The sequence below is a fragment of the Mixophyes fleayi genome, chromosome 1 (genome assembly GCF_038048845.1).
Source record: "Mixophyes fleayi isolate aMixFle1 chromosome 1, aMixFle1.hap1, whole genome shotgun sequence".
Taxonomy (NCBI): Eukaryota; Metazoa; Chordata; class Amphibia; order Anura; family Limnodynastidae; genus Mixophyes; species Mixophyes fleayi.
This window is the reverse complement of record NC_134402.1, coordinates 166,430,757-166,719,114: the sequence shown is the minus strand read 5'-3', so window position 1 is coordinate 166,719,114 and position 288,358 is coordinate 166,430,757. Positions and strand designations below refer to the sequence as shown.

Below are 288,358 nucleotides of genomic sequence, written 5' to 3'. Positions count from 1 at the left end.
GTATTGGTTGGGTGGATCCTCTCTTGGGGGCAGGGCATTCTCACCACCCTAGAGTCACCCTAGTATAACTGAGATTAAAAACAAAATAACAGAAGGTAATAAAAGAGAGTCATAACAGAGGATAATAATGCAGGGAAAAAAACAAAATAATAACGCTAGGTAATATCAGCGAGTAATAACATAGGAGAATAGCCAAGAATAATAACACAGGGCAAAATCCTAGAACAATAACAGTATAATAACTCAAGGTGATAACAAAGAGTAATATAGTGTAATTACGCAAGGCGATAACTGATAATAGTAATATAGATTAACAAAATAATAGAAATTTAGTGCAAAAGCAAAGAGTATGATAGAATAATACCACCTCACCCTCTCCTCCATGTTAATTTTTTAGATGTTTTTTATATTATAAATTGGATTAATTGTTACGTACTTTGAATACCATTGATTTTACAAATGTAACTTGTAACATCTTTTATCTTTTGCTCACTCTGTATCTCATATAATTGTTATGTAAATGATATAATTTTTCTTTAGCTCTTATTAATAAACGCAGGACTACTGATGTTATTTGATAATATTTAACTCCATGTTTTATGATGTTTATAATTTATATTTTATTGTATGACAATGTTGTATTTCATTTGTGTCTTGTTCTCTTACTAAAATCTCTACTGCAAAAAAACCCAATTCCACAAGGTAATACCAGAGAGTAAAAACTCAATAATAACAGAGAATAGTAACAGACAGTTTTTAAACAGGGTAATAACAGAGTAACATAAAGGTATAATAACCTAGCTTAATATTAAAATAATAACTTAGAAAATAAACAGAATAATAACACAGGGTCTTAAAAGAATAATAATACAGAGTAATAATAGAAATTTAAACAGAATAATAACAAAGAATCAAAACAATAATAACTGAGTAATAACCTTGAGAGATAACAGAATAAAAATGTAAGATAAAAATAGACCACCTTTGCCCTCAAGAAGCAGTACAGAGGGCATTGGGAGGGTGGATCCTCTTGGGGGTAGGGCCTTCTCTCAACCCTAGGGTCACCATAGCAAAACTGAGATTAAAAATAAAATCGCAAGAGGAAATAAAAGAGAGTCATAACAGAGAGTAATAATACAGGATAATAAGAGAACAATAAAACAGGCTAATAACAGAAAGTATTAGCTTAGCAAAAACAAAGCCCAATAATTGAGAGTAAAAATAGAATAACACAGGTTAAAATAAATAGTAATAACATAGGGTTATAACAGAGAGCACTAACATAGGAGAATAGCTAAGAATAATAACTTATTGTAATAACAGAGTAATAACAGAATAATAGCACAAAATAAAAACAGAGTAATATAGAATAGCAAAACATGTTAATAACAAATATGTGTAATACAGGCTGATAACAAAATAATAACACTCTATTAATAGAAACTAAAAACAGAATAATAACATTAAAAAAGCAAAAATAACACATTAATAATAGAATAAAAATCCAAGAAAAAAGCAGAAAACCCCTGCCCTCAAGAAGAAGTACAGAGGGTATTGGGAGGGTGGATCCCCGTCTTGGGGGCAGGGCATTCTCACCACCCTAGAGTCACCCTAGTATAACTGAGATTAAAAACAAAATAACAGAAGGTAATAAAAGAGAGTCATAACACAGGATAATAATGCAGAAAAAAAAACAGAATAATAACGCTAGGTAATATCAGCGAGTAATAACATAGGAGAATAGCCAAGATTAATAACACAGGGCAAAATCCTAGAACAATAACAGTATAATAACTCAAGGTGATAACAAAGAGTAATATAGTGTAATTACGCAAGGCGATAACTGATAATAGTAATATAGATTAACAAAATAATAAAAATTTAGAGCAAAAGCAAAGAGTATGATAGAATAATACCACCTCACCCTCTCCTCCATGGTAATTTTTTAGATGTTTTTTATATTATAAATTGGATTAATTGTTACGTACTTTAAATACCATTGATTTTAGAAATGTAACTTGTAACATCTTTTATCTTTTGCTCACTCTGTATCTCATATAAATGTTATGTAAATGATATATATTTCTTTAGTTCTTATTAATAAACACAGGACTTCTGATGCTATTTGATAATATTTAACGCCATGTTTTATGATGTTTATAATTTATATTTTATTGTATGACAATGTTGTATTTCATTTGTGTCTTGTTCTCTTACTAAAATCTTTACTGCAAAAAAAACCAATACCACAAGGTAATACCAGAGAGTAAAAACTCAATAATAACAGAGAATAGTAACAGAGAGTTTGTAAACAGGGTAATAACAGAGTAACATAAAGGTATAATAACCTAGCTTAATAACAGAATAATAACTTAGAAAATAAACAGAATAATAACACAGGGTCTTAAAAGAATAATAACACAGAGTAATAATAGAAATTTAAATGGAATAATAACAAAGAATCAAAACAATAATAACAGAGTAATAACCTTGAGAGATAACAGAATATAAATGTAAGATAAAATTAGACCACCCCTGCCCTCAAGAAGAAGTACAGAGGGCATTGGGAGGGTGGATCCTCTTCTTGGGGGTAGGGCCTTCTCTCAACCCTAGGGTCACCATAGCAAAACTGAGATTAAAAATAAACTAAATAAAATAACAAGAGGAAATAAAAGAGAGTCATAACAGAGAGTAATGATACAGGATAATAAGAGAACAATAAAACAGGCTAATAACAGAAAGTATTAGCTGAGCAAAAACAAAGCCCAATAATTGAGAGTAAAAATAGAATAACACAGATTAAAATAAATAGTAATAACAGGGTTATAACAGAGAGCACTAACATAGGAGAATAGCTAAGAATAATAACTTATTGTAATAACAGAGTAATAACAGAATAATAGCACAAAATAAAAACAGAGTAATATAGAATAGCAAAACAAGTTAATAACAAATATTTGTAATACAGGCTGATAACAAAATAATAACACTCTATTAATAGAAACTAAAAACAGAATATTAACATTAAAAAAGCAAAAATAACAGATTAATAATAGAATAAAAATCCAAGAAAAAAGCAGAAAACCCCTGCTCTCAAGAAGAAGTACAGAGGGTATTGAGAGGGTGGATCCTCTTCTTGGGGGCAGGGCATTCTCACCACCCTAGAGTCACCCTGGTATAACTGAGATTAAAAACAAAATAACAGAAGGTAATAAAAGAGAGTCATAACACAGGATAATAATGCAGGAAAAAAAACAGAATAATAACGCTAGGTAATATCAGCGAGTAATAACATAGGAGAATAGCTAAGATTAATAACACAGGGCAAAATCCTAGAACAATAACAGTATAATAACTCAAGGTGATAACAAAGAGTAATATAGTGTAATTACGCAAGGCGATAACTGATAATAGTAATATAGATTAACAAAATAATAAAAATTTAGAGCAAAAGCAAAGAGTATGATAGAATAATACCACCTCACCCTCTCCTCCATGGTAATTTTTTAGATGTTTTTTATATTATAAGTTGGATTAATTGTTACGTACTTTGAATAAGATTGATTTTACAAATGTAACTTGTAACATGTTTTATCTTTTGCTCACTCTGTATCTCATATAAATGTTATGTAAATGATATATATTTCTTTAGTTCTTATTAATAAACGCAGGACTTCTGATGCTATTTGATAATATTTAACTCCAAGTTTTATGATCTTTATAATTTATATTTTATTGTATGACAATGTTGTATTTCATTTATGTCTTGTTCTCTTACTAAAATCTTTACTGCAAAAAAAACCAATACCACAAGGTAATACCAGAGAGTAAAAACTCAATAATAACAGAGAATAGTAACAGAGAGTTTGTAAACAGGGTAATAACAGAGTAACATAAAGGTATAATAACCTAGCTTAATAACAGAATAATACCTTAGAAAATAAAGAGAATAATAACACACGGTCTTAAAAGAATAATAACACAGAGTAATAATAGAAATTTAAACAGAATAATAACAAAGAATCAAAACAATAATAACAGAGTAATAACCTTGAGAGATAACAGAATATAAATGTATGATAAAATTAGACCACTCCGACCCTCAAGAAGAAGTACAGAGGGCATTGAGAAGGTGGATCCTCTTCTTGGGGGTAGGGCCTTCTCTCAACCCTAGGGTCACCATAGCAAAACTGAGATTAAAAATAAACTAAATAAAATAACAAGAGGAAATAAAAGAGAGTCATAACAGAGAGTAATAATACAGGATAATAAGAGAACAATAAAACAAGCTAATAACAGAAAGTATTAGCTGAGCAAAAACAAAGCCCAATAATTGAGAGTAAAAATAGAATAACACAGATTAAAATAAACAGTAATAACAGGGTTATAACAGAGAGCACTAACATAGGAGAATAGCTAAGAATAATAACTTATTGTAATAACAGAGTAATAACAGAATAATAGCACAAAATAAAAACAGAGTAATATAGAATAGCAAAACAAGTTAATAACAAATATTTGTAATACAGGCTGATAACAAAATAATAACACTCTATTAATAGAAACTAAAAACAGAATATTAACATTAAAAAAGCAAAAATAACAGATTAATAATAGAATAAAAATCCAAGAAAAAAGCAGAAAACCCCTGCCCTCAAGAAGAAGTACAGAGGGTATTGGGAGGGTGGATCCTCTTCTTGGGGGCAGGGCATTCTCACCACCCTAGAGTCACCCTGGTATAACTGAGATTAAAAACAAAATAACAGAAGGTAATAAAAGAGAGTCATAACACAGGATAATAATGCAGGGAAAAAAACAGAATAATAACGCTAGGTAATATCAGCGAGTAATAACATAGGAGAATAGCTAAGATTAATAACACAGGGCAAAATCCTAGAACAATAACAGTATATTAACTCAAGGTGATAACAAAGAGTAATATAGTGTAATTACGCAAGGCGATAACTGATAATAGTAATATAGATTAACAAAATAATACAAATTTGTAGCAAAAGCAAAGAGTATGATAGAATTATACCACCTCACACTCTCCTTCATGTTAATTTTTTAGATGTTTTTTATATTATAAATTGGATTAATTGTTACGTACTTTGAATACCATTGATTTTAGAAATGTAACTTGTAACATCTTTTATCTTTTGCTCACTCTGTATCTCATATAAATGTTATGTAAATGATATATATTTCTTTAGTTCTTATTAATAAACGCAGGACTTCTGATGCTATTTGATAATATTTAACGCCATGTTTTATGATGTTTATAATTTATATTTTATTGTATGACAATGTTGTATTTCATTTGTGTCTTGTTCTCTTACTAAAATCTTTACTGCAAAAAAAACCAATACCACAAGGTAATACCAGAGAGTAAAAACTCAATAATAACAGAGAATAGTAACAGAGAGTTTGTAAACAGGGTAATAACAGAGTAACATAAAGGTATAATAACCTAGCTTAATAACAGAATAATAACTTAGAAAATAAACAGAATAATAACACACGGTCTTAAAAGAATAATAACACAGAGTAATAATAGAAATTTAAATGGAATAATAACAAAGAATCAAAACAATAATAACAGAGTAATAACCTTGAGAGATAACAAAATATAAATGTAAGATAAAATTAGACCACCCCTGCCCTCAAGAAGAAGTACAGAGGGCATTGGGAGGGTGGATCCTCTTCTTGGGGGTAGGGCCTTCTCTCAACCCTAGGGTCACCATAGCAAAACTGAGAATAAAAATAAACTAAATAAAATAACAAGAGGAAATAAAAGAGAGTCATAACAGAGAGTAATAATACAGGATAATAAGAGAACAATAAAACAGGCTAATAACAGAAAGTATTAGCTGATCAAAAACAAAGCCCAATAATTGAGAGAAAAAATAGAATAACACAGATTAAAATAAATAGTAATAACAGGGTTATAACAGAGAGCACTAACATAGGAGAATAGCTAAGAATAATAACTTATTGTAATAACAGAGTAATAACAGAATAATAGCACAAAATAAAAACAGAGTAATATAGAATAGCAAAACAAGTTAATAACAAATATTTGTAATACAGGCTGATAACAAAATAATAACACTCTATTAATAGAAACTAAAAACAGAATATTAACATTAAAAAAGCAAAAATAACAGATTAATAATAGAATAAAAATCCAAGAAAAAAGCAGAAAACCCCTGCCCTCAAGAAGAAGTACAGAGGGTATTGGGAGGGTGGATCCTCTTCTTGGGGGCAGGGCATTCTCACCACCCTAGAGTCACCCTGGTATAACTGAGATTAAAAACAAAATAACAGAAGGTAATAAAAGAGAGTCATAACACAGGATAATAATGCAGGAAAAAAAACAGAATAATAACGCTAGGTAATATCAGCGAGTAATAACATAGGAGAATAGCTAAGATTAATAACACAGGGCAAAATCCTAGAACAATAACAGTATAATAACTAAAGGTGATAACAAAGAGTAATATAGTGTAATTACGCAAGGCGATAACTGATAATAGTAATATAGATTAACAAAATAATACAAATTTGGAGCAAAAGCAAAGAGTATGATAGAATTATACCACCTCACACTCTCCTTCATGTTAATTTTTTAGATGTTTTTTATATTATAAATTGGATTAATTGTTACGTACTTTGAATACCATTGATTTTAGAAATGTAACTTGTAACATCTTTTATCTTTTGCTCACTCTGTATCTCATATAAATGTTATGTAAATGATATATATTTCTTTAGTTCTTATTAATGAACGCAGGACTTCTGATGCTATTTGATAATATTTAACGCCAAGTTTTATGATGTTTATAATTTATATTTTATTGTATGACAATGTTGTATTTCATTTGTGTCTTGTTCTCTTACTAAAATCTTTACTGCAAAAAAAACCAATACCACAAGGTAATACCAGAGAGTAAAAACTCAATAATAACAGAGAATAGTAACAGAGAGTTTGTAAACAGGGTAATAACAGAGTAACATAAAGGTATAATAACCTAGCTTAATAACAGAATAATAACTTAGAAAATAAACAGAATAATAACACACGGTCTTAAAAGAATAATAACACAGAGTAATAATAGAAATTTAAACAGAATAATAACAAAGAATCAAAACAATAATAACAGAGTAATAACCTTGAGAGATAACAGAATTTAAATGTATGATAAAATTAGACCACCCCTACCCTCAAGAAGAAGTACAGAGGGCATTGAGAAGGTGGATCCTCTTCTTGGGGGTAGGGCCTTCTCTCAACCCTAGGGTCACCATAGCAAAACTGAGATTAAAAATAAAATAAATAAAATAACAAGAGGAAATAAAAGAGAGTCATAACAGAGAGTAATAATACAGGATAATAAGAGAACAATAAAACAGGCTAATAACAGAAAGTATTAGCTGAGCAAAAACAAAGCCCAATAATTGGGAGTAAAAATAGAATAACACAGGTTAAAATAAATAGTAATAACATAGGGTTATAACAGAGAGCACTAACATAGGAGAATAGCTAAGAATAATAAATTATTGTAATAACAGAGTAATAACAGAATAATAGCACAAAATAAAAACAGAGTAATATAGAATAGGAAAACAAGTTAATAACAAATATTTGTAATACAGGCTGATAACAAAATAATAACACTGTATTAATAGAAACTAAAAACAGAATAATATCATTGAAAAAAGCAAAAATAACAGATTAATAATGGAATAAAAATCCAAGAAAAAAGCAGAAAACCCCTGCCCTCAAGAAGAAGTACAGAGGGCATCGGGGGGTGGATCCCCTTCTTGGGGCAGGGCATTCTCAGCACCCTAGAGTCACCCTAGTATAACTGAGATTAAAAACAAAATAACAGAAGGTAATAAAAGAGAGTCATAACACAGGATAATAATGCAGGAAAAAAAACAGAATAATAACGCTAGGTAATATCAGCGAGTAATAACATAGGAGAATAGCCAAGATTAATAACACAGGGCAAAATCCTAGAACAATAACAGTATAATAACTCAAGGTGATAACAAAGAGTAATATAGTGTAATTACGCAAGGCGATAACTGATAATAGTAATATAGATTAACAAAATAATAAAAATTTAGAGCAAAAGCAAAGAGTATGATAGAATAATACCACCTCACCCTCTCCTCCATGGTAATTTTTTAGATGTTTTTTATATTATAAGTTGGATTAATTGTTACGTACTTTGAATACCATTGATTTTACAAATGTAACTTGTAACATGTTTTATCTTTTGCTCACTCTGTATCTCATATAAATGTTATGTAAATGATATATATTTCTTTAGTTCTTATTAATAAACGCAGGACTTCTGATGCTATTTGATAATATTTAACTCCATGTTTTATGATGTTTATAATTTATATTTTATTGTATGACAATGTTGTATTTCATTTATGTCTTGTTCTCTTACTAAAATCTTTACTGCAAAAAAACCAATACCACAAGGTAATACCAGAGAGTAAAAACTCAATAATAACAGAGAATAGTAACAGAGAGTTTCTAAACAGGGTAATAACAGAGTAACATAAAGGTATAATAACCTAGCTTAATAACAGAATAATAACTTAGAAAATAAACAGAATAATAACACAGGGTCTTAAAAGAATAATAACACAGAGTAATAATAGAAATTTAAACAGAATAATAACAAAGAATCAAAACAATAATAACAGAGTAATAACCTTGAGAGATAACAGAATATAAATGTATGATAAAATTAGACCACCCCTACCCTCAAGAAGAAGTACAGAGGGCATTGAGAAGGTGGATCCTCTTCTTGGGGGTAGGGCCTTCTCTTAACCCTAGGGTCACCATAGCAAAACTGAGATTAAAAATAAAATAACAAGAGGAAATAAAAGAGAGTCATAACAGAGAGTAATAATACAGGATAATAAGAGAACAATAAAACAGGCTAATAACAGAAAGTATTAGCTGAGCAAAAACAAAGCCCAATAATTGAGAGTAAAAATAGAATAACACAGGTTAAAATAAATAGTAATAACATAGGGTTATAACAGAGAGCACTAACATAGGAGAATAGCTAAGAATAATAACTTATTGTAATAACAGAGTAATAACAGAATAATAGCACAAAATAAAAACAGAGTAATATAGAATAGGAAAACAAGTTAATAACAAATATTTGTAATACAGGCTGATAACAAAATAATAACACTGTATTAATAGAAACTAAAAACAGAATAATATCATTGAAAAAAGCAAAAATAACAGATTAATTATAGAATAAAAATCCAAGAAAAAAGCAGAAAACCCCTGCCCTCAAGAAGAAGTACAGAGGGTATTGGGAGGGTGGATCCCCTTCTTGGGGGCAGGGCATTCTCACCACCCTAGAGTCACCCTAGTATAACTGAGATTAAAAACAAAATAACAGAAGGTAATAAAAGAGAGTCATAACACAGGATAATAATGCAGGAAAAAAAAACAGAATAATAACGCTAGGTAATATCAGCGAGTAATAACATAGGAGAATAATTAAGATTAATAACACAGGGCAAAATCCTAGAACAATAACAGTATAATAACTCAAGGTGATAACAAAGAGTAATATAGTGTAATTACGCAAGGCGATAACTGATAATAGTAATATAGATTAACAAAATAATAAAAATTTAGAGCAAAAGCAAAGAGTATGATAGAATAATACCACCTCACCCTCTCCTCCATGTTAATTTTTTAGATGTTTTTTATATTATAAATTGGATTAATTGTTACGTACTTTGAATACCATTGATTTTACAAATGTAACTTGTAACATCTTTTATCTTTTGCTCACTCTGTATCTCATAAATGTTATGTAAATGATATATATTTCTTTAGTTCTTATTAATAAACGCAGGACTTCTGATGCTATTTGATAATATTTAACTCCATGTTTTATGATGTTTATAATTTATATTTTATTGTATGACAATGTTGTATTTCATTTATGTCTTGTTCTCTTACTAAAATCTTTACTGCAAAAAAAACCAATACCACAAGGTAATACCAGAGAGTAAAAACTCAATAACAACAGAGAATAGTAACAGAGAATTTGTAAACAGGGTAATAACAGAGTAACATAAAGGTATAATAACCTAGCTTAATAACAGAATAATAACTTAGAAAATAAACAGAATAATAACACAGGGTCTTAAAAGAATAATAACACAGAGTAATAATAGAAATTTAAACAGAATAATAACAAAGAATCAAAACAATAATAACAGAGTAATAACCTTGAGAGATAACAGAATATAAATGTAAGATAAAATTAGACCACCCCTGCCCTCAAGAAGAAGTACAGAGGGCATTGGGAGGGTGGATCCTCTTCTTGGGGGTAGGGCCTTCTCTCAACCCTAGGGTCACCATAGCAAAACTGAGATTAAAAATAAACTAAATAAAATAACAAGAGGAAATAAAAGAGAGTCATAACAGAGAGTAATAATACAGGATAATAAGAGAACAATAAAACAGGCTAATAACAGAAAGTATTAGCTGAGCAAAAACAAAGCCCAATAATTGGGAGTAAAAATAGAATAACACAGGTTAAAATAAATAGTAATAACATAGGGTTATAACAGAGAGCACTAACATAGGAGAATAGCTAAGAATAATAAATTATTGTAATAACAGAGTAATAACAGAATAATAGCACAAAATAAAAACAGAGTAATATAGAATAGGAAAACAAGTTAATAACAAATATTTGTAATACAGGCTGATAACAAAATAATAACACTGTATTAATAGAAACTAAAAACAGAATAATATCATTGAAAAAAGCAAAAATAACAGATTAATAATAGAATAAAAATCCAAGAAAAAAGCAGAAAACCCCTGCCCTCAAGAAGAAGTACAGAGGGTATCGGGGGGTGGATCCCCTTCTTGGGGCAGGGCATTCTCACCACCCTAGAGTCACCCTAGTATAACTGAGATTAAAAACAAAATAAGAGAAGGTAATAAAAGAGAGTCATAACACAGGATAATAATGCAGGAAAAAAAACAGAATAATAACGCTAGGTAATATCAGCGAGTAATAACATAGGAGAATAGCCAAGATTAATAACACAGGGCAAAATCCTAGAACAATAACAGTATAATAACTCAAGGTGATAACAAAGAGTAATATAGTGTAATTACGCAAGGCGATAACTGATAATAGTAATATAGATTAACAAAATAATACAAATTTAGAGCAAAAGCAAAGAGTATGATAGAATAATACCACCTCACCCTCTCCTCCATGTTAATTTTTTAGATGTTTTTTATATTATAAATTGGATTAATTGTTACGTACTTTGAATACCATTGATTTTACAAATGTAACTTGTAACATCTTTTATCTTTTGCTCACTCTGTATCTCATAAATGTTATGTAAATGATATATATTTCTTTAGTTCTTATTAATAAACGCAAGACTTCTGATGCTATTTGATAATATTTAACGCCATGTTTTATGATGTTTATAATTTATATTTTATTGTATGACAATGTTGTATTTCATTTGTGTCTTGTTCTCTTACTAAAATCTTTACTGCAAAAAAAAACCAATACCACAAGGTAATACCAGAGAGTAAAAACTCAATAATAACAGAGAATAGTAACAGAGAGATTCTAAACAGGGTAATAACAGAGTAACATAAAGGTATAATCACCTAGCTTAATAACAGAATAATAACTTAGAAAAAAAACAGAATAATAACACAGGGTCTTAAAAGAATAATAACACAGAGTAATAATAGAAATTTAAATGGAATAATAACAAAGAATCAAAACAATAATAATAGAGTAATAACCTTGAGAGATAACAGAATTAAAATGTAAGATAAAAATAGACCACCCCTGCCCTCAAGAAGGAGTACAGAGGGCATTGGGAGGGTGGATCCTCTTCTTGGGGGTAGGGCCTTCTCTCAACCCTAGGGTCACCATAGCAAAACTGAGATTAAAAATAAAATAACAAGAGGAAATAAAAGAGAGTCATAACAGAGAGTAATAATACAGGATAATAAGAGAACAATAAAACAGGCTAATAACAGAAAGTATTAACCGAGGAAAAACCAAGCCCAATAATTGAGAGTAAAAATAGAATAACACAGGTTAAAATAAATAGTAATAACATAGGGTTATAACAGAGAGCACTAACATAGGAGAATAGCTAAGAATAATAACTTATTGTAATAACAGAGTTATAATAGAATAATAGCACAAAATAAAAACAGAGTAATATAGAATAGGAAAACAAGTTAATAACAAATATTTGTAATACAGACTGATAACAAAATAATAACACTCTATTAATAGAAACTAAAAACAGAATAATAACATTAAAAAAGCAAAAATAACACATTAATAATAGAATAAAAATCCAAGAAAAAAGCAGAAAACCCCTGCCCTCAAGAAGAAGTACAGAGGGTATTGGGAGGGTGGATCCCCTTCTTGGGGGCAGGGCATTCTCACCACCCTAGAGTCACCCAAGTATAACTGAGATTAAAAACAAAATAACAGAAGGTAATAAAAGAGAGTCATAACACAGGATAATAATGCAGGAAAAACCCCAGAATAATAACGCTAGATAATATCAGCGAGTAATAACATAGGAGAATAGCCAAGATTAATAACACAGGGCAAAATTCTAGAACAATAACAGTATAATAACTCAAGGTGATAACAAAGAGTAATATAGTGTAATTACGCAAGGCGATAACTGATAATAGTAATATAGATTAACAAAATAATACAAATTTAGAGCAAAAGCAAAGAGTATGATAGAATAATACCACCTCACCCTCTCCTCCATGGTAATTTTTTAGATGTTTTTTATATTATAAATTGGATTAATTGTTACGTACTTTGAATACCATTGATTTTAAAAATGTAACTTGTAACATCTTTTATCTTTTGCTCACTCTGTATCTCATATAAATGTTATGTAAATGATATATATTTCTTTAGTTCTTATTAATAAACGCAGGACTTCTGATGCTATTTGATAATATTTAACGCCATGTTTTATGATGTTTATAATTTATATTTTATTGTATGACAATGTTGTATTTCATTTATGTCTTGTTCTCTTACTAAAATCTTTACTGCAAAAAAAACCAATACCACAAGGTAATACCAGAGAGTAAAAACTCAATAACAACAGAGAATAGTAACAGAGAATTTGTAAACAGGGTAATAACAGAGTAACATAAAGGTATAATAACCTAGCTTAATAACAGAATAATAACTTAGAAAATAAACAGAATAATAACACAGGGTCTTAAAAGAATAATAACACAGAGTAATAATAGAAATTTAAACAGAATAATAACAAAGAATCAAAACAATAATAACAGAGTAATAACCTTGAGAGATAACAGAATATAAATGTAAGATAAAATTAGACCACCCCTGCCCTCAAGAAGAAGTACAGAGGGCATTGGGAGGGTGGATCCTCTTCTTGGGGGTAGGGCCTTCTCTCAACCCTAGGGTCACCATAGCAAAACTGAGATTAAAAATAAAATAACAAGAGGAAATAAAAGAGAGTCATAACAGAGAGTAATAATACAGGATAATAAGAGAACAATAAAACAGGCTAATAACAGAAAGTATTAACCGAGGAAAAACCAAGCCCAATAATTGAGAGTAAAAATAGAATAACACAGGTTAAAATAAATAGTAATAACATAGGGTTATAACAGAGAGCACTAACATAGGAGAATAGCTAAGAATAATAACTTATTGTAATAACAGAGTTATAATAGAATAATAGCACAAAATAAAAACAGAGTAATATAGAATAGGAAAACAAGTTAATAACAAATATTTGTAATACAGGCTGATAACAAAATAATAACACTGTATTAATAGAAACTAAAAACAGAATAATATCATTGAAAAAAGCAAAAATAACAGATTAATAATAGAATAAAAATCCAAGAAAAAAGCAGAAAACCCCTGCCCTCAAGAAGAAGTACAGAGGGTATTGGGAGCGTGGATCCTCTTCTTGGGGGCAGTGCATTCTCACCACCCTAGAGTCACCCTAGTATAACTGAGATTAAAAACAAAATAACAGAAGGTAATAAAAGAGAGTCATAACACAGGATAATAATGCAGGGGAAAAAACAGAATAATAACGCTAGGTAATATCAGCGAGTAATAACAGGAGAATAGCTAAGATTAATAACACAGGGCAAAATCCTAGAACAATAACAGTATAATAACTCAAGGTGATAACAAAGAGTAATATAGTGTAATTACGCAAGGCGATAACTGATAATAGTAATATAGATTAACAAAATAATACAAATTTAGAGCAAAAGCAAAGAGTATGATAGAATAATACCACCTCACCCTCTCCTCCATGTTAATTTTTTAGATGTTTTTTATATTATAAATTGGATTAATTGTTACGTACTTTGAATACCATTGATTTTACAAATGTAACTTGTAACATCTTTTATCTTTTGCTCACTCTGTATCTCATAAATGTTATGTAAATGATATATATTTCTTTAGTTCTTATTAATAAACGCAAGACTTCTGATGCTATTTGATAATATTTAACGCCATGTTTTATGATGTTTATAATTTATATTTTATTGTATGACAATGTTGTATTTCATTTGTGTCTTGTTCTCTTACTAAAATCTTTACTGCAAAAAAAAACCAATACCACAAGGTAATACCAGAGAGTAAAAACTCAATAATAACAGAGAATAGTAACAGAGAGATTCTAAACAGGGTAATAACAGAGTAACATAAAGGTATAATCACCTAGCTTAATAACAGAATAATAACTTAGAAAAAAAACAGAATAATAACACAGGGTCTTAAAAGAATAATAACACAGAGTAATAATAGAAATTTAAATGGAATAATAACAAAGAATCAAAACAATAATAATAGAGTAATAACCTTGAGAGATAACAGAATTAAAATGTAAGATAAAAATAGACCACCCCTGCCCTCAAGAAGGAGTACAGAGGGCATTGGGAGGGTGGATCCTCTTCTTGGGGGTAGGGCCTTCTCTCAACCCTAGGGTCACCATAGCAAAACTGAGATTAAAAATAAAATAACAAGAGGAAATAAAAGAGAGTCATAACAGAGAGTAATAATACAGGATAATAAGAGAACAATAAAACAGGCTAATAACAGAAAGTATTAACCGAGGAAAAACCAAGCCCAATAATTGAGAGTAAAAATAGAATAACACAGGTTAAAATAAATAGTAATAACATAGGGTTATAACAGAGAGCACTAACATAGGAGAATAGCTAAGAATAATAACTTATTGTAATAACAGAGTTATAATAGAATAATAGCACAAAATAAAAACAGAGTAATATAGAATAGGAAAACAAGTTAATAACAAATATTTGTAATACAGACTGATAACAAAATAATAACACTCTATTAATAGAAACTAAAAACAGAATAATAACATTAAAAAAGCAAAAATAACACATTAATAATAGAATAAAAATCCAAGAAAAAAGCAGAAAACCCCTGCCCTCAAGAAGAAGTACAGAGGGTATTGGGAGGGTGGATCCCCTTCTTGGGGGCAGGGCATTCTCACCACCCTAGAGTCACCCAAGTATAACTGAGATTAAAAACAAAATAACAGAAGGTAATAAAAGAGAGTCATAACACAGGATAATAATGCAGGAAAAACCCCAGAATAATAACGCTAGATAATATCAGCGAGTAATAACATAGGAGAATAGCCAAGATTAATAACACAGGGCAAAATTCTAGAACAATAACAGTATAATAACTCAAGGTGATAACAAAGAGTAATATAGTGTAATTACGCAAGGCGATAACTGATAATAGTAATATAGATTAACAAAATAATACAAATTTAGAGCAAAAGCAAAGAGTATGATAGAATAATACCACCTCACCCTCTCCTCCATGGTAATTTTTTAGATGTTTTTTATATTATAAATTGGATTAATTGTTACGTACTTTGAATACCATTGATTTTAAAAATGTAACTTGTAACATCTTTTATCTTTTGCTCACTCTGTATCTCATATAAATGTTATGTAAATGATATATATTTCTTTAGTTCTTATTAATAAACGCAGGACTTCTGATGCTATTTGATAATATTTAACGCCATGTTTTATGATGTTTATAATTTATATTTTATTGTATGACAATGTTGTATTTCATTTATGTCTTGTTCTCTTACTAAAATCTTTACTGCAAAAAAAACCAATACCACAAGGTAATACCAGAGAGTAAAAACTCAATAACAACAGAGAATAGTAACAGAGAATTTGTAAACAGGGTAATAACAGAGTAACATAAAGGTATAATAACCTAGCTTAATAACAGAATAATAACTTAGAAAATAAACAGAATAATAACACAGGGTCTTAAAAGAATAATAACACAGAGTAATAATAGAAATTTAAACAGAATAATAACAAAGAATCAAAACAATAATAACAGAGTAATAACCTTGAGAGATAACAGAATATAAATGTAAGATAAAATTAGACCACCCCTGCCCTCAAGAAGAAGTACAGAGGGCATTGGGAGGGTGGATCCTCTTCTTGGGGGTAGGGCCTTCTCTCAACCCTAGGGTCACCATAGCAAAACTGAGATTAAAAATAAAATAACAAGAGGAAATAAAAGAGAGTCATAACAGAGAGTAATAATACAGGATAATAAGAGAACAATAAAACAGGCTAATAACAGAAAGTATTAACCGAGGAAAAACCAAGCCCAATAATTGAGAGTAAAAATAGAATAACACAGGTTAAAATAAATAGTAATAACATAGGGTTATAACAGAGAGCACTAACATAGGAGAATAGCTAAGAATAATAACTTATTGTAATAACAGAGTTATAATAGAATAATAGCACAAAATAAAAACAGAGTAATATAGAATAGGAAAACAAGTTAATAACAAATATTTGTAATACAGGCTGATAACAAAATAATAACACTGTATTAATAGAAACTAAAAACAGAATAATATCATTGAAAAAAGCAAAAATAACAGATTAATAATAGAATAAAAATCCAAGAAAAAAGCAGAAAACCCCTGCCCTCAAGAAGAAGTACAGAGGGTATTGGGAGCGTGGATCCTCTTCTTGGGGGCAGTGCATTCTCACCACCCTAGAGTCACCCTAGTATAACTGAGATTAAAAACAAAATAACAGAAGGTAATAAAAGAGAGTCATAACACAGGATAATAATGCAGGGGAAAAAACAGAATAATAACGCTAGGTAATATCAGCGAGTAATAACAGGAGAATAGCTAAGATTAATAACACAGGGCAAAATCCTAGAACAATAACAGTATAATAACTCAAGGTGATAACAAAGAGTAATATAGTGTAATTACGCAAGGCGATAACTGATAATAGTAATATAGATTAACAAAATAATACAAATTTAGAGCAAAAGCAAAGAGTATGATAGAATAATACCACCTCACCCTCTCCTCCATGGTAATTTTTTAGATGTTTTTTATATTATAAATTGGATTAATTGTTACGTACTTTGAATACCATTGATTTTAAAAATGTAACTTGTAACATCTTTTATCTTTTGCTCACTCTGTATCTCATATAAATGTTATGTAAATGATATATATTTCTTTAGTTCTTATTAATAAACGCAGGACTTCTGATGCTATTTGATAATATTTAACGCCATGTTTTATGATGTTTATAATTTATATTTTATTGTATGACAATGTTGTATTTCATTTATGTCTTGTTCTCTTACTAAAATCTTTACTGCAAAAAAAACCAATACCACAAGGTAATACCAGAGAGTAAAAACTCAATAACAACAGAGAATAGTAACAGAGAATTTGTAAACAGGGTAATAACAGAGTAACATAAAGGTATAATAACCTAGCTTAATAACAGAATAATAACTTAGAAAATAAACAGAATAATAACACAGGGTCTTAAAAGAATAATAACACAGAGTAATAATAGAAATTTAAACAGAATAATAACAAAGAATCAAAACAATAATAACAGAGTAATAACCTTGAGAGATAACAGAATATAAATGTAAGATAAAATTAGACCACCCCTGCCCTCAAGAAGAAGTACAGAGGGCATTGGGAGGGTGGATCCTCTTCTTGGGGGTAGGGCCTTCTCTCAACCCTAGGGTCACCATAGCAAAACTGAGATTAAAAATAAAATAACAAGAGGAAATAAAAGAGAGTCATAACAGAGAGTAATAATACAGGATAATAAGAGAACAATAAAACAGGCTAATAACAGAAAGTATTAACCGAGGAAAAACCAAGCCCAATAATTGAGAGTAAAAATAGAATAACACAGGTTAAAATAAATAGTAATAACATAGGGTTATAACAGAGAGCACTAACATAGGAGAATAGCTAAGAATAATAACTTATTGTAATAACAGAGTAATAACAGAATAATAGCACAAAATAAAAACAGAGTAATATAGAATAGGAAAACAAGTTAATAACAAATATTTGTAATACAGGCTGATAACAAAATAATAACACTGTATTAATAGAAACTAAAAACAGAATAATATCATTGAAAAAAGCAAAAATAACAGATTAATAATAGAATAAAAATCCAAGAAAAAAGCAGAAAACCCCTGCCCTCAAGAAGAAGTACAGAGGGTATTGGGAGCGTGGATCCTCTTCTTGGGGGCAGTGCATTCTCACCACCCTAGAGTCACCCTAGTATAACTGAGATTAAAAACAAAATAACAGAAGGTAATAAAAGAGAGTCATAACACAGGATAATAATGCAGGGAAAAAAACAGAATAATAACGCTAGGTAATATCAGCGAGTAATAACAGGAGAATAGCTAAGATTAATAACACAGGGCAAAATCCTAGAACAATAACAGTATAATAACTCAAGGTGATAACAAAGAGTAATATAGTGTAATTATGCAAGGCGATAACTGATAATAGTAATATAGATTAACAAAATAATACAAATTTAGAGCAAAAGCAAAGAGTATGATAGAATAATACCACCTCACCCTCTCCTCCATGTTAATTTTTTAGATGTTTTTTATATTATAAATTGGATTAATTGTTACGTACTTTGAATACCATTGATTTTAGAAATGTAACTTGTAACATCTTTTATCTTTTGCTCACTCTGTATCTCATATAAATGTTATGTAAATGATATATATTTCTTTAGTTCTTATTAATAAACGCAGGACTTCTGATGCTATTTGATAATATTTAACGCCATGTTTTATGATGTTTATAATTTATATTTTATTGTATGACAATGTTGTATTTCATTTATGTCTTGTTCTCTTACTAAAATCTTTACTGCAAAAAAAACCAATACCACAAGGTAATACCAGAGAGTAAAAACTCAATAACAACAGAGAATAGTAACAGAGAATTTGTAAACAGGGTAATAACAGAGTAACATAAAGGTATAATAACCTAGCTTAATAACAGAATAATAACTTAGAAAATAAACAGAATAATAACACAGGGTCTTAAAAGAATAATAACACAGAGTAATAATAGAAATTTAAACAGAATAATAACAAAGAATCAAAACAATAATAACAGAGTAATAACCTTGAGAGATAACAGAATATAAATGTAAGATAAAATTAGACCACCCCTGCCCTCAAGAAGAAGTACAGAGGGCATTGGGAGGGTGGATCCTCTTCTTGGGGGTAGGGCCTTCTCTCAACCCTAGGGTCACCATAGCAAAACTGAGATTAAAAATAAAATAACAAGAGGAAATAAAAGAGAGTCATAACAGAGAGTAATAATACAGGATAATAAGAGAACAATAAAACAGGCTAATAACAGAAAGTATTAACCGAGGAAAAACCAAGCCCAATAATTGAGAGTAAAAATAGAATAACACAGGTTAAAATAAATAGTAATAACATAGGGTTATAACAGAGAGCACTAACATAGGAGAATAGCTAAGAATAATAACTTATTGTAATAACAGAGTAATAACAGAATAATAGCACAAAATAAAAACAGAGTAATATAGAATAGGAAAACAAGTTAATAACAAATATTTGTAATACAGGCTGATAACAAAATAATAACACTGTATTAATAGAAACTAAAAACAGAATAATATCATTGAAAAAAGCAAAAATAACAGATTAATAATAGAATAAAAATCCAAGAAAAAAGCAGAAAACCCCTGCCCTCAAGAAGAAGTACAGAGGGTATTGGGAGCGTGGATCCTCTTCTTGGGGGCAGTGCATTCTCACCACCCTAGAGTCACCCTAGTATAACTGAGATTAAAAACAAAATAACAGAAGGTAATAAAAGAGAGTCATAACACAGGATAATAATGCAGGGAAAAAAACAGAATAATAACGCTAGGTAATATCAGCGAGTAATAACAGGAGAATAGCTAAGATTAATAACACAGGGCAAAATCCTAGAACAATAACAGTATAATAACTCAAGGTGATAACAAAGAGTAATATAGTGTAATTATGCAAGGCGATAACTGATAATAGTAATATAGATTAACAAAATAATACAAATTTAGAGCAAAAGCAAAGAGTATGATAGAATAATACCACCTCACCCTCTCCTCCATGTTAATTTTTTAGATGTTTTTTATATTATAAATTGGATTAATTGTTACGTACTTTGAATACCATTGATTTTAGAAATGTAACTTGTAACATCTTTTATCTTTTGCTCACTCTGTATCTCATATAAATGTTATGTAAATGATATATATTTCTTCAGTTCTTATTAATAAACGCAGGACTTCTGATGCTATTTGATAATATTTAACGCCATGTTTTATGATGTTTATAATTTATATTTTATTGTATGACAATGTTGTATTTCATTTGTTTCTTGTTCTCTTACTAAAATCTTTACTGCAAAAAAAACCAATACCACAAGGTAATACCAGAGAGTAAAAACTCAATAATAACAGAGAATTGTAACAGACAGTTTTTAAACAGCGTAATAACAGAGTAACATAAAGGTATATTAACCTAGCTTAATAACAGAATAATAACTTAGAAAATAAACAGAATAATAACACAGGGTCTTAAAAGAATAATAACACAGAGTAATAATAGAAATTTAAATAGAATAATAACAAAGAATCAAAACAATAAAAACAGAGTAATAACCTTGAGAGATAACAGAATTAAAATGTAAGATAAAAATAGACCACCCCTGCCCTCTAGAAGGAGTACAGAGGGCATTGGGAGGGTGGATCCTCTTCTTGGGGTAGGGCCTTCTCTCAACCCTATGGTCACCATAGCAAAACTGAGATTAAAAATAAAATACCAAGAGGAAATAAAAGAGAGTCATAACAGAGAGTAATAATACAGGATAATAAGAGAACAATAAAACAGGCTAATAACAGAAAGTATTAACTGAGCAAAAACAAAGCCCAATAATTGAGAGTAAAAATAGAATAACACAGGTTAAAATAAATAGTAATAACATAGGGTTATAACAGAGAGCACTAACATAGGAGAATAGCTAAGAATAATAACTTATTGTAATAACAGAGTAATAACAGAATAATAGCACAAAATAAAAACAGAGTAATATAGAGTAGAAAAACAAGTTAATAACAAATATTTGTAATACAGGCTGATAACAAAATAATAACACTCTATTAATAGAAACTAAAAACAGAATAATAACATTAAAAAAGCAAAAATAACAGATTAATAATAGAATAAAAATCCAAGAAAAAAGCAGAAAACCCCTGCCCTCAAGAAGAAGTACAGAGGGTATTGGGAGGGTGGATCCCCTTCTTGGGGGCAGGGCATTCTCACCACCCTAGAGTCACCCTAGTATAACTGAGATTAAAAACAAAATAACAGAAGGTAATAAAAGAGAGTCATAACACAGGATAATAATGCAGGAAAAACCCCAGAATAATAACGCTAGATAATATCAGCGAGTAATAACATAGGAGAATAGCCAAGATTAATAACACAGGGCAAAATTCTAGAACAATAACAGTATAATAACTCAAGGTGATAACAAAGAGTAATATAGTGTAATTACGCAAGGCGATAACTGATAATAGTAATATAGATTAACAAAATAATACAAATTTAGAGCAAAAGCAAAGAGTATGATAGAATAATACCACCTCACCCTCTCCTCCATGGTAATTTTTTAGATGTTTTTTATATTATAAATTGGATTAATTGTTACGTACTTTGAATACCATTGATTTTAACAATGTAACTTGTAACATCTTTTATCTTTTGCTCACTCTGTATCTCATATAAATGTTATGTAAATGATATATATTTCTTTAGTTCTTATTAATAAACGCAGGACTTCTGATGCTATTTGATAATATTTAACGCCATGTTTTATGATGTTTATAATTTATATTTTATTGTATGACAATGTTGTATTTCATTTATGTCTTGTTCTCTTACTAAAATCTTTACTGCAAAAAAAACCAATACCACAAGGTAATACCAGAGAGTAAAAACTCAATAACAACAGAGAATAGTAACAGAGAATTTGTAAACAGGGTAATAACAGAGTAACATAAAGGTATAATAACCTAGCTTAATAACAGAATAATAACTTAGAAAATAAACAGAATAATAACACAGGGTCTTAAAAGAATAATAACACAGAGTAATAATAGAAATTTAAACAGAATAATAACAAAGAATCAAAACAATAATAATAGAGTAATAACCTTGAGAGATAACAGAATTAAAATGTAAGATAAAAATAGACCACCCCTGCCCTCAAGAAGGAGTACAGAGGGCATTGGGAGGGTGGATCCTCTTCTTGGGGGTAGGGCCTTCTCTCAACCCGAGGGTCACCATAGCAAAACTGAGATTAAAAATAAAATAACAAGAGGAAATAAAAGAGAGTCATAACAGAGAGTAATAATACAGGATAATAAGAGAACAATAAAACAGGCTAATAACAGAAAGTATTAACTGAGCAAAAACAAAGCCCAATAATTGAGAGTAAAAATAGAATAACACAGGTTAAAATAAATAGTAATAACATAAGGTTATAACAGAAAGCACTAACATAGGAGAATAGCTAAGAATAATAACTTATTGTAATAACAGAGTAATAACAGAATAATAGCACAAAATAAAAACAGAGTAATATAGAGTAGAAAAACAAGTTAATAACAAATATTTGTAATACAGGCTGATAACAAAATAATAACACTCTATTAATAGAAACTAAAAACAGAATAATAACATTAAAAAAGCAAAAATAACACATTAATAATAGAATAAAAATCCAAGAAAAAAGTAGAAAACCCCTGCCCTCAAGAAGAAGTACAGAGGGTATTGGGAGGGTGGATCCCCTTCTTGGGGGCAGGGCATTCTCACCACCCTAGAGTCACCCTAGTATAACTGAGATTAAAAACAAAATAACAGAAGGTAATAAAAGAGAGTCATAACACAGGATAATAATGCAGGAAAAACCCCAGAATAATAACGCTAGATAATATCAGCGAGTAATAACATAGGAGAATAGCCAAGATTAATAACACAGGGCAAAATTCTAGAACAATAACAGTATAATAACTCAAGGTGATAACAAAGAGTAATATAGTGTAATTACGCAAGGCGATAACTGATAATAGTAATATAGATTAACAAAATAATACAAATTTAGAGCAAAAGCAAAGAGTATGATAGAATAATACCACCTCACCCTCTCCTCCATGGTAATTTTTTAGATGTTTTTTATATTATAAATTGGATTAATTGTTACGTACTTTGAATACCATTGATTTTAAAAATGTAACTTGTAACATCTTTTATCTTTTGCTCACTCTGTATCTCATATAAATGTTATGTAAATGATATATATTTCTTTAGTTCTTATTAATAAACGCAGGACTTCTGATGCTATTTGATAATATTTAACGCCATGTTTTATGATGTTTATAATTTATATTTTATTGTATGACAATGTTGTATTTCATTTATGTCTTGTTCTCTTACTAAAATCTTTACTGCAAAAAAAACCAATACCACAAGGTAATACCAGAGAGTAAAAACTCAATAACAACAGAGAATAGTAACAGAGAATTTGTAAACAGGGTAATAACAGAGTAACATAAAGGTATAATAACCTAGCTTAATAACAGAATAATAACTTAGAAAATAAACAGAATAATAACACAGGGTCTTAAAAGAATAAAAACACAGAGTAATAATAGAAATTTAAACAGAATAATAACAAAGAATCAAAACAATAATAACAGAGTAATAACCTTGAGAGATAACAGAATATAAATGTAAGATAAAATTAGACCACCCCTGCCCTCAAGAAGAAGTACAGAGGGCATTGGGAGGGTGGATCCTCTTCTTGGGGGTAGGGCCTTCTCTCAACCCTAGGGTCACCATAGCAAAACTGAGATTAAAAATAAAATAACAAGAGGAAATAAAAGAGAGTCATAACAGAGAGTAATAATACAGGATAATAAGAGAACAATAAAACAGGCTAATAACAGAAAGTATTAACCGAGGAAAAACCAAGCCCAATAATTGAGAGTAAAAATAGAATAACACAGGTTAAAATAAATAGTAATAACATAGGGTTATAACAGAGAGCACTAACATAGGAGAATAGCTAAGAATAATAACTTATTGTAATAACAGAGTAATAACAGAATAATAGCACAAAATAAAAACAGAGTAATATAGAATAGCAAAACAAGTTAATAACAAATATTTGTAATACAGGCTGATAACAAAATAATAACACTGTATTAATAGAAACTAAAAACAGAATAATAACATTAAAAAAGCAAAAATAACACATTAATAATAGAATAAAAATCCAAGAAAAAAGCAGAAAACCCCTGCCCTCAAGAAGAAGTACAGAGGGTATTGGGAGGGTGGATCCCCTTCTTGGGGGCAGGGCATTCTCACCACCCTAGAGTCACCCTAGTATAACTGAGATTAAAAACAAAATAACAGAAGGTAATAAAAGAGAGTCATAACACAGGATAATAATGCAGGAAAAAAAACAGAATAATAATGCTAGGTAATATCAGCGAGTAATAACATAGGAGAATAATTAAGATTAATAACACAGGGCAAAATCCTAGAACAATAACAGTATAATAACTCAAGGTGATAACAAAGAGTAATATAGTGTAATTACGCAAGGTGATAACTGATAATAGTAATATAGATTAACAAAATAATACAAATTTAGAGCAAAAGCAAAGAGTATGATAGAATAATACCACCTCACACTCTCCTTCATGTTAATTTTTTAGATGTTTTTTATATTATAAATTGGATTAATTGTTACGTACTTTGAATACCATTGATTTTAGAAATGTAACTTGTAACATCTTTTATCTTTTGCTCACTCTGTATCTCATATAAATGTTATGTAAATGATATATATTTCTTTAGTTCTTATTAATGAACGCAGGACTTCTGATGCTATTTGATAATATTTAACGCCATGTTTTATGATGTTTATAATTTATATTTTATTGTATGACAATGTTGTATTTCATTTGTGTCTTGTTCTCTTACTAAAATCTTTACTGCAAAAAAAACCAATACCACAAGGTAATACCAGAGAGTAAAAACTCAATAATAACAGAGAATAGTAACAGAGAGTTTGTAAACAGGGTAATAACAGAGTAACATAAAGGTATAATAACCTAGCTTAATAACAGAATAATAACTTAGAAAATAAACAGAATAATAACACAGGGTCTTAAAAGAATAATAACACAGAGTAATAATAGAAATTTAAACAGAATAATAACAAAGAATCAAAACAATAATAACAGAGTAATAACCTTGAGAGATAACAGAATATAAATGTATGATAAAATTAGACCACCCCTACCCTCAAGAAGAAGTACAGAGGGCATTGAGAAGGTGGATCCTCTTCTTGGGGGTAGGGCCTTCTCTTAACCCTAGGGTCACCATAGCAAAACTGAGATTAAAAATAAAATAACAAGAGGAAATAAAAGAGAGTCATAACAGAGAGTAATAATACAGGATAATAAGAGAACAATAAAACAGGCTAATAACAGAAAGTATTAGCTGAGCAAAAACAAAGCCCAATAATTGAGAGTAAAAATAGAATAACACAGGTTAAAATAAATAGTAATAACATAGGGTTATAACAGAGAGCACTAACATAGGAGAATAGCTAAGAATAATAACTTATTGTAATAACAGAGTAATAACAGAATAATAGCACAAAATAAAAACAGAGTAATATAGAATAGGAAAACAAGTTAATAACAAATATTTGTAATACAGGCTGATAACAAAATAATAACACTGTATTAATAGAAACTAAAAACAGAATAATATCATTGAAAAAAGCAAAAATAACAGATTAATTATAGAATAAAAATCCAAGAAAAAAGCAGAAAACCCCTGCCCTCAAGAAGAAGTACAGAGGGTATTGGGAGGGTGGATCCCCTTCTTGGGGGCAGGGCATTCTCACCACCCTAGAGTCACCCTAGTATAACTGAGATTAAAAACAAAATAACAGAAGGTAATAAAAGAGAGTCATAACACAGGATAATAATGCAGGAAAAAAAACCAGAATAATAACGCTAGGTAATATCAGCGAGTAATAACATAGGAGAATAATTAAGATTAATAACACAGGGCAAAATCCTAGAACAATAACAGTATAATAACTCAAGGTGATAACAAAGAGTAATATAGTGTAATTACGCAAGGCGATAACTGATAATAGTAATATAGATTAACAAAATAATAAAAATTTAGAGCAAAAGCAAAGAGTATGATAGAATAATACCACCTCACCCTCTCCTCCATGTTAATTTTTTAGATGTTTTTTATATTATAAATTGGATTAATTGTTACGTACTTTGAATACCATTGATTTTACAAATGTAACTTGTAACATCTTTTATCTTTTGCTCACTCTGTATCTCATAAATGTTATGTAAATGATATATATTTCTTTAGTTCTTATTAATAAACGCAGGACTTCTGATGCTATTTGATAATATTTAACTCCATGTTTTATGATGTTTATAATTTATATTTTATTGTATGACAATGTTGTATTTCATTTATGTCTTGTTCTCTTACTAAAATCTTTACTGCAAAAAAAACCAATACCACAAGGTAATACCAGAGAGTAAAAACTCAATAATAACAGAGAACAGTAACAGAGAGATTCTAAACAGGGTAATAACAGAGTAACATAAAGGTATAATCACCTAGCTTAATAACAGAATAATAACTTAGAAAAAAAACAGAATAATAACACAGGGTCTTAAAAGAATAATAACACAGAGTAATAATAGAAATTTAAATGGAATAATAACAAAGAATCAAAACAATAATAATAGAGTAATAACCTTGAGAGATAACAGAATTAAAATGTAAGATAAAAATAGACCACCCCTGCCCTCAAGAAGGAGTACAGAGGGCATTGGGAGGGTGGATCATCTTCTTGGGGGTAGGGCCTTCTCTCAACCCTAGGGTCACCATAGCAAAACTGAGATTAAAAATAAAATAACAAGAGGAAATAAAAGAGAGTCATAACAGAGAGTAATAATACAGGATAATAAGAGAACAATAAAAGAGGCTAATAACAGAAAGTATTAACTGAGCAAAAACAAAGCCCAATAATTGAGAGTAAAAATAGAATAACACAGGTTAAAATAAATAGTAATAACATAGGGTTATAACAGAGAGCACTAACATAGGAGAATAGCTAAGAATAATAACTTATTGTAATAACAGAGTAATAACAGAATAATAGCACAAAATAAAAACAGAGTAATATAGAGTAGAAAAACAAGTTAATAACAAATATTTGTAATACAGGCTGATAACAAAATAATAACACTCTATTAATAGAATCTAAAAACAGAATAATAACATTAGAAAAGCAAAAATAACACATTAATAATAGAATAAAAATCCAAGAAAAAAGCAGAAAACCCCTGCCCTCAAGAAGAAGTACAGAGGGTATTGGGAGGGTGGATCCCCTTCTTGGGGGCAGGGCATTCTCACCACCCTAGAGTCACCCTAGTATAACTGAGATTAAAAACAAAATAACAGAAGGTAATAAAAGAGAGTCATAACACAGGATAATAATGCAGGAAAAACCCCAGAATAATAACGCTAGATAATATCAGCGAGTAATAACATAGGAGAATAGCCAAGATTAATAACACAGGGCAAAATTCTAGAACAATAACAGTATAATAACTCAAGGTGATAACAAAGAGTAATATAGTGTAATTACGCAAGGCGATAACTGATAATAGTAATATAGATTAACAAAATAATAAAAATTTAGAGCAAAAGCAAAGAGTATGATAGAATAATACCACCTCACCCTCTCCTACATGGTAATTTTTTAGATGTTTTTTATATTATAAATTGGATTAATTGTTACGTACTTTGAATACCATTGATTTTAAAAATGTAACTTGTAACATCTTTTATCTTTTGCTCACTCTGTATCTCATATAAATGTTATGTAAATAATATATATTTCTTTAGTTCTTATTAATAAACGCAGGACTTCTGATGCTATTTGATAATATTTAACGCCATGTTTTATGATGTTTATAATTTATATTTTATTGTATGACAATGTTGTATTTCATTTATGTCTTGTTCTCTTACTAAAATCTTTACTGCAAAAAAAACCAATACCACAAGGTAATACCAGAGAGTAAAAACTCAATAACAACAGAGAATAGTAACAGAGAATTTGTAAACAGGGTAATAACAGAGTAACATAAAGGTATAATAACCTAGCTTAATAACAGAATAATAACTTAGAAAATAAACAGAATAATAACACAGGGTCTTAAAAGAATAATAACACAGAGTAATAATAGAAATTTAAACAGAATAATAACAAAGAATCAAAACAATAATAACAGAGTAATAACCTTGAGAGATAACAGAATATAAATGTAAGATAAAATTAGACCACCCCTGCCCTCAAGAAGAAGTACAGAGGGCATTGGGAGGGTGGATCCTCTTCTTGGGGGTAGGGCCTTCTCTCAACCCTAGGGTCACCATAGCAAAACTGAGATTAAAAATAAACTAAATAAAATAACAAGAGGAAATAAAAGAGAGTCATAACAGAGAGTAATAATACAGGATAATAAGAGAACAATAAAACAGGCTAATAACAGAAAGTATTAGCTGAGCAAAAACAAAGCCCAATAATTGAGAGTAAAAATAGAATAACACAGATTAAAATAAATAGTAATAACAGGGTTATAACAGAGAGCACTAACATAGGAGAATAGCTAAGAATAATAACTTATTGTAATAACAGAGTAATAACAGAATAATAGCACAAAATAAAAACAGAGTAATATAGAATAGGAAAACAAGTTAATAACAAATATTTGTAATACAGGCTGATAACAAAATAATAACACTGTATTAATAGAAACTAAAAACAGAATAATATCATTGAAAAAAGCAAAAATAACAGATTAATAATAGAATAAAAATCCAAGAAAAAAGCAGAAAACCCCTGCCCTCAAGAAGAAGTACAGAGGGTATTGGGAGCGTGGATCCTCTTCTTGGGGGCAGTGCATTCTCACCACCCTAGAGTCACCCTAGTATAACTGAGATTAAAAACAAAATAACAGAAGGTAATAAAAGAGAGTCATAACACAGGATAATAATGCAGGGAAAAAAACAGAATAATAACGCTAGGTAATATCAGCGAGTAATAACAGGAGAATAGCTAAGATTAATAACACAGGGCAAAATCCTAGAACAATAACAGTATAATAACTCAAGGTGATAACAAAGAGTAATATAGTGTAATTATGCAAGGCGATAACTGATAATAGTAATATAGATTAACAAAATAATACAAATTTAGAGCAAAAGCAAAGAGTATGATAGAATAATACCACCTCACCCTCTCCTCCATGTTAATTTTTTAGATGTTTTTTATATTATAAATTGGATTAATTGTTACGTACTTTGAATACCATTGATTTTAGAAATGTAACTTGTAACATCTTTTATCTTTTGCTCACTCTGTATCTCATATAAATGTTATGTAAATGATATATATTTCTTCAGTTCTTATTAATAAACGCAGGACTTCTGATGCTATTTGATAATATTTAACGCCATGTTTTATGATGTTTATAATTTATATTTTATTGTATGACAATGTTGTATTTCATTTGTTTCTTGTTCTCTTACTAAAATCTTTACTGCAAAAAAAACCAATACCACAAGGTAATACCAGAGAGTAAAAACTCAATAATAACAGAGAATTGTAACAGACAGTTTTTAAACAGCGTAATAACAGAGTAACATAAAGGTATATTAACCTAGCTTAATAACAGAATAATAACTTAGAAAATAAACAGAATAATAACACAGGGTCTTAAAAGAATAATAACACAGAGTAATAATAGAAATTTAAATAGAATAATAACAAAGAATCAAAACAATAAAAACAGAGTAATAACCTTGAGAGATAACAGAATTAAAATGTAAGATAAAAATAGACCACCCCTGCCCTCTAGAAGGAGTACAGAGGGCATTGGGAGGGTGGATCCTCTTCTTGGGGTAGGGCCTTCTCTCAACCCTATGGTCACCATAGCAAAACTGAGATTAAAAATAAAATACCAAGAGGAAATAAAAGAGAGTCATAACAGAGAGTAATAATACAGGATAATAAGAGAACAATAAAACAGGCTAATAACAGAAAGTATTAACTGAGCAAAAACAAAGCCCAATAATTGAGAGTAAAAATAGAATAACACAGGTTAAAATAAATAGTAATAACATAGGGTTATAACAGAGAGCACTAACATAGGAGAATAGCTAAGAATAATAACTTATTGTAATAACAGAGTAATAACAGAATAATAGCACAAAATAAAAACAGAGTAATATAGAGTAGAAAAACAAGTTAATAACAAATATTTGTAATACAGGCTGATAACAAAATAATAACACTCTATTAATATAAACTAAAAACAGAATAATAACATTAAAAAAGCAAAAATAACACATTAATAATAGAATAAAAATCCAAGAAAAAAGCAGAAAACCCCTGCCCTCAAGAAGAAGTACAGAGGGTATTGGGAGGGTGGATCCCCTTCTTGGGGGCAGGGCATTCTCACCACCCTAGAGTCACCCTAGTATAACTGAGATTAAAAACAAAATTACAGAAGGTAATAAAAGAGAGTCATAACACAGGATAATAATGCAGGAAAAAAAACAGAATAATAATGCTAGGTAATATCAGCGAGTAATAACATAGGAGAATAATTAAGATTAATAACACAGGGCAAAATCCTAGAACAATAACAGTATAATAACTCAAGGTGATAACAAAGAGTAATATAGTGTAATTACGCAAGGTGATAACTGATAATAGTAATATAGATTAACAAAATAATACAAATTTAGAGCAAAAGCAAAGAGTATGATAGAATAATACCATCTTACCCTCTCCTCCATGTTAATTTTTTAGATGTTTTTTATATTATAAATTGGATTAATTGTTACGTACTTTGAATACCATTGATTTTACAAATGTAACTTGCAACATCTTTTATCTTTTGCTCACTCTGTATCTCATATAATTGTTATGTAAATGATATATTTTTCTTTAGCTCTTATTAATAAATGCAGGACTACTGATGTTATTTGATAATATTTAACTCCATGTTTTATGATGTTTATAATTTATATTTTATTGTATGACAATGTTGTATTTCATTTCTGTCTTGTTCTCTTACTAAAATCTCTACTGCAAAAAAAAACCAATACCACATGGTAATACCAGAGAGTAAAAACTCAATAATAACAGAGAATAGTAACAGACAGTTATTAAACAGGGTAATAACAGAGTAACATAAAGGTATATTAACCTAGCTTAATAACAGAATAATAACTTAGAAAATAAACAGAATAATAACACAGGGTCTTAAAAGAACAATAACACAGAGTAATGATAAAAATTTAAATGGAATAATAACAAAAAATCAAAACAATAATAACAGAGTAATAACCTTGAGAGATAACAGAATTAAAATGTAAGATAAAAATAGACCACCCCTGCTCTCAAGAAGGAGTACAGAGGGCATTGGGAGGGTGGATCCTCTTCTTGGGGTAGGGCCTTCTCTTAACCCTAGGGTCACCATAGCAAAACTGAGATTAAAAATAAAATAACAAGAGGAAATAAAAGAGAGTCATAACAGAGAGTAATAATACAGGATAATAAGAGAACAATAAAAAAGGCTAATAACAGAAAGTATTAACTGAGCAAAAACAAAGCCCAATAATTGAGAGTAAAAATAGAATAACACAGGTTAAAATAAATAGTAATAACATAGGGTTATAACAGAGAGCACTAACATAGGAGAATAGCTAAGAATAATAACTTATTGTAATAACAGAGTAATAACAGAATAATAGCACAAAATAAAAACAGAGTAATATAGAATAGCAAAACAAGTTAATAACAAATATTTGTAATACAGGCTGATAACAAAATAATAACACTGTATTAATAGAAACTAAAAACAGAATAATAACATTAAAAAAGCAAAAATAACACATTAATAATAGAATAAAAATCCAAGAAAAAAGCAGAAAACCCCTGCCCTCAAGAAGAAGTACAGAGGGTATTGGGAGGGTGGATCTACTTCTTGGGGGCAGGGCATTCTCACCACCCTAGAGTCACCCTAGTATAACTGAGATTAAAAACAAAATAACAGAAGGTAATAAAAGAGAGTCATAACACAGGATAATAATGCAGGAAATAAAAACAGAATAATAACGCTAGGTAATATCAGCGAGTAATAACATAGGAGAATAATTAAGATTAATAACACAGGGCAAAATCCTAGAACAATAACAGTATAATAACTCAAGGTGAAAACAAAAAGTAATATAGTGTAATTATGCAAGGCGATAACTGATAATAGTAATATAGATGTCACGGGCACTAGGAGTCTTTACCCAGGGATCACCAGGTGGTAGGCTTACCAGAGCAATGTAGATGGTAATAGGGTACTCTGGTAGCTGAGTGATCACGGACCAGGAAGCAGCAGATGATGAGATGCTCAGGAAAGTCTATGACTAGCAGCACTGGTAATATGGAGGTAATAGTACACGAGGAACTGTAGGACAAGGACACGTGAAGGTAGTCAGTGGTCTGCGGTAGCAAGTTGTACCACTGCTATAGTGAGGAGGAATGTCCAACAGAAACGAGGAGGTGATGAGAGTCAGCGGTCTGCGGATAGCAAGTGGTACCGCTGTCTGAGTGAAGGAGTGGAATCCAAGTGGAGGTATCCGGGGAGTCAGTGGTCTGCGATAGCAAGTTGTACCACTGCTATGTGAGAAGATACTGGAACAGGTGATACTGGAAACAGGGATCAGTGGTCTACTACCAGCAAGTTGTACCACTGAATATATATGTGAGGAGGTGCACGGGGAGAGACTGAAACACAGGATATACACAGGCACCTTATATACGATCCACAGTAACATGCACAATATATATAAATGACTGAACAGGTCTGCAAATATAGAAAGTCTCTTGAAGTAGTCCAGCACAAGTTAACACAGTCAATGATGGCAATAGACTCAGCGGATAGCAGACTCCAGAGGAGAACCAACACAGTCCAGCAAGATATGCAATACACCAGCACAGTCAATGAGAAGTATGCATACCGTGGTTCAGAAGCAGGCAGTCAGATAGGAGTGCAGCGATACCTGAGCGGCAGGAGGCCGGATGGATGAGAAGTCCCAGGATAGATGAGGCAGCGGTCTAGTAGGTGCAGCGCACAGATAAGAGACCAACAGGGACACGAATCCACAGGAATCAGTAACACGTGGAACTGGACTCAAGGAGGACCCAGGAGAGTGGAGATGATCCAGCAGAGGAGTAGTTGATGAGATATAAATCCAATGCTGACAGGAGGGTAGCCCTGCGGGACACGTGAAGGCGTGGAGAGCGGATCAGCAGTAGATGGGTGATAGCGCGGTCAGCAGCAGCAGGACTCTGCGGTACACGGAGGTAACCAGTAGCAACCAATAGTTGTCAGTAGCGATGGAACACGGGAGAGCAGAGTAGACCAGGAGCTGTTGATCACGGAGAGTAGCAAATGGCAATGAGAGCAGCAGTCTCGAGGAAACACAGGAGAGCTGAGAAGAGACTGCAGTGCACAGGGGCAGCGGATAGGAATCAGCTAACTTGTCACGATGATGAACACAGGCGAGTTGTAGGCTGGAGGCTGTAGTGCACGGAAGCAGCGTATAGACATCAGCTAACAGTCACGATGATGAACACAGGCGAGTTGTAGGCTGGAGGCTGTAATGCACGGAAGCAGCGGATAGACAACAGCTAACAGTCACGATAATGAACACAGGCGAGTTGTAGGCTGGAGGCTGCAATGCACGGAAGCAGCGGATAGACAACAGCTAACAGTCACGATAATGAACACAGGCGAGTTGTAGGCTGGAGGCTGTAGTGCACGGAGGCAGCGGATAGGAATCAGCTCTCGGACTTGATGAGGAACAGGTGAGTGGATGTAAAGTAACGGTTGGAGTGCACAGAGGCAGCGGGTAGGAACCAGCAAACAGTCACAGTGAAATATAATAGCGTGATGTGGATTAGAGGACTGTAGTGCACGGAGGCAGCGGATAGGAATCAGCAAACAGTCACAATGATAAGTAATAGCGTTGAAGTGGATTGGAAGACTGTAGTGCACGGAGGCAGCGGATAGGAATCAGCTAACAGTCACGATGATACAGATGATGGTAGAAGTGGTATGGGAACCACAGAGGTAGAAGTGGTTTGGAAACCACAGGAATCAGCAGCGCTGAAAACACGAGGAATACAGGAACACCTTCAGAGACTCATAGGAAATGAGACTCCAAGATCAGGCAACGTGGTGTTGACCACAGGTGCTTAATATAGGGAGTGTTGCCTGATCTGCCAATTGAGTTAAAGGGACATACACTGAAGTATAGGAAAGGGCTGCGCATGCGCAGACCCTCAGGATGGAGGACGGCCACGGTTCCTAAATGTCCGGGAAGAGGCACTCACAGTACGGTGAGTGACAATAGATTTAGAAAATAATACAAATTTAGAGCAAAAGCAAAGAGTATGATAGAATAATACCACCTCACCCTCTCCTCCATGTTAATTTTTTAGATGTTTTTTATATTATAAATTGGATTAATTGTTGCGTACTTTGAATACCATTGATTTTACAAATGTAACTTCTAACATCTTTTATCTTTTGCTCACTCTGTATCTCATATAAATGTTATGTAAATGATATATATTTCTTTAGTTCTTATTAATAAACGCAGGACTTCTGATGCTATTTGATAATATTTAACGCCATGTTTTATGATGTTTATAATTTATATTTTATTGTATGACAATGTTGTATTTCATTTGTTACTTGTTCTCTTACTAAAATCTCTACTGCAAAAAAAAACCCAATACCACATGGTAATACCAGAGAGTAAAAACTCAATAATAACAGAGAATAGTAACAGACAGTTTTTAAACAGGGTAATAACAGAGTAACATAAAGGTATATTAACCTAGCTTAATAACAGAATAATAACTTAGAAAATAAACAGAATAAGAACACAGGGTCTTAAAAGAATAATAACACAGAGTAATAATAAAAATTTAAATGGAATAATAACAAAGAATCAAAACAATAATAACAGAGTAATAACCTTGAGAGATAACAGAATTAAAATGTAAGATAAAAATAGACCACCCCTGCCCTCAAGAAGGAGTACAGAGGGCATTGGGAGGGTGGATCCTCTTCTTGGGGTAGGGCCTTCTCTCAACCCTAGGGTCACCATAGCAAAACTGAGATTAAAAATAAAATAACAAGAGGAAATAAAAGAGAGTCATAACAGAGAGTAATAATACAGGATAATAAGAGAATAATAAAACAGGCTAATAACAGAAAGTATTAACTGAGCAAAAACAAAGCCCAATAATTGAAAGTAAAAATAGAATAACACAGGTTAAAATAAATAGTAATAACATAGGGTTATAACAGAGAGCACTAACATAGGAGAATAGCTAGGAATAATAACTTATTGTAATAACAGAGTAATAACAGAATAATAGCACAAAATAAAAACAGAGTAATATAGAGTAGAAAAACAAGTTAATAACAAATATTTGTAATACAGGCTGATAACAAAATAATAACACTCTATTAATATAAACTAAAAACAGAATAATAACATTAAAAAAGCAAAAATAACACATTAATAATAGAATAAAAATCCAAGAAAAAAGCAGAAAACCCCTGCCCTCAAGAAGAAGTACAGAGGGTATTGGGAGGGTGGATCCCCTTCTTGGGGGCAGGGCATTCTCACCACCCTAGAGTCACCCTAGTATAACTGAGATTAAAAACAAAATTACAGAAGGTAATAAAAGAGAGTCATAACACAGGATAATAATGCAGGAAAAAAAACAGAATAATAATGCTAGGTAATATCAGCGAGTAATAACATAGGAGAATAATTAAGATTAATAACACAGGGCAAAATCCTAGAACAATAACAGTATAATAACTCAAGGTGATAACAAAGAGTAATATAGTGTAATTACGCAAGGTGATAACTGATAATAGTAATATAGATTAACAAAATAATACAAATTTAGAGCAAAAGCAAAGAGTATGATAGAATAATACCATCTTACCCTCTCCTCCATGTTAATTTTTTAGATGTTTTTTATATTATAAATTGGATTAATTGTTACGTACTTTGAATACCATTGATTTTACAAATGTAACTTGCAACATCTTTTATCTTTTGCTCACTCTGTATCTCATATAATTGTTATGTAAATGATATATTTTTCTTTAGCTCTTATTAATAAATGCAGGACTACTGATGTTATTTGATAATATTTAACTCCATGTTTTATGATGTTTATAATTTATATTTTATTGTATGACAATGTTGTATTTCATTTCTGTCTTGTTCTCTTACTAAAATCTCTACTGCAAAAAAAAACCAATACCACATGGTAATACCAGAGAGTAAAAACTCAATAATAACAGAGAATAGTAACAGACAGTTATTAAACAGGGTAATAACAGAGTAACATAAAGGTATATTAACCTAGCTTAATAACAGAATAATAACTTAGAAAATAAACAGAATAATAACACAGGGTCTTAAAAGAACAATAACACAGAGTAATGATAAAAATTTAAATGGAATAATAACAAAAAATCAAAACAATAATAACAGAGTAATAACCTTGAGAGATAACAGAATTAAAATGTAAGATAAAAATAGACCACCCCTGCTCTCAAGAAGGAGTACAGAGGGCATTGGGAGGGTGGATCCTCTTCTTGGGGTAGGGCCTTCTCTTAACCCTAGGGTCACCATAGCAAAACTGAGATTAAAAATAAAATAACAAGAGGAAATAAAAGAGAGTCATAACAGAGAGTAATAATACAGGATAATAAGAGAACAATAAAAAAGGCTAATAACAGAAAGTATTAACTGAGCAAAAACAAAGCCCAATAATTGAGAGTAAAAATAGAATAACACAGGTTAAAATAAATAGTAATAACATAGGGTTATAACAGAGAGCACTAACATAGGAGAATAGCTAAGAATAATAACTTATTGTAATAACAGAGTAATAACAGAATAATAGCACAAAATAAAAACAGAGTAATATAGAATAGCAAAACAAGTTAATAACAAATATTTGTAATACAGGCTGATAACAAAATAATAACACTGTATTAATAGAAACTAAAAACAGAATAATAACATTAAAAAAGCAAAAATAACACATTAATAATAGAATAAAAATCCAAGAAAAAAGCAGAAAACCCCTGCCCTCAAGAAGAAGTACAGAGGGTATTGGGAGGGTGGATCTACTTCTTGGGGGCAGGGCATTCTCACCACCCTAGAGTCACCCTAGTATAACTGAGATTAAAAACAAAATAACAGAAGGTAATAAAAGAGAGTCATAACACAGGATAATAATGCAGGAAATAAAAACAGAATAATAACGCTAGGTAATATCAGCGAGTAATAACATAGGAGAATAATTAAGATTAATAACACAGGGCAAAATCCTAGAACAATAACAGTATAATAACTCAAGGTGAAAACAAAAAGTAATATAGTGTAATTATGCAAGGCGATAACTGATAATAGTAATATAGATGTCACGGGCACTAGGAGTCTTTACCCAGGGATCACCAGGTGGTAGGCTTACCAGAGCAATGTAGATGGTAATAGGGTACTCTGGTAGCTGAGTGATCACGGACCAGGAAGCAGCAGATGATGAGATGCTCAGGAAAGTCTATGACTAGCAGCACTGGTAATATGGAGGTAATAGTACACGAGGAACTGTAGGACAAGGACACGTGAAGGTAGTCAGTGGTCTGCGGTAGCAAGTTGTACCACTGCTATAGTGAGGAGGAATGTCCAACAGAAACGAGGAGGTGATGAGAGTCAGCGGTCTGCGGATAGCAAGTGGTACCGCTGTCTGAGTGAAGGAGTGGAATCCAAGTGGAGGTATCCGGGGAGTCAGTGGTCTGCGATAGCAAGTTGTACCACTGCTATGTGAGAAGATACTGGAACAGGTGATACTGGAAACAGGGATCAGTGGTCTACTACCAGCAAGTTGTACCACTGAATATATATGTGAGGAGGTGCACGGGGAGAGACTGAAACACAGGATATACACAGGCACCTTATATACGATCCACAGTAACATGCACAATATATATAAATGACTGAACAGGTCTGCAAATATAGAAAGTCTCTTGAAGTAGTCCAGCACAAGTTAACACAGTCAATGATGGCAATAGACTCAGCGGATAGCAGACTCCAGAGGAGAACCAACACAGTCCAGCAAGATATGCAATACACCAGCACAGTCAATGAGAAGTATGCATACCGTGGTTCAGAAGCAGGCAGTCAGATAGGAGTGCAGCGATACCTGAGCGGCAGGAGGCCGGATGGATGAGAAGTCCCAGGATAGATGAGGCAGCGGTCTAGTAGGTGCAGCGCACAGATAAGAGACCAACAGGGACACGAATCCACAGGAATCAGTAACACGTGGAACTGGACTCAAGGAGGACCCAGGAGAGTGGAGATGATCCAGCAGAGGAGTAGTTGATGAGATATAAATCCAATGCTGACAGGAGGGTAGCCCTGCGGGACACGTGAAGGCGTGGAGAGCGGATCAGCAGTAGATGGGTGATAGCGCGGTCAGCAGCAGCAGGACTCTGCGGTACACGGAGGTAACCAGTAGCAACCAATAGTTGTCAGTAGCGATGGAACACGGGAGAGCAGAGTAGACCAGGAGCTGTTGATCACGGAGAGTAGCAAATGGCAATGAGAGCAGCAGTCTCGAGGAAACACAGGAGAGCTGAGAAGAGACTGCAGTGCACAGGGGCAGCGGATAGGAATCAGCTAACTTGTCACGATGATGAACACAGGCGAGTTGTAGGCTGGAGGCTGTAGTGCACGGAAGCAGCGTATAGACATCAGCTAACAGTCACGATGATGAACACAGGCGAGTTGTAGGCTGGAGGCTGTAATGCACGGAAGCAGCGGATAGACAACAGCTAACAGTCACGATAATGAACACAGGCGAGTTGTAGGCTGGAGGCTGCAATGCACGGAAGCAGCGGATAGACAACAGCTAACAGTCACGATAATGAACACAGGCGAGTTGTAGGCTGGAGGCTGTAGTGCACGGAGGCAGCGGATAGGAATCAGCTCTCGGACTTGATGAGGAACAGGTGAGTGGATGTAAAGTAACGGTTGGAGTGCACAGAGGCAGCGGGTAGGAACCAGCAAACAGTCACAGTGAAATATAATAGCGTGATGTGGATTAGAGGACTGTAGTGCACGGAGGCAGCGGATAGGAATCAGCAAACAGTCACAATGATAAGTAATAGCGTTGAAGTGGATTGGAAGACTGTAGTGCACGGAGGCAGCGGATAGGAATCAGCTAACAGTCACGATGATACAGATGATGGTAGAAGTGGTATGGGAACCACAGAGGTAGAAGTGGTTTGGAAACCACAGGAATCAGCAGCGCTGAAAACACGAGGAATACAGGAACACCTTCAGAGACTCATAGGAAATGAGACTCCAAGATCAGGCAACGTGGTGTTGACCACAGGTGCTTAATATAGGGAGTGTTGCCTGATCTGCCAATTGAGTTAAAGGGACATACACTGAAGTATAGGAAAGGGCTGCGCATGCGCAGACCCTCAGGATGGAGGACGGCCACGGTTCCTAAATGTCCGGGAAGAGGCACTCACAGTACGGTGAGTGACAATAGATTTAGAAAATAATACAAATTTAGAGCAAAAGCAAAGAGTATGATAGAATAATACCACCTCACCCTCTCCTCCATGTTAATTTTTTAGATGTTTTTTATATTATAAATTGGATTAATTGTTGCGTACTTTGAATACCATTGATTTTACAAATGTAACTTCTAACATCTTTTATCTTTTGCTCACTCTGTATCTCATATAAATGTTATGTAAATGATATATATTTCTTTAGTTCTTATTAATAAACGCAGGACTTCTGATGCTATTTGATAATATTTAACGCCATGTTTTATGATGTTTATAATTTATATTTTATTGTATGACAATGTTGTATTTCATTTGTTACTTGTTCTCTTACTAAAATCTCTACTGCAAAAAAAAACCCAATACCACATGGTAATACCAGAGAGTAAAAACTCAATAATAACAGAGAATAGTAACAGACAGTTTTTAAACAGGGTAATAACAGAGTAACATAAAGGTATATTAACCTAGCTTAATAACAGAATAATAACTTAGAAAATAAACAGAATAAGAACACAGGGTCTTAAAAGAATAATAACACAGAGTAATAATAAAAATTTAAATGGAATAATAACAAAGAATCAAAACAATAATAACAGAGTAATAACCTTGAGAGATAACAGAATTAAAATGTAAGATAAAAATAGACCACCCCTGCCCTCAAGAAGGAGTACAGAGGGCATTGGGAGGGTGGATCCTCTTCTTGGGGTAGGGCCTTCTCTCAACCCTAGGGTCACCATAGCAAAACTGAGATTAAAAATAAAATAACAAGAGGAAATAAAAGAGAGTCATAACAGAGAGTAATAATACAGGATAATAAGAGAATAATAAAACAGGCTAATAACAGAAAGTATTAACTGAGCAAAAACAAAGCCCAATAATTGAAAGTAAAAATAGAATAACACAGGTTAAAATAAATAGTAATAACATAGGGTTATAACAGAGAGCACTAACATAGGAGAATAGCTAGGAATAATAACTTATTGTAATAGAGTAATAACAGAATAATAGCACAAAATAAAAACAGAGTAATATAGAATAGCAAAACAAGTTAATAACAAATATTTGTAATACAGGCTGATAACAAAATAATAACACTGTATTAATAGAAACTAAAAACAGAATAATAACATTAAAAAAGCAAAAATAACACATTAATAATAGAATAAAAATCCAAGAAAAAAGCAGAAAACCCCTGCCCTCAAGAAGAAGTACAGAGGGTATTGGGAGGGTGGATCCCCTTCTTGGGGGCAGGGCATTCTCACCACCCTAGAGTCACCCTAGTATAACTGAGATTAAAAACAAAATAACAGAAGGTAATAAAAGAGAGTCATAACACAGGATAATAATGCAGGAAAAAAAACAGAATAATAACGCTAGGTAATATCAGCGAGTAATAACATAGGAGAATAATTAAGATTAATAACACAGGGCAAAATCCTAGAACAATAACAGTATAATAACTCAAGGTGATAACAAAGAGTAATATAGTGTAATTACGCAAGGCGATAACTGATAATAGTAATATAGATTAACAAAATAATACAAATTTAGAGCAAAATCAAAGAGTATGATAGAATAATACCACCTCACCCTCTCCTCCATGTTAATTTTTTAGATGTTTTTTATATTATAAATTGGATTAATTGTTACGTTCTTTGAATACCATTGATTTTACAAATGTAACTTGTAACATCTTTTATCTTTTGCTCACTCTGTATCTCATATAAATGTTATGTAAATGATATATATTTCTTTAGTTCTTATTAATAAACGCAGGACTTCTGATGCTATTTGATAATATTTAACGCCATGTTTTAGGATGTTTATAATTTATATTTTATTGTATGACAATGTTGTATTTCATTTGTGTCTTGTTCTCTTACTAAAATCTTTACTGCAAAAAAAACCAATACCACAAGGTAATACCAGAGAGTAAAAACTCAATAATAACAGAGAATAGTAACAGAGAGTTTGTAAACAGGGTAATAACAGAGTAACATAAAGGTATAATAACCTAGCTTAATAACAGAATAATAACTTAGAAAATAAACAGAATAATAACACAGGGTCTTAAAAGAATAATAACACAGAGTAATAATAGAAATTTAAATGGAATAATAACAAACAATCAAAACAATAATAACAGAGTAATAACCTTGAGAGATAACAGAATATAAATGTAAGATAAAATTAGACCACCCCTGCCCTCAAGAAGAAGTACAGAGGGCATTGGGAGGGTGGTTCCTCTTCTTGGGGGTAGGGCCTTCTCTCAACCCTAGGGTCACCATAGCAAATCTGAGATTAAAAATAAAATAAATAAAATAACAAGAGGAAATAAAAGAGAGTCATAACAGAGAGTAATAATACAGGATAATAAGAGAACAATAAAACAGGCTAATAACAGAAAGTATTAGCTGAGCAAAAACAAAGCCCAATAATTGAGAATAAAAATAGAATAACACAGGTTAAAATAAATAGTAATAACATAGGGTTATAACAGAGAGCACTAACATAGGAGAATAGCTAAGAATAATAACTTATTGTAATAACAGGGTAATAACAGAATAATAGCACAAAATAAAAACAGAGTAATATAGAATAGGAAAACAAGTTAATAACAAATATTTGTAATACAGGCTGATAACAAAATAATAACACTCTATTAATAGAAACTAAAAACAGAATAATAACATTAAAAAAGCAAAAATAACAGATTAATAATAGAATAAAAATCCAAGAAAAAAGCAGAAAACCCCTGCCCTCAAGAAGAAGTACAGAGGGTATTGGGAGGGTGGATCCTCTTCTTGGGGGCAGGGCATTCTCACCACCCTAGAGTCACCCTAGTATAACTGAGATTAAAAACAATATAACAGAAGGTAATAAAAGAGAGTCATAACACAGGATAATAATGCAGGAAAAAAAAACAGAATAATAACGCTAGGTAATATCAGCGAGTAATAACATAGGAGAATAGCTAAGATTAATAACACAGGGCAAAATCCTAGAACAATAACAGTATAATAACTCAAGGTGATAACAAAGAGTAATATAGTGTAATTATGCAAGGCGATAACTGATAATAGTAATATAGATTAACAAAATAATACAAATTTAGAGCAAAAGCAAAGAGTATGATAGAATAATACCGCCTCACCCTCTCCTCCATGTTAATTTTTTAGATGTTTTTTATATTATAAATTGGATTAATTGTTACGTACTTTGAATACCATTGATTTTACAAATGTAACTTGTAACATCTTTTATCTTTTGCTAACTCTGTATCTCATATAAATGTTATGTAAATGATATATATTTCTTTAGTTCTTATTAATAAATGCAGGACTTCTGATGCTATTTGATAATATTTAACGCCATGTTTTATGATGTTTATAATTTATATTTTATTGTATGACAATGTTGTATTTCATTTGTGTCTTGTTCTCTTACTAAAATCTTTACTGCAAAAAAAAACCAATACCACAAGGTAATACCAGAGAGTAAAAACTCAATAATAACAGAGAATAGTAACAGAGAGTTTGTAAACAGGGTAATAACAGAGTAACATAAAGGTATAATAATCTAGCTTAATAACAGAATAATAACTTAGAAAATAAACAGAATAATAACACAGGGTCTTAAAAGAATAATAACACAGAGTAATAATAGAAATTTAAATGGAATAATAACAAACAATCAAAACAATAATAACAGAGTAATAACCTTCAGAGATAACAGAATATAAATGTAAGATAAAATTAGACCACCCCTGCCCTCAAGAAGAAGTACAGAGGGCATTGGGAGGGTGGATCCTCTTCTTGGGGGTAGGGCCTTCTCTCAACCCTAGGGTCACCATAGCAAAACTGAGATTAAAAATAAAATAACAAGAGGAAATAAAAAAAAGTCATAACAGAGAGTAATAATACAGGATAATAAGAGAACAATAAAACAGGCTAATAACAGAAAGTATTAACTGAGCAAAAACAAAGCCCAATAATTGAAAGTAAAAATAGAATAACACAGGTTAAAATAAATAGTAATAACATAGGGTTATAACAGAGAGCACTAACATAGGAGAATAGCTAAGAATAATAACTTATTGTAATAGAGTAATAACAGAATAATAGCACAAAATAAAAACAGAGTAATATAGAATAGCAAAACAAGTTAATAACAAATATTTGTAATACAGGCTGATAACAAAATAATAACACTGTATTAATAGAAACTAAAAACAGAATAATAACATTAAAAAAGCAAAAATAACACATTAATAATAGAATAAAAATCCAAGAAAAAAGCAGAAAACCCCTGCCCTCAAGAAGAAGTACAGAGGGTATTGGGAGGGTGGATCCCCTTCTTGGGGGCAGGGCATTCTCACCACCCTAGAGTCACCCTAGTATAACTGAGATTAAAAACAAAATAACAGAAGGTAATAAAAGAGAGTCATAACACAGGATAATAATGCAGGAAAAAAAACAGAATAATAACGCTAGGTAATATCAGCGAGTAATAACATAGGAGAATAATTAAAATTAATAACACAGGGCAAAATCCTAGAACAATAACAGTATAATAACTCGAGGTGATAACAAAGAGTAATATAGTGTAATTACGCAAGGCGATAACTGATAATAGTAATATAGATTAACAAAATAATACAAATTTAGAGCAAAATCAAAGAGTATGATAGAATAATACCACCTCACCCTCTCCTCCATGTTAATTTTTTAGATGTTTTTTATATTATAAATTGGATTAATTGTTACGTTCTTTGAATACCATTGATTTTAGAAATGTAACTTGTAACATCTTTTATCTTTTGCTCACTCTGTATCTCATATAAATGTTATGTAAATGATATATATTTCTTTAGTTCTTATTAATAAACGCAGGACTTCTGATGCTATTTGATAATATTTAACGCCATGTTTTATGATGTTTATAATTTATATTTTATTGTATGACAATGTTGTATTTCATTTGTGTCTTGTTCTCTTACTAAAATCTTTACTGCAAAAAAACCAATACCACAAGGTAATACCAGAGAGTAAAAACTCAATAATAACAGAGAATAGTAACAGAGAGTTTGTAAACAGGGTAATAACAGAGTAACATAAAGGTATAATAACCTAGCTTAATAACAGAATAATAACTTAGAAAATAAACAAAATAATAACACAGGGTCTTAAAAGAATAATAACACAGAGTAATAATAGAAATTTAAATGGAATAATAACAAAGAATCAAAACAATAATAACAGAGTAATAACCTTGAGAGATAACAGAATATAAATGTAAGATAAAATTAGACCACCCCTGCTCTCAAGAAGAAGTACAGAGGGCATTGGGAGGGTGGATCCTCTTCTTGGGGGTAGGGCCTTCTCTCAACCCTAGGGTCACTATAGCAAAACTGAGATTAAAAATAAAATAAATAAAATAACAAGAGGAAATAAAAGAGAGTCATAACAGAGAGTAATAATACAGGATAATAAGAGAACAATAAAACAGGCTAATAACAGAAAGTATTAGCTGAGCAAAAACAAAGCCCAATAATTGAGAGTAAAAATAGAATAACACAGGTTAAAATAAATAGTAATAACATAGGGTTATAACAGAGAGCACTAACATAGGAGAATAGCTAAGAATAATAACTTATTGTAATAACAGAGTAATAACAGAATAATAGCACAAAATAAAAACAGAGTAATATAGAATAGGAAAACAAGTTAATAACAAATATTTGTAATAGAGGCTGATAACAAAATAATAGCACTCTATTAATAGAAACTAAAAACAGAATAATAACATTAAAAAAGCAAAAATAACAGATTAATAATAGAATAAAAATCCAAGAAAAAAGCAGAAAACCCCTGCCCTCAAGAAGAAGTACAGAGGGTATTAGGAGGGTTTATCCTCTTCTTGGGGGCAGGGCATTCTCACCACCCTAGTATAACTGAGATTAAAAACAAAATAACAGAAGGTAATAAAAGAGAGTTATAACACAGGATAATAATGCAGGAAAAAACAGAATAATAACGCTAGGTAATATCAGCGAGTAATAACATAGGAGAATAGCCAAGATTAATAACACAGGGTAAAATCCTAGAACAATAACAGTATAATAACTCAAGGTGATAACAAAGAGTAATATAGTGTAATTACGCAAGGCGATAACCGATAATAGTAATATAGATTAACAAAATAATACAAATTTAGAGCAAAAGCAAAGAGTATGATAGAATAATACCACCTCACCCTCTCCTCCATGTTAATTTTTTAGATGTTTTTTATATTATAAATTGGATTAATTGTTACGTACTTTGAATACCATTGATTTTATAAATGTAACTTGTAACATCTTTTATCTTTTGCTCACTCTGTATCTCATATAAATGTTATGTAAATGATATATATTTCTTTAGTTCTTATTAATAAACGCAGGACTTCTGATGCTATTTGATAATATTTAACGCCATGTTTTATGATGTTTATAATTTATATTTTATTGTATGACAATGTTGTATTTCATTTGTGTCTTGTTCTCTTACTAAAATCTTTACTGCAAAAAAAACCAATACCACAAGGTAATACCAGAGAGTAAAAACTCAATAATAACAGAGAATAGTAACAGAGAGTTTGTAAACAGGGTAATAACAGAGTAACATAAAGGTATAATAACCTAGCTTAATAACAGAATAATAACTTAGAAAATAAACAGAATAATAACACAGGGTCTTAAAAGAATAATAACACAGAGTAATAATAGAAATTTAAATGGAATAATAACAAACAATCAAAACAATAATAACAGAGTAATAACCTTGAGAGATAACAGAATATAAATGTAAGATAAAATTAGACCACCCCTGCCCTCAAGAAGAAGTACAGAGGGCATTGGGAGGGTGGTTCCTCTTCTTGGGGGTAGGGCCTTCTCTCAACCCTAGGGTCACCATAGCAAAACTGAGATTAAAAATAAAATAAATAAAATAACAAGAGGAAATAAAAGAGAGTCATAACAGAGAGTAATAATACAGGATAATAAGAGAACAATAAAACAGGCTAATAACAGAAAGTATTAGCTGAGCAAATACAAAGCCCAATAATTGAGAATAAAAATAGAATAACACAGGTTAAAATAAATAGTAATAACATAGGGTTATAACAGAGAGCACTAACATAGGAGAATAGCTAAGAATAATAACTTATTGTAATAACAGAGTAATAACAGAATAATAGCACAAAATAAAAACAGAGTAATATAGAATAGCAAAACAAGTTAATAACAAATATTTGTAATACAGGCTGATAACAAAATAATAACACTGTATTAATAGAAACTAAAAACAGAATAATAACATTAAAAAAGCAAAAATAACAGATTAATAATAGAATAAAAATCCAAGAAAAAAGCAGAAAACACCTGCCCTCAAGAAGAAGTACAGAGGGTATTGGGAGGGTGGATCCTCTTCTTGGGGGCAGGGCATTCTCACCACCCTAGAGTCACCCTAGTATAACTGAGATTAAAAACAATATAACAGAAGGTAATAAAAGAGAGTCATAACACAGGATAATAATGCAGGAAAAAAAACCAGAATAATAACGCTAGGTAATATCAGTGAGTAATAACATAGGAGAATAGCTAAGATTAATAACACAGGGCAAAATCCTAGAACAATAACAGTATAATAACTCAAGGTGATAACAAAGAGTAATATAGTGTAATTACACAAGGCGATAACTGATAATAGTAATATAGATTAACAAAATAATAGAAATTTAGAGCAAAAGCAAAGAGTATGATAGAATAATACCACCTCACCCTCTCCTCCATGTTAATTTTTTAGATGTTTTTTATATTATAAATTGGATTAATTGTTACGTACTTTGAATACCATTGATTTTAAAAATGTAACTTGTAACATCTTTTATCTTTTGCTCACTCTGTATCTCATATAATTGTTATGTAAATTATTTATTTTTCTTTAGCTCTTATTAATAAACGCAGGACTACTGATGTTATTTGATAATATTTAACTCCATGTTTTATGATGTTTATAATTTATATTTTATTGTATGACAATGTTGTATTTTATTTGTGTCTTGTTCTCTTACTAAAATCTCTACTGCAAAAAAAACCCCAATACCACATGGTAATACCAGAGAGTAAAAACTCAATAATAACAGAAAATAGTAACAGACAGTTTTTAAACAGGGTAATAACAGAGTAACATAAAGGTATATTAACCTAGCTTAATAACAGAATAATAACTTAGAAAATAAACAGAATAATAACACAGGGTCTTAAAAGAATAATAACACAGAGTAATAATAAAAATTTAAATGGAATAATAACAAAGAATCAAAACAATAATAACAGAGTAATAACCTTGAGAGATAACAGAATATAAATGTAAGATAAAATTAGACCACCCCTGCCCTCAAGAAGAAGTACAGAGGGTATTGGTAGGGTGGATCCACTTCTTGGGGGTAGGGCCTTCTCTCAAACCTAGGGTCACCATAGCAAAACTGAGATTAAAAATAAAATAAATAAAATAACAAGAGGAAATAAAAGAGAGTCATAACAAAGAGTAATAATACAGGATAATAAGAGAACAATAAAACAGGCTAATAACAGAAAGTATTAGCTGAGCAAAAACAAAGCCCAATAATTGAGAGTAAAAATAGAATAACACAGGTTAAAATAAAAAGTAATAACATAGGGTTATAACAGAGAGCACTAACATAGGAGAATATCTAAGAATAATAACTTATTGTAATAACAGAGTAATAACAGAATAATACCACAAAATAAAAACAGAAATATAGAATAGCAAAACAAGTTAATAACAAATATTTGTAATACAGGCTGATAATAAAACAATAACACTGTATTAATAGAAACTAAAAACAGAATAATAACATTAAAAAAGCAAAAATAACAGATTAATAATAGAATAAAAATCCAAGAAAAAAGCAGAAAACCCCTGCCCTCAAGAAGAAGTACAGACAGTATTGGAAGGGTGGATCCTCTTCTTGGGGCCGGGCATTCTCACCACCCTAGAGTCACCCTAGTATAACTGAGATTAAAAACAAAATAACAGAAGGTAATAAAAGAGAGTCATAACACAGGATAATAATGCAGGGAAAAAAACAGAATAATAATGCTAGGTAATATCAGCGAGTAATAACATAGGAGAATAGCCAAGATTAATAACACAGGGCAAAATCCTAGAACAATAACAGTATAATAAATCAAGGTGATAACAAAGAGTAATATAGTGTAATTACGCAAGGCGATAACTGATAATAGTAATATAGATTAATAAAATAATACAAATTTAGAACAAGAGCAAAGAGTATGATAGAATAATACCACCTCACCCTCTCCTCCATATTGTTTTTTTAGATGTTTTTTAATATTATAAATTGGATTAATTGTTACGTACTTTGAATACCATTGATTTTACAAATGTAACTTGTAACATCTTTTATCTTTTTCTCACTCTGTATCTCATATAAATGTTATGTAAATGATATATTTTTCTTTAGCTCTTATTAATAAACGCAGGACTTCTGATGTTATTTGATAATATTTAACTCCATGTTTTATGATGTTTATAATTTATATTTTATTGTATGACAATGTTGTATTTCATTTCTGTCTTGTTCTCTTACTAAAATCTTTACTGCAAAAAAACCCAATAACACAAGGTAATACCAGAGAGTAAAAACTCAATAATAACAGAGAATAGTAACAGAGAGTTTGTAACAGGGTAATAACAGAGTAACATAAAGGTATAATAACCTAGCTTAATAACAGAATAATAACTTAGAAAATAAACAGAATAATAACACAAGGTCTTAAAAGAATAATAACACAGAGTAATAATAGAAATTTAAACGGAATCATAAAAAAGAATCAAAACAATAATATTAGAGTAATAACCTTGAGAGATAACAGAATATAAATGTAAGATAAAATTAGACCACCCCTGCCCTCAAGAAGAAGTACAGAGGGCATTGGTAGGGTGGATCCACTTCTTGGGGGTAGGGCCTTCTCTCAACATTAGGGTCACCATAGCAAAACTGAGATTAAAAATAAAATAAATAAAATACCAAGAGGAAATAAAAGAGAGTCATAACAAAGAGTAATAATACAGGATAATAAGAGAACAATAAAACAGGCTAATAACAGAAAGTATTAGCTGAGCAAAAACAAAGCCCAATAATTGAGAGTAAAAATAGAATAACACAGGTTAAAATAAAAAGTAATAACATAGGGTTATAACAGAGAGCACTAACATAGGAGAATATCTAAGAATAATAACTTATTGTAATAACAGAGTAATATCAGAATAATACCACAAAATAAAAACAGAGAAATATAGAATAGCAAAACAAGTTAATAACAAATATTTGTAATACAGGCTGATAACAAAATAATAACACTGTATTAATAGAAACTAAAAACACAATAATAACATTAAAAAAGCAAAAATAACAGATTATTAATAGAATAAAAATCCAAGAAAAAAGCAGAAAACCCCTGCCCTCAAGAAAAAGTACAGACAGTATTGGAAGGGTGGATCCTCTTCTTGGGGCAGGGCATTCTCACCACCCTAGAGTCACCCTAGTATAACTGAGATTAAAAACAAAATATCAGAAGGTAATAAAAGAGAGTCATAACAGGATAATAATGCAGGGAAAAAAACAGAATAATAATGCTAGGTAATATCAGCTAGTAATAACATAGGAGAATAGCCAAGATTAATAACACAGGGCAAAATCCTAGAACAATAATAGTATAATAATTCAAGGTGATAACAAAGAGTAATATAGTGTAATTACGCAAGGCGATAACTGATAATAGTAATATAGATTAATAAAATAATACAAATTTAGAACAAAAGCAAAGAGTATGATAGAATAATACCACCTCACCTTCTCCTCCATGATGTTTTTTTAGATGTTTTTTAATATTATAAATTGGATTAATTGTTACGTACTTTGAATACCATTGATTTTACAAATGTAACTTGTAACATCTTTTATCTTTTGCTCACTCTGTATCTCATTTAAATGTTATGTAAATGATATATTTTTCTTTAGCTCTTATTAATAAACGCAGGACTTCTGATGTTATTTGATAATATTTAACGCCAAGTTTTATGATGTTTATAATTTATATTTTATTGTATGACAATGTTGTATTTCATTTGTGTCTTGTTCTCTTACTAAAATCTTTACTGCAAAAAAACCCAATACCACAAGGTAATGCCAGAGAGTAAAAACTCAATAATAACAGAGAATAGTAACAGAGAGTTTGTAAACAGGGTAATAACAGAGTAACATAAAGGTATAATAACCTAGCTTAATAACAGAATAATAACTTAGAAAATAAACAGAATAATAACACAGGGTCTTAAAAGAATAATAACACAGAGTAATAATAGAAATTTAAACGGAATAATAACAAAGAATCAAAACAATAATAACAGAGTAATAACCTTGAGAGATAACAGAATATAAATGTAAGATAAAATTACACCACCCCTGCCCTCAAGAAGAAGTACAGAGGGCATTGGGAGGGTGGATCCTCTTCTTGGGGGTAGGGCCTTCTCTCAACCCTAGGGTCACCATAGCAAAACTGAGATTAAAAATAAAATAAATAAAATAACAAGAGGAAATAAAAAAGAGAGTCATAACAGAGAGTAATAATACAGGATAATAAGAGAATAATAAAACAGGCTAATAACAGAAAGTATTAGCTGAGCAAAAACAAAGCCCAATAATTGAGAGTAAAAATAGAATAACACTGGTTAAAATAAATAGTAATAACATAGGGTTATAACAGAGAGCACTAACATAGGAGAATAGCTAAGAATAATAACTTATTGTAATAACAGAGTAATAACAGAGTAATAGCACAAAATAAAAACAGAGTAATATAGAATAGGAAAACAAGTTAATAACAAATATTTGTAATACAGGCTGATAACAAAATAATAACACTCTATTAATAGAAACTAAAAACAGAATAATAACATTAAAAAAGCAAAAATAACACATTAATAATAGAATAAAAATCCAAGAAAAAAGCAGAAAACCCCTGCCCTCAAGAAGAAGTACAGACAGTATTGGGAGGGTGGATCCTCTCCTTGGGGCAGGGCATTCTCACCACCCTAGAGTCACCCTAGTATAACTGAGATTAAAAACAAAATAACAGAAGGTAATAAAAGAGAGTCATAACAGTGGATAATAATGCAGGGAAAAAAACAGAATAATAACGCTAGGTAATATCAGTGAGTAATAACATAGGAGAATAGCCAAGATTAATAACACAGGGCAAAATCCTAGAACAATAACAGTATAATAACTCAAGGTGATAACAAAGAGTAATATAGTGTAATTACGCAAGGCGATAACTGATAATAGTAATATAGATTAACAAAATAATACAAATTTAGAGCAAAAGCAAAGAGTATGATAGAATAATACCACCTCACCCTCTCCTCCATGTTAATTTTTTATATGTTTTTTATATTATAAATTGGATTAATTGTTACGTACTTTGAATACCATTGATTTTACAAATGTAACTTGTAACATCTTTTATTTTTTGCTCACTCTGTATCTCATATAAATGTTATGTAAATGATATATTTTTCTTTAGCTCTTATTAATAAACGCAGGACTTCTGATGTTATTTGATAATATTTAACTCCGTGTTTTATGATGTTTATAATTTATATTTTATTGTATGACAATGTTGTATTTCATTTGTTTCTTGTTCTCTTACTAAAATCTTTACTGCAAAAAAACCCAATACCACAAGGTAATACCAGAGAGTAAAAGCTCAATAATAACAGAGATTAGTAACAGAGAGTTTGTAAACAGGGTAATAACAGAGTAACATAAAGGTATAATAACCTAGCTTAATAACAGAATAATAACTTAGAAAATAAACAGAATAATAACACAGGGTCTTAAAAGAATAATAACACAGAGTAATAATAGAAATTTAAATGGAATAATAACAAAGAATCAAAACAATAATAACAGAGTAATAACCTTGAGAGATAACAGAATATAAATGTAAGATAAAATTAGACCACCCCTGCCCTCAAGAAGAAGTACAAAGGGCATTGGTAGGGTGGATCCACTTCTTGGGGGTAGGGCCTTCTCTCAACCCTAGGGTCACCATAGCAAAACTGAGATTAAAAATAAAATAAATAAAATAACAAGAGGAAATAAAAGAGAGTCATAACAAAGAGTAATAATACAGGATAATAAGAGAACAATAAAACAGGCTAATAACAGAAAGTATTAGCTGAGCAAAAACAAAGCCCAATAATTGAGAGTAAAAATAGAATAACACAGGTTAAAATAAAAAGTAATAACATAGGGTTATAACAGAGAGCACTAACACAGGAGAATATCTAAGAATAATAACTTATTGTAATAATAGAGTAATAACAGAATAATACCACAAAATAAAAACAGAGAAATATAGAATAGCAAAACAAGTTAATAACAAATTTTTGTAATACAGGCTGATAACAAAATAATAACACTGTATTAATAGAAACTAAAAACAGAATAATAACATTAAAAAAGCAAAAATAACAGATTAATAATAGAATAAAAACCCAAGAAAAAAGCAGAAAACCCCTGCCCTCAAGAAGAAGTACAGACAGTATTGGGAGGGTGGATCCTCTCCTTGGGGCAGGGCATTCTCACCACCATAGAGTCACCCTAGTATAACTGAGATTAAAAACAAAATAACAGAAGGTAATAAAAGAGAGTCATAACAGTGGATAATAATGCAGGGAAAAAAACAGAATAATAACGCTAGGTAATATCAGTGAGTAATAACATAGGAGAATAGCCAAGATTAATAACACAGGGCAAAATCCTAGAACAATAACAGTATAATAACTCAAGGTGATAACAAAGAGTAATATAGTGTAATTACGCAAGGCGATAACTGATAATAGTAATATAGATTAACAAAATAATACAAATTTAGAGCAAAAGCAAAGAGTATGATAGAATAATACCACCTCACCCTCTCCTCCATGTTAATTTTTTATATGTTTTTTATATTATAAATTGGATTAATTGTTACATACTTTGAATACCATTGATTTTACAAATGTAACTTGTAACATCTTTTATTTTTTGCTCACTCTGTATCTCATATAAATGTTATGTAAATGATATATTTTTCTTTAGCTCTTATTAATAAACGCAGGACTTCTGATGTTATTTGATAATATTTAACTCCGTGTTTTATGATGTTTATAATTTTTATTTTATTGTATGACAATGTTGTATTTCATTTGTTTCTTGTTCTCTTACTAAAATCTTTACTGCAAAAAAACCCAATACCACAAGGTAATACCAGAGAGTAAAAGCTCAATAATAACAGAGATTAGTAACAGAGAGTTTGTAAACAGGGTAATAACAGAGTAACATAAAGGTATAATAACCTAGCTTAATAACAGAATAATAACTTAGAAAATAAACAGAATAATAACACAAGGTCTTAAAAGAATGATAACACAGAGTAATAATAGAAATTTAAACGGAATAATAACAAAGAATCAAAACAATAATAACAGAGTAATAACCTTGATAGATAACAGAATATAAATGTAAGATAAAATTAGACCACCCCTGCCCTCAAGAAGAAGTACAGAGGGCATTGGTAGGGTGGATCCACTTCTTGTAGGTAGGGCCTTCTCTCAACCCTAAGGTCACCATAGCAAAACTGAGATTAAAAATAAAATAAATAAAATAACAAGAGGAAATAAAAGAGAGTCATAACAAAGAGTAATAATACAGGATAATAAGAGAACAATAAAACAGGCTAATAACAGAAAGTATTAGCTGAGCAAAAACAAAGCCCAATAATTGAGAGTAAAAATAGAATAACACAGGTTAAAATAAAAAGTAATAACATAGGGTTATAACAGAGAGCACTAACATATGAGAATATCTAAGAATAATAACTTATTGTAATAACAGAGTAATAACAGAATAATACCACAAAATAAAAACAGAGTAATATAGAATAGCAAAACAAGTTAATAACAAATATTTGTAATACAGGCTGATAACAAAATAATAACACTGTATTAATAGAAACTAAAAACAGAATAATAACATTAAAAAAGCAAAAATAACAGATTAATAATAGAATAAAAATCCAAGAAAAAAGCAGAAAACCCCTGCCCTCAAGAAGAAGTACAGACAGTATTGGGAGGGTGGATCCTCTTCTTGGGGCAGGGCATTCTCACCACCCTAGAGTCACCCTAGTATAACTGAGATTAAAAACAAAATAACAGAAGGTAATAAAAGAGAGTCATAACACAGGATAATAATGCAGTGGAAAAAACAGAATAATAACGCTAGGTAATATCAGCGAGTAATAACATAGGAGAATATCCAAGATTAATAACACAGGGCAAAATCCTAGAACAATAACAGTATAATAACTCAAGGTGATAACAAAGAGTAATATAGTGTAATTACGCAAGGCGATAACTGATAATAGTAATATAGATTAACAAAATAATACAAATTTAGAACAAAAGCAAAGAGTATGATAGAATAATACCACCTCACCCTCTCCTCCATGTTAATTTTTTATATGTTTTTTATATTATAAATTGGATTAATTGTTACGTACTTTGAATACCATTGATTTTACAAATGTAACTTGTAACATCTTTTATCTTTTGCTCACTCTGTATCTCATATAAAAGTTATGTAAATGATATATATTTCTTTAGTTCTTATTAATAAACGTAGGACTTCTGATGCTATTTGATAATATTTAACGCCATGTTTTATGATGTTTATAATTTATATTTTATTGTATGACAATGTTGTATTTCATTTCTGTCTTGTTCTCTTACTAAAATCTTTACTGCAAAAAAACCCAATACCACAGGGTAATACCAGAGAGTAAAAACTCAATAATAACAGAGAATGGTAACAGAGAGTTTGTAAACAGGGTAATAACAGAGTAACATAAAGGTATAATAACCTAGCTTAATAACAGAATAATAACTTAGAAAATAAACAGAATAATAACACAGGGTCTTAAAAGAATAATAACACAGAGTAATAATAGAAATTTAAACGGAATAATAACAAAGAATCAAAACAATAATAACAGAGTAATAACCTTGAGAGATAACAGAATATAAATGTAAGATAAAATTAGACCACCCCTGCCCTCAAGAAGAAGTACAAAGGGCATTGGTAGGGTGGATCCACTTCTTGGGGGTAGGGCCTTCTCTCAACCCTAGGGTCACCATAGCAAAACTGAGATTAAAAATAAAATAAATAAAATAACAAGAGGAAATAAAAGAGAGTCATAACAAAGAGTAATAATACAGGATAATAAGAGAACAATAAAACAGGCTAATAACAGAAAGTATTAGCTGAGCAAAAACAAAGCCCAATAATTGAGAGTAAAAATAGAATAACACAGGTTAAAATAAAAAGTAATAACATAGGGTTATAACAGAGAGCACTAACACAGGAGAATATCTAAGAATAATAACTTATTGTAATAACAGAGTAATAACAGAATAATACCACAAAATAAAAACAGAGAAATATAGAATAGCAAAACAAGTTAATAACAAATATTTGTAATACAGGCTGATAACAAAATAATAACACTGTATTAATAGAAACTAAAAACACAATAATAACATTAAAAAAGCAAAAATAACAGATTATTAATAGAATAAAAATCCAAGAAAAAAGCAGAAAACCCCTGCCCTCAAGAAAAAGTACAGACAGTATTGGAAGGGTGGATCCTCTTCTTGGGGCAGGGCATTCTCACCACCCTAGAGTCACCCTAGTATAACTGAGATTAAAAACAAAATATCAGAAGGTAATAAAAGAGAGTCATAACAGGATAATAATGCAGGGAAAAAAACAGAATAATAATGGTAGGTAATATCAGCTAGTAATAACATAGGAGAATAGCCAAGATTAATAACACAGGGCAAAATCCTAGAACAATAATAGTATAATAATTCAAGGTGATAACAAAGAGTAATATAGTGTAATTACGCAAGGCGATAACTGATAATAGTAATATAGATTAATAAAATAATACAAATTTAGAACAAAAGCAAAGAGTATGATAGAATAATACCACCTCACCTTCTCCTCCATGATGTTTTTTTAGATGTTTTTTAATATTATAAATTGGATTAATTGTTACGTACTTTGAATACCATTGATTTTACAAATGTAACTTGTAACATCTTTTATCTTTTGCTCACTCTGTATCTCATTTAAATGTTATGTAAATGATATATTTTTCTTTAGCTCTTATTAATAAACGCAGGACTTCTGATGTTATTTGATAATATTTAACGCCAAGTTTTATGATGTTTATAATTTATATTTTATTGTATGACAATGTTGTATTTCATTTGTGTCTTGTTCTCTTACTAAAATCTTTACTGCAAAAAAACCCAATACCACAAGGTAATGCCAGAGAGTAAAAACTCAATAATAACAGAGAATAGTAACAGAGAGTTTGTAAACAGGGTAATAACAGAGTAACATAAAGGTATAATAACCTAGCTTAATAACAGAATAATAACTTAGAAAATAAACAGAATAATAACACAGGGTCTTAAAAGAATAATAACACAGAGTAATAATAGAAATTTAAACGGAATAATAACAAAGAATCAAAACAATAATAACAGAGTAATAACCTTGAGAGATAACAGAATATAAATGTAAGATAAAATTACACCACCCCTGCCCTCAAGAAGAAGTACAGAGGGCATTGGGAGGGTGGATCCTCTTCTTGGGGGTAGGGCCTTCTCTCAACCCTAGGGTCACCATAGCAAAACTGAGATTAAAAATAAAATAAATAAAATAACAAGAGGAAATAAAAAAGAGAGTCATAACAGAGAGTAATAATACAGGATAATAAGAGAATAATAAAACAGGCTAATAACAGAAAGTATTAGCTGAGCAAAAACAAAGCCCAATAATTGAGAGTAAAAATAGAATAACACTGGTTAAAATAAATAGTAATAACATAGGGTTATAACAGAGAGCACTAACATAGGAGAATAGCTAAGAATAATAACTTATTGTAATAACAGAGTAATAACAGAGTAATAGCACAAAATAAAAACAGAGTAATATAGAATAGGAAAACAAGTTAATAACAAATATTTGTAATACAGGCTGATAACAAAATAATAACACTCTATTAATAGAAACTAAAAACAGAATAATAACATTAAAAAAGCAAAAATAACACATTAATAATAGAATAAAAATCCAAGAAAAAAGCAGAAAACCCCTGCCCTCAAGAAGAAGTACAGACAGTATTGGGAGGGTGGATCCTCTCCTTGGGGCAGGGCATTCTCACCACCCTAGAGTCACCCTAGTATAACTGAGATTAAAAACAAAATAACAGAAGGTAATAAAAGAGAGTCATAACAGTGGATAATAATGCAGGGAAAAAAACAGAATAATAACGCTAGGTAATATCAGTGAGTAATAACATAGGAGAATAGCCAAGATTAATAACACAGGGCAAAATCCTAGAACAATAACAGTATAATAACTCAAGGTGATAACAAAGAGTAATATAGTGTAATTACGCAAGGCGATAACTGATAATAGTAATATAGATTAACAAAATAATACAAATTTAGAGCAAAAGCAAAGAGTATGATAGAATAATACCACCTCACCCTCTCCTCCATGTTAATTTTTTATATGTTTTTTATATTATAAATTGGATTAATTGTTACGTACTTTGAATACCATTGATTTTACAAATGTAACTTGTAACATCTTTTATTTTTTGCTCACTCTGTATCTCATATAAATGTTATGTAAATGATATATTTTTCTTTAGCTCTTATTAATAAACGCAGGACTTCTGATGTTATTTGATAATATTTAACTCCGTGTTTTATGATGTTTATAATTTATATTTTATTGTATGACAATGTTGTATTTCATTTGTTTCTTGTTCTCTTACTAAAATCTTTACTGCAAAAAAACCCAATACCACAAGGTAATACCAGAGAGTAAAAGCTCAATAATAACAGAGATTAGTAACAGAGAGTTTGTAAACAGGGTAATAACAGAGTAACATAAAGGTATAATAACCTAGCTTAATAACAGAATAATAACTTAGAAAATAAACAGAATAATAACACAGGGTCTTAAAAGAATAATAACACAGAGTAATAATAGAAATTTAAATGGAATAATAACAAAGAATCAAAACAATAATAACAGAGTAATAACCTTGAGAGATAACAGAATATAAATGTAAGATAAAATTAGACCACCCCTGCCCTCAAGAAGAAGTACAAAGGGCATTGGTAGGGTGGATCCACTTCTTGGGGGTAGGGCCTTCTCTCAACCCTAGGGTCACCATAGCAAAACTGAGATTAAAAATAAAATAAATAAAATAACAAGAGGAAATAAAAGAGAGTCATAACAAAGAGTAATAATACAGGATAATAAGAGAACAATAAAACAGGCTAATAACAGAAAGTATTAGCTGAGCAAAAACAAAGCCCAATAATTGAGAGTAAAAATAGAATAACACAGGTTAAAATAAAAAGTAATAACATAGGGTTATAACAGAGAGCACTAACACAGGAGAATATCTAAGAATAATAACTTATTGTAATAATAGAGTAATAACAGAATAATACCACAAAATAAAAACAGAGAAATATAGAATAGCAAAACAAGTTAATAACAAATTTTTGTAATACAGGCTGATAACAAAATAATAACACTGTATTAATAGAAACTAAAAACAGAATAATAACATTAAAAAAGCAAAAATAACAGATTAATAATAGAATAAAAACCCAAGAAAAAAGCAGAAAACCCCTGCCCTCAAGAAGAAGTACAGACAGTATTGGGAGGGTGGATCCTCTCCTTGGGGCAGGGCATTCTCACCACCATAGAGTCACCCTAGTATAACTGAGATTAAAAACAAAATAACAGAAGGTAATAAAAGAGAGTCATAACAGTGGATAATAATGCAGGGAAAAAAACAGAATAATAACGCTAGGTAATATCAGTGAGTAATAACATAGGAGAATAGCCAAGATTAATAACACAGGGCAAAATCCTAGAACAATAACAGTATAATAACTCAAGGTGATAACAAAGAGTAATATAGTGTAATTACGCAAGGCGATAACTGATAATAGTAATATAGATTAACAAAATAATACAAATTTAGAGCAAAAGCAAAGAGTATGATAGAATAATACCACCTCACCCTCTCCTCCATGTTAATTTTTTATATGTTTTTTATATTATAAATTGGATTAATTGTTACATACTTTGAATACCATTGATTTTACAAATGTAACTTGTAACATCTTTTATTTTTTGCTCACTCTGTATCTCATATAAATGTTATGTAAATGATATATTTTTCTTTAGCTCTTATTAATAAACGCAGGACTTCTGATGTTATTTGATAATATTTAACTCCGTGTTTTATGATGTTTATAATTTTTATTTTATTGTATGACAATGTTGTATTTCATTTGTTTCTTGTTCTCTTACTAAAATCTTTACTGCAAAAAAACCCAATACCACAAGGTAATACCAGAGAGTAAAAGCTCAATAATAACAGAGATTAGTAACAGAGAGTTTGTAAACAGGGTAATAACAGAGTAACATAAAGGTATAATAACCTAGCTTAATAACAGAATAATAACTTAGAAAATAAACAGAATAATAACACAAGGTCTTAAAAGAATGATAACACAGAGTAATAATAGAAATTTAAACGGAATAATAACAAAGAATCAAAACAATAATAACAGAGTAATAACCTTGATAGATAACAGAATATAAATGTAAGATAAAATTAGACCACCCCTGCCCTCAAGAAGAAGTACAGAGGGCATTGGTAGGGTGGATCCACTTCTTGTAGGTAGGGCCTTCTCTCAACCCTAAGGTCACCATAGCAAAACTGAGATTAAAAATAAAATAAATAAAATAACAAGAGGAAATAAAAGAGAGTCATAACAAAGAGTAATAATACAGGATAATAAGAGAACAATAAAACAGGCTAATAACAGAAAGTATTAGCTGAGCAAAAACAAAGCCCAATAATTGAGAGTAAAAATAGAATAACACAGGTTAAAATAAAAAGTAATAACATAGGGTTATAACAGAGAGCACTAACATATGAGAATATCTAAGAATAATAACTTATTGTAATAACAGAGTAATAACAGAATAATAGCACAAAATAAAAACAGAGTAATATAGAATAGCAAAACAAGTTAATAACAAATATTTGTAATACAGGCTGATAACAAAATAATAACACTGTATTAATAGAAACTAAAAACAGAATAATAACATTAAAAAAGCAAAAATAACAGATTAATAATAGAATAAAAATCCAAGAAAAAAGCAGAAAACCCCTGCCCTCAAGAAGAAGTACAGACAGTATTGGGAGGGTGGATCCTCTTCTTGGGGCAGGGCATTCTCACCACCCTAGAGTCACCCTAGTATAACTGAGATTAAAAACAAAATAACAGAAGGTAATAAAAGAGAGTCATAACACAGGATAATAATGCAGTGGAAAAAACAGAATAATAACGCTAGGTAATATCAGCGAGTAATAACATAGGAGAATATCCAAGATTAATAACACAGGGCAAAATCCTAGAACAATAACAGTATAATAACTCAAGGTGATAACAAAGAGTAATATAGTGTAATTACGCAAGGCGATAACTGATAATAGTAATATAGATTAACAAAATAATACAAATTTAGAACAAAAGCAAAGAGTATGATAGAATAATACCACCTCACCCTCTCCTCCATGTTAATTTTTTATATGTTTTTTATATTATAAATTGGATTAATTGTTACGTACTTTGAATACCATTGATTTTACAAATGTAACTTGTAACATCTTTTATCTTTTGCTCACTCTGTATCTCATATAAAAGTTATGTAAATGATATATATTTCTTTAGTTCTTATTAATAAACGTAGGACTTCTGATGCTATTTGATAATATTTAACGCCATGTTTTATGATGTTTATAATTTATATTTTATTGTATGACAATGTTGTATTTCATTTCTGTCTTGTTCTCTTACTAAAATCTTTACTGCAAAAAAACCCAATACCACAGGGTAATACCAGAGAGTAAAAACTCAATAATAACAGAGAATGGTAACAGAGAGTTTGTAAACAGGGTAATAACAGAGTAACATAAAGGTATAATAACCTAGCTTAATAACAGAATAATAACTTAGAAAATAAACAGAATAATAACACAGGGTCTTAAAAGAATAATAACACAGAGTAATAATAGAAATTTAAACGGAATAATAACAAAGAATCAAAACAATAATAACAGAGTAATAACCTTGAGAGATAACAGAATATAAATGTAAGATAAAATTACACCACCCCTGCCCTCAAGAAGAAGTACAAAGGGCATTGGTAGGGTGGATCCACTTCTTGGGGGTAGGGCCTTCTCTCAACCCTAGGGTCACCATAGCAAAACTGAGATTAAAAATAAAATAAATAAAATAACAAGAGGAAATAAAAGAGAGTCATAACAAAGAGTAATAATACAGGATAATAAGAGAACAATAAAACAGGCTAATAACAGAAAGTATTAGCTGAGCAAAAACAAAGCCCAATAATTGAGAGTAATAATAGAATAACACAGGTTAAAATAAAAAGTAATAACATAGGGTTATAACAGAGAGCACTAACACAGGAGAATATCTAAGAATAATAACTTATTGTAATAACAGAGTAATAACAGAATAATACCACAAAATAAAAACAGAGAAATATAGAATAGCAAAACAAGTTAATAACAAATTTTTGTAATACAGGCTGATAACAAAATAATAACACTGTATTAATAGAAACTAAAAACAGAATAATAACATTAAAAAAGCAAAAATAACAGATTAATAATAGAATAAAAACCCAAGAAAAAAGCAGAAAACCCCTGCCCTCAAGAAGAAGTACAGACAGTATTGGGAGGGTGGATCCTCTCCTTGGGGCAGGGCATTCTCACCACCCTAGAGTCACCCTAGTATAACTGAGATTAAAAACAAAATAACAAAAGGTAATAAAAGAGAGTCATAACACAGGATAATAATGCAGGGAAAAAAACAGAATAATAATGCTAGGTAATATCAGCGAGTAATAACATAGGAGAATATCCAAGATTAATAACACAGGGCAAAATCCTAGAACAATAACAGTATAATAACTCAAGGTGATAACAAAGAGTAATATAGTGTAATTACGCAAGGCGATAACTGATAATAGTAATATAGATTAACAAAATAATACAAATTTACAGCAAAAGCCAAGAGTATGATAGAATAATATCACCTCACCCTCTCCTCCATGTTAATTTTTTATATGTTTTTTATATTATAAATTGGATTAATTGTTACGTACTTTGAATACCATTGATTTTACAAATGTAACTTGTAACATCTTTTATCTTTTGCTCACTCTGTATCTCATATAAATGTTATGTAAATGATATATTTTTCTTTAGCTCTTATTAATAAACGCAGGACTTCTGATGTTATTTGATAATATTTAACTCCGTGTTTTATGATGTTTATAATTTATATTTTATTGTATGACAATGTTGTATTTCATTTGTGTCTTGTTCTCTTACTAAAATCTTTACTGCAAAAAAACCCAATACCACAAGGTAATACCAGAGAGTAAAAGCTCAATAATAACAGAGATTAGTAACAGAGAGTTTGTAAACAGGGTAATAACAGAGTAACATAAAGGTATAATAACCTAGCTTAATAACAGAATAATAACTTAGAAAATAAACAGAATAATAACACAAGGTCTTAAAAGAATGATAACACAGAGTAATAATAGAAATTTAAACGGAATAATAACAAAGAATCAAAACAATAATAACAGAGTAATAACCTTGACAGATAACAGAATATAAATGTAAGATAAAATTAGACCACCCCTGCCCTCAAGAAGAAGTACAGAGGGCATTGGTAGGGTGGATCCACTTCTTGTAGGTAGGGCCTTCTCTCAACCCTAAGGTCACCATAGCAAAACTGAGATTAAAAATAAAATAAATAAAATAACAAGAGGAAATAAAAGAGAGTCATAACAAAGAGTAATAATACAGGATAATAAGAGAACAATAAAACAGGCTAATAACAGAAAGTATTTGCTGAGCAAAAACAAAGCCCAATAATTGAGAGTAAAAATAGAATAACACAGGTTAAAATAAAAAGTAATAACATAGGGTTATAACAGAGAGCACTAACACAGGAGAATATCTAAGAATAATAACTTATTGTAATAACAGAGTAATAACAGAATAATACCACAAAATAAAAACAGAGAAATATAGAATAGCAAAACAAGTTAATAACAAATTTTTGTAATACAGGCTGATAACAAAATAATAACACTGTATTAATAGAAACTAAAAACAGAATAATAACATTAAAAAAGCAAAAATAACAGATTAATAATAGAATAAAAACCCAAGAAAAAAGCAGAAAACCCCTGCCCTCAAGAAGAAGTACAGACAGTATTGAGAGGGTGGATCCCCTCCTTGGGGCAGGGCATTCTCACCACCCTAGAGTCACCCTAGTATAACTGAGATTAAAAACAAAATAACAGAAGGTAATAAAAGAGAGTCATAACACAGGATAATAATGCAGGGAAAAAAACAGAATAATAACGCTAGGTAATATCAGCGAGTAATAACATAGGAGAATAGCCAAGATTAATAACACAGGGCAAAATCCTAGAACAATAACAGTATAATAACTCAAGGTGATAACAAAGAGTAATATAGTGTAATTACGCAAGGCGATAACTGATAATAGTAATATAGATTAACAAAATAATACAAATTTAGAGCAAAAGCCAAGAGTATGATAGAATAATATCACCTCACCCTCTCCTCCATGTTAATTTTTTATATGTTTTTTATATTATAAATTGGATTAATTGTTACGTACTTTGAATACCATTGTTTTTACAAATGTAACTTGTAACATCTTTTATCTTTTGCTCACTCTGTATCTCATATAAATGTTATGTAAATGATATATTTTTCTTTAGCTCTTATTAATAAACGCAGGACTTCTGATGTTATTTGATAATATTTAACTCCGTGTTTTATGATGTTTATAATTTATATTTTATTGTATGACAATGTTGTATTTCATTTGTGTCTTGTTCTCTTACTAAAATCTTTACTGCAAAAAAACCCAATACCACAAGGTAATACCAGAGAGTAAAAGCTCAATAATAACAGAGATTAGTAACAGAGAGTTTGTAAACAGGGTAATAACAGAGTAACATAAAGGTATAATAACCTAGCTTAATAACAGAATAATAACTTAGAAAATAAACAGAATAATAACACAAGGTCTTAAAAGAATGATAACACAGAGTAATAATAGAAATTTAAACGGAATAATAACAAAGAATCAAAACAATAATAACAGAGTAATAACCTTGACAGATAACAGAATATAAATGTAAGATAAAATTAGACCACCCCTGCCCTCAAGAAGAAGTACAGAGGGCATTGGTAGGGTGGATCCACTTCTTGTAGGTAGGGCCTTCTCTCAACCCTAAGGTCACCATAGCAAAACTGAGATTAAAAATAAAATAAATAAAATAACAAGAGGAAATAAAAGAGAGTCATAACAAAGAGTAATAATACAGGATAATAAGAGAACAATAAAACAGGCTAATAACAGAAAGTATTTGCTGAGCAAAAACAAAGCCCAATAATTGAGAGTAAAAATAGAATAACACAGGTTAAAATAAAAAGTAATAACATAGGGTTATAACAGAGAGCACTAACATAGGAGAATATCTCAGAATAATAACTTATTGTAATAACAGAGTAATAACAGAATAATAGCACAAAATAAAAACAGAGTAATATAGAATAGCAAAACAAGTTAATAACAAATATTTGTAATACAGGCTGATAACAAAATAATAACACTGTATTAATAGAAACTAAAAACAGAATAATATCATTGAAAAAAGCAAAAATAACAGATTAATTATAGAATAAAAATCCAAGAAAAAAGCAGAAAACCCCTGCCCTCAAGAAGAAGTACAGAGGGTATTGGGAGGGTGGATCCCCTTCTTGGGGGCAGGGCATTCTCACCACCCTAGAGTCACCCTAGTATAACTGAGATTTAAAACAAAATAACAGAAGGTAATAAAAGAGAGTCATAACACAGGATAATAATGCAGGAAAAAAACCCAGAATAATAACGCTAGGTAATATCAGCGAGTAATAACATAGGAGAATAATTAAGATTAATAACACAGGGCAAAATCCTAGAACAATAACAGTATAATAACTCAAGGTGATAACAAAGAGTAATATAGTGTAATTACGCAAGGCGATAACTGATAATAGTAATATAGATTAACAAAATAATACAAATTTAGAACAAAAGCAAAAAGTATGATAGAATAATACCACCTCACCCTCTCCTCCATGTTAATTTTTTAGATGTTTTTTATATTATAAATTGGATTAATTGTTACGTACTTTGAATACCATTGATTTTAGAAATTTATTTTGTAACATCTTTTATCTTTTGCTCACTCTGTATCTCATATTAATGTTATGTAAATTATATATTTTTCTTTAGCTCTTATTAATAAACGCAGGACTTCTGATGTTATTTGATAATATTTAACTCCGTGTTTTATGATGTTTATAATTTATATTTTATTGTATGACAATGTTGTATTTCATTTGTTTCTTGTTCTCTTACTAAAATCTTTACTGCAAAAAAAGCCAATACCACAAGGTAATACCAGAGAGTAAAAACTCAATAATAACAGAGGGTAATAACAGAGTAACATAAAGGTATAATAACCTAACTTAATAACAGAGTAATAACTTAGAAAATCAACAGAATAATACCACAGGGTCTTAAAAGAATAATAACACAGAGTAATAATAGAAATTTAAACGGAATAATTACAAAAGAATCAAAACAATAATAACAGAGTAATAACCATGAGAGATAACAGAATTAAAATGTAAGATCAAAATAGACCACCCCTGCCCTCAAGAAGGAGTACAGAGGGCATTGGGAGGGTGGATCTTCTTTTTGGGGGTAGGGCCTTCTCTCAACCCTAAGGTCACCATAACAAAACTGAGATTAAAAATAAAATAAATAAAATAGCAAGAGGAAATAAAATAGAGTCATAACAGAGAGTAATAATACAGGATAATAAGAGAACAATAAAACAGGCTAATAACAGAAAGTATTAACTAAGCAAAAACAACGCCTAATAATTGAGAGTAAAAATAGAATAACACAGGTTAAAATAAATAGTAATAACATAGGGTTATAACAGAGAGCACTAACATAGGTAAATAGCTAGGAATAATAACTTATTGTAATAACAGAGTAATAACAGAATAATAGCACAAAATAAATACAGAGTAATATAGAATAGCAAAACAAGTTAATAACAAATATTTGTAATACAGGCTGATAACAAAATAATAACACTGTATTAATAGAAACTAAAAACAGAATAATAACATTGAAAAAAGCAAAAATAACAGATTAATAATAGAATAAAAATCCAAAAAAAAAGCAGAAAACCCCTGCCCTCAAGAAGAAGTACAGAGGGTATTGGGAGGGTGGATCCTCTTCTTGGGGGCAGGGTATTCTCACCACCCTAGAGTCACCCTAGTATAACTGAGATTAAAAATAAAATAACAGAAGGTAATAAAAGAGAGCCATAACACAGGATAATAATGCAGGAAAAAAAACAGAATAATAACGCTAGGTAATATCAGAGAGTAATAACATAGGAGAAAAGCCAAAATTAACACAGGGCAAAATTCTAGAACAATAACAGTATAATAACTCAAGGTGATAACATAGAGTAATATAGTGTAATTACGCAAGGCGATAACTGATAATAGTAATATAGATTAACAAAATAATACAAATTTAGAGCAAAAGCAAAGAGTATGATAGAATAATACCACCTCACCCTCTCCTCCATGTTAATTTTTTAGATGTTTTTTATATTATAAATTGGATTAATTGTTACGTACTTTGAATACCATTGATTTTACAAATGTAACTTGTAACATCTTTTATCTTTTGCTCACTCTGTATCTCATATAAATGTTATGTAAATGATATATTTTTCTTTAACTCTTATTAATAAAGGCAGGACTTCTGATGTTATTTGATAATATTTAACTCCGTGTTTTATGATGTTTATAATTTATATTTTATTGTATGACAATGTTGTATTTCTTTTGTGTCTTATTCTCTTACTAAAATCTTTACTGGAAAAAAAAAACCAATACCACAAGGTAATACCAGAGAGTAAAAACTCAATAATAACAGAGAATAGTAACAGAGAGTTTTTAAACAGGGTAATAACATAGTAACATAAAGGTATAATAACCTAGCTTAATAACAAAATAATAACTTAGAAAATAAACAGAATAATAACACAGGGTCTTAAAAGAATAATAATACAGAGTAATAATAGAAATTTAAACAGAATAATAACAAAGAATCAAAACAATAATAACTGAGTAATAACCTTGAGAGATAACAGAATAAAAATGTAAGATAAAAATAGACCATCCCTGCCCTCAAGAAGCAGTACAGAGGGCATTGGGAGGGTGGATCCTCTTCTTGGGGGTAGGGCCTTCTCTCAACCCTAGGGTCACCATAGCAAAACTGAGATTAAAAATAAAATAAATAAAATAACAAGAGACAATAAAAGAGAGTCATAATAGAGAGTAATAATACAGGATAATAAGAGAACAATAAAACAGGCTAATAACAGAAAGTATTAACTGAGCAAAAACAAAGCCCAATAATTGAGAGAAAAATAGAATAACACAGGTTAAAATAAATATTAATAACATAGGGTTATAACAGAGAGCACTAACGTAGGAGAATAGCTAAGAATAATAACTCATTGTAATAACAGAGTAATAACAGAATAATAGCACAAAATAAAAACAGAGTAATATAGAATAGCAAAACAAGTTAATAACAAATATTTGTAATACAGGCTGAAAACAAAATAATAACACTGTAGTAATAGAAACTAAAAACAGAATAATAACATTGATAAAAGCAAAAATAACAGATTAATAATAGAATAAAAATCCAAGATAAAAGTCGAAAACCCCTGCCCTCAAGAAGAAGTACAGACAGTATTGGGAGGGTGGATTCTCTTCTTGGGGCAGGGCATTCTCACCACCCTAGAGTCACCCTAGTATAACTGAGATTAAAAACAAAATAACAGAAGATAATAAAAGAGAGTCATAACACAGGATAATAATGCAGGGAAAAAAACAGAATAATATCGCTAGGTTATATCAGAGAGTAATAACATAGGAGAAAAGCCAAGATTAATAACACAGGGCAAAATTCTAGAACAATAACAGTATAATAACTCAAGGTGATAACAAAGAGTAATATAGTGTAATTACGCAGGCGATAACCGATAATAGTAATATAGATTAACAAAATAATACAAATTCAGAGCAAAAGCAAAGAGTATGATAGAATAATACCACCTCACCCTCTCCTCCATGTTGTTTTTTTAGATGTTTTTTATATTATAAATTGGATTAATTGTTACGTACTTTGAATACCATTCATTTTACAAATGTAACTTGTAACATCTTTTATCTTTTGCTCACTCTGTATCTCAAATAAATGTTATGTAAATGATATATTTTTCTTTAGCTCTTATTAATAAACGCAGGACTTCTGATGTTATTTGATAATATTTAACTCCGTGTTTTATGATGTTTATAATTTATATTTTATTGTATGACAAAGTTGTATTTTAATTGTGTCTTGTTCTCTTACTAAAATCTTTACTGCAAAAAAACCCAATTCCACAAGGTAATACCAGAGAGTAAAAACTCAAGAATAACAGAGATTAGTAACAGAGAGTTTGTAAACAGGGTAATAACAGAGTAACATAAAGGTATAATAACCTAGCTTAATAACAGAATAATAACTTAGAAAATAAACAGAATAATAACACAGGGTCTTAAAAGAATAATAACACAGAGTAATAATAGAAATTTAAATGGAATAATAACAAAGAATCAAAACAATAATAACAGAGTAATAACCTTGAGAGATAACAGAATATAAATGTAAGATAAAATTAGACCACCCCTGCCCTCAAGAAGAAGTACAGAGGGCATTGGGAGGGTGGATCCTCTTCTTGGGGGTAGGAGCTTCTCTCAACCCAAGGGTCACCATAGCAAAACTGAGTTTAAAATTAAAATAAATAAAATAACAAGAGGAAATAAAAGAGAGTCATAACAGAGAGTAATAATGCAGGAAAAAAACCAGAATAATAATGCTAGGTAATATCAGCGAGTAATAACATAGGAGAATATCCAAGATTAATAACACAGGGCAAAATCCTAAAACAATAACAGTATAATAACTCAAGGTGATAATATAGAGTAATATAGTGTAATTACGCAAGGCGATTACCAATAATAGTAATATAGATTAACAAAATAATATAAATTTAGAGCAAAAGCAAAGAGTATGATAAAATAATACCACCTCACCCTCTCCTCCATGTGGTTTTTTATGATGTTTTTTATATTATAAATTGGATTAATTGTTACGTACTTTGAATACCATTGATTTTACAAATGTAACTTGTAACATCTTTTTTTTTTTTTTAACAAATAATTTTTTTTATTGGTTTTTCAAGGTTTTTCAAAAGGGGTACAGAAAAAAAAAAAAGGGGGAAAAGGGTACATAAAGGGGATGGAACACATACACAATATACTTGAAAAATATACAGCATCAAAATCAAATGTATCTGACTATACGTTGTACACATTTGGCTTGACTAATACTTTATACACCATCAAACAAAACAACATTCACCAGCGTCATTGTCATTGGAGGGCGAGGGAAGCGAATGTGATGGATTTCCCTCCCCATCTGTCACATAATTATGCCAGACTCTCCACTTAATCAGCGGGGACGATGTTGACGTGGAATATGGGACACCCAGGGTTTCCATTTTGAAATTGAAATTAATTTTGGAGATTATCTTGGCCAGAGTATGGGGGAGAGGCTGCTTCCAAGCCTGAGCTATAGCTGCTTTGGTTGCTATCAGTATCTGGCCTGTCACGTATCTATTCCAACTGGGAAGAGAGGGGGGACAATATTGCAATAAAGCTAATTCTGGTGTGGGGAGGACCGAGTGACGAAGGACTGAGCTTATCAATTGAAAGGCCTTATTCCATATAGGCCTTATTACAGGGCATGACCAAAATATATGGAAAATATCACCACACTCAGAACAATTACGCCAACATAGTAGGGATATGGAAGGCCAGATTTTATGAAGTTTGTCTGGGGTAACATACATTATATTCAATAATTTTACCAACATCTCAGTGTGATTAAGGCACTTGGACATTTTAAAGGAGTTGGCGAAAATAAGTTCCCAGTCTTCCTCTGACAAATCTAACTGAAGGTCTGATTCCCATTGGATCTGAGGTTTAGACTTAGGAACGATATCAAGACTCAAAAAGGTTTTATACCAGAGGGTAATACTGGCTCTACTACTACCTTTAGTTAATGGGGAGTAATATCTGGCTAAAGGAGGGCCTATTGCCGGAATACTCAACGGTAAGGAAGTTAATAGATGCCTGATTTGGAGGTATTTGTAAAAGTCACCTTTGGGCAACGAATATAGGGCACTGAGGTGTGAGTAAGAGAAGAGCCCACCCGAGTCCAGCAAGTGTCCTAGAGTCCGAATACCCCTACCAATCCATCCAGAGAGATTCAAGTCCGGTATTTGTTTGGCGATCATCCATAGAGACACACCCGTCGTGGGACGCAACAGCCCCTCGGTACTCTGGCATAATCGATCCCACACAGTCAAGGTATCTCTGATAAGAGCCGGCAAGGTCTCCACAGGAGGTCTCCACTGGATAGGTATCCATAAAAGATCTGTCAATGGGAATTCTGGAGTACACGCTACCTCCAGATCTACCCAAGGTTTCACTCCCCCTGGGAGATACCAATCTCGAACCTGGGATAAAATACAAGCCTCATGATATTTGTCAAGTGAGGGAGGGCTAGGCCCCCTTGCCGTTTCCCTCTAGTCATACGCTGCATAGCAATACGGGGGGGTTTGGACTTCCAGACATATGTTTTCAACAGGGAAGTCAATTTGGCTAGCAGCCCCGGGGGAAGACAAAATGGGAGCATGCGAAATAAGTACATTAATTTAGGGAGAAGCATCATTTTGAACGCTGAGATCCTGCCTAACCAGGAGATCTCAAAGCACATCCATGAGCCTATAACCTTCAATAGTTGTTGATGTAATATAGAGAAATTATGTTATATAATTAAATCTAAGTGAGGGGTTATTTGAATCCCAAGATAAGTAAGTCCAGTAGTTTCCCAAGAGTAATTAAATTTATCTTTTAAAGCCTGTAATGTGTCTACCGGGACATTTATAGGGAGAACTTCTGTCTTTGAAGTATTCAATTTATAAAGGGAGGCTTTCCCAAACTGTAACAGCAGGTCCTGGATCGCTGGCAGCGAGGTCTCCGGGTTAGTCACAAATAGGAGCACATCGTCAGCGAATAGACACACTTTATGGGATGTCCCTTTCACCTCTAAGCCTGAGCATCTTTGGTCCAGTCTTATCCGTGCCGCCAACGGTTCTATGGCCATCAGATATATTATGGGGGACATGGGGCAGCCCTGTCGGGTCCCGTTAGTAATTGAAAAATTTAGAGAAAGAAATCCATCACTATATACTCGCGCTGAAGGGTTCGAGTATAGGGATAGTATGGCCTTTAAGATGTTGCCATCGAATCCAAAGGTGTGAAGAACCTGAGTCATATAAGACCAGTGTAACCTATCAAACGCCTTTTCAGCATCCAGGGATAACAGTAACATGCTATCATTATTCTTATGGCATTGTTCTATTAAGTGAAGTATACGCCTCAAATTATCAGGTCCCTGTCTACCTGTCACGAAGCCCACCTGATCTGTGTGGATCAGTTTCGGGATGATAGGAGCGAGTCTGTTAGCAATCAGTTTTGCGAATATTTTAACATTAGAATTTAAAAGGGCTATGTGATGATAGTTCTTGCAATCAGTAGGGTTTTTTCCAGGTTTGGGGATAACTACTATATGGGATTCTAACATCTCAGAAGGGAAGGAACCAGAGCGGGTCCCGGCCTCATATAATTGGAGAAGGATAGGTGACAGTACATCTTGAAATGTGGAGAAGAATGAGTTGCTGTATCCGTCAGGACCAGGTGCCTTATTCTTAGGGAGTTGTTTAATGACCCTATCTATCTCATCTAAGGACCAAGGGGCATTTAGTTCTTGTCTGAGAGAGGGGGATATGGTTGGTAGGGGGAGATCTCTCAGGAAGGTGGCAATATCATGATCTGTCGGTTGATGGGTAGAGGAGTCGGTATGTAAATTATATAAGTCTGTATAGAAAGCTGCAAAAGAGTCTGCAATAGCTTTAGGGTTAGTAATCTTAGCACCCTTGGAAGTCGTAATGGTTTTAATACGATTTCGAGCTTGCAGTCCCCTAAGTTTACGTGCCAGCAATCCGCTCGCTCTGTTACCCGCTACATAATATTTTTGGCGTAGTTTAGATAGTGCCATTTGGGTACGCTGCATAAGAAGTTTTTGTAATTCTGCTTTGACCTGCGTTCTCTCAAGGTTTAGCGCTTTGGACTGGTGTGTTTTGTTCTGGGTGTCTAATAGTTTAAGTTTCGCCTCTAGTTTCGTCTGTAGAAACAAGTTCGCCTTATGTAGTCTAGAAGCTACTTGAATAATCCTGCCCCGAACTACCACCTTAAGGGCGCACCAATAAGTAAAGACCGAGGTATCAGCTGGGTCATTAGTTTGTGTGAAGGAGTGAATAGCATCTTTTATCTCTAATTTTGCCTCAAGCGAGAGTAATAGGTGTTTTGGCATCCGCCATAGCCGTAACGCAAAGGGCGTTCGGTACGATTTCCATGTCACAGGAGCGTGGTCAGACCACGACATGGTGAGAATCTGCGTTTTATGTGTATTTTGTAAGGACCATTTGTCTGAGAGGATGAGATCAATCCTGGAGTAGGTATTATGAACTGTTGAGAAGTAGGTTTAATCTCTATCTTTATGGTTAGCTGTTCTCCATACATCATATAATCCAAATTCGGCCAAAAGTCTACCCAGAGCCATATCCGAGTTGGTAGAGGATTGTGACTGTTTAGATCCTGGTTTTAGAGATCTGTCTAATTTGGGTTCCACTACTAGATTGAAATCACCCATTATCACCAAACTGCCTCTTTTAACCTTTTCAATCAATGCTAAAATATTTTACAGGAAGTGAAGTTGTCTGGAGTTAGAGGCGTACAGTGACACTAAAGTTATCCATTTCTCATTCAATTGTCCTATAACTATCAGATATCTACCCATCTTGTCTTCCACTGTAGTAGAAAGTTTAAAAGAACATTTTAGAGCTGAGTAGAATGGCAACCCCGCATTTTTTATGAGGCCCATTCGCAGTATAACAAATAGGGAAACGCCGGTCCCTGAAGACAGGTGGGGCTTTGGCAGCAAAGTGTGTCTCCTGGATTGCTATTATGTCAGCTTTCGCTTTATGAAATGATGTTAACGCCAGTCTACATTTAGCAGGGGAGTTAAGTCCTCTAGCATTTTGAGACAGAAATGTAACCATCACTTAAAAGGAGGGATTAGAGGTTTTACAACTAATAAACAATCTATGAGGCACCGGTCAAATATGACCTGGCCTCTTATTTGAGTCAAAGTAATTGTCTTCAGGTGCTGTGTTCCAATGGGTAAGAGGAGGGGCACAAGAGGGGGGGTTATATATCCCCTCTGGGGGAGGGGAAACAGAAATAATCCCAAATATAGGATTAATATTTTTGCCGGAGAGGGGAAATACCGGCAAAATCACAAACTTGGGGTGCGCGGCCTGGGCCAATCGGAACCACCACCCGCATGTACAACCCAAACCATAACCTGTCTAAAGACGAATAATCAGATAAAGAGATATGAGCACACATCAGAAACTATCTCAAAGTATGGATATCATAACAAACAAATATATAGCGTTTTTACACTCCCTAAACACAAAGAAATAACTTGTAAAATCTTTTCTTTTGCTCACTCTGTATCTTATATAAATGTTATGTAAATTATATATTTTTCTTTAGCTCTTATTAATAAATGCAGGACTTCTGATGTTATTTGATAATATTTAACTCCGTGTTTTATGATGTTTATAATTTATATTTTATTGTATGACAATGTTGTATTTCATTTGTGTCTTGTTCTCTTACTAAATCTTTACTGCAAAAAAACCCAATACCACAAAGTAATACCAGAGAGTAAAAACTCAATAATAACAGAGAATAGTAACAGACAGTTTTTAAACAGGGTAATAACAGAGTAACATAAAGGTATAATAACCTAGCTTAATAACAGAATAATAACTTAGAAAATAAACAGAATAATAACACAGGGTCTTAAAAGAATAATAACACAGAGTAATAATAGAAATTTAAACAGAATAATAACAAAGAATCAAAACAATAATAACAGAGTAATAACCTTGAAAGATAACAGAATATAAATGTAAGATAAAATTAGACCACCCCTGCCCTCACGAAGAAGTACAGAGGGCATTGGGAGGGTGGATCCTCTTCTTGGGGGTAGGGGCTTCTCTGAACGCTAGGGTCACCATAGCAAAACTGAGTTTAAAATTAAAATAAATAAAATAACAAGAGGAAATAAAAGAGAGTCATAACAGAGAGTAATAATACAGGATAATAAGAGAACAATAAAACAGGCTAATAACAGAAAGTATTAACTGAGCAAAAACAAAGCCCAATAATTGAGAGTAAAAATAGAATAACACAGGTTAAAATAAATAGTAATAACATAGGGTTATAACAGAGAGCACTAACGTGGAAGAATAGCTAAGAATAATAACTCATTGTAATAACAGAATAATAGCACAAAATAAAAACAGAGTAATATAGAATAGCAAAACATGTTAATAACAAATATTTGTAATACAGGCTGATAACAAAATAATAACACTGTATTAATAGAAACTAAAAACAGAATAATAACATTGATAAAAGCAAAAATAATAGATTAATAATAGAATAAAAATCCAAGATAAATGCATAAAACCCCTGCCCTCAAGAATAAGTACAGAGGATATTGGGAGGGTGGATCCTCTTCTTAGGGGCAGGGCATTCTCACCACCCTAGATTCACCCCAGTATAACTGAGATTAAAAACAAAATAACAGAAGGTAATAAAATGAGTCATAACACAGGATAATAATGCAGGGAAAAAAACAGAATAATAACGCTAGGTAATATCAGCGAGTAATAACATAGGAGAATAGCCAAGATTATTAACACAGGGCAAAATCCTAGAACAATAACAGTATAATAACTCAAGGTGATAACATATAGTAATATAGTGTAATTACGCAAGGCGATAACCGATAATAGTGATATAGATTAACAGAATAATACAAATTTAGAGCAAAAGCAAAGAGTATGATAGATAAATACCACCTCACCCTCTCCTCCATGTTGTTTTTTTAGATGTTTTTTATATTATAAATTGGATTAATTGTTACGTACTTTGAATACCATTGATTTTACAAATATAACTTGTAACATCTTTTATATTTTGCTTACTCTGTATCTCATATAAATGTTATGTAAATGATATATTTTTCTTTAGATCTTATTGATAAACGCAGGACTTCTGATGCTATTTGATAATATTTAACTACGTGTTTTATGATGTTTATAATTTATATTTTATTGTATGACAATGTTGTATTTCATTTGTTTCTTGTTCTCTTACTAAAATCTTTACTGCAAAAAAACCCAATACCACAACGTAATACCAGAGAGTAAAAACTCAATAATAACAGAGAATAGTAACAGACAGTTTTTAAACAGGGTAATATTCTTTTATATTGTTCATTTATATTTGGATATTTGTATAATTATTATGATGGTTCTACAATAAGTATGTGGTAATGTAGATCCTCAGATGGAATATAGAAAGATCGCTACTTCTGTTTAGATACACTGTAGCGATACACGATTTTTGTCCATAGGACAACAGGGGTGCCAATAAAGTTTTCCACTTTTTGACCCACATACACCGGAAGTTGCAGGAGGATGTTAGGTGAGTCAAGCCTCACTTTCATGATGTCCGGAAGTGAGTTTGGGGATATTTACCGGGTTCCAATAAAGTTTTCCGCCTATTGACTTACATATAGCGGAAGTTGCGGGAGGATGTTAGGTTAGTCAAGCCTCACTTTCGTCACGGCCGGAAGTGAGTTTGGGAATATTCACCGGAGGAAGCGCTCATTATGAATATAAATAGAGGCTATAGAGAGCTATTACCCTACCTTGAAAAAGACTCTTGTTTGAGTCGAAACGCGTTGGGTGGATAGGTGTGAGCGGGACCTCTCTATACTGTGGATCGGTGTTACATCCTGGATGATATTATATATGCGATTATCCTGGATCAATCTGGTACGAGTTTTTACATTACCATTATACATGGAAGAATCGATTTTATGTTTATAGTGATTGGATGTCTCTGTCCATGAGATATATGTTGTTTTATTAAACACGGTCTATTGTGATAATGCACCAGAGTCTGTTTACTTTTTGTCTTTGCCATATATATTGTGGAATCATCCTGTGTCACAATCTTAAGGAGATACCTGTGGAGGATATTTTGAGATGCCTGAATAACAGAGGACATCTTGTAAACATACATCCTTTGGGGGATATGGTGTAAAGGACACAAAATTTGTGGTGTGATTCCATCTTTCTATCACAAGGTGGAAGAGGATACTTTTGCCTGGAAACTTTGTGGACTTTTAAATATTTGATTTGAAACATACTGCACTATTCTCTCCTTGTTTTTCTGTATCTCTGAGTCTGATTATCAGACTACAGGAATTCGTTTGGGGAGAAGGAGTATTATCGGTATCCTAGTGAAGGAAGCGATTTGAAATAAGGGGATACATCTCCTCATATGTGAAAAGGTGCGCGCCAAGTGTATGTACATATATTGTATAGGTTCTCAATTCAGCAAAGATCCAAACGCACTTACCCAGTTCCTGGGATATCTAATAAAGGTAAAATCACCTGATCCAGCAGACTTAGGACATGAAACATACATACGGGTGGCCACCCACAGACTTGTTCATCTCTCGCTCTAATCTCCAGGCTTATAATTAGGGATCACACTACAAGAATTTGGATATTGAAATAAATAAATTAAGTCCCTAAGGGCTCGAAAGAAGTGCTTCTAGTAGAGGGGTATCCAAGCACAGTTCCTGCCGCTGCTGACGCTTTTTATTCAAACAGGAACTTTTTCAAAGTCTGTGTTATGTCTAATTATAAGCTGGGAGTTCAGAGCGGAAGATCAACAAGTCTGTGGGTGGCCACCCGTATGTATGTTTCATGTACGAAGTGTGAAAGTCAAACAATTGGATGAAGTAAATCAAATTGATTAATATTGTTTTAACGTGCGATTACGATTAGTACGCCACGTGTTATGACGCATTTGCATGGATAAATAATGCACGCATACATTTATACTCACACATTCATTATGTAAATAGTTCACCTTAATAACATTCCAACACACAGTCTTTTATAATCGAATGTAACAAATTTAATAAGTTAATGTAATCATGTTAAAACCACTTTGTTGAAATTTAAAGTTTAGGATATAGGAAACATATCATGTTTAGTGTCATTCTAATCCCTTTTTCACCAACATACATCCGCTACTATCGGCTAAGCGATCGCACCTTGCGTATGCAAGTTATGGATGATACAGGAATTATGATCAGAATGATATTGTGTGTGTAATGCAAATAGACCAGTTTAAACCAGCATTTCGGAGGGAAGACACATATGCAGCTGTTGGGGAGTTGACCCCCACCCTTGGAGGGCATTGTTTGAACTGACCTATGACCTGCATTACACTGGACTGTCCTGAATCCTAAACCAATGGAAACATGCCATGACATGACTACTGTTTTTTATGTACCACAAACTGTATATAAAAAAGAAGAGGAAAAACGAGAGTGTAAAAATCTGTAAACAATTAATAAATTAATATACTGATTTATTTCTAAAATCACATATAATTAAAACATCTAAGTCAACAATACCATATATTAAATAAATATATTAATCAGTAGGGATTAGAGGATTCGTAGTATCACACTCCTATCCTCTCACCGAACAAAGCACATGTATAATATTGCATAAAAATGGATTCAAAAAAGGTTCAGCAATTATCCAGTAAATACAATCATGTGTGGCTGAGATCCTTGAGTAGGCCCAACTCCGTGTGCACAGTGGTTAATGTAGTATAAAACTCAATCCTGGAGGAAAGAAACCAGTGAAGGTAACAAGCAGTTTCTTATAGTCACAGAAGGTATAAGGGTCCGCTGATTGAGTGAGGTAACTCACATATGTATTAAAATGTTCGAATAAGCACATCTTTGTGTGCGGACCATTCAATCATGTATGGAAGAACCCCCTTTCAGTGAAAGGAAAATTGTAGCTTTTAGAAATGCTTGGTACTTATCGTATTCTCCGATGAGCGTTATGCTATATCGGATTCTAGGTGACGCTTGTCTGCAGGACATTGTTTTCTATGCCCCGGGGTTGGAGAGTCCTTTGTGGTTTGAGAGTGGATTTTCATTTTATTTCTATCTGGAGGCTGGACTTTCATTTATCCGTACCGCTCATGTGATTTTAGAAATAAATCAGTATATTAATTTATTAATTGTTTACAGTTTTTTGCACTCTCGTTTTTCCTCTTTTTTTTTTGTATGTTATACCATTCAGGTTCCAGAGCCTGTGTTGAGAGCTGCAACTGTTTATGGTTATATGTATATTCCATTTGACATACATTAGGTTACTTTGAGCGCCCATTTCTATTTTTTTTTATTTCAAACTGTATATAAACCAGGCACTGAGACCATCATACAGTCTACTTGACCACAGACTTCAGGATTGAATGACTGTATGCTGGATCCAGTGCGCTTGCGTATGTATCGGCTGTACTTGTTTTATTGAATTGTTATTTGTTGCATCTTGCTATTAAATCTCTTTGTGCATTGGAATCACACCAATCGCAGTGGACAATGTTTTATTGTTAAGTGATTAAATGAACTTAATAAAAGTCTGCTGGATCAGGTGATTTTACTATTATTAGAGATCCAAGAAACTGGGTAAGAACATTTGGATTTTTGCTGAAATGAAAGCCGAACAAGTGTGTAGACTGAGCTTCTGTATCACCAACAAGTGACCAGAGTATATGTTTTATGGTTTAAACCTGCCAAGTCAGGTGATCTGTTACACTTATTCTGCAGTTCCCAGATATTGGGAAAGAACGTGCGAATATATATTTATTGAACGAAGAGATTCATACACATGGATATAACTTGTTTACAGCTATTATCAATATTCTCTGATCAGAGATTTATGCTCATGAGTGCCTGATACAGGCTGTATAAATTTATAGATGTGGATCTCTGAACACAAGGAATTCTCCATTTGTAGAGGGTTCACTTTTACACATATTTTATGCTGATTGAACATGTGGTGATTTTATATATTCATCTATTATATAGAATTTGTGTTATATGTCTGTATTTTCTGTATGTTTTTATATTGAGTCTATTGAGATTAAACTGTAATTTTTTAGGTACTATATGTATGCTTGCAGATCATCATTCTGCCATCTGTGACCCGTTATTTTTTATTATCAATATATATATAGAGGTTGCAGAGTGCTGTATTTCTTGTTTCTTTTCTGTGATTTATTTCTTCTAGGAATGTCTAGGAAATCCATGAATGCAGCAGCCTGAGCCTATTTGTTATTTGTTATATATTTTTTATTGTATTATAATTTTGTATTTTTATATTTTATATTTCTATCTGTCCATTTTGTATCATTTCTATTCCATTCTGCGTCTGAAGTGTTTCCTTCTTCAGGGAAATTTTTAACTAATTTGGCATATAGTAGGCTTAGTCAGAGTAGACTGAAATGGTGGTATGAGATACAATAGCTGACACTGAATGTCACAGATGACTAACGGACTGAGACCATGTAATTTGCAGATAGAATACATTCTGGAATCAGGCAAGGAAATCCAACAAACTCAGACACAAGAAGACCAGCAATCAGACAGGAGTGCAGTAACAAAACCTGAGGTCTGGACAGGTTGTGGTCAGAGAGTAAGCCAGGTAGCAACCTAAGGTCAGGAGAGGCTGCACTCAGAAGGAGTAATTCTGGTAACAAGCCAGCGGTCAGAAACAGCACAAGTAATAGCAAGAGTTTAAAAGCAGGTGAAGTGGTATAGATGCTATCACTGACAGGGAAGCTCTGCTCTCCTTCCCCTATAGGACCAATCATAGGGTTTGTCTGGAGCAAGCCCCCTGTGCTGCATTAACGGCATTGCAGTCATCATCATCATGCCCCATCTCTTCTCTGGTTATTATATACCGTTCCTAGCCATTTGACCCTCTCCACCTTTTTTGTAATTGATTTACCATTTCTGGGTTCAACCTGTATTTTATTTTATTTTTATAAATCATTACTTTTTTAATATGGAGATGTTCCCAACGTAAGATGCCTGCTCGTATACAGTTCACCACAGTCAGAAGTTAATGGTACACAAATCTCAGAGATCATGCACAGGTGATGGAAAAGACATCTTCACTGCCCATGTGTCTTTAGGCCAAGGACTCTGTGAGGGACACATCATATGTCTGTACAGGTTGCCGTATGAAACCCGGTGTACCACCAAAGGGCGTTTGTCCTGCTCCACCAGGTGGAACCTATAGTACTGTGTGTATCATACCGCCAGGAGGTGTTTGTGTATGTGTGGTTCACTGACAGAGGCTGTATAGTGTGTGAAACACCTCTTGTAAGGGTGTTGGAATGTGTGCACACTTACTTGGGGTATTCTGGTGTTGCTTAGTACCCCATTTGCTGTCACCCTCCTCTACTGCTCCGGCTTTGGCGTGGGTATGGCATCCACCATCAGGGGGTCCCCTGAATAATCAGGGATTTAGATTTCAATTACCATGGAATGACCAGTAGTGGCAGTGCAGTGCAAATGTACCTAAAGAATGGGTACCATGCCATCTCAGTTCAAAACAGAATAAAACTTTATTACAACTCCTCTTCTCCTCCAGCACTGAAAAGGATAACGGTTGTATGACCATTTTGGCTCCTCAAACTGACACTTGTAGCAATAAAATAACTCTAGTAGTTCACACACTCAATGTTATAGGGACAGTTATTACAGCGCATCGGTCAGAGCCAATCTTATACACAGGCAGACGGTAGGCATAGTCAGGAGGTTCTCACACTACGCTTGTGCACACCATCCCCTATGTCAAGGACCATCATTTTCAACTTGTAACCACACTGTATTCATGCAGTAACCCACCCTCAAGTATGGGGGTGCTTTCCAAGAGGGCTCCTACTGCTGCTGTACAGTGTAATTACCCACTATCCAGGGAGCTCCCTTCATCTCTTTGCTGAAGCTGCATTTAACTATTTAGGGGCACACTTTCAGAATATTTTATAGTTGTTGCACATCTCTTTTATCGGGAATGTCTGCATTACCTCATCATAGTCACACACTGGCTCGCTGACTCACAGTACTCCCCTGACTGCAGGGTCCAACCGTACTGTTACACATGGTACTTTCCCTCCTGCTTAGGACACACAAATCAGTCTCACAGGGCATCTGACCATGAACTCTCTCCACGGGTGCTGACACTCATCAGGACTCTATCCAGGCGCTCTCTTTTCCCCTTACAGGGGAAAGAGCCCTGCCACCTTCCCATATTTGCTGGGGACCAGGGAGCTCCTTCTCCTTCCCGGGTACAGGCGACAAAATGACTCCTTTTATGGCGGAAAGCCAGAGTCTTTCTAGACTCTGGCTCCCACCTGATCACCTCCATCTCCCAGCACGGGCGCTTGTGCGCCGCACCATTACCAATGCCACCACTGATGATGCAGATATTTGTCACCGGGCACCATTTTGGAAGAGGCATTAGCCATGCCCTCCCATAACCTTGCCCGCCATCACGGGGGGGCAGGGCCTAATATGGTAATGCTCTATTTGTTACATAGTGGAGCCGGGCTGCAGGAAATATTATTTTGATTTTACTGTAAAAGTTATGGCAACTTCAGCAATAACTAAGCAGCACAGCAGTGAAATTATTGCCACATTGCTTGATAAATATGCATGAAGGCCCAGTCACTTGTGATAGATAAAACACTGAATAAATATAACAAAGCAAAAAAAGCTTCATAAATAGGCCCTATCAAAAATTTCTATCAAACTTTAATAATACGTTTCGGAATTTAGTATTATTTAATAAATAAATAAAAAATATATAACAGAACAATATAAAAATTGCTTACTTTTAATACAACCCTTGTGTTGACTCACATTCTTCTTTATATTACCTGATATATCATATTCTGGCTAGTGCACCTTTGGGATGCACAGCGCGGATCTGGGAAGTCTCCCAGACATTCTGGGAGAGTAGACAGCTGAGACACACAAAGACAGACAGGCCGATACATTTTTCTTTTATAGGTATTTTGCGGCATCAGTCCTTAGTGTAGGAGAGTAGTGGCCAATCTCCTGTAGAGCACTTCTTTCTGTGTGCTGTAGAGCAGCGGGCATTTTCTTGTAGCAAAGCTGGGATCCGGAAGCTTGCCTGGAATTATCGAACTGTTGCGCAATCTGCAATTTTTGGCCCTTGGATCTTTCCAGCCTACTCCTGCAACTGTGTGTGTGTTATACACACCATGCTGAAACACGTCAAGAAATACATTTCTGGACCACAGACAGTGGCACATAGTGAAAGTGTTTTATGTGCTCTGCTGAGGGAGAAATAGCCAGAGATAGGCCTATAGGAGATGTATCTGTCGCAGATACTTCTCTCTGCTACAAGATTAATGCTGATGAAGATAATGACCATGAGCACTGACCTTGCTGTAGTAAAAAATAATAAAACTAAAAATAAGTGTAAAAAAACAAATGTGCCCCTTTAAACAGCTTAACCAAGCCTAGTGCTGCCAGCCCAGGCTGGCACTAGCAAAATTCAGAGAAAAAAAGCGTGGGGTTCCACCAAATTTACTATTACCAGCATTAGACTTTGTCAGCCTGGGTTGGTGGCACTATAGCAGGGAAACTCGCAGCGTGGGGTTCCGTTGACATAATGGCAAACCAGCCCTAGGTCAGTCAGCATGGGGCTGAATTCCCTAGGTAGATTGTGCCTGCAAACAAAGAGAAATGTATGCCCATCCCCCCATGTTTAACCAGCCAGTTTAACCTGGGGCAGTGGTTGTGGGATAACATTAATTATTTAATGGATTTAATTAAATCCATGTATAAATCCATTTAAGTGTAGGAACATGATGGCTCTTGTAGGACTACATGCCTGGCAACCATGGATGTCAGGTATGCTGAAACTTGAGGAACCACAAGTGCCAGCATTCCTTGGGACTCAGGGCCCACTGAGACCTGCAGTGTACCAGGGAAAAATGTAAATAAAACACACACACGTTTAATAATAATTTTATTTGAAATGAAAACACCTCAGCACATCCCTTATTTTCCCTCTTTATTGCTCACCTAGATCCAGATTCTTCATCTGTAATAAATCCAGGGATCCTTAGCTTGGCAAAAAAAAACCCCTCATAAGCGACACAATGCTAGCTGCTAAGAGCTCCCTAGAAAATGAGCTCTTAGCGTCAGTACAGTCATATATATAACAAAGGGATATTCCACGACTCAATTTCAAGGCTTGAGTTCAGGCCATGGAAAATTCCCATGTTATATACAGTATATGACTGTACTGACTCTAAGAACTCATTTTTAAAAACATGTTTCCTTTATTAATTGATTTATCTGCCTTACCGAGCCGCTGCTACTGATAGCAACGTGCGAATCGGAATCCTATATAAATTACGGGGTGCAATTTACACTTTTGCAGTAAGTGTAAATTGTGTCCGATTCTACATGAGGCCCATAGCGTTTGCAGCCTCCCACAAAATGGATGAAGTCTACAGCAATAAGCCTCACTGAACATGTAGATAGTATGTTATGCCATCTATAAAATACTTACTGTTTTTGCTACATATCCAGGATCCAGCCACCACTCCTGCACACTCTGCAACTCCTCTGTTTTCTCTGACTTTGAGGAGTCCCGACTGCAAGGAGGATAATTGTTAGGTGAGTAACAACTTACAGAATAATGGAAAATAAAGTAGAGTTGTAGAGTTGTATGTGTCTATTTATCAAATGTCCTTTGAATTTTGCAGATAATTCCGGGTACAACTCAAGGTTTTGGCTATTGATATCTGATGAAGAGTACATAAATAATCTATTATTTATGTTTCATTTTATAACATATAACAGAGTCAGCTACAATTGAATTAGCACACTGACTAGGAACAAATCCTTCCCCCATCTGGGAATATGGATTGTAAATACCAGATAAACAGGTTTTGGAGCATTTGGTCAGTAATTAGCATATGAATGCTGTGAGCAATTCCTGTAGCCAGGTTCTAGACTCCGCCCACAAAAAAGGTTTTTACTGTACACAGAGAAATAAGCCCTCTCTCCATGCTTGATCGCCGGACGGAGAGGACATGCTGCTTTTGCTCCTAGGTGAACAGGCCTTAGGCCCTGACTAAGTTGAATTATGGAGCTTGAATGTAGTGAAAGGTGAGTGAGTATGGATACATAAATGTTACATGGGAATGAATGATTATGTGTAGAGTATATGAGAATGAAAGTTTGAATACAGATGGTAAATGATATTGGAAAGATTTTGGTTTGGTATGGACAGTGGTACATAAATGCATGCCTTGTTTGGGATAGATTGTTGATATAAATGGAGACATTTGTGTTATACATGGTTCTGTATCGGTTAAGCTTTGGTCATGGAAGCTTTGGTGTTATACATAGTCCTGTGTGGTTTTGTGTTGGTTTCAGGAAGTGATCAGATTGTTAAATATAACGTTTTGTTGGCTGTGTTGGTTTATGCATAGAAAATGCAGGAAGTGATCAGATTGTTAAATATAACGTTTTGTTAGATTGTTGGTTTGAAGGGAAAGTAGAGTAGATTGATCTGGTTGTAACCATGTGTTTAAAAATGGCTGTTGGACTTGAGTGAGGTGTGCTTGCTTGTCTGTATAGATTCTCCCCTCCCCCATCACTACACAATGCATACACATAGCTTAATACACACACACACACACACACACACACACTACACCTTTAGGTAAGAGTTAATCAACACACACACAATTACTTATATAAGTATATTACAGGCAATAAGTGTTATAAATGGCACAAAATCTATATTTTGTGTAAAATATTGTTACGCTGTTTATTGTTCTATAATATAATACAACACACTTTAAATTAATTTATATTTTGTTGTGGTTATTCTTGAAGTCTGTCAATATAAGGGAATATAAGAATGATGTTTCTTGGGTCAATTTAGAAATACCTTTTGCGAGGAGTTGGTTGACGGTAATAGTCATATATATATATATATATATATATATATATATAAAACGGTATTAAATGGTCATACATACATTTGCCAGAATATTAAGGAGATTGAAACCCAAAAGGAGGTAAAAATCCTTTAACAATATCTATCTCCCAACCTCGTAGCCAAGCAGAAAAACATTAAAATGCATGGTGTTATTGAACAGCTTTTGTTGTTTTTAAACACTGTTTTCGGTGTTTGGATCAACTCGTAGGCATTTTGCAGTATTCATCGGTCAAAGTCTTTGAGATTTCTACAGTATGTTGTATGTTGCACAATATATGTATTCAATATAACCTTCTAGGTTTCCAAATCGTCCAGCAGATTAAGACATGCTGCCTCCTGGAGACGAGGATGGTAATTACATATGTAGCCAGGTCCCTGCAAACCTTATCTGTGACTATTAATGTAAATATGCGTAGGCATTGATCTTATTTTTTTAATTGTGAATATTTGATTGTTTGGCGTTGATGTATTTCCTTGTTGTATTCATTTTAATATATAATTTTTTATATTACATATTAAAAAAAGATATCATGTAGAAAGGTGAGCTGTCTCATTGGTCACAGTTAGCAGTGGGGGCACGGTAGGAAAATGTGTGGTGTGTAGCTGTGTGATAATCTGCAGAGTGTGATGTGTGATGAGCAGCAGAGTGCATAATAGGGTGGTTGATGTGACGCTGAGTCTCTGTATATGTGCAGACCAGAGCCGGATTTAGGCCTCATGGGGCCCTAGGCAAGATATTGGTTTGGAGGCCCCCCCCTGAAACAATCCATAGCACTATATTTTAGCGTAGCATATACTCCTATAGTTAAATAGAAGGGTAAGCTATGTGCCACTGCACATCACACTGCTCCTCCTGCATCACCATGCGGCCCCTCATTATTGTCCCTCTCATCACACTGTGCCCTCTCTGCCCAGCACCTGCACACATGCCCCCTCTCTGTGCCCAGAACCTTCACACATGGCCCCTCTCTGCCCAGCACCTTCACACATGCCCCCTCTCTGTGCCCAGAACCTTCACACATGGCCCCTCTCTGCCCAGCACCTTCACACATGCCTTCCTCTCTGTGCCCAGCACCTTCACACATGCCCCCCTCTGTGCCCAGAACCTTCACACATGCCCCCCTCTCTGTACCCAGCACCTTCACACATGCCCCCTCTCTGTGCCCAGCACTTTCACACATGCCCCCTCTCTGTGCCCAGCACCTTCACACATGCCCCCTCTCTGTGCCCAGCACCTTCACACATGCCCCCTCTATGTGCCCAGCACCTTCACACATGCCCCCTCTCTGTGCCCAGCACTTTCACACATGCCCCCCTCTTACACTGCAGCTTCAATCTCACACACACCAGCTCTCCATCACAGTACCCCTGCCTCTTACCTTTTTTTGTGACTCCAGGAACAGACAGCATAGCTGCAGCTTCTACACACTGACTTCCAGCAGCCACCTAACACTGTGTACCATGTGACCGCTGCCACATGACCCTGTGATGTCAGAGTGCAACTGGAAAGGTAGCTGTCACGGCTATGAATAATTATGGATCCCCAGCATCTACTTAGATGGTGCTAGTAGAGGGTGGTGGAGACAGAACACAATGGAATTTGAAGTTCTTAACTTGAGAGCATCACAGGAAACAATAACACAAACGATGATGATAGTGTTGCAACTTGGTATATTAATAGATGGTACAACAGCAGTAGTAATAAAAGGTATGTACAACTTAGCAGAGCTGAGCACACGGCAGTTCATAGAATACAGTAATAATCACAGAAGTTACTTCAGTTGGTAACCAATAGCAACAGAATGAGAAATAAGCAATATAACAGTTCAACGCTGAGATGGTAATTAGAACACTTGGATCCTACACGAAACACACAGCAGATGAAGGTGAACCACTGATGCAGCTAAAAGTCCAATGAGAGTAGTATGCAGACTTGGCTGATCCAAACAGAATCATATGATTCACTTTAGCAGGTGGTTATAGGTATCACAATAGTTCATATTAGTGGAAGAGAAAACGTTATATGCTGTGCAAGAACTTGGATATAACTGGTAACATGCAATAAGGTGTTGCCTAGAAGTAGCAGCGTGATAAACGAAATCCAAACTGAACGTGGAACTCCAGGTCACAGATGATCCGGTTAACAGGTAAGCGTGAGTTCATCACCAATAGACAACAGCTGATAATGCACACAATTTGAGTTGAGGAAATGGCTCCCGGCTTGGCAATATATTCATATTAACAGTCCAGCAATACTAATCAGCAGAGTAATAATAGCCGTGCCAGACATAGAACCACAGATGTCACAGAGCAAAAAGAAAAAAGACCGCACCAGGTGGTCCAATTACACTTCCCTCTAATAGACACTCTAATAAGGCTAGGATAGTAAATGGCTATCCATATATGGGAAGGGTGCACCCGATCATAAATATTAGTGACCACAGATGAAGAACAAGAGAGAAAAAGTAATGATCTTATGGGGCACTCGAATGGACTAGAACGTATCTGAAAATTACTGTTAAATAAATCTTTATTTAATCAACTTATCATGATAAGTTGAGTAAATAAAGATTTAACAGTAATTTTCAGATACGTTCTAGTCCATTCGAGTGCCCCATAAGATCATTACTTTTTCTCTCTTGTTCTTCATCTGTGGTCACTAATAGAACCACAGATGACAAGAAAACTTGATTGTAGTTCAATATAGAATATCGCAACATAGACAGCCGAGTAGAGTAGTACTTGAGCCAATCAATATGAACGCAGGTGTAGCAGACAACTCACGAACAGTTCTGTGTGCAGATGAACAACGGCAAGTAACTTCAGCTTATAGATGAACCACGAACTGGCATACAGCGGAGCCGATGGAGAGCAATGATGACAGGTAACTTCGGCAACCGATAGTATCAAGGAGATAAACAGAAAGTCAGATATGCAGCCAGAAGAACCCACAGCAGTGTGAGTAACACGAAGATCAGGCAATGAGTTCATGATCACGGGGGATTGAAATAGTCCTCTGGGACCAATAGGCTTCGGAAGGAGGTCCCAATCAACATAACAAGGAACACCTATGGAAAGGTAGTGACTCTGAAGCAAAAGCAAGCACCAACATAGTTCTTAAAGTAGATATATAGTAAATAGCCATTTACAGCGCTACATATACCACTGCAGCAGATATCCGATCTTAATATCTCATACCAAGATTAAATACCGTAAAGCAAAATGTAGATCTATTTTCTGCGCTGTGGTTTCCCTCTATGACTAATATAACAATCTGGACAAAAATGTGAAAAAATTAATATAGGTAAAGGAAGATACTTATATTCACTGATGCTGCAGTATTCAGTTCTTTTCAGATATCCTCCTTTTCCAACAGTAATAAAACATATAAAATAAAAAAAAAATGAATAATAGTGTAATTCTGTATAACAAATAAATATATAACAATGTGAGTAGTAACTCCGTGGAGCTCAGAGAATGCCTTCACCGACAATGATATTAAAATTGATAGGTGTTTCACCGACTAGTGGTAATAGTTCGTAAAGGGCAAGTCACAATGCCAGCACCTAGCTATGGGACCGGCGTGTGACAGTAGCTAAGCTGAAGCAGCCCCTCCCCCGACTCACGGCACCCGATGCACGAGTCGGGGGAGGGGCCGCAATTTTTTTTTCTCTTCTTGTCCCCCCCCTCCCCCATCTGGGCCCCCTGAGAGCCGCTAGGCCCTAGGGCAGGTGCCTAGCGGTAAATCCGGCCCTGTTGCAGACCTCTAGGGATATCCTTAGTGGAAGTCACCAGTGTGTCTCATCTCCTCCATATGGATAAGCTGCATGACAAAGAGTGGTCAGACAGGCTGGGGTTTTCTTTAATGCATGTCATATCAGATCATTGGTTATCACAGCATGACGTCTATGTGTGGACATAAGATCACATCATAGATTATCCTTATGTTAGTTTTAAATGCACCCTATTCTGTGAGAAGAAAAGCCAAAGAGAAGTACTGTATGTGTGCACCAAACTCTCAATGAGATTGTTATAGCTGGAAGCAAGAATTCATATAGGAGGTATTTATTAGTGACTGTTCCTGGAGCAAACTCTAGAAATGAGCTGACATATCCTCATGTTATGCAACTAATCTAAAGTTATTCAGTTTCTTTGACTATTCAAAAACAGCAAAAATTGCTAACGCTGTAGCTCTATATCAGTTTAATCCGTCTTTATATGCATGAGAATGATCACCTAATAAAAATAAAGAAAAACAACATCATTACAGTGGGCCACTAAATAAAACACTAGAGGGATTTCCTGTCCAGAATAGTATTATTATTTTTTATTTACAAGTATCCACAGGACTTCTGCAGAGGCGTACATAGATGTAAGGACATACAACAAAATTATAAGATTACATAAGTACATACAGATAAGAACAATGGGTACAGATAAACAGACTACTAAATGCATGTGTGCAATTAACAGAACAAATCACATGCAGGCAAGGAACATGGGCTAAAGCTGGGTACACACTACAGAAATTTCGACCAACTTTTTATGCCGAGCGATTTTACATGCGATCGATGGTCCGATCGCTCGGTCCATGGACTGCATACACACTAGGACGATAAAGGGAAGAGCGGACGTCCCTTTAGCGACTTTTTACAGCCATGTTGTCGTCAGCAATGATTTTAATTTCGTACACACTGCAGCGACATTTGCGGGAAATGTAACGAGATACCAAATACATTAGCATAAAGGGGCAGAGCTTTCGCTATGGTTAACACCCAAAGCTGCATAAAAAGAGAAGGCAACACTGTCTCTTCATTCATTCATTCATATAAAATAGAAGTTTAGTAACATATATAAAATTTAGAAAAACATTAAACTGCTAAAGTGCAATGCAATGAATATTCCCTAATAATAAAATCCCTTCGTATGTAATGGAATGCTCCATTCTCGGCGTGCATTATTGCTGATTGGTCCACAGCAGAAACGAACGCCCATGTCTGAGTGTATAAAATGACAGAGGAACCTGTTTGGTGCCGAGGAACATCAGAAGATGGCGAGTGGGCAAGTGTCAGTGAGTATTAAGGTTGAGGAAAAGGTGTCAGTGGGGGTTGCGGGTTAGGAGAAGGTGTCAATGGGGGTTGCAGCTATGGAGACGGAGACAGAGTCAGAGATGGTGCTGGAAGGCCAAAAAATGTTGGAAAAGTTAAGGTGGGGAATGGAGATACTCAAGAAGAGCAAAGACCAAATCCAATGAGCCCAAGAGAAGTAGAGATGATGGTCAAAGTACTGCACCAGGACGACAACGACATTAAAAAAGGTCAGTAGCACGTGTAGTGTACCTGTTAGAAGGACTTTATTTCATTCTAGTGTCACATAAAGCAATGTAAACTAGTTTGTAACCTAATTTTTTTTATGTCAGAACGAAGAATTAACAGTGAGAAGGCCTGTTTAGATACCACTGATACCACTAATGTTACATCTGTTATCAGACAAGAAAAAATTGAAAAAGAAAAATATACTAAAGAAGTTCGACACAAAGGTATTTCAGTGAACATGTGTAGACAGCTAAATGCTTTGGGCACATACCTGTACCGTTATAATAACCAAAATGGCGCCTGTTTTCCAGAATGTATGGAGGTTAAGCCTGCTAATATTGCGATTTCGCCACAGGGACCAAAATATAAACTGATCTCGAGCAGTGTGCAAGGTGAGAAAATGAGAGTATTTTTGTCGTTGAATATAAATTACAGATATAGAAGTGGTAAACATTTTTTTATTTCCTTGTATCGCAGATAAAGAAATCAAAGGGGATAGAAACCCAAGCGACATCAAGACCTGTTCTGCCACAAACCAGTAGCACCTTTAAAAATACTAAAAATAATACTCTGCAGTACTCTGCGCTCTGATTGGTATGGGCGCGCTCACTTCTCATGTGGATCTTTCAGACAGCTGTGTATGTAAAATTTTTTGTACCTTTTTCCTGCAATAAAAATGTTACATGATACTGTGTGGTGTATTCTGGGTAATTCACAATTATAAGTTAATAAAGGTTAATATAACTTTAATAGGTTAGAAAGGTTAAAGTTTATAAAGAGTAAATATGAATACATTGCCAACATAGACGCAAAGGGTTATAACACACGTGCTTTATACAAGTGTAATGGTCTGCAGCCAGACAGGTGCAATGTACATCGATACAAAACACAAGTCAGTAATGTGCGGATTCCGCACCACGTGGGACTGGGACAGACATCAAAAAATTTACATACACACGCCCCCCCCAAGGTTGAGAAGTATCGGAGGATTGTCATGGATCGGTCGGAAGTATATACACACTGCACAATGGAAACGAGATTGGAACGAAAATATTAAACGATACGACCAACCAAATGAGGCGACAATCTTCCATTTGGGCAGACTTTCGACCATCGTGTCACTGCACACACTGACCCGACTTTTGAACTAGCGGTCGTATGTCGGCTGATTGAGCCGATTATTGGACGAAAACCGTTTAGTGTGTTCCCAGCTTAAGCCATCCCCCGATTCTCTGCCGGCCCAGAAAAAAATAAATAAATAAGACATCTGACACGGTGGAGTCCGGGGCCCTCCTCCCCTCCTCCCTGTTGTGTTCGCACTAAATGTCATCATGCCCGACATTTGCAGTGAGGAGCGCTCAGAGAGGAGCCACGAGCAAGACAGAAGAGAAGAAAACAGAAGGAAAGAAAACAGAATAAAGAGAAAGGGTGGTAGAAGCAGCATGATGGAGGGCACAGTGTGAAATGGGAGACAAATGAAAGGGATGAAAAGCAGCATGGAGGGCGCAGTGTGAAACAGCGGAGACAGGTGAAGGGAAGCAAAAGCAGCATGAAGAGCTCAGTGTGATGATGAAGGGGACACAGTGTGATGAAAGGGACACAGTGTGATCTGTTGAAGTCAGCAAATTGGATAAAGTCATTTCAATTAAAATCGAGCAAACTTGGTTGTCTTTGTCTGAAAAGATGCGTATGGCATGCTACGGCGTGAAAGGGCGTACGCGGCCACAACACGTGGCACAAACAGTATTTACGCTTTTACTTACATTCGCACAAACAATCACATTTGTAAAATAGTAGACATTAATGGTAGTTGCAGCACATAGTTATTTATGTCGAAATATAGTAGAGTTTATGTGTAATATTATAAGTTATATGCATATGAGTAAAACATATGGTACACATTGAAGGAATCATGTCATGTGTGGTATCATACTAATCCCCTTCACATTTGCAACTGTCCTGTTCACTCTGCGAAGGGATCGCAGAGTGCATACACAAGTTATTAATGTTAAGGAATTATGGACTATTAGGATTAGAAATCTTGGCGGGAAGAACAGAGCTCATCCCCTGGAGAGATGACCCCCACCTTTGGATTCCTGAGCTTAAACTAGCCTATGATCTGCAACCCCCTGGACCCTCCTGAAACCTGGACCAATAGAAGCAAGCCACACCCTTTGCATTGTTTTACTGTATTTATGTTTGCATATAAGCAGCAGCTCCTCATCTAGTGTTCAGTCACCTTGACCACAGACTTCAGACCTGAATGACTGTACACTGGATCCAGAGCGCCTGCGATAAGTATTTACTATTATTTCACTTGAATTATTCTGCTACTTTTTGAGAATAAAAATTTGTGCATTGGAAACACAAATCGAGATTCGACAATCGTTATTGGATAGCGACAAAATGCTCTTAACAGATCATAAGAGGGCAGTGTGATGATGATGGGGCACAGTGTGATGATACCTGCCTCCTAAGACAGGCTCCTCATACCTGCAGGTATATTAACTTGCTTTTTAACAGTTCCTCTCTTTAACACCTTCACTCCCAATTTCTACATTCTCCTTCCCTGATATGGCAGTTCCTTATTGTCACCAAACCCTAGCAACTACCCTTGATCAAGTGGCTCCAGAGACTCTTCATACACCACGTCAACTTCATTGTCAACCGTGGCACACTAAAGTAACACGAAATCTACAAAAACTATCTCATAAAGCAAAACATCAATGGCGTAAATCTTGTACGTCTAATGATTTCCTCACATAAACTGCTCTCTACCATTCCTATCTAAATGCTTTGGACACTGCAAAACAAATACACTTCCAATTTCTCATCCCTGCTCAGGTTTCTAAAGACTTAACACATTTAAGTCTCTTCTAAATCCTCCCACCCCAAACCCTCCAACTACCATCAGTGCCCAGGATCTTGCTTCATATTTCAAGGACAAGAGTGATAAGATCCAACTTGAAATGGTATAATCTCCCTTGACAAGCAATCGGCTCAGTTCCTGCGCAGCACCCTCTGATATCCTCTCCTCTTGATCCCACAAATGAAGAGGAAGTATCTACTCTTCCTTATCTCTCTAATCTACCTCCTGTCCTCTTGATCCTATACCCTCATAAATTGGTAGATCCCTGTTTCCTGTGCTCATTCCACCTCAACTAAAATCTGTAATCTTTCTCTCTCTACTGGTACCTTTCCATCGCTATTCAAGAATGCAGTGATTACTTCTATTCTGAAAAAAAAATTCTGACCCAAACTCTCTCAAATTACCGCCCCATATCTCAGCTCTCATGCCCTCCAAGCTTCTCGAGAGAATTGCCTACACACACCTCACACTTTCTTACCGCAAACAACCTATTGGATTCTCTTCAGTCAGGCTTTCATTCTCAACACTCCACAGTGACTGCATTGACCAAGGTTGTCAGTGATTTGATCACAGCTAAAACTAAAGGCCATTACTATCTTCTAAATCTCCTGGATCTCTCTGCTGCATTTGACACTGTTGACCATTCTCTCCTCATACAAACACTACAATCCATAGGCCTTCAAGACACTGTCCTATCCTGGTTCTCATCCTACCTATCTAATCGCAGTATGAGTGTTAATTTCTCTGGATCCACCTCGACTCTGTTCTTCTGATATTGTCTATCTACACCACTTCTCTAGGAAAAGTACTAAGCTCCTTTGGATTTCAGTATGATCTCTATGTAGATGATACATACATTTTTCTATCCTCTTCTGATCTATCACCATCTGTGTTGTCTCGCATTACTGTCTTTCTTCCATTTCATCTTGGAAGTCCTCTCGCCACCTCAAACTCAATTTTTCATAAACAGTTAATAATATTCCCACCCGCCAACAGAAGCTTCCTGCCTGACATTTCAATTTCTCTTGACAACATGACCATAAATACCACCCTGCAAGCTCGCTGCCTAGGTGTAATCCTTTACTCACAACTATCCTTTGTTCCCCACATCCATCAACTATGTTTATATCATGTTGCATACATCTAAAAACATTTCCAGTATACATACATATCTCACTCAAGATACTGCAAAAGTTTTAATTCATGCTCTCCTCATCTCCCGCATAGACTATTGCAATTCCCTCCTTACTAATCTTCCTCAAATCAAACCAATACCCTTACAATCTATTTTGCACGCAGTGAATAGTTTGATTTTCCTTGTTCGTCTTCTGCTGAGCCACTCTGTCAATCTCTATATTGGTTGCCTGTTTTTCAACGAATCCAATATAAAATTCTTCTAGTAACAACAAATATCTTCTCACTTGTCTCAAAATATCTCCCAACTCGACACCTCCATTCTGCACAAGATCTGCGTCTCTCTTCCACTCTCATCACATGCTTCCATTCCCGGTTACAGGACTTTTTTCAGGCTGCACCCACTTTGTGGAATTCCTTCCCTTGCACAATAAGACTATCCTCTAGTCTTCAAATCTTCAAGCATCCTTTGAAAACCCAACTCTTCAGGCAAGTTTATAATATTCCTCAACCACCCTTAATCTCCCTTGGTTACCCTATTACACCCTATACACAGTTAACACAAGACAGCAACCCTGTGACCAACATTGCTGTGTGACTGATCATATAGCCCACTAAGTACATTTACCTTTGCATTCTAGCTGGACCATTATGCAATAAGATGTAGCACTTACCCTTGTGTATCAAACTTCCATTGTCCCATAGATTGCAAGCAAGGCCCTCTTACCTCTCTGTTTGTATGCATTACCCCAGTGGTCGGCGAACAGGGGTAAATTACCCCAAATGGGGTAAAAATGACTTTTCCGGGGGTAACCATACGCCGCGGCTCCAAAGCGGTTTTTTTTTTTCTTAAATACATCACCTGACCGCACGGCTCCCAGCAGTCCCCTCTCCTGCTCTCTCCCACTGAATGTCATCACGGCCGACGTCAATTTCAGTGAGGAGCAGAGACGAGCAGCGGCAGAAGAAAACAGTTGATGAACAGAAAAGAGAGAAAGTCAATATAAAAGTAAGTTACATAACAGAGGCATATAGGGCGAGGGAGGAAAGATAAGGGGGAAACAAACTATGGAGGCATATATATATATAGTCAATTGCATTATTTTTAGATGCTTGACTAGAGCCCTGCGCAACAATCAGGCCCCACCTGGTGCTCAATTAGAGGTGCTTTAGTGTCTTTTTCTCTCTTTGGATTGTTTTATATTGGTGCTTAAATCAATTTCCATGTGTTCATTTTGTACAGCTTTCAGCAAGTGTGATCATTTTTTGTGTCTGTCCAAGAGAATTTCATACTGCTTGTTTTGGGGGAATCTGACTTATTTTTTTTGAATTTTATTGGAATAAATATATTTTCATTGTATTTTCATTTAATTTTTTTATATATGGAACATAATGTCCTCGTAATTATAGCTACAAATACAACTTCTTGGAAGAGATTCATCCAAACCGTTTTTAGATTTTGTGGTATGATATGGTCATCAATTGCTGCCAGGCTGTGTACCGTACTAGCAGGATATATCATCAATTTCTGGGGGTACAGTGTGCATTACAATTAATTTCAGTGGTTATGGAACCTCCTTTCTGTGCTCTCTAAATGTGTGCTGAAGGGTTACAACTTTTCCAATCACTGTCTTTTTTATCCTTCAGATGACATCAAATAGAAAACGAATATACCAGGAAGAGTTCCTTGATTATGGGTTTACTGAAATTGACGACAAAGGAATAATGAAACCACAGTGTGTTTGTTTAAAAGTACTGACTGCAGAATCTTTCAAAAAGAGTCAATTGAAGAAGCACTTGGATAATTTGCACCCACATCTGAGTTCAAAACAACGGGAATATTTTGCAAATTTGGAAATGTCTGTCAAAAGACAAAGACTGGACAGCAACTTGAGAGGTACATTCAATCAACGTTCAGCATCAAAGGCTAGCTTTGAAGTGGCCTGGTTGATTGCTCGGAACAAAAAACCGTATACTATTGGTGAAGAATTGGTTAAACCAGCAGCTTTGAAAATGGCAGAGATTATGTGTGGTCAGAATGAAGCCAAGAAACTAAATTCAGTGTCCTTGTCTGCAAGAGTTGTTAAAGGAAGAATTTCTATTTTAGCAGAAAATGTGAGGCAAGAAGTTATTACCTCAATAAAAGAGAGTAAATACTTTGCTATTCAGCTTGATGAGACTACAGCTGTTAGTAGTAATTCGCAGCTGATGGTATATGTCCGCTACAAAGGTTTACGTCTCATTGAAGAGGAATTGTTGTTGTGTTCGCCTCTCGACTTGCGATCTCGTGGGATTGATATCTTCAATAAAGTTAATGAATACTTTAATGGCGTCAATTTAAAGTGGGAAGACTGCGTTGCTGTGTCTGTTGATGGAGCTCCAGCTATGTTGGGTCATGTTAATGGTTTTTCGGCTTTGGTGAGAGAGAAAAATCCAAAAGTTGAAGTAAACCACTGTATTATCCATCGCCAGGCACTGCTTGTGAAACATTTGGAACCTGCACTGGAAGCCGTCATGCATGATGTTATCAAAATTGTCAATCTTATCAAAGGACATGCACTAAACACGCGATTATTTTGTGAATTATGTAAAGATGGTGAGGCTGAATATACAGACCTACTTTATCATACAGAAGTGAGGTGGCTCTCACGTGGAAATGTTCTGAACCGAGTGTGGGCTCTCAAAACTGAACTTGAAATTTTTTGGGTTGATCAAAAGCATGTTCTCGCAGAGAAGTTTACAAACTCCACGTGGGTTGCACATCTCGCATATTTAGCTGATATGTTTGAGCATGTTAATGTATTGAACAAAGAATTGCAAGGAAAAAACATAAATATAATTGCAGCCAGAGAAAAGATTTCTGCATTTGGATCAAAGCTTTTATATTGGAGACAGAAAGCTGAACAGAAAAAGATAGCTACCTTTTCAAAGTTAGCTTTGTTCTTGGAAGATTGTGAAAATATTACTTTTGAAGACATCAAGGATACAGTTATAAGGCATCTTACCAAACTCAAAGAGCGGTTGTCTGATTACTTTCCAGATCTTGATTCACATGCTGTAGGTTGGATTGTAGACCCATTTCAATGTGAATTTAATGTTGTACCAGAAGAACCTCAAGGGTTGGCAGAGGCACTTCTTGAACTTCGATGCAATAATGAAGCACGTATTGCATTTGAAAGCAAAACAGATCTTTCAAATTTTTGGATGTCGACTGCTGCAAAGGCATTCCAAATTGCACATGAGGAGGCAGTCAAAAAGTTGCTGCCTTTTGCAACTACCTACCTTTGCGAACAAGGATTTTCAACTTTAACAAACATAAAAACAAAGCAGAGAAATCGATTGGACGCTGAAGACTGTATCCAAATTGCTCTGACATCAAAATGCCCCAATATTGATGCTCTCGTATCAACAATGAAGCAACATCATTTCTCAAAAACCTGAAGTTTTGAAGCTGAAGCTGATTCCATACAGGTTAGAAGTCAAATAATTAATAATATATGATTTTCTTAATTACTATTATTAATATTAGTAATATTTTTTTAATTTCTAATCATGGGGGTAACGTCGCCATTTCTAAATATATTTTGGGGTAAAAGGTAAAAAAGTTCCCTGACCCCTGCATTACCCAGTATTGTTTTATTACGGATTGTTCCCAATTGTAAAGCGCTACGGAATTTGCTGGTGGTATATAAATAAATGATGATGATTATGTTGATAAAGGGGACATAGTGTGATGATAAATGGGAACCATGTGTTGATGAAGGGGCACAGTGGGATGACGAAGTGGGCACACTGTGATGATGATGATGATGAGACACAGTGTGATGAAGGAGGAGATGGTGCCCTCTATTTTACCTATTATGTTTTTATTTTGGCCTAGGGGTGCCTTGAAAAAATTACTGAGACTCTAACGGTGTCTCAAACCGAAAGAGTTTTGGAACCTTTGGAGAGGGATGGGGATGGACAGTCGCATCAAAGACTCCTAAAAAATAAGTGACAAAAACTCCTTGCCCACTCTTACAATTTCTGTGATCTTATGAGTTTATGGAGACATTGATGTTGACACTGTATGAGTGTTCTTGATTATATTGCATATAATGGTCATTTTTACATCACTGTAACTGAGCTGTGAAACAAATAAATTTATTGTAGCTTTAATGTAAAACATTAAATGTACATACTAGCTTAAATCGCTTCAAATTTTACTAATGGTTCCGTTATCAGAATAATATATTTTCATAATATTGACATGCATATGCTATGCTGGTATTCTGTAATGGAATATATATCTTCCTGGACAGTATTTTGGCAAAGATATAATTGTAACACTTGGACAGAAAGTGAACGGAAAGCTCCCTTGTTGAAACTGTGGTAGAAATTGCAATCGTAATCATAGACGAACGGATCTTCAGCTATATCCAAGTCTGAATCAGGCCCAGAGTGTTATTATGAGATCTATTCATTACAAATACATGTGTTGTTAGAAACAGTGCTGGAGCTTCACCAAACCATAATTATTATACTTCTATTATTGTTTCAGTTAAAACAATAAGCAAATCAAGAGAGTCAATTTATCTTGGTTTTTCTACAAGCGAGTACTCCCAACCAGGAGAAAACCGACCAGGTACTTTTACATATAGACAGAATATCACAAAAGATAACTTGGTAACAGGAGTGGAAATGAGTATAGAGGAGTAAGCTGACACACACAGTAATATTGATACTATTCAGGTAGAAAAATCGCTGTTACCATCATTAGCTTATATATCTTGAAGTAGAAGATCCAACAAAGTGGACAAAATTCACTAATCAATTAAGAATCACTCTTACAGAACCTGGACCTTTTTAAAAGAAAAACATGTTGTATCCTATGGATTCTAATAAACTGCATGTCCTAGATGTCTTTTCTTCCCCTTCACAATAACCTTTAATATGCCGTATCTTAACGTAACTAAAATAAAGATACCGAGACTGTATAAAGTGGCTAAATAGGTCACAGTTTATTAATAATTGAAAACTTGGTGGCGGAGAAATTTCACTGTGGGGCAGCTAACGGACTGATTACCCGAACCAAGCGTGGATGGCGAACCAGCCCTAATCCACTTAACACAGGAAACAAATCCCTTACTGCTTGGCCAGCGCTAAATCTGGCATCAGAGTAACCACACACCCTCTAGACTTACAATGACTTGCCCTTATAAACAGGTCAAGAGATCCTCTATATAAAAGGACCAAGAGTCACGTTCCTCGAAGGGGACAGTGACCTGCGGCCAATCAGTGAAAGCGTCGTATGTATCAGCCTCTGATTGCAGTGCCCTACCTACCACCACTGGCGTCCTTAGGAGACCACCATCCCGTCACCGCCTGACCTAAGAAACCCTGATTTTGCCGGTTCAGTTTCTGACTAAATTTCCCTTGATCTTTTGGGGGCTGTTTGTTCTCCAGCTTAGGCAGGGGACCACTTGACATGGTCACCCATGTGGATCACTAAAATGTCAAGCAGGCCCCATTGCTCAATTAGTCGGGCCAGCCCAGAGAGGAGGTCATGCCAAACAGAGGCCTCACCTATCTATCCAATAAATCTCAACTGGCACAGAAAAATAGGATTAGTTCTCGGCTATGTCATGTCTGGCTGCCCAGGACAAGTAGGAGTAGCCTATTATTCAGAATACACTTGGCTTGCTTAGAGGGGCCCGTGAACAAAATTATTTTGTGTCGGCTTCTAGTAACAAACGTTATTCCGTGCGGTGAACACATCATCCACATAATCAGGGCGAAATTTACTCTGTCGCAGCTATTGGCAACTTATGCTATGCTGTGGGGTGAACACATAATCTACATCATCAGAACTCCAAAGGAATGCCTTGCGCACTTGGGGGGGGGGGGGGGGGGGGGACAGTAACCTATGTGAAGGTAAAAAACCCTGGAGGCCCACTACTAGTCAGGCCTTGAGCCAGGGAAAAAAACAGGAAAAATCCCTTCGTGCCCTCGCGTAAAAGCGACAAGCAGCAAGGCCCTGTGTTACCATGGGGTTGGAGGGAGGAGGGAAAGAGAGGGAACTGAACAAGGAAAGAAAAGAGCAAGATTCAAATATCAGGCTGAATGTATTTCTTTTATGCTGCAGATTAAACACCTACCAAGTGGTTTGATTTTTGCTACAGATGAGCCCGCAAAGGCAGCGAACATAGCCGCCTCAATTCGAAAGGAGTGGGTGCCATATTAATGAGTCTAAACCAAGAATATTTAAAATTCCTGAAAGGTGCATGTAAAGGGATACCTTGAGATTGGTGAACTGACTAAATGTACTAGAAAACCAGGGGGGATTGGGAGGTCTTGGCCTATTGCACTGTTTCGTTAATGTTAGAGGGCAAATCTCAGACTCTATCTTTTGGGCACATGTGTATCCAGCAACCTCTATGTGGTCTGTTTATACTCGTTAATTCTACGTGTCACCAGAGCCACAAAGATCCCAAGGAGTAGCCTCCTGGACTACAAACAGATGTGAACAGCAGGGGGCTGGAGGGAAGAGTGGGGGAGAGGTGGCTGGAAAGAACAGGTAGAAAGAGAATGGGGAAGGGGCTGGAGACACCAGGGGGTAAAATGTATCAAGCTGCGAGTTTCTGGTGGGTTTGAAAAGTGTAGATGTTTCTTATAGCAACCAATCAGATTCTAGCTGTCATTTTGTAGAATCTACTAAATAAACAACTAGAATCTGGTTGCTATAGGCAATATCTCCACTTTTCAAATCCGCCAGAAGTTTGCAGCTTGATACATTTTCCCCCAGAGGGTAAATGTATGAAGATATCGGAGCTGCACACATTTACCCCCAGGAGTGGAACGGTGGCTGGAGAGCAAAGAGGTGGCTGGAAGAAACAGGGAGATGGGACTGGAGACAAGGGGGAGTAGGGCTGGAAAAGGGGGGGGGGGGGGGGTTTGTGATACATAAATACTATGGCATATAGGCATTTGTATAAAATGGGAATGCTGTTCATATTGGAGCTGGTGGAGGGAAATAGTTCTGTTTATTAAATAGGAATGTTATTAATGTAATATCAGGGCTGGAGGACATTAAATGTGAATGCTAGTAAATTAATGTTGGGGGAAAGAGGCTTATTTATTAAATGTAAACACTATTACATTTAATGCTGGGACTGGTTGGGAGGATATGTCTGTTTATTAAATGGGAATGTTCTTAATTTAATGTCTGGTTGATGGGGTGGGAATAGGTCTACATATAAAATGCGAATGCTATTAATTTAATTTTTGGGCTGGTTGGGGAGAGGGAGGCTTCTTAATTAGATGTAATTAATAAATATGCTTATTAATCAAATTCTGGAGTTGATTGGGTGGAAGGAGGCCTGTTTATTAAAATATATAAATAAATAAAAAAAATCTGATTTAATTTGCAGCTGGTTTTGGGGAAGGAAGGCTTAGATTGTTTACTTACTGCTCAGGTTTCCAGGAGGTGAATAGTAACTACACTATGTGGACAAAAGTTTTAGGACACTTGACCATTACACCAACAGGGACTAATGACATGGTATGTATTTGAATACACTTTAATACGGAGTTGATCCCCCTTTTGCAGTGATAACAGCTTCCATTCTTCTTGGAAGGCTTTCCACGTGATGTTGGGAGTTTTTCACAGGAATTTGTGCCCATTCATTCTGTAGAGCATTTATGAGGTCAAGCACTGATTTTGGACGAGAAGGCCTGGCTCGCAATCTCCGCTCCAGTTCATTCCAAAGGTGTTCATTGGGGTTTATGTCAGGGCTCTGTGCAGGCCAGTCAAGTTCTTCCAAACCGAACTCCACAAACCATGTCTGTAGTCCTTGCTTTGTGCACTGGGGCACAGTCATGTTGGAATAAAAAAGGGCCTTCCCCAAACTGTATGGCATTGTCCAAAATTACTTGGTATGGGGCTGTTTTTCAGGGCTCGAGCTAGGCCCCTTATCTCCAGTGAAGGGCAATCTTAATGCTTCAGCATACCATTATCCCTCCTCCACCAAAGTTCACAGTTGGCATAATGCAGTCAGGCAGGTAACGTTCTCCCAGCATCCGCCAAACCCAGACTCGCCTATCTGACTTCCAAACAGAAAAGCATGATTCATCACTTCAAAGAACACATTTCCACTGCTTCACAGTACAGCATAGGTTTACACCACTCTCTGCCGCTTGGCATTGGTCTTGGTGATTTGTGGTTTGCCTGCAGATGTTCGGGCATGGAAACCCATCCCATTAAGCTTCCCCCGCAGTTTTTGTGCTTACATTAATGCCAGTGGAAGTTCGGGACTCTTCAGCTATGGAATCAGCAGAGCATTGGCAACTTTTATGCACCATGCGCCTTAGCAGTTGTTGACCCCGCTCTGTGATACATGGTCTTCCACTTTGTGAGTTGCTGTTGTTCCTAAATGCTTCCACTTTCTACTAATATCACTTTCAGTTGACCATAGAATATCCAGCAGGGATGAAATTTCAAGAACAGTCTTATTGCAAAGGTGGCATCCTATCACAGGACCACGCCTGAAGAAACTGAGCTCTTCAGAAAAGACCCATTTTGTATCCCAAATGTTTGCAAATAGAGACTGCATGGTTAGGTGCTTGATTTTATGCACCGCTGGCAACGGGTCTGATTGAAACACCTCAATTCAATGATAAATATACTTTTGTCCATATAGTGTATAAGACATTGATATTCAGTATCATAACCGTGGCAAAATAATTAACATTAGAAACTTTGCTTTGTTTATAAACTTCAGGATCTCCCAAAACCCAAAATCTCTAAAAAAAACAAAAAAAAAACCATACCGAAGTCCAGTTTTTTTCTAACCTAGCATAGAAAAGTTTTAAAAACCCTGCACTAATCATTGGTTCATGGTGGCTTGGTTGAAGATCACCGAGACATGACTTACTGGGGCTCCTTTAGATCAATGTTTTGGTGCAAAAACTGCACTAAACAATAGCAATCAGACAAATTGTTTAACTTGCACTAGACATATAAAAGATCGTTCCTCAAAGACTATTTATTGCAAATGTTTTATAAATAACCCAATACCTTTTTAAACAGGAAAATAAGTAAATTGATAACTCTTTAGGCCCTTAAAGACTAGGTTAAGAGCTATTAAAATGATGAAAGAGGGAAGCAATTCTTAATGTTACTACTATATACACATTCATTCTGATGAAGGTTACAGTCTTCACCAACTAGTACAAGGGACTTTGGTCATTTAAAAATGCACAGAGAGCCTGATTCATTAAGAAAAGTAAAGCAAATAAAAAGGAGTAAATTTGCTCCTAGAAAAAACAAGTTACAATGCAGGGGGTGCAAATGAGTTTATTATTTTGCACATAAGGAATGTACTGCCTGTTTTTTCATGTAGCGCACAGTTACTTGATAGCTTTATTTGTATACCGAAATTTAAAGTGGATCTAGGATATACCATACCCCAGCTATAAATCTGTCCACATTTTAAATTTATCTCCCCCTCCAGTGGAACATAGTTTTGCCCAGGTGAAAGTTACTCCTTTTTTTTGCTTTTGATTTTCAAGCATTAAATCAGCTGAGAGTTTCATAACAATAACAAAACATTACATTTATTTCATGATGAAGCATTACTGAGTAAAACCATTATTTTAAAAAAATAAAATAAAAAACCATTAATACAAACAGCAGAACAGTTGACGTAGCTGTTTTGCCAAATCACATCAGTAAACTCAATTTGCAATTCAATATTTCTGAATTAAACTACAAGTTGTTAGCCATAGAGCATCATGGGACTACAAAGGCTGGTAGAGGCGACAGTCCTTTCGGGTTCCACTACTTGAGAGGAAATTAGTTTATTCCAAAAAATAAAGTAAACAAAAGTGTTCCTTTAACTTCATAATGGAGTATAGCAGTATTAGTCAACAACTGTAGTTGATTACACAGCAATGCAAATCCAGTAAATATTGATATTCAAAGTAATAGAATACAGCTATGACCTTCATTTTCAGCATAAATTCTAGCAGTAAAAGGTTTCCCTGAGAAGATACAAAAGAGGGCAAGTCATTAACTTGCTGTAACATGTAGTTAAATAATCTGTCCTAAGCTTCATAAAGAAGGTTTGTGTCCTCTTCAGAACTCATAGACAAGCAACAGCCTTGGCATTTTTTACAACATAAAAACCAAAGCTCAGAGAAGGGAGAACAAGAGTAGAGCCTGGATCCAATTGCTTCCCATTTAAAGCTGGCAATGTTTTCTCATCCACCATCTTTAAAACTTGACCATTCAGCAAGACCGTTCTAGACAAAGAAGAAAAATACATGTTAGTAGTAAGTCTAACTGATAAGCATCAGTTGATGAGATCTAATGTGTTAATAAGGGAAAAAAAATATGGCACTATAGAAATATTATAGTAAAGGGGAATGTTTGAACAAAGTGCAAGAACTGTAATAAAAGAAACATGCACAGTACACACTATATCATGGTTCTCATGAAACCAGATTATGTACTTCCCATAACTATTCAGTATAATATCCTCTTGTAATTTAACATACGTAGAAAGTAGTCCTCCCACGGCAGGTAAAAGCAGATATTCATCCACAAACTTTTCCGTGAGGAAGCTCGGTAACTGCAATTGCTGTGTGTGGTTGTACAAGTTCATGGCAAACAGAGTAACATCTCCCACTGTGTATTTTGGGCTGAAAATTAAAAAAAATAGATAAAGAAAACTTGAAGTTTGGAAATAAAATGTGTTTGTATTAAAATTCAGCATACCAAATAATGCCTACACCCAATTATGATCACAGTTAATCATGGAGTCACCATATTGCCAAATAAAAAAATAAAAAAAAACACACGTTCCCTAGTTTTCTTATATGTAAAAGCAAGAGGAGAAATTGAGTGAGGTATAGAATGTTGTGGGGGAAAATTGTTGCTCTTACATAAAAAGGCAAACAATACCTTCTATGTATAGTATAAAAACAACTGCCCCCTGTTGTATCAGAGTTGTTTTTGCTAGTAGAATTGCTAGTACATATACATTTTGATATTTTAGTACATGCAAAGAATGCAATATTTGTGGAAAGACAGCTAAACAGTACATAGCTGACACTTAGAGTGTTTCGGAGCGGAGGTGATTCTCATGAAGAGTTATGTATTGTTGACAACAGGCAGATTTCTAGTACCGTATATTTTATGATAACTAAAAAAGTAAACTCTGGGCGAGATGGTCTTCTAAGACAAGAATGTTTTCCACTATTCACACGTTTTTATCATCTCTTACACAAGCTAGATGACACATTTCTATAATACTGTACACTATAAAATAATTTAAAGGACCACTAAACCTAATAATAATAATATTTTCAGATATGAACCATAAAGTAAAACATTTTTTTCTGACATTCTACAGCAGGATTGTTAAAAAGTAAAGGTTTTACCTCAACACTATTACATACAGCTATAGTCCCTCCCACATCTTTAGGATATTATCCTAGTGGGATGTGATGGAGACTACAGTCATTTGAGCTGCTGTCACATCACTGTCCCTAGCACAATGTATGAATTCACCAGTCCAAACAATGCAAGCCTTGCGTGCCTGGCTGCCTATTTAGTTATCAAAGCACCTCTTCCCTTGTAGCACGACAATTGCTACAAGTAAATAAGAGCAATATGGACATATTTAGTAAAAAAACAAAAAAAAAAAAACCTTCTGTTACTTCAGGTCTATTTTTCAGCTCAGTAATACTCAACCTTTAGCATATGAATGTCACATACTGGCTTTACTTGCTTTTGTACATCTACCATTAATTTGGATATATGCAGTACACTCATACTTGTCTACTCTCTTGGAATGTCTTCGAAGACTCACAGAAGAGCAGATTTCCTTCCCAGATCCCACCCTCTTCACTGTTGAAGTGGATGGAGACTGGGCTTCATGCTTGATTGTGCATCATCACAGTCCCATGACACAATCACTTTGTCACCACTTATGCCCTCTTCCATCTCACACTCACCTGACCTTTTTCTGCCCCCACAAGCACCTACCTCTAAATTCTACTTTATTATATGTCCAACCCTGCCCTTAAAGATATGTAGATCAATATAATAATCAATATAATACTCCACCTTACAAATATTGCCAGAATATGCCCTTTTCTTACTCAACATGCTACCAAAAAAACTCTTATCCATTCTTTCATCTCCTGTCTTGACTATTACAACCTCCTGCTATCTGGCATTCTTGACACCCATATATGCACACTTCAATCCATCCTAAATGCTGCTGCAAGACTGATCTCCCCCTCTCAGCACTCCACATCTGCTTTGCAAATCCCTACACTGGCTCCCTGTGTCCTCCAGAATCAAATTCAAATTACTCACCCTTACCTACAAAGCCCTCAACAACACTATCCTTGCATACATCTCAAATCTCATATCAAAATACTCTCCCTCCCGCCCTCTTAGATCTACCTCTGACCTTCGCCTTTTCTCGTCTCTGGTAACCACCTCTCACTCCCGCCTACAAGACTTCTCCCCTGCTGCTCCCCACTTATGGAATTCCCTACCACGCTCAGACTTTCCCACAGCCTTCAAATCTTTAGTTGCTCTTTGAAAACCCATCTCTTTTTTAGAGGTGACCTTATCCTCGATAATAATATTCACACTAATACACCCTCACAGCTGTCCCAATCTCCACTCTGAGCCACACTCTCTCCTCTTGTTTCAGTTGTGCCCTCTTGCACTTATAATGTAAGCTCTCTAATGAGCAGGGTTCTTCATACCCTTTGTTTTCATGTGTCCATTTATTTTGTCTACCTTCTATGTCCCTGTTTTATGTACTGTTTTCCCTACTGTACAGTGCTGGAGAGTACTGTGGTGCCTTACAAATCTACAATAATAAATTATTATTATTATTATTATAATAATACTTACTTGTTAATATTTGTGCAATGGAGATAAACCCGAATCTTTTGTTCACCTACATCCTTGGAACCTTTAAAACTGACATTCAAAACAATGGATCCAACCAGCTTCTTAAACAACAGAGACAGCCAATAATCCTAGTGAAATATTATGTAAATTAGCATTTAAGTACAATTGTTTATTAGCAGTATAGGATATTAATGGTTTTGCCAACATTAAAAACCTAATAAAATGCACATAATAAATGCCAGGGGGTACGACGCCTCAGGCTGGCTGTTCATCGGGTCAGTAAGATAAATGCAAGTTGTTACGTCAGCACATTAATCTTTATCTCATACTCTTTTTGCATTTTGTGTTACACTGAATACAAGCACCAGCCAAAAGACGGAGAAGCGAGAAACTGTAAAATCAAACTAACAATCTGCTGTAAACTGATTGTAATAAAAAGAAATAAAATTGTAAATTATCCTTTAATATTGGAAAAATATAATTATCTAAAATCCAAATATATTGTTTGAGTTTATTTTATAAATATAAATCAATGATCTCTAATTGGTGATTCGATATACTATAGCAAAGTATATCCAACGGGTACTTTTTTCTGCCAATTCTCAATTTTAAGTGAGCTAGGTACACAGTCCAATGCATTGTCTGCCATATTGTGAATAACTATACTCTGTAGTGCTTTCAAACCCCATGGCGTCAGAAATGAGCACAATGCTGAATTTTCTAGCGCAGGTGTCTTTCTATACTGCGAATAAAGAGTGAAATAAAACATCTGTTGTAGTGCCATTCTGAGACCTGCATGGTTTTTTTGAAGGGCAGTGTGATTTGTACAGTAGGAAACCGTGCTGAAATGGGATTTCTTAACTGGGGAAACCCAGTTACAATGACGCCGGCAGCAACATCATAAAAGGGGAGAGCTGACCCAGCTGTCCCTTATAGGTCTAAATTAAAGAGGTCATTGATAAAAATCCAATAGTGGACCAGATCGCCCTTTCCCTGACATGGCTTCACAAAAATATAAAATTAGTTGAACGGTATATATTTTTTATAGGCTTGAAAATGGTCTCCATCTCCTCCTAGGACCTTTCCTATCCCACCACAATAATGACATGACGCATTTTGCATTTTACATTCATAAGCATAAATTTCTGACATAATACATGTTGACCTAAACCTATAAAAGGCACCAGCAACCCATTTTTTTTTATCATGCACATGATTTGTAGTTGCAACTTATGCTCTGCTACATTGGACAGTGGGGAAAAACAGGAATACACAATGTAGACAACATAAGTGCAATTGTGAAATCAAAGGGTGAGAAGGACCATGCTCATGCGAGCTTGCAATCTATTAAATAGATTGATGGGCTTTGAACTCTTGCACTTTGTCATGTGGTCCTTTACTAGTTCAAGTCATTTATAGTGGAAGTATTCGTGACTTTCTCAGAAACCAATAATTGTAGAGGTCTGCTTTTTTCTTTGAGCAGCTGGCGATTAGGTGTTGCTAAACAATTATATGAACAAAATATGTTGAGGAGCTTACACAGAAGTGGGCAGGGTTTCATCAAAAATTGGGCATTTGGGCAAATGAGGGTGGGGTTTGGGTGGATTGGGGGAGGAGATAATTTTATCCCAGTTTTGCATATATAAATGTTAGGCAGTATGGATATACAATACATATCAGTGGTCGAAGCTGAAATTTAGAACTGGCAGTATGGAAAATGTAAGTGAAAAGAATTTGATAGTTTTACATTGTAGGCAGTAGGAGACGTGGCGCATTGGCATACCACCATATACCTGCCCACTTCAACCACTGATACGTATATAAAGTATATATGCTGCAAGGATGCATTGTAACTACTTCATATGCATGCCTGTGGTTTTACTACCTTCAAATATGCAGCATACAGGTTTTACAATATGATATATGAAATACATATAACATACCTTTCTACAGTTAAACTAGCAAAATACGCTCTTTCCCCCCAAATCACAAAGCCATGACGATTTTCTGATAGACCATGCCCTTCCGGACTATTGGGAGTTATGCATAGAATGCATAGTTACATTGCAAATAGATCATATGTATGCTGTTTTCCTGTATGTCCACATAGTCACAGCCAATTTCAGCTAATTGCAATGCAACCATGCAGCATATGTGTATGTTCTAAAAGTGAAATAAAAAAGTGAATGTGAAATAAGTAATGAGTGAACAACACATGCACACAAAAGCACCAACATTACATTGTTGCAATATAGGCCTTTTGTTAATCAGGTCCGGATGTAGGTTTTGGGTTTATTTTGCCTCCCCAGGGCACTAATAGTTCTCTAAACCCCTTCACCATAGATATTAATGGTGTAGATATCCTTCACATATAATACGTATAAAATGAATAAAATATATTCTATTAGTAGTCTAAAATTAGAATTGTTCTATGCTGGCATTCCTGCACAAGAAAAAAATATGTTAGCATGATGAAATGAGGGACAAACTGACTCTTCCCCCCCCCCCTCCCCTCAATGATGCCACCCTAGGCCTGGGCCTGTAAACAAATCTATGCCCACTTACAGTAAAATATGTTAAGTTATTTGTGTTGTTACGTTTATATGTGGTATAATGTAACCTATAATATACAATTACAGCAACACAATCAATTTTGCAACCAACGAACATAAATTAGCAAGTTAGAAAGGCTGAGCCAAAAACTCACAGGTAAAGGTTCAAAATCAGAATCCACCAAATTGTATGATCCTGCCCCAAAAAGTGCCTGCCTCATCACCACATCAATTCCCAATTTAGCCGACATTCCCAGCTTGTCTAGCCACCTGTTTGAAAGAGGAAAAAAAAAATGAATAGCTCTTACAGTAGTATGGTTTTTTCACTGAAATGGTAGTAAAAGGTTTACTGATGGACATTTTATTAATAGCCGTACAATGCACAACTTTTATCTTCAAAGGAAAACACTGCGCTAGCAGAGAACGGGATTAATTGCCACAGTGCCCACCAACCATGTGCTGTCTCATTTTCCCAATTCACTGATCTGAGACAACATGTACTGCTCTATGCTGCAGAAGATTGCTCTGCTACAGCATTTCCGGGTATACTGCCCTGTTCGATTTGTTGTAATACTTTGTGTGCCTCTACAAATATATGATATATTTCTGTAATATCATACTAGTAAACACATCTGTGGGTAAGTTTTGCAATTCTAAGCAATGTAAATTTGTCAGAGTTTCCTATTTAAAGATGCAGGAAGAGTCTTCATTAATTAGTAAGGGAGCTGATCCTTAAAATATTTTTAGGTTTTTTTTCCCGTTAAAAGTGCAAGAGGCAGTGAACTTCTTGGGGGAACCTTGCTTCATGCTGGCTGGTATATAGTTCAGTCCTATGCACTCTGGCACTTTAATACATAATCAGCTAATGTATTCTTACCTCGCTAACCACTCCTTCTCTGTATCCACGTCTGGTTCTTCCTCCCCCCCCTACCCTCTCGCTGTAGAAGTCCCGCAGGGCTTCGTTCTTGGCCCTCTACTCTTTTCCCTCTATACTTCCTCCCTTGGTGCTCTCATCTCCTCCTTTGGCCTTCAGTATCACCTTTATGCTGACGACATTCAACTCTACATCTCTTCACCTGATCTTTCCCCCACCCTCCTCGCTCAGGTATCTGACTGCCTCTCCGCCATCTCCTCCTGGATGTCGGAGCGCTTTCTCAAAATCAACATTTCCAAAACTGAACTCATTGTCTTACCTCCTCCCAGCCTCCCATCCCACCATGACCTCTCCATTGTCGTTAACAACACTACCATCTCCTCTGTCACCCAACTCCGCTGCTTGGGTGTCACCCTTGACTCCTCTCTCTCTTTTGCCCCCCACATTCATTCCCTTGCCCAAGCCTGTCGCTTCCAACTACGCAACATCGCCCGCATCCGTCCCTTTCTCTCTCAGGAGGCCACCAAAACCATCATACACGCACTCATCTCCCGCCTGGATTACTGCAACCTCATCCTCACCGGCCTCCCCCACTCCCTTCTCTCCCCCCTCCGCTCTATACTCAACGCGGCCGCAAGACTCATCTACCTCTCACGCCGCTCATCCTCTGCCTCCCCTCTCTGCCTTGCCCTTCACTGGCTCCCCTTCCCCTACAGAATTCTTTTCAAACTCCTCACCACCACTTACAAGGCTCTCCCACTCTACTGCCCCTTATATCTCCAACCTCCCCTCCATTCACACTCCCGCCCGCTCCCTGCGCTCGGCCAATGACCGTCGCCTCTCCTCCACTCTGATCACCTCTTCCCATTCCAGAATCCAAGACTTTTCCCGTGCAGCCCCCCTTCACTGGAATGACCTCCCTCGCTCCATCCGCCTCTCTCCCACTCTGTGCTCCTTCAAACGTGCACTCAAAACTCACCTCTTTCTCAAAGCCTACCAACCATCCACTTAACCCCTATCTCCTCTGCTCATTCTCCCCTCTCTCCCATTGCCTCAACCGGCTCCTCTTGTGCCTGGTCTGTCAACCCTCCCTTAGGATGTAAGCTCGAATGAGCAGGGCCCTCTTCCCTCCTGTTTCCTTACCCGTTCTTCTGCTCCGTGTCTATTGCATCTGCCTGCCTGGAGTTTCTGAAGTATTGGTACTTTTTGTTTATTGTTCTGTACTGTTATACCCTGTATAGTCTACTGTTTGTACTATGTGCGGCGCTGCGGAAACCTTGTGGCGCCTAACAAATAAATGATAATAATAATAATAATAATAATAATAATAATAATAATAATAATGTACCAGAAGACAAAACTACCACCATCCTCTAAACTGATTTAATTGTAAAGTTTATGTATTTACATAAAGCCATCAATGTATGTATTCGATAATCCAGGAGATCCACCTCCATATGCAGAACTGGTTTCGCCCAACCAGACTAACTTTCCTGGAACAATTTCATTAACGATCTGAAAAAAAAAAAAAATATATACAAAAAAAGATAAATAATATTTACACATTGTTAGAAAAATAATATACTGTTATACTACAATTCCCATTATTCACTGATATATATATATATATATACACATACACACGCACACACACACAAACAACCTATATAATTTCTCCTTGAAACTTAGAAATCTTATGGGTTTTTTGTTATATTTTCATATTTATTGAAGCCATCACTCCTGGGTGACCATATGCTTATGTGCTTATGTTAGGATAACCAATGAGATCCAGGCAAGTGGTTTAAGCAGTTCTTAATTACTCACACCACTTTCTGAAGAAGTGAGCAGTCTGCTCATGAAAAGTGTCAAAGTAGTTGATTTATCAAGGACATTGCAATTATTGGAGGTTGGAATTAACTAGGAGTGGACCATTAAAAATCTTTGCAAACATGAATTGGACTTCTATTACATGCTAGGAGTACTGCAATCCTTCAGGATTGTGAGTATAGGCTTTTTCTTTTATTTGAATTAAATTGTATTTAGCTTTTTTTCTTTTTAGAATTATTAAATTAGAATAAGCTCTTATTCATCTGATTGAAGACCGAGAAGGACACATTTATTAAATTTCATGATGAAACATCTTAATAGGGAAAAAAAAAGACAAAAAAATTGACCAAAACACTAGAGGCAGTAGTTGGGTACATCACTCCAAACACCCAACTAGGGAACAACAGGATCCGCACAAGCATCAATTTAAATACTGCAATGATTCTACTAAAGTTCCTTGCAGACCCAATTATTTGAAAGAACTTGTTGCTCCAATGGGTATGACAGAAAGCAGTTTATGACTGTGTAAAAAACAAAGTTTAGTAGGGGATTTCCCATCAATTCTTAAAGCCCTTACAGTTTAGCATCTCTTTAAACGGGTGCAGTTCTTTCCAGGGGACAGATGGGGTGAAAATTTGCATATATAACAGACCCTTTCCTTTGTTAGGGCACACACAGATTTGTACACACACCCTGTTTGCGAATGGACTAATTACCATGTATTCTGTGTCACACAGTGCCTCAACCCTATGCCACCTACTCCAGACCACAGGCACACACAAAGGGAATATTACTATACCAGGTTGTACTTTAGAAGTCACAACAGCAAATTTATTAATGAGACATAAGCTCCTAAAAGGAGTTTTGTATCAAAAATAGATTTTTTGGGTTTGAACAAAATGGTCACATATCCCTTATGAACAATACTGACTAGTATTTAAACTACAATATACACAGGCCTCTAGTTTACTGTAGCTAAGAAGAACCTCTTTACTTTCCAACGTGGCCTTTCTATGTGCATCTAACAGAGATAACTATCACAAGCAATGCACACACAGTTCTATTACAGTTGCTTTAACTTTGCAAACACATAACATAGTAATACATTTGGAAGTCAGGCAGATATGTAGTTTTGCAAATTCTGCCATGAGGTAGTTAAAACATTATTCTCTCCTGGGCCCTTATATTCCTCGGTATGGGATTAACCCTGATGGTCAAAAGAGCAGCACCTCACTATATCACTGTCCTCAAACAACACTTGCTTTCTTCAGGCTTTTCCTCCGAAATAATAAGGACAGGATATACTTGACATTGTTGCTACTTCCTTTAACCCCTTGAAACACGTAGTCGCTGTAATGAAATAGGCTCCGCACCATGCAGGTATATGGATTTCTCACACATAGTAGATGATAGTAAAGTAATTGGTGCAGTCGGACTCTGTCCCCTAACTAACTTTCCCTACACTTCACCCTTGTTATTATATCTCAGTCCAGCAAAATGGTATAATATAATGTTCTTGAGGCCTCCCCATCAGTTCCCTACTTGACTGATGACACAGTGCACAGTCCAAGTAAAACAACAGTAAATAAACACGGATTAAAAATCTCAGGCCTTAAAACTTGATAGGCCCTGTCCATAACAAACACAAGCCTCTAAATTCAGGGAGGGATCAATCATTTGGAATAGGTCTAACATGAAAGATTTCAAGCTCAGTCGCTGTTTCTGGCAAACCTATGCAAATGTTATGTCTAGATTGGTTATCGGATTTTCCGTCAAGGTAAGAATCTGATGTTCCATGGTGGATATATCCGCCCTTTTCACCTGCATGCAGTAAGCCTTCACGTCTGTAATGTCAGCCCTGCTGTGACTACCCATTCTTCCAAAGTAGCAAATTCAGCCCAGAATCAATGTTGAGTTTTCTGGTGGGTTGCCCGATATGTTTCTATGTAGAAAATGGTGATCCTCAAAAGCAAACATCCTACAACACTCAAACACATACAAATATGATCATATTACGTGCATTCATTTAGTATGGAACTTTCCTAGATACTGTCAACTTTCAAAGTGACTTCATTTAAAAGGCCAAACCATATTATCCACACATCGACTTCAGGTGTTCTTGGACTTTACAGTATATGTGAAAGTTCCCCACTGGATGAAAAGCAGGTGGGGTTCAGTTCCATGCTAGGATATAATACAGAACAGTATGTACAGTATAGTTGTAGACAAATATTTTTTACATTTAAACTCACAGGCATATTTTTGCTACTGATGTATTGGTTACAATAAGAGGTTATGTTCATATTTATAAGTGGTTGAGGTACTGTAGGATTTTTGCTCTGCCAAGATAAGTTCTCAGCTTCTATAAAGGCAGTCAATGTCTTTCTTTGTGGATTTCACATTCAAATTGGCCGAGTCTTCGCGCCCTGTGAATGCTCTTTGAGGATCTGGGATGGAGCAAAATAAAGTATAGGGATAGCAGACTACTACCGCCACATTTTCCCCCTAATTTTTGTATGCAGGTTTTATAGCTGAGTTACAGAAGTGAAGCAACCACACTGACTAATTAGTAACAAACAGCTGATCAGCCACAAATGGAGAACTGAAATACTGCACAGGAAACACTTTAATGTTTTAGACTGTAGGATGCTTGAAGTGTTTTATGTCATCAGCATTGTGTAAAGCCACACAACAAATCGCTGGTGTTGACAGTGATAAAACAAAAATAGTTTCACTTCAACGTTTACGTATGGGGAAATCAAATAAGAGTTTTCTCATGACAATTACAGATGCAATGATACCAATAAACAGACTATGGCTTCCATGATCAGTCCAACAATAACAGCAGCAGTGGACATAAAGCCTGTGTCATTGGGAAAATGACAATATAATCATAATAATTGGTCTATAGCAGCATTATGCATACTAGGTAACATAACTGGGGCTAGGGCTACTGACAAAATAAATAGCATCTCCAAATGAATAAACATTGCCCTGTGTGTTACATGCTTGTTTGAATAGTTTACTTAATTTTTTTTTTTTGTATTTACTACCTAATATACATTATTCAATAGAATAGACTACAGTATATTTGGTACAGCCCAAGTACATATCATACATTTTAGGTTCAGGTGTTCATGTTGTGCTCCTGAAATAGCAGTAATGGTGATTATATTTAAGCTACACTCTAAGGGGGGAATTCAATTGTCGGTGATGTGGTGTGCGGACATCACACCGCACAAATTGCCAGCAATTATGGTAGAAATCTCCGCTCAGAGGTGTGAGGAAAAATGAGCAGAGATTTCTTTCAAATCTCCACTGCAAAGTCTCTCCAGAACATCAGTGAGACACTTTGCAGCTTATTAAAATAGAGGCCCATGTTTTGTGAAGAAAGTTATGGTAACTGAAGGCATGGGTTGACAATAATGTTCAATTTATATTCTGCAGCTTGCTCAAGACCCACTTATAATAAAAAATTTGGCTGAAATGCATTGTGAGGCTGCCACCAATGACTCACTATATGCAAGCAAGTTTTGATACATACAATTCATGTAAGTGACTGTCTATTGGGCCCATATTATCCCCAGATATGGCAGTATGCTGTCTATTGACAGGTTAAGAGAAAACTAATAGAGAGGTAAACAAATTCACAAATTATTACCTTTACTTTTGACCAGAAAAGTCAGAGAATAGCACCATATTAGTGCCTCTAACTATTGCCTCTTACAACCCCTCCCTCTAGAATGTAAGCTTTCACGGGCAGGGTCCTCCCTTCCTATTGTCTCATGCTTGTAATAATAATTATAATAATAATAATAAATAATATCACCCAAAACTGAGCAGCCTCTGAAGCACTGCAAAGGGACAGTATGATGTATTTTATTTTTTTCAGGCATGAGGTACTAGTGATTTTAAACACCCTTAATAATACAGGCATATATCTGTATTAGATATACTAAAGTATCAGTAGCTTTTTAAAACAAGCAATTGTGAAAGTGATCAAGTGTTAACACACTTGCAAAAGTTCCTTATGCATAATTACATCAAATATTGGCATGTCTGAACTATACAACTAAAAATGTAGAAACAAGTAGAGTACATACATTTACCACAGTTTCTATTTCTGAAGCCAAACTATCCAAAATGCTCGGGCTCATGAAATCTTCTTTAGAAGCAGTGTGTCCATCAACATAATAGCTGTTTATTGTAAAGAGAGAACCAAAATATTAATGAATGAATCATATAAACAAATATTATACCATCACATTTAAATTCAGGATATCCAGTATATTGCAAATATAAGATTGTACCAAAAGTTCCAGGAATTAACAAATGACTCATCTATCAACGCTTACAACAGCAGACAAAGCTGAGTTTTCCAGCAATATTTACATTACACTTTGGTCTACCAGTTAGCTATCATGTATGCAAGACAATCAGACAACCTGTACAGCCAGCTATCTGTTGATTAACATACAACAGCCTGTCCAGCAGCAGGAATAGTTCTGTAACCTGTGCTTGTCACTCAAAGTGCACTGGATATGGGTGGGAGCTTAAGCATGGGCTGACAACTGCACTGATGGCACCATCAGCTGGCAAAAACCCAGATCCTAAAAGGACCATCAATTCCACACCATAGCATTTTACCACAGAAGTCCAATTTTTCAAAGGTATCACTGACACATTTTTAGGAAAAAAAAAAAAAAATCATATATATATATATATATACACACACACACATACATATATACATACACACACACACAATCATCATTTATTTATATAGCGCCACTGATTCCGCAGCGTTGTACAGGGAACTCATTCACATCAGTCCCTGCCCCATTGGAGCGAGAGCGAGAAAGACTAGGGTCAATTTTTGATAGCAGCCAATTAACCTACCAGTATGTTTTTGGAGTGTGGGCGGAAACCGGAGCACCCAGATGAAACCCACGCAAAACACGATTCCCTTGAAGTGCACCTCACTGTAAATTATAATCATCATCATTTATATAGCGCCACTATTTCCGCAGCGCTGTACAGAGAGCTCACTCACATCAGTCCCTGCCCCATTGGAGCCTACAGTCCAAATTCCCTAACATACACACACACACTAGGGTCTATTTTCATAGTAGCCAATTAACCTACTAGTATGGTTTTGGAGATGTGGGAGGACACCAGAGCACCCGGAGAAAACTCATGCAAACACGGGGAGAACATAGAAACTCCACACAGATAAGGCCACGGTCGGGAATTGAACTCATGACCCCAGTGCTGTGAGGCAGAAGTGCTAACTTCTGCCTCACAGCACACTTACCCACCGTGCTGCCCCCATACATACATACCACACACAAATAAATACAGCACCTTCTGGTGTAGTAAATTAAGTAATACAGATTATCAGTACCACAAGAGAGCTATGTAAGGATCCCCAGGTGAATAACTTCAGTATTTAAGGAAACCAAACATATTCAAGTGAACCAGAGATGCTATGTTGTCTTCTGAAACGCTTACACACACACTAGGTGGAGGTGGTGTCATTTCAGAAGACAACACAGTATCTCTGGTTCACTTGAATATGTTTGGTTTCCTTAAATACTGAAGTTATTCAGCTGGGGATCCTCTCATAGCTCTCTTGTGGTACTGATAATCTGTATTACTTAATTAACTACACCAGAAGGCACCGTATTCCTTCTTTTTTTTCCCATTCTAGATTTTATCCGGATCAACCACCTGGCTGCCACTCGTACATGTGGAGGTGTTCCTAAATATAGACTAAATTAGACTGACTTTTCCCTAAATATCGGGCTAAGCTCCATTTTGATATCTTGTAATTGCATTATATGTGTATACAAGTTAACCCGTGCATGATACTCATGCATTCTAGTCAAATCAAGCTACTTAAGGTCTTAAAAAGGTTCTTGTCATGCATTTGGGCCTAGCCCAGGCCTCCTCAGGGGAAGAGCGTTACTTCCCGATGCAAGCAACCTTTTTAATGTGTGTTCATGAGGTAAAATTACCTCACGAAAATGAGTTTGACCCCTCAACTCGTAAATTTAGCCTTTACTACCCCTCCCACAGGGGGAAGGGAGGATGATGGAAGTTAACTGACTTCACTATTCTAATTTTTTTGTCAAATAATGTCAGTATACCAAATTTCAGGTCAATTGGATGAGCCCTTTCTGAGAAAATAGTTTTCTCCACACACACACACACACTAACAAACGCCGCTAGGCTTTTACTTTTATAATATTAGATAATGCTAAGAATGGCGCTGCAGCTTGTTGGGTTTTTTTTCTACACACAGACTAACACACGCCGCTAGGCTTTTATATTATAGATATAGACCATCAATAAGAAAAATACTAAATGTAATAGAAAGATACATCAAAAGAGTATGCCTTGCCCAACGATTGTTTCAGTTAGAATGCTGATGCTGGTCTGTTCGTTTGTTGAACAACTAAGGATCCTGTTTTTTGAATAATGGGCTATTCACAGCTTCTCAAGTTTTGATTTATTTTTTAAATTCAAAGAGCTAGATATGAATGTGGGTCACAAACCTTTAGACAACTTTTTATTTTATTGGTTTGTACCTTTCCTTGTGTTATCTTCACTAAATTGCTATTTCTGTAATTTCCTTTGGTACATTTCACAAAAACAGTTATATCAATGCACAGTTGTTTATCTTGCCTCCTGATATAACACGTCTGCTCTGCACTGTACATTGGACACACAGAACAGTTATACGTCATATCCAAGGCCTACTAAAACAAGCAACTCTACCAGGGTAATATAAAAGCCTTGGTGAAAACACAGAAGTTCGCCATAAAGACAAAGCAATACATTTAGCAAATAATGCAGGAAATCATGTACAAAGCATGCAATTAAATTAGTCAGAAGTTGAAAAATACATTTTAAACTAGTAAACTGCCACAAAAGTTTTTAGAGAATTGAATCGCTAGGTTTAGACTTACTGGTGCCAAGTGACTGAATTGATAACTTCACCTCCTGCTTTCAAAAATCTGAAAAAAATAATAGTTTAAAAAAAAATAAATCCATTATACCAGTAATATGATTGCTCAGAAATTATGATGCACTGATGGCACTAATATCTAAAATGTCCTTGTACACTTGGCAGTTTTTATCATAAATCATGTGTGCACACAATACAACTGGTGATATCACCAGGTATACAGTAACTGACCACACTAGTTGCCACACGGAACAATTGTATATAATCTGGGTAACAATGAAATCGAACACAACTTTGTTATGGGAATTTGTTTGGCTACAACTAAACAAAAACTTATTGTGTTTACATTTTATTTGGGGTCTATTACTTCTCTGGAAGAAGCCCAGATTGCCTAACTCTAGTTAAGTTCCAGTTAGAGGGTTTTTTTATAACAAAAAAAAAAAAAAAAAAGGTACTGAGCCATTTCAGTTCAGTATGTCTATACAACTTAAAAAAAATAGTTTATTCTTATAAGGGATGCTAGGCTGCCAACCTGACATGACACCACTGAAAATGATATTCAAGTGTATTTACCACTAATTTGTACATATTACTAGGCTTTTACACTCAAGTCGTGGTTAAAAACAAAGAAAAAGGTAATGTGCAAACTTAATAAATGTTTCTGTCACATAAAGAAATGTCACAATTATTAAAAATGTCACCTCTTTAGCATCTTTTGCGACTGTTTCTTAGGCTGACCAATGTCAGGACCAAAGAGACCAGAGTTTTTGTAGCTGCTATACTTGCTGAGGACTTTACGTAAACTTATAAAATCTTTGCCAAGCTGGGAGCCATCGATGTACAGTCCAGATTTCTTCTTAAAACTGTTGGGCTCTAAGCAAACATAAATGAAAGTGAGGCCATCATTTAGAATATATGGGAGAAAGAAATCACAGTCATTGGAAAGGAAAGGTTGGAATATGTAGCTAAGAGATTAAAATGTTATTAACTCCTTGGCTTGTTTCCAATTAGATATTATAGTAGATACATCAATGACACTGGAAGCTCAAAGAGACAGTTATTCTAAGATTTATATGGGGACATATGATCATGATGGGGTCACTGTTGCTATTGCAGTCTATGAATTCCAATCAAATGACCAGTGTTCCATTTTTGTGGATCAGTCAGTCATTAATATTTTATACCACTTACCATTGCCTAATTCCCAGGACATGTTGTACTTCTTTGAATCACAATAATCAATGAGTAATTTGGCATTGGAGCTATTCCATTGATCATGTGCAGTCCTCGGTAAAACATTTAGTCCAAAAATGAGATGCAAGTTTGAGCAGTTTGCAAATCTGTAGAGCAGGTCAATGGTATGCTCTGTAAAATTAAGTATTATTAGGTCATGCAGGAAAACATATAACATGAACAGTATAAGCTGTATAGTAGGCTAAACTTGGATGGAAATACTGTTGCTCAAAAAACAGCCTTTAGATGAAAATGAGTTATTGGTCCAAATTTTTGGGATAGTTTTGGTTCTTAAAACTTACTTGTGGAAGTTTCTGTTTTGGTCTCTGCTTTCAATATTTACCAAATTGCCTATAATGCTGAGTCATTTTATCCTATTGCACTACTCCGTATGCTTAGTTTACACTTGTCTGAATGCCTACAACTTGTCTGTCGTGCTACCAATCTGAAATAGTTTTACGAGCCCCTGGCATTGCAAACATCTGCCTGATCCAAGTGCTCTGTACTAGGTGAAAAGTCAGTCTAAGCACGCTCTACCCAAGTCCCTTCAGAACACACCTCATTAATATTACATTCATTTAGTATTGGTGTATTACTGTTTGTTTCAGTCTCAGAATCAGATACAAAAAAAAAAAAACCAGGTACTAAAGATGACAAAAGGTTATTGTTTTCAGCACTTGTTTGTGAGTTTTATGTTTTTATTTTGATTGCTGTTAGATAAACACAAGTGCAAGCTAGACACAGTGCATGCTCTTTTTGGTGGGAACAGAGTCCCACTGAAATCAAAGCTTTAAATCACCTCCAAACTAACTAATTACAAGTCTGAAAAGCTCTGCAAACCTTATAAATAAATTGGAAATATCCTCATCTTTTCTATATAAGTCCTGTGCATCGTCCATCGGTATTTTAATGACCCACAATGTTCAGCCTTACTTGTGATTGTTGCATTTTTGTACTTTTCATGAAAAGCCTCCTTGAGTATGGCTCGTTCCAGAGCAAGCCATTGAGATGTAAGCTTCTGCTGAACATAAGTGGAGATTTTGATGTCATCACACAGATTTGCTGAAAAGATAAAAACAATTTCTTCATTAAGTAGTTCTTGATACACCGACTAAAATACAGCCATGTTATAGTACAGTTAAAGAAAAACAACAACAATTTAGCACGCTTTAAGTGCTCCCGTTGTCTGTAGGGGAGGAATCCATTTAGTAAGCTAAAACAAAATTGGTGACAATGTCACTCATAAATTCAATCACTGAGATACATTGAAATATTGGTTCTGTCAAAAAAATGCTGCTTCCACTACATGTCTAAATTTCTAAATAATTGATAAACATTTTTATGACTATTGTTAACAATCACAAAATGGTTGTTTGATCAGTTTAACATCCATAGCTCTATGGCTGTTGCTGAACTACCAATATCAAGGTGGGCAAATAAGAGTTGGAAAGCCACAAGATGCTTACTTGCTTGTAGGCAATTGTACAAGATACAGCTGTCCTACAATGTCCTGACATTTGGACAATAATCTGTTTGACTCCAGTGTGTTTATCTGGACATTTGACACCAGTTTATTTTGGCTCACTTCATATAGTGTTTATTGCAAGAGCCATAAAAAAAATTCAATTAGATATTGGGAGCTGAAGCTAGCAGTTGGGTGTAGCATTCATGACTAGAATATACATTCAGAAAGGAGTATGTGTTTGACACTATACAGGTATATAATAATAGTCTAAAATAATTCTCACATCAAACTCTAAGGGTCCATAATGCATATAAATATCCACGTCTAAGATCCACATGCATATCAGGGTAGCCTGGGATTGTTTCCAGAAGCATGAGGTCAGTACTTAAGCTATGTTTAGTAGAATGGGAATTCAAGATCTCATAACTTAACTACCAATTAACTGAAACACGCAGTGTAATAGTGAAGATACGTGGTTCCCAAATCACTCGGAGACTGTATTAGAGTAAAAAAATAGAAGGATGATTTATTCTGCAGAACAGGATTAAATACAGCACGGCCCCCTTAACGATAGCACGTCCAACAAGTGAGGAAATCCGTTCAAATTAATCCAACGAGATAGGTTCCACAGCACATCTCTGGCAGAGCATCACCTCTTGGCCAAAGTCAGTCACATTCGTGTCCAGCTCCCAGGGTAGCCTCTTTTATCACCTCATAATCCCGCCTTCGGAACTGCCTGCCCAGGGAAGTTGCAAAAGGTCTCGATTGGTGGGTTTCTCACACTATCCGGCCCCCTCCCCAGGTGTCCTCCCTCAGGTGAGCCCTACTGGGTCCGGGTCCTGGCTGTCTGTAGAGCTCACTAGTGGACGATATTGAGCAAACAGGAGTTGAGCGAATTAAGCTACCATTGTTATTTCTGAGTGTTCCCTGTGGAGGTGGAATTTGACCCCTGAAATACTTTTCCAAGGAGATGTTATAGTTCCATCACAAATACTTCCTGGTAACAACATGGCTAAAAAGTGCAGTCCGAGTATGGATTAGATTAAAGGGGTTGTAACACTGTTTCCATACACCATGCCCATTTCTGTCCAGTAATGTATTTTGTTTGTGACAGGCAGAGACCTCGAGGAATATGTAGAGTATCTTGTTGAAGATCTGAAGATAGTGCAAATACACCATATGTGCAGATATAAACCATTACCAGCACAGTTCCTTCCTCGGGTATCTGTGACTAAATTAACTCAATTACGTAATTTCATGGATGTTCTCTAGCAAGCAACTTATAATTATTTTCCTTTTTCCTCCTGCTAGCCAAGCACAATGATTTTATCTTTTTGGTTGATAGGCAATGAACAGTTTGGTTCCTTCTACCATTGTGACAAAAATAATGGTAGATCAGCAGAGAACCTGAGGATAAAAATGTGTTAAAAAGTGAGACATTTTGATGAAGAGGAGATGCTATGACCAATTTGGGCATTCTACCAAAAAAGAGGGTTCAGGTTATTATCCTTATTAGGGTACAATAAAAGAAATCTACCATTTTGTTGCCAAGGTTGCCCATCCTTTAGGAGATAAACCTGGTTGGAAATGGAGAAGGTGGAGTTAGGGGGATGTTTGGTGGATACATAAGGAATGTGGTGGAGAGAGCTGTCCCACAACTTAACTGTGGAGATCATAGCAGGGGAGGCTGTAGGGGGAAGTTGCCTCACTCCAGGGGGCAACCACGGAAGGAAAACTAGGTCAGTTAAGATCTTTCTAAAGAGACACATACTAGTGAGATTCTTGATTAAACCAGTCAAGTAGTTTGACAAGGACAAGCACTATCAAATAGCAATACAGGTTAAAAGTAGTAAAATGTAATAAATACAGAGTTATTTCCCTAGAACAACATTTGAAAGGATAGGAATTGGAAGCATTTGAAATAACAAAAAACTAGGAAAAAACATTCACCTTAATTTTAGTTGTATGTCCTAATCAGGGGCTGGCTGGCAAATTTTAGCACCTGTCATGCCAAAGACCCTTTTGCCACAGTTTGGAGAACTGGCACATAGCAGGAGAATGGCATTGAGTACCTCATGAGTATTGGTTAGGTGTACAACAGTCCATATATTCTGTAAAGGATCTGCAACTTTTCCCCCAAATGTAAAGGATAAGGTCCCTAGGAGGGTTTGCTACATTGAGTGTGGGTGCACTTTTGTATGGATTAAACTACCTGCCTGATTGCTGCAAGGAAGTTGACGGATGTTTGCCCACTTGACAGCTGGTGAGGTATATACTGCAGTGATCTTGTTACGGTCAACCCGAATGCTTATGCATGCAATCTACATAGAAATTTGAGATGATGTTTTAATTTTGGTATTAATCTTTTTGTTTGGTTTTTAGAATGATAAATTTGTGCAGTGAAACAGATGCCTGCAAAGGTTTTACTGGATTTGGCATCCAGAAGAATGCAAGATGCAACTTTAATACACATGCCCCATATTCTAGTTGAAAGTTATGAAGCTCTTATTAACGGCTCTTAAGAAAAAAAAAAAGAAAAAAACTTTGTGAGGCAATATGACGTTGTGTGGTATAGTCAGGACCGCCAAGAAGAACAACTTCATGGGGCCTCCTTAAAGTTGAGCATGTAAAAATAGTTTGCGTGCAGCGGCGCAAAAGTGGTAGTGGGTGTGTTCATACAATTGGGGGCATGACTATGCATCATTGGGGTATGGCTAGCAGGTGAAAAGCGCTAGGCCACCCTCCTACAGGAAAAAAACGGCATTGTTATGTACACCATTGGCATAAGGGTGCAGTGCCCGCTCGCCAGAGCATGACATATGTCCCAGCACTCCTGACTTTTAGGACATCTAGCATCATAGTGTAGTATAAAAAGAATGCAGTGTGTACATAGAGTTCACAGTCTTGAACTGCACCTTACATTGGGCAAAACACTTACCAAAAATTGGGATCGTCCCACTAGAATCACAACATTTCACAGACTGTCCTGCTCTCTCCTACCTGTTCTTGTCACTTTCACCACCAGTTGCTGCAGGTTTCTTTAGTTGCGGTTTGCCTGGATCCTGGAATGTTGGGGGCTCTATTTGGAAAAAAAATAGTTACATTTAGAAAATTCCAACCAGCCCTGGCGTTAAATCGAAAACACCCACGATTAATAATTAATAACAGCCCCAACATTAAAATAATAGTATTGCCATTTAATAAATAAACCTATTTCCCTCCCTCCAAACAGCCCCAGCAATAAATTAATAGCATTAACATTTCATAAATATACCCATTTCTCGCAACCATCACTGCCATTAAATAATTCATAGTCATATTTAATAAAGAGACCTCATTCTCCCCAAACTCACCCCCGCATTCAATAGCCCCCACACCACCCCATCTTAAATAGTTCCCACTATTAAATTGTCCCACCATCACCCCACAAACAAAATTGCACCCATTAGCCACCACCTACCTCACACTACATTGCCACAAGCCCCCTGTCATATCACACACATTACCACAAGCCCCCTGTGTCATCACACACACACATTACTGTGCCCCTTCATCACCACCATGCTGTGACCCCTATCACACTGTGCCATGCTGCTCCCCCCCTTCACCACACTGTCCCATGCTGCCCCCCCACTTCATCACACTGTGCCATGCTGCCCCCCCCTTCATCACACTGTGCCATGCTGCCCCCCCCTTCATCACACTGTGCCATGCTGCTCCCCCCCTTCATCACACTGTGCCATGCTGCTCCCCCCCTTCATCACACTGTGCCATGCTGCTCCCCCCCTTCATCACACTGTGCCATGCTGCTCCCCCCCTTCATCACACTGTGCCATGCTACTCCCCCCCCTTTCTTCTTCATCACCAAGCAATGCTGCCCCCCCTTCTCCTTCATCACCGAGCAATGCTGCCCCCCACCCTTCATCACTATGCCATCCTGCCCTCCCTGTCTCCTACATCACTCGGTGCCTTTGTTTTCCTCCCTTTGCCACAGTTGCTTTACTTACCTTTGTATTGGCTTCTTTCATCTCTTATTACTTCTGGGTCCTCTCTGCGCCGCTCCTCACTAAATGTTGCCCAACATTCAGTGCAAATGGAGCAGAGATGGAAGAGGCACGTCGGCGCCGCGATCATGTGAGTATTTTTTATTTTGTTAGTATCCTGCCCCCCCCCACCAACAAAGGGGGTGGAACAAACCCCCCTCCCCCACCCCACAGGAAACAAAAAAAATAAAAAATAGGTTTAAAAAAAAACAAACAAACAAAAAAAACAGTCAGCAGTGAGGGCCTGGACTGGGCCCCCTGGCAATTAGTACCCCCCCCCCCCCCTCTCTCGGCAACCCTTGGTATACATGTACTGTACATTTCTCTGTATTGCAGAGTGTTACCTATACTCTGTGTAGAAATACACATTATACCATTATCTTGTCACCTTGTTTTGTTGGCAAGTTCCAGAAAATAAATTCTTCTACAGATGCTTTTTCCGCTGGGTCAAAGTAGAGAAAGTCTGATTTTGTACCTCCGAATCTCAGGTAGGCAGGAGCTAGCCCTCTGGTTAAAGTGATGAGTTTCTGAGATCTAGGAGAAAATGATGCATTGTAAAGTTTCCATGTGAATGTTTAGAAATAATATTACTTAGTTTTACTTAGAGAATGAATGCCCTCTAATACGCATGTCTTTTAACTACTGTTCTTCAGACGGCAAGTAAGTTTACATATTAGCTGCTGGGGCATATGTGAACATTGGGGCAAATTTTCAAAATGATTCTAGGGGTTAACTGTGTAGAAAAGTTTTGTTGCCCACAGCAACTACGTTTACCTTCAGTTTCTAAATTATACAAGAAATATGACAGAATCCGATTGACCCCCAATTATCAAAATACGTTGACAAGGATGATTTTTTTTATCACCATTATAATGCGATAATAAAATCACTCTTCACCAGAATTTATCAACAGAATATTGTCAGGACAGCTGTCCAGGAGCAGTAAGGAGTAATCACTTTGCCTGGTCAGTCTCTGTGAATGCGTGCATGAATGAGGAGACAAGGGCAGGCACAGTAGAACTAAAAGCTCAGATTTGGGCTTTCATTTCCTCTAATAAAAATTGTAAAAAATAGATTTTTTTACTTTACTAAAACACCCATTTTCGATGGCAACAGGTTTTTTAGGCCTTTGATAATTATGCACCTATGTTACCTGTAGAACGGTTTTCATAAACGTCTTCCATTATACTGAAGAGTTGAAAAATTGTATTTCCCTTCTAGGAAAAATCAGTGTTGTGTATAAACGGGTAGGAGTTTTCCGTAAAGACTTATTGAAAGTACAAGCGACTTGGATGGATAGAAGACTGACGGCTTCACAATGACTAAACTAGGGGATATTCACCTACAATACCTTTATAATACAATACAAGGCAGGGTAAACATTAGATACATTTTTAGCACTGTGCAAATGTCTTTTACAGCTGGAAGCTTTGCAAAAGTTAAAACTGTAAGCCCTTTTATGCTTAGTAAGTCAATTGACCATTTTACTCTGTGAAATATAATCCTCTATTTTCTAGCATTAAACATAGGGAGTAAACCCAACCTGCCAGGATCAAAAAGCAAGCAGCCTCACTGACATGTTTAGAACAAGAAATAATAGTAGAAAGTTATTCAGTCTACTCACCCAAGGAAACCAATGTACTTGGCTTCTGAAGCAAGACTGGCATCAATCGTTACAGAAAGAAATCTTGGGTTTAAGGAGGATCTTTCACTTGTCTTTAGCTGTAGTTCAAGTTCCACTGGATTATCCAGAGAGATGCTGCATGTCTTTAAAACAGCAACAGTCAGGAACGAAATGCAGGCAGCCAAATGCATTAGTCAGCTTCTGTGTATAAGGTTGTGATGAGAATTAATACAAGTGTGCTATAGCGGATATGCTGTAGAGACAGCAAACAGAAAGAAATCTTTTCTTCTCTAGAACATGTCAGAATACAGAGAAAGCTGTGTATATAAAACACAATCAATTCTGTAAGCTTTCTGCTAGGGTTGCAAATGTTCTACTCTACTGCCCAGTTAAGTTAGAGGTCAACCACAACTTCCCTTTACACTCCTCACAAACAAAAAAGAAAAACTAAGCAAAAACTGAAAGACACACATGTAGGCTGCAAAAACAATAAGAATGTTACAGGTATACAATGCACTGTCCTTCTCTTAAGTCACATGATCAGAGGAAGGTGAAGGGAGGAGGCTAGTATAGAAATAGCAAGTCACACCCAGAGAGAATATATTGCAGTCAACTGGAATTGTTTGCACAACAGACAGGTCGTTATTTATTTATTTATTTTTCCATGTTTATTACTTTAAAATTACCAGCATCTGCAGCACAATTATGTGTACTGATTGGCTACAGCAGATTTAGATTTTTAGCCAATATTAAATGACATTACTATTATTACAAGAGCAAAATGTTTACGTGTAAAGCTTATAACAAAAGTAGTTAACAAGGATTTCCTTTGTTGATACATGAGTCATGAACAGTATACAGTGGAATTGGTAGGGCATAATGAGAATAGGGAGAGGGGAGTCAGGAAGACAATGTAGGTAATGTACAAGGCAGTAGATAGTCAAAATTTAAGATGGTGATAGTGGGCAAATAGGTGGCTATTTAAGTGGTCTGTCTGGCTGAGTTACACAAAATTGGCCTGAAATTTTGTTGACTTTCCAGATTGAAAACAACTCACATTGTGGGTGATATTCGATTGCTGGCGAAGTGACACCAGACATCGCGTTGCGCACATCGCCTCAATTATAGTAGAAATCTCCGCTCATTTTTGCTCGCGCCCCTTAGAGTTGAGATTCCAGCTAGAACATCAGCGTGATGTGTCTCCGTGGACATTCCAGAAACACCTTGCGCAAAATTTAATCCAGGGGCGGATCTAGAATTTTATTTTACGGAGGGCGATTTAGTTCCTACCCCCTTTTTGACAGCTAAGGCTGCCTGCGGCTGCACACTATGTGCAGGTCCGTTCGACAGAGACAGGCAGGGAGAGTGTGCTGCCTGGCTGCTCTGATTGGTGGGGAAAAGAGTTGGATAATTACATGTGTGTAATAAATGGATGATTTGGCTACTTTGGTGTTGTTGCCTCAACATACTAGTTTGATCAACTGTGATGTGGTCATTTAACCAACCGTGGAATTGCTAAATCCATTCAATGTACCCATGTGTGGAAAAATTGGACAGAGATAATTTTGTTCAGTGATCAGGCCAAAAGACGGGAGTAGATTTGCTAAAGCTTTTAAAAAGGAAAAGTGAATTGTTGGACATAGCAACAAATCAGATCCTAACTATCATTTTCTAGAAAGTACTAGATAAATGATAGCTAAAATCTGATTGGTTGCTCTGGGCAACACTGTTACTTTTGTCTTAATGTGTGCTTAATATTTAGCATATCAGTACAGTCTTCTTTTAATTCCACAACTTAGAACTGCATAAAAGCGGGCAATCTCATTCAAGAGGTGACTGTTAGGACGAATATTTGCATGGTATTGCTGACCGTGCAAGCAGATAATATAGAGGGAATAATTATGTATAGACAGCAGGATGATAAGTTTGTCTGCATTAAACAGATGTACAAGCAAAGATATATCATTTCTTCAAATAATTGTGATGCAGATATAAAAAGCCAGAATCTTCTAGAGCTGTGCTCACCTTTACCTTTGTTATTTCAGACGTAACTACATTCCAAAGAGGCCTTATCTTAGGGTAAACGAAGGATTTTTGTATGAGAGTGCTCACATGTACACTTAATCAATAAACAATTAGATATAATTAGAGATGCTCACTGACCCCTGTGAAGTGGTTTTGGTTTTGGAACTGGATTAGCTTCATATTTTGGTTTTGGCAAAACCACCCTTGTGTGTTTTGGTTTTGGTTTTGGATCTGTATTTTTATAGAAAATTTGCTAATATATGCTAAAATCACATAATTTTGCTTTTTTTTGTTCCTACATTATTATTAACCTCACTAACACTAATTTCAAGAAATTTGCAGTAAATTTTGACCACCTCACAGGTCACATTATTATTTTCATACACTTTTGGACAAATACTGCAGCGACCTGGCTGGATGCTAAGCGACAGAGCAATGACTCAAACACACCACAGTTCCTACCACATCTAGGACACATTGGCACACAGCAGTGGCAGAAATTGGTGCAAGATGGAATTGTCCTTGGGCCCTCCCACCCACCCTTATGTTGGATCTTAAAAAGGACATGCACACTTTAACAAACCAAGCACTTCAGACACAAAAGTGCCACTCCTTGTAGCTGAAGTGCTTGGTTTGTTTGGGTCCCCACAAAACAAGGTAACAATGGTGTGAGGACACCGGGGTTAGAACCAAAGCTCACTAGATACCCTGTCCTCTAGGTTCACAGGTCACACAGGTAAGGAGACAGGAAATAAATAATAATCCCTTTTATTAAACAAAGTGTACACACTTAGTAAAATACAACAGTGCTCCCCAAGGAGAAACTTGTTCCCCCACCAAATATATCAAGTGTCAGAAAATCACCAGTGCAAGTAAAAACTCCCCAACCAAGTCCCCAGCAGGTTACCTCCAAGCACAGAGTCCTAGCAGGCCCAAACTCCTGGTAATAACATCCACAGCTGACAATCCAAGTGGGCCACGGTTTCTGATCCTTAAGGTGGGTTTGTGTATCTTGCTGATCCCAGCCGCTCGGCCAACTCTCCACCAGCTTGGTGGGACCCTGGGTATAGTCTCCCTACCGATGTAGGCTCACCAATTCCCCAGCATCTGCGAGTGTCTCTCGATGGAGTGGTAACAGAATCAGTCCTAGAGGTACACTCTCCGATCTCCGTCAAGAAGCTCCTGCCTTAAGCATTCCTTTAAGGCCCTGCGAGAATACGGTTACTCTCCAACAGTCCAAGTCCTCACTGTCTCAAGATCCTCCAACAACTCCCCTTTTGTCCCTTCCACAACCCCCCACTCATTGTCCTCTTGTGATTGGTAGTGTGAAGAGTTTGGGTGGTAACAGGGGTGGAAATAGTGCATGATATCAGTGGTCTCCCCCCTGCGGTGATGGTGCCATTCGGACTGTGTTGCAGACTTGCTAGAACAATAGTTAGCAAACAGGGAGAGACCCCCTCCTGATTTTAGATAAGGTCCTGACCCTCCTCTTTTTAACCCGTTCCACTACTTTTTGATGTCACAGGGTCCACAGCTGATTCACACTTCCTGTGAGCTGCCTCTCCCCTCCCTCTCTGGACACCACAGCAATAACAGATCTGGCCACCGGGCGGCATTTAATAACAGAGTGGGCCATGGTTGTTCAGTTGGCCCACTGAGGACAGACCGGGTTGGCAGGATATTCTCAATATAAGGCCCGGGTCTGTGACAAATGGCCTTAAGCCATCTAAGGTAATAGTGGTGTTAATGAACTCTACTGTGGCAATATGTTGTTGTCATCATCCTCACCCTCATCAGTGTGTACATCATCCTCACACATTATTAATTCATCACCGCTGGAATCCACCGTTACAGAAGTCTCAGTATTTTGATGTAATTGGCGGGAAAGGCCTTCCTCGTGGAACTTGAAGTTCATTTTCATGAACATCATTTTTTCCACATTTTGAGGAAATAGCCTTCTACGCCGATCACTGACAATGTTCCCGGCTGTGCTGAAAACTCTTTCTGAGTAGACACTGGAGGGTGGGAAGCTTAAGCAGTGCAAAGCTAGTTGGTACACGGGTCTCCAAATTCCCTTTTTTTTCCACCCAGTATGTAAAGGGACTGTCTGATGTGTCTATTTCTATGCTGTCGTGAAAATAATCCACCATCCTTTGGATGCTGATAGTAGGATCAGGTGGAGTTACGGCAACGTTTTTTGGTCAATTCTTTTATACCAGACCAGGGGGTAAATGTATCAAGCTGAGAGTTTTCCGGCAGGTTTGAAAAATCAATCAGGTTCTAGATATCATTTATTTAGTACAGTCTACAAAATGATAGCTAGAATCCAATTGGATGCTATAGGCAACATCTCCACTTTTCAACCCCGCTGGAAAACTCTCAGCTTGATACATTTACCCCCAGATGTCAAAATTTGGTGCAGAGTCATCTGCATCATCCCTGGGTGTCTTGGGAAAGTAAAGTTTTTTCCTAGCAGCAGTTGAGTGAGAAACTGAAGGAGGAGACGCTGTCCTGTCACGTAACACTTGAGCTGTCATCTTGCTCACCAGGAGCTCCTTGCTTCTCTTCAGATCTGGGTCAGTTGGAAACAAAGAGAAGACATAGGTCTTAAACTGAGGATCAAGCACAGTCGCCAAAATATAGTGATCCGATTTCAAGATTTTGATAATTCTTGGAACCTGGCGAATCGAATAAAGTACTTGATTTACAAGTCCGACATACTTAGCGAAATTGCTTCTCCTTCAGTTTCTCAAGCTGCTTTTCCAAAAGTCTAATTAAGAGAATCACTTGACTCAAGCTCGCAGTATCTGAACTCACTTCACAGGTGACTATTTTGAATGGTTTCAGCATCTTGTACAACACGGAAAGTATTTTCCACTGCGCTTGACTAAAATACATCCCCCCTCCTTTCCCAATGTGATGGCTTGTGGAGTAAGCGTGGGTGGCTTTTCGCTGTTCCTCCATACGCAGAAGCATATACAGGGTGGAATTCCACCTTTTCACCACCTCTTGCTTCAGTTGGTGGCAAGGCAAATTAAACTGTTCTTGCAGCTGTTGCAATCTCCTACACTCTGTTGCCGAATGCCGTAAATGTCCAGATATTTTACGGGCCACAGACAGCATCTCCTGCACGTCCCTGTTGTTTTTTAAAAAGCTCTGCACCACCAAGTTTATTGTGTGAGCAAAACAGTGAATGTGATGGAATTCACCCAGCTGTAATGCTCTCACAATATTGGTGGCATTATCAGAAATGACATCCTGAGGAGAGTCCAAGTGGGATAAGCCATGTTGCAATGTCATCCCTTAGTTTTTGTAACAGATTGTCAGTTGTATGCCTCTTAGGGAAGCCAGTGATACATAGAGTAGCCTGCCTCTGACAAATGTGATGTACTTGGGTACATGCTGCTGCTGTTCCTGCTGGTGAAGGCGAATCACCAACCCAGTGGGCTGTTACAGTTTGCCCAGTTCCGCTTATCCACATATCTGTGGTTAAGTGTACAGTGGGTAGAATGGCATTTTGCAGCTCAATAATAACATTTTTACAAACCTACTTGTAGAGGTGAGGAATAGCTTTTCTACTGAAATGGTGTTGTGATGGAATTTGGGTACGGGGACACAAGACCTCAAGTAACTGTCTAAAACCAGCTGCATTAATAGTGAATATTGGATGCAGATCTAATACGAGCATAGTCGTGATCCTCTTTGCGACTGGGTGACAGCTTTCATACTTTCTTCCTCTTGCAAAGGATTGTTTAACAGTCAATTGTTGTAAACTACTAGTAGTCTTCCTCTTGGTCTGCTTCTGGGACGAAGATTCACCCCCAGCAGCAGCAACAGCAGCAGCAGTGGGACTAACGCTCAAGAATTCTTCAGAGGAATCAAGGATAGTGCAGGAGTCATCTAGCCTTAGTAACATGGATGAAGGACTAACTCCGAACGCTACTGAGGATATTGATGAGGTCAGTGTTGTGGGTGTAGAATGCAGGCGTCGGGATGTAGGTGAGAGAAGGGTCCTAGCTGATGATGGACTGCTTGTTGTTGTCTTTTTCCATAACTTTCTGATTTTCCCAACACCTTGCCATGAACTTGCATTAAATGGCTTAACATGGATGAGGTTCCTAGATGGTTAAGGTCCCTCCCTCCCTCAACTGACTTTGGCTTTACATATACTACAAATGGCTAGACAACTGTTGGCTGGATTTGGGTAGAAATAATTCCACACATAAGAAGTGGATTTTTTTTAGTCTTATGTCCAGGCATGACAATGGCCTTCTTCTTATCACGTGCCAGAACAACATCATCCTCATCAACATCATTAGCGCCCTCGTCGGCTACACAAATATCCCCCTCATCCTGTTCCAATTCCAAAGTGGCATCCTCAATTGGTGTATCACCGGCTATATTCGGGCTGTTCAGGCACACATCAGCAGAAAGGCTGAAAGGGGCCTTCTTTATGGTTACACTATCAGAATGGTCATGATTACACATACATCCATCCATTACGTGGATGGACTCTCCTCAGGGATTGGTGTCATTTCTGAATCTGAGCATACATTTTCTTCCAATGCCTTTTCTTCCAGCTCGGCTTTTACATGTAAAAGTATTTGGGCACCACTTTTGGAGACCGAATTACTTGGTCTTGCTTGGTCGAGTGACCTTGCAAGAAGATGCAGAAGTAACAGTTTTAGATCTCGCACTCATAGAAAAAGGGGAAGGCCTCATTCTTTCTTTGCCACTGCATTTGTAGAATGGCACGTTAGCAATTTATTTTTTTTCGGCAGATAACTTTGCCTGGATTACAGCTCTTTTTTTCTTGACCACGGTAAAAGGTGTTTTTTTAGATGTTTGTTTCCCTGACTTAAAAAGACTATGTACCTTTACACAGGCTTTACCAGATGACGTACAGGGATTACTATCATCAGGATTGGTGGCAGCAGCTGCTTTCTGCTCCTGCTCCTCTGTGTACTACTGTGAATCCATTTGGATAACACCGTACACTTTTTGCTGCAAATTCAGAAGAAAACCCTGCAAGGACTAGTATTTGTATTTCAGCAATGACAATTAGCAATGGAGCTCTTGTCTTTGGGTGTATATAACACTGTACACTTTTTGGTGCAAATTTAGAAGAAAAGCCTGCAAGGACTACTATTTGTATTTCAGCAATGACAATTAGCAATGGAGCTATTGTCTTTGGGTGTATATAACACTGTACACTTTTTGGTGCAAATTCAGAAGAAAAGCCTGCAAGGACTACTATTTGTATTTCAGCAATGACAATTAGCAACGGAGTTCTCCTTTTTGTGTTCCCTATATAACACTGTAGAATTTTACTGCAGAATTACACCAACCCTGACAGCACTAGTTTTTTTATTTTTATGCAATGAGAATTACCAACTCAGCTCTTCTTTTTGTGTGTTACCTATATAACACAGTAGAATTGGACTGCAGAATTACATCAGCCCTGTAAGCACTATTATATGTATTTTTCTGCATTGAGATATAACACTGGAGCTCTCCTATCTGTGTGTTACCTATTGTGGCAAGAGCCCGCTACTGCAGAAGCACACACGTACAACTTCGTCTTTTTTATGGTTCTTTATTGTCAGGATGATAATAATATTTTGACACCGTATACTTGCACAGCAATTATGGAGACCCTCAACGCTTACTATACATAGTCCAGCTCTCTGTCTAGATCAGTCAGCTAGCCCAGCGTTGATCTCCCTGAACAATGAAACAAGCAGGGTTTTATACCTGACACTCCTCCCACAGGCCTAGCTTGATGGACAGGTGACACACCCACCTTCTCTTTAAAAGGAAACGCCCATCCCTGGCTCTGTTTAGACCATCAGACCCACCCTGTCTGTTTGCTGAGAGGAAGTAGCTTTTAAATCATGTAAGTAAACCAATTTTAAACTACACATATGTTTTTACCTGGTTTAATCTCCACCTAGGTACATAACTGTGCCAATGTTTTACTCTACTTCCCTGCTTTCTCTGCATATTGTCAGCTAAATGCCTCCTTTTGTTACACTATATAACAGTAGAACTGGACTGCAGAATTACACCAACCCTGCCAGCAGCACTAGTATTTGTATTTTTCTGCAATGAGATTTAACACTGGAGCTATGGAGCTCTCCTGAATGTCACTGATTACTTTGTTTAACACTGCTACCACCCTCCTCTTTCAATTCTCTAACTTTGCCTGCCCAACTGCTCTACACTCTATGCTACCCCATCTGTATCCCTCTCTCAAATGGCGCTAGATGGCTGGGGAGGGCAGTATTTATAGATTACAAAACTCGAGAGATCCGACGACATCACAATTACATTTTGCCTCGTTTTCGAATCCGAAAAAGCGTGAAAGTACCGAGCCCACTCGGCTTGGTATTCGGAACCCCTAAGTTCTGGTGTGTTTGGTTTCCGCTGAACCGAGCCTGAGCATCTCTAGACATAATGAATAGAAGTATACTGTGCATGGGAACTTGGAGAAAATACCACAGAGACAAGAGTCTGTACTCTGATTTATGTATTCTATTGTTTATGGAAGATTTACGTATTAGGATTAATATATCCCCTTATACATAAATAGCATAATATAGCATTTGCATTATGAGACTGTGGAAGACCTAGACTAGGATTTAGTAAGCTGGGGCTTACTGGGCGTTTTTTAAACCTCTATGCACTGGATTTGGTGTGAAAATACAAACCTCAATATGTATAAAATTGAAGTTTGCATGACATTGTATACAATAATTGTCAGTTTTAAAAAAAAAATCCAAATTGCATAAGGTTTTCAGCAAACTGCAACTTTTCAAGCCAAAACCAAATGATAAAATCGCATGTAGGGCAAACGTTTGACTCTGCGTTTGTTCTCGGAGAAGGCTTGTCGTCTAGCCAAAGCTGATAGCAAGCTTTTCGGGAGAAGGGCTGACAATGAAATGCTTTTAAGCATTTTACACTGCTCTGAAGTAGAGCAGATGGGCCCATCTGTACTGTACACGTGACAGGTGCATGTGAGAAAATCTGAGACTCCCTTACTCTACTCGGCCTATGTTACACTGGCCCTTTACTCCCCTGTCCCAGTGCTCCTATTACAAGCAGGCACAAGCAGGGCTGCCAAGAGGAATTCAGGGCCCCGGTACAACAAATTCATGCCCCCCCCCCCCCCTTATAGTTGAGTAAGCAAAAAAAAATTTCATGGGTATGGTCACACAATTGGGGGCGTGTCAATGCACCGTTGGGGCGTGGCTAGCACAATAAAATCACTAGGTCCTGAATTCCGCGGAGCGTGACATTTGTCCAAGCACTCCTGACTTTCAGGACATCTAGCACCCTTGTGTAGTATAGGAAGAATGCAGTGTGTACAGAAAGAGTTCAGTCTAGGCCTGCGCCCACTGGGCTCACCAAACATTGGCATTGTCCCTACTAGAATCACAACATTTCACACACTATGCTGCTCTGTCCTACCTGTTCTTCTCACTTTTACCACATGTGGCTGCTGGTTTCTTTAGTTGCAGCTTGTCCGGATCCTGGAATGTTGGAGGACATATTTGGAAAAAAAATGGCTACATTTAGAAAATTACAGCCAGCCCCACCGTTAAATCAATAACATCCATGTTTAATAATAAGGCCTTCCTCCAGCCCCAACATTAAAATTGTATTCCCATTACCCCACAAACAAAATAGCAGCAATTAATTAGCCACCATCTACCTCACACACACTACATTGCCAAAAGCTCCGTGCTATCACACACACATTACTGTGCCCCTTTATCATCACCACGCTATGCCCCCTTATGATCACACTGCACTCTCCATGCTGCCTTTGCCCCTTTCTTTAACCCCGTGCCATGCTGCTTGTCCCTCGTTTTTTAACCCCTCTGTGCCATGCTGCTTGTCCCTCTTTTTTTAACCCCTCTATGTCATGCTGCTATTGTCCCTCCTTTCTTTAACCCCGTGCCATGCTGCTTGTCTTGTCCCTCTTTTCTTTAACCCCTCTGTGCCATGCTGCTTGTCCCTCTTTTTTTAACCCCTCTATGTCATGCTGCTATTGTCCCTCCTTTCTTTAACCCCTCTGTGCCATGCTGCTATTGTCCCTCCTTTCTTTAACCCCTCTGTGTCATGCTGCTATTTTCCCTCCTTTCTTTAACCCCCCCCCCCGTTTTCCTCCCTTCACTTACCTTTACTTCTCTCTTCCTTCTTGTCTTCTCTGCTGCTCTGTGCTCCATTTCTCCAGACTGACTGAATGCTGGGCGTGACATGATGATGTCACACCCGGCATACGGTCAGTCTGGAGCAACGGAGCACAGAGCAGCATAGAGGAGGGACGCCGGGGCCGCGATCACGTGAGTATGTTTTTTTTTTTTTTAACTACCCTGCTCCCCGCACCAACGACCGAGCCAAACCCCCCAAAGCCCCCCCCCCCCCCAGACATGCACGGGCCTGGGTAATTAGTACCCGCCCTCGGCGGCCCTGGGCACAAGTATCAGATGTGAGCAAATCTGTATACAAACAAGCGTAATTCCATCACAGCATCAGGCCCAAAGTCTTTAGATGCTACTAATTATGTGCCTCTCCCCAGTTAGCAAGTCTGTGACTGATGTTTATCTGTCCCTTTTAACCTCTTGATTTTACCTTGGGATTTAATGTTGGCAACCACTTTAAAGTCTCTTATGGTAACAGTTTATTCCAGTTATTTGATGAAGTGAGCAGTGTATCTTGAAACACCTTATACGTGGATTTTAACAAGATGCTGATTTTTGAAAGAAGGGCACTCTGGGAAAAGCAAAGAGAATACTGCACAATTTCTGAGACTATAAATCGGCATAGAGTTTTGAATTATATGTGTGCTTTCCCTGGTTCACATGTGAGTGTATTTCTTCCATTTTTTTGGCTATTTGGCTATCAGCCCTGTCTATTTAAAGCACCTGCCTCCCTACTAAGCTGCCAGATCTTCAGGTCTCCTTACCTGTTAGGACGCCTCTGGCTTCTGTTTATTGCTTCCACCTCGTTATTCGTTGAATTCAGCAACCACGCTTCAGATCGTTGCACATCACCTCTGATCCTGCTCCAGGGACTTCCAGCTCATCCTGCAGCCTGTTACTCTCCTATGTACTTCTGTATTACCTCTGCAGTCAAGACACTGCTGCCACTCTGCAGATCATTGCGCATCTCCTCTAATCCTGCTCTAGGGCTTCCAGCTCATCAGGACCTCAGCGCGTCGTCATCCTGCAACCTTGCTCTTTTGTGCATACCTGACTCACCTTCTCCGCAGTCTAGACGCTGCTGTCTCTATGCAGACCGTTTTGCCTCTCTTCCTATCCTGTTCACCAGAACCTCGGTGGAGCAGCACCACATAGACTGTTGCTCTCTATTGTTATTTAGAACTACCACTTAACTAATGGACCCACCTCAGCGCTCTGACATATCCACATCGCCACTTTAATCTCCAGACCATCCATCTAGTCTCACCCATCGCGCCCCGCCCCCCTGAGGACCGCGACCTGCTGTTAGAGAGCCGCTAAGTCTATATCCCCTTGCGCGGATCCCTGATGAAAACTTCTGTTACGCTAAACTCCGTGCCTCTCTGGGGGTAGTATCCACCTGAGCAGACTTCGAGGCTCATTCTGACTCTGAAAACCGTGACATCAGACATATGATCTCAAAGTCCTACAGAGTAGGAAGGCTGTCCCAAGATCCAAATGCTCAAGCCAAGTATCAAAGAGCTAACCCCTCACAAGCCTTTAACAACTATAACAATAGTGGAGTGATGCTGGTCATTGGGGCTCCTATAAAACAAATTCTGATAAGTCATGCCTGCGAAAAAACACAGTGCTGGGAAAATATCACATGCGAGCAGTGGTTTAAACCTATTATTAATATATTTTCCCTGCCAGTCATTATCCTCTCTAAAGAGTTGCAGCCCCCTTTTAGTCCGTGCCCTTCCCTAGCACTAGAACAGGAAAACATAGAACAAGCAGATTCATCCACTGTGGACTGAACCATCCTTTTGTTTCAGGTAGAAAAATTTGACAGTTCTATGAGTGCTGTCCTAAACTTAAAAGAGGTGAGCCAAAATGCACAGAGCAAACGTTTCTGCATGGAGGGCCCCTCTACATCCCATGCATTTCAATATATTTCAATATGCCTCTATCACAGAATGCTTTTACGTTTTAAGTGAGTTGACAAGAAATGCCAATGGGCAGTCATGGTATTTGGTCTCTCCAATGCCCCCTATAAATATAAAAAGTGTAATGAAGGCAGTCACCTATGCAAAAAAAATTCAATTACATAGATTTGTATGTCATGCTCATTGTGTATCCATATCATTCAGTTCTCATAGAACAAAGATACATGAAACCTGTCACACGCCGGACTCCCGCTGTATCCTCCCGGAAGCCGGCGTGTGTACCTGCTGCCTCCCTCGGGGTCCCTGCCTGACTCAATCAGTTTTTTCACTTACCTGGTTCCACGCTGCTGCAGTCCGTCCAGCGCTGTCTCTCTCTTTCCTCTTTGGCGCTTACTGGTTCTGCGCATGCGCAGAACGTCCTAACTCTTCTCTGTGTTCTTACTGCCCTCTATTGGCTGCCTAATTGGAACTACACTATAAAATACCTTCTGACCTAAACCCTGTGCTGGTTCTTTCAGTCTCCTGCATTGGATACAGCTCCTGTACCGTTTCAAGCTCCTGGGGATTCCTACTCTGCGTTTCCGAGTTCCTGTGCCTCCAGGCTCCTACGCCGCAGTCTATTCTTGCTAATTTACTCCAAATGGCTACATCGCATTATTACCCCTACCACCTCCAGTGGCAACGCGGCAGTCTATCCGGTATATCTGCTCCTAGTGACATTCCTTGGCTCATCTCCTCTCCGGTTGCCAGTAGCAACGGTCAGTTCTCCAGAGGCGCTACTTCATTTCTACCTCCCGTGTACTCCATCTACCTATTCTACACTCTTTCTCTCGTGGTTCACTGGGAACTTCCCTAGGGGGGCCGCGACCTGCAAGTGGAAGCCGCGAAGTCCATATTCCCTTGCGGGAATCACTGGTGAACACCTTTCGCTTGTTAGACTCCGTGCCCCTGGCTAAAGTCACGTCAATTGTGGTGAACTACCAGGATCCAGTTGTCCCTCATTGGTATCGTGACAAAACCTCTCTCTACACCGACCTAAGGTTTATAATAAACAGAGAGAACTCTCTCCTCACCCCCTCAAAGTTCCTTATATTTCAAGGATTCATTGTTGAAACCCCTTCTTTTTCACTGGAAATTTGACAAATGCCCAAAAATTAATTCTTATCCGTATAAATCTTTGTCCAGGGGACTAGCCACATCATAGGAAAACTGGTAGCCTTGTTTCATCCACACACCTCTCATATTAAAGGAATCCCAAGTTTTCCTTTGCAAAGAGGTACTCTAGAAAAACCCATGGTCAGCATGAGCTCTGTCATTGGCCATGCAATCAAGTCACAAACAGACACTTCTCTAGAGGGTTGGGGATGTTTCTCTCTAAACAAAGTAATAGAGGCCACATGGTCTAGAACTAGAGTAGTAAAACTATCCCTCAAAGTCCTAGTCCCACTCCATTCACATGGATTGTCAAACCTAATACAATTAGGCAACCGGACTACAGTCTCTTAAACAAAATAGGAGGCACATGATTCGTGTACCTATTTTCTATTCTTCAGGATTGGTGATTGGTGAGCAGTCAGAAGAAGGATTTATGCTGGTCCAAATTCAATAAATGCATTAAATTAATGTTAATTTGCAAACAGCTGTTAACAAGCAAATACTCAAAACCATATAGCCAACACCATTGAATGAATTGATTGTCATTTACTACAGATTAGTGAGGCATTATAGGGCTTAAGCAGGGCTGTGTGGGAACATAGTAATGATAGTCTAGTAGCTATTTTAGAATTACATCATGATGTGGTAACTCGCCAACCTGCTGTGCCTCCTTCCAGCACACCCTCAACATCTGTTACAGATGTGGCGTACATACCAGGGATGGCAGAGGTAGAGGCCAAATAAAAAGCAGCAATAGTGACTCATCCTGTAAAAGACTTAGGGATATATTTACTAAACTGCGGGCTTGAAAAAGTGGAGATTCTGGTTATCATTTATTTACTGCATTCTACAAAATGACAGCTAGAATCTCATTGGTTGCTATAGGCAACATCTCCACTTTTTCAAACCCGCAGTTTAGTAAATATACCCCTTTTAAAACTGCATTGTGTTAGTAATGATTTTTGTTTTTCTGACCTGCCTCTCCTCCTGTGTATTATCCACCTATGCTCAGTATGTGGATTCAACAGACGTGTAATTAGTCAGGGGTGACACCCATATCCTGAAATACCTAAAATGACACACATATTACTTGCTAATGAACACATTGGGCTAGATTTACTAAGCTGCGGGTTTAAAAAAGTGGGGATGTTGTCTATAACAACCAATCAGATTCTAGCTGTTATTTTGTAGAAGGTACTAAATAAATGAAAGCTAGAATCTGATTGGTTGCTATAGGCAACATCCCCACTTTTTCAAACCCGCAGCTTAGTAAATCTAACCCATTATGTTTGTTATTACATTCCAAATTCCTTTGGCATTTCCCCTTACTCAGACTTGCCATAGAGGGATGATTTTTGCAGAATATAGGATTCATTTAAAAAAAGCTGGATAACCTGCCACTACACTCGTGATACGCGTGTTTGCCTGCACATTGGTAGAGTAATATTAATGACTCTTAGTCAGTGACTGAGTATTTTAAAAAAAACTTTTTTTCCCCCTAATGTGGTATGTCTTCATATTGGTATTCCCTTAGCCCACACCCACCTGGGATTGGGTTTTCACTTACTAGGGGGCCATTCGTGGTCATCCTGCAGTTCTCAGCGCACTTGTAGGCAGCCTGCAGTGTGGCTACAGGAACCGGCCTATAGACGCAATGGCCAGGAGACACAAATAAAGCTAGGTAGACACTACAAGTTTGTTACACGATTATTGTGCTAGTCACCGATAAATGACTGTTAAGTCAAATATTGCATTAGTGTGTACGTGCCCACAAGCATGTTTTATTGTTAAAAAGCACATATTGCTTCATTTGATTTTTTAACCGGACTAAAAATCTCTATTAACTATGGAATGAAATCTGGCAAATTCTGAAGTGTGTATGCACTCTGAGCAAGTAGTGTAGGCAGATCTCCATAGAGTCACAATCTTTTCAGCAGATGGTTATAACAGATGAAGAGCACAGATCTGATTGTAAGTCATGTAAAACTGTGTAAGTATGTACGCATGATTGGGACTTTCAGTTGTTGGTAAAATTGTTAAAGATATCGCATCAGGACAAATCTTCAGTAGTGTGTACCTAGCTTAACAGTATACCAACAAAAGGCATGTTTTCATAATAGTAGCAGTGTGTGAAATCCCAATTAAAAATTGTATAGGGATATAAAATACAAACATACATGGTTAACACAACACAAACAATGTAAAACAATAGGCTATTCAGCAGGCTAACCCCTTAGCTTCAATGTGTTGACTACCCCATCTTCTCACAGGGTGTGGTCGCACACTAGGGGGTGTGCTTAGTGTGTCAGGCACCGGACCCGCTGCCACTTGGCTGGGGTCTGACGCTCCCACCTACCTCTTGCAGCTGCGCTCCTCTTCTCATAGGGCCCCTGCGGCTTGCGCTGGAGGGTGCCTTCTTGCTGGTCTGAACTGAGCATGCGCATACCTGGGAGTAACTGTATCAAGGTGCATTCTAGCAGCGTGATTAGTAAATACATAACTGTTACACTGGATATACAGCAGGAGGTCCCGGCAGCTGTCAAAAGTGTTAAAAATATGTAAAAGTTTTTTTTAAAAAAAAAGCATGGGGTCCCCCTGCCGAGCACTATTAACCTTAGTGCTGCCAGCCTACTGCTGATTACTTGAAAATCGGGGTAAAAAATTGCGTGGGGTCTCCCCGATTTTCACTTAACAAGCCTGAGGTGGGTGGCACTATAGCAGGGAGACATGCGGCAGGGGTACCTCTGCCATAATGACAACCAACCCCAGCGCTGGGCTGGATTCCCTCGAGAGTGGGGTCCGCCGAAAAGAAACAAGTGTGCCCTCCCTCTAAGAACAACAAACGGTGCTGAAAGCACTAGGGCTCTTCATACCCCGTGGGCTGTGGGTAGTAGGGTAATAACGGCGATATAAATGTAAAAAAAACAAACAGACGCCATTTTGTTTCGTGGCACTATAAGTCCCAGCCAGCCATAAACAGTCTGGGCATGCTGATACTTGTCTAACTACAAGCACCAGCATACCCATGGCAGCAGCTAGGGCATGTTTGCACTTGGAGAACCACAAGTGCCAACATGCCCTGACACCCATGGTTTGCTGGGACCTGTAGTTCCACAATACAAAATGAAAAAAAACACAACACCCTCTTAACAACCACATGGTTTTAATAAAAAATAATAAAACCCCAATAAAGACACTAAACACCCTCCTTTATACATTATACACATACTTAAAAATAATAAATCCCCAATATACTTACCAGTGATGTTTTATTCTTTCGTCAGCAGCTTTTAATTCTGAAATATGTGAATACCAAGTCCCAAAATAATTTGTATCCAAAAGTCCGGCTTGAAATGTCCCAAAATAATTTGTAAATCCAAAGTCCCTGCTTGAAATGTCTTCTGTTCGTCTTGGGCAAAAGCCCCCCTTGTTGCTTGAAGTCTTCGGTTCTTCTTGGCCAGAAGTGCCCCCTTGTTGATTAACATCTTCTTATCTTCAGCCAGAAGGGCCCCATATTTGTAAGATCCAATCCGAACATGCTTGTTTACCAAAAATAAAAAAAGATGAGAGACGCCGCAAACAGTATTACTACCAGTCTCTGCTTCCTGCTCTCTGGTGCTACAGTTCATTATCCTGATGCAGAGTGTTACTACCAGTCCCTGCTTCCTGTTCTCTGGTGCTACAGTTCATTATATTGCTGAATAGTGTTACTACCAGTCTCTGCTCTCTGCTCACTGGTGCTACAGTTCACTATCCTGCTGAAGAGGGTTACTACCTGTGTCACACCAACAGATTATCGCACCCTCTCCTGATCTCTGTGCCTTATCTAGCTTCAGATCATTGCACCTCCTTGAGATCCTGACTCCAGGGGCTTCCCGCTCAACAAGACTTCTGTGCCATATTTACCTGCAGATCATCACTCCACCAGACACTCTCACATCTATTCCCAATTTCTCCTATCAGCACCCGTTCTGCTCCAGTTACCTGGTTTTCCTTTCGGTCTCGCTTGCGACTTGTGGTTAGGGAGCCACAAAGTCCAAACTCCCTTGTGGTGGTCCCCGGTGACTACCTCCCTCTACATTAAACTCTGCGCCTCTAGGGGGGTAGCGTCAACTTGAGCAGACCAAACAGACCATCGATTGTGACATAGTGCTTCTGAAGCCAAAGGCCATCCCTTACCGCCTCCCCTCAAAAAACACATTCATTGCTGTGTGAATAGCACATACCTCCCAACTCTCCAATCCATCGGACAAAGGTGTCCGCGGTTGGGATAGCGGGACAGAGCCCTGAAATTGGGACATGTTATTAGTGAGCATAACACCTTAGTACAGTGCCTGGAAAATGTCAGCTGTGTAATGCCTATCACATTGAAGCACCCATACTGGACTGATCCTGCAGCCATGCAAAGCACATGATTATGTGCGAAGGACAGACGTTGCATTGGAGAATGCTAAAAGACTCAATTTTATCCATGACATGCTCATAGAACTGAGGAGGGTCCTGCAGTGGACCTTTACATTACATACTGATCAGAGAGGGACAACCTTTCTGTAAAAATTATACTGTGTGGAACCTCAGCAATGCACACTGCTGCTGCTGTTCATTCCTCCCTCTATCCTCTTCCATGTTTTGCATAGAAAAAAAATAAGAATGACAACATCATCTCCAATGATCGACATGTTGACAGATAAACAGTATCAGTCATGTTTTGTCCCTTGATATAGGCACCATGTTCAAACTCTATGTGATTTAAGCAATCTGGCCAATCAGAACATCTAAAATATTTATACATTGCACTATATGCTACCTAACTCTTAAAACTGACATTGAGGTTGAACATTAGAAGTTTTAAATTATCTGGTTTTAATATTTAAATACATAGCACCACCATCCTCTTCAGTGCTTTACAGTTGGGATTTTCTTCACAGTGCTAGACAAAAAATTTAAAATATGCATTAGGATTGGATTTGATTTACAAAATTTAATATATATGCAGTGAGGTGGTGATGCAACAATATTTTTTCTAAGCTTATCCAGTGATAATTGTAATATGATTTATGAATATGTACTAAGTCAGTTGGGCAGATTGCCCGTGACTATGCAGTCTTGGGACCACCAAACCTCTATGAGACCTCAGATTAAAATTTCATGAAAATCCCTAGACAAAAATTAATATAATTAGACCACTGGTCTTTCTTAAATCATGTGAGATGTGTTGGATGTAGATCAATGTTGGTTAACGAAAATGGTAAAGAACAGCCATGGTTGCCAGCAACGTACTGACTAGCCCATCTTTTATTCTTCTACCTTCCACTGTCCTTCTTCATACCATCCATACCACAACACCATAGCTGCACAGAAATGCTATTATATTGGTGGCTAATAATGCTTCTGCCTTACAGTAGTCACACACACTTTCCCCACCCCGATGGCCATTGTGGGGTAATTATATCCTCTTTATGCTGTGTGTGACTTCATCTAAATGAGAACTGTTTGTAGCTATTAATTGGAATCCAGTCAAGCCCATATAAGCTGCTGACACAAGTGTCTTAAGGTGCTAACATCGGAACCAGCCATGTTAAACTGGTTGCTTCATATAGATGGAGCACTACGGAGTTGGATGCACTAATAGACACAGAGGATTGCATATGAAAATTAGTACGGAAATGTCCGCCTTTTATCATACTGATAAAGCCATGACACGTCTTGCAGTTTGACTAACTACTCCCAAGTATTAAAAATATAATTGATCAAATTTCAATATATGTTTGTTTAAATTCGATAGTTCTTATGCTCTATATTTATATTATTTTAGCTAAAATTAGAAATTTACTTTACCTGAGTGCTCAGCACTGTTTTTCTCATAATTTATATACTTTTCTATCGGGACTTGGCAGCGTTCCTTCTTTACAGCTGCGATCAATCTTGCACTTAATAATTAGAAGGAGCTCAGCGCTGAACTTCATAGTTTTTTATAAATCTTTTGAAGTGCAGGTTATTAAACCAGGTTATAACTATTGTTTTTTTTCTTGGTGCTCTCCAAGTTTAGTTTCAAGTCTTTTTTACAGGAACAAAGCCCATTTCATCCTCTTCTGTCTCAGGGCTACACATAGGGTTGCTATCTTGATGCCTAGTAGATGAAGGCCAACGCTAAAAAAAAATATGAAGCATAGAACCTAGGAATAGCCTTTTTAGCTTTGTGAGACCTTCATCATAGTCATCTACATGTATTTGCTCCTTCCAGGATAACCCTAAGCTTTCAAGCACCTCCCGTTAACCAATAAATTGATTGAGCAACTTTCCTTTCTGTTTTGTCTGAGAGGCATGCTCTGGCATTAGTAGCGGATGGGGAATGCTGGTGCTATACTGCTATTTGGAGGTTCTTAGGGTACCTCTTGGTAAGGTAGCTCTCACTTTAAAAACACATTTATGTATAACCCAAAAATAGGGACTCCACTGATTAGAGTTAGGACCAACCTATTAGCAGAAGCAGTGTAACGTGGCGGGTGGCTTATCATGCATTTGCAAATGTGTGTAACTAAGAATTCTGTCTTTTTAAGTACAAGTAGAAATAGCAGCTTTGTTACTGGTTAACAGCAGTGTGCTGGGGATTTTTCTCTGCATTTGCAGTATCCAGAGAGTGCAGACAGTTCTCTTGTTTTGGAGACCTACCATGATCTAAAGCCGTAATCACCATATTCAAATTTAGGTGGAACTTCAAGACAGAGCTCCCAGCTATGAAACTCTCCAAGTTATGTTGATAGCTAAAAAGAATGGTTGTCTTCCAGGTTTGGGACCTTAACTCTCTGAAATTCAAAGATTTGAAAAGAGGATGCTGTAAGGCTGTCAACACCAGGTTGAGATCCCAAAGAGCTCTTGGGGGGATGTATGAAGCCTGTACATGTATCACACCTCAAAGAAAGTCTGCACTACAGGTAAAAGTGTGGGTTTTCATTGGAAGAAAATCGAGAGTGCTGAAACCTCAACCATTAGAGAGCTAAGTCTCAAACCACCATCCAGGGCATCCTGAAAGAACCCTGAAAGAATAGCAGTAGATGGTCCAACTGGAAAGAAGAGTTAGGAAACCCTTTATCCTCACAACAGAAGATGTACATCTTCCAAACCCTCTGATAAATTTCTGTCTGAAACTGAATTGTCATACCTCAGCTACCAGAGGAGTGACTGATGTACCCTTGGGGACAGACTGATGAACTGGCTGGACAATTGTTGATGTGATCTGTTCCATTTCAAAATGAGTTCGATCTAAAACTCCTTCCAGTGAAACTGCAATATTCAATACCTCAATCTTCCCTTAGATCTTCACACAAAAATGAACAAATATCAGCCTTCAAGCTAACAGAGACTTTACTAGTACCTTAAGGAAATTATCTGCTCCTCTTGCAAGAACACCTTCCTGCTAATGAGTTGAACAACAGCACCAGGAAACCCATCCACTGGAATAAATGTGATAAATTGGATTTATTGCAGTTTATGTTCCAACCATGAGATTCTATGTTCTGGGCCGTCTCTTGCACATGTGCCTGTAGCAAGGTCAGAGATCCTGTCTTGATCAGCAGATTGTTCATGTAGGGAATGACAGTCATCCTCCTGGACTACAAAAGGGCAGTCATCACTGCCATGATCTTCGTGAACCTAGTTGGGGCTGTTGGAAGGCTGAAAGGTAGAGCCTAAAATATAAAATGATGGAACTGAATGTCCAATCTGAAAAGGCACTGGTGGACCTCAAAGTCTCCATCTTAAACCTGTCTTTCTGAAGCTGGAACTTAAGGATCAGAATTATCTGAAATGATCCATCTGATTTCTGAACCAAGAAGTGATTGGAGTAGAAATTGAACCTTCTACTCTTCCAGGATAGAGTTCCCGAGTAGGCAGCCTACCGATCATGCTGAATGTCTGAGTGCTTAGGAGCTAGATGCTTTGGTGCCCAAGTCTGCTTTCCTCTGTGCTGGCCTCCACAAGGAGTGGAAGCCTGTCCTCTGGAACACTAACTCCAAGCTTTCTCTGAGGAACCAAAGGAGCAAAAACTAGGGGCCTTAAGTCTGGGGGCATTGAGAGGTAGAAAAGGACTCTTTTCCCCATGGTCAGGTGAATAATCTTATCCAGTTCTGGGTTGAACAAGAAGGGTAGGGACACCGTAGTCCTTTTGGACTCTGTGTCCATCTACCAGGCCCTAAGACAGAGGGCGCAGTGTACCAGACTGCTAAGGCTGAAATTCTAGTCCCAATAAGCCCCAAATGCAGAGCTGCATCTCCAAGGTATCCGGATGCATCATGGATGTGCTCAACCAAAGATAGCAATATAGCCTATCTGACTGCAAACCTTTTACAACTTGCTCCACCCACCATTCGACTGCTGTATTGATCCAAGCTGAAGTTAAGATGAGCCCCCAATATATATACAGACTTAAGGGTGGCTATCACTTACATCTGCAGTATTTAGAGTTGGAATGGTGGTGGTCTTAGACAAGTGCGTTATTAATGCATCCACCTTAGACAGGAACTCCCATTTACTGTATCCTAACTATGGAGAGGATAAAGGGTATGCAAACTACGCATGCTCTGAAACCTCCTATCAGGTTTGGTCCAGCTTCACATAAATGGTTTTCCAAATGAGGGGAAGGAAACAGTAGGTTTCGGTACTTTCCTGTTATTTTTTAATTTATGCCATTTTTTCATTTATTTTCCGGAGACCAGAAAATTTTAATTGCGTCCAAAAGTGACTTGAATATGTTGTATTGTCCGACTTCCAGTCTCCAAATAATTTTGACTAAATATGACTTCAAATGCTGCCACGTTGTTTCTCTATGTCGTTTATTCCGCCATTTAGCGGATCCCCACATTCGGTCGACGCTCTGAGTATGGACATCGGTGTCAGAATCGACAAAATTGTATTGATGATTTACTTTGAAATGTTGATATCCGGCCTTTTCCGGTTCTTCCGTTTTGTAGGATGCAGTGGCTTCCTTTTTAAGGACGATGAAACCTTGACCATACAATGCACTCTCTTCACCAGGCAGTGTGCCCAAGACGATTCGTCTGATGAAGCAGACAAGAGATCCAAAGATCCCAGTTCAAGCTCCTCAGAAGTAAAAGGGTCATTTTACAGGTCTCCTGCCGAAGAGGTGGAGGAGGGGGTTTTCTGCTTGGTCCATTGGGAACTGTGGCAAGCTGCAGAAGATGCTCCATTGACTGTACCAAGGATCTTGCCAAATCTGGTTCTGCCATCTCAGAGGAACCCCCAATAGGTGGACACTGGCCCTCTGCCTCATATGCTGTGCATAGGACTCCAGCACCTGATTGGGCACTAGGCAATTTGAAATGACACTTGGAGTAGGAAAAAAAAACCTGGCTGTAGTTCCCCACCTCCTCCATCCCCTGGATTTACTACCCTTGTCAGACATGACAGGAAAAATAAGGGAAGATAGTGACAGCTGTTGTGCACAAAATCAGGGGGATGTAAAACTGTAAAACAGACGAGATTTCATAGCAAACTGAGAACCCAGACATTACACCCAGTCCTCACACACTTCCTTGTAGACGTGAGATGCCGCAGGAGCAGAGCAAAAATATATAAAAATAAAGAATAAACTATTTAAAAATAAAAATCCGCTGCCCAAGAAATGAGCACCCAAGTCTCGTGGGCACTATAAAGAAGGGAATATCCCAGCAGACTGTATAGATGCGGAAGAGTTAGACTTTTAGAGCAAAATTTAAATTGCCCATAATGCATCTGAGCCTCTATAGCCCCAGTCTTTCCCATAAGGATGAAAGAGAAATAGGCTTATCAGGTATATATTAAAAGTGGCTAAATGTCAATTTGCAGCTATGTGGAAGAATCCTACATCTCAATTGAAACATGCAGTCATCAAAAAATTATGGTTCATTTATTCCATGGAGTACATCACCTGTATTCTTCAAGATCTTTCAGGACTTTCCACTAATAATGTTCTATTGTTACTGGAATCAAAGTTAAATTATGGACACATGCAATTCAGGGTTTTGGCTAAAACCTATTTTAATATAAATTTTCAAATGACTCAACTACCTTATCACCCAATTTCACCCTCACCCCTCCCTACACAGTCTGTAGTTTCACCACTTCTTTCTCTCCTTTCCCCCTTTATAGTTTTCTATTTATACCTACAGATCTAAAATTAGTTAATAAGGTCAGGTGTGGACTGTGGAAATTAGATAATTATTATTTCAGAACTGGAATATAATTTATCAATTTCAAACTGCCCAGAATGTTGATGACTATAACTCAAACATCTTTACTTGTGACAGCAGGGTTTGACAGCTGGAAAATGGATGTAATAAAATCTGCACTTCTCCTTTAGTACTTCCTCTCTGTCCCTCGCCTACACCTGTATTGCTCCCCACTAGCATTATTTTGGAAAGGTTTTAATTTTTCTTTGGTAATTGCATGTGAAACATTGAATAACATTTTTTTCACCCTTTAGGCCCTTTCTGCTCATATATAATATACAAATTAAGATCCTGGGGTCTGATTCATTAAGATTCTTAACTTGAGAAACTTCTTATTTCAGTCTCCTGGACAATACCATGTTACAATGCAAAGGGTGCACATTAGTATTCTGTTTTGCACATAAGTTAAATACTGACTGTTTTTTCATGTAGCACACAAATATCAACTTTAAATTTCAGTGTACAAATAATATCAAGTATTTGTGCGCTACATGAAAAAACAGTCAGTATTTAACTTATGTGCAAAACAGAATACTAATGTGCACCCTTTGCATTGTAACATGGTTTTGTCCAGGAGACTGAAATAAGAAGTTTCTCAAGTTAAGATCCTTAATGAATCAGGCCCCTAGTTTGGATTACTGTTACTAGTCATTCTGAATGTGTCTTCTTTCTTTCCTTCACAGATCACTCAAAATATGTACAAAAAGTGTGTCAAGTACACGCAATTTAAGTGAAACTTCTTTACCTTTTGTCACTTGAAAATGTATTTTGTTTTGGCTTTATTGAAAGACTTTATTATTTGCTTGAGTGTAAGTTTGTATTTGTTTATTACTTGTTATAATATTTTGCCAAAATAACCATAGAGGAGAGGTGTGTGTCTAAATTTTACATATTGCCTTATGTCTTTTGTTAGGCACCATACACATTTTTATTATTGTGTACAGCTGACAATTATCCCACTGTCCCAATTAGATCAATCAATTAGCTGACAAGAACAGTTACCCAAATTATAGATTCTGATGATAAATTGGTTGTTTTGCACCATAGTTTCAGTCACTATGCACACAATGCTTGAACTTCGCTCTAACAGTTGCTAACAGTTTTGGCAAACTGTGACATGACTAATTTGAGCAGATATGTACCGCTCTGTCACCACAGTACTGCGGTGGTGGGACTCACTGATGCCGAGGACTATGTGGAGGCAGAGAAAGGGCATGGGGAAAAAGTAGCATGAGCAATAGACAAGGAATGCAACAAGAGGGATAGGACGGCAGATAATAAGGCGACAGTGCAGGTCACACAGATCAGAGTTCAGAGGTTTCAAACATAACATTACTTCCAGTACACATTTTCTTCTCCAAAAATGCGTTGCACGGGGTGCTGGCAAAGAAGTTCCACTTTAAAATAGGAGCAGTATATAACAAACATTGAAGTACTACGGAGAAACTTTCTAACTGTGGGAAAGAAATATTTATCGTGGCTGGAGTTCTCATTTAACCAGAGCAATTTTACATTGTTTCTGTGATAACAATTATAGTAACAAACAAGGTCTGCAATAAAATGTGCTCTGCATTCATCAATAAAGCATTGCCATTTGCTTAGAATGTTGTATGCACAAGTGTGGTGAAGTCCATGATGTCACTTCTGTTACACATTTTCATCACTATGATTGATTTTACTAGGCGCTGCAAAGAAGTTTCACTTCAGAAAATAGGAGACATAATTGGGGAAGACCAGTTGTAAAAAAACAAAAACACATAAATAACTATAAAATTAAGCATTTTAGGAAGAAATAGCAAGTTATATGTCATTTTATATGCTATTGAATCACGAAATTCTAAAGTTTACCTGTCACCATGAATTTACAAGGATATAGGTTTCAGTTACTACATTCCCTCTTCTCGAGAACTCTACGTGTAATGGTCTTCAATGATGAGAATGTTGCGTTTTCAGTGTTTTTGCTACTTACAAAATCTGGTGGCAAGATATTCCAACAATTCCAAAGGAACACATTTCCTGCCAACCAACAATTAGATATAGCTAATTATAGAAATCAAATGACAAACCCATAACAATTGTTAAAAAAATAAAGTTGATTTCATTTATTACATTTTCTGTTATTTAGTCAAATGTTTAATGACATTGTGATAAAAAAATATTTCCAATATTGACAAGAGAAATGTATTCATTCATTCATTTTAAGATTTTCTGTTTCAGTGATTAGTTCTGGGAAATCCGTAGGGAGGCGGAGAAGCTCTTCCACCTCTTCTTGGAGAGCTTCAGCCTTCTCATTCAGTAACATCTACAATAAATAAATAAATATCACATTATTAGTAGTGCAATAAGCACTGTCCATAGTAATATAGCACAAGTAACAGGAAGTCAGTACAACACTGTTAATATTATGTATGGCCATTTTTCCTTGCTTTGGAAAAATCATTGTATTTACTCACACTAATGATGGAATCAACAAAATATAACACTCATGGCTAAGTCCCATTGTTTGTTCAGACTTTAATTTCAAAAACACAGAAGCCATTTCTAAATATATCATCTAAAATTAAAACAGTATTTGAAAAGGTCAGAATATTGTTAGTGTATAACATGGGACAGACACATCTTAACCTTTTAAGCACTGACCACTTTGAAACATGTAAATAGCTTGGTGAATCTTACCTTGGCTGAGCAAACTATCTGGTTTGCCTGCCGTTTTGACAAATTTTCAATGGTTTTCACCATCATCTGTGGATCAGCATTAGCCAGATGGGCAAGCGTAGTATAACCTGCATTGAAAAGTTGCTTGGCACGGGCCTACGGAAAAAAAATTACATGTCATATTATTACAATGTAATCTAATTTATATAATGTTTTCACAACCATAAAATAAGCAAATATGCAATATTTGTCTAGGTACAAATCTGAAGCAAAACTGCAACTTCACACAGAAAGCCTTATGGATTAATAAATATTCTTGTAGAAAAAAAAACATCTGAAAAGGTTTCACCCAGCTGCATTCAATGCAATAATAATAATCTTGCACAATTGGTGTATTTTATATACTTATAAACAGTGCAGAAGAATCAGAAAGAACAAAAAGCTGTTACACGCAAATACAATTATTACCACAAGCTTATATTTTGTTATTAAAATGACCTTGCTTTTCCCAGCTTGGGTGGACATAGAGTCAGCAGTGACCAACATCTTTTCTCTTGGTTCCCTCCTTTGGCTTCCCTTGGTTCAAATGCCCTTTCCCACACATACTCACCAGGTGCTCAAGCATGTATCCTGCTTTAGAACAATCTTTAAAGAACAGGGATATTTCGCCAGTTCTCATCTCTGAGAGATTTACTAGGGCTCTCCAAGAGGCATTTTCACTGGTATTATCGAGGCCATCCGTCTCGAAATCTCCTCCTCCCCTCACCCGCCTGCCCCCACCCTCCCTCCCTCTCCCTCTCGCCACCACTCCCTCTTCTCCTTCCGCCCCACTACGGGAGAAGAAGTCCACTCTCTCATCTCATCCTCTCCTCCGTCTTCCTGGACCCCATCCCCTCCCACCTCCTTCGCTCCCTTTCCCCCGCCACCTGCTCCCACCTCGCCCACATCTTCCCCTCCTCCTTCAAACACGCTCTTGTATCCCCCATTCTTAAGAAACCTCATCTTGACCCCACCTCTCTCTCCAACTATCGCCCCATCTCTCTTCTCCCTTTTGCCTCCAAAATACTTGAGAGGCTCGTCTGCAGCCGCCTCTCCACCTACCTCTCTGATCACTCCCTTCTCGATCCTCTCCAATCTGGCTTCCGCCCCCTCCACTCCACCGAAACTGCCCTGGCCATAGTCACCAACGATCTCCTCTCTGCCAAAGCTAGGGGCCACTTCTCCCTTCTCATTCTCTTGGATCTCTCAGCGGCCTTCGACACCGTTGACCACCCGCTCTTGCTCCACACCCTTCAATCCTTTGGCCTCTCCGGCTCCGCCCTGTCCTGGTTCACCTCTTACCTTGCTGGCCGTACCTTCTCCGTCTCCACCTCCGGATCTATCTCCCCCCCCCTCCTCCCTTCCAGTAGGGGTTCCCCAAGGCTCTGTTCTCGGACCCCTACTGTTCTCCCTTTACACCTCTTCCCTCGGTGAACTCATCAGCTCCTTTGGTCTCAAGTACCACCTCTATGCGGATGACACCCAACTCTACCTTTCCTCTCCCGATCTCTCTCCCTCCCTCCTCTCCAGGGTGTCCGCCTGCCTCTCCGCTATCACCTCCTGGATGTCCTCTAGATTCCTCAAACTCAATCTCACAAAAACCAAACTTATTGTCTTTCCCCCCACTCACTCCCCCTGCCCTTCCGACCTTTCTATCACCGCTCTCAACCCCTCTATTTCCCCTGTTTCTCAACTTCGCTGCCTCGGCGTCACCCTGGACTCCTATCTCTCCTTTGTCCCTCACATCCTCTCTCTCGCCAAATCCTGCCGCTTCCAGCTGCGCAACATTGCACGCATTCGGCCCTTCCTCTCCCAAGATGCCACCAAAGCCCTTGTCCACTCTCTTATCATCTCCCGCTTGGACTACTGTAACCTCCTCCTTACTGGCCTCCCCCGCTCTCATCTCGCTCCCCTTCGCTCCGTACTCAATGCAGCCGCTCGGTTTATTTTCCTTTCTCACCGCTCCTCTTCTGTCTCCCTCCTCTACCAATCCCTCCACTGGCTCCCCATCCCCTACAGAATCGTGTGCAGGCCCTCTCCAACTCCACTGCTCCCTACATCTCCAACCTTATCTCCATTCACGCTCCATCCCGCCCTCTTCGTTCGGCTAACGACCGCCGCCTCTCTTCCCCCCTGGTTACCTCCTCCCATGCTCGCATCCAAGACTTCTCCCGCGCTGCCCCCCTCCACTGGAACCAGCTCCCCCGCTCCATCAGAACTTCACCCAACTTGTCCAGCTTCAAACGGGCCTTAAAAACCCACCTCTTCCTTAAAGCCCTTCAGTCCCCCACCCATTGACCTCCTCCCAGTCTCCCCCTACCCCCCTCCCTCTCCTTTCCCCCTCCTACTTCCCTCCTTTTCATTCTCCTCTCCCCCCCCCCCTCTGTCATCCCCTTTCCCTCCTCCTACCATTGTGTCTCTGTCCGTCCTACCCTCCCCTTAGATTGTACGCTCCTCCGAGCAGGGCCTCACCTCCTTCTGTTCTCCACCACCTTAACTCTGCTCTCCAGCTCCTTGTCTCCTCCGCGAGGTCCTCCGGCCCCTGTCTCTACCCCGCTGGGGGCTCTCACCTTTAATCTAGCTGTTCATTGAGCTTCTGAGTTACTGTGATTTCTGTTAACTGTACTGTGCTGTCTCACCCTGTATCGTGTTTCTGTCTGTCCCTGTACGGCACTACGGATACCTAGTGGCGCCCTATAAATAAAAATTAATAATAATAATTTGAAGGTTAGTCATTTCTTAAATTCTATCAAGACCAAGTAGATCAGCCTCCACATTAGATAATTTTTGCCAATCATCTCATTCTTCAAAGAGTCTCATTTCAAAGCTCTATAATGCTCTCGCCATTTCTAATTAGTTCATTAAATTGGGAAGCCAATGTTGGAGAATCTCTAGACCCAGAGAATTGGGCTGACATTTACAAATGCATTGCAAAATCCTCCATTAATGTACGCATTAAAAAGTATGTTTATAAATTGCTATATCTATCGTTTATGTCTCTGCTGGGCTATGTGGCATTTTGCCAGATGCCTCTGACTCCTGTTGGAGAAACTGTAGCCAGCCGGAAACTTTCTTGACCATCTGGTGCAGCTACCCCAAGCTTCACTCATTCTGGAAAAACGTTATTATTTATTTGGCACCACAGATTCTGTAGCGTCGGATACAGAAGCAAGTAACACACAGACGGGGCAATACATATTAGTAGCACAGATGAGTGTGAGTAATGCAATGGGGACTCACACAGAGTGCAGCAAAAGATATGACAGGACATACGTCAAAGAGTAGACTGACATGGGACAATAGGTTATCTCCTTAGCTACAAATGTCATTGAGCAACAGATTCTGTTTGGCCTTGAAAACATCTTGCTGTAAACTCTTTAGGCATTTCATGAGTCCTGCATCAAGTTAAATAGCATCCTTGTGGAAAAATCTCCATTCATCCACTACCTTGGTCTACAACAGCGTATGCACACTTATCAGATGTGCATAACAAGCGTTCTGAGGAACTCCTCTAAATCTTTCCACAAATTGTGTGCCCCATGGATCTAATTCCTCAATCAACCTCTCTTCAATTTATAAGCTAGAACTTGGTCGTCTCATTTATACTCCCACCCATGCGGTCTACACTCCCTCTTGGCTCCTGGCCTTTCTTATCCATATATCTTCCTCCTCCCCCAGTTTACTGGTAAAATCTACATCGCAAGTCCTAGTCTGTACATTTTATTCATAGTTACAAATTGTCCTCTATTCTTGGTTGTTAAACTGTTAGTACTATTGTATTTCCATAAAATAACCTTTTAACAATGTTGCGTCAATATAAGTAATAAATCTTGTTATTATGGATTTCAACTCAAGTAAACAAGGCATTTTTATGTGCAAATCTACAATGACTGTCCAGATAGTACAACAACATTTTGGGAATTGAATTTCAGAATCTGACAGAACACAGTTGAGAACACAACTGGAATCCTTGCAATGAGTAAAACAGTTATATTAGAGTTTCTTTATTCTTTAGCTAACAAAATAATAGAATTCTCTTTTGAAAAAGGTGAACTTAAATGGTTTTATACAAGCTAAACAGTTATTAATAGACAACTCAATAATGGTACTCTTGGGCAGAGTTCTTTCAGAGGAATCTTTTTTGCAGGAGGTGGTGATTTATCACAGCAACACCCGCCTCCCTTACTGTGAGGACATTAGCCAGCGCTGTGGTGGAGTGCAGAGCCTGATGACTCAAGTGGTCTGGGCCACAGATGTTATGTCCAAGAAATTACCAATTACCCTTTCCTTCTCAAGAAACATTCTGTTTGGTCCAGAACAAGATTATTACCTTATTAAACAACACTACCAGGGGAAACAGATACACTTACCATTTACGTGCTGTTACCATGTCAACAATTTTTTCTCATGAAATTTAAATGAATGTCATATCATCAACGTTACTAAATAGTTGACTGGAATATTTTACTAACCTCCAAAACACCTGTCACTTCCATTAGTGGTATTAGCTCTGATTTCACACAGTAGCTGAGTTTTTTGGTGACTTCCAAAAGCAGAGCTTTATAGGCCCAGAATTCATCCAACTCCTTTATTAAGCAAAAACCAAAGAATATTCATCAATATCAGCTAAAGAAAATTATATGGAGCAGTCCATTATTTGTTCACTCATTTGTTTAAGTGATAATGCACTCTAAGGGAGGTATTCAATTGTTATTAAACACCCGCCGCGTAAAAACTTCTACCGTTATTACGGTAGTAGTTAGCTGGATTTCAGCTCGCGGCTCAGGGAGCTGCGAGCTGAAATCCAGTGAGAAAATTGCCGTAGTAACGGTTTTTCTGTGCACTATTACCATAATAACGGTAATAGTGCGCGGACCGCATGATTTCCGGCGTTTCCGCCGAAAATTGAATACCCCCCTAAGTATTTACAGGTATTTTCAATGTACTAATAAACATTAAAAAATACAGTCCAAAATAAACCCATCATTACTAATGCATTTAGCTCTGCACATACTAAAGTAACAAGAGTTACCTCACAGAAATGCAGCACGCAGGAGGAGAAAGAGGCGGACGCGTTCAGCAGATTTTGAATAAAACCACGAGGCATGTTGAATTTTGTAGACACGCACCATATATCTAGTTCTTTCATCAGGGCATACAGGACGAAGGACAGATAAAGCCGGTTCACCACTCTGTCATCTGCACTCTAAAAGCAGAAAATAATTGAACACACCCTATCAAACAACTTTAATATTACATTCCTAATGCTTAAAACTCAATGTTCTAGTATATCTTTCAAAGAATATGGCTCCTGATTATGTTCACAACAAAGCAAATGAAGGTGCCTAGCATGTTTTGTGATGCCATTTAAAAGGCGTTACCTAAGTCTATTCTCCCAGGATAGGATATTCTACTCAGCAGATTAAGCACTATAGAGTGACTTATTTAACCAATTTCATAGGCATGGTAGATTAGTACTTGTATTTAAGTTTACCTGTGAGTATGTTCATTCCATACAAATACCTTGTTTGAAAAGTTTCCACAGAGGAATGCATAGCAGTATTAACAAAAGCAAAATGCCTTTGTCCTTTCTCAAAAACAAACAACTGAATGCACTAGTGGATGTTAGGATATACCAAAGGCTACATAAAACTGATTATTTGCACTTTATGGGTACAAATACTTTATCACAATTATTTTTAAATAAAGCTGCAGTGAAAATAAAACACTTCATTTTAAACAATTGTAAAGACCATGTGTTACTGAATTGAATAGTATTTATTAAGCCACTGAAGTGTTTATGCTGAGCTACATTTGTCCAGCGTAATTTCTTCCACCCCTTTGCAGCAAGAAAGTGGTGCCTCTCTAACAGAACAGGCAGAGAGTGACTGACAGATTTGCAATCTTGTTTTGCAGAAATGCAATGTGCAGATTGGTAGATTTAAACACAGGAACAAGGTCAGTAATGACCTGCATTATATCACAACATTACACTGTCCTAAAGATATGGCAGGGGCTTCAGCTGTACGTAGTGAAATGGGAATGCAAAAATTTTGTAGCAAATCTACACTGGAATATTTGATTAATGCTAAACAGTATATTTTACGTCCATGGTTTAAAAATTTAAATTTTTTGGGTTATTGGGACTTGCCTTCTATACTTCATACATGCACTTTTCACTTTCGGATATGGATATCACTGAGAAAGAGTGTACCAATATTCCTATAAACTAAATATACAAAATTTTACAGTTAACAACTTTACCTTTTTTACAGCTTGACCTGAAACTTTGCGTGCAAGAAAACTTTCTGGCACTCCTACACTTCCAGCCACTTTCTGATCCACAGGATCAAGCTGACTAAACTGAAAAATAGCCAGTAGGTTAGTAAACCATTTTCACAGAAGTTAAATAAGTTAAGAATTTCAATTTTAAAAAGGTGCCAGATCTAACAATCTACCTCACTGAAAACATTTGTCAAAAACGTTAGTACTTAATTGAAAGTATTAGCAGTGCAATAAAACAACATACATTTAATAAAGAAAGGAAATGTACAGAAAAATGTGACACAAGATAACTATATAAAGGGAGAACAAACATAGTTGAAATAGAAAATATTTCCATAAAACACACAGAGGTGTGGGATCTATTATTTCTAGTAATAATGTCCTATAGACCAGCGGTCCGCCACCTTTTCTCACCCTCGGCACACCTAAGCCCTTCCCAGAATCACACGGCACACCAAAAACAAAAATAGAATTAATAAGTGTAGATTTAATTAGGTACATAAAAAACATACAAATATATAAAATGCAATGATACCAATATTATATAAAATATCTAATACATCAAACATAATATCAAAAAAACATTTTTTATATAATCATTCAAAACCTGGATGAGTACTTTCCACTGACAGGAGCGTCCTTCAGCGTATAAATATATAACTTTTAAATAAGTTCTTAACTCTTTTCTTATACAAATTGTCTCTTATACAGAAGTACTATTCCAGAAAAGCATTTGACTTTTTAAAGTATAACATCCATATAGCAATAGCCGGCAGCACTTTCTGTATCTTGAGACAGAGCCAACTCTTCAATCATTACCCAAACACTGGGACAGCTGGGGCCCTTGGAGGGGGAGAGAGGGGGAAGGAGCGATGAGATAGAATTGATTTTTTTTTTCAGGGTAGAGGGGGAAGGGGATAGGTAGGAACAGAGTGGGTCAGTAAGGCAGAGGTGATGAGGGAGGGGTCAGTAAGACAGAGGTGGAAGCAGAGAGGTAGAATAGATCAAAGGAGAGAATAGAGAGACAGTGGGAGAAGTACGACGACTGGAAGTGAGGAGGAAGGTTGGCCAAGGGGAGCACAAGGATGGAGGGCGTGGACATAAGGGGGAGCGGAGCAAACCATGATAAGACTGAGATTATGAATTGAAAGTATGACTGAGAAAGGACAATGAGAGGTTAGAGATGAGGTGGTTGCAATAAAGGATAAGGAGTGTAAGAAATGGAGGGAGAGGTTGCAGGAGAGAAAAGTGCTAGAAAATAGGTAGTAGGATAAGCATGGAAAGTAATTTAGACTGTAGTGATGAGGTATAGGGGAGCAAAATGCAGTGAGGTGTGACAGTGACAAAGTAGTAATATGGGTAATGTGGTAGATCGATAATGAGGCACAGCTAAGTTAAGGTAGAGCAGAATTGTGACATTGTAAATAATCATAACAACAGTAGCAAAGCAATAAAAAGGCAAAATCAGTATTAAATCACTCAAATGTTATAAATAAGCAAAATAATGAAGGTGAAACAGTACAATGAGGTAATTGAAGCAAACCTATGGCACATTACTGCTATAGTAGAGCATTATTTATTTCTCCACTTCATTACTTCAGCCAGATATTATATGGATCACAGAAGACCTAGCACCAGCCCTGAGACCAGCTGGGCCTTCCCTCCTGTGCAGGAATCTGGTCACAGGATTTTCTCACATGACACATTTAAAAAATAAAAAAGCAAATATTTAGACAATTTTTTTAACAAGCCATAATTTATGATACATAGTTAAAGACACACTAAAATGTTTATTTTTTTTAAAAAATTGATGCTCATAAATTATAAGGAATACCACAACCTCTCCTGTGAAAAACAGAATATCAGAAGTCACCTTGGTGTTCCATGTCCTGTATAAATGCCCTGAGCCTACTCAAACTCCTTTGTGACTTCTAAAATCCTCATATTTCACAGTAGAATCTGCATTATCGCATTTGTGTTTTACCTGTCTGAAGTAAATCATCCAGTCTGGGCTGCACTGAGCTACCATATCATATGGGGTCACCAGGTACAGGAGATGAAAGTGGTTCTGAAGAACTAGACCTTCCAGGCCTTTTCTCAGATCACCATACAGCACATCACAGTAACATAAATCAATTGATCCTAAAAGAGAAGGCACACATCAGTGACATACACAAACTCATTTGAGAATCACACAATTTGGGTTAGCATCGCACTGTTCACCTTTGTAGGTTGCTTGACCTAGTCTTGTGACCTCAAATATATCTTGTTCTGTTTCAGGGCACGGTTTGCTGCATATTAGACCTTTGTCTGCTAAATACTCCAATGATTCTGTTGTTATGTCCCACAGTGATTTTTCTTTATACAAATGTTTTTGTTGAACACTGAATAAAGTATAACAAGCAAAATTGTAAATCTCCTTAGCTGTTTTTGCAACCTATGAAAAAGAAAGATAATCTTATTATGACTTCACAAATCAAATATTGTAATTTCTATATAGTAAAATAAAAAAACAAATTTTATACTATACGAAGAACTGACAAAATATATCATTTAGGGGTAAGACTTAAATATTAAATAAAGGCAATTTCACTAGTGTCAATATTATGCTTTAACCACAGAATAAGAGGCACTAAATAAACATGAAGCCCTGTGTCTTATGATACAACTAGCAGCCATTCACATAATGTGCAAAGTATGTTGCAAATGCAATAACAGACGTTTAGGGGCATAAAGAAAACTATTGGCAACTTTATGTTTGTTTAAAGAGCATATTATATAGGCACCTGACAATCATTCTGAAATGTGTATTGGAAAAACAAAAAGATTGGGTTTTCAGAGATGCACAACAACTCTCCTGAGTAATAGGACATATAAAGAACTTATAGAGTACTTCAGGTGTTAAAACGTAACTTTTATTGATCGAAATAATAAAATGGTTGTTAAAATTGATTAGCGAAAATAAAGTAGTGAATATGTGAAAGGTGTGAAGTGAAATAAAATGCGCCTAAAGCGCTCCTAATCCAGAGACATGAAATAATTCTTAAAGTTGATTCAGATCCCCATATGATAGTGGGTTTCAGGAACCAGTATGGCTAAATACGTTATTATATATTAACAATAATAAAGGTTCTGAATATGTAGGACACAATTTTTAATATAACAGGTGGATGACTATCCTGCAGAGAGATCACACAGATCTAAGGTGATAATAGAATGTTGGTAATATTATGTAATCTCTCGGATATCGGACAATGATGTTAATACAGATCTAAAATAATAGTTAGGTAGTGGTAGTCCTTCCTCTTCAATAATCTTATATTCTCATCTCTCATTATATAGAGATTAAAGTAAAAATGATCATCTCAACAGGTGCAGCCTGATAAATCAATTGTGCTCCAATAAGAAGAGTAACTAACTGCCTATACACTTTCCCCTGACTATAAACGTGAGGAGCTTGTTTCGTCGATGAGTAAGAGAAGATACGGGGAGTGCTTTGCTATCTACCTAACCTCGCTCCGCTGACTTTGGATTTAAGGAGAATGTGAAAAGTGCCCAAATTCTAATCTCTGGAAAGGGTGCTTACAGCGACAATGCTGACGAGCGTTTCGCTTAGCTTTGTCAAGGCAAACTTTGTGAAGGCAGACAGTATCTTCTCAACTTTGTAACAAATCATTCTGAAATGTCAGTGGTGACAATAATCTTTTGAAACGGTTTTAAAGAGTCATCAGTAAAGCACATTATAAAAACATCAAAACATTTACAAATTATATGATCAGAGGTGTGATTTGTAGCCTCTCTCTACATATACAGTATATCTTTTAATAGATACCTTAAGCCCAACTAGTGACAGCAGCAAGCTTTTGAAACCTTTTCCACAATCGTACATCAGGTTGCTGTAACAATTCTCTAGAGGCTTACTAACCAATTCTTGAACCTAAAATAAAAAAAACAAATATTAAACATGTGAACTATAAGTGACCTACTGTTGGAAACTTGAAGTCACTTAGCAAGATAAACTTGAATAGAGGTATATTCAACATACGGTTTTAGTAATGAAATATTGTGGAATACTTTCTGAATTACTATTGCAAAGTGTTTATAAACTATATTTCCAAATACACAATTTTCTAAGCAAGGCCACTGTAGAAAAAAAAAGATGAAAAGTACACCCTATTTACAAGTACAATTTGTTTTGATTTTAGTTATAAATAAATGGGGTTGTGAACTTTAACCTCTTCTCCATAAACCCCCACCCAGAATCTGGTCTGTTACCTGAATCAGAGAATATATGTTGCATATTATTCTTTAAAAGAGCGGCTGCTGAGCTGGCTAATATTACGTATTCACCTTTTATTGGTGACAGTCAGACATTAGAGTTGATCCATATGTTCTCTGGATTTCTATCTCAGATAAGCTTCTCTTAGTGGCCCCTTGTACAGCGCCAAAAAGAAAATCAGTGATAGTAATATTATTCATCTCAGCAACCGCTCATTTTAAGAACGGCCCACACTATATATTCTCCTTTCTCTTCGCTGTACTGAGGGATTTTCCTAATTGGATATATCCTGCTAACCTTCCTTTTGACCTTCTGGCTGCACAATAGGCATGGGCTAACACAAAAATTCATCATTTGAGTGTTGGTTACAGCAGTTATCGATGGTGCTGGTTTAACCTGTACATTTTATGCATCATGACATAAACAAGTTACATGCAATGACATGAAACAGATGCCCCTGCCCCGAATGAGCTTACAATGTGGGAGGTGTGGGGGACACGCGAAACATAAGGCAGAGAAATAACAATAGTAGCTGCTGGTGGTGAAAGTGTGTGGGGCTATAATCAGACAGAAGCATTGTCACCTGCCAGTAATAAAGCAGTGATTGGTGACTTGTTTTTCTGTGCAGCTATCCATGGTGTAGCAAGTTTGGAACAAGGAGGGACATCAAACAGACAATGTTGAAATCTTAAAAGTCATCTGCTGTCAATCAAAACTCTCCTTCACCATGTATGTTACTGAACCTCCCTTCTCTTCTGGTTCTAAAGAAGCCTGTAACGATCATGGTACACAGCTTCCCTTGTGGTTATCCACCAACCTGGAGTAGCTATTGTGCCTTGTATTTTTCTTTAGTATCATGGATGTTGCTGGAAACAGAGCCTAGACAGATGTTCCTAATGAATGTTACACTGTCGCCAGATAGGCACTGGAGATCACCAAAGGAAGATGAGAGGGCAACAGCAATAACAGTTGAGCTTATTGGGTCTAGCAGCTGAACTTAGATGGTATTCAGTAAATATTTGGTCCTTGGTGTGATGACACTCCTCTGCACTACCATGTAATATTCCTTTAACTGTGCTATATTTGTGAGAAGATAATTATTTAGTAAGTAAGGCAAAGAGCTGAGCCATGACTAACTGCTGCCTGCTCTGTTTAGTCAGCAAGAATGTCAATTTAGAGGGGCTGTACCATCCTGCTAAACAGTATTTATTAAATAGGTTGGTTACCATTCATACAATATGTTAGGCAATAAAAATTGTGTTGTAGGTTGCCATTTTTACTCAATTTTTAAGTATGGGAAGCAACCTCCCTCTCAAAGCCCCCATAATTCCACCTGCTATTTCTTCTCTTCTCCATTGGCCTGTCAAAAAATGCCAAGAGATGTCTTCCTCTACATGAAGACAATATTACTATTTTGAGTAAAGTAATATATTTGAAAGCTTTAACTACTAAAAGAAACACTTGATTATGAAAAAGAAATGTACATTACCATTTGTTTATCTTTTTCCTGTATAATAAGGATACTCTCCCCTGCACTGTCAATACCGGCTCTCCCAGCCCTGCCAATCATTTGTTTATACTGGGCCCTCTTGAGGAAATCTTTCGCAACATATGGCGCTCGTAAAATAACTCTGCAAAAGAGTGTAAACTTGTTAAAGGAATACATAAACAAACAATATAGATTATGATTACTTCTTTGCAAACAATCTGTAGCCATGCGACAAGGTCCACTTTCTCAGCTAATTAAAGTGGTAGTGCTTACTGCTCAATTCAGCCTGACAACAGAGTATAGTTCAGAAATGTTCATTGACATGGAAACGCTTTCTATCTACGCACTTGCAGTCCCTGGTGCTAGGTACACTTACTGTTACAGTATTTAGTTGGAAACGCCCTGCAGTGTCACTCACTTTTTATTTTTAAGTCTTCTCCATTGTGAGTTGATGGGGAAGCTGTATAACGTAGAAACAAGCTACATCCTAGACTTAATATAAATATAAAGTAACTAAACTTTCTCAGCACTTCACTTATAAGCGCTGCGTAATAGGTTTCAGAAATAAACATACACCAGTTTACTAATATACATTAAATACAGAATAGAATATGAAACCCCTTTAACCATGATTAAAATCTCCTATAAAAGAAATACTTATATTTCAGCGTGATGACTTTTCTTATGTGTCTGATGTTTATTTAATGAATGACGTCGGTTGGAAAATATATTTGAGGTCATGACTACATGGTATTGAAACAAACAAAAGAAGCTTAAAGATATACTACTAAAGATATTTTACTACCATCTTGTGAGTAGTTTGACATTGGGAGGCAACAAGTTGGGGATGATCGGCCATTTTACTGGATTCTGTGTGAACCTTTTGCTGCTGCTGTCTGCAAACAGACTTTATATCATATTACCTCTATAGTATTACACTATTGTTTATTTTATTCCTCATTTTTATGCGAATATAACCTTACGGAATGTCTCTTACATGGGAGATGTACTGACATCAGACACATAAGAAAAGTCATCATGCTGAAATATAAGTATTTCTTTCAAAGGAGATTTTAATCGTGCTTAAAAGGGTATATATACATATATATATATATATATATATATATATATATATATATATATATATATATATATATATTCTAGATCCCAGTATTATTTATTCCTGGCGTTACATAGTAGATTAGCCAGTGCTCCTGCAGAGCTGGGACAATTGGTCATGATGACTGAAAATGGGAGACACGAGTCTATCTAGGTCAGACTGATAGAGAATTCAAACTAACAGGAAGATACAGCTAATTTTAGAGAATAACATGAACCTGGTCAGAAATTTTACAATTCGAACCAATTTCTAATGTTATATTCTTGCAACATTTATGATAGGCCTGTTAAAAGCATACAAGCGAAGCTTGTATGCTTTTTAGATAATATGTATTACTGTGTAACTCACCTTCTGGCTGGCAGATTGACCCCTGCTGCCAACGTAGAGGTGCAAGTAAGGAGACAGAGGACTCCAGCTGAATAGGCTTCTTCCACCAATTTCCTCTCATCACTGGTCAGCCCACTGTGATGGTAAGCAATGCCGAAGGGAATCGTGTGCTTCAAAACAGAGCATATTGTTCCATTCCCTGTATTCTTCAGGTCTTCAATCAAAATCTTCTTTTCTGCTTCTCTGTGACTCAAGTATATTCTTAAAAAACAATAATAATGTAAAAAAAAAAAAAAGATTTATGCTTTGATAACATAAAATAGGGAACAGAACAATATTTTCCTAAGGTGGCCCCTCTCCCCAGTTAGAGGCCCAGGTCCTGTTACATGCAGTTGTTTTCCTGGAACTCTGCCAGATATGTAATACCGTAAAACTAGCAAATTAATATTGTTAACTGAGATTAAAATGCAGTAGAGGAGAGTGGTACAAAATACCCCCCCCCCCCCTGTTCCATCCAAACTCTGCTCATAAATGGACATATTTGGGCAAATCCTCACCCACATTCACATTAACGCCCATGAATCTGGATGTTCTGCCAAAATCGGGACAGTTGGGAGGTATGGGTATGTGAGCAAAAGGATCTATCACAAGCCGCAATCAAGAGAGATTACATTTTCCTAGGTGGTGCAAGTATAATATACTACTGGCAGGGTCCGATTTGTAATAGCCGTTTTGTGTAGCTGTTTTTATATATGAGCAAATTTGGTAAATAGATCAAAAATGCTATTTAGAAAATAAGATTTGTTGCTTTGTCGCGTTGTGTAGAGGTTTTCTTCCAGCTGTCAAACAATTGTTTACAACCAAAAAATAATGTTTACAATATTTGTCTCTGTCGCTATGTGGTCTAATAGGTTACTTTTTCGATACTAAATAACTATGTAACATTTGGCAGCTTTACCTTGAAAACTGAGGAAGATATTTGCCAACAAACAAACAAACTTCTTCTTTTATATATTGTATATAGATGTGTGCAGCATCAAAATGTATTTCTATTTTTCACATATTATGATTTAATAATGCGAACAGAATCAATTATATTAAAATCATTAAAAATAACAGTTTCTTACTTGTTGAGGTATTTACAAATCATTTCGGCCACATTTTCACAGTTCTTTTTTGTAGGGCAGAAAACCAGACAGGAGTGATTTGGAATGACCTCGGTCACCAAGGCAATGATGTGGTCTGGATCTATTCTAAGCATGTTACTTGAATACTAAAATAAAAATTAATAAACACAGAAAAATTAGTGTAAGTCACACACCATTAAAAATATAATACAGTGGTTTCAGGAACTTACATTTAAAAGGTTTTTGGAGAATATAACTAGGACATTTTCATTTTGCAATCACAATGCCTCATTTAAAGAGCAAAATGGCTGATGCACAGCACAAAAATTAGAGACGGAGATCTCTACTGAAAAACACAGGTGGCTAACAAAAGCTTGAAATCCTCCAAATGGCGAGGCACTGATGACCTTTCTGATCAATGCCACTAGAAGCAGTCCCATCATCATGTCCCCACTTAACTTAAATTGAGGCAAATATTGTTCCATATGAATACACAACAATGACATCAAATTATTAGCTAAAATTTTAACCGCTAGTATGAGTAACATGGGTTTGGGTGGCCTCTAAATGTCAAGTAAGGTGCAATATATTAGTATAATAGCAAACCTCTTGCACATCTCTCTCTCTCCTGTATGGTAAATCACAGACCACAATGTGAGTATTTCTAAACATACTCAACTACCATTCAACTGCAATTAAGCCACTTAATATGGCCATAATGGCATCACTGCCCTCATGAAGCACTCCCATCACACCTGAGTTTCAGTTAAATACTCCCATAACCTTAGGCCTCCATATTTACCCATGATTCACAGGCAACCCTCAATTCCCCTCAGGCTGGGATGTGACTAGATTTTAGTGGTGGGATTCCCTGAGCCTCTCCAGCATCCATGATCTATCCTACTCTACCATTCAATCCCTTTATGAAGTCCCATCAAGTAAACTAGTTTACTAAAGCCACATTAAGCATTATGCTGGCGACCTGACTGTGGATCATAATCCACTCCAGACAATTTCAGTCCTTGAACTTACCTAGACCCTCATCCTCAAGAGCTGTCTCATTAGTATATGGATTGCTTAACAGATATTCACCCAGCCAAACCTTACAATATAGATGTAAATGGCAGGCTGACATGGAGGTCCTCCACAGGATGGGGCAAGGGACACAGACTGCAAGGTGCAAGTAACAAACTGGTTGTGGATTCAGTATATAAATGACTGTTTTGAAGGCACTTGGTCCCAGCCTAAATATGTACCTAATCATCCTAATATGGATTTTGAAGATTCTTAACAGATTTGCAGAAAACAAACTCTGTTACATCTGGGCTCTTCCCCAAGGCACTGCCAAGCATGCTGAGAACAGTCCCATGGCCAATGATAATTTTGTTTTCGGGACGACTGTATTAGAAGCAATTATTATTTAGATGTTGTCTGTGGGAGAAAAAAATCTTTGATATCTTTGTGCTGAACCAGAGTAAAAGAATGTCTGGGATGGTTGTATTGGTATTGCTATTATAGTTGACACTTTGCCCAGTTGACTATTCAACGTAGACAATATAGGGTTTAACATTGGATCTAATGACCTTGTAGCTTTAATTCTGCATCAGCATCTACTAGCCAGTTGTGTGAGGTAAGACATTACTATTATGATTAACAGCTTTAAGTAGGCTAAAATTACTACCATTACTTGAGTAAATTCCCTTTGAGTGATGGAGACACCAAAGATCAATTTGAAACTGTTCTATTATTGAAACTCTTGCACTATGAATTGATACAATAATTTCATATCTACTAGTTATAACCCATCCTGAAGATCTGAAGAATACCCACTTTTTCAGGTACTGGACATAATTGTTTTTGCTCTTTGAAGAAATGTATGACCTATTTGAAAGCTGACTTTTCTGGGGAGTATGGCAGATCAATGACAGTCAATCTTGCATGTCCTTACTGTACTTGATTTGCATGTGCATGCTGTGGTCGCCGCAAGTGCAATTTACATGGAAATGCAAATTCCACATGTTCAGTAAACAAAGCAGTACTTAAACTTAAATATCTATGTTTCTTTTTATGTTTTGCAGTACCTGAAATTAGGTGAATTTGCTGGACTAAAATATTGATTCTATTTAAGCACTCTGCTCTTTCCCTATTTCTTCTACAATAGCATCTTGCTCTTTATTTTGGAAGCTGTGTGGACTGGTGAAAGATCATGAACTATGATTGACCAGGTTGTGGTACTCTGATACATGTGTGCCAGGTGTCTATGCTTTAAATAAAGAATTACAATTTATTTGAATACACTAAAAAAAATTCTCAAACCAACTTGTACAAACATAAAATCTGGTTTGGTGACTAAAGTTTAAAATACCTACAAGCCCATCAAGGTATTGATGATTTGAAGGGGAGTAAAAGGTACCAACAAAGTTAAAAAAGCATTCAAGTACATGGTTTTGTAAGCCTGTACCAATCAAATGTTAACGCCAGGCTTAAGGTTTTTGTAAACATTAGGTTTCACATTCTGGCAGAATGCACTATTACAAGTTTATTAAGGAGGAATTATTGCCTCTCACTGGGAAAGACTTGCATGGAGTTCCAACCTAGAACCAAGAGCCGTGAGGATCCAAACACTAAGACAACTACTACCCTACGTAGGGTACTGTTTATGCTATCATCTCATAGAGTGAAGCTGTACAGTAGATGAGTTTAATGGGCTGTGTATAGTAAAAGCAGGTGTTCAATTGATGGTACCTACACTGTTCTGTTAGTTGGAAGTCTTTATTAAATAAACAAAAAAATATAAAAGTGTATCTTTAGCAAAAATGTGCTGTCAGTTGTCTTTATGTATACTACATATACATAAGTATACATATACTTTACATAGAGTGTTCTGTACAGTGCCAAACAGACCTGACATATTGCTATGGTAACAACTATAAAACATGGATTAAGACTTTACCTTATAGTGTAGAGGTCGCGATAATGTGAAGTTGTTTTCTGCTTTATTGTCAACTTCATATATACTGTCTCGCAATTTTACATACTCCTTCAGTTCCACCTAGAATATAAAAATTACATATTGCATTTGATACATGCACTGTAAATCAATATGACAGAAGTAACGACAATGAAGGCACTGACAAGGAAATCCTGATGCTTGATGCACAAGCAAGTGGCCAAACTGAACAAAATACAGTCATTCATCCCCTCAGGGCAAGTGGCCTTATCACTTCTGTTGTATCATTGAAGGCCTGTTAGTGCATGGAAAGATGAATGCACACACAGGCCGAAAGAGGTGCATTTACAAGCATGATAACGGTCCTATCAATTTCAAAAGCTGTATTTTAAGGCCAATTGCTTGGTGGGGCCAGCATTACTTTTTATAGTCAATGCAATTGTCCTCATTGGTGGTAATTTTTGTGTGACCAGTAGAACTCAGCTTTGCATCTGCATAGAAATAAGAGACTTAAAAGGTGCTAAGCCAACAACCCAACTGTACGCTAAATAATACACTCCTTCAAAACATTTAGTCAATTCCAAACACCTACAGGTCTGAAGTTATCCGTATAGTACTCTGCCTTAAGGAATTGTTGCAGCTCGTCAACATTGTTTAATGTTGCACTCATTCCAATGATGTGTGTGGTTTCTGTAAATAAGAAAGCAGGCAATTAGAAATGCATGCTAATATTATACTTCTAATACTCTTGCAGCTGTCTTATAAATCTTTAAGACAGTAGCTTGCAATCAAATAACACTGATAACACTAATAAGGAATGAAATTTGTAGGCCTGATTCATTAAATGACAATACGGGCCGTATTGTGTGTAAAATCGCTCTGCGCATTCCCAGAACCGGACCATACCATACCATACAGGGAACTCTGCAACATTCAATTAATCTTCGAGCGCAAAGAACCCTTACTACAGCCTATGATTTCATGGGCAGAACGGGGAGGGAAAAGGGTGCATGTACATAGTTAATGTACAGTAAGAGCATGCCAAGCACGAGCGCATGCAGCAGCGCCCAATTCAAGCTTTGGGCATCTCAAAGGTACGTGTTTTTATGTGCTATCACTTGCACCAGCAACAGGACAGGTGTAAGTGCTGAGTGACAGTGAGGTCAGTTACATATGTATGCAAGAACATGTGTTTGCAATCAGGAGCAATTGTAAAAATGCATTTTCATGTACAGTAGACATTAATAACATCCTAATACATGCATTTGATGGGGGAGTGGGATGGTGCTGGTAATTTTTTTTTTTTTTCATATTTTGTCATTATTTACTATATTATTAACAGGTGATATTAATTGAATAGATTTTTTTTTTTACCTGTCTGTTCTTTTGGGACTTTATATTCCACATATATTTTGGACTTATACTGCAGTGCATTGAATGTTATAGCAGAGCAGACCTAGGGCTAGATTTACTAAGCTGCGGGTTTGAAAAAGTGGGGATGTTGCCTATAGCAACTAATCAGATTCTAGTTGTCATTTTTTAGAAGGTACTAAATAAATGAAAGCTAAAATCTGATTGGTTGCTATAGGCAACATCCCCACTTTTTCAAACCCGCAGCTTAGTAAATCTAGCCCCTAGACTTGCATTCATCAACAGTGCGTATGCCCGATATGCGTGCGCTTAAAAAAAACCGCTTGTTTTTCGTGCCTTAATAACTCAGACCTTGTATCTCAACATCATCAGCTTCAACACCTAGTCGTCTGATTGCTTTTAGCAATCATCTTGTGAGCATTTCAAGCAAACAGAAGTAATAGTAAAAAAAATAGGTCAGGATAAGAGGAACCTAATGCTGGCTTTGATAGGAAGTGACATTGGTCTTACAGGAGGGATGCAAATATATTCCAAATAGTTTGTGACATGTACATGTAAATGCACAACACACAATAATAATATTTTGGCTACAGTTGACATTTACACATGTTTTAAGAGTAAATTAATATAAATATTATTGGGATAAATACAGGTATACATTTAGAAATGAGTGGTAAAAAGTGAAAATGACCAATTGGTCTTTATTTATCTTTAATACTCTGGGTAATTTTGCTTTTGTTTTCTTTCCATGCATGCAGTGCAGCAATTATAAGCAAACACTGTGTAAAATGTTAAAAGAAAATTAACATCGCTGCACAATCCTCATCGGGCCAGTGCACTGTATGACAGGAAAAAGGAAATAATATTTGAATCAATCTGTCATTTTATGTAGTAGCTGGACAACAGACAAAATAACAGGCTACACATATATAAATTCTTTATTTACCTTGCTTTAATATACTTCTGAATGGCTATAACAGCATTAAATATCAATACTGTAGTGAAGATACCACAATTTAAGCAACATGATTTATTTCATGTTACTTAGCATGATTACTGAAAACATCAACCAAAACAGATAGATAGATATATATAGATATATATATATATATATATATATATATATATATCTATTTATGTAAATGTATGCAGTATCTTAGATTTACAAAGGACAGGACTTACCACTTGTATAGAGAATTTTAGCCAGAGTCATTTCTAAAACTGCACCTCGACTCCCTTCATTAAGCATGTGCAACTATTGTAGACAAAAAAAAAAGCTTAAATATAGAATAGCTGAAAAGCATCAATCACTCACAGAATTAGTTTAATTGAAACAATAAGGAGACCCATGAAGATGGTCATCAAATGTTGGCTGCAGAAAGGGAGATATAAAAGCTCCTATAACAATCTTGATAAAAGAAATGATCTCTGCCTGACTGATTGCTCATAAGAATTGCCGTTCTTACACATTTTGCTTGGTGCACCTCAACAAAACATCTGAGGTCACTCAAAGGCTAACAAAGTGTGTTCAGGAAATATGCTATTATAAGGTGTTAAAGACATTTTTGCAATGGTGCCAGCAAGTTTCAAACGCATGAAAATAAATTGTTTTATCATGTTCATGCATAAATGAAAAGAGTTTTCGGGGGGAAGTCCCTCTTGAAGAAGAGGCTCATTCAAGCTAATGCTACATGTGAATAAAGCCTTAGCAGACATGGGTTAACAGATAAGCGAGGAGATCATGAACTCAAGCAAAAAGCAACCTACATGCACTAAAAACAAGACGGTTCACCTGTAACAAACCAGTAGTGATAAGAGCCAGTTAAATAGGATTTCTACGGATAGCATAGGGTTTGTCAGTTACTCTGAAAATGATAGACATGCTGTCCACTAGGAAAGTATTGCAACCGGGTTGGCTATGTAAACAGAACAAATTCCTAAAACATATCTGCAGTATATCAAAGGCCAGACAATATTTGTTAGAGTAAATTAGTCTAGACCAAAAAACTTACACTATGGTTCAGCAACTAAAAGTTTAATAAGCAAAAGTTGCCTTTGAGGATTTTACATGTGGTCACTACTTTATACTTTTGGATAATTATAGCTTTTTATTTGGTCATTTGGCTACTACAATGTTAAATTTAAGTTATGCGTATTAGTCTTTTTCTCTGTATTCACAAAAGTAAATATTTGTAACCAATTTTCAATTTTTATTGCATTTTATTACATTGTTAGCTTGTTATTCTTTATCTAAACTAAAAAAAGGTTAATTAACTTAAGGTGTGGATTATCATTATAATATATCATTTTCTTTGACAATTGGTAGCGGTCAAATGCCATAGCTGAATTTTTTTAATCTGATTCACTTTACAATAAATAACCTAGACGCACAGCACATTTAGTGCTAGATATAGTTGGCAACTGTCAATACATTTAGTAAAATAAAAGGATTAAAGTTTGTGATCAGTAGCAATAAATAATAATGTGTGTCTGCAAATGAAAGATGTGTGTAAGCAAGTGTTTGAAATTGCAGCATACAGATGAGTGTGCACTGATGATGAAAAACCTGGGATATCGTTATCTTATAGAATGGGTGGGAGAGTTAATGGCCCCCCTAATTATATTTTTCTATTAAGCTGGTTTATTTGGGTCACTTTCTTCATACCAAACTCCAATGGATTTGATGCTTTGATGATTTCATAAAATCTCTTTGTAGTTCTAAAGAGACCCTACAATTTTCTGGGACTTTTTTTTAGTTCTCAACTGGTTATTATATATATATATATATATATATATATATATATATATATATATATATATATATATATATATATTTATTATTGTCTGTGGCTTTCAATATAATGTAAATGTTACATATTTGTTCATATTTTTTATATTTATTTAACCTATCTTATACCCTCTCAAATATTACTGGAATTTTTTCTGAAGGTCATATGATTAAGATGTTTTAAAATAAGATTTTTACTCACCGTAAAATCAATTTCTCTGACTCCATTGGGGGACACTGCGAGACAATGGGGTATAGTAGGTGCAGTGTTGGCCTGGGGCATGAAGGGCCCACCGGGGGACTGCAACGCTAGGGGCCCACCAGAGGGGGTGTGGTCAGCCATCATAGAGGCGAGACCAGACACTAGAGTGTCAGTGTACAGCCCATGAAGAACAGCTAGCACCATATAGTGTAGTATATAAAGAATGCAGTGTGTACATATATAAAGAGTACACAGTCTTGACCTGCCCCTTAGATTGGGCTGAACAGTCACCAAAAATCAGGATTGACCCACTAGACTAGGCTTGGCTAACCTGTGGCACTCCAGGTGTTTTGAAACTACAAGCCCCAGCATGCTTATTGCTGAGAAGTGTAGTTTCACAACACCTTGAGTGCCACAGGTGTTATATGAATCCACCCCATCTTAAGTTAATAGTCCCCACTTTAGAATTAAATTGCCCCACCTTCATCCTACAAACAAAGCACCCATTATTTTGCCACCACCTACCAAACACACATTATATTGCCACAAACCCGCTATGCCATCACACACACATTACTGTGCCCCCTTATGATCACACTGCACCCTCCATACTGCTTTTGCCCTCTTCTTCTCCTGGTCCCCCTTCATCACCTTGTGCTATGCTGTCTTTGCCCCCCCCCTTTACACTTTGCCATGCGGTCGTTGCCCCTTTTTACTCTCTACCATGCTGTCTGTGCTCCCCCCTGCTTCCGTTCCTTCACATCGGCTTCTTTCTTCTCCCCGACTCCTCTCTGTGGCGCTCCTCACTGAACGTCGGGCGTGATGAAGTCACGACTGACATTCAATGAGAACAGAGCAGAGAGGAGTCGAGAGCCATGGTCACGTGAGTATTATTTTTTTTTTTAGTTTTCCGCTCCCCCCAACCAACAAAGAGTGGAGCGATCAGGATCGGGGCCTACCGGGGGATAGCCCAGTCCCTCGGCGGCCAGTCCGACCCTGAGTAGGTGGGACTAGGAGTTTAGGCACTTAAACTTTTAATCTACACACTCCTCCCCTACTATGCCCCTCCACTCCTGCAGGTACCTCAGTTTTGTCTAACCAAGCGTATGAGGAAAAGGCCAACAGGGCAAAAATATAACTGTAAAACAGAACTATATACAGACCAAAAGAGGTTGCGCAGTGTCCCCCAATGGAGTCAGAGAAATGGATTTTACGGTGAGTAAAAATCTTATTTTCTCTTTCCTACCATTGGGGGACACTGCAAAACATTGGGGACATACCAAAGCTTCCTCTAAGGGAGGGATTGCTCTGGAACGTCTGCACGCAATACTCTGCGGCCAAAGCATGCATCCACAGATGCGAAGCCCTGTAACTTATAAAATATTGCAAAGGTGTGGGCCGACGACCACGGCACTGCTTTGCACAACTGTTCCGCTGAAGCACCATGACTGGCTGCCCAAGAAGCGCTGACAGCCCTGGTAAAATGAGCTCTCAAAGTCACCAGGACAGGCCAAGAGGCCCGGCCATAAGTCAAACGAATGGTGGAAGTAATCCAGCAGGCAAGAGACTGTTTGGAAGCTGGCTAACCACGTTTATGCGCATCATAAAGAACAAATAGATCCTTACTCTTCCAGATACAGCCAGTGCTGTTAACATAACATTGAAGAGCACGGACCACATTCTGCGAATGTAACAAGTCGTCCGAAGAAGAATGGGAAGCAGGGAAAAGCAGGGACCAGAATTTCTTGATTTAAGTGGAATTTGGACACTACATTTGGAACAAATGAAGGCTTGGTACGAAGCACCGCTCTATCTTCATGGAAAATCAGGAATGGAGGATTGCAGCAGAACGCCCCTAATTCCTAAGCATTAGCCAAAAGGAACACTGTCTTCAAAGTAAGATGTCATATATCAACTGAATCCAGAGGTTCAAATATAGCCCGGGTAAGAGCATTGAGTACCAAATTGAGGTCCCAAGGCTTCACAGGATGAAGGAAGGGGGGCTGCACATGGAGAACCCCATGAAGGAAGGTCTGAACATCCCTACAGGCTGCTAGCTTGAGATGAAAATACATGGAGAGCGCCGAGACCTGAATCCTAAGGGACCCAAGGCGGAGCCCCTTATCCTATCAGTTGAGGAAGGCTAAACCTAGATGTATGGAAACTGTGGGCCTCACACCAAAGAATGTATGCCTTCCAAACTCGATGATATATGCAGGGCCCTCTTAAGAACCTCTTGGGCCCCCGGGCACAGCAGTGCACCGGGGCCCCTATATATACAAAAATAAAAAAATAATGATTATATATATGGGCCCTACAGCCCAGGGGAGCCCGTCGGAGGCAGGAAAAATAAAACCCTGAAAAAAAGAAAATACTTACCGTGCTGTCAGCTGGCGATCCGGCTCCCTCCCTGGTCTACTCCTCCGTAGCGCTCCGCAATGGATGTCGGGCGGGCGTGCACTGCCAGCGCGACGGAGGAGGAGACCAGGGAGGGAGCCGGATCGCCAGCTGACAGCACGGTAAGTATTTTCTTCTTTTTTTCAGGGTTTTCTTTTTTTTCCTGCCTCCGGAGGGCCCCCCTGGGCTGCAGGGCCCCCGGGCACCTGCCCAGCGTGCCCAATGGGAAAGACGGCCCTGGATATATGGCTGAGGAAGAAATCTTTCTGGCCATAATTAGGGTACCAATTACCTCACACGAGAACCCCTTGGCCCTAAGAATTAGGGTTTCAACAGCCACACCGTCAAAGCTAGACGGTCCAAAGAGTGGCAAAGAAGAGTACCTTGAGCTAGAAGATCTGGCCGCATTGGTAGCTGGAAAGGAGGTGCTGCTGCCAGTCCCAGAATGTCCGAAAACCATGCCCTGAAAAGCCAATGAGAGGCTACCAGGATTGCAGGAACCCGCTCTCTTTTTAACTTTTTTATCACCCGCAGGAGTGTGGGTTTTGGAGGGAACAGGTACACCAGACAGAAGCACCATGGAAATGTCATGGTGTCAATGAATGTCGCCCGAGGGTCTCGAGACTTTGAGCAGTATAGAGGAACTTGATAGTTTAGCTTGGATGCCATGAGATCGATCTCCTGTCTGCCCCAGCGTTCCACTAGGAGAGCAAAGACGTGCCTGTTGAGAGACCATTTGCCTGGGTGAAATTTCTGTCGGCTGAGGATGTCGGCCTCCCAATTTTCCACGCCGGGAATGTAAATTCCCAATATTTTGGGAACATGATGCTCTGCCCATACCATGACCCTGGCTGTCTCCCGCATGGCTCCTACACTGCGTGTACTGCCTTGGTGATTTATGTAAGCCACCGCTGTGGCATTGTCGGACTGAATCTGCAGAGGTTTTCCTGACAGAAAACTCTGTGCCTGAGTCAACATCCTGTAGACTGCTCTGAGTTCCAGGATGTTGATCGGGAGTGTGGCTTCTTTTGGGGACAGACCCTGGAATCTCAGGGGCCCTGTTACTCCGCCCCAACCTGACAGACTTGCGTCTGTTGTAACGAAGATCCATGAGCAGGTTCGAACAGACTGTTCTTTTCCAGATTCTGCCTGGATAACCACCACGCCAGAGAGAGGCGAGTGGGTCTCGACATGCAGATGATCTGCCTGTCTAAATTTACCTGAGAACCTGACCACTTTTGAATAATCTCCCTCTGAAGAGGGTGTGAATGGAATTCCGCAAACGGCACTGCTTCGAACACTAATACCATCGTTCCTAGGAGCGTCCTGCAACTGAGAAGAGACCTTTTTCCGTGCCAGAAGAGACTTTGTTTTGTGGCAGAGTGAGAGGACTTTAACCCAGAGAGTATATCTACTGGAGGACAATGTGTTGAATATGAGACCCAAAAACCGCATCTGTTGCACTGCATGAGAGATGATTTGGGTAAGTTCAGAACCCAGCCGTGTGCTGCCAGAAGCTGAATAGTGATCTGGATGTGATGTGTTAAAGAGTGATGCAGACGAAGCTTTCAGAAGAAGGTCGTCTAGATAAGGAATTATCGTGACACCCCTCTGTTGCAGATGCCCTGCCATGATCGCCATGAAGTTAGTGAACACTCGGTCGCTAGCCCGAAAGGTAGGGCCCCGAACTGAAAATGGAAGCTCCCCAAAGCGGAAAAGACACTGATGTCTCCTTCATATTGGAACATGCAGGTAGGCATCCTTGATGTCTATGGAGACTAGGAACTCTCCCTGCTCCATTCCAGCTATAACAGTCCGAAGGTACTCCATCCAAAATCTTTGAAGTTTTACCGGCTTGTTTAAAGACTGCAGATTTAAAATGGTACGGAATGTTCAGTCCAGCTTTGGCACGAGGAATAGGTTGGAGTAAAACCCCTGACCTCTTTCCCGCTGGGGGACGTGGATGATAACCTCGGCTGCCACTAGTCTCTGAATGAATTCTTGAAGTGCTATGCACTTGAGGGGACAAAGGGGAAGGGCTGTGGTGAAGAACTTGTGCATTGGAAATTGGACTAGGTCTATGAAAAACCCCCGGGACACAAGTCCTCGTATTCAAACATCAGTGGTGGATGCCCACCAATGGCTCTGGAAGCGAAGACGATGCGCCCCACCCACAGATTCCCCTGAAAGAAGTCATTCAGGCTGCGCGCTTATAACCCGGTCTCGAGGTTCCTTGTCTAGCAGCACCCCTAGCTCTGCTATATGCTCCTCTGGGGGCAAAGGACTGACCTCTCGGCGAGAACCCTCGGCCGTGGGCAAAGAAACAAAAGGATCAAAACCGTGCCTGTCGTGGTTTATTGGGGCCGATAGAAACGGAGGTGCCTTTACCTCCAGTGGCCACCTGGATAACCTTCTCTAACTCTAACCCATACAGAGCAACGCCATCAAAAGGCAAGCTAGTGCTCTCTTTGAATCAGCATCTGCTTTCCAAGAGCGCAACCATAAGGTACTACGGGCTGCAATAATGAGGGCCGAAGCTCTGGAATTAGCAGACAAAGCATCCATGGCTGCGTGGCCTACATAATCTGACATCTCCTGGATATGTTCAGCTAAAGTGAGAAGTTCAGAGGAATGTTATCTTGTATTCCCCTAACTAATAATTCAGACAACTGCTAAATAGCCTTGTTAGCCCAAGCAAAGGCCATATTGGGTCTAAACAGACTGCCTGCCGCCACATAAGAAATGTGACCTAGCCCTCCGCTCAGCTTATCAGTGGGATCCCTGAGAGATATCTTCTCTTGTGTGGGAATAGCGGAAGACAAGAGGAAGAGGAAGACAAGCTAGCCACTGGAGTGTCTACCTTAGGTAAGGCTTACCATTTTCCTGAGTCCTCTGCCGAGAGAGGATAAAGAGACTTAAACCTGCATGGCATCATAAATTGTTTGTTTGGCTTTAGCCAAGTATCAGACTGTGGAAAGGAGGCTAACTGAGACTTTGTCTTTTTAAATAAAGAGAACCCTCAAGGAGCCATATGTTCAGGTTCAGCAAAGCCTAAGGTATGTCTAATGCCTAAAATGAGGCTATCCACATCATGGGCAGATGCAGAATCCCCGGAACTAAGAGTATCTTCTTTCAGTAGATCAAAATCCAATTCTCCTTCCTCTGCTGAGGAATGGTCTTAATCCTGATCTCGGTCCTGACCCGGAAATAATTCTTTTGCCCCTGTAAGAAATTGTACGTAAGCGCTCTGCTTCCTGAGCAGATTCCGCCTGTGAGGATTTGCCTGCGACAGCCTGACTGTGTGTAGAAATGTGAGAAACTGAAGCTTCACGTACCTCTGTAGACCGTAAAATCACCTTAGTGAGCTCAGCCATTGCTGTTGTTAGGGATCTAGCCCAGAGTGGTTCTTCCACAGCTGCAGACGTCTGAGCTGGGGTGTGTCGCTTTTGGATCTCAGCGTCACAAACTGCACAAAGAGGGTCCTGTATAGGCTGTCCAACAGATAATTCACAATTACATTTGGCACAAGTATAATACAGCGCAGCTGTACTAGAAGGTCCCTTGTTCTTGGATGTACCCTTTGCAAACATATTAAAAACTGTAAATGATTATAGATAATATCTATATGTCTGAGTACTAGCAATATGATGGCAGTACAATAGGAATTTATCAAGTCTCTATACCAGGTAGTCCTATAATTAACACCAACCCCCAGACACTGAGTATAATAGTTCTGGATGTGTAAAACACAATAAACAAACTCACAATCATTTAAATGGAGAGGTATATAAAACGATACGACAATACCAGCTGAGGAGAGGCAGAGCAGGGAAACAGCATGCACTCGATGTGTCTCCATGTCCCAAATGGCCACCATCCGCGCCAGGAAATGCATAGGAGGTGGATTGGAAGTACCTCCCTCGAATCCTCCCCTAATATGGCCGCCTCTGCCGATCAGACCATCTAATAATATGGCTGTCACTGGTGAAAGATGCCCAGGCTGTGTGTGCGTATATAAAGCAACCACTTCGCCTCTTAAAGATCGCGTTGTTGGTCCGTCCCCCCGTCCAATAGGCGGGGAGGAAAGGCTGCTACGGCTTCACTCCTGCCCGCTTAATAGCTGTGGCCGCGGCCGTTTTCGTCCGGTCTAAGACCTATCTGTGGCCAGCCTAATGACAAAATAAACTGTCTATCCTGGCCTTAATGCTCGTCTCAAGGGGAGGACTGCCGGCCTAAGTACAAGGTAAGTGAGACCAAGCTGTTTCTTACCATCGCAGGGAACCAGAGTGAAAAAAGCTGCACTTTATTCACTCCTCTGGGTCTTAGGATCAATCCTCACGGTGCACCTTAAGAAAATAAAAATAAAAATAAATGATAGTCTAAAAACTAACTTAAGTATAGGTAGGGCCCATACTTATGTGACCTCCTAGGCACATAGAAAAAACTGAGGTATCTGCAGGAGAGGGGAAGCATAGTAAGGGAGGAGTGTGTAGATTAAAACAAGCCTAAGTGCCTAAACTTCTAGTTTCATCTACTATACCCCAATGTCTCGGAGTGTCCCCCAAAGGTAGGAAAGAGAAATTATATTTGTTAATAAATATTGTCTGTTAAATTAATTCTATGGTTTTTATTTGAATTCAGCCATTCAAAATATTAAATATTTTTTATCACACTTAGTGCTGCTCTTGTTGTATACTTCTCTAAGTCACATTCCCATCTGGTACATTATTGCTGGAAATGGACAAGGAGAGCAACTGCATGAGGGCACTTTCCAAACGGTTTAATGGGCTTTCACCTTTTGTCATAAGATTGGGTTAAGGTTACGGTCTCCTGGGGCTAGATAGCTGCACTTCACACACTTCAGCCAGATAAATCACACCAGTCCAGTGTTTTGGTTTAGCTAGCCTCAGCTAGATTTATTCTCCAGGCATAAATATAAATAAACAGAAACAAAAGTCCTAGCCTGTCTGGCTTGTAACTTAACACACAGGAACACCCTCTCTTATGTGAAAGACCTTGTGTCCCACACACACATACGAAATACAGAATTTTACTGGTCACCATTTGCAGTGTCTTTCAGGAGGCTTCCAACCTCCTCCCCAGGTCTAAGAGACGGAGTTGCTTTGCAGCCTTTTACCAGCCCCACACAGGTGCAACTCCTGATTACCAGCTGAGTGAACTACAACAAACTCTGGTAAACTGGAAGACCTGGAATGGGCCTTATGAATGAAGCCCACCCTTCTCTCTCCATTTATACCCATGAGACCCTTATACCAGCTATTCCTGTAGCTGAACTCTCTCTTTGGGTAGCTCCTTCCCACACACAAACAATCTCCCTGGTGTTTAAAAGCTACATACAAGATAGAAAACCTGGGACAAATACCTCTGTCATTCACCACTTGCCCAGTGCTTCTGTCGCACTATGCATGTGCTAAGCAGACAAAAAAAAAAAGGTGCATAATTAAATATTGAGTGTGCGCATATTCTGCAGCTACTTAAATGGACCTTATAGTATTATTGAACAAATAATGTGTCATCCATACAGTTGTTTGTAAACGTATTTTCAAAAGTTTAGGGACACCATTATTATTATTGATATCAATCTGACTTTTCATTCTTCATTCCCTTGGTTAACCCTGTTTATAATACAGCAAAAGACAGGCTAGTAAAAAAGTCACTAAATGCGTATCTAACTTGTACGGTACCATCCTAACCTGAACTGTTAAATTGCATTATACTAAAAATATATACACACAAAGAGTCTGATCGAACATGTAAGAATTTAACTTAATATTACCTCATCAACAACAACAAGGCCTAGATCACTAGTTCGCCCAGTTTCAATCAGTGAGTTAACAAGACTGTGACCTTTTTCAATGGTTGCAATATAGAGAGATCTTTTTGTTCTCCTTTTGATTGGAGGAAATCTGCCTTTGCTGCCAGCATACTCCTCTATCAAAAATTCCAACTCAACTCCAAAACTGGACAGGCCACGCACCTGGAAAAAAGTGTATATATTCCATTAAATACCCAATGACGTTGTGTGGTAGAGTTTACTGGGCATTGTATGCAAGTTAACCTTACTGAAACACCTTAACAGTAGAAGTAGGACATTGAATGTATATGCTTAGTGTGGTGGGGGGGTTGTAATCACTGACAAACTGGAGACTTGTATTGAAATCTCTGCATTCAAATCATCCTAAGAGAACACACTTTACTATAAAACTTCCATACTGTGACATTCAGAAATGGTCCTCACCATTTAAAAACATCTTCACTATTTTATTACATCTGTGAACGTATGGTTTGCCTGATGCAAGTATGGCTTTAATCAGCCTGCGAATTTCTGAAAAATTAAAATTTCAAAGATATATAATCAAATAAAAAGCATCGCTAAATGACTAGTATACAATGCAGAACCTCATTATGATGTCTAGATTACAATGTAGAGTTCCTCTCTAATTTCCAGAATGAAGTGCATACCCCCACACATGTCAACTATATAGCTCACAGCCCCCGTTTTTAAAGTGCAATATACAGTGAATAGCCCACTCGTTGATGTTCAATATGCAATGTATACCACCCATTTTGATGTTAACAGCCAAACTGTGATTACCAACCTGCCTTGCAGATTCCCTTCCGATGTACACTATACAATACACAGTTCCTTCAGTGCTTTATTACTTACCACCAAAAACTCTCCAATGCCGATTTGTCACAGCTAGCAATTAAATAGGGTTGTGGCTATATTCTGTTTGATGACCTCCAGCAGCCAACAGAAGTCCATTAAAGTTCAGTGGACTCAAAGTGGCTGTTGAAGTCAATGGATAAAATTGAGAATTATAATCACCGTTAATTTCCTTTCCTGGACATACTCCATGGCAGCCCTTACAATGGGTTAATAACCTTATCAACTTAGTGTGGACAGGAAGAAATTTCCCCCACCTGGACCCTATATAAGGCAGCTCCTCCTATTCCTCAGTGTCTTTTGTAACTTCCCAAGCCGTCTTACAACATAACTATTAGAACAAGGGTGAGAAAACATAGGGCTGCCATGGAGTATGTCAAGGAAAGGGAATTAATGGTGAGTAGAATTCTCAATTTTCCTTTCCCAACTCCATGGCAGCCCTTACAATGGGATATACCAAAGCAGTACAATAGTCGGGAGAGCAATAAAAAACCAACACCTTAATACAGTCAAACAAAAATTTATTTATACCGTTTTCTGGAAAAATTCTCACAAACGAGGTCTTCTTAGAGGTTGAAACATCAAGCAGATAATGCTTAAAAAAGGTGTGCATCGACAACCATCCGGCTGCCTTACAAATGTCGGTCGCTGATGCCTAGATTCTATGTGCCCAGGAGGTCGCTACCGCCCTAGTTGAATGCGCCTTCAATATCTTAGGTGCTTCACGCCCTTTCCCCCTGTAGCCCTGTGCAATCACTTCTCTAATCCACTTCGCCAGTGTAGGTTTGGATGGGGCATGTCCTTTGCGAGGACATTCGGGAAGTACAAATAGATGCTTTGTCTTCCTAAGATTTTTTCGTCTTGACAATGTAAGTAGATATAGCTCTCACCACATCTAGAGTATGGAGTCGCCTCTCCTCACTATTAGTGGGATGAGGGTAGAGATGGTACTACTAATTATTGATTGATGTGGAAGGAGGAGACAACCTTGGGTAGATACTCCGGATTCGTCCTCAAAATCACTTTATCTTCATAAATGTTTATGAAGAGTTCTTCACACCATAATCCATGTATGTTCCCTATACGACGAGCCGAGGTGATTGCCACTAGAAAGAGCACTTTCAGAGTGAGCCGTTTCCTGCAATGGTTCAAAGGGGTCAGTGGTTAAGGCGTCCAGGGCAAAATTAAGGTCCCAAGAATGGTTTCACTCTTGGTCGTAACCTCTTCAGTGCTTGAAAGAATGGGAAGACGAGATCCTGAGAAGACAGTTTGGTATCAAGAAGGATGTTAAGAGCAGATATTTGCACCTTTAATGTGGATGGTACTAGTCCTTTAACGAAACCATCTTTAAGGAATTCTAACACATCTGAAACACTGACGGACATGGGATCCTTCGCCATGTTCCCGGCCCAACAAATGAATTTTCTCCAAATTCTGTAATAAATTATAGAGGAATTATTTTTCCTTGCCTGAATCAGAATGTCTATTACCTCGTCTGAAATACCTTTGGATCTCAATAGTCGCCGCTCAGTCTCCACGCCATCAAACCAAGGGAGTCTGGATTTGGATGCAGCGCTGGACCATGATGTAGGAGATCTGCTCTGACCAGCAACGGCCATGGATGCTCCAACAGGAAATCCTCCGTGCTACCAAGAACCAAGGGTGACGCGGCCACACCGGGAGGACTGCTATCACCTCACCTTTTCCTTCCTTATTTTTCTGAGTACCTGAGGGATAACTGGAAAGGGAGGAAACTGCTTGAAATTCCACTGCATTGACTATCCCTAAGGCCCTGTTGTCTCTGTGACGGAAGTAGAAGGGGGTACCTTGGAATTGTTCCCTGTGGCCATCAGATCTATTTCTGGTGTTCTAAACCTGTGTCGTATAAGCCGAAAGATCTCTTTGTGCAACTCCCATTCTCCTGGATGGACTTGTTGTCTGCTTATAGTCTGCCACCACGTTGTCTTTGACTGCCACTTGAAGGGCTGTGTGACGAAATGAGTGTGATAACCCTGTGAGCATTCGGTTTCTCATTTCTCACATAATGTGGATTATAGCAAGTACTTTTTATAGCCCATGCTTTTGTTCCCCAGCTCACCAGACTACAACTGCATTGTCCAACATGTGGCTAAGGGGACATTGTAGTTCAGTGTACATATGTATATTGTATATTGATGACTTGCAGTAAGATTGCTATTCATTGTCTTTAAAATGAAGCCAGGGGGATTATGGGTAGGGATAAATTTGTAAGATGCTGGAGTGGGAAAACTAATTAGTGTCCATTGTTCTCACCAGGCTAGTCCAGACAGGCCATCTAACAGGGGAGGTTTTGTGGAAGGGCAGCTCATCTTCACTCCCCTCTCCAACCCCCCCTAGTCCAGCACTGACCAATAGTTAAGGAGAGTAGACCCAGGGGTTTGCAGAGGGAGGGGAAAGACTGTGGAAATTAGACCCGAGATATAAGGAGTCACTCCAAGGGGGAAGGGTGGTCATTCTGGGATTTCATTCAGGAAGACTGCAAGATCTAGCTTTTGAGTTGTCGTTCTCTAACTAGAGTCTATATATGCAGCTGAGAGAGATCCATGGGTCGTGAAGTCTGGCCAGCCAGGTGACTATTGCTCCTTAAGCTATTGGGGTGACGGACAGATGATGTGGTAATCCTGCATGGCATTTATTTACTGTGTGTACATAATATTCTAGCGTTGTTTTGTATGACAATAAATATACTGTTGTATTTTTATAACTGCATTTGCCTGAGTGACCAAACGAATCCTAGAAGGTACTGGGTAGACTTCCCTGGCATAGGAAGGCACCCGTGGGTAGCCAGCCAGCGTGAAGTGGGTAGCATTGGGCCAGATAAACCCGGTATCTTCACAGGCTGAGAGAGATTTCAGGTTCCTCTCTGCCGATGCCATCACTGTGGTTATTTCGGCCAGCATTCCTCTGCTCTTGGTACCAACCTGTTTGTTTATAAAGGCTACTACAGTCCTGTTGTCGGAGAATACTCGCAGATGTTTGGCTCATAGATAGGACTGGAAATATTGGACTGCATGCCAGACCGCTTTCATCTCCAAGATGTTCCCTTGGAGAAGTCTCTCTTCGTCTTGCCAAGTGCCCTGCGTGACCATACCTTGCATGTGAGCACCCCAGCCTATAGAACTGGCGTCTGTGGTAAGAACACACTAGTCTGGTATCGAGAGGGACTCCCCTTGCTTTCTCAAGGTTCTGAGCTGCCACCAATCCAGGGACTGTCTTGCCGACCCTGAGAGGTTGATTTTGGAATCTAGAGACCCCGCTGTATGATCCCATTCTGCAAAGAGGCTTGATTGAAGATCTCTCATATTCCACCTTGCCCATGGAATCATTCCTATTGCTGAGGAAAATATTCCTAGGTGAAGACATGTTCTTGCTGAGATTCGATGATGAAGCTGGACTTGATGCGCCAGGGACTGGATTTTGTCCAACCTTTCCTGAGAGAGACATACCTTGTCTGTTCTTGTATTTATTTGCACTCCTCGAAACACTAGCTATTGCGAGGGTAACAGGTGGCTTTTTTCTACATTAATTAACCAACCGTGCTGTTGTAGGAACTGGGTTACCTGGGATGTAACCCGTAGGGCCGCTTCCTCTGATTTTGCCGAAATCAGGATATGGTCCAGATACAGCCAGAAAGCTACTCCTCTCTCCCTGAGTGCTGCTATGAGAACTATAAAGGACTTTGATAAATGTTCTTGGAGACTTAGAAAGGCCAAACGGATGGCAAGTAAATTGTAAGTGGCGTCCTTGCATGCAGAACCTCAGGAATTGCTGGTGATGAATCGTGATATGAAAATATGCATCCTTTAAATCTATCGCCTTAAGAAACTTTTCTGTTTCTACTGCCTTGAGAATTGAGTTGATACGACTCCATTCAACAGTGTTTTGCTTGCACATAGCAATTGAGGGCCCGTTAATCTAGTACCGTTCTTAAGGCACCTGATGCTTTCTGAACAAGGAAGAGCTTGGAATAGAACCCCATGCTTTCCTGATTTGTCGGCACCGCCACAATAGCCTCTGTTTCCACCGGGCCTTTTAGGCTTTCCTCCAATGCTTGCTGTTCTAAGATGGACGTGGGACTTCTTGACTGAACAAATCTGTTTCCTTTTGCCCAGGTATGAAATTCTATGGCATATTCCCTGGTGACTATTCTCCTGGACCCATTTGTCTTGTGTGGTCTGATTCCAAATTTCGGCAAAGCGTGATTTCCTGCCGCCCACTGGAGATAGTGGATCCTGGATTTGCAGACAGTCATTGGGTTCTTTGCTGTCCTTGTTTCCACGTCTTTGACCTGAAGGGCCGAAAGGACTGTCTTGCCATAATGTCTTGGTGTCTGGAGTACTGTCTCCCAGGCCTATGGGCACGGGCTTCTTTAAACTGTTGCCTTGGAGAATAAGTGAGGAACTGTCTACCCCTTCTGTCTTGTGGTAGACGATTAGCACTACTACTTTCTAGCCTCTGCATCAGATTATCCAGTTTCTCCCCAACCAAGAAACTACCTTCATATGGAAGTGTTGTCAGACAGCTTTTGGATTGGTGGTCTGCCGACCATGGACGTAGCCAAAGCGCCCTTCTCGCTACAACTGCCAAGGCCATGCTATTGGAAGAGAACACAATCGCATCCAACGAGGCTTCACACAAGTAACCAATGCTTTTCTGCATAACTTCTAAGGATTTTAGAAGGTAAACTCTATTTATTCTATCTTCAATATCTGTATGCAGCATGCTGGCCCACAACCTAAGGGCTCTAGCTACTGAAGCCATGGCTATCCCAGACTTCAGGGTGATACCCGAGAAGATGTGTAATTAACTGAAAAAATTCTTCATCCTCCTATCCATGGCGTCTTTCAATGGTCCCCCATCATCCCATGGGAAAGTGGCCCTTGAGGATAAACCGGCTATGGCTGAATCCAATTTAAGTACCAAACACCATCTCAGCATATCTTCATCCTGGAAAGGGTACATGCGGTTCAGTCTTCCCATGTCAGGACGACTTTTATCTAAGGCTTGCCACTCCTTAGAGATCAGGGGCTAGATTTACTAAACTGCGGGTTTGAAAAAGTGGAGATATTGCTTATAGCAACCAATCAGATTCTAGCTGTCATTTGGTAGAATGTACTATATAAATGATAACTAGAATCTGATTGGTTGCTATAGGCAACATCTCCACTTTTTGAAACCCGCCGTTTAGTAAATATACCCCAAAGTCCTTTATCAACTTATGGGTATGGAACACTCTAGATTTCACTTTGTGTTCTGAAAACAGTGCATCCTGTGGTTTGACTGGAACTGTCGATTCCTCAATGCCTAGAAATTTAATATGCTTGAGTAGAACGGTATCCAAATTAAACATTCTTTGATCCTCTATCACCTCAACCTCACTATCTGACTCGGAATCCTACTCCTGAAGGGAACTAAATATTTCAGAGGATGGCCCTGGCCTCACATCTTCCATCTCTTCTGCTATTGGAGTCCTGTCCCTCTTTGCCCCCTGCTGTGGGGCCTTAAAATCCTGCAAGGCCATCACCATCCATGAAAAGAACTGTTTGAATTGTTCAGGGGGACCAGGCTCTTCTATTGTTTCAGGGTACGGCACACATAACGGATCAATGCAATTTCTCGGCAATCGGCCATCACATGCTGCACACACCCGATTCTTAACTTTACATTTCCTTTTTCCCTGCACAAGCTCCACAAAGTTACTGTAAACAATAGAAAAAAGGTACTAAATAAGCTGTTCTAAAGTACAAAAACACCAACTTCTAAGGGCTTACCTTGGGGTGTCCTTCAGCTTTTTTGGGACGGGCTCCTGGTCCATAGTGCACTGTATCTAGATAGCTGCTAGGTCCTGCAGCATACATCCACCTATAACCAACAATGAGCCTCATACAATGGGCGTCAGTTGCTTAAGAAAGGTGCCTGCCCTGACATCATCAAAGTGTGTGCACAGCAGGGGTAACGATTTCCACCTGTTTTCCTCCTGACAGGTGATCTGGTAAACAGAAGTCAGCGCTGGCCAGCGATCAGTGCTGCGAGCGCGTCCTCCGTACACACCATAGGCATTACCTTAGACTCCAAACAGCCCATGCTGAAGGGAACAGACCAGTCCTGTACAGCACCACTGAACTGCACACAGCCAGCCTGAGGAAAGCGCAAAAACCTCAGGTAAGCCCTCTAGAATAAAATAACAAACCAAAACAAAAAATGCTACTCTGCTCTACCCTGTCATACACACGCTGAGACAGGAAGAAAAAGAAACTGAGGAATAGGTGGATCTGCCTTATCCAAGTGGGGCAAATTTTTCCCTGTCTACACTAAGCTGATCAGGGTAATAACCCATTGTAAGGGCTGCCATGGAGTTGGGAAAGGAAAACACAGCTAATTATAACCCTGTTTTCTTTCTTTCACAAGATCAGAGCAAATATACATAAAAAAATAGTACCACTATGTTGAAACTAAAAGTGTGCGTAGGGACAGAATAAGAAAAAGCAGTGCTTTAACTTTTTGGAGGAGTTGACCGGATATGGCTGCTGCACATAACCCACCTTTTCCTGTACGATGGCTACATAGGGTAAGATCATTAGCACATCCTTCTTTCTGCACAGAAGTTCCTGAAGCATTACAATTTCTGCCACAAGGGTTTTCCCACCACTCGTTGGTAGTGAATAAATTAAATTCTTTCTCTGTTTTAGGGATTCCAAGGTTAAGCATGTATGCTGCCAATCTAAAAATATAAACAAAGCATTGAAAGCATTTTATTTACATTTGCTAGGAAATAAGTGCAAGTTATTGTCTTCTGATATTAGCTGTTTATTTACAGTCCTTCAACTGGAAGTCTGGAGTGCCTAGGAAAAAAACCTCACAATCAAATAGCAACCTAGCCAAATAGAAAGCAACTAGGAAGACCACTTTGGATGACAACTAGATTATGGTGCAAAGGGGACACATCTCATACTTTAAAAAATTGAAGCAGAACAAATATATGAAAGTTAATCATAACACCAGATATAAACTAGAGATGAGCGGGCTCAGATTCCGCTAATCCGAGCCCACCCGAACAGTGCGGATCCGAACGGGATCCGAGCACTGTTCGGATATTTCTGGCGGGCAAAAAAATGACAACGAGGCTCTGTCATCCAAGCCTCGCGTCGAATCTCGCGAGGGGTGGGAGGGAGGGCCCAGAACAATTCCATCTTGTACCTCTTTTTTTGCCATTATGTGCTCAAGCTACCTCGGTGCAACCTTTTGGCTTAAAAACAATATTGTGAGGTGTTCAGAATAGACTGGAAATTAGTGGAAATGATTGTTATTGAATGTTATTGAGATTAATAATAGCGTAGGAGTGAAAAAAAAACCCACAAAACTGTTTTTTAGCACTTTTTATGTTTTTTTCAAAATAAATCCGAATCCAAAACCTTAAATCCGAACCAAAACCTTTCGTCAGGTGTTTTGCGAAACAAATCCGAACCCAAAACCTCAAGCAAATCCGAATCCAAAACACAAAACACGAGACACCAAAAGTGGCCGGTGCACATCCCTAATATAAACCAAACAAACCATGCTCTTATGGGCACTTTAAGCACTCAAATCTTTAAAAGCCACCTTGCCCTCAGAGCAGGAATATCACTATGCTTAATGAAAATACGGTACCTTAAGAAATTCACCAGTTTTGTGGACCTCTATTCACAGGGACTGATGTCACCAGAAGAGTCAAAAAGGCAAGGCCAAGGATAAATAAAATGTTCTTACTCTGCCAGGCAGCTGAGGTTCACAAATCAAAAATAACAGCCAAATGATTGATAACACATGTCCCACATACCCATGCTAATCTCCCACTAAATAATACCAGAGAATATGCCCTATTGAGGAGTCACTTTTATTATTTTCTTAGTGTCCCATCTCCTACTGGCATGCCAATGTCCACCAATGTAGACATAAAAACATTAAATTACATAATGATTGATCACAGAGAGAGAGTAATGTCACTAGGGAGGAATGTATATGGAATGTGCAATTTTCCATCAGAAAAACTATATCAAACTTTCTGAAACCATTCTAGCATGTTGATGCTTGGTTATCTAACTATCACTAGTATGTGATGCAAATTACAAATTGAAACAATGCAGTGGTCAAAAATATAGACATTACATTGATCGGTAATCTTCTTGCAATAACACTTGTAAAAGAAAGAAAAATATAATTACCATAAAGCTTTTTAATTCCTTTATACTGTTCAATAAAATCACCAACTTTGCTTGGTAAACCATAAAAAGGACCCAAGTCAACTTCAGATGATGTTTCCACTGTCTTTTTGGCAACATCAAGTTCCACTAAAAGAATAGTTTCCTGGATTTGCTTAGACCTGGAGACTTGGGGCGTATGAACTTTAGCATTCCCAGCCAAGGTGTTTTTGAGACTGTCCCGTAAACTTTTCCTTTTTCCCTCCTTGTGGTTTAAATAATAAGCTTTGGATGAGTCTGCAACACCTACTTGATCAGTGTGACACAAGTCATGTGTTCCATCAATATGCAAGTCACCTTTGTAAGTGGACTTAGGTACTGTAGTTATTGCAGCATCTTCACAAAAAGGAATCTGTGAACATGGAAGATCATCAAAAAAACCCTCACTTAGATCTTTTGATTCATTGTTACCCCTTGGATGAATTGTAGTGTTCTTCAACTGGTGTGGTAGTTCCTGTTTTCCAATGGTGGATTTAGTTATTTTAATTTGTGTCACGCCCTGATTAGGCGTTTCCAGTTCTTGTCTTGGAGTAATAATAGGCAAACTGTTAGCATTCTCCCGCTCCTCCAAGTCATCCATCTGCGCTAGCAAAGATGGGTCCTCAGCAAAGCTGTCATATTCTCCAAACAGGTCATCGTCACTGCCATAATCCTAAAGAGAAACAGAACAGTTACTTAACATTTGAGAGGATTTTAATTTAATTTAAAAAATAATTTTCAAAACACATTAGGCTTACATATATGGATAGGAAATAGTTGATCAACAGAATATGCACTATTAAACTATATTGACAATGTCAACTTGTCGACAGCAAATTATTGTGCCAAATACCCCTCACTTAAAACCACATATCATTTATTGTTAGCAAATGTGCATTAACCAACAGCTGCACTGGTCTGTGCTTTCAGCTGGTAGTACAAAGAGTGTAACTACAAACTGTACTTAAAAGGGGATGCCCATGCAACAAAATAAATTGTATTTGAAGAGATAAAAACATAACCCTGTATGGCAGGCCTGTCCAACCTGTGGCCCTCCAGATGTTGTGAAACTACACGTCCCAGCATGCCCTTCCAGATATCAACAGGTTGTCTACTGGCAACACCTGGAGGGCCGCAGGTTGGACAGGCCTGCTGTATGGCATTTGGGGTTTCATCTACAATTTACTCAGTTCAATCTCCTTTGCAGTTCTACCAAAAAACATCTGTCTCTTTGAGCAGACTGAATTAAAAAGTCTGGATATAGCACTCTGATGCAATTGCTTTTCCGCAAGACAGAGTCTACATGAATTCTATGATGTACTGCAGTATCTGGGATATATGCGACAGTGCATGTTTTAATGCAGGGGGACACCCCTCATAGTGTAAGTGTATTCCGCAGCTCTAACAGGACACTCCATCTCCTCTTATCCATGAGATAGGAAATACAGACATACATCACTTGAACTCCACTTTCCAACCATTTTAAAGACAATATACCACTGCCTTCTCCACACTTACCACTGGTCCCTGCACTGTAGCTGATTGATAGAACCACAATACAGAAATGGAAGTTGTTCAATTAATAAGTTCACAACAGGTGCTAGAAGGGGAGGGATTATCTAAAAACGAGACATACACAGAAAATGACCCTAGCACATCGCTGCGATCCAGTAAAATAGCTGCTATTCTATTTGTACATAAATGCAGAAGTCTCAGTTACACACATTTGAAAATATATAAGCCACCCGTCACGTCAAGGCGCTTCTGCTAATAGAGTGGATCTGACTCTAAACACACATACATGCATTTTTAAATTGATAGATATCTTACCTGGATGTATCCTAGAAGCCATGGCAATAAAAGGACCACTACTCCCTGTTAGCTACTGATCCCATACAAGCCACACAAACAATAATGCGCAAATAGAAATTGCTCAATCAATTTATAAGTTCACAGCAGGTGGTAGCTCATACTTGCCTACTTTCCTGGAATTGGCACATTTTGGAAAGCAGGCCCTTATCTCAGATCCAGCCTACTTCCTAGTGAAGTCGGCGGGGCAGCCCCAATGATGCATTATGCCAGAAATCATGGCATTGTGGCCCTTACCATGTGGTGTGATGATGCGATTGCGGAATTTTGCCACAGAGGACAGGGCCAAAATGATGTGATTTGCAGCACCCCCCTGCTGCACCTTGACCTCAATGCTCCTCTCTCTTCTCTTGGCAAGTATATGAAAGTGGCGACTGAACAATATATTTGCCACGATTCTACTAGCTTTTGCACAGTCATTAGGATAAATAGTGTGTTGGAGCATCTAGCTCTGCATTGACAGATCTACCAACCATAGCAAAGGTGTAACCCAGCTAACAAGAGAAAATTAAAGTGAACTATGGAGTTCCATAAATAATGCTTTGCACATTAAATTCCTCCTTTAACCCCTAACAGGAAGCAGATAAAAAAAGGTAAATCTGTTCCAGGTTGCTTTCTGTTTAGGTTTAAATTGAGAAAATGGAGGAAGTACAGAACACTACTCTATATAAAATACCAAAAAATTACTCATGATGTAGTTTCTTGAAAAAACTTAAAATTTCCAAAGAAGGAGCTAGAATACAAAATCTACATAAAACACGTTTCAACTTGCGTTGACTTATAAAAGGACTACTGCACTCACATCCCAGTTACAAAAAAATACTCACAAACTTTATTACATAACACCACCAATTTAAACACTTGAAATTGGCTGTAACCAACTTCTGTATTACAATAATGTCATATTTAAACACAGCTGCAATTTACCATACCGGGGCTGCTCTGGGAGCTCCAGGCGAAATTCCCCTCTCCTCCATAAGCTGTTTTTACTATTTACCAGCAGCCTGATGGTGAATGGAGGAAGTGCTATGTGCACTGCACTTCCATGGGGGAGGGATCCAGCAAAGCCGGAGAGGCTTCAACTGGGTCCCATTGAAAATGATAGGCATCGTCATCCTGAGATGGCATTACCTTGCTACGAAAAGCTAAGCTTTTCAAAGCTTAATAAATTGGAAACTTTGCAGACCCTATATTGATATATGGGATCTATGTTAAGAAACATTAAATTGGTTATGGAAGAATAAATCTATGACTTCTACTGCATTGAACCCTTCATATATTATGCATTGACCATTTTATGGAGAAAACTGCTTTAATAGACCCCTTGATATTTTAGGGGGAAATGTCCAATGGGTGCAGTTGTAGTTTTCAGCAGAAAATGACTGTTTTCAAAACGTTTAAATGATTGCAAGTTTAGGTTTAAGGCTCTTTTTAGGTCTGCATCCTACCTGTTTACTTGAAACCATAGTATCTTCCTCTTTCAGACAATGATCCATAATGCAGGCGTTAGAAGTTATCTGCATGTCCACTCTACTACTTGGCTTCTTCTTATCTGGAGTGAGGAGACTATGTCCTGAAGAAAGACTCCTTTTCCGGATTGGTGCCCGTCTCTGAACCCTGAGTCCACCAGCTTCCATCATCATATTGTGAATATGGCCATAAAAACTATTTTCTGACAGCAATTCTCAAACATAAGATCCCTATGTAAAATTAGTCTTGACAACCTTTGCATCTTGCCATTAGGTTTCAGTCATATCTTTATAGATTCATGGATGACAAGATCTGTTTGATATCCATGTGATGTTTGGAATCAGCTGGGAATTCATATGTAATTTCATGAAAAAAGTATCCATTAGAAATCAGGATAGTTTCCTCTTGTTGGTCAGAAGCACATGCACAGTGAAGGCTGTACTTTATCATTATTATGCAACTTATTCATTCCATGCAGACTTGTATTTCTTACATGAATCACAGGTTTCATACATAACTAAGGAGGGAAAAACAAGAGAAGACATATTAACAAAGCACTTCATAACAGGTCTTTGTAGGTCACAGTAACAGCAATACTAAAATATCCAAACCCTGTACTTTTGTAACAATATTCTAACATCTAGTGAGCAAAAGGGTGAAGCTAATAAATACTTTCTGTACTATCAAAGGGGAGAATAAAGTCATCTGACACTGGCATTAACTTTTCTTCTGGAAGTATAATGACTCTCACGTTTCTGTTCCAAGGAACTATGGCTGCATATTCTTGCTTTAGTTTTGTAATATTTACAATCATATATTTACCAACACATTTTTCATTACACACAGTACTTTGCAATAAAAACATATTGGAAATAAACAAACTTCACAGCGTGCAAACACAACATTAGAGTTGTTTGGGACACTTTCCTGCTTACAGAAATATTACATTGCTAGTAGAAACCTATACATGGAGCGTTGAGCAGCTTCAATCCACATTTTATATCAACTATCATATATGTCAACCATAGGAATCAACGTGAAGCTGGGACGTAAATAACGAAACCACCAGGATTTAAGCAAGTAAATGTTTCTTACACGTATTCCCTAATATCAGCTTATGTATCCATAATCACCGTCAATTGTAGTCGCCAACTAAATGGTCTTCCAGCTATAATTCTTTGTCAGTGCCTGCGATGTTTCTATCATTAAATGACATCAATGTTTACATAATTATGTATTACGCAAAAGAATATTTCAGCCGCAACTTACAGTTCTGCGCATGCGCACTAATACATTCACAAAGGACGCGCGGCGATGACGTAACTGAATAGTGGGCTGACATTTTTCATCCGGGTAAAAAACAATATTAAATACAATAGTACTCATTAAAATAAATAAACACAAAAATGTTTCATTTAATAAAACATGTGTACTTCTATGTGCTATATTCTCTCATTTGTTTCCAGTTTCTGTTCGTGAGGCTCTTCCGGAGTGCGGAACTGTAATGCAGTGTACAGTGTTGTGAGCCGGGCGGGTGCAGTGACAGGAAATACCTTGATGGTTTTTCCTATCAGTTTGCAGGTCACAGGACGAATTGTGTGCTGTAGGATGCTCGTTGTTAGGTTACTGTGGGGTGCTGTGGGGAGGCGGCATCTCCCCTCTGCACTTGCAAACTCATCTGCCATGTACAGCACAGGTGAGACCTCCTATTCTCTGACACATCTACATTTGTCATTAGATGATGTTCCACACAAGACTATACTATTACATGTTATTCAGCTGGGCATCAAACAACTGGTAGCCAACCACATAATGGTAACAGCAGCACAGATTAATTCAGTAGATAAGTGGTGATCTACTGGCAGATAACCTAGTGAAAACCAGCCCAATGTGTGGCTTCCCAGATGTTTTTAAACTACAAGCCCCAGCATGCTTTTTAGTAGATAGCCAGACGTTAGCTTGCAAGGTTAGCTGGGACTTATAGTTTCACAACACCTGGAGAGACACAGGTTAGCCTGACCTAGTGGGATGTGTGGAAATGAATGGAGGCAAGTTGGAAACCAGACATTGAGAGTTCAGTCGTGGAAACAGTAGGTTTATCAAACAACAGAAAGTTATTAGACACTCTCAAACCTGTGTCGGAAGACTGTATTGTCAAATACTTTATTAAATATAACTTCCTAACTTTACTTTGTTTTGCTATGGCTTATGAAGCTGCCTTTCTATAATATAAGAAAACAAAAGAACCAAGTGTTTTTATTACCTAAACCTTAAGAAAAAAAACTGCATTTTTTGTTTTAGGCCTATAATTTTGCTAGGACCTAGTGATGCCATTAAGACTCTGCATGACCTATAATCTTGAAGTGTGGTGAATTTAATTTCCATTCATCCCAAAAATAGCTGCTTGCACTGTGTTGCTGACAGGTACTCCTGGATGGACAACTGCCGATTACACAAAGGTCATATGCTAGGATGGTGTAAAATCAATAATTGAGCCTTACATTACATACATGCTAGTTTTGAAATGTATTTAACACATGTAAAAATGCCTTTCCTGTTAGGTAAAATTTTCATTGAAACTGTATAAGGTTATAAGATGATTACTTGGTTAACTTTTGTCTGGCCATAACCTATGTACATGGGAGTACCCTCCTCTTTTATGGATTCCTCCCCTGGGAGTGGGTAAAGAGATTTAAATCTACCCTTTCTATCTGAAACTGCTTATGTGGCTTCTGCCAAGGCATAGAAGGACAGTGTGTCAAGAAGCAGCTTTGGATCCTGTTAGCCGTGCACAGAGTAAAAATGGCTGCCTCCGTAAAGAAAGTCCACCAAGGATGGTGAGGGAGGAGGGGTCCCGCCCCCACGACAGCCTTCATCATGGCCGCCGCCCCATGCGCAGCCAAACAGTGTACCTATCATGTAGTTTTCAGCTGCTGCTCTGTTGTGCTGCAGATTAGGTGCCCAGTGTAGACTGCAGCGCTGGGCAGCATGTTGGAGAGCAAACACTTGCCCGCTCCGCACCGCAGCTTATCTGCTCGTTGTCAAGGGGGAGTGCCGGAAAGTGAATCAGGATGGGAGGAGAGGCTGGACAACTTCACTCCCGTCCGATCAGTAATTTTACTTGATCTCATCTGACAAATACTTATGTGGTGATTCATTGGGTTTCACCAAACCGTGTCGAGTACGAACATTAGGGCGTATATTTACTAAACTGCGGGTTTAAAAAAGTGGAGCTGTTGCCTATAGCAACCAATCAGATTCAAGCTTTTATTTGTTTAGTGCATTCTATTAAACGACAGCTAGAATCTGATTGGTTGCTATAGGCATCGTCTCCACTTTTTCAAACCCACAGTTTAGTAAATATGCCCATAGGAGAAACTTGTAAAACAAAAGAGCAACTAATCAACCACAAGTGAGGTTTCGCATATTTATAATTGAAAGGAGCATGTACAGTTTCATCCGCTGCTTCACTGACCGCTGTAACTGTGGAGTGAGTTTGTGAGATGCAATTTAGCACACCATTTCTAAATATTAAGCAGAACATACTTTTAAGAAATGCACTTTGTATGTCATTGAAAAAAAAAAAAAAGCAAAACATAAAAACACAAGTCCCCCCCCCTTTTTTTTTTTCTTCTAACTGCACTCACATTTACTCACTTGTGCAGAAATAACTGTAAGCACAAAATGTAGCTTTTTGGGTTTTCTGTTATGTCATTGTAAAATTGTTGAACACGATCTCACATCTAGAATGCATACCTACATCACCATAGACAAACTTGTAAGGATTTTACAAAAAAAAAGTTGCAAGAATTTACCTTTTGTATATATGCTGTTTTTCTTTCCTTAGTAAATACACACAGCAACAAAGCAGCTGAAGATGTAGATGGAAATATGGTAAGAATAAATATCAGGCCTTTTATAGTTTTAGAAATGGATATTTGAATATGTGGACCAAAACAAAATATTGAGGCTTTCCTAGTAACCTTGGCTTGAACGGAAGAGCTGGTTCCTTCCTCTGAATATTTTCAAACATTAAGTTTGTTCTCTTTATGGTAATCCATGACGAATTACCTGACATAGCAGTTGGCCCTGATTTTTTTTTTAACAGAAATAACTTCTAAGTGATCTAGAACAGAACTTTTGTGTATTGCCTATCACCTGATGGTTTATTTGCCTCTTTCAAAACTGTAGCCACTGGAAATAGAAAATCCTTTTCAAGAACCTCCAAAAAAGTGCATCTTGTGTGGCATACCAGTAGATTATAAGAACACACAGGTATGTATTTACAAGTTTGAATAGTGTACTCAATATGATATGATTTTAACAGATCTCTTCAGCATAATCCCAAACTATTAGGGCTAGTGCCATGTTAGTATCTTAACAGAGGAGGTTTGAAGTTCCCAATTATCTTAAAACATTCACAGCTCATTAATGCCTAATGTGAATGAGCCATTAAGACTATAATGGTGATAGTGCTGTGTGATGCAACATACAACTAACTATACAGCATCCATCACTTTAGTTTTGTAACAGCTGCCCCCTATGGAATCGGCTACACTTGTCGCAGTCTCCTCCAGGATAAGACGCAAGATGCTTCACCTTTTACCAACTGTTGGAGGATGATATAACAGGACAAATATAAATAACTGATGATGAAATGCGACCAATTGCACACCACTATCTCCAGAGTTGCATAGCCCTTTGTTCTCTTCCCAATGTGTAACGCGTTACAAGAGATTTTATGTAAAGTGGGGGCAGAGAATTTGTCACACTTAATATTTTGACAGAGTAACAATAAATTCTAGAAAAATCAAATTTCAAAATTTAGTGAGTGTCTACATTTAGCAATAAATGAAGCTACATACCCTTTTGTATAAGCTGTGATGAAGTGGTTGAAAAGTTTCATATTGCAATATATAGGCTATAATATATACAATAAATTGATTCATTACAACCAATATCCTATCTGCTTGAATATGAAAACTTTATCATAGGTTCTCTAGCAAGACAATCTTTATGTAACTGTCTAAGGTTAGAATTGCAATAACAATTGTCTTGGTTTCCAATAGCTGCTGTCTCAGTTTGTTTCACCTCACACCGGTCGCATTTATGGAAGACATATAACAGGTATTATGAATGCAAATTATCCTAGGTGTTTTGTAGGGACATTATTTCCATTGCTTAATAAGAAGAGCAACAGTTAAGTTTGAAATATGGTTTCAAAGACAAGTAAACATAAAAATGTTACTTTAGTTAATTTAATCTTCACCCATTTTCTAATAAACATATCCCTGATCTGTGGCTATACAAGGCATCACTATGTATGACTCCCCTTTTGTGCCCATAACAGCCTGAATTAATGGTGACCTGTATTAAACAAGGGGCTGAACATATTTCTTGGAGATTCTGGTCCATGTTGACAAGATAGCATTACACAATGGCTTCATGTTTGTCAGTTGCAGATTCATGCTGCAAATTTCCCATTTCACCACATCCCAAAGGTGCTCTATTGAATTAAGGTCTGGTGACTGTGTTGGCCATTGGGGTAAACTGAACTTATTGTCATGGTCCTAGAGAGGACATGTGCTTATGTGACATTGCACGTCCTCCTGTTGAAAGTAGCCATTAGAAGATGGGTAAACTATGGCCATAAGGGGATGCACATGGTCAGAAACAATACTCAGGTAGGCTGTGTCTATATGCTCAATTGGTATTAAGGGGCCAATTTGAAAGAAAACTTTCCCTACACTGTTACACCACCAGCAGCCTGTACAGTTGACCCAGGGCAGTTCTGACCCTAGCATCTGCATGTAATAGCAGAAATTGAGATTTGTCAGACCAGACTGTTTTGGTGAGCCTGTGCCCACCGTAGCATCAATTTCTTGTTCTTAGAAGACAGGAGTGGAACCCTGTGTGATCTTTTGCTGCTGTAGACCGTTCACTTTAAAGATCAACATGCTGTGCATTCAGAGATCCATTTCTGTATACTACTGTTAGTAACTCAAATAACCATGAGTTACGTTGACTTCCTGTCAGCTTGAACTAGTCTATTCATTCTACCCTAATCTCTATCTTTAAGGTGGTTTTGCCCACAGCACTGCCGCTCGCTGGATGTTTTTTTGTTTAGCACTCCATTCTCTATAAACTGTAAAGAATGGTGTATGTATGAAAATCCCAGAAGTTCAGCCGTATCTGAGAGATTTAAACCACCTGGTCTACCACCTACAATATTCCATGGTCAAAGTCCCTTAGATCAGATTACTTCTTTGGTCTGAAAAACAACCTCTTGACCATGTCTGCATGCTGCTTTTAGGTAGTCTTGAGTTGCTGCCACATGATTGACCAATTAGATATTTGCATTAACGAGCAAGTGTACATAATAATGTAGTCACTAACTGTATATTTCTTCCCTTATGCTAGTACAGAAGTATAGGTTTTTGAAAGCATCCAGTACATCATTTGCTACAATTTGACAATTCTCGAAGGCAGGGGGTGTGTGTGGAGAAGAAAAAGTTAAGGACAATGTGAATAGTCTGCAAAAAGTTGTCTTTTTATCATTATTTGCTACAGTGTAGGATAGTATTCAAGGTGTTCCCACGCCTGCAAGCCTGTATTTTGTGGATGCTGCTTTAAGCTTAGTGAATATGATGTAAATTGGTAATCCTGTATTATTACCATTTATTTATATAGCACCACTAATTCCGCAGCGCTGTACAGAGAACTCACTCACATCAGTCCCTGCCCCATTGGGACTTAGTCTAAATTTTCTAACACTCAAACAGACACACACAGACTAGGGTCAATTTGTTAGCAGCCAATTAACCTACCAGTATGTTTTTGGAGTGTGGGAGGAAACCCACACAAACATGGGGAGAACATACAAACTCCCACATTTCCATTGCTTTTAATGGTTGGTAAAGATTCCTTTTTGAAAAAATAAAAAATAGAACATTTTAACATTAAGAAATTATTTTGTTATCCGCTGTTCAGTGCTTTCCTAGGAATGAGGCCTGGTTTGCTTATATGGTAAATGCATCGTTACTCCCTTGTAAAAGGACTCTGCTTTCAACATACTACAGGAATTTGACAATACATATTAGCTTTATTAATATAAATAGTTTATTAGATGTGGCCAGTACGTCTGGTACATTAATGAATATAAATCTCCTTTTAAAAATAACACTAGCAATATAATATATTATAATGCCAGCGCTTGACCTGGCAAGCACTCTTTTGGGAGGGTGATTGGCAACCCCCTCCATTTGTAAACATTGCTGAATTATAATCAAAGTAGTACATTACACGGAGCTGTTGGCCTACACAATTTATGCTAACTATGCATTTTGGTTTATATTTGAAACTATATTAAGTGTCGTATGCATTCCTATAATGAGGGAACCCTCGTAAGTGTAATGTGATTCTAAAAATAAAGAGAACATAATGGCCTTGTATAGAAATGGACAGGCATCCTAGATACTGCATCTTTCAGATGGAGAGGGAACACTTTTCCAAATGTTTTCTTATTTAAAGGAAATGAAAAGTCTTTGTACAAATCTATAGTCTGACCTAGAAATAATTGTTGTTGTTTTTTCCGCCTCACAGGGTTATGTGGCCTGAAACAAAGAGCAATCGCAAAAGCCATTAAAAGAGCCCATATTATGGGTAAGATTCTCCCATTTACTAAAGTATAAATAGCAATATAAAAATTAGTATAAACACATTTATTTCTATTTATTTTTTTTCTTTATAGGATTTATGCCTGTCACATACAAGGACCCTGCATTTATCAAAGACCCCAAGATTTGTGATATCTGAAATATTAAATATTTTTACCTTGTTAATAAAATATTGTTTTGCCAGAAATCTTTGCATAGGTATTGGAATATTTGTAACCTAAACTTTTTTTTTTCTGAAGCTAAAGGAGAACACAGATGACCTTAATGTGAGCTAAGCTGCAATGCTAGGAGAGGCCTAACTGTAGACATGATCAGTTAACATACAGCAAACCCACGGTAAACATGCTAAGACGTATACACAGCACATCCGTAAAGAAATCTACCAAATTGCCTGGGCACGATACCATCACGGGGATCCAAGACAGCAACCAATGCTACTGCCCACTTCTTGTTCACTGTCTGTTTCACCATCTGTGGCTTCAAATGTAAATTAAAAGTGCCTTGCCCTCGTTCCTAGGAACGAGCACAGCAATTAACCAATCCTGTTGCTGTAAAATCCAACCATAATCTACTATGAAATGCTTAATTCCTTTAGAACAAAAGTTCACATATTAACAGGCTGGTTTCAGTCCCATGCCACTTAATTTTAAGAATACTTTAAATGTTAAAAATAATTAACCAATCAAATGTAATCTGAACCATTACGGTGTGTATCTTTTCCTCTCCTACTAGAACTACTATTGTTAACCCTAAAAATGAAAATCTACATGCAACACTATAAAATTTAATTATGAAAGTCGCATTGAAATAATAGCATTTTGAATTAGAATTTTGGAAAGTAAACTGTCCACTGCTGGTAATGGAACAGGTAAAGGCACGGTTAAATAGCTGGTAATATTTTTGGAATGATATAATATAAAATAATTTCCACACTATTTTATATTGAAAGACTGTTGCTCAGTGTGATAACTATCGATTATAACTTATTGCTAATATGCAATAAGTATTGATATATCAATGCTTGAGGTGCCACTACCAAATGAAATAGTCTATAAGGTATCCTTTTAGTTGACTATTGTTAGTCCAGTTATATTTTTTGTTTTGTAATAAAAAAAACATTGTTTGCACTTAAAATAGTCATGTTAAAATCAGTGAAATAAACAAAGTTAAGATTTCTACTTACCTCTAAACACAGTTGGGGGGGGCACTGTCCAGTAAAAGGCACTACAAACTTGTCTAGCACCCCTCCCCCCTCGGACTGGAAACACTCAGTTATTTAACTAACCAAGTCGCAAGAGGGCGAAACTCAACCCACAGAACTGTCAGAAACAACAAAGCGATAGGAGCACAGTGTTCCCCAACTGTGTTTAAAAAAATAGATTTTACGGCAAGCACAAAATCATCTTTTCTCTAGCACTAACAGTTCGGGGACACTGCTGACCATGGGGATGTTTCAAAGTTGCCCCTATTGGTGGGGATGCTCAAACTGAGCGACATATAAAACTTTACGGCCAAAACTTGCATCTTTTGTGGACAGAAGACCAGGTAGCTGCTCGACCAGGGCCCCGCGCTGCCCAAGAAGAATTAACCAACCTAGTAAATTGGGCAGCAAGACCCACTGGAGCAGACGCACCTTCGGAGACATAAGCCTGACGATTTGTAGCTGTGATCCATCTAGAGATCATCCGTTTTGTGGCTGGTCAGTCACCCTTCTGATCATCATATACCAGCAGTAGGCTGTCTGCCTGACTGATGCCGACTGATCCATACAAATCCGCAAGGCACGGAATACATCCAAGAGCAGAAGCGATTCCTGATTAAAGCTCTCTAGATAACGCTGGAATGACAATGTCCTCATTGATGTGTAATCTGAACACCACTTTAAGTAGAAAAGACTGTATAGTACAGAGCACTGCCCTGTCATCATGAAAAGGAGAGCAACAGGAAAGAGCTGCCAACTCTAAAACTCTCCTGGCTGAAGAAATGGCCAGCAAAAAGACCACCTTCCAAGTAAGGAATTTAAGGAAAACAGACTCCAACGGTTCAAAGGGCGAGTCCTGCAAGACCCTAAGAACCAAATTTAGGTCCCAAGGCTCCACCGTAGAAACAAAAAGGTGGCTGCACATGGAGGACCCCTTGTAAAAAGGCTTGCACGTCTGGTAACAAAGCCAAACGCCTCTGGAAGTAGAGGGCCAACTCTGAAATCTGAACTTTTAAGGGATGGCAGACACAATCCCTTACTCAGCACATCCTGAAGGAAAGCCAACAATCTAGGTATCCTAAAAGAAAAAAGTAAAAACTTTTATCGTCACATCAGCCAATATAAGATTTCCAGATTCTGTGGTAGTCACTGGAAGAGGATGGTTTTCTAGCCTTGATCATTGTGCATATAACCCTGTCCGACAGACCTTTATGACTCAAAATTAAGGTCTCAACTTGCAGGCCATCAAAGCTAACCGTGTCAGGTCTTGGTGAAAGAATGGACCCTGGCTAAGCAGATCCGTGTACCAAGACCTCAGAGGCCAATCAGGAGCCAGCAGAACCCTGGCATAAACACTGCCGAAATTATTGGAATCTACCGTTCCGCCCATTTCATGATTTTGATTACCTCTTTCATCACCAGATAACTTTTGGTTCCTCATTGATTGATATAAGCCACTGCTGTGGCATTGCCGGACTAAATCTTGATGGGTCAGAACCCCAGAAGATCCTGGGCTTGAATCAACGTATTGAAAATGACTCAGTTCGTAGACATTTATGGGTAGCTGAGCCTCCTCGTGAGACCAGGTGCCCTGCAATCGGAGATTAAGAGACTGCCCCCTAGCTGGAAAGGCTGGCATTTGTTGTCACCACTGTCCAAGCCCACTTAACATCCCAGACTGGAGCCATCACAGATGAGACTGATTAGTTTCTGCAGACAATCGAAAAGACTGGCCTTCCAAACAAGGATTTGACCAACCTCTTTGCCAGGATCTCCAGTTGAAATTTCAAGAGTGGAATCGGGCAAACCAAACCCCTTTGAAACATGATACCTTGCGACCCATCAGTCCCATGCACTGCAGATCTGAGATGTGTGTCAGAGTAAAAACTTCACCTGGGGGTAAATGTATCAAGCCGAGAGTTTTCCGGCAGCTTTGAATAACCAATCAGATTCTAGCTATCATTTATTTAGTACATTATACAAAATGATAGCTAGAATCTGATTGGTTGCTATAGGGAACATCTCCACTTTTCAAACCCGCCGCAAAACTCTCAGCTTGATACGTTTACCCCCTGGAATTGAAGAGTGTATTTTGTCTGGAGGTAGAAATACCTTCTGGGCCCTGGTGTTGAATAATAGACCGAGAAACACCATCCGAGGGGTAGGATATATGCTGAATTTCTTTATACTGATAATCCAGCCGTGCTCTTGTAAGAACTGAATCATCAACTGCAGATGAGCTGCAGAATCCACCTTGAGTAAGATGTTGTCCAGGTAGGAAATGAATATTACCCCTTGCAGCCATGACCTTTGTCAACGCCCCAGGAGCTGATGCCAACCCAAAGGAGAGAGCCTGCAAACCTCAGCAGGTTTTGATGCCCCTGCCATATTAGTAGGTGTCGATATGCATCCTTTATGTTCAAGGATGCCAGGAATTTGTCCTTTTGCATGGAGTTTATAACAGAATGTATGGACTCCATCCTCTATGCCCCCCCCTCCCCTCTGTACTAACCTGAGATTTGAACCCTGTGCATAATGCTGCCGCGGCTCTCGGGGTAGTCCGCAACACTGCCTTGGACAGTGGCCGGGTTGCTGATCACCTCAGGTGACTTTTTTCCTGGGGATTTGCATCTTGAAAGGGGGTCATACAAAGTCATATGGCACTCTCCCTGTCTGTGGTTGTGACTTTGACAGCATGAAAGGCGCTAAAATAATATGAAAAACAGGATTTTTATACTTACAATAAATCCGTTTCTCTGATTCCATCTGGTGAACACTGCTACCATGGGGGTTGAGAGTGGAGGTGGCGTTAGCATTTAACAGGTTAACTTTGTTAATGTATCAAAGCTGACAAACCCCTCCCCTCTGCAATCCCTGTCCTCAGTTTAGTTATAAAGCCCCAAGGAAGGTGAGCCAAACAATTCGAGAACACACAGCAGAAGGGAGGGAACGCAGTATCCCCTAGATGGAATCGGAGAAACTCATTTATCGTAAGTATAAAACTCCTCTTTTCGCTTTCATGCTATCTGGGGGACACTGCTACAATGGGAACGTGCTAAAGCAGCCCCCTTAAGGGAGGGACCGCTGTGACCGCCCGGCCCGTAGAGCACTACTGCCAGAAGCCGCGTCTGCTGGCGCAAACACATTGAACTGATCAAATTTGGTAAAAGTATGGACCAAGGACCACGTGGCTGCTCTGCACAACTGATCAGCTGAGGCCCTATTTCGTGCAGCCCAAGACACCCACAGTGAACGGGTAGAATGAGCTAGAATATGATCTGGCACAGGTCTGTTAGCACTGACATAAGCCTGCTTAATAGTAGATGTAAGCCACCTAGCAATTGGTTAATTAGAGGCTGCCCATCCTCGTTTAGAGAAGTCAAACAAAACAAATAACGAATCCGTGAGGCGAATCTTTGCTGTCCTCTCCTGACATAAATTCTTGGTGTCTCTGGATGTGGTCAGGGCTCTATGGAACCTGTCCCTGAAGACTGTGGGCCACCCTTAAACACTGGAACCATTATTTCTTGGTTCACATTAAACTCAACACCACCTTTGATAGGAAAACGGGAACTGTTCTGAGAACCGCCCTATCATCGTGAAAGATATGGTTACCGACACGAGAGTGCACCCAATTCTGACACTCTATGAGTCGATGCAATAGCCAGTAGAAATACAACTTTCATAGTCAGAACCTCAATTCTGCGGTGTGTAATGGGTCGAAAGGAGGCCCTTGAAGCATATGTAGCACCAGATTAAAATCCCAGTGGGCCTTTGGAGGAACAGATGGAGGCTGCGTCTGTAGGACTCCTTGGAAGACGGTCCTGTTATCTGACATGTCCGCCAGGCGCAGATGAAAATATATAGAAAAAGGCAGATATCTGTACTTTCAGAGAGCCTAGACGAAGGCCCGCATCCAAACAATCCCAGAGAAAGGACAAAACCCTTGGAAGACGAAAGGCAGCCGTGTGATATGTTCGGTTTTCACACCATCTGATGTAGGTTTTCCAGATGCTGTGGTAAATATGTGCCAAAACTGATTTTCTAGCCCGAAGGAGGGGTATTCACTACTTGTGGAGAGAACCCTCTGGACCTCCACAGGCTGGCCTCAACAGCCATGGTGTTAAATTGAGCTGAGGCAATTCCTGATGTGTGAATGGTCAATGCTGAAGGTCTTCTCAAAGAGGTAATTACACACCCTGATCTAACGCTAGCCCCAGAATTTCTGCGTACCAAACTAACCTTGGCCAAGCTGGAGCCACTAGAATGACTGGGCGTCCCCCTTGCTTCACTTGTCGAAGTACTTTGGGAATCATTGAGATAGGAGGAAACAGGCATCCGAACCTGAAGTCCCATGGCATCGCTAGGGTAGCATAAAGTCCTGTAGTTCCATTGGTAACTTATATTTACACTTGGAACAGGTATAATATTTTGCCCGAGGTGCCTTTCCATTATCAGACATTTTTTTAAGGGAATAGTATAACCGTAAAAGAATAAAATGCAGGCAATCCCTCACAAGCAAACAGAAATATATGACAGAGTCGAAAGTTTAGTATCTCTTGCAAAGGCTGTGTTATGCAATTAGTATTCTATATTTTTGTAAAAAATGCTATTGCAACAAAAACTCTTTCAATATAACCCTATCTATAATAAAGACATATAAGAAAAACAGTACTTAGGCTAAGATTCTTATGGAGCAGGAGAGGTCTGCCAGCAACTCCGTGGCCCAGAGGATGTCTGCAGCTCTTTTCCCGGAAGTGTTTGGCGCCCTTGGAACAGCCCACTTTACTTCAGACTGCAGGGGAGAAATGCTGTCCTTAATATCCTCCAACTGCACCTTTTTCCTGCTGCTAAAGAGGGCGATCTGCTGCATCTGTGTTATGTAGCAGTCGCCATTAGCAGATTTCTGGTGGCCGTTTTTTCTTATTACACAAGTACCTTGGCTGAGGAGGGGACTTAGTATAATCCAATATTGTGGCCCCTGACGCTCCGATTTACCGGCGCTCTTTGCTGTTTTGGCATCGCTGGTATCCGGGGGTTTTTAGCAGCCCATCAGCGGCTATAATCCACTCGTCAGCGCTGATCGATTTATGTTAGTTAAAATAAACACCATCGTTGTAAGTGAGAACCGCCCGGCTCTCACTAAGTGTGTTCTGCCATCTAACAGAGCACACTGCTGCAACACAAGTTAAAATCTTTAGAGGAAAAAATACAATAATTTCTTCCTGTCATAAAAGTATACACAACTCCCTTGGGCACCCAAGATTGAGGAGCTACAGGGGTTGCAGAGGGGAGGGATTTGTCAGCTTTTTGATACATTTACAAAAGTTAACCTGTTAAATGCCAACTCCATCTCCACTCTCACAACCCCATGGTAGCAGTGTTTCCAAGATAGGATGAAAGAAATAAAAGAAAAAAATATAAAAATTAAAGCTAAATTTAAAAAAGTGCCCTGCTCCGTTGGGCACTACTAAAAAACGGAGTTTCCGGTCATATGAAGGGGCAGAGAGAGGAAGGTGCAGTCTAGACAAGGGTGTAGTGCCTTTACTCCACAGCACCCTCTATACCCCATGGTCAGCAGTGTCCCATAACTGTTAGTGCTAGAGAAATAGTAAATAAATGTGATAATTAAAAACCACTGCGTACACGTGTCATCCTATATTATTAATTGTACAATATCCACTTTATACACCATGATTTGATTACCTTACTTCGCAGTCTCTAGCTGCTATCTAGGCAAAGTTTGCCTTGAAAAAGCAGCTTCAGTGAAACGCACATTATTTACCAAATCCACATTTTGAACAAATTTATTTCCTACAATATACCTAGAATGTAGATATCCAAATTACAGCCTACTGTGTCAAGTAAATTAAAAAGCTCCTTAGCCCCTAGAATCAATGGAGCAACAGGAAGCACATAGCAATTCACAATAAGATTAATACCATTTAGAAAACAGAACACAATATGCATACATATAAGTGCTTGATCGGGGGAGGGAGAATCAAACGAGAGAATTTGATGTTTATTTATAGTATAGAGTTTGGAGTTCTGATAAGAATGAGCTATAATTGGAGGAATGAACATCTAAAGTTATGTACTTAGATATAAGGCACAAGCTCTATAAATTGCAACAAATCTATTCATTTGTACAAACACTGATAAGTTTTGAATAATATTTACACAGTGCTGAAACACAATACAGAAACTAACCTAGATAGCAGTTAAAGGTCAAACCATGGTATATAGAGTGAAAATTATACAAATTAATATATGGATTACAGATATACTCAGTGGTTTATAATGATCACATTTATACACTCACTTTATTTTGCTGATTTTAATAGGACTATTTTAACTACAAAAAAGTACATTTTTATTTTAAAAAAAAATAGAATTTGACTAACAATTGTCAACTAAATAGATATTGTCATAAGACTGTTAGTGCACTACACGAAACAAATTCTGTCTCTTTCTAACCTTAATGTTTTTGGAATGCAAGCATTTATAAAATGCCAGTTTCTTGATATTGTTTTGCTGTAAGCTGCTATAAATTTTGTATGCCCGATTGCTGTACACTCCTAGAATATGTGGATTATTTGTAGGAAAAAAAAATAAAAAAAAAAAAATACAAAAATATTATCACTTATTGGAAGAAAATAACCTGAAGTTGATTAGATGGATTTTTTTTTTATTACAATAAAATAAATACAAATCTGACAGGTAAAACAGAATACAATGTAAAATGTGAGGTCATACTTTCTCTTAAACCGAACTTTTTAACCTAACATCATATACTCCACTTTCACACTCTCACTGTTCATATATCAGTCAAACGATATTTCTAACTAAAACTAGGGAAAGCATGTAAAATGTGTTTAGAATATTAAAATGTTGGTGATTGTGAACCCGAGCAGTCCATTTTTAAACGCTCTGAATCATCCTCTGTTTCTGTGCCACTATTGAACAATAACCGATCATTGCTGTTGCTCTCGTGTGTGGCAGCTCTTGTCTTCATAAGTAGCAAATTGGATTTCTTTCTTAGTGGTGGTCTCTTTCGCTTTCCAGCTTTCCTGGTACATGCTTCTGGGAGGTCACATTGTTGAATCATTAAAGTAAGTTTATTTACCTCACTGAGGTTATGGTTTGTATCACAGTTGTGTGGTATCGGCTCCCCAGTTACAGCAAGGTGACATGATTGTAGTAAAGCAGAATGAGGGAAGAACTTTCGCAAGGCCTGGCACAAGAAAATATTTTCTTCTGGGACTGCAGTTTTCTTCTCACCTTAAAAATATTACAAATGTGATTTTGAGCCCCACATCTTATTTGTTCATAAAACTTCAGTTCAAACTGGATAACGTTGTCATTAAAGTAACAGTCAGATAATTGACAATAGTGAGGAGTCCTAAAAAGTAACCTCTCACAAACCCAACTTTTGTAGGCTTCTGAAGAACTCTATGTTAAAGAAAAAATATTTCCCAGAAAACCTTGATAATATAAATAAGTCATAACAGTTGGAATGATGCATTTCATAAATGTGTATACCGATACTACATCTTTTTACTTTTTGCATTGGTATTAATATTAACAAAAAGGTATGGTGCACAATCAATTTCAATACATAATTTAATTTACTGGCACCAGGAAAAATTAACCACCTCCTCAGGATCATAAAAGGTGATCACAAATAAATACAAACTGCACACATGGATACAGTGAGGACATGAGGCACTACATTTTTGGTTGACCCCTTCCGATCTTCAGGTATAGAATAAAAAAAAAATGTGAGTATGTGTCTCCTGAAACGTAGTGCATCTTCTTAAAAAGTTCTCTATAGTCTCTAAGTAGTCCATGAAATGTTTCCAGGTTTATCAATATAGACAGACGGAGGACATAGTGTGTTGTATGCAAGACCTTCCCTTCATTCTGTCCTGTTGCAGTGATCCAGTTGCCATTTACAAGAGGACAGGTCAATGTGTGACACCCACAGGGTGTTGGGCTTTCTTCAGCCCTTTTGAGGGGGCTTGACATTGCACTCATGATAGTGGTAGGTTTGCAGGTGTGTTAGTATAGAGAGGTTTGTTTTTTTTTTTTTTATTGTCATTGCATGTACAGTATGTATATTTATGTTAGTGAATTCAACAGAATGTAGTTAATTACCAGACACAAAGTTGCTCTTTTGTACATTAGGTACAGTCTGGCTGAATAGACTGCAAAGGGATGTTATGTTGCCCCCTGGAATATACAATTGTACCATTCCCTGCATAGGTCTGTCTAAATTTTCATTTGCATTTATTAGTGTTGTAAGTACCAGAATGATCATCTGGTAGTTGAGGTCCATTCCACTAAGGATCAAGATGCTTTACAAAAAAAAAGTACTAGATACACACCCAAAAAGTATCTCGCAAGCTATTAGATATAGAATTGAATTTTTTACATTCCCCTGCTAAGCAAAATTTTTGTAGTCAACAATAAAATATGTTCTGGCAACTTTAGTATAACAAGTTTCTCACCACTGCTTTACGCTATGTAACTAAGCAAAAACATGATTAAGTATAACAACCTAATCACTCTCATAAATGTGCCATTGACATATGAGAATAACTTGCTTATACTCTGCAAAGTATTAGGTTATACAAAACCTCTTTTAGATGTACCACTAAAGGTAATATATGAATTACAAAATAGGCCTAGCTCATTGGGGGAAAAAAAAATAAAAAAAATAAAATGCCAGAATTCAGAAATATCCTTGTAACAAAGATATGCACCTCAGTTGACGCACATGATTTAAATACTACATCCTCTTAACAAAATATTCATCAACATCTGCACCTTTCTGTTCTGTGCACCTATAATTTGCTCTGTAATTTTGGACTTTTGTCAATAACCTGTATTGTCTGGAGGCCCAGTTCCATGGTAAGGTTAGCATGTCTAAACTTCCTACTTTTTGATTCTACAAATACAAGTCCTTCATTCTAATATTCATACTATACCAGGCAGCTCACTTCCCAACATTTTGCTGTAATTTGGAATCACCCATTCCAAATAAAGTAGGTAATGACTGGGAGGATATTCTTGAGTTGCTACTATTAAACCCTTTACCATTAAATTATTTATCGGTCCTTAGGCAAGATCATACAGGACTTCTCTGCACCTACATTTTCTCTGGAGACAACTTGATGCATCTAATATGGCCAGGTCCCTCCATCACTATATTGTAGAGGGAGAACTGCTTTTCTCTTTCCTACCATTGGGGGACATTGCAATACATTGGGGTATAGTGGTGGGACTAGGAGTTTAAGCACTTATCAACTTCTTTAATCTTCACTCTCCTCCCCTACCATGCCCCTCCTCTCCTGTGGATACCTCAGTTGGTTTTTTTGGTTTTATTTTTTTTTAAGTGCCTTAGGAGATTGGTCACTTTGGTATAGGCTCCTGCCTATACTTGTATTAGTATAGGGTTATTTTTCATTTTATATTTAGGTACAGCGCGGGACTCGATCTCAAGACCCAGAGGAGTGAATAGGTCTTTCAGCTCTGTTCACTCTGGGTCCCGGCGCAGGTAAGAGGCAGCTCAGTCTCTATTCCTGGCACCTCTGTCGGCAATCCTCCTAGAGACGAGCTATAGGGGCCATAGATTTAATTATGCCGAGACCCTCTATAGGCTAGGGGTCAGTTCTTTTCTGGGGGACACAAAATATTTGTTTCTTTCGGCCATTTAGTAGGCCGCGGCCCCACTATCTTAGGCGGGCGGGAGTGAAGCTGTATCAGCCTCTCCTCCCCGCCTGCCCACTCAACTTGCCGACAGCGGATGGTCTCCACCCCTAGACACGAGCAGCGGGGGAATGGAGCCAACGATCGCGCTCAATAGGAGGCGATTTAGTTGCTGAGCACACGCATCTGGGCACTGTAGCGTGGAGACTCCTCTATACTGGCAGCCATATTATCGCACGTTGATTGCCAGACAAAAGGCATCAGCGATTAAGGGAGGCAGCCATTTTTAGGGAGGGCTCTAGGAAGGACGTCCTCCCTACTTCCTGGCGTGGAAGCAGCCACCTTTCATTGTGGAACTCTTGACATCGGGCTGAACGCTGCTCCTCTGCTTTGCCTCTCCTCTACTGGCATCGTTGCACTCTTATTGTAATCTTTAACAAACGATTGTCTTATTTTACTAGGTAGGTTACACAATCAGGAATATTGTGCAGTGTCTTCGGATTGGTGTATTTTCTAGGATTTACCTGGTATAGAAACCTGGTAAGATCCGTTTTGTTTTTAGTCAGACCTTAGTTCTCAGACTTTTCTAAACAATAGAATACAATTTTATACAGTGTATATTGTATTTAAACTGTATATAATTTTAAATATGTCTTAGAAGGGGACATCCAAAAGGTAAGGGATCCTCTGCTATGTCTGCACTGCATTATACCTGTGCCAAATGTAGTGCCAATTTACCTGTTGGACAGCCTAACCAGGATGCTCGCTGCACGGCATGCGAGGCTGAAATCTAAGCGTGATGTGCTTCAGTGCAGGGGGCAGCAATCATGGAAGAACCGAGCCTGGGCCAAGCCACTGACAAGAGCCATGGCGGAGCTTACCCGGACGATGATGCCATCCGCAGAGGTACTGAGCTTTTTGTTTCACACACTTCTACACATTCACTAGCGGACGCAGGCACATCTTCACAATCAGTTCAGGAAGAGGAACGCCCGCTTACAGATTCACACAGGGCCAAGAGAATCATCTGTAATGCATTTCAGGGCCGCGGTCAAGACTCTGACCATTCCTCAGAAGAGGAAGGTGAACTGGACTTTCATCTGCAGGAGAATGACTCACTTAGCTCAGTAGATTCTTCCAGCGCCCAGAATGTAGATAACCTTATTCTGGGTATCAGACATTCTCTAGGGTGTGCTGAACCCGAACCCACGGCCCCTTCAGGGTTCTCCCTTTTTAAAAAGAATAAAGGCGCAGGTGGCTTCTTTTCCTCCATCCCCTCAAATGATGGAGATGGTATCTGATGCATTGCAGAGGCAAAATAAGCAGTTTATAATGCTGGGTAAATTTAGATCTTTTTACCCGCTTCCGCCAGAAGACTCCATTAAATGGGAAGCTTCCCCTAGGGTGGACACCCCCTGTGGAACGGTTGTCTTCCTCTTTGGCTATTCCAACTCAGGAGCGGGTTGCACTAAGGGATCCCACTCACAAAAAGTGCAATCAGGCCCTCCATTCAGCTTATGTTGCGGCAGACAGTATGTTTAGACCCACTATGGCGTTTGCCTGGGCTAACAAGGCTATACAGCATTGGGCAGGACTGTTGGTTAAGTGTATCCAAAAAAGACGCCCCACACGCAGAAATTCATTAGCCGAACATATCCTTGACACTACTGATTATGTAGGCCAGACAGCCATGGATGCTGTGTCTGTCAATGCCAGATTCTCTGCCCTCATTATCGCTGCTTGTCATACCTTATGGTTACGCTCTTGGACAGGGGATGCCGATTCAAAGCGAGCTCTAGAGGGTTTGCCTTTTGATGGGAGTAACTCTCTTTGGATCAGAGTTAGAGAAGGTCATTTAGGGGCCACAGGAGGAAAGAGCAACGCTCTTCCCATGGGTTCCAGTCGACAGGGACATTTTCGATCCTTTCGTTCCTTTGGCCAAGGCCGGGGCACACTGTCAAGAGGACAGTCCTCTGCCCCCAGTGGAAGTTATAGCAGATTGTTCCCGTTCCAACACAGGAAAGGGGTCAGGGGTTTTACTCCAGCCTCTTTCTAGTGCCAAAACAGAATGGATCATTACGTCCAATTTTAAATCTGCAGTCGCTGAACAAGCAGGTAAGAACTCAAAAGTTAAAAATGGAGTCCCTTCAGACTGTCATCGCAGAAATGGAGCAGGGCAAGTTTGTGGCGTCCATTGACATCAAGGATGCCTACCTGCACATTGCTATATGGAGGGGGCACCATAGCCTCCTCCGCTTTGCAGTGGGAAACTCCCATTACCAGTTCGGAGCCCTACCGTTTGGCCTAGCAACCGCTCCACGAGGTTCACCAAGATCACGGCGGGGCACCTGTGGCAGAAAGGGGTCACAATAGTTCCCTATCTACACGATCTCCTTCTAAAAGCACTGTCGGCATCACTCTTGCCTTGTCACATCCAGATCACTATGCGGTTTCTGGAAGCTCATGGGTGAATTCTGAATTTACTCAAATCATTCCTCATTCCGACTCAGCGCATCGCTTCCTCGGTCCCATGTTCGACAGTGACCCACAGAGTTTTCTACCGGAAAACAAGATCCTTGCTCTCCTACGCAGAACCAGAACCTTACTTGTGCGGAAAGATGCATCTCTCCTCAGCTGCATGAAACTCTTAGGAACGATGGTTTCAGTGTTCAAGGCCATGCCCTCCGCACAATTCCACTCTCTCCCTCTTCCACACGAGATTCTTCGAAAGTGGTCAGGATCTCAGGAGCATTTAGACAGACAGATCATTTGCTTATCAGTTCCCACTGGTCTTTCTTTAGCGTGGTGGTTATCCAGACAAAATCTGGACAAGGGTCCTTCAGACCAGTCCATGGACCTTAGTTACGACAGACGCAAGCCTGCTAGGCTGGGGACGAGTAACAGTCCCTGAGATTTCAAGGCCTCTGGTCCCCCCCCAAGAGGCCACACTCTCGATCAATGTCCTAGAACTCAGGACGGTGTACAGGAAATTGACGCAAGCTCAGAGGTTTCTGGCAGGGAAGCCTCTTCAGATTCAGTCAGACAATGCCACGGCTGTGGCATACCTAAATCACCAAGGGAGAACTCGTATTGTAGGGGCCATGCGGGAAACAGCCAAGATCATGGTATGGGCGGAGCTCCACGTACCCCAGATATCGGCTATTTACATCCCAGGTGTGGAGAATTTTGGAGGCCGACTTCCTCAGCAGGCAGAGGGTTTACCCGGGCAAATGGTCTCTCAACAAGCGGGTCTTTGCCCTCCTAGTAGAACGCTGGGACATGCCAGAGATCGATCTCATGGCATCCAGACTAAATAATCAAAGTCTCGAGACCCTCAAGAGCGTTTCATGGATGCCATGACAGTTTCATGGCACTTCTGGCTAGTGTACCCGTTTCCACCAATACCCATGCTTTCGCGGGGACTAAAAAAGTTGAGAGTGGGTTCCCGCAATTCTGATAGCCGCTCATTGGCCAGGCAGGGCTTGGTTTTCAGACATTCTGAGACTGGCAGCGGGTCCCCCTTCCGACTGCCAATGCAACCAGATCTTCGTTTAAGGTCCCCTTCTCTGCCACGATTTAAGTTGGCCAACTTTGACGGCGTAGCTATCGAGACCTTGATTCTCAAGGCCAAGGGATTTTCACTAGAGGTCATCGGTACTCTGATCAATTCCAGGAAATGGTCCTCCTCAGCCATATATCAGAGTTTGGAAATCATACATCCTTCGGTGCGAGGCCCAGGGTATCCATACATCCAGGTTTAGCCTTCGTAGGTTGCTGGCTTTTCTGCAGGCCGGCCTAGATAAGGGACAAGTGACCGTCAGGGATGTTCAGCTCTTCCTGTAGGGGGTTCTTCATGTGCAACCCCCCCCCCCCCTTCATTCAGTTGAGCCTTGAGACCTCAACATGGTGTTGAATTCGCTCATCCATTCACCGTTTGAGCTCATCCATTCACCGTTTGAGCTGCTAGATTCGGTGGATCTGCAACATCTCACTTGGAAAACAGTTTTCCTCTTCACTATCTCATCAGCTCGCAGAGTGTCGGAACTAGTAGCACTCTGCTGCACTTCTCCTTTCCTAATCCTCCACAAAGAACAGTTCTTCGCACCAAATCCTCCTTTGTTTCGAAGGTTGTGTCAAGGTTCCACTTAAATCAGGAAATCGTGGTTCCTGCCTTCCGTCCTCCGCCTTCTTCTACTTCGAATAAGACTAACGCTTGCTGGATGTGGTTCGTGCTCTTTGGCGTTATGTTGACCACACGACTTCTGTCAGTAAGACCAAGGATCATTTTGTTCTTTACAATGCGCAGAAGCTGGGTTAGCCGGCTTCAAAACAGTCACTTGCCCACTGGATCACTTCCAGAATTAGCCTGGTTTATGCGCAAGAATATCTGCCTGTCCTAGTATCATTAAGAGCTCACTCCACCAGAGCGGTTGGTGCTTCTAGGGTGGCGCGTCATGGGGCTTTGGCGGAGCAGCTATACATCTGTCCATACATTTTCTAAATTCTACAGGTTGCAGGGCTTTGCATCCTCTGATGCGAGCTTTGGGCGCAAGGTATTGTGTGCAGCCGTTCAAGAGCATTCCCTCCCTTAGAGGCAGCTTTGGTATGTCCCCAATGTATCGCAGTGTCCCCAAATGGTATGAAAGATCAAAAGATGATTATTACTCACCGTAAAATCGATTTCTCTTTTTCCATTGGGGGACATTGCGCACCCTTCCTTGCTCTTTAAATAGTTCTGTTGTGTGGATTTAGACTTATATTCTTTGCCCTATAGGGCTCCCTTTTCTCATACGCTTGGTTAGTCAAAACTGAGGTATGCACAGGAGAAGAGGGGCATAGTAGGGGAGGAGTGAAGATCAAAGAAGTTTATAAGTGCCTTAACTCCTAGTCCCACTAAAATACCCCAATGTATTGCAGTGTCCCCCAATGGAGTAAGATAAATCGATTTTACAGTACCTATGCTACGAGAGCCCGAAATATGTGTATTCAATACCCTGCATCAGCCCATTGCCCTTAAAGAAACTTTTTAGCAAGGTGGTCATTACTTTGCATTAAATGTCACCCCCACTATTACAGGCTGGAAGAAACTAATAAGCATGCTTTCTTTCAAATGCCAAGAAAAATCCACATCATTTGAAACTCTCCGACAATGAGTAACAGTGGTACCCTAATAACTTGGACATTGGGTCTGAGAATGTTGTATGATCTGCCTGAACTTTGTTCTCTTGCAATTGGGAATACACAATCCAAGAGCCTTTTCACACATGCTTTAAATTTGCATTTTGTGAATATTGTAAAGTGATTATATTTTATAGTGAGCAAACATTCTCACATACAATGTAATGTAAAACACAGGTTTTATAGGATACGTATAATTTTGGCACTTACCATTCTGAATAAAAAAAGTAAATAAATAAAAAAAAAAGCTTCAAATATGCGTGTTAACCCATTCACACATACGTCAAGCATATTCATAAAACATTGATAAAGACTAGGGGGTAAATGTATCAAGCTGAGTTTTTCGGCAGGTTTGAAAAGCCAATCAGATTCTAGCTATCATTTATTTAGTACATTCTACAAAATGACAGCTAGAATCTGATTGGTTGCTATAGGCAACACCTCCACTTTTCAAACTCGCCGAAAAACTCTCAGCTTGATATATTTACCCCTAGATCTATGTTTTTCATGTACATGTGAAATGTGCTCCAAGTGCATTTGTATTTTTTACTTTGTATATATGAAGATACCTTTGTTTTCCACTTACTGTGATATCTGGTATTAGGGTATCTCTGAAATTTGTAAATGTATAATACTGTATTTTGAGATCTGTCAAGCAACATTTTCATTGTTATTATGAAATATCTAAATCTAAATTCTGAAAGGGAAAATAAAATTACCCTCTTTGCAAAGCTTCCTCTTTTCAGCTATTTGCATCTTGAGCTGGTTGACTTGCTGTAGAAGATGTTCCACAGAGCTTTCACTTTCTACCACCCGACTGCAAGTCTCCTGCAATTTAAAAAAAAAAAAAAAAAAAAAAAAGAGAAGTAAAAGGTAATAATTGGTTCTCTCGGGTTGCCAGAGTTACCTTTTCTATAACTTTGCAAATGTTAAAACAAACCCTTAGGAAACGTGTATAGACTGCCAAACATTGTGGATTTCAGTTTTAAACATTCTAATTTGTAAAATTATTAAACGTCTGCAAATACGTATTACTGAAGAATTTGGCAATATGATTATTCAGGCTAGTCTTTATCAAGCATCTAGCAGTCTCAATTACAAAGAGCTGTGTGTGCAAGTTTTGGATGTTTGACTTTAGATACTAAACATACAAACCAATGTATTGAAGGATGGCATGCACAGCCAGAATATAGATTAATAGAGTATAGGCAGGGGATAATACATTTTTAAGTTAAGTCTGGAGTTACTTACATTGAGGTATCTGTAGATAACAGATCAATGTACTTTTAAAAATATCATTGGCCATTGTGTTGTTGGTTTTACAGTGTGTGTGATTGAGCGATTTATTCATATATATATACTTGTAATAGTCAGTATCTATACGAATACAAAGTATTACACTCTGCAATAGCCTCTTCAATTGTTTGTAATGTACACTTTGAATGCATTTTCAATTCCATAGTCTACCAAAGTAAATTTCACGTGATCTTTTTATGCTACTTTTGGATTTATTTTGGTAACATGTGGGATTAATAGCCTGTTACTTAGTTGGGGAAAATAAGGCAGACAAAGCAGTCACCTTCTTGTGTTCCGTAAGCTGTGTCATACTCTCCACAGGTCTCCTACTAACATAAACAGGATTCTAAAGTAAATGGAATCCAGCACCAATGCCCTTCTTATGCTTTATTTTTCCCCACAATTTGATTTGCTTAAATGTGTTTGATTGTCTGCAAGTCTTTTGTAAAACCATTTTGTTGTTAGAGGTACTTTCTGTCTAATAGCACTTCAAAGATCATTATACTTCCCTTTACTTAGTAAACTACTTTATGCCAGACCTCTACATGCTCCCCTCTCTTATACTCTCACTTTCCTTTGTCTGTGGCAGTATGTGCTGTTACTTGTGCCTCTTATGCACATTAATCAGTAAAAAAAAAAAAATACCCGAGCTTAAAAACCTAATTCCATACCATCTACCTTCAGTTCATCCTGTAGACTTATACACATAGCAGTGATTTTACCAACTTCCTTCAAAGTGCCATCTTCATTAAAAAATTCCAACCTGTTCAAACAAAATAATTATTCACATAATTATAATAGACTGCAGGGAGAAATAGCAAGAGCAAACAATTAAAAGTCAGAGTAGGTTATTATGGGATATCCCTAAAGTAAATACAGTAGGTTGGGACTAATACCAGCATCTGTCAAATGTGTGACAGAGACAAAATAGCAGCATTTGGGGGTAATCATCATTATATGGTCAGGTTTGTTTTTTTTCCTAGCTGATCACCCAATCCAATCTTCATAACCTGTGGGTGATCCACACTTAACGGCTGTCCACTTTTAACATCAACTACCACCTGGGGCTTAGTGCTTTTTATAGGTTTACTTTTATAAGAAGCTGCCAATATAACAATGCAGCAATTCATTCTCTTCCTGCGAGTCCAGAATCCCATGCCCACCTGTGATTTTTAACCGCCTGGTTATATCCAACAGACACACAGGATCCAGATAAAGTGCTGTATCCCTGCTGCTCGGACATCCCCATGTTGGCAATTATGAGAGGCACTTTCTGAAAAAGACTGAGACATATGTGTAACAATCATTCTATAAAATAACTAGTTACACTGATGGGCTGTGTACATTTTATAGTCTCCCTATTAAGTAAATAATGTCTGTCACCACTTCAATAACACTACATTATAACAGTTGCTACGTAATTAAAATGGTATATAATTACACTAAATTCTAAATGGGATATATGTTTTTTTTAAATTGTGTCAAACAAAAAATAATTCATAATTCTATTTGCCAGCTAATTTTACTTTTGGCTTTTTAAAGCAAACATTTTTTCTAATACAAATTAATAAGAAGGTACTTGCCCATCTTGGGGTTTATGCAACGCATACTCCATGAGATGCGTGGATTTTATCTCCGTCGTAGATTGTGATGTGACTACTAAGAACACAAGCCCTGGATTAGACAGGTATGTCTGCAGGTTTCGGTGCAAAATCATCTCCCTGAAGGTCATTGTCTGATCTGTGTTATGTCGAAACTTATACCATCCAATCACGTTCTATGACCACAAAAAAAAGAAAGAACAACAGAAACAGCTAAAATGACATATAACCTTACGAAATGTACATTATCATTGTCTAGGGACTTTCATCAGTTCCATAAACAATAAGCAATATTACAAAACAGAATAAACTCATTAAGCCAAAGTCAATAAAGGTTGGCAATGAAACCTATTTATATAGGTTTTTTTTTGTATTCTGTAGAAGAATGGGATGGAGAAACTTTAGACTTGATATTCAACTATTATCTGATGTAATTGTTGCTACTAGAATAACACTATGTTTATAATACATGTGTTGGGAGTAAATAGCCTCTGATTAGGGTGCACATCAGAGCAATAGTTATGTAGTAACTAGTAGCAATATGACGGATATAAATGATTAAATATACTCAGTAAAGCTGTGCATAATAGACAGTTGCTATATAAATAACGTAATAATGGAAAATCTAGACTTGAAGTCATGTATGTGTACTGCAGCCAAAACGATTTTAAGTACATAGCAATAAGATCTGTGTAAGGGACACTTTCATCTCTATGCAAAACCCTCTAAGTGATCAATTCAACTCAAAAGCAAGTAGAGTGAAAATACCTTTGCTGATTTTTTTTCCTGCATCTTTCTTTCTGTTTCTCAGCATTGACAGCGAACAAACATGTACTTGGCTACATATCTTTATCATATAAACAGTGCTCACCTTCTAAAATGAACATTTGTTTTACAGTCCTTATTTTTTCATTTTCTGAGTTATGGCTTTTATCAGTGCAGTTCTACCACTTGTTTAAAAATATTTCTGTTCCTTAAACTTAACACGTTAGTGAATCAACTCATAACTGAAATTTATGACCCCATTTTTTCTTCACGTTTGCAGTATTCTAATTGACATTACTGCACTGTTAGTGAATAGGCTCCATGTATTGCAAGGCTGTTATTGCAGAGTAAGATGCAAACTCATATTAACTGACCTACAGTACGGCAGCATTACATTTATATTTAACTGAGCAATGCAAGCAATATGGCTGTATAATAATGTATGCCAACAACACTGGATGAGTAGAACACAAAGCACACTTAAACATCAAAGAAAATCAGCTTAGTGGTTGCATACAGTGACTAAGTCAGAACATGATAACTTACAATACCTTTAGGAGGTCCAAGGAAATTTCAAGCAGAAAACAGATGTGTTCAGTCACAGCACATTATTTGGAGTAGTTACCTTTTCTTGGCCAGCAAGTAGCTTCTGTAATGCAAGTTTGTTCAGTTCACCCACTCCACTGTAAAAACTACACATATTTATGCAAAGTTAGATATGCAAAGTTTGAAATGTAGTCATTCAATTATTACTAGATCAAAAAAACAAAATAATCCCCATACATTCTTCTTCAGGTTCTAGCACTGCACTAATGCTGCCCATACATGCCGCAGTTCTATTAATTAGGACAATTATTTGACTGGAATTTGCATTGTGTGGGCACAAATTAACAAACGATCCTAATTATCATCTGATCAGGAATGCTCAGATATCAAATGGGACTGGTGGAAAGTTTGGTTGGACTGCCCATGCTAGGTGTTCCTCATGGGATCTGGAAAGCGGTAAAGAAAGTAAACAAATTGTTCTGTAGCACGAATTAATCTTTATACAGTAACTTCAGTTGCTGTACAGATTTCACAGAAGAGAGTGAATGATGGCTATATAATTTTCTGCAAAACGCAGTTGTATGGACATTCACAGAAAGGCAAAAACAATATAATTCATCCTAGACTACAACATATCAAAATATTTTTTGTGCATTCTAGTTCCACTTTAAATGGTGAAAGCTTGCACTTAGATTTGGTCATCAACTCCTAAATTGTAGCATTTTTGCACACCATTACTCCAAGAAACATGGCATAGTAAGAAAAAAAATAACGAAACCATTTATTTTATGACTACAGTAGCTTGCAGATTACCCTTTTAATATTGTTTTACTGTTCTACAGATGAATGCATAAAATATTGTTTAAGAAAAGAAAGAACACCTATTACAAACCTGCAAAGCTGATAACAGGGTACATGTCTTTGAATATCTGTGGGATATTAAAGATTAATAGATTACAATAAAGTTTTATAGAATTAGTAACAAAGGAAAATAAAATAGGCTTCACATCTATTGTAATGCACTTTAATATTATGTAACGTCCAAGCATGTAAAGGATACAAATGTCCCCTTACATCATTTAGGTATACTGGCTTTGTGGTTCAGTCACAAGTAGTTTTTACACAGGTGGTTTATACTAACTCTCACCACTTACATTTTACTGTACACCATGTCTGAAATAAAATAAGAGCTGAAACTGAAGTGTATGCATTACCTCTCTTTCTCCAAATAAGAAATATTTGATTATATCCAAGACTCTTAAAAAAAGTGGCAATGGTGTAAAACTACTTTTGAATTATTATGCCAGCAGTGACCTTCTGCTTTTGGGTGTTTTCTCAATCTATGACATGCTAAATGATCCAAACTTTCATTGTCATATCAAAAAGCTTAGGAGAAAGATCCATAAGCAGAAATATCAGTGGTCTCTTATCTGGAGGAAGTCTTTCCATAGCGTCTCTTTTGAAATCCATAAGGAAAAAGAAATTTGTGTTTAAGTTCCACCTAACCCCAATGAAGCATCCCATGACCTTTCAATACCCTTCAGAACAGGTTGTTTTTTGATAAAGTGGGGTGAGAGTACCCTTTCACATCTTGGGACAGTGTCCATTCGTCTGCACCTCTTGACAAATATTGGTACAAATGCTCTCAACAATTTTTAGCATAACTGTCTCTCCTAAGCGTAAAATGTTTCTTCTGGGACTGATGCCTAAGCAGATTAATCAAGGCTCCTCAATTGCTATTTAGAGCCGAAATCAGCTTTAACCGGTGCTTTTGAAGCAATCTGAGCTCCCCAAACTCCAAAAACTTCACAGAAAAATGTATATAATGGAAAATATTACTTATGCACAACAAAATCAGGAGCATAACTTTGCTTTGATGTGGTTGCTCAGAGTCAAGTGTAAGTGTGACTTGCCATAAAAGGTCTACTGGCAGAGAAATTGATTAAATACCCACCAAACATATCCCCTTGTCTATATTCATATTACAAAACATATGTAGAAGTGAAGGTTTAGTCTATGTCTTGGATTGTTATAAAAAATACACACAGTGTCAATGCCTGTATTTCTCCACTTTAATGTTATTTGTCCTTTTTAACAGTTCATTGTAAATAAAAAACAAAAACAAAAAACTACTGCCACAGCACGTAACATACAATAGGCTTGGATTTTGTACATGGCCACAGATAATGCAGTGGGAGCAGATGCTAGCTGATATGCTGCCCTCCTATGTGTGGGACAGGTACTGATGGTGAAGGCAAAAGTGTTAATCTGCTTTCAAAAGAATCTAAATTCAGGGTCAGACAAGGATTTTAGAATGTCACAATTTTGTGACAAGGAAACCATGGCGTTCTAAAATGATAATATGCGCAGTAATTATAACATGAAAGTATATACTGAACACTGTTCCTGTTGAATCACAGCGTTTTTTGCTGTCAAAACGATAAAGCAACTACCGTAGTAGTTTAGGTTCCATAGTTCTTTTCCTTCCAAGTGATATAAAGGTAGAAATAATAAAAGTTACCTCCCACTCTGCTAAACATACCGATAGTATAAACTACTTGAACGTCACTCATCTGGGAATCAGTGATGCTATCCTTTGCTTCCCCTTTCACATCTCCAAGAAGAAATCCTTCCTTTTTGTCCAAAAAAAAAAGAAAATACAATTTCATATAAATAATTATCCTCTTTCTGAACAGATATTTTAGAAATAAACCTTAAAGAAAGTGTATTGTTTGTTTTGTGCTGGTCAACCCGTTTGACCTAAAAAAGGGTCCACTTCAAGAGGGTGAAATGGATGCATTTATGTACAAAAAGGGACAATTTCCATTTTTTTTTTCCAAATTTTGTTTTGGGAAATTTGACCATGTTTAACCATGCTCAACTATCTGCACCGTAAGGTTAATGAGTCCTTGATTCATAGCAAGCTGTTGATGACATCTTCATACAGCCCACTTACACTGTAGCAGAGTAAGCGGAGAGAGAGGTCACTCCTGGCAGGGATGAGCTGTCTTCTGTCACTTGTACTCATTATCAGCTAAGGCTACATGTGCATGGAGGGACTAGTACAGCACTAGTTGCAGCCCAGCTAAATTATGGCAGCCAGGTGAAAGTGTGGAGCAGTAGTGGATCATGCTCTGAGACCAGGCAGATAGGAGTCAAGTGAGTGTGTAATGAAGGTGTAGAGGACACAGTACTGCAAGAACAGATAAAAAGAAGTCAAGTGGCTATGAAGACAAGTAGTGGAGTCAGTGCTGGGTGACCAGGCAGTGTGTGTAGGGAAGGAGAAGTGGAGACCACACTAGTGTTCCCACTGTTTTTGGGAAATCTAACCCTGATCAGAAACACTGGTAGTTCTAACTATTGTAATGGTTTAAGTTTTAACAAACAAAGAAAAAAAAAAAAGCCACTTTCAGCAGCGTATGCACAAGGAGAGGTGTAGCAAGATTCAGCTATAATGCCACGATCATCATGCCCACTTGACCTGGTTTAACCACTCAGAGCAGAGGAGGGCCCCAAAAAAATCATCTTGAGTCTTAACAACCACAATTTGATGTAGTGCATACAGCAGTTATCACTCTAGCTTAATTGCAGACTGAAAAAAACAAAGGAAATAACACAGGCAAGTTAGTTGTCTTAGCTTTCATGTGCAACTTATAATTTTGTCTAAGTAGCCTTGTGGTTTAATGATATATTTAGAATTTTTGATCAGTAATTTTCAAACATTTTAAGTTTCAAATCAGGAAATCCTGAAATTGAAAGTGAAAACACCGGACATGTGGGAAGCTGAAACCTGCGACCATGTGGAGCAAAAATTGTCCCTTCCGATATGCACAAGGCACGCTGGGAGTTACAGTTCCACAAGAGATTAAAGAGCTGTTTGATTCCTAGCCCTAATCTACAGTAATACGTTTGCAAGACGGCTGTCAATATCACGAAACAGTATATGAAGTCTCCAGTGAAAAAGTTTATCCATGAAGATAATATTTTGGTTAAGCCCTCACATGACTAGTGTTGGTAAAGCCATCAGCTCTCCTCACCCAGGAGGAAGTCTCTGTGTCGCAGCACCCCTGCCTTACACTTCAACTTTACACTGTACTCACCGAGTCTGAGCCGGAGTTAACATGCTGGAAAGTAAGGGCGCCAAAAACAAATCCAGACATGAGTGCTCTGGTGCTCTCCCCCGCCATGCTGACCAAACACACATACACTTGTCACCGCAAAACAGCACGGGCAGTAAACCCTCTGCTGATTGCCCCTGCAAGGAGGGAGGTCAGGCTATATGCGCTGCAACAGACCAGACCCCTAAACAACATGAAGATTACAAGAATGCTGCTCAGTTATATCTTACATAAAACAAATGACATAATGGAGCAGAGGAAGACTGAACGTAAACAACAATAACACGCATAATAGTAAAGCCAGCAACAGGAAGTATCCGTTGTAATTCCCCATACACACAGCAGCGAGAAAAGGGGAGGGCGGGCAGACAGGCATTTGCAGGACTATATGAGAAGACACACAGAGACCTCTACTGGGCAAAAGCTACATTTTGGTAAAGCTTTTCCAACCATCGAAATCATTTACTGACCGTTTTACAAAACACATACTGTAATACTATATATAAAATAGTTGAAAAAGGTCCTTAATTTCCATGGTCAGTCCCAGGTTTTAAAGATTTGCCTCCGAGACGTTTATTGTATCTGAGGATTCAAGTATTTTTCTGCATGTTAGATGCCATAATTCAAATGTTGTTATTTTCTAGGACCCATAAATTATATTATTGAGGAGTACTTAAAACGCAAAAAAGAGCGTTAAAGTAGTGGCACCTAGAGTAAACAAATGGGTAGGTGGTAACTAACCCTATTCGGACTGAAAACCAGTTATGTAATTTTAGGAAAAAAGTTCCATGATTATACCAACCACAAAGACAAGCATACAGCAGCACACAATAGGTCTGACTTAGAGTTGGATGCAAGTCCATTTGTGGTGTATCAAAACAATTGCAGCACCTTACGCCTGGAGAGGCGGATCAAGGGTGGGCAGGGGTGTAGTGGGGGCAGTTGCAGGGTCATCTTAACAACATTATGGGCCCCCGGGCAAAGCAGTCCACCGGGGCCCCTACATATATATATATATATATATATATATATATATATATATATATAGATAGAGATATATATAATCACTTTTTTTTTTTTAAATGTGGTCGCTTAGTGATCTTTGAAGTACAGCCACTAGCAAAATCAAATCCCCCCTTTACTTACCTTTCAAATGCCCTGTTCTCCGATTGCACCCCCTTCTTCTCTTCTTTTTTTCTTATTCTGTGTCTTCTGCTTCTTTGAATCCTCGAAAGTGTCATTCAGTGTGAGCGCAACACGGAGGAGTGAAACAAGGAGGGAGCCGGATCGCTACCTGACCTGACCGCAAAAGGTAAGTTTTGGGGGTTTTTTTCAGGATTTTTTTTTGCAAGATTATTTATTCTAATTAAGAGCCCTGCCTATGGGGCCCCCTTGCTTGTGGGGCCCCCGGGCACCTGCCTATCGTGCCCAGTGGAAAAGATGGCCCTGGGCAGTTGCCCCCCCCATGATTTCTGTTGGGTGGGCAAAGACTGTGTTTTGTCCACCCCTCATGAACTTCTACACAACAGCCTTCATGCTACTTTCTGAAGACAATATAACCCTTTGGGGTATATTTACTAAACGGCGGGTTTGAAAAAGTGGATATGTTGCCTATAGCAACCAATCATATTCTAGCTTTCATTTATTTAGTGCATTCTACAAAATGAAAGCTAGAATCTGATTGGTTGCTATAGGCAACATCTCCACTTCTTCAAACCCGCCATTTAGTAAATCTAGCCCAAAGTATATCATAGTTGTCAACCTTTGAAGATTGGCCATCGGCAGTCTCAGTGTGGGTGTGAGTGTTAGGGGGTGGGGCTCTGTGAATTGCATAATTTTTGCCCCTTGACGTGATGAAGCAAATGGGTCATTTTACCACGGGGTGGGCTAAAATGATGCGATTCCCGGAGAATTGCATCATGGAGGCTTGAAATCTGCCCACTTCAATAGGAAGCGTGCAGATACGACATACTTACCAACTTTTGAAAGTTGGCTTAGGGAGCCTGCCAGGGGGAGGTGGGGGTGGGGCCCCAAAATTCACGTCATTTAGGACCCGCCCCATGATGTAATGATGCAAATGCGTCATTTGACAGCAGGGGGCGGGTCCAAATGCCGTGATTCGCGGCGTTTTGGACCTAATTCTGCCCACTTCACTAGGAAGTGGGCAGATGTGGGAGATTGCCACACTCTCCCGGGAGTCCGTGAGACTCTTGCAAAATGCGGGAGTCTCCTGGACATTCCGGGAGAGTTGGCAAGTATGAGATACGGGAGAATTGCCAGCTCTCCTGGGAGTCCGGAAAACCTACATGGACATTCTGGGAGAGTTGGCAAGTATGAGGTATCTGTTCTACACTAGTGAAACTTTTTTAAATGATTGATTGTTTTAGTATAACTACCAAATGTCCTTAAATATAGATTGACTTCGTATAGATTTAATATAGATTGATTGAGTTGTTTATTTAAAAACTATGTTCTGTTCATAAACATTTAATAAACAACCTGTATTGGTGATGAACAACTATTCACTTTATTTTTACCCTGAATTCCATGCAGTGCATCCAGTAACAAACATGAGATATAGCAATTTGAGTTTATAGCACATACCATAACCAGTGAGGCAGTGACTATAGGTTTAGAAATACTCCTAATCAAATGAGATTAGGCTGTAAACTAAACCTGAATAAAAACTAGGTTATGGACTATGAAAAGTGTAATTTTTTAAGATGAACAACTGCATTTTTCTATCTTTCTAACAGCTATTGTACTAATTGATAGTTAATATTATTAATAATATTTATTTAATAATCTATAAATACATTTTGTAGTAAAACAATTAAACTGGGGTTGGCAAACCCCGTAAACACTGACAAAAATCAACATAGGATTGAGTCTTTGTATATCTACAGTCACTGTTACGACTGTCGTTAAACGATATACCAAACGCGAGAAAAAGGGGCTCCGAGCCCTATAGTAGTCCTTGACCCTTTGTCCCCCCCATGAAACTTTTCATTCCTACGCCCCTGAGGGTGGGTAAGTGTAACCTGAATACAGTAAAGGTGTGCACACATAACTTTTTGCAAGCAGTGAACGAGTGCTGTATGCACCATTGGCAATGAATGGGTGTTATGAGGGGAGAGGAGGGTAGTATGGGGTGGCCTATTGATTCAGAGCTGCTAAGTACACCCCTATTATGTATCCATGCTCCCATATAAACACGGCCTTAACTTCTTTCTGTTGTGGCCATGCCCTCTTTATGCATCCTGTGACAGAATGGACCGCCTATGCCACCCTGTCTGTTGCTGGCAACCAGCTGGGCTTACTTTGCCACCGTTCCCCTCCTTTATCCCAAAAGCGCTCTCTAACCGCAGTAGAAGGTGCTTACAAATGCTTCCACCACTGGACTCCTTACTGGCATCCAGTACCGGGTTTCTTCTGGGTAACTGACGCTGCTAGTGTACCCCGTTACTGGTGTACCTGTGCTGGTACCCCTGACCTCTTCCTATGGATCAGGGTTGCTGTGGATGGATTCCCCCTGCCCTATCACACTGGCCAGAGCTGCTGAGTAGCGGGCAGAGTGGTGGTACCAGAAAGCTGAGTCCAAGCCTCAGAAACAGCTTGGACAGAAATGGATTAGAATTGGGTCTAATCTGTAGGTCACAGGGATATACAAGTTTCCAAGCAGGTCTTTGAAGCAAGTGATGTTTATTTGCTTACCCTGGTTGAAGGTACCAGTGAGCAAGCTAGATGAAACTAGAAGAACAATTTCCAATACAAAACAGTGCTTTTTTATACAGTTTTGGACACAGACTCACAGGGTAAGCCAGCACCCTGAGGTCTGAGCTATTTGTAGAATCAGGATGCAGTATGTTTACCCAAATGCAAAGCTAACAATATTTACACTTATCTGTGATATCCTAAAACTTGCTGTAATTTCTTGCATCTTGTTTTAGACACAGGAAATCTAACAGCAAGTCTAATTAAACCTTCCTGTGCCTTCAGGTGCTGGACCCTCGCACATCAAAAGGTCTAATTAACATGGGTTCTTTCTTCAGACAGTTGCAGAATACACATTCCCAAAGAAAAGTTACAAAACCCCAAACAAGTCATTCACCTACACCAAAATACACAAAAGCCTTCTTCAACAAAGGCTTATTGCATCAGGTATATACTTCAGAAATAATGCATTTCCTCTAGCAAAGTTAAAATTAAAAATGAATCCCCCCCCTGGTCTCAGAAATAAAGATTTTGTCTTTACCAAAATACACACAATATCAAAAATAAGTACATTTGCAATTATATAAATAAGCGCCCTACTTTATTTCCTTTAAATAAATGTATACCATAAGTTATTTATAAGTCACTCTTCTTCCCCCCTTGTCTATGCAGGCAACGAGTGTGCCATGTCCCCACTATTTGGTTCCTGTTTCCGCAGTCTTAGGGTTACCGAAGGTGACCCGGAGGATCTGGCTCTTCCTGCTGAAACAGTCCATCTGCATTGCTGTGAGCCTTTCCTTGCTTGTGAATTATATGAAAGTCATAAATTTGAAGGGCAAGGCTCCAGCGCAACAATCTGCCATTTTCCCCTGAGGTGTGTTGTAGCCACTTTAAAGGATTATGCTCAGTCACCACAGTAAAATGTCGTCCATACAAATAAGGTTGAAGTTTTTTTATTGCCCACACAATGGCCAAATATTCCTTCTCAATTGTGGCATACCCCACCTCCCGATTTAGCAGTTTTCTGTTCAAATAGGCCACGGGGTGCTCCTGCCCATCTGGCCTCACCTGGCTAAGTACTGCTCGCAGTCCATACTGTGATGCACCAGTTTGCACAATAAAGTTCTTGTCATAATTAGGCGCCAACAGTACTGGAGCACGAAGCAGGACTTCTTTTAACTACTGAAATGCCAGCTCATAAGTGGGTGTCCAGTCAACTACTTTGGGGAGTTTCTTCTTAGTGAGATCTTTCAGTCGCTTTGCTACAGTACTAAAGTCTGGTACGAAACGTGTGTCTTGCATCAGGTATATACCTCAGAAATAATGCATTTTCTCTAGCAAAGTTAAAACAAAAAATAAATTTCCTCCCCTGATCGCAGAAATATAGGTATTTTCTTTACCAAAATACACACAATATCAAAAATAAGTGCATTTGCAATTATATAAATAAGCGCTCTGCGACATTTCCTTTAAATAAATTTATACCATAAATTATTTATAAGTGATCCAGTCACAATCCCAATATTAATTTTGTTTATTTAAAATGTTTGTTTTTTATTTTCCATTTGCACTACTTCTGAGAAGTATCCCATTGGATTTAGGAGTGCAATAAAGTGGTAAACTTATACCACTTTCATACTGCCGTCCCTGCAATATCCCGGGTTTTTGAAGCCGGGTTTTTGCAGGGTCTCGGAGCGTCCCAGCTCAGAAACACCATTCATACTGCACCTCGGACCCGGGAATTTCCCGGGTTGACCCCATTCATACTGCACAAGTCTGTGCCCTGGCAATTTGTGGGAGTCATCACCAGAGCACTTTTCATTGGCTGAAAAAAGGTGATGTCATTGAAAGGTGACTGGTTTGTTGACGCATAAAGATGATGCAAAAGTGGGTGGTGATTGTTTACGACTCACTTTTGTGTAGCTCAGAGTTCATGTTTACTAGTATTTTTTTGCTGTTTTATGCAGCAAATGAGAGTTTGCTGCAGCTGCTGACACTGTGCACTCTTGCACAGTCCCAGTTCAGGAGGAGGAAGGCGAAGTTTATGGCACAACAGAAGAAAACTCTGTGTCTGTATATGCGCAGGAGGAGAGCGTTTCTCAGGGCCAGCATTGCCTCAATTTTGAGATTCAGTGCTGCCAGTAACCGAACCATGCGTGCCAGAGAGCGTAGCCACGGAGAAGCTTTCTGGTCTACTGTGGAAGCGTTTGAGGAACAGCAGTGGATGCAACACTTCAGAATGTCACGTGGGACATTTAACTATGTGCTGGACCTTATTACCCCAGCACTTTCCAGGAAGGCCACTAACTTTGGGAAACCTATTCCACCATGTAGGCGCCTTTCTATTGTGTTGTGGTGGTATGCTACCCCTGGAGAATACCGGACAATCTCCTGCTTGTTTGGAGTGGGGATATCCACGGTGTGCACTCTAGTGCATGAAGTCACCATGGCATTGCTGGAAGCCCTGTATCATCGCTTCATCTCCTTACCGCAAGGTCAGCGCCTGGATGATACAATTGCAGGATTCCTGAAGCGTGGGTTTCCACAGTGTGCTGGAGCCATAGACGGGACACACATCCCCATCATTGCTCCCACAGACAACCATGCGGATTACTACAACCGCAAAGGCTGGCATTCCATCATTCTGCAGGCTGTGGTTGACCACAACTATTGGTAAGCATTTTTTTTTTATTTTTTTTATGTGACTGTGCCATGTGTAATGCGTATTGTAAAACATATTTATATATGGTTTTTTTTATGTTAGTTTCACAGATGTTTTCATTGGGTGGCCTGGACGTTCCAATGAAGCCAGAGTTCTAGCAAATTCGGACCTTTACCAAATTGCTGAGGAAAGACAAGATGGCTGGCTGTTCCCTAGAGAGGTAAATATAGGTGTAATGTTGTATGATGTTTTTGTAATTGAAGCTTATATACTATTGTTTGCTATCAATATTGTATGTATTTACTGCCCCTTTTTATATACAGATGTAACACTTGCAAAATGCATTTTCACCATATAGTACCAAGTGTACTGCGTTATTTGACCAATATTTTTAACATGGTGACGTGAAACTGCATGATTTTATTTACAGAAATTTACGTTTGTTGATGGTGTGGAGATACCGGTACACATCATTGGGGATGCTGCTTACCCTTTGAGGCGCTGTCTGATGAAGGGGTTCACTCAGCAACATCACCTGTCTCAGGAACAGATCCGGTTTACACATACCCTCAGCTCTGCTCGGATGGTGGTGGAAAATGCTTTTGGGCGCTTGAAAGGATGTTGGCACTGTCTATTGAAGCGCATTGACACCAAGCTTGTGCCCCACGTGGTTGCTGCTTGCTGTATTTTACATAACATTTGTGAAATTCAAAAAGAGCAATTTCTACCTGAGTGGAATGTGCAGGAATCTGAAAGGCCAGTGCTGTCAGTGGACTCCAGTACTTTTGAAGGAGAGCGCACCAATACCTCTGCTGAACTTATTAGGACCACCCTCACTGACAATTTGACCTCACTTGTTTGAATGTACCACACAAATGTAAAAATAAAAAATATATGTTTATTTCACATATTGTATTTTGTTTTGTCCATATTTCCTCATATGTCTCTTCACAAAAAAATATAAAATGACACAATATAAAAGTGCTTATTTGCATGTAGAAAAAAATAAAATATATACATTAGTAGTAAACAGACGACACAAATGTGCCCAAACAGTAAGTGCAAATTTGCTTTTCACGTTATATGTGAAGCTAACGGTGTGAATCCAGATCACACGTAACATACATGATAACAATTAACTGAAACATTTGACCATAAAACATGAGTATTACAATTGCCTATATTGTGGCATTTCTGGTTGTGGAGTGGTTTGGAGTGGAAAAGCCGGTGGGTATTCTATGTTGGGGTGTTGAGCATGTTGTGTATTCTGTACAGGGTTTGGAGGGTTATTGTTGCCTAACATGGGTTGCCCCCGCTGGTACATAGGATAATGTCCGTCATAATAATAAAAACTTGAAGGAGGTGCCTGCACCCGTGAGAGGAGTCTGTCCATGAATCCCATAATACACTCACGATTTTCGCGTAACACGCGTTCCTGCATGTTCATGATTTGCATGAGTAGAGAGTCCTGCAGTTCCCGCTCATTGTCCATGAAACGCTGCAGTTGTGTATTCTCGTAATTCCCTCATATTACTCTCCATCTCCCGCAGTTGATCCATCATGACAGTTGTCATTGTTTTAGTTGCTTGCTCTATTTTGTTGTGCCTTTTAGGAACGTTGTAAACTGTACGTAGAAAAAAACACAGTAAAACATACATTAGAATATATAATGTGGCAGAACAAAAAAGCAGCGTTGTAAGCTGATATGTGCTTGAGGCCTCCTCCCTCTTGCCCAGTAGTTTTGCACTGCAACATATGCGTGTTAATGTTTTAATACTTTGCAGTGTATTATATTAGACTTTTGGGCATTTTTTTTCTTCAATTATGTAGATATATATGTATGTATATATAGTTGGTTATTATGTGAGATTATTAAAGATACTTACTGTTGGAGCGTAAACTGGGACCTGGCGTAGACTTTGACACCGGCACTGGTTCTGGCTGCGTTTCTTGCGAAGTATCTGTAACGACTTGCGCAGCAGGGAATGGCTGTGAATCTTTCAATTCCTCCCAATAAATGTTGGTGTCATCTGTTGTGGCAGAGCACTCCAGTTCTGGGGTGTCTTCAATAGAATCTTCTATTATTATCGTTGCGGCCTCGCTTGTCTGTGTGCTCTCTGGTGGTGTTGGTATAGCCGCATCCACATTGCTAGAAGATGACAGTGCAATTGGATTTGTCAGAGGAGAATGTCCAAAGACCATATTGCACTGGTCATAAAAGGGCCAGTCCATTCTTTCAGCGCCACTTTTGCACCTGTTGTGGTCATGGACTTTAGTGTACTGCTTCTTCAGGGACTTCAATTTGTTAAGGACTTGTTGCTGTGTCCTCTTTATGCCACGTTGTGTGAGTATTTTGGCGATGTTGTAATACACTGTGGCATCCTTCACAGTCCCAGTCACTTGCCTTCTAATTTCTTCCTCCCCTCTGACATTCAGCAGCTCACGCACCTCTTCCTCCATCCAGTGTGTCATAATTGCTGTAAATAAACACTGTTTTTGTAAACTAATAAAAGCAATTTTCTCCCTAAAAAAATGCTTCTGCTTCAGCTTTATGTTAAGAACACCATTCACCATCTCTCCTAAAAAGCTTCTACAATGTTCCACGGGCTTCCAACGATGACATCATCCTCCAGAGACAGGCAAACAGCCAATCAGCATGTTTTCTGTGCAACCCGGGTTGAAAAACCCGGGTTGCACCATTCATAGTGCAGGCGACCCGGGTCCGACCCGGGAATTACCCCTCGATAAATCCCGGGTTGAAGACCCGGGTTTTTAGACCTATGATTTTTGACTTGTACCATTCATACTGCACCAAGACCTGGGATTTTGGTGCAGTATGAATGGGGTATAAGGGTGTTGGCATATTTTTATTTAAATGAAAAGGTTTTTAAAATTGCGTTTTTTATAGTAGATAGTATTGTGGAACTACATGTTCCAGCATGTTCAGATTGCCAAAAAATATTCAGAAAATGTCCTTGTTCTGCTCTTCTGAGCATGTGTGGGGATCTGTACATGGCATAGAAGCCCTAAACGGAGATTCACTGTGCTTTCCCCGATCCCACCTAATGCTCAGAATAACAAAGCGGAGGCCTCAGAGGGTAGTCTGGCATTGCCCAGGCACACGCATAGGGGCTTTCCGGTTGCCTAGAAAACATGGGGAACTTGACTCTTAAGCATGCTAAATGCTGCTCAGTCTTACAGGGATTACCTTGTACTAAAATACTGTATAAGGGATGTAAAATAAAAAATGGAAACAAAGATAACGGGAGTTTTGCACAAGTTCTCTGTAGAAACTTTATTTTTTTTAAATGGATAGAGAAATAAATGTATTCATGTTTGAAAGAAATGTAAAAAAGGTTATTTTACATTTTCTACGTCTTTTCAATGGCAAATATATCATTGTCATTGTGAGGTAATGAGGTGACTGCGGACTATCAAACATACTTTTTCTAGCCCTCTGGTTCCCTCATATTTGTCAGTTATATTTAAGCTTGTGTATATTCTGTTTTGAAGTAACTGCCAGTTTGTATCATTAGCATGCAGACTAGTTCATTGTTTCAGTCTAGGCAAAAGGGTTTATTGTCCACCAGTCCTGTATGAATGTACATCACACCAGAGGGTCTCCTGTCTTCCTTTAGCTTTTGATCTATGTGTGGGAGCATAGGAAATGGGTCCACAAACAGAGCTCTATGTTTAATTACAGAGGAAGGCATTGTGTATTCAAATGTAAGTATGTCTGGAGTGCGGTCTTTCCTGCTGTATAGTCGCATAACAATTAGGGATGTGCACCGGACACTTTTGGTGTTTTGGGTTCTGATTACCTTAAGGTTTTGGGTTCTAATGGGTTTTGCCAAAACACCCCCTCAAGGTTTTGGGTTTTGGGTTCTGATTTTTTTTTTTAAAAAAGCATAAAAACTACTAAAATCCTGTTTTTTTGTTTGTTTTCACTCCTACGCTATTATTAATCTCAATAACATTCATTTTCACTCATTTCCAGTCTATTCTGAACACTTCACACCTCACAATATTGTTTTTAGGCCAAAAGGATGCATTGAGGTAGCTGGATGTCTAAGCTAAGCGACACAAGTGGGTGGCACAAACACGTGGCCCATCTAGGAGTGGCACTGCAGTGGCAGACAGGATGGCAGTTTGAAAAACTAGGCCCCAAAGAGCACATAATGCCCAAAAAAGAGGTGCAAGATGGAATTGTCCTTGGGCCCTCCCACCCAGCCTTATGTTGGTGAAATAGGACATGCGCACTTTAACAAACCAATCATTTCAGCGACAGGGCCTACAAAACTGTGGCTGAAATGATTGGTTAGTTTGGACCCCCACAAAACGAGCTGGCAAAGAAAAAAAAGAGGTGCAAGATGGAATTGTCCTTTGAAATGTTGCGGAAAAAGGACATGCACACTTTAACAAACCAATCATTTCAGCGACAGGGCCTACCAAACTACTGTGGCTGAAATGATTGGTTTGTTTGGGCCCCCACACAAAAAAAGCTATTCATCTCTCCCTGTACAAAGTAAACTTGCTCTACTGAGGCAAGATGTCGTCCTCATCCTCTGATTCCTCTCCCCCTACAGTGTGTACTTCCTCATCCTCACACATTATCAATTCGTCCCCGCTGGACTCCACAATCACCGGTCCCTCTGTAGTCTCTGGAGGCCATTGCTGGTCTTGATTGAAGAATTCATAATTCATTTTGATGAACATCATCTTCTCAACATTTTGCTGAAGCAACCTCCTTCGCCGCTCACTGACCAGGTTCCCCGCTGCACTAAAAACTCTTTCGGAGTACACACTGGAGGGGGGACAACTCAGGTAAAATAGAGCCAGTTTGTACAGGGGCTTCCAAACTGCCTTTTTTTCCTGCCAGTAAAAGTAAGGACTGTCTGACATGTCTACTTGGATGGTGTCAGCAAAGTAATCCTCCACCATTTTTTCAATGGTGACAGCATCCAATGCAGCGACAGTAGACATGTCAGCAATGGTTGGCAGGTCCTTCAGTCCGGACCAGATGTTCTCTGCATCCCCGCCAGCAGGTCGTTTATGAAATCTCAGCTGTTTCCTCACAGCCACAGGTGTGGAAGAAAATGGAGGAGGAGCTGTTGCCATGTCACGGTCCTCTTCAGATGACAATCTCCTGACCAGCAGGTCTTTGCACCGCTGTAGACTTGTGTCCGCCGGAAACAGAGACACAACATACGCTTTAAACCGAGGATCGAGCACGGTGGCCAGAATGTATTCCTCTGACTTTAAAAGAGTGACCACCCTCGGATCCTGGCAAAGCGTACGAAGGGGTTCATCCACAAGAGCTACATGCTTTGTGGAATCGCAATGGTTTACCAGCTCCTCCCTCACTTTCTCCAGCTGCTTCTGCAACAGCCTGATCAGGGGAATCACCTGTCTCAAGCTGGCAGTGTCGGAACTGACTTCTCGTGTGGCAAGTTCAAACGGCTGGAGAACCTTGCACAACACGGAAATCAGTCTCCACTGCGCTTGACTCGGGCGCATCCCCACTCCTTTTCCTATGTCGTAGGTGGCTGTGTATACTTGAATGGCCTTTTGTTGCTCCTCCATCCTCTGCAGCATATAGAGGGTGGAGTTCCAGCTCGTCACAACCTCTTGTTTGAGGGGATGGCAGGGCAGGTTCAGGCTTTTCTGATGTTGCTCGAGTCTTCGGTAGGCAGTGGCAGAATGCCGAAAGTGTCCAGCAAGGCCACCGCAAGCATATCCTGCACACCCCTGTCACTTTTCAGGTAATGCTGCACCACCAAATTTATTGTGTGGGCAAAACATGGCACGTGCTGGAAATTGCCCATATGTAATGCCCGCACAATGTTACTGGCATTGTCCGACACCACAAATCCCCAGGAGAGTGTAAGTGGGGTAAGCCACTGCAAAATGATTTCCTTCAGTTTCTCTAAGAGGTTGTCAGCGTTGTGCCTCTTACTGAAACCGGTGATACACAACGTTGCCTGTCTTGGAACGAGCAGGCGTTTCGGAGATGCTGCTACTGATGCAGCTGCTGCTGTTGCTGCGGAAGGCGATGCATTTACCCAGTGGGCTGTCACAGTCATATAATCCTTCGTTTGCCCTGAACCACTTGTCCACATGTCCGTGGTTATGTGGACAGTGGGTACAACCGCATTTTTCAGAGCACTGAGGACACTTTTTTGTACTTCTCTGTACATCCTGGGTATCGCCTGCCTAGTGAAGTGGAATCTAGACGGTATTTGGTACCCGCCGAACATCCGCACTGTTCGGGGGTGTTCGGATTGCGAGAATCCGAGCCCGCTCATCCCTAATAACAATACCTGTCCTAATTGAATCAGGAGTTAATCATCTGTTATCACCTTGCATGTATGTTTACTTGTGAAAAGGTAAACATAGAAAAAGGACTAATCGTCCGATCCTGGAATTGCTGATGAGGTCATTTCTGGGCTTAAAAGACGGCTAGAGAAGACAGCAAATTGGCATTCACTTAAGAGTGATAGCTAAGGGCAGGCTGGCGTTGAGACGTATTAAGCTCTGCCCCTGACAGGAAAGGGGAAATCGGTCCCTTGAGTACTGCCGTGCCCTGATCTGCCTCTCCAGGTCTTGGGGAGCTGTGTGTCCGCCGAACGTGGCGTGACAGTGACTTAAGGCCACTACATTTGCTGATAGTCTTAAAGGAGTGAGGCAGCAGTCCCTGAAAGTAACAAGGATATGGGCGAGGTTTTTTCATTATACCCTGTATGTTGTCTGTGCCAGACTGTAGTGTAGTGATATTTGTTGCAAGATATTATTATTATTTACATCTGTTGTTGCTGTTTTGTGCTACCATTTTGTTAAATAAATGTCACTCATCGGACCGTGAGTGCCTCTGCGCTGGTGCGTGGTTCTCTATCCTTCCTGCCGGCGCCTGTCCTGAGCCGCGGCCATCCGCCATCTTGATGGACTGCGCATGCGTAGCATCCATGAACTCTTATGACCTTGCTTTTAACCTAATTGGTGGATCAATCACCTCTCCCTATTTAAGGCACCTGTGGCCATGGTATCGTTGCCTGATCTTGAATCTCATTCCCTGTGAGTCTCTGAAGGTGTCTCCTGTGTCCTGCTCGTATCTTCAGTTTCCTGCTGGATTACCTGCTCTGCTCATCGGCGGTTCCCATACCCGCTACTGACTCCTGTGTCCTGCTCGTATCTTCAGTTTCCTGCTGGATTACCTGCTCTGCTCATCGGCGGTTCCCATACCCGCTACTGACTCCTGTGTCCTGCTCGTGTCTTCAGCTGTCTGCTGGATTACCTGCTCTGCTCACCTGCGGTTCCCATACCCGCTACAGTCTCTCAGCTCTCCTGCTGTGCCTGCATATCCTCGTTGGACAAGCTTCTCAACTCAGCAGCGGTATGCATACTTGTTATTGACTATCAGCTGTTATCCTGCATATCCGCTTTGGACAAGCTTCTCTACTCAGCAGCGGTATCCATACCTGCTATAGACTGTTAGCCGTTACGCTGCATATCTGTTTGAACAAGCTTCTCTACTCAACAGCGATATGCACACTTGTTATTGACTATCAGTTGTTATCCTGCATATCCGCTTTGGACAAGCCTCTCAACTCAGCAGCGGTATATATACCCGCTATAGACTATTAGCTGTGACGCTGCATATCTGTTTGGGACTAGCTTCTCTGCTGTCCAAGTGTATTTATACAGTTATAGACTCTTATCACTCCTCCACTTATCCGCACCTGGACAAGTCCTCACCTCATCACAGCAGTGGTACAACTTGCTATACGCAGACCACTGACTCTCCCGCTACCTACCTACACCTGGACAAGTCTTCCCTTCACAGCAGTGGTACAACTTGCTATACGCAGACCACTGACTCTCCCGCTACCTACCTGCACCTGGACAAGTCTTCCCTTCACAGCAGTGGTACAACTTGCTATACGCAGACCACTGACTCTCCCGCTTCCTACCTGCACCTCGACAAGTCTTCTCATCACAGCAGTGGTACAACTTGCTATACGCAGACCACTGACTCTCCCGCTACCTACCTGCAGCTGGACAAGTCTTCCTTTCACAGCAGTGGTACAACTTGCTATCCGCAGACCACTGACTCTCCCATTACTTTCCTTCACCTGTTCACGTCCACTCTACTCTCCTACCAGTACAGCTGCAAGTCGCTGACTCTCCTACCAGTATAGCTGCAAGTCACTGACTCTCATCTATTCCATTGGCATTCTCTCTCCATCTGCTGTTATATACGTTCCTGCTATTCACCCTACTGCCAGAGGACCGCTGTGTAAACCCCGCCCCTCTGGTAAGCATTATCAACTGGTGAATCCTGGGCAGAACTCCTAGTGCCCGTGACAATAAACTTATTTGTGTTATTTTCGGATATTTGCCTGGGTGATGTTGAACCTTGGATAGGTACCGGGTAGGCCAGCTGTGCTTCCCAGAAGGTTACGTTAAACCCGGTATCCTCACAGTCATCATTTATTTATATAGCGCCAGCTGATTCCATAGCACTTTACAATTGAGTGCAAACAGTAATTAAACATAACTGAGTAATACATACAGAGAAGTAAGAGGACCCTGCTCACAAGCTTACAATCTATGGGACACAGTGCTTTTGTGGGTGGGGGCATAGTCTAGATTGTGAACTGTTCATCTACAGGGATAGGGATTAATCATTTAATGGTGAGTGGGAACTATTAATTTATTGGTGGGAAATATTTATTTGATTGTGGGGATTATATACAATAATAACATGGTGGCACCTATTAATTTAAGATGTGCTGATGGGACTATTAATTTAATGCTGTAATAGTTTGGGGACTATTAATTGAATGTGGGGCTTAGTGTAGAAGTTATCTTTTAAAACGAATTAGTTAATGTTGTGGCTAATTAGGGGGAGATAGGTCTATTTATTACAATGGCAAGGATTGTTAAATCTGGCTGTTATGATTCTGTTCAAAAACTAGTTCCTTATAATTATAGCCACAGAGCCAGAAATGTGATACAAACATTAAACTGTTTATTACAGCGAAAGCACAGTCCAGGTGAAAAATAAAGAGAGACCAGTACATGCTTGATAAATCAACGGACTTCCGGGTATAGCAAAAATAGCAGATAAATTATAATGAAGATACAGCAGGTAACTTAGCTGAAGCCAGATGACAGTAATAGCCAGGAGTTATCAGGAATTATAAGTTAGTAGTGTGTCCAGTCATGAGACATACATCAGGTAGGTTTCCAGGAGATAAGGTACAGGTGAGTAGCAGGACCTGGCTAAAACAAGGATTTCCACAGAAACAACCAATAACAAAGCAGGTAGTCCAGGGACAAAGAAACATTAGCAAGCTCAGGAACATCAATGACCAGCAAGGAATGCTGCAAGAAGGAGTTATATATGTGAGACCCTAAGGTGGGGGGGCGATTAACTGTTAATCCCTTATAGTGGGAAAAGACAAAACAGCAGCACCTCTGGTGTTCCACAGGTACTGCAGGGTAACAACAAAATAATCACAGAGACAGATCATAACACTGGCTTCTGACGTGGCATCAGTTTTGGCACAAGCGCAGGGGCTTTGTTCATTTGTTGAAAAGCACCAAACCTCTACCTCTGCCTGCAGCACCCATCTTTGCAGGTCAATACTCTGAATAGGCGAATTCACCTCTGGCTGCAGCCATTTTTATAAGATTTTGGAAAACTTGGACAATTGTGCTCGGACCAGTTTTTCTTGGTCATCGCACTTCTCATGATATTGCTGGGGTCGACCTGAACCCAAAACCCCAATGCGAGCCAATATTTCAGATTTTAAGCAAGGATAATCAGAGGCCCGGTCCTCATCCAGATCCATATAAGCTCGCTCGGCTTTGCCAGTTACATATAGTGCAAGGCTATCAGCCCAAACTTCAGGAGACCAATTTGTCCTTTTTGGAACTGTCTTGAAGGACATCAGATAAGCTTCTATATAATCAGCTGGTAACATTTTCTGCAGAGTCGGACCAGGTGGTACGATTCTGTCACACCACACATGGGCTAACTCGTACCGTAGGAGCCTGGTGTTTTCCTCCTGTGACTCTGCAACTCGTACACCTGAGCTCGCTGCTCTTGTTGTGCAGCGCACACATTCACGAGGGCTCTCAAAACTTCCTCCATTTTAATGTCTATGCGGGTTTGGTAGCAGAAACTTGCTTCCCTAAGCATCCCACTTCTAACACCTTGTGGCATGGTACACACGAACAACTTCTTGCTTTGTACTTTGCTCTTTATTGTCAGGATGTCTCCATACACTTTCTCATGACGTTAATTCTAGATTAACAGACACCAGCTCCCTAGACATTGGCCACTGCTTTACATTGGTTGCAATGTACAAATGAAAAATACATGTTTACAAACTTTACACTCCTACAGCCCTAACTTGATGAGCAGATGACACTCACCTTGCCTTTAAAACAGAGTTCTCTGCAGGTGTTCTGTTTGATTATTCTCACTACAGACATACCCTATAAGCTTGCTGTTAGCTGTGGAAACAGATCCTTCTAAAGCACTAAAAAATAAGTTAAATCACACTCTACTCTATTATATTGTCACACGTGTCCTCCACCTGTTTATCTTTAAAAAAAAGTGCACTGTTATGCGAATATATAATTCTCTCAGCAGCTTTGCCTTGCAGATTGTCAGCTGAACACCTTACTCCTATCTTAGAGGTCTGTGAAAAACCACTCCGTTTGTCACAGGTGTTTTTTATATTTTGCTGTCCATGTGATAGGTGTGTTCCTGTCATGGCAAGTACTAGTCTCGCTTTTTTGTTTTTCCTATTGCTTCCTTGCCTAAAACGCAATAAGTCTACGTAATTATCTCATATGTTGCTAGACAGGTTAAACGTCTACTGTTTATTATTACTAGACAGGTCGAATGTCTAATGTTACATGTTTGTCTTGATGTTATCTTATTTAGTTTTCATCGTGCACCAGCTTTTTTCTCTGCAGTCATTCTAACTTTCCCTGTAAAGGCGCAAGCTAGTTCATTTCTAGGATGGGGGAAAGTGAGTTGAGTTTAATGCTTCCATACGTTTTAATACTTCTAATGTCTTTGCCTGCAATCTGGATTGCCCTGGCAATCTACCTACAATTAGTGCTCAAGGTTTGTTTACTACATGTTGTTTTATTTTTGTGTTTTACATTGCTTTTCTGGGGGTGGGAGGGGTTTGTGGGAGATGTGTTCATCAGATTTCGTCATCCTTTTCCTTCTGCATGACCAATACTACTTTATAACTAAGGTCCCTTAAATTCTACTTTCAGCAGCACATAACACTCGGTCTCGTATTGACCACTTTTTGATATTGCATTCCCTAGTGATTAAAACATTAGAAGCTGCCATTAAACCCATAGGTTTATCTGACCATGCTTTAATTTGGATAAAGTTAGATGGACCAACCCCATATGGCTGACATAGACGATGGAGGTTCCCTGCTAGCCTAGCATGATTAAATTTCAGAACATGTTACAAGCATCTTGCGATTCTTATGTATTTAATAACAAACAACAAACAGATGACCCTCTGTTGTTCTGGCAAACTGCCAAAGTAGTTCTCTAGGGAGATATTATCTACTCCATAATATAAGAAAAATCAAACAGACACATATTTAACAGCCCAACGGAATTTAACTGACACTTTCACGAAATTTAAATTAAAACTAAAACCCTCAGCAGAGAATAAAATTTTTTACCGCCAAAATCAAATTAATTAAGATAATGTAGTGCAGCAACATTGGAACGGCAAATTTGTGTTCTATTAGGTACATAACAAATCTGGCAGATTGCTTTCAAACCTATTGAAGGACTCTAGGCCAAACACTAATATCACGTCTCTGATGGATCAACATGGTTAGCTAAAACATAGATGTCTAGATATTAAATAATTTCTGCGGAACGTTTATGAAAATTTATAAACACAGGTTCCTAAAGACTCTGATCTTCAAAACACCTTTTTGGATCTCAATCACCCTACCCACATTTACAGAACCACAAGCGGACTCTCTCTTATCTACCACATTACCACAGAGGAAGTTTTTAGTGTAATTAAAAATCTGAAATCTTTTAAGTCTCCAGGCCCTTAAGGTTTCAATGGTGAGTTTTATAAACATTTTCCAAGAACAAGTTACTGTTTCACTGACTGATTTTTTTTCACTGCAATACTTTCTAACAATAAACTCCCTGTACACTTCAGTAAGGTCCTAATAAATGTACTCCACAAATCAGGTAAAGTGCCTAAATTCCCGGCTTCTTTCAAACCAATATCCCTTTTAGTTGTTGATTATAAACTGTTCACTAAGATAATGACAGAGAGAATGAAGATGTTATAGCCTCGCATTATAGCTAAAGACCAAACGGGGGTTCATCTGAGGAAGACATTCCATGACCAATGTCAAAAAAGTTTTGACAGTTATCCAGTCTTTGTCGGTGTCTGGAATGAGTGATCCTAAGTTATTACTATCCCTTGATGACGAAAAAGCCTTTGACCTTGTGACATTTGATCACTTGTTCCAGACCCTTCAAAGGTTTGGGTTTCCAGAAACTATTTTAAAAATCCTTTATCACTCACCCACTAAACAAATCTTAGCTAATGGATTTATTTCCTCTCTGTTTGTGCTGGAGAGAGGCACAAGAAAGTGGGGCCCACTCTCCCCTCTTCTATTTGCACTTGCTCTAGAACGCTGGCAGTGAAATAATCCAGAATTCCAAGCTATGCATCTGAGAAGGTGTGACAAAAAGCTTGCAATCTTCGCGGATGATATGCTCCTTTTGGTTTCTGGCTATTTTGAACACTATACATGTATATAACTCTTTCGCTGGCTATAAAATTAACCTTAACAAATCTGAACTGATGCCCTTATTGGGCATTGATTCTGTTTTACGTGATCCAAAAATCTCACCAGCTGCACTCTTACATCTCCCAGGACCTCTAATCCTTCCACAATTTCACCAAAATATTATCTTTAGACATACTTATAAGACTTAGATTATTATTATCTTTTATTCATTTGGCGCCACAAAGGGACCGCAGCACCATTCATGACATATACAGAAAGCAGTGATCCATAACACATAACATGATACATGAAGAGGAAAATACAAAGACCAGACTTACTGAATTAATAAAAATACAGGTAACATGGTAATGCAGATCAAATTATTTGCGGGACAGTGAGTGAAAGTGATGGTAGTAACCAGTGAGTAGTCCTAAGCTTAAGAAAACAGGGCTAGGGAAGCAGACCAAGAGGTACAGAGGGTGAAGGAATATTAGAAGGAGAACACAAGGAAAGAGGGCCCTGCTTGTAAGAGCATACATCCTAAAGGAAAGTGGGAGACACATATAGGGTTGTACCGACTGGGGAATGGGGGTGAAAGCAGGGACAAAAGAGTAAGAAGGAATGCTAATAGACTTGAATAAAGAAATAAGTCTTAACGGCACGCGTGATGCCTTTGAGAGTTTAGAGGCAAACCTGATGGAGCATGGGAGATCATTCCACAGCTGGGGAGCAGCCCGGCAAAGTCCTGGAGACGGGAGAGGGAAAAGGTGATCAGTGAAGTAGTGAGGTGGCGGTCATTGGCAGACTGGAGAGGGTGGTGAGAAGTGTATGTAGAGATTAGGTTTGAGATGTAGTGGGGACAGACTAGGTTGGGGTGCAGGAGGCTGTCTTGACATCGGTTTGTGGTCGAAGGGGAGACAAGGATGTGGCATGAGGGTGGCAGAGCCCAGGAAGTGGGAAATACAATTAGTCCAGTCTTGGAAATATTGAGTTTACAAAAGCCCTGGGATATTCAAGATGAGATGGCCGAGAAAAAGCAGGAGACACGAGAAATAAAGGAAGGGGAGATGTCAGGGGATGAAAGATAGATTTGGCTATCATCAGCATAAAGGTGGTTGTGGAGGCCAAAGGAGTGGCTAAGGACACAAAAGGAGGAGGTGTAGAGGGTGAATGACAGGGGGTCAAGAACGGAACCTCGGGGAACTCCGAAAAGTAAGGGAAGAGGGGGAAATGTGGAGTCATGTGTAGAGACTGAAATGGAGCGGTTGGTGAGTTAAGTGGAAAACAAGGAGAGGATACTGTTACAAAGGCCTATTGATTTGGGAGCTTGAAGAAGGAGGGAGTGGTCAACGGTATCAAAGGCAGCAGAAAGGTCAAGAAGTATAATAAGGGAGAAGTGTCCTTTAGATTTAGCAAAGAGAAGGTCATTAGTGACCTCAGTGAGGGCATTTTAGGTGGAGTGGAGTGGAGGGTACCAAAACTAGATTGGAGTGGGTCAAGGAATGAGGGAGAAGAGAGAAAGGAGGTGAGACTTTTATAGACAACCGGTTTAAGAAATTTGGAGGTAAAAATAAGGAAGGAAATAGGGCGGTAATTAGAGAGAGAGGCAGGGTCAACGGATGTTTTCTTGAGTATGGGGGAGTCCAGAGCATGTTTAAAGGATGACGTGAAGATTTCAGAGGAAAGGGAGAGGTTGAGGAGGTGGGCAAGGTGGGAGCAAGCCTCAAGAGAGAGGGAGCGGAGGAAATAGGAGGGGATGGGGTCCTGTAGGCAGGTGGAGGGGGGTGAAGAGGAAAGAAGGGTGTAGACTTCATCTGCAGTTACCAGAGTAAAGGAAGAGAAGGAGGGTGGGCTAGCAAATGGGGAGGAGGGGAAGGTGATAGCGTCCACATAGGAGGATAAGAGGGGGGGTGCAAGAAAGGACTGTTGGTAGGAGATGTCAGGAAATATTTACTCAATTTTGCAGGTGAAGTGGGTAGCAAAGTTGATAGCAGAGAGCGAGATGGGGAGAGGAGGGAGTTGAAGGTGGCAAAAAGGCGACAAAGGTTGGAGGATTTAGAGAAAACAAGATTGTTTCGAAAGAGATAGGCCCGAACTTTAAGAAGCAAGTATGAACTTTAGCGGAGGGATTCAGCATGAGTGCGTGACTTTCTCCAGAGCCGTTCTGCACTGCGGGATCATTTTTGAAGATAGCGAGTTAGCTTTGAGTGCCACGGTTGAGGCAGAGACAGTCGAATCTTGATGGTGACAGCCTGGGCAACAGAGTCATGTCTGGGAGTAAGGGTGTGATTATAGAAGGGGGCAGCCTCATCAAGGCAAGAGAGAGTGGTGATTGGGTGAAGAGTGAGACCAGGGAGGAGAAGGTGGTAGGATCAATGGTATCAAGATGACGTCTGGTGGGAGTAACCTTAGGGGATGGGGACGGTGGGAGGGGTGGAGAGATGCTAAAAGAGAGGAGGTGGTCAGACAGGAAAAGGTGAATTGATGAGGTCGGAGATGGTACCGAGATGTGAAAAGATCAGATCAAAGGAGACTGCCACCTGCATTTTGAACTTAGCCTGTTTCTTGGATTATCCTTAGTCTGCCACCAGCGACCAGCCTTGACAACAGCCTCAGTCTTTGTGAGGGAAAGATAGCAGAGCACAGTTGAGCATAAGTCTAAGTGATATGAACACCTATTAATTTTAAACTGGGTTTGTCATCCAAAGTTAATATCTATTTATCCATTTTTTAGTTGCAGAAATAACCTGCATATCTATGACCTCAGATTTGTCTTTGAATTATGGAGCTTGGTAGCTTGTTATATGAATGAATCTCAGAAAGTAGGTTGGGAAACAAAGTAGCTTTGTTAGGCTTTTCAGAATATTTCGATGTACAAAGCTATCTTGTATTCCTTGGAAATATTTGGATGCCGTCAATGCTCTTAGTTTCCCCGATGTTTGCAGCCAGAGGCTTGATCATCAGGGCAAAAATAAAGGGGGCATCCATGTTTGGTACTTTTGTTTATATTGAAGAGGGTCGTCCAAATCTCAACTTTATGATGATTACTAGTGTTTTAATGTATATATGAATAAATAGAAATCATGTTAAAAAAACAGGTTAATTGATACAGTACATTTCTTTTTTTCTGTAATCTGTTTTGATTGAAAATTAGGGGGATTCTTACAGTAGATGAAACACCATGCAAAAGCAAAGTCAACTGAGAACATCGAAGTCCATCAACCAATGGCATATGCACAAGCTGTAAAGACAAACAATACATGACAAACAAGAGATAGTGATAGGAGGAAGGGCAAAGATAATGAGTGGGAGAGAGCGAGAAGAGTGGAGGGGGAGGGGGAAAAATGTAGGGCTCCTCACAATGTTACAGCAGCTTTGCAGGCGAAGGAACGCCAAATGGGAATGCACACAGTATGTTTATTCACCAGAGTGCCCACCCAGACGTTCCCAGATGACAAGCGCTTATGCACAGTCCTTAAGGGAGCGTTAAGATGGAGAGTCCTTAAATTTAAGCCAGCGGAGCCACATCAGCGTATACACAGTAAGTTTCTTTTGGTTAGATAAGGTGATGTTATTCATCAGCCTATAAAGATATATCTGTCTAAACCACTCCCGCATGCCAAGAGAGAAAGGAGAGCGCCAATGAACTGTGTTGACTGATATAGCAGCATTGCTTAAATGACAGAATAAATTTTTTTTATATTGGGAAATGGAAACACCTGGGAGATTGAACAGCCAGAAATTGGGGCTATCAGGGACAGGGCAAACCATAATTTCCTCTGCAACTGCTCTCACCTTATGCCAGTATTGCGCTATTACAGGACACAACCACCAAATGTGGAGTGTAGAGGGAAGCCTGTCCCTGATCCACAACTGCAGTACGACCCAGAGACACCTGGTTGCATCTTACATATTTGGGAGGGAAACCTGTTTCAGCGAGAGAAAACCTTGTACCACGTCTCCACGACAGAGAGGCTACTGGAGCTCCACAGGGTGTACTGGAAATTTACTTTCCCCTCCAATGTAGCATGGTGTAAGAACTGACCTCTCCTTGTTCCTGCTCGATCGCTGCCGATGCTCCATTCTTCCGGGCGGTGTGCTGCTGCGATCATGTGACTTCGGAGGTGGAGAATTTGAAAATCCTTCCCCTATATCTTGCTCGCTCTGAGCAACAAGTTACAGCTTGGCGTCTGGCTATTCCTCTTTGTATCCTGTGCTGTTTCCTGGTGTCTCCTCCTTGTATGACCTCTGCTTTGTTAGACCTTACCTTTGGATTATCCTGCTGACATTCTATGTATCCGACCGGCTATCCACATTAGACTTCATTCCCCCACTCTGGATTGGCATATAGCCAAAGTACTTGCTTGGGGGTCCGCTTGCCACTCTCGATGTTTTCCTGAGGTAAGAAGGCTACCTCTTCTATACTTGAGGAATCCTCTGATATTCCCCCGCAATACAGTTTATTCTCCAATGTATTCTGCGAGAAAGAGGCTTCCAAGTTACCTCCCCATAGACCCTGGGACTGCAGCATAGAGCTCTTGCCAGATAAGATGCTACCTCGAGGGCGAGTCTACCCGTTGTCATTACCTGAATCACAGTTCATGTCCGCGTACATTGAGGATAACCTTAAGTGGGGCTTTATCAGAAAATCCACGTCACCTGCTGGGGCCGGCTTCTTCTTTGTTAGAAAAAAGGACAGTTTTCTCCGTCCCTGTATTGACTGCAGAGGTCTTAACGCTATTATTGTGAAGAATAAATATCCCCTACCACTAATTTCTGAATTGTTTGACAGAATTATAGGGGCTTTTGTTTTTTCCAAGTTGGATCTCAGAGGTGCCTATAATTTAATTTGTATCAAGCAGGGAGATGAATGGAAGACTGCATTTAACACTCATGATGGACATTTCGAGTATTTGGTTATGCCCTCGCCATGTTCCAAAATTTTATCAACAAAATTTTTAGAGATATTATTTACCAATTTGTGGTAATATACTTGGATGAGATCTTTATATTCTCTTCAGATATCTCTTCATTATCATCATTATTATTTATATAGCGCCAACCTATTCTGTAGCGCTTTACAATTGGGGACAAACACAGTAAACTAATAAACAAACTGGGTAAAACAGACAAAGAGGTGAGAAGGCTCTCAAGCTTACAATCTATGGGACAATGGGAGTTTGACACATGAGGCTAAGGGCTAGATTTACTAAGCTGCGGGTTTGAAAAAGTGGGGATGTTGCCTATAGCAACCAATCAGATTCTAGCTTTCATTTATTTAGTACCTTCTACAAAATGAAAGCTAGAATCTGATTGGTTGCTATAGGCAACATCCCCACTTTTTCAAACCCGCAGCTTAGGAAATCTAGCCCCAAGTCTACATTTTGCATTTCAGCCCAGCCAGACTGCAAAGGTAAAAAGTGACTCATAAGCTAAATGATCCTGTCACACAACAATGTTGATCGGGGTAGTTGTCTTGTGGGAAATTGTGTAACGGGTGGTAATAGGGAAATGTAGTGAGGTTAAGAGGGTGGTTGAGGAATATTATAAGCTTGCCTGAAGAGGTGGGTTTTCAGAGAACGCTTGAAAGTTTGTAGACCAGAGGAGAGTCTTATTGTGCAAGGGAGAGAATTCCATAGAGTGGGTGCAGCCCGAAAAAAAGTCCTGTAACCGGGAATGGGAGGATGTAATGAGGGTGGATGAGAGGCGCAGATCTTGTGCAGAACGGAGTTGTGAGATATTTTGAGACAAGAGAGGAGATGTATGTTGGTGCAACTTTGTTGATGGCCTTGTAGGTTAGTAAAAGTATTTTATATTGGATTCGGTAGAAAACAGGCAACCAGTGTAAGGACATACAGAGTGATTCAGCAGAGGAATAACGATTTGCAAGGGAGATCAATCTTGCCGCTACGTGCAAAATGGATTGTAGGGGTTTGAGTCTGTTTATGGGAAGACCGGTAAAGAGGGAATTGCAATAGTCAATGCAGGAGATAAGTGCATGAATTAAGGTTTTTGCAGTGTCTTGTGTGAGATATGTGCGAATTCTGGAAATGTTTTTTAGATTTAGGTACATTTGATTATATGATTGCCCGGCTATCTTCCAAGATTATAGAAATGTTATTTATTTTCAGAGAGTTTTTGGCCAAAGTCATGTGGATAAGATATATGATATCCAAATATTTTCTTATTTGATCAGTGAACAGAGATATCATGTTCATCTTGTCTAGGAAAAATGTGTATACAACTGTATACAAAATTAAAACATTGCATTTTTTAGGATAATGAGATTCCTTTCCAGAGATACATTATGTTTAAAACAAAAGGGTTTTCTATGGACCCATCAAAGGATAGGTGTGAGTCAAGGATTACGCCTAGGCAGCGAGCTTGTGGAATGGGATTTATGGTCATGTTATCAACAGAGATAGAAATGACAGGTATGCTCTTGTTGGTGGGTGGGAATATTATTAACTCTATTTTAAAAAGATTAAGTTTGAGTTGGGGAGAGGACTTTCAAGATGAAATGGCAGAAAGACAGTCAGTTACACGGGACAACACAGATGTCGAGAAATCAGGAGAGGATAGATAAATTTGGGTATCATCCGCATAGAGATGATACTGAAATCCAAAGGAACTTATTCGATTTCCAAGAGAAGCAGTATAGATAGAGAACAGCAGAGGACCTAGCACTGAGCCTTGCGGTACTCCAACTGATAAAGGAAGCGGAGCCCCAGAGAAATTAACAGTCAAAGAGCGATTATAAAGGTAGAATGAGAACCAGGATAGAACAGTGTCTTGAAGACCTAGGGATTGCAGCGTTTGTATGAGAAGAGAGTGGTCAACTGTGTCAAATGCAACCGAGAGATCCAGGGGAATTAGGAGAGAATAATGGCATTTAGTTTTAGCAGTGATCAGATCATTGACAACCTTAGTCAACGCAGTCTCTGTGGAGTGTTGAGAAAAAAAGCCAGACTGAAGAGGATCCAACAGGTTGTTTGCGGAAAGGAAGCGTGTGAGGCGAGTGTAGGCAAGTCTCTCTAGAAGCTTGGACGGGCACGGGAGCTGAGAGATGGGACGGTAATTTGAGAGAGTTTGGTTCGGAATGTTGTTTTTTTAGAATAGGAGTAATCACTGCGTGCTTGTATAGTGATGGAAAGATGCCAGTAGAGAGCGAGAGATTACAGATCTTAGTTAGAGGTGAAATGAGTACAGGAGACAGGGACATCTCTTTCCATTGACGGCATGTCTCCTTAGTTCTTGATCGGCTCTAATAACAATCGATTGTACTGCAAGCTTGAGAAATGTGTCTTTGAAAGGGACCAACTTCCCTTCCTGGGATATGTGGTTTTAGGCTTTGGTCTTCAAATGGATCCTGAGAAACTTAAAGCGATCTTGGAGTGGCCCCAGCTGGTGGTCTACTTTCCTGTTCAGATGTCCTGTTTCCTGGCTCCTGTTTGCTACCTGTTCTCTTAGTCTCCAGCACATCTATCCGTAGATCATCACAGCTTCTATGTCTACTTCACTATCCTGTGGTAGCGCTCTGCAGATTATTGCTACCTATTCTCTGAGTCTCCAGCACATCTTCCTGCAGATCATTGCTACCAGTCTCCAGTATAACCTGCATAATCGCCTGCTGTTCCTTACTCTCAGTACATTGGCTCTACCGTTGCCCTGGGAAACTGCCTCTTAGTCTCTCAGTCATTGAGCTACTTCTCATCCGTGGCATCTTCAGTTTTTATCTTGGTTCTCAATACAGCCTCGCTCATCACCCCCTAAGAGGGCCATAACCTGCGGTCTGGGAGCAGCTAACTCCAAACTCCCTTGCGGGAGTCCCTGGCAAACACCTCCCTTATTGTTAGACTCTGCGCTTCTCTCAGGCTGAGCCGACTGTACGGGCAGTCCTCTGACCCTAACTCAGTGACACTGTGGCTGATCTAGTGTTACTGGTCTGAATCGTTTCCTGAGTTCTCTTCTGCCTGTTTCGATAATCCTTCTGGTTCTGATTGTTACTGACCAGGCTTTTCCTGATGTTTCTTCCAGTCCTTTGTTTTGGCACTCAGCAAATCTACAGTGTACCATTCCCAGCTTGTTTACCAATCTTATTCTCATCTTGGCACCAGCTTATCACACAAGGGGGCAGGGCAGGGCCACCAGCAGTGAAGCCAATACCTCTTTGCAATAATAATTTTATGTTACGGAGTACGCTTCTACCTTTAGGTTTAGTTTTCTTCAAAATGCTGGCAGACAGTCTCAGGGATCTTTTATTCCAAATGAAGCAAATAAGGACTTTGTAGACATGGTTTAATAGGGTGAGGGGAACCATCTGGAAGAGATACAGCCATTTAGGGAGGATATTCATTTTAACAGCTATGAGCTTCAGCAAGTAATTTGCTAAGTATGGTATCTGTGGATTAACTAGAAAAAGGAGGGTAGCTAGGTTATAAAGATTTTATAGTAGTTTTGGAATTTAAATCAGATACCTGAAGGGTCATGCATAAATTGGTTTTGGGAGTTTTGCCGATCCTCAAAGCCAGAAATTTATTTGCCTTGTCATCCGTTTCATAAAAAAAGACTGCTTTAGCCAGGAAAGGCATATGGCTCTTTGTTTGGAGAGAAAGAGATCAAGGTCAGAGTTTACCATGTTGAGGGTGTGTGGGTCTGGAGCAAGCTTGTGTTTAGATTTGATGGTCTGGGAGTAAATGTATTAAGCAGCGGATTAGGCAACTTTGCAGGGAAAATTTAAAACGGCAACAGCTTTCAAGGCGAGTTTTGCCTTGAAGGCTATTGCCGTTTAAATTTTCCCCTGCAAAGTCACTGATTATCTGCGACTTGCAGAATCCGCTGCTTAATACATTTACCCCCTGAAATTTATTGGACAAATCACTGATTTTAGTTAAGTTCTCCCAGTTTTCTTTGGAGGCCATGCTAATCAGCATTCCCTCGGGACTGCATTATGTGCAGTACAGTGGAGGTAGAACATACTTTAATAAATTGTCAATAAAAAAAAAATATTTGGCATTTATAGGCTGGATCATATTTAAGATGGTCTGCACCTTTGATGGGTCCATAGAAAACCCTTTTGTTTTAAACATAATGTATCTCTGGAAAGGAATCTCATTATCCTAAAAAATTCAATGTTTTAATTTTGTATACAGTTGTATAGACATTTTTCCTAGACAAGATGAACATGATATCTCTGTTCACTGATCAAATAAGAAAATATTTGGATATCATATCTTATCCACATGACTTTGGCCAAAAACTCAGAAAATAAATAACATTTCTAGAATCTTGTAAGATAGCAGGGCAATCATCTAATCAAATGTACATGACCAAATATGCATAATGTGTGTCAGAGATGTTAAATGATGTATTTCTTTTATCTCCATGTAGAATATCAAATTATATTCCCCATGGAGGTCTAACTTGATGAAAACACTGACTCCTTTAACCTGACTAAAGAAATCAGAAATAAGAGGTAAAGGCTACTTGTTTTTAACAATGACTGGATAATCAATGCAAAGTCTAAGGTTGGCCTTTTTCTTGCTTACAAGTAAATATCACACTTCAGTAGGAGAGGTAGGTGTTATTTATCTTCTCTCTAAACTTTCCTTAATATACTCTTTCATAGCTATGGGATCACAATTTGACCTTTGGAGGCATACATCTGTGAAGATCAATGAGGCAATCTTAAAGTGGAGGCAGGACCTCTGGGAATTATTTTTATAATAAATATGAGGAATCTCAAAATAATGACTAGGTAATTTTTCAAGAAGTCACCACCAAGCATACTGGAAATAAAATACAGATTTGAAGATAGTCATATTCCATTTAGCAATATCTGTATTTTAATGGGGCATTACGCTGTTCTAGCAAGGGACATATTATATTCAGGAGAAATGATTAGATAAAACAATATCATTTTTAATGTAAACAACTTATTTCATGAAATAGCAGATGAAATGAAAACCAAAGCTTTGACAATGGTATAGCCATTGAGATTTTTTTTTTTTTTTTTTGCACCTGTCTCTTTTTGGAATTGTTCTACATGGTGCGAGAGCTAAAGGTCACCAGCAACTGGGGTTTAATCCTGCTTGAGTTCAAAACATATCCTGACTCCAATCATATCGAAAGTTCATGTACAATTTTGTTAAGTATCATCAGCTAATTAGCTCAATTTTGTATTTGGCTTAGGTGGGTATTGCTTGTTTAGTGGCCTGTTATACTGTCACATCTGGACCCACATCCTATTAGTAAACAGTGTTTGAGCATGCTCCTTACTTCTTGCAGTGCCCTTTCCCTTAAAGCTGAATGTGCTTACCAATGCTCCGTTTTTACCAGGCTTTGTACACAGTCTACAGATTGTTTAGTAAGGCAGGGAACCAGACTATACTAGCAGAGGTAATAACAAGCTCTAGGAGTCTGAGTTGCTCAGTACAATCTAGAAAGGCACCAATTCAGTAGGCAAGTACAAAGTTAAAAGCCAGTCCTGGTCAAAAACAGGTCAAATAGCAAGTTACCAAATCAGAATCCCAAAACATACTAATATTCCAGACAGAGGTCAGGTAAGGCAGCAATTTAATGAGGTATAAGATTATTCTCTAGGAGCTCCATGTAAGCATGCTGCATGCCATATTGACACAACTCTTTACATGAGCATGACAACATGGTAATGCCAAGCCAACACTTGTGTGTGTCCATGCAGGTACACTACCCATCATGGGTTATAGATTGAGATAAAACCAATACACATGCATCCAGGACAGAGAGACCTCAAACAAATGTAATGAGATGTTTCTCAACAAATTAGTTAATTCTCATACAACAGAATGTTATTTCTTTTTAACCAAATGGAGGGGCACTGATTACACGATGAGTCTCCCACCTTAAATCTATGACTTTTTATGGCTTTCACTAGTACTTCTGAATGGACTATATGCCCAGGAATCAATTGAGTTGTCTTCAGTTAGAATGTATCTTTTGAACAAATTATTAATTCTGTAATTTTCTCACCTCAGCGAATAGAGACTCCAGCTGCCTCATCCTTGGACTAATCTTGTGCAGTTTTATATTCTTGTATTTCTTTCTGTGAACATTCCAGCTAGCACTACAGCACAGTGGCGCACGCAGGGGGGGTTTCTGAGTCTCCAGAAACCCCCCCTCTGCGCTAAGTGGCCGCTATAGCTGCACTGTCCTATACAGCAGCCACGGCACTGTCAAAGAAGCGTCCGCGGCGGTGCTGTAGTGTATACAGCACCGCCGCGGACGCTTCTTAGACAGCGCCGCGGCTGCTGTATAGGACAGCGCTGAAGAAACGGAGCAGCAGCCCCCCCCCCGACAATCCTCCGTTCGCCCCTGCAGCACTACTATCTTCACCCACTTTAAAACTGTGGATAACTCTGGGTAAAGGAGATGAAAAGTGACTATAATAAAGTGTTCAGACCCTAATTCAACTCACCCCAAAAACGGAATAGCTCATTGTCTGCCATATAGCGAAAAATCATTATTCATCTCTAACAAGCCACAGGTCATATGAGGTGAGGGAAATGGTGTGGGTTTAGGGACCGTACCCACATCTGGCTCAAGTGATCTTATACACAGAAATTCCCTGTCTCAGTATGCATGAAACTAAAATTTCTCAGACGCTTTAATCCAGCATTAGGTGCAAATATCAAAAGCAAGACAAAGGCAGATGTCCTGAGCAACAAATCTTATCTAAAAGTGCATTATCCTGCTGTTCAAGCTGCACATTTATGGTATAATTATTTACCATAAATGTATTTTATGGTATTTTATTAGGTCAGGCTTTATATATTCCACACAGGCGTGTGTGACAAAAAGTAAGGTTGGATGAGTGGATGTCACAAACACCCCAGCCTGTCTCCGATACAGCAATCTGAACAGCTGGTCATTATTGGTGTTACCTTAGTTACTTAACAATGAATACACCTTTAATGCCACCACGAAGGATTTACTCTGGCGTCCTTAAGTTCACCAATACCACTTATCAATGTTTCACACTGAAAACACATACAGATGTAGCATGAGCCTCCCTGGGCTTCGTAAATTCACAAAGAATCAGAGAATTTGCTAGATTAAAATATGTTTAATCTGAAAAATATTTCCAAGGCTTTGATTTACAAAACGGTAATCAACAGACATACAATAAATTGCACAAATAAGTTTAAAAAAATAGAATAGGAAATAAAAACAAGAGTCCCTACTTACAAGTTCAGGAATTGGCGTGACAGGAGTACACATTGAGAAGAATGGCACATTTCAGTTGTGATAGACCCCCTCAAAGAAATAAACACTGTACTGCTGATACAAGGGATTGTTAAAACATTTCTTGTTGGCTCTTCACCCCCCACCTTAGGAATTTCATTTTCACCTAAGTTAGATGGATGCCCAAAATGATACAGGGCTTTTGAAGTAATGGATATCCTGAGACCTGGCATTTTCAGAGGACCTGAGTTCTCACCTCTGCTCGTTTGGCCTGGCTAAGTCTAACTCCTCTGCATACACAAACTACTCAGAGATCTTATCTGTCTCTGGGCTTGGCTACTTTCAAAAAACCATTGACACTTGCCTAGGTCAGATTCATGTCAGTTAACAAAATACACTTTGAAAGGTTACATAAAATATTCACAGTATTATACATAAATTCAACAGAAAATAACAATGAGTCATTAGATAAACTACATTTCATCATAGTTGGTACAAAAATTCTGTACGTTTTTCTTGTCATAGTTTCAAATCCAATCCCCTCCTACATTTGGAATCCCCAAATGTAGGTGTCTGGGTGTGTGTTTTTGTGTTTGAAGGAGAAGCATGTAATACCATCTTTTACTAGGTGTTATTGTAGCTTTAATTCACAATGGTACCACTCCTGGTGCCCTAGCACTTCTGTTTCTGTTATAGACCAGACCCATAAGGCTAGAAAAACATTATCAGATACATCCAAAGTTCTTAGGCCTGCAGAAATAGCTGGTTAGCACTGTAACATGCACGCTTGGACTTATTCATCTAAGAGAATAATATACACCTACTTCAAAGTAATGTAATTCTAAGGCAATGCTATCAACAATATATTGAGCCAGTGAGGAAGTGCAATACCCATGCCCTACTAGGAGGGGAACTTGGGGGGAAATTTCCCCAGGCCTCCAATTGGCAGGGGCCTCAAAATTTTCCAGCTTATTGTTTTTGTGTTCTGCCTTCGTGGGAAACCCCCGTACAATATAAATACAACTTGGGGTATATTTACTAAACTGTGGGTTTAAAAAAGTGGAGATGTTGGGGTGAAAACTAGTTTTCTGTTTTGCACATAAGTTAAATACTGACTGTTTTTTCATGTAGCACAGTGTACAAATAAGCTATCAAGTATTTGTGTGCTACATGAAAAAAACAGTCAGTATTTAACAACCTTTTTGTATCGGTGTCTTCAAGCCCAGGTGTGCCAGTAGAGAGAGAGTGTGTGTGTGTTGTTACAACTCCGTCTGTCATTTGTACCTAGCAGCAGTACCTCATACCACCAGAGGTGCTGCTGTTCTGTTCCTGAACTTTTCTACAAGCCTGAAGGAGTTAATCACCTTGCATTATGCCTGATTGGAACTGCACCTTTTGCACTGCTTTAAGTACCTGCCTCAAGCTGTGCTCTGAGCAGTTCATCCTTGTATACCTGGCTGCTGCTTGTGTTCCCCCTGTTCCTGTTTGATTCTGCTGATATTTGATCTCCCGTTGTGACCTTGGCCTGTTTACCGTTTATGCTTGTCTGCTCGTGACCCCGAACCTTGCCTGGATACTGGATACTGCTGGACTTCTCGTTACCTTAGACCTTGGCCTGATTACCGGACTATGCAAGTTTGCTTGTGACATTTACTTTGCCTGGACTCTGTTTGCTTCCTGGACTAAACTTTTGCATCCTGGAATTAGGTAACTCACCCTTATTATCCCTGCATTCTAACTATATTAGTTTTCTGTGGAACCATTTATTTCTGTGTACCTTCCTGCCATACCTGTTTATGAAAACCTGCATGTTCCTGGAACTGAATCCTTGCTTATATATTTTGCTGGAATAAAGACATTTGTATTATACTTCCGTGGCTGCTTGCTGAGTTTACTAGGAATCATAGCATGATGAACTGCCTTACAATCTAGGCCTGCTGATTGCACGCCCTCTGCTTAGTCCCGGGATTCCTAGTATTTTTGTATTGAACTCTGTGTTTGGTTATTGAGACCATGTCACTTAATCCACAACTACAAATACTGCAGATGGACATTATTCAGCTCCGCTATCAAATCATACAGTTATCCACTCTACTCCAAGAACTGCTTAAAACCCTTCCTGCTGCTGTGTTAAGTAGTTTCAACACTAATTCTGATTTTAAAGCAACAAACTCCTCTGGTGAAAGCATGCAGACCGCAGAGGATCTTCCTAGAACTTTTTCTGACAGTGGTGCTGCATCTATGGTACTGCCTGCGGTCCCTACCATTAGGGATTCTAAACAACCTAGCTACCTGCGTCCCCATCTCACTGAGGAGGAACGATGGCGCAGAAGGATTGGTAAACTATGCCTCTACTGCGCCAGTGGCGAACATTTCTTACAAGGCTGTCCGCTCCGCAGACCACAACATCCTATGGAGCAGCCTTCAGTGTGCTCCTCTTCAGACCCTGGATTGTTCTGCACGTCATCTCCTGTTGTTTTACTTCAACCTAATCCATTCCCTGGGATAGGGCTTAATCTGCCAGTCCCAGCTACCGCCAGCCCTAAGTCTCCTGCCGCTGTGTCCGGTCCTGACTCTCCTGCCGCTGTGTCCGGTCCTGACTCTCCTGCCGCTGTGTCCGGTCCTGACTCTCCTGCCGCTGTGTCCGGTCCTGACTCTCCTGCCGCTGTGTCCGGTCCTGACTCTCCTGCCGCTGTGTCCGGTCCTGAGTCTCCTGCCGCTGTGTCCGGTCCTGAGTCTCCTGCCGCTGTGTCCGGTCCCGAGTCTCCTGCCGCCGTGTCCGGTCCCGAGTCTCCTGCCGCCGTGTCCGGTCCTGAGTCTCCTTCCGCCGTGTCCGGTCCTGAGTCTCTTTCCGCCGTGTCCGGTCCTGAGTCTCTTTCCGCCGTGTCCGGTCCTGAGTCTCCTTCCGCCGTGTCCGGTCCTGAGTCTCCTTCCGCCGTGTCCGGTCCTGAGTCTCCTGCCGCCGTGTCCGGTCCTGAGTCCGCCGTGTCCGGTCCTGAGTCCGCTGTGTCCGGTCCTGAGTCCGCTGTGTCCGGTCCTGAGTCCGCTGCCTCTACTCCCAAGTCTTCAGCCGCTGCCTCTACTCCCGAGTCTTCAGCCGCTGCCTCTACTCCCGAGTCTTCAGCCGCTGCCTCTACTCCCGAGTCTTCAGCCGCTGCCTCTACTCCCGAGTCTTCAGCCGCTGCCTCTACTCCCGAGTCTTCAGCCGCTGCCTCTACTCCCGAGTCTTCAGCCGCTGCCTCTACCCCCGAGTCTTCAGCCGCTGCCTCTACCCCCGAGTCTTCAGCCGCTGCCTCTACCCCCGAGTCTTCAGCCGCTGCCTCTACCCCCGAGTCTTCAGCCGCTGCCTCTACTCCAGCTGCCCTTACAGTCCGCTCCAGAGGGGGCGCTGCCCTTACAGTCCGCTCCAGAGGGGGCGCTGCCCTTACAGTCCGCTCCAGAGGGGGCGCTGCCCTTACAGTCCGCTCCAGAGGGGGCGCTGCCCTTACAGTCCGCTCCAGAGGGGGCGCTGCCCTTACAGTCCGCTCCAGAGGCGGCGCTGCCCTTACAGTCCGCTCCAGAGGCGGCGCTGCCCTTACAGTCCGCTCCAGAGGCGGCGCTGCCCTTACAGTCCGCTCCAGAGGGGGCGCTGCCCTTACAGTCCGCTCCAGAGGGGGCGCTGCCCTTACAGTCCGCTCCAGAGGGGGCGCTGCCCTTACAGTCCGCTCCAGAGTTGCCTGTCCATGCGGTCCAGCCCGAGTTGCCTGTCCATGCGGTCCAGCCCGAGTTGCCTGTCCATGCGGTCCAGCCCGAGTTGCCTGTCCATGCGGTTCAGCCCGAGTTGCCACTCTATGCGGTTCAGCCCGAGTTGCCACTTGGTGCTGTCTGCTCTGAGTCATCTCACAGTGCTGTCTGCTCTGAGGCATCTCACAGTGCTATCCAGTTGGAGTGCTGTGCCCAATCCAGGCTTCCCGTCAAGTGTACTCAGCTTGCCGTCTCAGCCGGGGACCCCTGCCCTGCCGTCCCAGCTGGGGACTCTCCAGAGTCTGCCATTGAGCCTGAACGCCCAAAAGCTGCTTCTGAATCTTCAGACCCTCCTCCAGCCTTCTTTGATGGAGACCTGAAACAATTTGCTTTAATCCTTCAACTTTGTATGAAGCAATTTGAAGAATTTCCTGCATATTTCTCAGACCAATTTAACCAAGTTGGAACTATTATCATGAATTTCAGAGGGGAGCCGCAGACTTGGGCTTTTTCCCTTCTCAAATCTGATGATCCCATTACCCACAACACCATAGACTTTATAAATGCAGTCTGCCAGAAATATCTTCCATCTCCAACCAAGTCACCTGGACCAGTTTTCTCTGTGCCACCTCAATCACAACAAACCTCAACCTTGGTAGCTGGCTTTTTGGATATATCACCATCCTGCAATAAAAAGAAAAATAAGAGGAGGAAGGGAGCTTGTTTGGAGCGTCTGGAATCCGCTCCTTAAAGGAGGGCTATGTTACAACTCCATCTGTCATTTGTACCTAGCAGCAGTACCTCATACCACCAGAGGTGCTGCTGTTCTGTTCCTGAACTTTTCTACAAGCCTGAAGGAGTTAATCACCTTGCATTATGCCTGATTGGAACTGCACCCGTTGCACTGCTTTAAGTACCTGCCTCAAGCTGTGCTCTGAGCAGTTCATCCTTGTATACCTGGCTGCTGCTTGTGTCCCCCCTGTTCCTGTTTGATTCTGCTGATATTTGATCTCCCGTTGTGACCTTGGCCTGTTTACCGTTTATGCTTGTCTGCTCGTGACCCCGAACCTTGCCTGGATACTGGATACTGCTGGACTTCTCGTTACCTTAGACCTTGGCCTGATTACCGGACTATGCAAGTTTGCTTGTGACATTTACTTTGCCTGGACTCTGTTTGCTTCCTGGACTAAACTTTTGCATCCTGGAATTGGGTAACTCACCCTTATTATCCCTGCATTCTAACTATATTAGTTTTCTGTGGAACCATTTATTTCTGTGTACCTTCCTGCAATACCTGTTCATTATACCTGTTTATGAAAACCTGCATGTTCCTGGAACTGAATCCTTGCTTATATATTTTGCTGAAATAAACACATTTGTATTATACTTCCGTGGCTGCTTGCTGAGTTTACTAGGAATCATAACATGTGTGTAATATATATATATATATATATATATATATATATATATATATATATATATATGGTGTTCTGTATACAGTGGTAAGCCATAACGCCAATTATTCTACTTCTTTGATTGTAAAACCATAAAATTCCATCCACTTTTATTTTTAGTACCACCACTACTAAATTTCCACTTCGACCACTGTGTGTGTGTGTATAACAATATATATATTTCATTATTTCTTATTTTATCACGCTAATATCATGATAATATTAATTGTAATGGGACCAACAAATAAAGGTTCATGTTATGCCATACAATAGTGCCCCCAGTTCATTTTATGCCACAGTAATATCCTCAGTTCATATTATTTCACAGCGGGGCAGAGTGAGAGGGATTGTAGCAGAGGAAGAGGACAGAGAGCAGAGAAGGAGGGCAGAGGAGGGGGCAGCGTGAGAGAGGGCAGAGGAGGATGACAGAGGGCAGAGGAGGGGACAGCGTGACAGAGGGCAGAGGAGGTGACAGCATGCAGAGGAGGGTGACAGCGTGAGAGAGGGCAGAGAAGGGTGACAGCGTGAGAGAGGGCAGAGGAGCGTGACAGCGTGAGAGAGGGCAGAGGAGGTGAGAGAGGGCAGAGGAGGGTGACAGCGTGAGAGAGGGCAGAGGAGCGTGACAGCGTGAGAGAGGGCAGAGGAGGGTGACAGCGTGAGAGAGGGCAGAGGAGGGGGCAATGTGAGAGGGGGCAGTGTGCCTGGTTGCAGAGGGGGCAGTGTGCCTGGTTGCAGAGGGGGCAGTGTGCCTGGTTGCAGAGGGGGCAGTGTGCCTGGATGCAGAGAGGCATATTTCTGTCGTGACCTAAATACTTATTACAATTTTTTTGACCCAACTACTTCTAAAACAGGACTGCTCAGTAATTATTTTGGAGGGGTGCCTTGAAAAAATTTGGAGACTCTAAGGGTGCCGCGAACTGCAAAAGTTTGGGAACCACTGGACTATAGGATACAAAATGGGGCCTTTTGACTGAAGAAAAGAAAATATTTTCATGTACTTGGGGAATATAATTTATTTTGGACTTTATTATTTTTGAACTACTTTTGGACCTGGAGTGTTAGATTTTTGGACAGCTACAGGACCTTTGGGAACATTATGGTTTGTTTTGGACATGGTTACAAGCATTATTGGATTGCAAGCTTAGAAGAACAGATGAAGGGCCTGATTTATTAAAGAACTTAAATTAAGAAGTTTCTTATTCAAGTCTCCTGCACAAAACCATGTTACAATGCAAGGGGTGCAAATTAGTTTTCTATTTTGCACATAAGTTAAATACTGACTGTTTTTTCATGTAGCACACAAATACTTGATAGCTTATTTGTACACTGAAATTTAAAGTTTATATTTGTGTGCTACATGAAAAAACAGTCAGTGTTTAACTAAAATGGTGTTTTCTTTATTTTTTTTTATCTTTCTTGCGCGTTACCCACTGCCCATGGGTGTAGGAAGAGCCCTAGTGCTTCTAGCACTGGGGTGGGTATTTCTAGATAGGGGGCCCCACAAAAGATTTTTCTGGACCCACTGCCTAGGAAATCCAGTCCAGTACTGAACAGCCTGGGGTTGGTTTGTCATTATGGACCCATGCTGCTTGTACCCCTACTATAGTGCCACCCACCCTGGCTAGTTGGCCTGGTGCTGGTTCTGGAGAAATTGGGGGAGACCACACACATTTCCCCCTGCCCCCGATTTTACGGTAATCAGCACTAGCCTGGCAGCACTAGGGTTAATACTGGTTAGAGGGAGGACCCTACGCATTTTGGTTTTTTGAAAAAAATAATTTTCAACACTAGAGAGCTGGCAGACTTGCTGGCTTAGTAGCGCCTGTGTAGAAGGGGTGGGACAGAGCAGCCCTGCGCCACAATTCAACAGACCACGAATCTTGTGATCCGTGGCTTGATGAATTCAGGTGCAAGCAACGTCGAGATACGGGCGACATATTCTGAGCGCGGTTACGTGCCCTAATTATTCAGGCCCTGTCAGGTGTACCCGCCTCTATCGGCTCCCTGATTTAATATCTTATCATATATTCAAACAGTCAAATAATATATAACCTCTATTTCATCAGTAAACCACTTCTGACTACCTTTAACTGTCTACCTTTAACTACCTGCAAACCGTCCTCTGCACACTCGTGACTTGGAAGCTTACTTTTAGGGGACACACAGTATTCCAGCCTAAATCTCACATTCACCTCTCTCTAAGGTTACAGATTTAACTGGTCCCTCATCAACATAGACATCCGCTTACACAATTTTCACGCACTTCGGTTCTGCCACCATGTAAGTATAAGTCCCACAGAACGTTAATGACTTAATTACCCAATTGCGCACACTCTGTACTCTGGTAGCTAAAATGGTTAATACTTCATACACTGGTATCTAAAGGGTTAACACAGCCAAGCAATCTTTCCCTTCTAAACAGGCAGTGAATTTGTTTAAAGCAATAGGGACAGCACTTGAAACAAGTACAATGCTTACAAGTTATAAAACAATTAATAAGGATGACAGAATACAGCAAAACAGATTTAAAAATAAAAAGACAACATTTCAGAATATCAACTTACATGCACTATATAGACAAAAGTATTTGGCCACAGATTTTAAATATTGAGTTGAAGCGTTTAAATCAGACCCGTTGCCAGAGGTGTATAAAAATAAAGAACCTAGCTATTCAGTCTCAATTTGCAAACATTTGTGATACAAATTGGGTCATTCTGAAGAGTTCAGTGACTTCAACAATGGTACTGTGATAGGATTCCACCTTTGCAGTAAGATGGTTTGTGAAATTTCATCCCTGCTGGATATTCCACGGTCAACTGTAAGTGATATTATTAGTTGGAAGTGGAACTAAGTGGAATCGTTTAGGACCAACAGCAACTCCACGTAAAATCACAGAGCGTGGTCAATGATTGTTAAGGCTCATGGTGATTTCATAGCTGAAGAGTTCTGAACTTCCACTGGCATTAATGTAAGAACAAAAACTGTGTGGCGGAAGCTTGATGGAATGGGTTTCCATGTCTCAGCAACTGCATGCAAGCCTCACATCACCAAGACCTATGCCAAGCGTCGGATGGAGTGGTGTAAAGCACACCAACACTGGACTGTGGATCAGTGGAAACGTCTTCTGTGGAGTGATGAATCACGCTTTCCTGTTTGACAGTCAGATGGGCGGGTCTGGGTTTGGCGGATGCTGGGAGAACGTTACCTGCCTGACTGCATTATGCCAACTGTGAAGTTTGGTGGAGGAGGGATAATAGTATGGGGCTGTTTTTCAGGGTTTGGGCTAGGCCCCTTATCTCATGTGAAGGGAAATCTTAATGCTTCAGCATACCAAGTCATTTTGGACAATGCTATGCTTCCAATTTTATGGCAACAGTTTGGGGAATGACATTTTCTATTCCAACATGACTGCGTCCCAGTGCACAAAGCAAGGACTACAAAGACATGGTTTGATGACTTTGGTGTGGAAGAACTTGACTGGCCCCTACAGAGCCCTGACCTCAACCCCATCGAACACCTTTGGGATGAACTGGAACGGAGATTGTAAGCCAGGCCTTCTCGTCCAACATCAGTGCCTGACCTCATAAATGCTCTACAGAATGAATGGGCACAGAAACACTCCAATATCTTGTGAAAATCCTTGCAAGAATAGTGGAAGCTGTTATCGCTGCAAAAGGGGGACCAATTCCATTTTAAAGGATATGTATTTGAATACAATGTTATTAAAGTCCCTGTTGGTGTAATGGTCAAACATCCGAATACTTCTGTCCATGTAGTGTACATGTTGTATAATCTGCGCCATGGAAAATTGGCATGGAAGATGGACAGCTTATCAATGTTGATTGATTTCCTAAAAGACTGACAATTTCTTGTAAGTGTTCTTCATCTTTTTAAAGACACTTTATCATCCACCCCCCTTGCACTGGAATGCGTTCTCCAGTGCAATACAAATTTACAAGTCTCCAAATACCAAACATCAATAGGTCCAATTTAGTAGGTGAGCTGATACTCTTTTCCTCACATTTCCCGGAGACAGCTTTATTCAATGTATAGGCTGCTCTTCATCTTGCAATTTATAAATATGTGGGTGATCACTAATTTTATTGATTGTAAGTTCGAAACTGAATTACCGTATTTTTCGCTCCATAAGACGCACTTTTTCCCCCCAAAAAAGGGGGGAAAAAAGTGTGTGCGTCTTATGGAGCGAATACTGCAAGCCAGAAATTAAGAAAGAAGAAAACTTACATCGGGTCCCGGTCAGGCTGCGGATCCTCCTGATCGTCCGTCCCCCGCCTATCTGTGAGGACCTAGCTATCACATGGCACGGCACCTGTCATGTGGTGCACGTCCCATGTGATAGCTAGGTCCTCACAGATAGGCGGGGGGACGGACGATCAGGAGGATCTGAAGTGCTGAAGACATCACGTGCAGAGGGAATAAGATAAGTTATGGGGAAAGCTCAATATTGTGTGTGTGTGTGTGCTGGAGGCTATAGTGTGTGTGTGCACTGGAGGCTATAGCGTGTGTGTGTGTGTGTGCGCACTGGAGGCTATAGCGTGTGTGTGTGTGTGTGTGTGTGCTGGAGGCTATAGTGTGTGTGCCAGTGTGCTAACATAGCATGTGTGTCTAAGAGTGGGGATCAGTGTGTTAATATAGTGTTTGTGTGTTGGTGAGTGAGAGTGGGGGCCAGTGTATTTTGTATGAGTGAAGGGGCCAGTGTATTTTGTGTGAGTGAAGGGGCCAGTGTATTTTGTGTGAGTGAAGGGGCCAGTGTATTTTGTGTGAGTGAAGGGGCCAGTGTATTTTGTGTGAGTGAAGGGGCCAATGTAATTTGTGTGAGTGAAGGGGCCAGTGTATGTTTTCCTCCTCTAAAAACTAGGTGCGTCTTATAGTCAGGTGCGTCTTATGGAGCGTAAAATACGGTATATTTGTCTATATAAAATATAATTTTTCTAAACCTTGTGTGTGTCTTCTTTGTGGGTATCTATGGGATTCCCCTCTAGGTATCCCAGATCTTCTCACTCTACAGTGTTTCATTATGTGTCTCTCTTTATGACAGTTATAACACTTCACTGGCACATATCTCTTTCTGTATGTGTTGTAAGCTTGTGGTTGTGTGTGCAGTCCCTCTAAAGCCTGGATACTCACCATCATTAGCCTATCACTCTTGTTATGTGCGTATTGTCGCTAACCAATAACGATTGTCGAACCTCGATTTGTGTTTCCAACGCACAAAGATTTATTCGCAACAAGTAGAATAATATGCTCAAGCGAAGTAATAATAAATACAGCTGTTACTTATCGCAGGCGCTCTGTATCCTGTGTGCAGTCATTCAATCCGGAAGTCTGGGGACAAGATGTCTGAACACTAGATGTGAAGCTGCTGCTTATATACACACAGAAATACAGTATTACAATGAAGATGGTATAGCTTGCATCTATTGGTCCAGGTCTCAGGAAGGTCCAAGGGGTTGTCAATCATTGGCTAGTTCATCCTAAGGAATCCAAAGGAGGGGGCCATCTCTCCAGGGGGCATGCTCGGCTTTTCCCGCAAAGATTGCTTAGTCTTAAGTAGTTCATAATTCCCTATCATTCATAACTTGTGTATGCACTCTGCGATTCCTTCGCAGAGTGAACCAAACAGTAGGAAATGTAAAGAGGTTTATTATGATACCACTCATGATATTATTCCTTCAACCTGTTCCGTATATTTCACTAATATGCATGTAACTTTAATATAACATATAAATACTACTATATTTCGACATAACTGACTGTGTTGCAACTACCATTAATGTGTACTATTTTATAAGTATGCGTGTTTGTGCGAATGTATGGTAAAAGACCAATTACTGTTGCTGCCACGTGTAGTGGATGCGTACGCCCTTTCACGCCGTAGCGTGCCCTAGTACGCCGTAGCGTACCGTACGCATCTTTTCAGACAAAGACAACCAAGTTTGCTCGACTTTAATTGAAATGACTTTATCCAATTTGCTGACTTCGACACTCTGCACCTCTTTCCTTTTAAATATGTTGTTATCATGTTCCATGGCAGATTCTCTAAGTGCATCTACCGTGATGCCTCTCCAGTTAGGCAAAGAAGTTTGTACCCTGGTCTTCAGACGTTCTTTAAGACCATCCATTAGTACCGTAACTGCTACTTCCCTGTGATGCACATCAACCTTTATGTCAGATATCCCAGTGAACTGTGTCATTGCGGAGAGGGCTCTGGCAAAATAATCTGTTGCCGTTTCACTATCTTTTTGCTTGATAGTGAAAATTTTGCTCCAGTTCAATACGACTGGAAAATATATGGCAAGTTATGAGATTATTCAATTTGCTGACTTCGACAGCTCCACCCTTTGATAGTGTAATAAACTATCACCCAATCACCGTTTCAAGTTCAGGATTATACAATACTTCTTCACAGACCATGATCTCGGTATCTGGTACCACCCTTTCAGTCTCTTTCTCAGTGTTACTCCTATGAGACCGTTTTCCACACTTCAACACAGTAGGAACACATTTGACAACTAAACCAATTGCTAAGATGACACCCAGTATAAGGAGAAGGAGCTTACCTACACTAGCAACCATTTCCTGTACCCACTCCCCCAGACCGGAGAACCATTTCACAGGGTTCAACCGCGAGAACCAACCCGCCACCTTCTCCCCGACCTCATATAATGAAGAATTGTGACTCTTTCAAAATTCCCATTTCAGCTGCAAAATTTCATCCATCTTCCGGTCTATAACCTTTTTAGGGTCATCCGTATTATTAGTGATGTACGTGCAACATTTGACACCGAACTGGGTGGCCAGTGTTACACAGTACCCACCAGTAATAGAGGTGAGATAATTTAGTACCAGTCTATGTTGCACCAACTCCTTCTTGTACGCTTGTAGCTCCCTTCCAGTATACCTGAAAGTGTCATCATACATCTCGGTGATATTATCTATTAATTTAGCTAGGTCTTGGATATATTTAAAGTTTAATGTTCCCCGAGTGGTCCTGGTGAGATCTAGAGCAACCATAACTTGAAAACCAGTTTCACTAATCAATTTTGTAGCTATGGGTTCCTCACCAGGAATCATATTTCTCTTGCCACGGTGTTCATACTGTGTGTGTATGTATGGTGGTGATGTAGTCTTGTGAATACCAACCATTTCTTCATGAGTAATAGTCATGATTTCAGGAACCAGTTTAGCTAAGAAACACAAGCCCTTGGAACTCGGAGTCACCCAGGAATAAGCTTTCCTTCCACAAACAAAATACACATCATCAGGGAGAACATAAGGAACAGTATGCCCATGAATTATATCACACGGAGTTTTGATAAAACTACCCATGCCTAGTGTCTCCATTTGCTCTAGACACGTGTCGGCATTAATGACATTTTTACATTTATCTGTAGAGACTTTTCCAATGGATACCTTCTTATGTTTGGTTATACGCCCTAATTTGTGACTTCCATCAACATTCCTGCCTAGTAGTGACCTTGTGAGTCTCCCTCTAAAATGAGTGTGGCGAGCCATTGTCTGATCTGATAGGTCAGCCTCCCAATTCTTCAGGCGCTTTGCATGAGATATATTTAGGCACAGCAAAGATCTGCCTATTGAGTATTGTCGAAGCGTCAGACTAGGGGACCTAGTGTTATTGTACCTCCCGTCTATGGGCCCCCCACCCCTCAATTCGAGTACTTCGGATATGTTTAGAGGGAATGGCACTAGTCCTATATTATGCTTCCCTTGTGGCACATGAGAGCACACCCAACACTCGGTTTGGTTTAGCACCTTACCCACCAGGGAGTGATAATCCCCCAAAGGATGCCCGCCTATATTCAGAGTACTGGGGGACTGGCATCGTTGGATGCATCTCTCTTCAACTAGGGAGTCTCAGAACTTGCAGATACAATACTCATCAGACAATAGCCCCTCACACTGCCTCCGAGTTCCTAAACTAGCAGACCTTTTCATAACCCCCGGACCAAGTCTGATAATGGGCTGCTCTGAGTATCCTAATAACTTTTCCTCTGCCTCCATCTCATCCGTATCACTACCAGAACTCTCCTCCGTCCTCCACCTTCCTTCACAAAAATAGAATGTCCTAGAAAGAGTAAAAACAAGGAAAATCCTGGAACAAAAGAAAAACAAAAACCGCCACTCCATCGCTGGAAGGATAGTTCTGGGGCAACGTCTCTGGTTCAGGTGTCTCGACTGCAAGCTTTAGGTCTCCCAGAACAGACTCACAAGTGACAGATCTATGTCGTCGGTCTTAGTTTTATCTTGCACTTTCTCCGGATTATGGACTCTCCTGCAGTGGGTGGAATGGACCCAAGTGTCTCTCTCTGCAACCTTCAGTGATGTAGTACTGGTCAGCAGCACTTGGTACGGGCCTTCCCAACAGTCTGTTAAACAACCTGAATGTAAGAAATTGCGGATCATAACATAGTCTCCAGGTTCAACATCATGACAGTTCGTTTCTGGCACACCAGGTGACAGCATTTTTAGTTTTTGTTGTTGTTGCTTTAGCTGTCTACTCATTCTTATAAGATATTGTACAGTCACTTCATTATTACACTTCAAGTCGTCTTGTGGACTCACGATCAAATGAGGCTGTCGTCCGAACAGTATCTCAAAAGGGGACAGATTAAGAGGAGGTCTAGGAGTGGTCCGAATGCTATGGAGGACCAATGGCAAAGCCTCAGGCCATGCCAACCCAGTTTCAGCCATTATCTTACCAAGCTTGTTCTTTATAGTACCGTTTACTCTCTCCACCTTACCACTGGCTTGTGGTCGGTAAGGGGTGTGAAGTCTGCTACCGATTCCCATGAGTTTACACATATTTTGGAAGATATCACCAGTAAAATGGGTACCCCTATCACTTTCAATGATTCTAGGGATACCGAACCTACACACAAAGTCTTGTACAATTTTCTTTGCAGTGAACACAGCAGTATTAGTGGCTGCCGGATATGCTTCTACCCAACCGGAAAACACAATAATACACACCAACACATACTTTAGATTCCTGCACGGTGGTAATTGGATATAGTCAATTTGTATTACCTGAAAAGGTCAGTCTGTAGGAGGGATGTGGGATGGCTCAGTTGGAATAGTTTTCCCAACATTTTTCCTCAAACAAGTAAGACATGACATTGCTTTCTAACCAGCCTGAGAGGAAAATCCAGGAGCACACCAGTATGCTCTCACCAGTTTGCACATACCTTCTTTACCCAGGTGAGTCAGACCGTGTGCTGCTTTAGCCAGGCTTGGATAGTATGTTCGGGGAGCTACAGGCTTACCTTGTCCATCCCTCCAGAGTCCTGAGGACTCTTGACTACATCCCTTCGCCTTCCAGACCACCTTTTCCTGCAGGGAACACAAATCTTGCATTTCAATTAATTTCTGCATGTCTAATGTCTGATAAACCATCATAGTCTCGGTCGATACAGTCATAGGTTGCCCTGCTGCCCATTTAGCAGCTTCGTCTGCCCTGTTGTTGCCCAATGACACTGGGTCTTCTTCAAAGGTATGGGCTTTGCACTTTATGATGGCTACTGTTCTAGGTAACTGTATCGCTGTCAGAAGTCTTTTTATGTGTTGTGAGTGTGCCACTGGTGTACCTGCTGCTGTCGTAAAGTTTCTAAGACGCCAAAGGGCCCCAAAATCGTGCACTAACCCGAAGGCGTACCTAGAGTCAGTATATATATTGGCTGATTTACCCTCTGCCAATTCACACGCTCTCCTTAGTGCTACTAGTTCCGCCACCTGGGCTGAGTGAGGTGGGCCAAGGGGTTCAGCTTCTACCACATCCTGATCGTCTACAACAGCGAACCAGTACATAGCTCTCCCGTCTCTGTCTGTCTATGACAACTTCCGTCTGTATAAAACGTAAAATCTACATTTTCTAAGGGGGTGTCACGTATGTCGGGCCTTGCAGTAAAGGTCTGATTCAGGTGTTCCATACAGTCATGCGTGTCAGTATTCGTGCCTAACTCATCATCAACCACGGTCTCCTCACCTCCCACCCTTTGTGTCTCTTGAGACACATATGGAAGGTATGTAGCTGGATTTAAGGTGCTACATCGTTTGATGGTGATGTTTGAGGGTGCCATCAGGGCTAGTTCCCACTTTGTGAATCTAGCTGAAGAAACATGTCTGGTTTGGGCTGAATTTAACAGAGCTGATACAGCATGGGGTGTATAGATAGTGGAATTATGTCCTAATACTAAGTCCTCGCTCTTACTTACCAGAAGAGCCGTTGCTGCTACACTTCTGAGACATGTTGGGAGTGATCTTGCCACATTGTCTAATTGTGCACTGTAGTATGCTACCGGTCTGCTAGCGTCACCATGTTTCTGTGCGAGGACACCTGCTGCACAACCATCAGCTTCTGTACAAAATAGCTCAAAAGGCTTTTCATAATCAGATATTCCCAATGCAGGTGCTCTAGTCAGACTGTCTTTAAGATTAAAGAACGCTTGCTCTGACTCTTCTGTGTGTACAACACGTTCTGGTTTTGAGGAAGAGACTAGCTCCTGCAATGGTAATGCCAGAATAGAAAAACCTGGGATTCAGGATCTACAGTATCCACACATCCCCAGGAAAGTACGAATCTGCTTCTGGCTCTGCGGCAAAGTCATGTGTTGTATGGCCTCAATCCTGTCGGTTGTCAGGTGTCTTAGCCCCTTAGTGAGGCAGTGTCCTAAGTATTTGACCTTAGTCTGACATGGCTGTAATTTATCCTTTGCCACCTTGTGCCCTGTTTGTGAAAGATGAAGCAACAACAATTTAGTATCATGTAAACATGACATAAAAGAATCAGAGCACAACAACAAATCGTCCACATATTGAATTAGAACAGACCCATTGGGTTGAAAGGATTGCAAACAGTCATGTAAGGCTTGGGAGAATATACTGGGGCTGTCAATGAACCCCTGGGGTAGTCTGGTCCATGTGTATTGCACTCCCCTGTAGGAGAATGCAAAAAGGTATTGGCAGTCAGGGTGAAGAGAGACTGAGAAGAAAGCAGAACATAGATCAATGACAGTAAAATGACTGGCAGACGGTGGAATCTGCATGAGGATGACAGCTGGATTCGGCACTACGGGGATTTGGCTCTCAACAACTTTATTAATTCCCCTTAAGTCCTGGACTAATCTATAGCCCCTCCCCCCATTCTTCTTTACAGGGAAAATGGGACTATTTGCTGTACTGGCTCTACGAATTAAAATCCCTTGTTGTAACAGCCTCTCAATAACAGGATATACCCCTAGTTCCACCTCCGGTTTTAATGGATACTGTGGGATTTTTGGAGCTATCCTACCACTTTTTAGATTGACCATGACAGGGGCTACGTTTGCCATCAGTCCAGTGTCCTGTCCATCTCTGGTCCATATTGAACCTGGTATTTCCAGCAACATCCCCTTTACTTGAGATGGACTTTGTTCTATAACAGGAGAGTGTAACATTAACCTTTGAGGGGTGTCCAATATATCCTGTACCTCATGTGCGACCTTCTCCGGTATATCTAAGAACACACCATCAGAAGTACAGTATATGACACATCCCATTTTACATAACAAGTCTCTCCCTAGCAAGTTAGTAGGAGCCGCCGCAGCCAAGAGAAACGAATGCTTGGTATGCAGGGGCCCGATAGTAACCTCAGCTGGTTTAGTTAGTGGATAATGCAACACTTTTCCCGTTACCCCGATGGCTGGAATTATTTTACTGGTCACCTGTAGATTGAAAGGAGAGGTTATCACAGATCGGGCCGCCCCTGTATCTACAAGAAAAGTTTCTTTCCTACCAGCTATGTCAACTATCATTGTTGGTTCTTCTCTCTGACTCTCAGTTAACCTCACTGGCTGTAGACTACAGGTATGACCTGACCCCTAGCGCTGATTATTGCTTTTCCGCGCAGCATTTGCTGCTATAACATGCGCAGGTAATGGTGTGTTCTCTTGCCTATGTGTGTTTCTCCGTGGAGGATACCTATATGATTCCCTAACCATATGTGTATCCTGTCTTGCTTTTTTACAGTCTCTTGCAATATGGCCTTCTTCGTTACACCTGAAACATCTGATCACTTTAGGTTTCTTGTTATATGGGTTGTATGCTGGTGGTCGTGTATGCATCCCCTCTAGAGCCTGTATACTCACTGTCATTAACCTATCACCTTTCTCCTCCTTCCGTCTAAAAAGGTTTTTGTCATGCTCCACAGCAGACTCCCTAAGAGAATCTACTGTGATGCCTCTCCAAATAGGTAATGTGGTTTGTACTCTGGTTTTTAAATTTTCTCTAAGGCCATCCATTAATACTCCTACAGCTACTTCCCCATGATGTGGGTCCTCCCCTATGTTGGATATCCCAGTAAACTGTGTTATCGCTGCTATAGCTCTAGCAAAGTAATCTGAGGCTGTTTCACTATCCTTTTGTTTTATGGTGAAAATCTTACTCCAATTTACTACTACTGGAAAATAGATGGCTAAATGTTTGACAATTTGTTCTATATTTTTTTGGTTAATCTCATCAGTCAAGGTGTCATCTTCCTCCAACAAACAATCTTTAATAAATTTTTGTATGTCAGTATTGGGAGGAAGACACGCCCTCAACACTACACGCCAATCCTTATCGGTTGGTTCGTGTGCGTTTCCTAAGTCTTTAACAAATTTCTGACACTTTGCCAACTCTTTTCTAGGATCTGGTAATTCAGTCATAATGGAACGTAATTCTGATCTAGTCCAGGGACAATGCATTGTAACATTTCTTAAAGGAACTACACCATCCTTATCCGGTTTCCCATTGGGAACTGATATTGTGCGGACTGGGTACGCACCCACTGGTTCACTGACTTCAGGGGACACTACACGATTTGCTGTTTTAAGATTTAGAACGCTTTCACTCCTAGTGATCACGCTACTCTCACCTATCTCAGCCATTTTCTCATACTTGCGCTGAGCCTCTAGTACACTAACAGCATGGGCAATGGCCGAAATCACAGTGGGTTCATCTTCAGATACACTTGATTTAAACTGGCTTAAAACAGGATACAACTTAGCAATTTTTCTTTTTTCAGTTTTAATAACGGCTGTACTTACCGCTCCCGCCACAGAAGGTGGCGGGGGCGCGCTTGCGCTGCGTTCGCCACGCTTCTCAACGGCCACGTCCGTTGTGCGCGCGCTTTTAGCCACGCCTACTTACGCTGTGCATTCGCTGCTGCCACGTGTTACCTTCCATTTGCCACAATTTTAAACAATCATTATTTCTATTTCTCTTTTTCGTTGACTTGATCAACCATACTTTATCTTTTACAGTATTTAGTACCTCTGCATTAAAACTTTCTATTGTTGGGAAAGGCCTATCACAATCTTTGGTCATCTTGACCCACGTGTCACAATACACAGTTGCGTATGCACCATATTTCTTACACATGAGAAACCTCGCTGAACCAATAGGACCTTCCTTAGGCAGTACACTGACCTTCTCTAGCGTATGCTTAACACCCATGGTCAACAACTCCAAACTACACGGAACACAGACACACCGCAATGTTCTGTTCCTCCCGGCCAACAATACTCTTCTCTGTGGAACACAGACACACTGCAATGCTCTGTTCTTTCCACCCAACAATTTCAACCCTGTTGCTACAATCACTGCTAGAGATCTCTAATGCCCTTGTGAACGTATTTCCAGATAGCTGCGTCCACTCGCTTTCTCTTGTTCCGAACAAGAATTCCCTAACACAGAAATATCACTGTGGGCCCCAAGGGCTATCAGCTCCTCGATACCCTGGCTCACCACAAAATCTGCTGAGTTTATTATCGCTGGGAGCACAAGTTGATAAAATCAACCTGCCTTTCCAGTATAATTCCTCCTAACTGCTTCACCAATTTGCACTAACGGTGCGGTTAGATCGCACTGCCTACCAATACTAATTATTAGCAAACCTTGCGATCTATTGGTAGCACTTTGCGAAAACCCGGTTTTCGCATTCGGTATACCTGCCCTGTATACCGTCCTTCAGTTGGGCAATCCGCCTTGTCAGACAGCAACTGAGCACAATGAATAGTAAACAGTGTATCTACGTTACAAAATCACACACTATACACCTTTTCTGCGCAGAAAATCAAAAGTTCCCAACAACAGTAATAATGTCTCAGAGGTTTTCACAAGTAATTATACTATATACATATAATAACTATCAAAACGATTGTTTAACCATGTGGCAAATCTACCGGAAGTTCGCGTACGCACAGCAGGAAATACACATACGCTAAGCAATGCAATACAGTTAAAACGCACAATGACAGTAAAAAGAAACAGTTTTCTCTTTTGTCCCTAGGTTCTAGTTAGCGTGCCCTAGATAATGCAAAACGGACATTCGGTTTCACAACACAGAGTAAAATTCAGGTTTTGAACACATTGCATTCTTACCCGTATATAACGCGTCTCCACCCTTTGTTGCGGAACCGAAATCCGTTGGTCTTGCGTATCGTCGGCAACAAAACCTCCAAAGCTCACGAGCCCCCAAATTGTTATGTGCGTATTGTCGCTAACCAATAACGATTGTCGAACCTCGATTTGTGTTTCCAACGCACAAAGATTTATTCGCAACAAGTAGAATAATATGCTCAAGCGAAGTAATATTAAATACAGCCGTTACTTATCGCAGGCGCTCTGGATCCTGTGTGCAGTCATTCAATCCTGAAGTCTGGGGACAAGATGTCTGAACACTAGATGTGAAGCTGCTGCTTATATACACACAGAAATACAGTATTACAATGAAGATGGTATAGCTTGCATCTATTGGTCCAGGTCTCAGGAAGGTCCAAGGGGTTGTCAATCATTGGCTAGTTCATCCTAAGGAATCCAAAGGAGGGGGCCATCTCTCCAGGGGGCATGCTCGGCTTTTCTCGCCAAGATTCCTTAGTCTTAAGTAGTTCATCATTCCCTATCATTGATAACTTGTGTATGCACTCTGCGATTCCTTCGCAGAGTGAACTAAACAGTAGGAAATGTAAAGAGGTTTATTATGATACCACTCATGATATTATTCCTTCAACCTGTTCCGTATATTTCACTAATATGCATGTAACTTTAATATAACATAAATACTACTATATTTCGACATAACTGACTATGTGTTGCAACTACCATTAATGTGTACTATTTTATAAGTATGCGTGTTTGTGCGAATGTATGGTAAAAGACCAATTACTGTTGCTGCCACGTGTAGTGGATGCGTACGCCCTTTCACGCCGTAGCGTGCCCTAGTACGCCGTAGCGTACCGTACGCATCTTTTCAGACAAAGACAACCAAGTTTGCTCGACTTTAATTGAAATGACTTTATCCAATTTGCTGACTTCGACACTCTGCACCTCTTTCCTTTTAAATATGTTGTTATCATGTTCCATGGCAGATTCTCTAAGTGCATCTACTGTGATGCCTCTCCAGTTAGGCAAAGAAGTTTGTACCCTGGTCTTCAGACGTTCTTTAAGACCATCCATTAGTACCGTAACTGCTACTTCCCTGTGATGCACATCATCCTTTATGTCAGATATCCCAGTGAACTGTGTCATTGCGGAGAGGGCTCTGGCAAAATAATCTGTTGCCGTTTCACTATCTTTTTGCTTGATAGTGAAAATTTTGCTCCAGTTCAATACGACTGGAAAATATATGGCAAGTTATGAGATTATTCGCTTACTATTTTCTTGGTTATCATCATCTGTTAAGGATCCATCCTCCTCCAAAAATACAATCCTTAATAAACTTTTGTATATCAGTATTGATGGGAAAACAGACCCTCAACACCAATAACCAATCCTTATTACCTAAGTCTTTGACGAATTTCTGACATCTGACATCATTTCTAGGATCTTGGTAATCGGACATAATTGAATTTAGCTCCGATTTAGTCCAAGAACAATGCATTGCTAAATGTTTTATAGGAACTACACCATCCTTGTCCGCTTTCCCATTGCTGCTATTTTGTGGACAGGAAAAACACCAACCAAATCGCTACATTCAGGATTAATTGCTGGAACCACAGTTTCCGTACAATTAATGTTCTCCCTCCTATTACTTCCTCCACTATTCTCACCAATTTCAGCTGCTGCCCCTACTGGTGAGACCGATCCCCTTCCTTGTCTGCGCTGTACTTCTAGCATGTTAATAGCACAATCAATGGCTGAAATAACAGTGGGTTCATTATCTTCTTCATAAACATGTCCTGGCATTTCTTTGCTTAAAACAGGATATAATTTGCTTGTTTAATTTTTAACATTTTTGGTATCAGCTGTACTTACTCCCCCAACCGCAAAGGACCGTGGGGCCACACTTGCGCTCACTTCTCACTTCGCAAAGCTTCCTTCCGGTGTACTCACATACTTCGCAAAGCTTCCTTCCGCTGTGCACGCGCTGCCTTGCCACATGTTCCTTTCCAGTTGCCACAACTTTAAGCAGTCATCGTTTTCAATTCTCATTTTAGTTGATTTAATCAAACGTACTCTATCTCTAACGTTACTTAACACCTCTGGATCGAAACTACCAACCCTGGGAAAGGGTCTCACATTCCTTGGTCATCTTGACCCATTTGTCACAATACGCCGTTGCGTACGCACCATATTTCTTAAACATAAGAAACCTCGCCGAACCAATCGGCCCTTCCTTAGGCAGCACATCATCAACCATCTCTAGCATTTGCTTAGCACCTATGTGGAAACAGACTCTTTACAACGCTTTGCAACACACAACTACCACTAGAGATTTTTATTGGCCGTGGATGAATTACACAAGCTGGGTTCATTCACTTCTTCTCGACTAAATACAACTGAACAAAAACACGTGATTGTCAGCATACACAATGACGAAAACCTAACACAGGAACTGAGAGCACAGAAATATCAACTTTGCAATACCCTGCCTTTGCAGCACACCTGCTGAGTATTTTACAACTGGTAGCATTGGTTTCACCCAACCTTGTCAGCGTATTTTCTCCAGCTACTCTCCCAAGTCACAATCACGGTCTCACGCTGTACCGTGCGGTCCAATCGCAGCGCTTAGAGATACTGAAATTTATACACAATTCTGGCGCTAAATGAGACCTGAAAGTGTATATCAGCAGCACCACCAATAGGTTCCCAACCTATAAGGAATACAAAAATATACAAACTAATTGTGGGCGCTAGGTATAACATTTAAACTATTTATTCAGCAGATAAAAATACATAAAATAGAGTGAATATGGCCATAAAACACCAGAGGACATACACAGCACGTTAAGGATATATAAATGGCATATAATCTCTAGTAAAAGAGATAGTGAGTTGCAGTTGTTAAAAAGCAAATATCAACATGGCAAAAAATTAATATATGTATATATATAAGCGGGTATTGTAGATATATTAGGCTCAACAGTGATCACATTGAATTACATTAAAAAATCTGGCAAATAAGGAACAAACAGATGAGTATAACACCACAGTCTATTAATGCTCCAGCCCGTTGAGCAGGGAATATGTGTGTCAGAATCTCTGGGTGGTTTCGACTTTGTTCCAGCCAATAATGTAGAAACTCATTAGTCTCTCCTCATGCCGAAAAGATCTAACACAGCTATGTGTGTAACGAAATAATATTCATTCATGACACGCTATCCAGAGAGACTAATATATTACAATATCACCTGCTTGTCAGTCCAGCCAGTGGAACTCGCAGAAAGAGAGCCGTCCCGCTTGAAAGCACTTATGTAGTGAGACGATTGTCCATGCTGTGCTGTAGTGGAACTCGCAGAGGAGAGCCGTCCCGCTAAAGAGCACTTATATATTGAAATGATTGTCCATGCTGTATATAGTTAGAGGCCCCAAGGTCTCTTAGAATGAAACAGATGTAAATATGTGACATGGCCAATATTTTGCTTGGCTGCGGGACCATATAAGGATCTCTGGCAGAACACACATTAAATCTGCTTCTGATGAAATGGCACCTATAGCCGAGAAATGCGTCAAGCAAAATATTGGCCAGATCACATATTATCACATAGATACAAAATATCAATAAACTTTGCGATTACTATTGGGCGTGCTATGAAAACCTCTTCTTTTCGGCACGAGTATACCTGCCGTGTATACCAGTCATCGGCTGTGGTACCTATCTCATCAAGCAGCAACCGATACTTTCTGCCTAAATCAACTTTTTACTTCAGAATCACACAATCCACATACAGCTTCGTTTTCTGCTCAGAATAATTACTTTCCCAAATGATCGTAATAACTTTTCACAGGCTTTAAAAATTGATCATACTGTAAATATAACAGACTATGAAAACGACTGACTGCTTAAACACGTGGCAAAAATACCGGAAATGCACATACGCTATGCAACACATTTAAAACGCAAAAAGACAATAAAAAGAAACCGTTTTCTTTCTTGTCCCTAGATTCAAGTCAGCGCTCCTTGGATTACACAAAAACAGACATTCGGTTTCACAACACAGAATGATAAACAGGTTTTGAACACATTGCGTTCTTACCCGTATATGACGCGTCTCCACCCTTTGATGAGGAACTGAAATCCGTAGGCTTTGCGAATCTTCCGGTAGCGTAACCTCAGCTGCGGGCCCCCAAATTGTTATGTACGTCTAGTCGCTATCCAATGATGATTGTCCACTTCAAATAGCATGGGTCTAAAGCACAATGTGATTTAATAGCAAAAAGCAGCAAAGTAACAATTCAATAATATAAGTACAGCCGATTACATACGCAGGCACCCTGGATCCAGCATACAGTCATTCAGTCCTGAAGTCTGTGGTTGAGAAGAGTGTCTGCTGGGCCCAGAGCTCTTGCTTATATGCAGTCAGAAAAATAAGCCCGCGCTCGGTATATCCCACATTATATATGGTACCAGCTGCTTGGCAATAAGCCCGCGCTCGGTATATCCCATATTGTATGTGGTACCAGCTGCGTGGCAATATAAATGCCCATATATGTATACAAAACAAAAAGACAGTTGTCAGCGCTTATCCTTTAAACTGCATATCCGTGTGTGTCTAGCAAAATGAAAACATGAGGTATTCGTTCATATTTTGATCAAAAGACTTAAGCCTGCATCCCAACGTCAAGGGTACCTCATTATATGCAGGTCCTACACTGACCTATATGCATTAAACACTATTAAAATGCAGTTAAAATCATATGCACTCACCTCCCAGGTATAGGGGTTTACATCTAGCAAAGGCTGGCTTGTGAGCCACACCCAAGTGTGCCTAAATGTGTCAGTGATACAGTGAAAACAATACAGATGATTTGGCATGTTTACATAGGTTTAGGCTTCAGGACGGTCCAGTGTAATGCAGGTCATTGGCCAGTTCAAACGATGCCCTCCAAGGGTGGGGGTCAGCTCTCCAACAGATGCATACTTCCCACCGAAAGCTGGTTCAAACTGGTCTATTTAGAACTCACACACAATACAATTCTGATTTATTCCCTATAATCCATAACTCGCAAGGAGTGATATATTAGCCGATAGAACCGGACATCTGCGAATAAATAGAGAATTAGAATGATACCAAACAATATGTGTTTCCTGTAACCTGAATCTTAGATCTCAATAAAGTGTATATAACCTTATAATATTTAACTATAAACTCTGCTATGTTTCCTTATAAATAACTATGTATTGTAATTAGTTTATATTAAAAATAGTTGCAAGTGTATGTGTTCATGTAAATGTGTGTATAAGTGTTCGCACGTGTTGTGGTTAATTACACTCCTCCACGCCATAGTGTGCTATTCACATAATTTCAGACATAGACAATCAGATTGGTAGATATTAATTTGAAATGACCATATACAATTATTCGACCTGCGACATCACTTAAATCACATATACATGTAGTATAAGCCTCACTTGGCTTTGTAAGTTCACAAAGAATCACGATGAATATACTAGATTGAATGTTTCCAAGGCTTATTTACAAAACTGTTAGTAACAAGACATACAAAATAAGTTGCTCAAATAAGTTTCATAAATAAAATAGGAAATAAAACCAGAGTAACTAATTTAATAATGTAAGTCTTGGCATGAGAGGAGTACACTTTGGGAGAGATGGCACATCCTAACCTGTACACAGATCTCCTCCATAGAAATGCACAATATTACTGGGTAGCAGCTGATCTTTTAACATTCTCACACTGCTCTCGCCCACAACTGTGGAGATTAACTATGTCAACTCAATGTCAGGGCATTTCCCAGAATGGCACAGGGCTTTCGAAAATGAGTTATCATAAGATAGGTCTGGAACTTCAAAGGGCAGAACATCTCACCTCTGCTGTTCTGGCTGATCAGACTGTATAGACAAACTCTGTCACGCCTCAGAGATGTTATGTGTCTGGCCTTGTTAATTTCAGAAGACTCTTGCATAGGTCAAACTGATGTCATTCAGCAAAGCACACTTTGGAAAGCTTACATACAATATACAAATTGTCATAAATGAAAATTCAAGGAAAAATAACAATCAGTGATTAGACGTAATACATAATCATCACAGGAGGAAACAGAAAATCTGGAGGAGAGAAAAAGGGGGGGTCGGGAATCTGTGTTCACGTGTTGCCTGGAATGGGGGAGCCATATATTCTGTACCATGGTGTCCATGTCTCGTGGAATTTGGGAAGGGTGCCAATCTGGAGGGCTGTGATATACTCCATGAACGAAATGTGCCATAGTCTGTTTATCAACTCTGGCTTGGTAGGTGGAAGCACCTTTTTCCAAGCTCGGGCTATCAGTAGTTTACAAGCCTGGCTAACCTGTAGTAATGTC

The 288,358-nt window shown here is 38.5% G+C and overlaps 5 protein-coding genes across 10 annotated transcripts; 2 read left to right on the top strand and 3 right to left on the bottom strand.

Annotated features, from left to right (window-relative positions):
* The first annotated feature begins 97,418 nt into the window (after positions 1-97,418).
* LOC142140857 (zinc finger BED domain-containing protein 5-like) lies at positions 97,419-100,505 on the top strand. Its single transcript, XM_075198854.1, has 3 exons — positions 97,419-97,517; positions 98,156-99,565; positions 100,389-100,505. The coding sequence occupies exons 1-3, from the start codon at positions 97,419-97,421 to the stop codon at positions 100,503-100,505; spliced, it is 1,626 nt and encodes a 541-aa protein (XP_075054955.1).
* Positions 100,506-103,850: 3,345 nt separating this feature from the next.
* Positions 103,851-130,546, bottom strand: HPSE (heparanase). The gene is made up of 12 exons (XM_075203359.1): positions 130,013-130,546; positions 128,777-128,922; positions 123,814-123,942; positions 122,839-123,012; positions 122,349-122,520; positions 121,649-121,696; positions 118,781-118,874; positions 114,259-114,365; positions 112,132-112,246; positions 109,425-109,552; positions 107,045-107,188; positions 103,851-106,789 (listed from the first exon to the last, which is right to left on the bottom strand). The coding sequence occupies exons 1-12, from the start codon at positions 130,201-130,203 to the stop codon at positions 106,630-106,632; spliced, it is 1,608 nt and encodes a 535-aa protein (XP_075059460.1). The 5' UTR covers positions 130,204-130,546; the 3' UTR covers positions 103,851-106,629.
* A 25,077-nt stretch (positions 130,547-155,623) lies between these two features.
* On the bottom strand, positions 155,624-200,147 carry HELQ (helicase, POLQ like). 5 transcript variants are annotated; one of them, XM_075203324.1, is made up of 19 exons: positions 200,131-200,147; positions 198,840-199,378; positions 195,508-196,195; positions 193,849-194,027; positions 186,377-186,577; positions 176,375-176,447; positions 174,414-174,511; positions 173,825-173,923; positions 170,872-171,017; positions 169,766-170,005; positions 168,298-168,439; positions 166,362-166,466; positions 164,753-164,966; positions 164,514-164,671; positions 162,509-162,607; positions 161,277-161,450; positions 160,717-160,830; positions 156,227-156,361; positions 155,624-155,852 (listed from the first exon to the last, which is right to left on the bottom strand). In XM_075203324.1, exons 2-19 carry the CDS (start codon positions 199,032-199,034, stop codon positions 155,736-155,738), a joined length of 3,177 nt encoding a protein of 1,058 aa, XP_075059425.1. In that variant the 5' UTR covers positions 199,035-199,378; positions 200,131-200,147; the 3' UTR covers positions 155,624-155,735. The 5 variants fall into 5 exon arrangements, 4 of the variants coding, with proteins under 4 accessions (XP_075059425.1, XP_075059416.1, XP_075059409.1 ...); XM_075203315.1 differs by lacking the exon at positions 200,131-200,147 and adding an exon at positions 199,957-200,124; XM_075203308.1 differs by lacking the exon at positions 200,131-200,147 and adding an exon at positions 199,995-200,124.
* A 248-nt stretch (positions 200,148-200,395) lies between these two features.
* MRPS18C (mitochondrial ribosomal protein S18C) lies at positions 200,396-206,724 on the top strand. The gene is made up of 6 exons (XM_075203348.1): positions 200,396-200,557; positions 202,709-202,755; positions 203,053-203,136; positions 203,931-203,988; positions 206,464-206,523; positions 206,612-206,724. The coding sequence occupies exons 1-6, from the start codon at positions 200,419-200,421 to the stop codon at positions 206,674-206,676; spliced, it is 453 nt and encodes a 150-aa protein (XP_075059449.1). The 5' UTR covers positions 200,396-200,418; the 3' UTR covers positions 206,677-206,724.
* Positions 206,725-214,409: 7,685 nt separating this feature from the next.
* Positions 214,410-231,306, bottom strand: ABRAXAS1 (abraxas 1, BRCA1 A complex subunit). 2 transcript variants are annotated; one of them, XM_075203286.1, is made up of 9 exons: positions 230,936-231,306; positions 229,378-229,468; positions 227,728-227,764; positions 226,915-226,981; positions 225,507-225,700; positions 225,087-225,206; positions 224,602-224,686; positions 223,347-223,455; positions 214,410-215,019 (listed from the first exon to the last, which is right to left on the bottom strand). In XM_075203286.1, exons 1-9 carry the CDS (start codon positions 231,020-231,022, stop codon positions 214,622-214,624), a joined length of 1,188 nt encoding a protein of 395 aa, XP_075059387.1. In that variant the 5' UTR covers positions 231,023-231,306; the 3' UTR covers positions 214,410-214,621. The 2 variants fall into 2 exon arrangements, with proteins under 2 accessions (XP_075059387.1, XP_075059396.1); XM_075203295.1 differs by lacking the exon at positions 230,936-231,306 and adding an exon at positions 230,837-230,857.
* Positions 231,307-288,358: the final 57,052 nt, after the last annotated feature.

What these genes read in the sequence shown, in the direction of transcription:
- HELQ (XM_075203324.1), bottom strand. Translation starts at nt 199,034, where the DNA reads ATGATGATGGAAGCTGGTGGACTCAGGGTTCAGAGACGGGCACCAATC. An exon ending in ATACGGATAACTTCAGACCT is followed by an intron (nt 173,924 to 174,413) that starts GTAGGTGTTTGG and finishes TTTATATTCTAG; the next exon opens with GTGGAACTGAAGGAGTATGT. An exon ending in ATTTGTAAATACCTCAACAA is followed by an intron (nt 170,006 to 170,871) that starts GTAAGAAACTGT and finishes TTGTTTTTTAAG; the next exon opens with AATATACTTGAGTCACAGAG.
- HPSE (XM_075203359.1), bottom strand. Translation starts at nt 130,203, where the DNA reads ATGCATTTGGCTGCCTGCATTTCGTTCCTGACTGTTGCTGTTTTAAAG. An exon ending in AAGTACATTGGTTTCCTTGG is followed by an intron (nt 128,923 to 130,012) that starts GTGAGTAGACTG and finishes ATTTTCTCCTAG; the next exon opens with ATCTCAGAAACTCATCACTT. An exon ending in GTCCTGGGAATTAGGCAATG is followed by an intron (nt 122,521 to 122,838) that starts GTAAGTGGTATA and finishes ATGTTTGCTTAG; the next exon opens with AGCCCAACAGTTTTAAGAAG.
- MRPS18C (XM_075203348.1), top strand. Translation starts at nt 200,419, where the DNA reads ATGGTTTTTCCTATCAGTTTGCAGGTCACAGGACGAATTGTGTGCTGT. An exon ending in ATCTGCCATGTACAGCACAG is followed by an intron (nt 200,558 to 202,708) that starts GTGAGACCTCCT and finishes TTCTTTCCTTAG; the next exon opens with TAAATACACACAGCAACAAA. An exon ending in AAGATGTAGATGGAAATATG is followed by an intron (nt 202,756 to 203,052) that starts GTAAGAATAAAT and finishes TCAAAACTGTAG; the next exon opens with CCACTGGAAATAGAAAATCC.
- LOC142140857 (XM_075198854.1), top strand. Translation starts at nt 97,419, where the DNA reads ATGTCATCACGGCCGACGTCAATTTCAGTGAGGAGCAGAGACGAGCAG. An exon ending in GAGAGAAAGTCAATATAAAA is followed by an intron (nt 97,518 to 98,155) that starts GTAAGTTACATA and finishes TTTATCCTTCAG; the next exon opens with ATGACATCAAATAGAAAACG. An exon ending in CAGATCTTGATTCACATGCT is followed by an intron (nt 99,566 to 100,388) that starts GTAGGTTGGATT and finishes ATTTTGGCCTAG; the next exon opens with GGGTGCCTTGAAAAAATTAC.
- ABRAXAS1 (XM_075203286.1), bottom strand. Translation starts at nt 231,022, where the DNA reads ATGGCGGGGGAGAGCACCAGAGCACTCATGTCTGGATTTGTTTTTGGC. An exon ending in TACTTGCTGGCCAAGAAAAG is followed by an intron (nt 225,701 to 226,914) that starts GTAACTACTCCA and finishes TTGTGGTCATAG; the next exon opens with AACGTGATTGGATGGTATAA. An exon ending in CAGGCGGTTAAAAATCACAG is followed by an intron (nt 224,687 to 225,086) that starts GTGGGCATGGGA and finishes TTGTTTGAACAG; the next exon opens with GTTGGAATTTTTTAATGAAG.